General features: G+C 30.7%; 3 protein-coding genes across 3 annotated transcripts in view; 1 reads left to right on the forward strand and 2 right to left on the reverse strand.

Annotated features, from left to right (window-relative positions):
* The window catches only part of Set (NAP domain-containing protein SET), a 5,766-nt gene extending 1,239 nt beyond the window's left edge, over positions 1 to 4,527 (reverse strand). Inside the window, exon 1 of the mRNA XM_075361637.1 lies at positions 1 to 4,527. This exon is cut by the window's left edge and continues 1,239 nt beyond it. Within this exon, the coding sequence (XP_075217752.1) occupies positions 3,420 to 4,286 (867 nt within the window). The 5' untranslated portion in view covers positions 4,287 to 4,527 and the 3' untranslated portion in view covers positions 1 to 3,419.
* An 83,998-nt stretch (positions 4,528 to 88,525) lies between these two features.
* On the forward strand, positions 88,526 to 242,065 carry LOC142321324 (uncharacterized). Its single transcript, XM_075359316.1, has 5 exons — positions 88,526 to 88,632; positions 180,658 to 180,703; positions 230,124 to 230,179; positions 236,027 to 236,191; positions 238,705 to 242,065. Exons 2-5 carry the CDS (start codon positions 180,664 to 180,666, stop codon positions 241,810 to 241,812), a joined length of 3,369 nt encoding a protein of 1,122 aa, XP_075215431.1. The 5' UTR covers positions 88,526 to 88,632; positions 180,658 to 180,663; the 3' UTR covers positions 241,813 to 242,065.
* Positions 242,066 to 251,201: 9,136 nt separating this feature from the next.
* LOC142321105 (uncharacterized) lies at positions 251,202 to 269,955 on the reverse strand. Its single transcript, XM_075359102.1, has 3 exons — positions 269,624 to 269,955; positions 259,241 to 259,298; positions 251,202 to 251,359 (listed from the first exon to the last, which is right to left on the reverse strand). Exons 1-3 carry the CDS (start codon positions 269,732 to 269,734, stop codon positions 251,226 to 251,228), a joined length of 303 nt encoding a protein of 100 aa, XP_075215217.1. The 5' UTR covers positions 269,735 to 269,955; the 3' UTR covers positions 251,202 to 251,225.
* Positions 269,956 to 273,658: the final 3,703 nt, after the last annotated feature.

Genomic DNA, 273,658 nt, shown 5'->3' on the forward strand with positions numbered 1-273,658 from the left:
AGAGTAAGAAAACTGTTCACCAGTCATGCCTCTGTATAAAAAACATTTTCAACCAATTCTGAAAAAATCACCATCATAATTTAAGATTTATAGATACATTAAATAATATCTACACCTCAAATCAATTAGTAAAAAGTTAAGCAATGTTGTTTAGTTACATTATTTTGCAAAATTTATCACAAATTTTAAAATGCAAGAAGAATATCTGACAACTTATTTAAACTGCTGTTCTGAATAATTCATTTTTGAAATTTAAATTAGGTAAAAAAACAAAGCATATTTAAGCCAATAATCAATGATTTCGACTAAGCAACTGTAAATATTATTATTACAGCACGAAATGATTTAAAAAAAAAAAATTATACAGATAACACGATGTTATGATTTTAACTTAACTTTAGGAGTAAAACTACAGTTTAAACTTAATCATATTGTGTGTATTTGACAAATAGCTTTATATTGCCTTATAGTTGAATTTAACAAGAGTTCCAGTAAAGCCAAGGAATTCCAATAAATAAATTAAGACACATAATTACTATTATTAATAATCAAAAAGTGGGATAATATGACCTAATAATATGAGATTAGCACAATGTAAAGAATAAATATGTATAAAATGGGGAAAAAATCATCACCAACTCCTAGAAGTAGGCAATAAGCTAGATTTAGTTTTCAATTTAGCTTGTTTGCTTCAATTGGATTTTAGTGACCTTATGAGCCAACATTTTCAGCAAAATTTACACGATCAACATAATGAAAATTTATGATTATTCAGCTAACTGTATAAATATACCCATAAATTTAAAAAAATAATAAGACTTTTAAATAATTTGTGTTTATAGAATGTTTAAACTATCAACTGGAAAAATTACCTCTCAAATTTTATCTTAAATGAAATTAAATATTAACTAGACATGGTAAATTATGAACTTTCTTATCAGAAATAAATTTATAAATGAAAGAAATGCTATTTTCCTAACTAAATTTTAAGCAGCAAAGCATTATAAATAATTTTTTTCTAATCTAAAAAACCCACAATATTGCTGCTGAACAGCAAAAAACGGCATATTTTACTACACAAATTCCTGAAACAGAGTTAATTTACATTAGTCAACTCTCCAAATACCAATTTGAATTTTTAATACACCATTTGTTCACAATGTTTTACAGAGTTGAATATGTTACAATCATAACAAATCAGCTATAGTATGGATGAATATTCAAAAACTTACTATCAATGCAGTTTTGTATAACATCTACACAATAATTTAATGTTTTATTTTAAGATCTGTTAGTTAATTTACCACTAAACTGGTCATACTTCATCATCTACCATTACTTCTTGAACTTTCAATTTTTATCAAAATGAAACATTTTCTCATAAAAACAAAAATTTAACTAAATGCAAGAATGCAACTTGAACCATATATATTACCTGTACCAAATAGTGTTTAATATTTTATAAACAAATTACAATTAAGACACCTGCTAAAAAAATGATCAGTACTGTTAAGAATCATTAACTAAAATATAAAATTAATATATTATAAAAACTGTTACATGGTGACTATGTAGTAGAACTATAGAGCGTACAAAGTTATTGCATGCTGACATTGCACAGAAATATCACCTTTACAAAACTAAGCTGAAATTATTATTAAGAATTCCTTAATATAAAATTAATATTTAAACATACTACAAAGACAAAATGTACACCATTATAACTTTTAATCAGTTAAATAAAAGAAATTGTTTAAATGAAATTAAATGCTTAATTACAAAAATTTTGATAAAAAGGGTTATTCATTAATTACACAGCATACATGAAATATAGTATTTCTTTTCATGAACAAAATTAGTTTGTTCTGTATCTTTCTTGAATTGCATAAAATATACTCAATTTAACTTGCATGTCAACCAAAACAGCAAGTACTACAAGCTTACGGATAAAATTTTACAGGTGGTAAAAAGTTCAATAAAGAAACAATTACTGTATCAAGTAATCCATATTAACAGACTAAACAAATCTATGTCATAGATTAAGAATTTCATACTGTAGAAGTGCTCTACTCAAAATGAAACCTCCAACTACAGAAGCTTAATATAAAATACAATGTGCAAAAATAAAATATTTGATTTTCTTTAGGCTTGCCTGAATGGCTGCAATAGAATCTAATTAGTTTAAACACTGTTTATAAGGTAGAAAAACCTTAACATTTATAAAAATGTAACAATACTAAATAATTAATATAAAATTTAACTATACATATTTAAAAATATGCAATTAAAAAAAAAATTAAAATGTTAAGTTGATACACTACATTTTCATTAACAATTTTAATTAATATTTTGAAAATTTCTGTTAACATCCTATCACACAAACCTAAAGAAATAAACTTAGAACAACCACTATTGGTCAATAAAAATAAAATGTTAATTAACAGATTTGAATTTTTAGAAGCATTATTAGTTGTTCCAAGTTTACTAATATATCAACATGAACAGAACCAATACACCGTACACCTAGACCCTAGGCCTAAGCTACATTTTTCTAATTCTAATCACACGTAATTAATAATTAAAATAACACCAAGTAATTATCATAGGAAATAACACTTAAGTAGGATACAATTAGATTTTTACACAGATATGTCTTGACCCTACTTCAAAAAAAAAAAGAAATCAATGCGACAGACACAAAATACCACAAATTAGTTTTTGCATTATCATTTTTTAAAGTTCATTACCAGATTTATTATGTCTATACAAATATATATAAACACAGAGCCAAGTAAATATGTATTAAGTTGGGAATTATAATAAATTAATAGATAAAAAACAAAGATATTTACAAAACAATACTTCTACATATAATGAATACTGAACTACACATGAATTTTTAAAGGAAAGATAAACCAGTAGAGAAATGCAATATAACCTATACTTAACAACTGTTCTATTATAAAGAGGGCTTATAAATTTATTAAAAAAGAAAAAAATTACAATTTTATTTTTCTCAAAGATGACATTCAATAATTTGGCAAACGGTAACATGTAACTTAACATTAAATGCATTATTTCAACATTTTTCTTTTAAACTGCAATTCATTTTATCAGTTTTAATAAATTATTCAATGAAAATATATATAACAATAACAAAACCTGCACATCAGTCAGTAACCAGAAAAAACAATATCGTTCAAATCATAATTCTTTAACTACAATTTTTAAATGAGGTTTAACTTATATTAAATTGTATAACATGCTTTGGAAAAAGTAGCCTAACAAATTTTTAATAGTTTCCAGGAACAGTTCTAGAGTACAAATATCAGCTGTCATTAATATACTGGGCTCCATGCTTATACATAAAGTACTTCTTTCATACCTGGTTAGTCTTATTTAACACTATTCCATACCATTTATTCATCACCCTCTTCAGCACTCTCTTCTTCTCCTTCCACTTCCTCACCAGGATCTTCACCAAACTCATCTTCTTCACCTACCTCAACTCCTTCTTCATCCTCTTCCTCTTCAACTTCTTCAAGACCGGTTTCTTCATTGCCATCAAAGCTGCCATCATCATCCTCTTCTATACCATTTTCTACATCATTATCAGGTACAAGGTAGTACTGCAGTGGATTTGGCCACATGTCATCTTTTATAACTTCTGCTATATCATCTGCTGATGGGTCACCATGATCAGAAAACCAACCAAAAAACGTCTTGTGCTCAAATACCCTCTTATTACCTTTGCCAGTATTCTTTTCTTTTGTTTTCTTGGTCAAGTCCATATTTGGTTTCCATCGAATGGTGGTGCTTTGAGAAGCTGGGTCACCAGATGAGCCAAGATGAAATTCTTTGGTGATAACATTATTTTCAAAATATGGATTCTCATCAAAATGAAAATTGATTCTGTATCCCGATTTAATATCTTCAAATTCTTCAACTTCAAGTTTAGATAAATAATGCAAACAATCCTCTTCCTCTTCATCAAGGATAGCTGAAATTTGTGGATGATTAACAAATGCCGTAACCCAGAAGTTAGATATTCTGTTGATTATTTCATTTCTTTTCTCAAAGAAAGGTTTCCGTAATTTATTGTATTTTTGTTCTACTTTGAGGATATCTTCACTCGCTTTTTCATTTAACGCGTCAATTTCATTTTGGCATGCGTCAATATCTTCAAGTGCCTTCTGTGTTTCTGCATCATAATCTCTACCTTCTTCTCCATCACCTGCTGCTTCTACTTTTTTTACTTTCTTCGGCGGGGGTCCACTTGTAGCCATTTCACCGACTATAATATGGGCTAACAACTTCAATACACAACACAAAAACAAATGCTTTGCGTTTCAATAACTTAAAACATGTTCATGGTAAAACAACTGCACAAACTTAAACAGATTTGAAATAAACTATTCTAAAATCAAATAAAAGCGTAAAAAACCTGTGAAACTCAAAATAAAATTATTGAAATACTCTCCAAATCGGAAAACAAGCAAGGTTATGTTTCCATTAGCCGAGCGCCAAGATACACATAAAATGGCTGATGTAGGAAATTGAATCACAGCCTTTTAAATAACGGTTAGAGAAAACAGTTTCACAAAACTAAACATCTTTGAATTATTTTTTACCGCCCCAACTAAACCAAAGACTTATTTTTAAAATGATGAAGATTATGAAAGTACAGTTTATGAATTTTGAATTGTTTCATTTGTGTGAATAAAGTACAATAATTGTTATCTGAGCTTCTCTAATTAATTTGTTTTATTATTACAGATATAACTAGGTCTGTTAAAATAAAACGTACCCCTACAACTAAAAGAGATGTTATAGCACAACGGTACGCCATATAAATTCCTGAACGTACGTTTTGCTTTATTCATCCGCATTTATTACAAAGTGGATGCATTAATCTATACATTTCTATTTATATATTTTTTTATTCTATAAGTAAGGTTGTTTTAAAAAATGCAACTCTGAATTGCAATTGATTTTAGGTAATTAGAAAATACTTCACTACCATTTTAATGTGAGGGTAAATTCTCCTCGCAACAATAGCCGTACATAAATACCACATTAGAGATACACAACAAATAACTCGATGCTAATTTCTGGTTGTAAGTTGTTTCTAATGGCGGGAATTTAACTTCTTGTTCGATGTTAGGCACACTTCACCGTTGTTATATTTGAGTTCATTGTTCTTTAATTATAAACATCAAAATTTTATTTTTTTTCTAGAGAACCATATTAAGAAATTAAATATGAAGTTTTTTAATTTTTTTTTTTTTTACAAATTGAAAGTTGTATTTATATATGATGTTGTAGCAGTTAATACATGTTTGAACTTATTTATTTTTTTATTTATTCACCAAAGTAGTTTAATTTTATATCTGTACATTTATACATAAAAATTTCAGGGCTTTGTTTTATATAATTATTTATTTTCTTACTAAACTCTGAGGAGATTGAGGGAACAGGGGACTTTGCCACCTGCGGATAAAAAATGAATAGCCAGTGACACAGAAGAGTATATTAGCATCAGATAATATATTTTGTGGGAAATAATAAGCTATGTATGGGAAACAATAGTTTCTTATAGTGGGTTAGGTTTTAAACTGCATCTGTGGTTTAAGATCTGCTTTTCAAGTTAGCAACCTGTCAATGGTCATAATTGCTAAATAGAAACAATGATATTTCATATTCATGATTTTTATATCCATTATCAAATATTTATCTCCGTAATTGTTTAGTGATAATTTCCTTCAATTTGGTGAATGTTTAGACACTCTAGACTAACAGTAGCTATATGTGAATCTTTTTCTTGGAGGCCTGACTGACAATCATAAATTTTTAGTAGTTATATGCATTAAACACAATCCTACATCACAGTTTCTGTTATTTAATTTATTAAAACTTATTTAAATATGACTCTGTTAATTTAAGTTTTAATAAAATAAGAAGTTTAGTTGTAGTATTAAACTAAGAAGTAGGTTTTCATTGAACTTATTATATATATGTTATTGTTAAAAGTCAAGAAAGATATTGAAAATGAATTACAGTGTCAAGTATTTTAGATATGTCATTACTGTATAGAAAAAATTGCTCAAGTCAAAATAAATATTAGAACATCTATGTAATAATATAATAATCTAATGTTTAATATGTAATCTAATGTAAAAATGATCAAGTCTTCAGGAACATGATCAGTATAGTTGAATTTTATTAAGTCGATTTTATAATATTTATGTAATAAAGAACTGTTTAAAAACTGATAATTAGACTTGTCATTTTTAACCGAATGATTAGTGCGTTAGTTGTCTGAATTGATGAAACTTGAATTAATGTTCTTTTGTTTTTTGTAACCTATGCTGTTTAGAATTTGTGGCCTATGGTTTTAAGCTAATTAGCAGGTTCTGCTTAACTATATTATGCTTTTGAACTCTGTAATCATTATAGAGATTTAAAGAAGGAAAACACTGGATCCAAGTAATGTGGAAAAGAATAAAATTAAAGAAAAAAGAAAGATGCCAAGGAACAGGTCTTGGCCTGATTTTGAAAAAAAGTTTTTTAAAGACCCTAAGCATAAGTCACAGCCCTATTAGAAAAACAAAACTGACTCAGGTTTAATCCAAAGAGTTAAAAATCATGTTGAAAGCTGAACTGTTGAGTCATACTATTATTGAAAAATAATCAAGATGAAGTACTTTAATATATCAAAATAATACATCAGTTTTATATAGAAGAGGCCAAAAAAAAAATACAAAAATCAAGAATCCAATTGTTTCTAAAATTACTTATAAAAGAGATTTTGATAAAAATTACAATCTTGAATTTTTTTAACCCAAAACACTGGATAACTTTCAAAAGTTATTGAAACATAAGTCAACCAGGTGAAATGAAAACTGAGGAAGAAACTCATCTAAAGAGAAAGAATGAAGCAAAAGCCAAAAATGAAGATAAATTGCATGCAATAAATATGGAATTCAATGACCATTCAATTTCACAGCTGTAAAATTGGGACTGGTCTACTTTGTGGATTTTACAAAAACCTAGTGTACATGAAATTTCATTGTTTTCAGATACCTTTAGAAGTCAACCTATCACCATTAGTTCTTTTTTTTATACATAGTATAAATTAACACACCTTTCATAAATAACAAACTTATGGAAAAGGATCATTCCTACATTGAGCATGACTCTATTCACAGTTAAAGAGTGCAAGAAACAATCTACTCTTTAAATGATTGGTTTAATATTTTCTCTTATGGACTGCTGCTGTAGAGAAAAATTTTAAAATAGCTTTGTTGAACTATATTGTAAATTAATTGAACTTTTTTGAATATATTAACATGAAAAGCCTTGATGTAAGGATTGCTAAGAACAAGTCAACAGATAGTAAAGGTGAACAGGTAAATTGGGTGAAAATTAAAGTTCTAAGGTGTGAAAATGAGAACTCAGGTCTTATTCTGAACAAGTACAATTATGAGGACTCAGGATTCCGAGATATTCAAATTTATGGTTGTGGTAATCCTTTAGTTATCACAGCAGATGTACAAAAATTATATAACTTCTAATACTGGATTTCAGAGGCTAAAAAGAATGATTTACTGGATTTCAGAGGCTAATTAGGCTGTCGACTCTAAATGTTATTTCTAAAGAATTTTATGAGAGGTACAAGTGAACGTCATAGAAGTGAAGAAAGGTCATACTGTCTCTGCCAAAGTCTTGCACCATTCAGCTTGTGCCAGTCTCTTTGGCCATTGGGTATTGGAGTCCTTATGGCATATGAAAGCCCTCAGGTCAGGCAGTACCTGATTCCCCTGACCTGGGTTAAATTTATGGGGGTGGCTGACTGGAGAACCCAGGCTGAATCATTGATCTGGGGCATGCCCAACTGCCTCTATGCCTGCACCTTGGGACCTTTTGATTGGCATCTTTTGTGAATGACTTCTCTTACTTCCATACTTTTACTGGCAGAGTCCAAACAAAAACCCTCATCCTGGAGAGCCTTTGGCTGCACAAGCAAAGCAAAGGAAGAATGCAGAATTCAGTGATGTAGAAAAGATGGATTGAACCAAGTTTCGACTAAATGATAGTGTAGTGGTTTCAAAATATTGGACTATCAAGAGGAATGAAGAGAATTTCATTAAAATCAGTCCTTTCATGATAGCTCAAGGTATTATGGAAGCTACAGGAAGACCAGTAAAGGAGGTAAGAATGGCTGAATGTCTGTAAGAATTGTTTGTTGAAACCATCAACATCAACAGTTTACAATCATCACAGCTACTCAAATCCAAGAAGATTGGAGTCATGGATATTGATGTTACTTTAAATACATCAAAGGCAGTATTCGTGTGCAGGCACTTGTTAAACTGCACAGAAAAGAAAATGTTGAAGCACTTAATGAATAAGGATTTGTTGGATGTTGGAATGCAGAAATTGGAAAGCAGGGAAAATTGTAGATAGTACATAACCAAAGATAACAACATCTTATATACAGGTTGTTGCACACCTGCAACTTCTTTCATATTTAAAGATGTAATCTCTGACCTGGCATCAGCTAATATGATTAAATGCATTATCAATGAGAAATTGAAAAGTCAACCAAACAGAGAAAGCAGCCCAAAATTGACTGAAATAAATCAGATATCACTAAGGAAAAGAGTTATTATCAGTTTAAGAATGAGCCTTTAACTAGCCATTAGGTAGCAAAAATAATAAAAGAAGCAAAATAATAATGAATAAAGAATAGAGTAAAATAATAAAATAATAAAAAGAAACAAAAGTAATAAATAATGAATCAAAAATATAGAAGTCTTAATCTAATGTAATGCAGCTTGAAGTTCAGGTAGAGAAAATCCCCATTCAAGGAAGTCAGAAAGATGATGATATAATGGTTGTAGATAAAGAGACTGTTTACCATGTAGTTATGGAGCTCTGAAAGCACAGAGGACTCCAGAAGAGAGGGCGAGCATTTTAGCTGTCCCAAAAATTTCAGCAAGCAGTGCATCCAGTCTAGACTTGGATTTAGGATGCAGTACTCCCAGTATCGCCTGCAAAACATCTTTTCAACCACCATCAGTGGTATTGGAGACGGAAGAAGATTCCATCTTTGAGGCCTTAGATGCTCTTTTTCAGAGGTGGAAGCCTTCAGGAGATGGAGAAAAAAATAAAAAAGGTTGGGTTAAGGGAAAATATAGGCAATAAATCTTATGAAGTAAGTTTTCTAAGTTAGTGATAAATTTATTTTAAGGACTTGTTTTTAATAATTATGAGAGCCCTTTACAGCTGTTTTAAAATTTTGACAGAATTTCTTTATAAATGAATTATTTGTTTTTTAAGTGGCAAGGATCGTATATACCCTTGTCATATGTTCTTTTTGGTTTTTAATGCTCTAAAACAGGTCTGTTTTCAGGATGATCTGTTTAACTTGGTTGGTCTTTTTTATTTGGATGGGAAGGTTTTAGCTTAGAACAAGGGCTAATGACCATAATAACCAATGACTGCTATCCCTCCCTTCAAAAAGAAAACACTGTTTTTTTTTTGTTAGAATGATGGCTACTATGTTTTATGATTAAATTTTTTTTACTTTGATTTAGTATCTACTTCTGGCTTTTTTATTTATGACATTTTCAGCTTACCTTAATTGCAGTGTTTTTATTTAGTTTGTTTACGTGACAGTTCTAGTGTGTTTTCACTAAAGTTTTGTAAATAAAATCAATATTAGTTTATTCTAAACATACAAAATGATTCTAATTTTCAGTTTATACCTTTTTTAATTGGTAGGTAGGTAGGCTAAGTATTTTAATTGATCAGAGTAATAAGTATTTTTTATAGTTTTTTTTCATATCAGTCCTATTACATTGATTTTCAATATTTTTTATGTCTAGAAACAAGTTCAGCGGATCCAAAAGACCAAAATGTTAATTATTTAGATTTTATCTGAAATAATATTCAAATATTACTCAAGTAAATAAATAATATTCTGCTATTACTAGTTTTTTTTTTTAGTTAAGAATATTTTTTAGCTTAATGCTTAGTTTTTGATTGTAAAAATAATTATTTTTTTTAATTTAACAATTTTTGGTTTTACCATTATTGTGAAACCTTTCGCATAGAAATGACTGGTTGTACTGTTTTTAGTCGTAAATTGTTAGTTATAATATTTTTAACGTTATAATTAATAAATATTTTATTATATTTGGGGTTGCTTATTAATTTCTTAATTGTTGCTTTGGTAGAGGAGATTTGGATTTTAGGAACAACTTGTTTTTTCAGAACTAATTAATTTGTAATTAATACTTCCTGCTATATTATGTACTGACCAATTTTTGTTTCAAGATTATTTTCAGTTGCATTATTGAATTACATGTTTTCTATTAACCTAAACTTTCCTTGATTGATTATTGTCAATAATATTTATTGAAAAGGTAGATTACGTGGAAAATATATTGGTGAAAAATTCAAAGTCAATAATGCATCTCCTCCAAAATCCCTTTCCTTAGAAAGTAATTTTTTATTTTCCTGGCATCATAGCTCTATAGCTATGCTACAAGAAGGAAAGTATGGTAATCGGTCAAAAATGGGGTATGATTTTTTCATTTCTTGATTTTTCCAGTCCCAGGGACCCCAAAAAACAAAAAAAGTGAGCAGTATGTTCTTATGTACTTACATTTGTATGTGTTTTGGTGTTATGAAGCCCAGTAACTTTTAACTGGATAAACCAATTTTAATGAAATTTTGTACAATGACACATGTATGTGGGGCAATTTTTTTGTAAAATTTTAGGGTCAATATCTCCAGATTGGAGGGAGGTGTTTGAGATTAATTTTCTCAAAATTTTGTGTAAATAACCCCACTTTCTATTAATCTCAGTACATGTTTGCATGCTTACCTTACAATTACTAAAAAAAATTTGCGCAAAATTCTTCCTACCCCAAAACTGAAAAACTATCTTTTTATTTATTGCATATTTTTTTAATGTTTTTCTAGAGGCATAATAATAGTGCAAGCGATTCAAAAAAATACTTTGGAGAAACATTTTGGGAGGAGGAGCTGAATCAAAGTTTAAAAATTTTGAATTTTTCAAAACTTTCTGGGTTTATTTAAACTTTTAATAGAATTAAAAGTTTAAATAATAAACTTTTAGTAATAATGTTACCATAAAATTTCATCATAATTCACCCCCACCACCAAAAAACTAACCTTTTTTTTTTTGTCTTCAGTCATTTGACTGGTTTGATGCAGCTCTCCAAGATTCCCTATCTAGTGCTAGTCGTTTCATTTCAGTATACCCTCTACATCCTACATCCCTAAAAATTTGTTTTACATATTCCAAACATTGCCTGCCTGCACAATTTTCCCTTCTACCTGTCCCTCCAATATTAAACCGACTATTCCAGGTTGCTTTAATATGTGGCCTATAAGTCTGTCTCTTCTTTTAACTATATTTTTCCAAATGCTTCTTTCTTCATCTATTTGCCGCAATACGTCTTCATTTGTCACTTTATCCACCCATCTGATTTTTAATATTCTCCTATAGCACCACATTTCAAAAGCTTCTAATCTTTTCTTCTCAGATACTCCGATCGTCCAAGTTTCACTTCAATATAAAGCGACACTCCAAACATACACTTTCAAAAATCTTTTCCTGACATTTAAATTAATTTTTGATGTAAACAAATTATATTTCTTACTGAAGGCTCGTTTAGCTTGTGCTATTTGGCATTTTATATCGCTCCTGCTTCATCTTGTAATTCTACTTCCCAAATAACAAAATTCTTCTACCTCCATAATCTTTTCTCCTCCTATTTTCACATTCAGTGGTCCATCTTTGTTATTTCTACTACATTTCATTACTTTTGTTTTGTTCTTGTTTATTTTCATGCGATAGTTCTTGCGTAGGACTTCATCTATGCCGTTCATTGTTTCTTCCAAATCCTTTTTACTCTCGGCTAGAATTACTATATCATCAGCAAATCGTAGCATCTTTATCTTTTCACATTGTACTGTTACTCCGAATCTAAATTGTTCTTTAACATCATTAACTGCTAGTTCCATGTAAAGATTAAAAAGTAATGGAGATAGGGAACATCCTTGTCGGACTCCCTTTCTTATTACATTTCTTTCTTATGTTCTTCAGTTATTACTGTTACTGTTTGGTTCCAGTAAACGTTAGCAATTGTTCTTCTATCTCTGTATTTGAACCCTAATTTTTTTTAAATGCTGAACATTTTATTCCAGTCTACGTTATCGAATGCCTTTTCTAGGTCTATAAACGCCAAGTATGTCGGTTTGTTTTTCTTTAATCTTCCTTCTACTATTAATCTGAGGCCTAAAATTGCTTCCCTTGTCCCTATACTTTTCCTGAAACCAAATTGGTCTTCTCCTAACACTTCCTCCACTCTCCTCTCAATTCTTCTGTATAGAATTCTAGTTAAGATTTTTGATGCATGACTAGTTAAACTAATTGTTCTGTATTCTTCACATTTATCTGCCCCTGCTTTCTTTGGTATCATTACTATAACACTTTTTTTGAAGTGTGACGGAAATTCCCCTTTTTCATAAATATTACACACCAGTTTGTATAATCTATCAATCGCTTCCTCACCTGCACTGCGCAGTAATTCTACAGGTATTCCGTCTATTCTAGGAGCCTTTCTGCCATTTAAATCTTTTAATGCTCTCTTAAATTCAGATCTCAGTATTGTTTCTCCCATTTCATCCTCCTCAACTTCCTCTATAACACCATTTTCTATTCATTTCCTCCGTATAACTCTTCAATATATTCCACCCATCTATCGACTTTACCTTTCGTATTATATATTGGTGTACCATCTTTGTTTAACACATTATTAGATTTTAATTTATGTACCCCAAAATTTTCCTTAACTTTCCTGTATGCTCCGTCTATTTTACCAATGTTCATTTCTCTTTCCACTTCTGAACACTTTTTTTTAATCCACTCTTCTTTCGCCAGTTTGCACTTCCTGTTTATAGCATTTCTTAATTGCTGATAGTTCCTTTTACTTTCTTCATCACTAGCATTCTTATATTTTCTACGTTCATCCATCAGCTGCAATATATGGTCTGAAACCCAAGGTTTTCTACCAGTTCTCTTTATTCCGCCTAAGTTTGCTTCTGCTGATTTAAGAATTTCCTTTTTAACATTCTCCCATTCTTCTTCTACATTTTCTACCTTATCTTTTTTACTCAGACCTCTTGCGATGTCCTCCTCAAAAATCTTCTTTACCTCCTCTTCCTCAAGCTTCTCTAAATTCCACCGATTCATCTGACACCTTTTCTTCAGGTTTTTAAACCCCAATCTACATTTCATTATCACCAAATTATGGTCGCTATCAATGTCTGCTCCAGGGTAAGTTTTGCAGTCAACGAGTTGATTTCTAAATCTTTGCTTAACCATGATATAATCTATCTGATACCTTGCAGTATCGCCTGGCTTTTTCCAAGTGTATATTCTTCTATTATGATTTTTAAATTGGGTGTTGGCAATTACTAAATTATACTTCATGCAAAACTCTATAAGTCGGTCCCCTCTTTCATTCCTTTTGCCCAGCCCGTATTCACCCACTATATTTTCTTCCTTGCCTTTTCCAATGCTTGCATTCCAATCTCCAACTATTATTAAATTTTCATCCCCTTTTACGTGTTTAATTGCTTCATCAATCTCTTCGTGTACACATTCTACCTCATCATCATCATGGGCACTTGTAGGCATATAGACGTTAACAAATCGTTGTCGGTTTAGGTTTTGATTTTATCCTAATTACAATGACTCTATCGCTATGCGTCTTGAAATACTCTACTCTCTTCCCTATCTTCTTGTTCATCGCGAAACCTACTCCTGCCTGCCCATTATTTGACGCTGAGTTAATTACTGTAAAGTCACCTGAAAGTCACCGAGCCTCACTCAAAAATTAATTTAAATGTCAGAAAAAGATTTTTGAAAGTGTATGTTTGGAGTGTTGCTTTATATGGAAGTGAAATTTGGATGTTCGGAGTATCTGAGAAGAAAAGATTAGAAGCTTTTGAAATGTGGTGCTATAGGAGAATGTTAAAAATCAGATGGGTGGATAAAGTGACAAATGAAGAGGTATTGCGGCAAATAGATGAAGAAAGAAGCATTTGGAAAAAATATAGTTAAAAGAAGAGACAGACTTATAGGCCACATACTAAAGCATCCTGGAATAGTCGCTTTAATATTGGAAGGACAGGTAGAAGGGAAAAATTGTGTAGGCAGGCCACGTTTGGAATATGTAAAACAAATTGTTAGGGATGTAGGATGTAGAGGGTATACTGAAATGAAACGACTAGCACTAGATAGGGATCTTGGAGAGCTGCATCAAACCAGTCAAATGACTGAAGACAAAAAAAAAAATTGCATATTGATTTAATATTGCAATTCTAAATAAAGTTAACAAAATTTATTTTGTGGAAACTTGCATCCCCTAATAAGCTATTATAGTTCAAGGGAATTAGCCGATGTGTATTAAATTAACAGGATGGAAATCACTAATTTTAATAGTGTAGAGTCCTTACAGTCAAGTTAACAACTTTGCCAAGGTAAGACAAGTTTGACAAGCTTAGTTAAATTTTTCATTTTCTTTACTATGCTAGATACATATTCTGGTGTTGCAGGTTTCATAACATATCCTAATAATGCAGGCCTTCCATAAATATACTTACTATTATACACAAATTCAAAAATATCATTACTGATTAGTTTATCTTTAACTGTTTTCTTTATGAAGTACATACTCAATCTCTTTGCTACTTTATGTTTTAACGTTCCCTTTCACCTTCAAAATGGAACACACTACAATTATTTTTACTCTGTTTATTCCTTATTAATCCCTTATACCTTCAACATCTTAGACAAATCACCTTTAAAAGTCTTTTATATTTTTCTTAAATAACTCTCTTCTTCTCAGGGACATGAATTTGTTATTCCACCCATGCCTCCTTCAATGTCCACATCTACTTTTCATCATAAGTCTTTGCTAACCTAAATCTTTTATAACAATGATCTGTAACCTCTATTATTTCTTTGACTTTCCTAAATATCAGGGAATCTATCACAATACTCCTGTATTATTTATTAAACATTGGTGATAAAATTGAAAAGTATCTTCAAATTGTCTGAGCTAATTTTTTATTTATAAAATTCTCCATTTAAGTTATCTGGTACAATGTTTCCTGTAAGTGGGGAATTCTATCTTCAATGGTAGTTAGATTTGGATTGTAAAGCTGAGCTGAAAAATAATTAGTATGAGGATAGAATTAATTCTTTATTTCAATTATTAAATAAATTGATAGAATGGAGTTGTTTTTTTAGTCCAACATTATATATTCTATGTTCTTACTTTAAAATCACAGTCAAGAAATTGTTATACTTGCATAAGAATGCCCCTTAAGTTAGTGTTCCTCAACCTTTCAGTATTTGCAACCCAATTTTCAATAGTCATTTTCATTATGCTTCCCTCTCATACAGTAACAATGTATACAATAATAATGTATTTTGACGCTAAAGCTGCACTACGACCTTAATTACTGATTACCAGGAATAAGTAAATTTATTGATGTTTGGTAATACCGATATGCTGCATTGACAAAATCAGAATTGATGCCTCTCTATTGCTCTCTGTCTTACATCCACCATATCAGACATTCTCTCAGCTTCGCGAGAAGTTCTGATTTGTCTCGAACATTTTGGAACATCTGCGCCGCCTTCTGTACTAACGTGTATAAATGCTAAACCTTGTTCAATTCCAGCCAGTTTCAATCGAGTCGATTCTTCTATCACTATCGAATCTATCGTGAATGTGAATGTTGTAATTTGGATGTTAATTGAAATTCATGGTATTAAGTATTCACAGCAGTAGATTTATACAGAATCATGAATAAATATTTAAATGGGCGTTAGTGAGCATTAGACAATAGTGAAGCATCAGTAAGTCCACAGACAAGCGTAGTTAAAAAATAAAATCCAGAAAATATTCTCAAGAATACTTACATTTTGGGTTTACCATATTAAATTAAATGAAGAAGAAAGGTCCCTGTGTGTCATTTGCTCAAAAATTCTAGCAGCAGTCAGCATGAAACCTAATAAACATAAACTACATTTGGAAATGCTTGATAGTGAGTCATTAACAAACCCCAAGAATTCTCCAAATTAAAATTAAAATCATATGAAAAGCAAACATCATTTTTAAAAAAAAAATTTGTGAATGAAAAATCTTTACTTACATCTTACAAAGTTTCATATAAAATGAGCCAGATGTAAAAAGCCTCACACCATTGGTGAAGAGCTTTTTTTGCCAGCTGAAACTGAGGTTGTAGAAACTATGTTTGGAGATAATTTTGCAAAAAAATTGCAGTTCATATCTCTATCAAATGATACTCTTGCCTGTGAAATTGGTGATGTAGCTTTAAATTTACAGTATCACTTTTAGGAAGTTGCGTGACAAATTGTTTTCAGTTCAGCTTGATGAGGCAATAGATAGAAAAAAAGATGTTCATTTCATTACCTATGTTCTATTTTGTGATGATATGTCAGCAGTAAAAGAACTATTTTTCTGCAAACCAGTAGTACTCAAAGCAATAGCACCCTCATTATTTAGTATCTTAAATGATTTTATAAATGAGGTAAACATAAAGTGGAAAAATTGCGTCGGAATATGCACTGATAGTGCTATTGTCTGGAAGATTTCAAAGTATACAAGCACTTGTGAAACAAAAATCTCTACAGTGTGTCTGGACACATTGCATGATTCACAGAGAAGCTCTGGCTTCCAAAGAAATGAGCCCTGGTATATTGTGATAACTACATTTGCAACTGTAGTAAATTATATAACAATTAGACCCCTAAAATCAAGAATCTTTTCTGCACTTTGTAAAGACATGGGTGCAGTACATTCAGCATTACTATTTTATTGCGAGGCAAGATGGCTATCATGTGGGAAATCTTTGCAATGTGTTTAAGATAAATTAAGAGATGAAACTGCCAGAAAACCAAGAAGTTTTGAGATGGTTTATTTGTGATGGAATTGAACTACTTGATCAACATATTTAAGAAACTAAATACCTTGAATTTTCAACTCCAAGCAGAAAATACACATATGTTGGATATGAGAGATAAAGTTAATTAATACCTATTGTAGAAAATTGGAATTGTAAAGCAGAAATTTAAAGCAGAAAACCTAGAAATGTTAGCAAATGGGATGAATGTGTTAAAACTTATAAGACTGAAGAACAACATGTGGAAGTTGTTTTGTAACTATTGAAAATCATTTAGCTATTCCGATAAAGAATTTTAAGAAGTATTTTCTTGCTGACGACAATTTGGTAGCAAGTTACAAGTGGATTAGAGATCCATTGCAAAATACTCTCGAAGGGCTCTCAACTGCCGAAGAAGAAATCTTCATAGAGTTCATGGCAAGTGGCGAAATCAAAAGACAATTTAGTAATAAATCACTCTTTGAATTTTGGGCAGGGGTGAATGAAGAGTTTTCTGCACTGAAAACAAGAGCACTTTGTGTACTATTACTTTCATCATCAATGTGTATTATTATTTTCATCATCCTACTTTTACAAAACTGGATTTTTGGCAGTGGCTGCTTTGAAAACAAAATATAGATCTCAGCTAAATGTAGAAAAAGAACACAGAATGTTTATTTCCAATATTAAACCTTCCTTTGAAAAAGTTTGTTCTGCAAGACAGGCCCAAGAGAGTCACTAATAATTATTAAACTTGTTTTTAATTTAGTATTGATAAGTTAATTGTTAAATACATTGTACAGTATGAATGCAGTTCTGTTTATAAGTGTATTATATCAATGTAAATGTGAATTTTATTATTTATTATAACAGACTGTATTTTTGCTTTCCTTTCAGTAAATTAATAAATGTTTTTTCAATATGCTTGTGTTCCCCATTTAATGTTATTATGCTCGCCTAGGGGAGCATGCCCTGCAGGTCGGGAAACACTGCCTTAAGTCATTAGTCACCCTTACTAAACTAATACATTAGGGAGAGCAGTGACTGATGTGTTGAATGATTCTTTTATATAATTTTATGTCAAGGTGAGAAATTTCTTTATTAAGTGGGAAAAGGGTAACATAAGATTCAAGTAGTAGTGTGGGTGTCTTAATGTTTGTGTTAAGATTCAGTGATATTTAAATTTTTATTTTCTTTTTCTATCTTAAAGCAAAAATTAAAACTTATCAAATTATTTTTGATATTATTTTCCCATTAAATTTAAAATTAATTTATTTGTGAATGCAATAACCATCATTTTTCTAAATTGTATAGACCAAATTAAAAGAAAATGTAAAACTAAAAGGGAGCATTTTGGCTTATTATAAATCTATATTTATCTCTGTTCTGTAATAGAGAAACTGGCTGCAGTCCAATATTGTGTAGAAACTGGTTGTAAAATCAGTTTTTTTGGAACAAAAGTACATTATAAATTAGAATTAGATAACTGGGAAGCTTATGTTATCAAAAATGATTCGGAAATGTTGATTATAAAAGAAATTTCATGAATCGTTCAGTAACAATAAAATAGCTATATCTAATAATCTTTTAAAAAAGATTTAAAAAAAAAATTTTATAAATTATTCTATCACAAGAACAATTTAAACTATTACCCCTTCCTTTAAATTTTATTTGTAGGGGAGGATATACTTCAGAGTAATTTGTGGTTCATGAAATCTTGTCCATTCTTTCATAAGGATGTGCATTTACTTTTATTTTTATGGACTGCTAGAAATAGTCTTTTTGTAGAATTTTGTAAGTATTTTTGTTGATTAATTAATTAAAATTATTATTTGTTTATTAACCAAGACAATGAGTTAACACAAGTAAACATAGAAGTTATGAATATTGTAATATTTTAGGAATAAAACTTTTATTTTTACATTAAATTACAGTTACATTTTGTAGTGATTTAATTAATGTTGTTAAATATCTATTTTACTTGGGATTTTTTTTAGATACTATATCATTAGACAAATAAATAATCTCTTCTCACTGCTTGCCAATTTTGTGAATTTGTTCATTACAACTTAAATTTTACATTTTAGGAGAAGCAGGAGCTTTAACTTTACCATATGTAGACTTTGGATACTACTTTGAATTTTTGTGCATGCTCCAGGTAAGAAATAGAAGTCCATTTTACTGAGTGGCAAAATTATTGTGGTATTAATTTTCCAGATCAACTACCTGGATGAGTTTTAATTTTTCAATTTTTGTACATGTTGATCTCTCCTAAGCCATTCATCTTTCTCACAGTTCTCCTGAAGAATTAAAATTTTACCTTTTTTAAAATATTAACCATTCAAAAACTTGAGTATGATTCATGTAACCCTCCTCAAAGACTGTAAACTAAAAAAAAAAAAAGAAATACACTGTTTGTACTCAAGCCTATTGTGAGGCTTGTTTAATTGATATGGTAAAAAAAAATTGAAATCTAAAGATTTGCTTCTCCACATGGAGATAAGTCTGTTGGTTTTTGCGAAAAAAAAATGATACAAATTTATAAGTCACATGTTTTCTCATGGGAATAGTAACACAAATATGAGTTACAATATCATTGCAAAATATCTTTGGATTTCATTGCTTATCATCTGAGTTTGAATAAAAATTGTCAAATAAAATAATTTAAAAAATAAAATAAAAACTGACCAGCTGGTGCCAGGCAACACAATTTAAACACAATTTTTTATGAAATGTTAGTACCCCAATTGACCACTAGGCAGCTAAAGCAGCTAAACGGGATTCCCACATGTAAAATGGGATCTCAAGAGCATATAAGAGAACGTGTCTCTTGATCATACCTCATCTTGAGTTCGGTAAGGTATAAATTCTTCGTGATAATATATGTAGCTAAGCACCTATAAAGTATTCCTATATTATATTTTTGTATGTTGAATTTTATTGTTATATCTTTGTAGATCTTATTTTACTGTAGTAAAACTTCTATTACCAATTTTGCATTGTTTGAAGTAGGATTTCTATTATACAGATCATAGGATTTTTTTTGTTATAGTTGTGTTGGCTGGCACTGACTTCAAAAATAGTTATTTGTTGTAAATATTTTTATTTAGTTAATAAATAAAAATATAACTTTTTAGTACTATTATTTTTTGAAGACAGATTGTGATTTTATTTCACAATTTTTACTGACATATAATACTGTTACATTTAATATATTTTATTATAACTATATTATATTTTATATATATATATATATATATATCAACTTAGCAAAATCAGTTCTTTTGTTATTGTATTTGTCCATATCCTCTCTGTACTAATCATAATTAGTATTAATTACTTTTGTCTTTGCCATATCAAAGATAAAAGTATAAAACAGTTTACCACCAAGAGTACAGAATTTAATAATGTTTCTTACCTTATGCTTATTATTATTTCATAAAAGCGCTTTCAAGGGTTTCCCTCATCATCAGTTAATAAAACCTTTTCTTTTTAAAAAATTATAGATTAAACTTAAAACATTAAGATTGTAAACATATAAAAATATGTAGTCATAAAAATTTTTTATATATTTTAGATAGATAGGCCTATTAAACACACTGCTCAAATGAGACAGCAACAATTAAAGGAAAGATGCCAAGGAAGGAATGATTGTTTAAGAAAAATAGAAAAAGAAATGCTGTGAATATTTCCGCAGATATTTCTCAACAATGAGATTGTAGACTCACAAATGAGAACATACAACAGTCGATTCTTACAGAATGAAAGTCATGGTCATTCTAGAGAGTCATCGTCATCCTGTCAGTTTAATACACAAACGTTTCTCAAAAGAAACACAAGAGCAACTTTCTTACTGCCTCGGATTGATATATGAGGAAGGAGAGTTACTGGAAGCTGTACTCATAAAATTTGATGACGAGACTGTTGGTCTCAGAATGAAAGATGTTGGTAGTTGCATAATCATATTACCAGTTTCTACGGCATTCCAAGCGACAAAGAGAAACAGAGATGTCAAGTGCAGATTAATACCTCTAATATTAAACTGGGCTGTAACTATTCACAAACTGCAGGATACAACTCTTGACAGGGCAGTGCTAGACTTTGGCAAGAAAAGTTTTGCTAAGAAGCAAATTATGTCACTCTTAGCTGAGTTAAAATTTTTGAGAGCTCTGACAGAAATGGTTGCGTAATATATCCGATTTATAGGATTCATTATTGGTAGTGGACATTTGGACAAGGTTTGCAAGTACCCAGTTAAAAAAAAAAAATTATTTATAATAACTGTAGAATATTATTTATTATAGAATTATAATATTTAACTTGCTTCATACAGAGTGGTGTTGGTTGGGAACTTGTAGAACACTATTTATTTAATATTGCGAAATTCTAACCTACCAGCCTTTTTTAGACTTCTAACATTCCACGCTGCGACTCATAGAATATTATTTTTTAATTTTCTGGTGACCCCTTCCTTAGTAGTCCCCACTCGGAGAATTTATTATTGAATAGTGTAAATATAAATATTTAAATTATAATTTTGCAATTAGGGATAATACACTTTTTCACCATTTTATATAAATATTAAATATAGGTTTAATATCAACCTTTAAACTCAAAAACAGTGAATAGAGTACTGTAAGTTAATAAACTAAATTTCAATGGTGAAATTAAAATTATCATAGTAAAAATTTATATTTTTTATTTGTGTTTAATTTTTATTTGGTATAAATGTGACCATTAGCTGACATATTTGCAGCATAATGTTCGCCATCTGAAGTTAAACTTTTACTTTATTACATTTTTCTTATACTTTTAAACATCTTGAATTGAAAACTATATTTAAAAGGGAAATTTTAATGATATATAATGGCCACATAAAGATATGAATATAGCAAAACATTTTTTCAAATCATCTCTTAAAAAAATAAATCCTTAATAATACAATTTCCATAGCTACATAAATATGCTACTTAGGACTATTCTCTCTCTCTATGAATCATGATACTTTGCCGATGGTGAGGGGTCTTGAGTGCTCAGTGATACAGAGTAGCTGGACCGAAGGTGCAACCATGTTGGATAGGTATCTGTTGAGACCCAGACTAAGAATGATTCCTGAAAGAGGGCAGCAGCTCTTTCAGTAGTTGTTAAGGGTGTAGGTCAGGAGGACTTAAACAGCCATATCAACATCACTCAATCTTCTGAGTACTGCGCAGCTGAAAGCAATGGAAAACTACAGCTGCTTTTTTTTCCAAGAAAATGTAACTCTCTGTAGTAACAAAGATGGAGGTGTCTTCCTTGGAGGTAAACTAGTTCCCCATTCGGATCTCCGAGTGGGAACTACTAAGGAAGGGGTCACCAGAAAATTAAAAAATAATATTCTATGAGTCGCAGCGTGGAATGTTAGAAGTCTAAAAAAGGCTGGTAGGTTAGAAAATTTATGGAGGGAAATGGATAGATTAAATGTAGATGTAGTAGGAATTAGTGAAGTTCAATGGGAAGAGGAAAATTACTTTTGGTCAAGTGATTTTAGGATAATTAACACAGCTTCAAATAATGGGCAGGCAGGAGTAGATTTCATAATGAACAAGAAGATAGGGAACAGAGTAGAGTATTTCAAAATGCATAGCGATAGAATCATTATAATAAAGATAAAATCAAAACCTAAGCTGACAACGATTAATGTCTATATGCCTACAAGTGCCAATGATGATGATGAGGTAGAGTGTGTATACAAAGAAGTTGATAAAGCAATTAAACACATAAAAGGCAATGAAAATTTAATAATAGTTAGAGTTTAGAATGCAAGCATCAGAAAAGGCAAGGAAGGAAATATTGTGCGTGGATATGGACTGGCAAAAGAATGAAAGAGGAGACTGACTTATAGAGTTTTTCATGAAGTATAATTTAGTAATTGCCAACACCTACTTTAAATAGCATAATAGAAGAATATACACATGGAAAAAGCTAGGTGATACTGCAAGGTATCAGATAGATTATGTCATGGTTAAGTAAAGATTTAGAAATGTACTTGTCGACTGCAGAGCTTACCCTGGACCAGACATTGATAGCGATCATAATTTAGTAATGAAATATAGGTTGGGGTTTAAAAACCTGAAGAAACAGTGTCAGATGAATCTGTGGAATTTAGAGTAGTTTGAGGAAGAGGAGGTAAAGAAGATTTTTGAGGAGGACATTGCAAGACGTCTGAGTAAAAAAGATAAGGTAGAAAATGTAGAAGAAGAATGGGAGAATATTAAAAAGGAAATTATTAAATCAGCAGAAGTGAACTTAGGCAGAACAAAGAGAACTGGTAGAAAACATTGGATATCAGAGGATATATTGCAAATGATGGATGAATGTAGAAAATATAAGAATGCTAGTGATGAAAAAAGTAAAAGGAACTATTAACAATTAAGAAATACTATAAACAGGAAGTGCAAACTAGCAGAAGAAGAATTGATTAAAGAAAAGTATTCAGAATTGGAAAGAGAAATGTTCATTGGCAAAATAGGCGGAGCATACAGGAGAGTTAAGGAAATTTTGTGGTTCATAAATAAAAATCTAATAATGTATTAAATAAAGATGGTACATTGATTTATAATATGAAAGGAAAGCTTGATAAGTGGGTGGAATATATTGTAGAGTTATATGGAGGAAATGAATTAGAAAATGGTGTTATACAGGAAGAAGAGGAAGTTGAAGAGGATGAAAGGGGAGAATCAACACTGAGATCTGAATTAAGAGAGCATCAAAACATTTTAATGGCAGAAAGGCTCCTGGAATAGATCGGGTACCTGCCGAATTACTGCACAGTGCAGGTGAGGAAGTGATAGATAGATTATTCAAATTGGTGTGTAATATTTATGAAAAAGGGGAAGTTCTGTCAGACTTCAAAAAGAGTGTTATAGTCATGATACCAAAGAAAACAGGAGCATATAAATGTGAAGAATACAGAACAATTAATTTAACTAGTCATGCATCAAAAATCTTGACTAGAATTCTGTACAGAAGAAGTGAGAGGAGAGTGGAGGAAGTGTTAGGAGAAGACCAATTTGGTTTCAGGAAAAGTATAGGGACAAGGGAAGCAATTTTAGGCCTCAGATTAATAGTAGAAGGAAGATTAAAGAAAAACAAACCAACATACTTGGCATTTGTAGACCTAGAAAAGGCATTTGATAATGTAGACTGGATTAAAATATTCAGCATTTAAAAAAAATTAGTGTTCAAATACAGAGATAGAAGAACAATTGCTAACGTTTACAGGAACCAAACAGTAACAGTAATAACTGAAGAACATAAGAAAGAAATGTAATAAGAAAGGGAGTCCGACAAGGATGTCCCCTATCCCCGTTACCTTTTAATCTTTACATAGAACTAGCAGTTAATAGTGTTAAAGAACAATTTAGATCCGGAGTAACAGTGCAAGGTGAAAAGATAAAGATGCTACGATTTTCTGATGATATAGTAGAGTGTAAAAAAGATTTAGAAGAAACAATGAATGGCAAGTCCTATACAAGACCTACCACATGAAAATAAACGAGAACAAAATGAAAGTAATGAAATGTAGTAGTCAGACCACTGAATATAAAAATAGGAAGAGAAAAGATTATGGAAGTAGAAGAATTGAATTTTATTTGGGAGGCAGAATTACTAAAGATGGACAAAGCAGGAGCGATATAAAATGCCGAATAGCAAAGGCATAATGAGCTTTTAGTCAAAAATGTAATTTGTTTTTATCAAAATTTAATTTAAACGTCAAGAAAACATTTTTGAAAGAATATATTTGGAGCATAGCTTTATACGGAAGTGAAACTTGGACAATCAGAGTACCTGAGAAGAAAAGATTAGAAGCTTTTGAAATGCGGTGCTATAGGAGAATGTTAAAAATCAGATGGATGGATAAAGGGACAAATGAAGAGCTGTTGTGGCAAATTGATGAAGAAAGAAGCATTTGGAAAAATATAGTTAAAAGAAGAGACAGACTTATAGGCCACATATTAAACAACCTGGAATAGTCGGTTTAATATTGGAGGGACAGGTAGAAGGGAAAATTGTGCAGGCAGGCAGTGTTTGGAATATGTAAAACAAATTTTTAGGGATGCAGGTTGAAGGGGGTATACTGAAATGAAACAACTGGAACTAGATAGGGAATCTTGGAGAACTGTATCAAACCAGTCAAATGACTGAAGACAAAAAAAAAAAACACTTTTCTAAATAGATATTATTATGTATAATAGAGCTGTAGTGTATGAGCTATGCCCTTCATTCCCATATAAAAACACTAGCTTATTAGTAAAAGGGATATGTTTAAAAAACTAGTGAAAAAAAGTTATATGTTTAAGAAGTAAAATAAATCGCTGTGCTAGGGAACAATAATAAATGTATTGCCGATTAAAGTTATAAAAATTTTATGTGGACACCACATAATTTCCTTGTATGCCATTAAATTATATATATACATTTTTTTTAAATGAACAGTGCATAAAATTTTATTTCATTAATAACTTCTGATATTTTTTTTATTATTTTTTAAAAATTATTATTTAACGTGAATTTTTTTTACAATCAGAGGTTAATAATTATTAATAAATCAATATATTTAAATGAAAAAAAAAAGTGTTAAAAAGGAGAAGATGAAGTCTGATTCGTACTGATATACCTTCCCCTTATAAGATCCAAATATTTCATTAATTAAAATTTCATTTGGTTATAACTCTGGAACCAATGAAAATAAGTACCACTTATGATATATCGTTGAAAAGCCCTAAATGAGGGCTTATTACTGCAGTTAAGAAAAAGTGCAAAATCCAAATTTTTTTAAAGTGTTGGCTTTTTGGACACTTTTGGTTCAGTCAATTGCAATCAAAAGGGGAGGTGCAGAACTAGATATTACAACAGTCCTAAATCCAAAATTTCAACATTCTGCGGCTAATCGTTTTTGAGTTATGCGAGATACATATGTACATACATCATGCCAAAACTAGTCAAAATGGATTCAGGGATGTTCAAAATGGATATGTCCATTGAAATCTGAAAACCAAAATTTTCACAATCACACTACTTCCTATACTTCATACAAGGAAGTAATAATGCATCTTAATCTATCATCTTAAAACTGGATCTTAATGTCATCTAAACAAGTAATTATTAAAATACCATTATTTCACGATACATTTAATTACTACTATTATTTATTATTATTCAAAGCATGCAAAAATAATTGAGAAGATACACATTCAGTCTTATGAACATTAAAGGGTAAATGAACGGTTATCAAATCATCCACTGCTAGGACGCAAACATTTGTTAGTAGCTTTGACCCATAGACTAATGACAGGTATTCATTGAAAACCCACCTGGTTGGTCTAGTGGTGAACACATCTTCCCAAATCAGCTGATTTGGAAGTTGAGGTTCCAGTGTTCAAGTCCTAGTAAAGGCAGTTACTTTTATATGAATTTGAATACTAAATCGTAGATATCAGTGTTCTTTGGTGGTTGGGTTTCAATTAATCACACATCTCAGGAGTGGTCGAAGTGAGATAGTACAAGACTACACTTCATTTACACTCATACATATCGTCCTCTGAAGTAATACCTTAATGGTAATACCCAGAGGCTAAACAGGAAATACAAAGAAGAAGTTATTCATTGAAAATGAAGATATACGTAGATATAGATAGACAAAGAATTAAGGAACTTGCAAGGACTGCTGCAAAAATGTAATTCAATTCAATCTAAAATTGAGGAATTAGATTCTGATGAAGAAGTCGTTAATGACAGAATCCAAAATGAGTGTAACTTATGTATATTAGAATGTACATTCTTTGTTTCTTGATAATCTAAATTTGTACTAAAATACACGTAAAACTTTAACTAATCCTATTCAATTGCCACCAATCAAATTAGCAGAATTAAATGGAAACATTTTTGAGTGGCAATATTGTTTTACTATGTTTAATAATTTAATTCACTCTAGAACTAATCTCTCTGATATCCAGAAACTACATTACCTTTATTCTTTGTTGAAGGGCATTGCCTCTGACATGATAAAAAATTTACCTATTACTAATGAGAATTATTTAGTAGCCATCAATTTGCTAAAAAATAAATGAAGTAATAACCTATTTGTTGCCATTCATCAAACAGAGAATATATTAATATTAACTCATTTCAATGGGAGTCTGTATTATACATAGTCAATTAAATAAGCCGATTTCAGCATTCTTTTGCTCAAAAGCACAACTTTAATTGTTTATCCCTCATTGAAAAATTTTGCTTGAAAACTTCATGTGAAAAAAAAAATTGTTAAATCCACTTCTTAAAAAACATTTTTTTGAAATGAACATGGAAAACTTGTTGTTACACTGCCATGTAAACCAGAAATGAAATTTGGCGAATCTCTAAACAATGTGAAGCAAAGATTTCTAAGTTTGGAAAGCTGTAAATGATCTCTCAGAAAGTTACACTGATTTCTTCTACGATTGCTTAATCTGTGCAGTTAAAGAACTTGCAAGAACTGCGAAAATATGATTTAATTCAATCTAAAATTGATGAATTAGGTAAATAAATCTAAAAAGGTAAATAAAATGTTTTTTATTGATATATTTTATATTTTTTATAATGATGTGGTAAATAAAAAACATTTTATTTACCACATCATTCTGTATTTAGAGTTAAGTTTAGCAATTAAATTGCAAATTGTTTTTGATACTTCAGCTAAATCTTTAAATTTATCTTTCACTGACACATTACTGGTTGATCCTATTGTTCAGCAGTATATTTTCTCAATAATTCTCAGATTTAGGGTAAATACACTAATTTTACAATCTAAATAAGCAGTTTATTTAAGTATCTATTCACAATCCGATTTACTTAAGTAATCCATTTATTCAAGGCACTGATCCTATTCAAAATTATATAATTCAAATTTTACTTATGCTACATACTTATTCGATTTAAAACTCTAATTTTATTCAAAGTTTACTTACTCTATGTATTATTTAGTTCAATATTTATTTGATTACAGAACTTACTACTCAAGAATTAAATATATACTGTTACTATTACTTATCATTATATTGATAAACATTTAAAAAAAAAAATGGTCTGATTTTTTGGCAGGCAGTATATTCAATCATGACATCATATGGACTTCTTTATTATGTACATGGTTTTGTAATACCAATAGTCACATCTTATTACTCTTGAAGCTAATTATTTGGGAATATATTGTCTGTCTTAGTCTCGTTAAAAACATTAAATGAATAATATTAAAACAAGTAACTTAAATGAGTAAAATGCAACTTTAATTAATCATTGTAAATATTGTTTAAATCATAAATTTATTAAATTGTAAATTACAGCATGATCTTCAATACTATATCAAAAATAATACTAAATGCAATATATGTAATAAATAAACAATTATCTAATCTTAAAATGTTTGTATACTATTTATGTAATCAGCACCATATAATACAAGGAATTTGCTGATAAACCCAAACATAAAGTAAGAATAGTACAAAAAGAGTGATGTTAATGATAATGGCTTTCTTTTAAAAGGAAAAATATGGACATTTTCACAGAAAGTAACAAGTGATCTTAAGAAGAAGATCAGTTTCTAGAAATATTATTTTCTTGGCAATGAAATATGCTTTTGAATGTTCACAGATTATTATCTAGTTATTTTATCTGAAGATAATTTGCAGCATACTACATTTCATATGAGCACAGTAGTGAAAGAATTTCACTAGATAATAAAAAAGTTTGGGATTTTGTCATTGAGAAGCTTTGTGAACAAAAATAATGGTACATAAATGTTTTACTTTAATTAGATAGATCAGGAAAAAAATAATTTTCAATTTTACTGACCAATAACATGTTACTCTACGGTTCAGACATTTCTACTCATTTTACATAAGTGCCAGAGGCTGGAGTCTTAGAGATGAGATTTTTGTATCGGTTGAAGGTTTTTGTTGAAGGACAATTGAAGGAATGATGAGATAAGAGAGTACCTGGGTATAGAGTGTATTTTCAAACTATAGAAGAATGGAAGTATCAGGTAGAGAACAGAATTAAGTCTGACAGAATCAGAACAATACAGAACTATTATGTGATCAGAAAGTAACAAGTGGCTATCCTATGTAGAGCATCAATTTCTATGAATATTCTTGTGGAAATGAAATAAGTTTTTGAAGTTTCAGTTGTATTTTAACAATTATATAGTTATTACATTCCCTAAATTTATTATGATTTTTTTTTCTGTTATAATGATGAAAAATCAAACATATTTGGCAGTAGTACAAACAAAGCTGATATCAGTATCATCAAATGATACATAATTTTCAACAATTGGGTGCTTTCATACAATTCGATTGTTTCAAAAGCAGAGATACATTGTTATTAATGGAGAGCAAATAAATTTCCATACAATATATTTTTTTTAAATAAAAAAATAAAACAAATGAAAACCAGAAAAAGCTATTATCTTGATAATAGGCCAATTTAATACAATATAATACTATCATAGATGCAGGTGATGCATAATTTATCTGTTAATGTGCACATTTGCTTATACAAACTATCTGATAGATTTTACCCTCTGACAATGAACGACTACAGAAAGAAAAATACTATAATAGAAAGGTTTCATTAAATTTCAAAACAAATATAAGAATTAATGATGCACAAAATCAAAGTGGTTGCAGTATATTTCAATGATAATCACTGACAAAATTAGGTAAACTTGTAAAAATGGTAAAAAAAAATCTGATGCTTATGCTTTTAGAAAAACTGGTAAACTAAAAAAAAAAAAAAAAAAAAATATTATAACTTAATTATATCATACATTGGATATGACATACATTGTTTTGTAGGTTGCCTTATCTTGTTCTAATTTATAAATATTGCTTAATATTCAGAAAAGTTACAGTTTACTTTTTAATCTAAAATGATACTTATGTAAATATCATTTATAATAATTCCCAGCACTCCAACCTGGCAACTGGGTCTTGGTCTTTTCTTTTTTCCCCAGTTCCTAAATGCCCCTGGAATCCCCGGCCATTTGTTGAAACTGACACACCTAAGCGTGCCGGTCCTCGCGATCGGGGCTATTCACCACACCTTACTCTAATGCCCTCGTATCCTTATCTTGATATTGTTTCCGTCCAATACAATGAACGCAAATGTATCCACCCTTCTCCAATTAATTTCCGAGGCCATATGTAATTACTTCATCAGGCCTAAAGCCTTCAATACTGGCCTGCCTTCTCTCGGATGCCCGTTCTGGGCAGTACAGAAGCATGTGCTCAGCCGTATTCTCCGACGGGCAATACATGCTTATCGGAGTCTCCCACCTTCCGATTCTATGGAGAAATGACTCGAAATTACCATGCTCGGTAAATATTTGTGACAGACTGAAATTCATTTCACCAAAGCCCCTGTCACACCAAGGCTGCAGATCCGAGATCAATTTCCTTGTCCATGCCAATACTTCTCCCGACCTCCATCTTGTGCTCTAGGCCACCTGAGTTGCCAGTTAGCCAGTTAACCGAAGAGGCAAAATAATGTCAGATGTTCTGTCAAGAGAGACAGAACTTCTCTCTTCATGTTGATGCAGCGGCAGATTGATGTAATTGTGGTGACTGTTTTGAACAAGAGTGCTGACGAATACCAATTATCGCTTGAAATGTTACAGACATTAATAGGTAGCGAAATATCGCTGCTGTCAACCTGTCGCTGAGATACTCTTGTATGGAGTAAAAAGAAAAAAAACTATAAGATATAGGAATCTGCCGGGTTGGTCTAGTGGTGAACATGTCTTTGCAAATCAGCTGATTTTGAAGTCGAGAGTTCCAGTGTTCAAATTCTAGTAAAGGCAGTTACTTTTATATGGATTTGAATACTAGTTCGTGGATACCAGTGTTCTTTGGTGGTTGGGTTTCAATTAACCACACATCTCAGAAATGATGGACCTGAGACTGTACAAGACTACACTTACACTCATACATATCATCCTCATTCATCCTCTGAAGTAATACCTGACGGTGTTTCCTGAAGGTTAAACAGAAAAAAAAGCTGTAAAATATAGGATTGTTGTCTACTGTAGTGCTGTTTACTTAGGTTTGTACACATTACAGAATTTTAATGCTGTAAATACATTATTACATATTTTCACTAAACTTTTATCATTGAAAAAAAAAGAGCACTTACTTTTAATCAACATACATAATCAAAGTAATCAATAAAAAATCCTGTTTAGTTGTGTTTAGGTTACGTCAAATTTTATTTTAGATATGGGTTAATCTAGTATAAAATATAAAGGGAAAAATATTTTTTTTAGTTCTTAAAATTCTTACCTTTAGAAGTCAATGCAAGATTAGAATCAACCACAAATTATTAGTGCTTAATTTGACACCAAATTAAAAGAGTTGACATCCATTGACATCCAAAGAGTACAATCCATTTTTTACATTTTAGGGAGCTTTTTTAAAGTTGATTTTATTTTTTATATTTTTCACTTTATTTTTTTTTTAATCTGTATTAAAAATGATAACAGAAAGTGATACATGCTGGAAAACAGAAAAAAAAAATTGCTAGAAGTGAATGTAAGAAACAGAATGCAAAACACTTCTGTGTTTCAATAAAAATGAGAAAGGAATGCCTAGTAATTATGTAAAGAAACTTTTACGAAGCATGAGCTATATCTCTATGGAATTCTGGAAATGTATTATTTTACTATAACTGATTTTTTTAAATTTTCATGAAAACACTTTGGAATATCAGGTTGGAATAAAATTATATGACATTATACTTTATTAATTCAGTACTAAGTAATTGTGATGACAAATGTTTTTAGTTGTATAAAGGGATAATGCAATTTTATATTAAAAAATTGTTCTCTTTAGTTGTCTGAGAAAACAAGACCACAAAAGAATGTTTGACAAGACAAAATAGAACTTATCAGTTAGTCCATTTGGTGAAGAGTAAGGTTTGAACACTCTTAAAAAATATATATATGTAATGAGGTCAAACTAAGAAACTCCTACTTTTCTTATATAAGTTGAAGATAAAACATAAATTTTACGTAAAATTAACAACTAGCATTTGCTTATCGTCTTCATTCTTCAATTTTTCTAGCTAATCCCAGTATCCTAATAGTTACATCTTTAAAATATTACAAATATTATAATAATATGATACTCATATAACTCTTGCAATCTTTATTTTTATAATCTCACCACAGAATAACAGTAATTATTGTTATAAGTGATATTTACATAAAAGTTAAACAGCTGATCACCAGTTTGAATGATTTTGTTAATTACTATTTCTGCAACTGTAGTTTTACTAGTGATGCAGAGAGGTATCAAGGAATTTGTTCCTTTAACTCTAACATTCAAACGAACCTTTGGTTATGAGGGGATTGGCTTGCTTGTCTTTTCAGTCATCTGAATATGGCTGTGTCATAAACAGTTCCATGCCTAGGTTATTAAAGTAAATGATTGAAATGTCTTTCTTTTAGCTTTCTCATTGAGCTAAATGCACTTTTGTCCCATCAGTATGCTAATACCATTGAAAAGCTACAGTATTTGGCCATATAGAGAAAGCATCAACTCTGTTAAATACAGAGAATAGCAAATTGTTGTCCTAAAGAAAGTAACTACCATTAATGCCTCTTGTACTTCAGATGGCTTATATGCATCACAATCATTAGAAAGAATGTGAAACACTGTAACGCAACAAATTAACATATCGATTTGCCAATATTGTTTGCCAATAAAAGTTTGTTTCAAATTTGCAAACTTGTACGATCATATTGTTAATTTAATTAATAAATACTATAAGATTACTTTCCATTAGTAAAAACCCTCTCATTTATCCCTGTTAGTTTAAGTTTCAAATTTCTCATAAAACTTACCAGTACAAAAATAATTTAGATTATCCCAAATAATTGTATATACACTTTAAATGTAACTAATGATGTAATGCCAAAGTCATCAAACTTATTTTTATGAATAAATATAAAGAGATTGATATAGATGGCTGCCAAGTTTCAACCTTAATAACGCCAGAATGAAAATTATCCAATAGGATGTTAAGTTCAAATTCAACCTATAGCAGGGATATTTATTTAAATTTTGGAGTTGTTACAAATAATAAGCATTTCACCTATTGGAGTAATGTCAAATTTATGACCAGGACCCAGAAAAATATAATCTGCTTTAGGATTCACTTCGGTAGCTAATTCTGAAATGGACTTAATATTAATTTATGTTGAAAAATTCACGGTATATTATTTTTTCATCGGGCATCATACCCATTGATTCAATAATAATTAATCAAATTCTAATAGACTGCATTTTCCATTCAACGGTCTGTCTTTTTGTGTGTGTCTTAGATACTAGTGAAAATAATAAATAAATATGCATAAATAATGATTTCATCTCTAGTAAATATCCATTAATGCAGTGAAAAGTAAGATGTTGAATTGTTCAAATGATGCTGTAACTATTTAGCGTTTCTATTGTTAAGGTCAAGTAAAAATTGAGACCTTGGACCTGCAGTTCACTTTTAATAAAAAATTATGATGTTTGAACTTTTTTTGGTATTTATTTTTTTTAATATTCTTTTTTTGCCAGTTCTTTACCACTTTAGCTGTCACTTGTTGCTCGTATCTTCAAATTGGCATTTTCCTTCTAAATGCCTGACATCTACATTGATCACCATACTTGTTTCCTCTACATTTCGAGTGGTTTACCATCTATAAAAATGTAAAAATTTTGATTTTCAAATTATTTTTTTTTCAAAAAATTATTCTACCGCTTGTTTTGGGATATTAAAGACTTAATGATACTGATGTTTCATGCCCTCTTGTTTCTTCCAAAAATCCTGTCATCAAGACCGATTTCAATTAAAATATTAATTCTTTCAAAGAAATTTGAGATCCCGTATTACTGGTTTCCATTTAATTAAAGAAAACCATGAAATACCATAATTTTTATCAAAGAATGAAAATTATGTTTTCCAAAAGTCCAGCTGTGTTGGTCTAATCGAGTTGAAATCGGTCGGGTTCTCTTGCCACCTAATGCATATGAAGTCCCTAATTTCCTTCAGTTAGCAAAAATTGGAGTTTAGCAATATTAATTCTTTTTTCAAATTGAAAAAAAAAATTATTATTAACAGAAAATGACAGACAAAAAGGTGAGCTTAAATGTTTAACAGCATCCAACCTCCAGTTTAGGAATGAAGTGCTTCTTGGGTAACAGAAACTTAAAAATGGTGGATTTTAGTAAAGAAATGAAATACTACTCACTTCAACCAAAAGCTGCCTGGGCTAAAATCATGTGGAGGCTATGTTTGCTAGACTAAACAAAATCGAGGGTGCTGTATTTGATGGTAAATGTTATGAAATACATTTTGCGGACATTTTCCAATATTGCGATAAATTTGAAAAAAAATTTAACATTTTTGGTCAAGCAGACTCTTTGAGTTCATTGATGAAATTTACAGATGGCACAGAAAATATTAAAACAGAAGCTATTTTTTATATATATATGAAAGTACATTATTCTGTGACTAAGGTAGATTTGTACGTTCATAGCGTAAGCTGCTTTTTTTAACAGTTATCATTTATGTATCGCTGTCTGTTATACTGATTAATTTACGATCATATTGTTACTTTTATATTTTATATGGTGATACAGTATAGATGGAAAATGATATGAATAACCTCTTCTTTATTTCTGACCGGAAGTTGACATATTGAGGCACATCACCGGAAATACGAACACGCACCAGCTTTCTCTTTCCATACAAGTGGACAGTAAAGAAATATTATGCATGATAATATTCAGTATCAATTTTGTTTTTAATTTAGGACAGCTCCGTGATTCTTTACAATAAATATTTACCAATACTTTTTTCAACTGCTACTAATTTTTGTCGTGTAATTTAAAAAAAATTAAATTATCACCTATCGTTTTTTTAAATGAAATGTTATTGATTTTTTTAAATTGTGGATTTAGTTTCTTTTTTCTTAGTATTGTGATCGCGAAACATTTCGGTTTTCATATTATGGAAATTTATATTAGAGTAGTATTTATTAATGGAAGTTTATATTATATGGAAATATCCATTTTGAACATCCCTGAATCCATTTTGACTATTTTTGGCGTGACGTCTGTACTACGTATGTATGTACGTATCTCGCGTAACTAAAAAACGATTAGCAGTAGGATGTTGAAATTTTGGATTTAGCATTGTTGTAAAATATCTAAATATGCGCTTCTCTTTCTGATTGCAATCGAAATTAAAATTATAATTTCAATTAATGAAATATTTGGATCTTAAAGGTAAGGCATATCGGTTCGAATCAGACTTCATCTCATTCCGTTTTTTTAACTTTCTTTAATTTATTTTTTTAACTTTTCTTTTTTTATTTAAATACATTGATTTAATAAATTATTAATCCGTGATTGGGGAAAATATTATAATAAATAAAAAGCAATGATAATAAAAAAAAGAAAAAAAAATGAAAAAAATTATTAGTGAAATACAATTTTATGTACTTTTAAAAATGTGTAAATGTAATTTATTATGTATTACGTATGTGTATATGTAATAAGTTTTGTGAAACATCTGATTATTTAATATTAATTGAAAATTATGATTTAGAATCGTATTATTATTGGATTTTCTTATCAAATTCTTATAAAAATTGTATACCTATTTTAAAAAAAAACATATTATTTAATTATTTGACAGAAAAACAAAATACGTTTTTGAATTGTATTCAATTCAAAGTGATTGTTGAACATTTTTTTTTTCACTTCTGCGTAAGTGCAACAGCTGTTTTTGTGTAAGACAGCCGACAGTGAAAATGTATCTTATACCGAATTTCACTAGGAATTATATTGTAGACTATATTATCTATTTACTATATTGTTTATTATTATCTTAGTACTGTCTGAAGTTGGAATATTTTTACTCGGTGTCGTTTTTAAATATGCGACATAACCTTCCATTTTGCTTTGCTACGGACCAGCTACAAGCTGTTACTACTAGCAACGGCGAATCATCGCATGCAATCAATAGCCTACTATCTCATGTAAATCCTAACCTACAAGGTAACAGAATATGTGGGCTTCTAAAGTGTTCTGACAGGGACCCTCGGAAATCGGCGCGGCGTAAGTTAATTAGAGACGATATTATCGATGACATGAGTGACGTTTCAGGAGCAGAGAGCAAAAGTGATACTGCGAATTTTAGTAAGGCAAACCCTCCCTCCAAGCAATACAAGTATCACGCATACAAATCAAAAATGTCAGCCGGCAGAACGATGAAATTCCAATAGCAAAAAACGCCAACGCAAAATTAAACTGAACCTAATATTCGAGTACAATCATCTGGTCCATTTATTTTTGCTGTTCCTACATCAAATAAATTTAGTCTTCTTGAAAAGATTTTTGAGAATGAAGGTTGTCATGCAAAAGTATTAAAACCTGAGCTTATTTTTGTAACAGGCGTTAATGCAGTAACTGAATTGAAAAATTTTCTGGCACAATTATTTCCTAATTGCAATGTTAAATATAAACTGACAACAATGAAATCGGGCCACACGGTAAAAGTTGTGCCAGTTGATATTGAAACATATAAAATTATCGGGTCAAAAATGCTTGAAAATAATATCAATCAATATACATATAAACTTAAACATGAAACAGCATATAGAGTGGTCATGCATCACACGGAAGATAAATCAGTAATCATTGATGAATTGACGAAGTTAGGCCTCGAGGTTAGAGACGTTACTAACGTTCTACATCGTCAAAAGAAGGAACTGCTGCCACTTTATTTCATAGATTTGGAGCCCAAATCTAATAATAAAGAAATTTTTGACGTGAAATCTCTCAACTATACAATTGTAAGATTTGAAGCTCCGTATGTTAAAAAGGAAGTTGTCCGATGCAAACGTTGCCAACGCTTTGGGCATACCAAAAATCTATGCAATCGTCCGCACCGTTGTTTAAAATGTGGTGCAGATCGTGCCGCAACAGTCTGTTCTAAGGCACCACAGGTTCCAGCTTCCTGCGTCAATTGCGGCGATCAACACCCAGCGAGTTACAAAAGATGTAAAATCTATCAAGAGTATAAAACTAAGGTCTATTCTCCCAAACTCGCCCTATCTTTCAGAGTTGCAACTAATAACAATTCTAGTGATAATAATAATTATACTAATGTCAATAATAATTTGGGTGCTAAAAGAGGAGACGTTCGTGTAACGAACTCTAGTAACAATGATTTTCATAATTATAATAGTAGTATGTTAGTGATAATAATAATAATGAGTAAACTGAATTATACTGGCTCTACCTACGCTGAAAAAATTAAAATGAGTAGTCCCTATGATCAACAAACTATTGATAACTAAAATTTTCAAGGGGGGAGATTTGAGCGAATGCCTGAAAATATGATTGATAGAATGATTAGACTATTCATGAATCGTCTTGAGAAAAAATGAAAAACTATCTCAGACTAGCAATCTGGAATGCTAACGGGTTGAAAAACTAGAATTAGAAGCTTTTTTAAATATTCATGAGATTGGCATAATTCTTATATCTGAAACAAGGTTTACTGGCAGACATCTTGTCAAGTTTCATGGCTATACAATATATTGCACCAATCATCCATCAACGAATGCGCACGGCCGTACTGCTGTTATTATTGTAATTTTTCTCATTTTATATCGCTTGAACATAAAAAAGACTTTTTACAGGCCACTTCCGTGGTTGTCCACAATGAACGATCACAATCTTCTGTCTCTTCCGTTTATTGCCCACCAAGACATGCTGTGAAGGCGGATCAGTTTACAACATTCTTTAGATCCTTGGGTCTGAGATTTATCTGTGGGGGAGATTGGAATTCTAAGCACCTACACTGGGGATCGCGACTAACATCACCAAAAGGCAGATCAATGACTGACAATAATTTGAAATGTTTGTCTTCTGGAGATCCAATCTATTGGCCTACAGATCTTAATAAAATTTCAGATATCCTGGATTTTTTCATTTTCAAAGATATCTCTAAAAGCTATTTACATGTTAAACCACATTTTGACTTGTCAAATCATACACCTGTTGTGCTTACGACATCTTTTGACGTTATGTTAACTGTTCTATCTCCCACTCGTTTAATAAATTTACCAGTAAATTACATTTTTAAGACATTTTGGAGGAAAATACAAGGTTGGACGTGCTTTTAAAGTCACCGGCCCATGTGGATAATGCAGTACACGAATTGAACAAATTGATTCAGTCAGCGGCGTGCGCCTCCACTCCCAATTTAGATTCTGCTCCACCAGCTCAAAATACATTTCTGGTCTTCAGCAGAGAAAAGATAGAAGAACGCCGAAGACTACGACGCGTATGGCAGAGAATTTGTTACCCTGCTGATAAGGGAAGATTTAACAGGGCTTCTCAAGAATTAAAAAGATTAATTCAAACTTTTAAAAAAAAATTTGTTTCAATCTTATATTGAAGATATCTCTGATAGGCAGTCTTCTGAATATACTTTATGGAAAGTTACAAAGTTATTCAAGAGACCCCAGATCAATGACTGTTAAAGATTCCTCCTCTCCATAAAAATAACAGAACATGGGCGAGAAGTTTTCAAGAGAAGGCGAACTTATTTACTGAGTACTTTTCAGACGTGTTCCAGCCCAATTACATCGAATCGGATCCAAATGAAATTAGGAAAATTTCCGGATTTCTCCTTTTCAAATGTCCTTACCAATTAAATGATTTACAGTCCACGAGGTTTCTTCAGCGATTAACGACAAAGTACATCCGACAAAGGCGCCGAGATATGATTTAATCACCGGTCAGGTTCTTCAAGCATCACCTCTACAAGCGATACGTTTAGTCACTCTAATTTTTAATGCTGTTATTCGAACTGGTCATTTTCCTGGTCCGTGGAAAATTTCACAAATAACTGTGATACCAAAGCCGGGTAAAGAACCAACAGATATTAAATCTTATAGGTCTATCAGCCTGTATCAGTGCTCTCTAAAGCGTTTGAAAAGCTCTTTTTAAAAAGAATGAAGCAGTTCGTAAATGATGAAATTCCAAATCACCAATTTGGATTTAGGAAGCAATGCTACTGTGGAGCAAACAAACAGAATTGTTAACGTTATAAATCATGCTTTTGACAACAAAAAATACTGTTCAGCGGTTTTCCTAGATGTCAGTCAAGCTTTTGACAAAGTTTGGCACGTAGGGTTGCTCTATAAATTAAAAGGTGTTACCGCATGTTTTCTAGGTAGTGCTAAAATCTTACCTAGAGTATAGATATCTCCAAGTTAAACATAAAGAAGTTTTAACGGATTTGTTCCTAATAAGATCAGGGGTACCTCAGGAGCGTTCTCGGACCCATCTTATATGTCTGTTTACTGCCGACTTGCCAATTACGTAAGATACAACCGTTGCAACGTTTGCTGACGATTCTGCAAATCTTTCTGTCCGTGATAATTCAGCTACTGCATCTCATTCTATTCAAGATTATCTCGCTCTTGTCGAATCCTGGCTTACAAGTTGGAAAATAAAGATAAATAAAACAAAGTCGAAGCACGTCACAATCACCCTTCGAAAGGAGAACTGCCCAACTGCTTTCTATCTATAATACTCCAATTCCAAAATCCCAAAAACGGAAGTATTCAGGTTTTAATTTTGACCAGCACCTTACTTGGGTAAAACACATCAAATCTAAACGAATGCGGTGAGATTTAAAGTTTAAAAACATGTACTGGCTAATAGGACACAGATTTTGGCTCTCAGTAGAAAATAAAATATTGATTTATATATCCATTTTGAAACCAATTTGGACTTACGGGCTTGTGAGGTAATTGTGGGGTACAGCAAGCAACTCCAACATTGACATACTTGAACGTTATCAGACATAAACACTGCGAAAAATGTTAAACATACTTTGGTATATAAGCAATAACCTCATAAATAATGATTTTAAATTACCAGTCGTTAGGCAAGAAATCTCTCTGATCAGTCAACGATATAAAAATCTTTTGTATCGGTATCCAAATTAAATGACAATCAATTTATTGGAAAATACTATTAGCGATTTTTCAAGATTAATGAGATATAATATTCTTGATTTGATATATCGATTCAATTAAGTGGTTTTATAATCCAGTTTTACGAAGTCCTCTTCAATTTCATTTCTTTTCGTTGTTAACTTTTAAGTTACAAACCACTGGGTTTGTAACTTAATGTTCATTCCAAATTTATCTTATTTACTTACGGTTCAATTTTATCTCAGATTATCAATTTTTATCAATCCTTTATAACAGATTGTAAAGTTAAAGTAACGTTATAATTTTAACGTGCGTAATGTGCACACGATTTCTGGTGTGTCGTATAAATAAGAGTTAATAATAATTAAACGTTTCTGTTTAGTGAACTTCTGTATACTGCATACAAATATTAATTTTGACATTACGGTGTAGAATAATCAGTTTTTATTATTGGATTATTTGGTAAATAATTTATTTAAAGAGTAATCAAGGGACTTTTACTCTGTCATAATATTTCAGGTAAGATTGATGAATTAATAATTGTATAAATATTTCATGTACTTAAAAACTAATATTTTACCAATCGTGTAACTGTCCAGTTTATTAAAGAATTGAAGGATCGTATCTCACTTTTAAAAGAAATAAGTTTAAATTGAAGTGCAGCGGAAATGTGTAAATGTACAAGGAAGTCATGTGGTGTCCACATTAAATTTTTATTAAACAATTATTAATAATTACAGATGTAGAACTGAAATTAAATGTTATTGATTTTCCAAAATTGCGGATTTAGTTTCTTTTTTAAAAATATTAAACATCATTAATAATTGAAAAACAGATGCGTGTAAAAAACCGCGATGAATTAAAACGCTAGCCTTAATAAATACGCTAAGTTTATTTTTACAGAATATTATGCCTGGTTATACAGATATATATTTTCTTTTTATTGGTCAATCTATCTATATATATAAAAATGTTAAGTTCGTTTGTGTACGGCTTCAAAAACTCAAAATGTTCTGCACCGATTGAGCTCAAATTTTAGCACGATATATAACCCGCATCAAAGATTGTTTTCATATATTTTTAATAAGTCTATCTATCTATTTTTAATTTGTACATTTTTAATTTGGAAATGCAAACAAAGGAAATCCAATCAGATCAATGCAAGATGGCCGCTGTCAAACACAACGACCAATCACAAAGAGCCCGTATGGCGTTGCCAATGTAAACAAAATCACAACTGATTAAGTAACAAATTTCTTTGAATTATATTTAACAGCTAAAACATCTGTATTTTATTAAAAAAAACAAAAAAAAACACCAAAACAAAAAGAAAAGCCACCAAGAAGGATGACTATGCAAACAAAAAAAGTCGAAATAACCAAATACACAGAAAATAATATCCATACATAATGACCAAAAAATCCTTTGTTAGGTTATTTTTTTACATATATATGACCAAACAATCGTTTTTTGGTCATTTATCGTTCTTTGCTATGTAAAAGCAAAGAACAAAATTCACAAATAGTAACACTGAAACCACACAACTAAGTATTTGTTTTTTTTTGTTTTTTCTAACCTCCGAAACCACCGTTATGCATGCTTCAGATGATGATATGAATGATTTATAGCGTATAAAAATGCCATGCCTGAGCGGGATTCCAACTCGGAACCACCGGATTAAAGTCCGAGACGTTACCACTCGCGCCTACGAGGCCGGCAAACATATTCGTTAGGAGTCGAATAATAACACGACTTACCAATACGGCGTTGTGTGTCAAACCAATTTTATACGGACTACAATTACTTTTAATACGCGAAACCCTTTGCAATGATTGAACATTAACTTAAACCTCTTCAAATATTATTCCTTTTGAACTAAGCCACATTTTGATATCATTGTTTTTCCATACACGGCTGGAATTCTTTTCGTTTAATGATAAGAAGCGTTGTCGAAGACAATAACCGAATTCTCTTCCAAAGGACATAATACACCGCTAAAGTATTTCTAAATAATTCAAAATCGTGTAATTTTTTTAAGAATCGCGTTTTTATCAAAATCTCACCTTTTTCTCAATTGACCTACGGGGTTTTGTTTTCTTTGGAGACCGTAATTCATTAGTAGATTCATACTCGAGAATCACGTTGTACACTGAAGCAGCAAAACGTTTACTTACGTTAGCAGTTTATTAACATCTGAAATCAGTGCCATTTGATTATTCTGTAATTTGTAAGCATTACTCTGCTTTTGTAAGCATTTAAAATGTGTTTTTAAGGGCTTTTTTGGCAGCCCACAAATCTTTATATATAAAAATGTTAAGTTCGTTTGTGTACGCTTCAAAAACTCAAAATGTTCTGCACCGATTGAGCTCAAATTTTAGCACGATATATAACCCGCATCAAAGATTGTTTTTATCTATTTTTCGCATCAGTCACATACCCGTGACCGCGAGAAAACAGTTTTTTTAACGGTCAGCTGTGTACCAGTGACCGCGCCATCTGCCGGAAGCGAGGGGAACACTCGCCATACTAGCTAACGACAACCGCAGTCACATGTGAAACAATACCTGTTCCCAATTACATTGTTTATTAACAAAAAAAAAAAAAAAACGTATCCACTTGCATCTGATTCAGATTATTATACAAATCTGAATTAAATATTCACTTTAATCGAGGTAATTTTGTGTGATCGTGTCGTGATTGAGCTGCTCCTTTCACCAAGCTCTGAATTTATTATAAAACGACCAACAGTGGGATATATGTATTAATGACGCGTGCAACACTGCACATCCAAACCAAATTCGCGCATTATTCGCAATTATATTGACCGCTTGCTTCCCTTCATCTCCCACAGAGTTACGGGAAATATATCGATCGCATATGGCTGAGGATATTTTGCATAGAGTACGCCTAGAAAATATCAATATGACCATGGAATTTACAGAAGGCATTTACAACAAAGCATTGATAAATATTGAAGACAAGTGCTTAGCTAATGCAAATAAAGTTCTTAGTCGATTGGGAATGCCAGCACCCACCCGAGCAGCGATTGCTTCATTTGATGTGGATTTACGCCGTGAACAGAGTTACAACATCGGTGATGTTCATGTCCGATCAACATTCCCAAATTAACGCGTGAACAGAAAGGCATTTACGATCGCATAATGCAAATGATAAATGACGGAGTCCGGGGGACCTTCTTCTTGGATGCGCCAGGAGGAACTGGGAAAACATTCCTCATTAGATTGATTCTAGCAACTGTTCGATCAAAAAATGACAATTATCCTGTTGCGGAATAATAATCAGCCAAAACTCTGCAACGGCACGCGACTTGCAGTTAAGAAATTGATGAATAACGTAGTGGAAGCAACGATTTTAACGGGGCCTTTCAAAGGTGAAGATGTCCTCATTCCTCGAATACCCATAATCCCGACCGATACACCATTTTAATTTAAAAGATTGCAATTCCCAATTCGATTGGCATTTGCAATCACAATCGATAAAGCTCAAAGTCAATGTTTAGAATTGTGCGGTTTAGATTTAGATGCGGATTGCTTTTCACATGGACAACTGTATGTTGCATGTTCCCGAGTCGGCAAACCAGATAGCCTTTATATCTACGCAGACAGTGGAAAAACAAAAAAAATATTGTATATCCACAAGTATTGCAAAATTAAACTTCTATGAAACGTATGCTTTGTTTTGTTTCTCATTTCTCATCCATGCAACCACAATGTGCTACAGCGAAGCGTGGCGGGTAGAGCTAGTTCATTATATATGCAGAAGCTCGCGAGGGAAATATAAATTCCCATCAGAAATATAATAATATTTCTTAGGAAAACTTCATTAAATCGAAAAGAATCCTCATATTCAAAAATTGACTACTCATAAATATGAATCATACGTACTGAATTTGAATAAACTATATTAAAATTTCTAACACTGCAATGAATTCATATATACGATTGCTATCTTTGCTATAAAGTATTTTTATGTATTCCATTCGCATCAATGTAAATAATAAAACTGTCATAGTGTAAGTGAGAATAATATTTCGGCGTACGAGAAAAAGTTTGGTAATTTAAGAGGTATCGACTGCTACATCATTGATTGACAATGGTCAGTAATATAAAGTAATGATACTCCAGCCAACAGATTTAAAAAAAAATTACTTTGGTAATCCACGGGAACGGATTTCATTTATTTTTCGTGAGGTAATTTTTTGATTATTTTGTGTTTTAAAACGTTTTAAATTAAGTTGCATAATACTGGTTAAAAAACTGACTTCAATAAATAATTGTTGGAGTCAATTTATGAATTAGTTAATACATAAATAGCGTCTTATCTAAACAGTTAAATCGTAAGGAAGTACAAGTAAACTTTATTTAGTTCTCCTTCACTTATATTGTTACATAATAATGATAAGAATTTGTAAACTTTCAAAATAATAAGGAATTATTTTTCTTTTTTTATAACTTGCTCTGAATTTCGAAACGATACTGATATTTATGGAGTTATTTATTAATATATATTAATTTTAATTTTATTTTTAAAAAAAAATTAATATTAAATGTACGTTATTTGTGTTTAATTACCGAGTTACAATTTTTTTAAACATCAGTATTTTTAATTTCCTAACATTTTTATAATGAAATTATTAGTTTTAGAAAAATATCCAACAAAGTTTTTTTTTTGTGAGGTAAAATATATCTAAATACATGGTAAGTAAGTTGTGAGGTACGAAACCCACGGAATGAAGTAAAACGAAATTGTTTTTTATCTAGAATATACGTCAGTAGATTGTGCCTCTTAGTAGGCATGTTTCTTGTGCTATTTCCGTCTTAACATTGCTATTACCGGCTAAACCTTCGACTGTATTGATAGCTATCGTTTCCTTTTAGTTCGTTAAACGTTTTTTGTTATTTTCAGGTCTTTTTTTTCTAAATAGTCTTTCAATTATTATTTTAATGAATCTTTCTCTTCTCATGGTAAATCTCAGCCGAAACGTAATTCAACGGGGTGTTTCTTTTGCAACTCGTGGATTCATGAAAAAATAAAAATATAAAATTGAGGAAGCTTTATCGGAACTAAGAACGAAATTCAGAGAAACATTTACATTATAAAATTAGCTGAAAAAAGTAATAAAACCGACTTCAAAAACGTATTAAAATCAAAATGCGGTAAATATTCTGTTCCTTTTGTAAATTTATTATTTTTTTTTGACTTTATAATCAAAATAAGAACAACTAAATAAAAAGCATAATCATTAATTAGGGGCAGACTTGAGAATCGAAGTTTAAAAGGATTTAACATTTTTTGTTTTACTTGTTAGTATATTTTTTATTTAGTTTAACTAAATAAAACAGCTGTCCAAGAAAAAAAGCAGAGGAAATAGAGCGGACGAAAATAAAAACAATTTTTATTAATAGAAATAAACTTTTTTTCCTGCTTATCCTCCGGGAATCACCGTCAGGTATACTTCAGAGAATGAATGAGGATGATATGTATAAGTGAAGTGCAGTCCTGTACAGTTTCAGGTCGACCGTTTCTGAGATGTGTGGTTAATTGAAACCCAACTACCAAAGAACACCGGTATCCACAATCTAGTATTCAAATCCTTATAAAAGTAAGTGCCTTACTAGGATTTGAACGCTGGAATCCTCGACTTCCAAATCAGCTGATTTGGGAAGACGCGTTCACCACTAGACCGAAATGCAAAGAAGTACACGTTTAGGACGGGTAATACTACAGAACATAAGCTAAAAATATTTTGAATGAGAAAGTATTTATAATTTTTTAACCCAATTTTCTTGTAATTCGTGAAAAAATACTAGGAATATCCTGACTTCTTTCTAAATACATTTTGCAATAACAATTCAATATAATCCAATGTTTGTCGTTAGTGATAGCGACAAAATTACGAATAATATCTATCTTTAAATCATTTACGTAGGCGATAAATCTTTGTTTTAAAAATCATCTTCCACTTTTAATCTTGAAAATTTTCAAGTGTATTATCAGAGGTACTACAGTATAAAATTATATGTACAGAAAAATTCACCTAAAAAAAGAAAAAAATTTCAGTACGTGTACTATAAGAAAAAATAATGAAAAAAGTTCACGTAAAACATGGGTCCGGAAACGCTTAGCTTGAGTTATAACTTGCGAAAAATTTCATTCTGATTTCTCATTCAGGTGTAACACGAAACAATATTAAAGTTCTTGGAACTTCAATTAAGAAGTAAATTTTATGGTATCATATATTTTTTAAGCTCAAAAATTAAAATAAAACAGATTCCGCAATTGTATCTTGTATTAATTATTGTAAAACACAAAAAATTGGTGTTGAAAACACGATTTCTTCGGCTTGGTACATAATAGCTTCGTTCAATTGTAAATAAGGTCTGTGAAGTAACGTCGACTGAACATGAAGAGTTAAGAAACTTGTCTTTTTTTAAAACTAGACCAATCGCAGAGAAATTTTTTATTTTGAAAGTTGGCAGTATTAACAACTGATAAACAATTCAGCAGTTTTGTGAATTTAAGAAAATTACGGAGCGTAATTTACAGTTCCAAAAATATCAGTACGGCTTCACTTTATCCTTGAAACAGAGATCAGGAGAAATTTTTCACAAGTTATAGGGATAAAACGAAGAGCTTCCGAATTCACGTTTAATGAGGCATTCTCTTTATTTCAGTTTCTATATATTATATATAATATATATATATATATATATATATAATATATTATATATAATATTATATATATATATATATATATTAAAAGGGGGATTAGGGTTGAATAGGTAAACCTATCTTTTCAGAAGTCAGTTAAAATTAATTTTTATTTTTAAGAAATCATAATCATTCTGCCTCGGCTGTTATTAGTAGACTGCAGACAATGAAAAAGGGAAAAAGATACATCTACCTCGGGTTATTGAATTTTTTTAAATGTTTCTCTCAATATAGTTCTCTAAATCCTAAAATATTTGTTACAAAATTCTTTTTATATGCGTATAAGTCTGTTAAATTTTGAAATTAAAATGATTGAGAGGGAACGGAACGCAAAGATGGCGGGAGTTTCATTTCTCCCTTCGAAAACGCAGAGCCTGGACGATGTCCCTTGCTGCTGTATCTATCTATTATTCGGGCGTGTTTATGGGTTTATTTTAATGACGGGTATGATTTTAATGGTTTCTTTTAATTTTACGGACGGATATTTCGTATAGCGTTCCGTGTCCGTTCATGTCCAGCGTCATCACACCCAATTCTGGGTCAGTCCGCAGGAGGCTAGGCTTTTTAAAAACCCGTGCTCCCGACGTGATTTCCCTTCAGTCCGTCCACTGAAGTCCTTTCGGTGCTAACGCTTTATTGGCTAGCAGGAACACGCCACAAGAGGGCATTGGTTAATTGGAGGGAGCAATGCGCCCCCTTCTCCGGAGGAAGTCGCAATTGCTGATTTAATTAGATTTAATTGTAAGTTGTGTAGAAAAAGGTTAAGTAGAAGCTCTTCCCACTTCTTTGTTGGCTACCCTTCAAGACGCATCTCTGCTGGGCTCATTCCCGGACTCCCGTCCGGGACGTTGGGTCGCTTAGACGGTCTTTTATCTTCTTCTTCTCCTTCCGATGACCTCTTCGTTCTTCTTGGGCCTGCACTTTCCGAGAATTTGGCAGTAACCGAAGTTACATGCCATTAACCTTAAAAATTTCCGTGGCCCCGAAGGGCTGAATGGGGAAAAGTGCAGGTTTCTTCGTTCATCTGTTCAGTCAGTGGCCGCTGGGCAGGTGGCTGCTGGGTTGGTGGCTGCTGGGCTCGTTCCCTCTTCTTCTTTCTTGAAAGGAAAGGGAATAGGGAACTTACAATTTTTGATGATACCTATTCGCGGTCGCGGTTATGGAGCGGCGATCGCCTTTGTAGAAAAAGCAAGAAGCAGTTTCATTACTACACATAATAATATTAATCTCCAGACACGCGTGTGTCCGGGTAGGGATTGGGGGGATCGCGTGGCCGCAGTGAAGAAACCATTTATGTTTGTTGTGGTGGCTGTTGTGAGTACCTGTAACAGAAAAAACAGAACATACACACGAAAAATAAAAACAGCATTTTCTCTTACCCTCAATATTGTTGTGGCAGAGTTCCACGATTGCAGAGCGGAAGTTGTGTCTGAAAAAAAACAACTTACCGCATTCTGTTGTCTTTTGGCGAGACAGTATGACTTGCTGCCTTGTTTTACATTAATACTTAAAACTTATTCACTCGCGACCCCAGAAATGTTTCTAACGCGCTTTTCCGTTTATGGCTCATGCGATATAGAGGCCCCTAAGCCTGGTTTGTCGATTCTCGGCTCCTGCACCGCACCATCACGGTGGTTCATCGAGTACGGCGTGAGGCCGCTTCCTTACAACTGTCGGGGTTGGGTCCTCTCGGCAGATGTCCCGAAGATGACTGTGTTCGGACACAGCCGCTCTCCCGAACAGTCTGCGCGCCTGCGCCACCCCCACCTCGGACACGGATTGAAATCTCGCATCGGATCGGAGAGTGGCGTTCCTGACGAACCACGGAGCTCCAAATATCGTCCGCAACGCAATGTTTTGGACGGCCTCAATCTTCTTTTGAAGCGAGGAGCTCAACACTGCCCCCCATGCCGGGTAAGCGTATGTCAGAATCGGCAGTACGTACAGCCGAAAAATAAGTAACTTAGTTGCCAGAGAGTACGGGCTGGCACTGTTCAGCACTGGGTATAGTGAGGCTCTGGCGGCTTTAGTCCTCCGGGTCGCATAATTAACATGTTCGCCGGAGGTAAGCCGCCTGTCCAAGACCACCCGCAGGTACTTAACCGTTTTCTCAAAAGGGATTTTCTCCCCTGAGATTTCCAGCTGCCTGGTCGGTTTGCGTGTCTTGTATGTGAACATCACGGCCACCGATTTTTCACCGTTGACCCTGATTCTCCACATATCGAGCCACGGTTCCACTAAGTCCAGTTGCCTTTGGAGCCTCAGGAACGCGTAATCCACATTTGCGGATTCGTAGAAATATGCCGCCGTATCGTCTGCATAAAGGGCCGTTGTAACCCCTTTCGACAGCGGCATATCGTTTATGTACAAAGTGTACAGGAAAGGAGAAAGCACTGCTCCTTGGGGAACCCCAGCGGCTATTTTTCTGGTGGAGGAAATTGTTTCCCCTACTCGCACGACAAAACGTCGGTCTAGCAAATATGACCGCATCAGTCTGACATAGCGGTATGGAATCGCCGATTGTGCTAGTTGATTGAGAGGTTGAAAAAGAGACATTACCGAGATGTTGTATCTAGGGAGGGAGGGAGGGAAATTAAAAGCTTTTTGCATATCGATAAAATTTACACTCTTCACCCAGCTGTGCTGGGAGAAAGTGGAGATATCTTAACCGAGTTGTGTTGTACACTCGTTTTAACAAAACGGTGTTCGTCCTTGTAGGCGAATTTGATAAGCCTGTGCAGAATGCGATTTTTGATTCCGGTGAAGATGTTAAAAATATTATAATGTTCATTCAGAATTTCAGAAGCAATTTGTTAAAATCCAATGGATTTGTAAAACAAGCAGTCCTTAACGGCGCTCCATAAGGTCGCTCTCAGGTGACCTAAATAATATTGATATTTTTCTTTTAATGACCATCACACTTTTAACAAGTTTTATGGGTTTACACAGAAAAAATTAGAAGGTTTAACATTTAAATTAAAAATTCAAAATAAATTAGTCGTTATAAAAGATCGATATGATGGCTATAGTGTAAGTAACAATAGACTTAATCTGTATAATGTACGGTCCGTTTTTTATTATATAAAGTTACGAATATTTAAAAATTATTGTGCGCAGGAAGATTTTCATATAAATTTAAAAACACTTTGTTTAAGTAACTATTTATATCGTAAAATTAATTCACCTATTTGTAATAAACGTAATTAGCACTAGTAGTTCAAACGGTATAGAATTAGATTCTAACGAATCAGGCTTACATTTAAATTTTAAGTTAGATTTAGGTTATTTTATCTGCGTTGGAAAGCATAATGATATAGGTTGTGCTATAAGAACATTAAAAATTCGTAACTTGAAAGTAAGAAATGAAAACATTAAACGATTAAAGGATATAAAATCTATAAAAGTAAATTTGGAATTCAAGATTTTTCGTTTCTCGATTCATACGCTGTCAGTAATAGATTTAGGAAAAAAAGAAAGTTCTTACAACAATTTTTCAAAGAGTGCAGCAAGATCGATTGAGCATAAACTGAAGTGACCGAAACCGTTTTCAAAGAAAAGAAGCTGATTTAGAAGATACCATGAGTGATTTGCCATATTACGCTATTGAATGATTCGCGTTGTAGTTCATCGTATTTTAAATCGAACGTAAATTTAGTGATTTCATTATAATAAGATGAGACTTAACCGGAATAATAACCGAGATTAAATACCGACAGGGAACATCATCGTAGATAGGTCTTAAGCAAATTATCAATAACAGTTATTATAATGTATTTGACGAAACTTTTAAGGATAAAGTTAATAAATTCATTTTGATAGGATTTCATGCAAGTAAAGCGAAGCAGTTTAAATATGCTAAGTTTAGTTTAAGCTACCTATAGTTTGTTTAGTTATTAGTTAGTTTAAGTTACCTATACTACAGATATCGTCGATGCAGTTTATGTTACTATATAGATATTTATTCATCCGCACGTAATATTTGTTCGATTATGTTTTATTAAGATTCATTATGATCGTTTGACGTTTGATGAACAGTTATTTAACGTTGGTTTAGCGTTAAGTTATTGTTGGATTAGCATTAAGTAAAATTATATTAAAACTAGTTAAGCGTTATTTAAAGATTTTAAGCATTAAGTTGTAGCCTAAATACTTGTAGGAGTCAACAGCTTTAAGTATTCGCCAAGTACAATTTTACTGTATTAGAATTCCGTTATCGTTACAATCTGTAGAAAAAATTATGTATTCTGTTTTAGTTATATTTAAAGATAATTTATTGGCTGCAAGCCAATAATTTATTTTAATTAAATTTTCATTTTCTAAAATATTTTTGGCTATTTCAATTTAAGCTCTTATTTTTATTTCAACCTTTCTTTCCTTATTTTTTAATGCACATCAAAATCTTTTAAAGTATACGGAATTTGTTGAGTAACCGAAACAATTATGATATTTTTTCTTGTTCTTTTCTCTTTGTATAAATTCTCTTTACAAGGAGTTTGGTATTTTTTTTTGAATAAAACATAAGAGAAAAATACAAACACCTAAACTATCTAATAATTTTTATTTCGAGTATTTTAAATTTAAAGCAGATTTAAAATGAAACTATATTATTATTATTATTATTATTTATCTAGATATTAATTTTCGAGTTTTACTAATTTTTTTCCTATTTTAATTAATTCGTCTAATTTATTACCTATTGTTTCTTTTAATTCTTTTATTGTTTTTTTTTTACACCAAGCGCTGTTTTTAAATTTTCCATTTTTTTAATTCTTTTTCTTACGAACAATTTTCTCTGTAATTTTATATTATTTTTAGATTGTTTACATTTATTTAATGTCGATACATCTTTCTTTGTTTTTTTATGCGCCGTTCAAGTGCAGCTTCTAAAATTGCAATAAAATCGTCTTTATCTATTAATTAAAGTCATTTTTATTAATTACGTATTTATTATATTTTAGTTATACATTTTATTGAAATTTTTAAATTTCTACAAAACAAAAATCCTAGACCTAATAATATAGGAATTTATAATAAAAATGTCATAGGAAAAATTGTGCATTAGATGTAGTAATATATTTTTATCTAAGAAAAGAAATTTGCAGACTATTTAAAAAAACTATAAAAAAAAAGAGATGAAAACAGTGGCAAATTCTTTGCCAGATTTATCTAGTATTCGCGATTTTATTTGGAATTATTTAGATGAAAGAGATTTAGATAAAATATCACAATATTATAATGATAATTATTAGGTTAATAATTTGCAGAGTAGCTAAACATAAAATAAAATGACTGTTAATTTAAAAACGGAAAATAAACACCGTAATAAAAATAATTCACTTAGAGATAAAATATATCTTTTAGAAGTAAAAAACTGTTAGAAAACAAGCCGACTATAGATTTTGTACACCCGTTTATTTGAAAATTAATCGGTTATCGTGACTGTGGAAAAAATATATAGTAAACTATTTAGATATTGGTGCTATTGACAATTTCGTTTTTATATACTGAGTTTCTACTAGTGAATATCAAAAACTGTTAAAACTGCTTAAATGTAAAGAAAAAATATTTTTTTTTTTACATCGGACTTAAAAGTTTATAGATAGAATATATAACATCTTAAGCAAAGAAAAAACAAATTATTTTCGATGTTTATGTAAGAAATAACATAAAAACCGACAACACAGTTGTAGGACTTTCCCGTTGCGCGGCTTACACATGCATACACACGCAACTTAATTTAGTACGTCAGTGCTACACTAGCGCTCCTTATGGTGACAGGGGGTAATATTTATGCAGTATATCCACTTAGCCGCTAGTTTAGAGCATTTTTTTTCGGGTGGGGGTGCGATTTTGCAAAACCCTTTTTTTTGAAAATATTATTATTTTTTAATCGTTAACAAATGTGCGTAAAAAAAATAAGACCTTAATTAGGTGAAATCTCGAGATAATGAGAGTGAACTTACTCTACAGCCTCATCCCCTTAACTTTTTAAGATGAAAACTCAACGGTATCAATGGCCCATACACAGAAGTAATCTGACCAAGTTTGGTCAAAATCGGTACAGTAGTTCTGGAGATATAAGGCGATTTAGGGTGCGACACCGAACACAAACACGTATATACGAACATTAACATCCTGAAAATTTTCATCCGGTTTTTACGGGCTCCTTAGGTGTCAAAACATGAAGATCCGGTAAAAACCGCATATCTCCAAATCGGACAGATTACAGTATTTTCCCTTCTATACCTATAACGCTATATCTGTTGTAACGCTATCTAGACGGGAATGTAGAAATAAGCAATTCTTTTTTTTGTATGCAAAAGGTAGACGTGTTGGCTGGTGTAAGAATATTTTCTTTAGAACAGTATTTAAGTTATTCTAATAATCTAGAGAGACAAAACAGATTACGAAACGAGTTTCGTAAAAAGAATTTTTGCAAATATAAACAAAAAAATTTCTAAAAATATACTTTAAATACTTAGAAAATTTTACCCCGTTAATAATTAGTTTTAACAGTGCATTTACATTAAGAATTAATTTTAACAGAGAAATAACTGTAGAAAATGATAAAATTGTGGAAAAAGAAATCTTAATAAATAAAATTATAGACGATGAACGACTCCGTTAGAAGCAATATTGGAGTTTAATATGGAGCGCTTTTCATAGATGGTTTCACTCTATTTAGGATTTAACCAAATTTTGTAACATTTAACTGATTTAAAATAATATTTTAACCCACCGAATCGGTATAGTGTTAAAACTCGTAGTCATAAATCAGCTGATTTCGAAGTCGAGTGTTATAAGGTTCAAATACTTTATTAAACGGTACTTATTTGGATTTAAATACTAGATTGTGGTTACAGGTGTTCTTCGACGGTTGGATTTCAATTAACTATGCGCCCTGGGTCAGTTCAAGACTACTCGTTTACCGGTACATTCACCCAGATATTAATGAATCGCTTAAGACTTGACCGTTGATGCGTTTATAAATTTAAAAAAACAAATTTAAGAAACAAACCTTAAATAACATATTTTTATTTTTATTATTAACAAAAATAGTAAACAAATTAACAACTAGGAAAAAAAAGACTTTACGTTTACGATAAGTTTATCTCTAAAGAAAATTTGAAGTTTTGTCAAATACCTGGGAAGTTCAGCAACGACATTGTAGTTTCCTTATTATTTAAAAAAAGGAAGATCACTTATTCTTATTTTATCTACTTGGTAAGTAAATTACGAGTTTTTATCGATAAAAAAAGTAGCGATAATAAAAATTATTAAATTCAGCGGCGTACTTGCGCATGAGAAATTTCTTTCTTTCAATTATAATGTTAACTTCATCTGTTTTTGTTAAGTATAAATTAAATAAAAAAGTAAAATAAATTAAATTAAGTACAATAAATTTAAAGAAAGTATAAATTAAATAAGAGTAAGGAGCTCGTGCGTCGATAAAGAATCATTATGTCATCGTCACTAAAATTAACGACCAGGAAGAAATTAGAGATATTGGTAAGAGACAGGATATTCAGCTGTTATTACAATAACATAAGATCTGTTTATCTTTGTACGTGTGTATGTATGCGTGCGTTCGACAAATATAACAGTTATATACACTACAGGTGCTGTACAATAGTGGAAAATGACTTCATTGTGTCTTAACCGTGGTATTACGCGTTACGTAAGAATGGTCACACATATTTAAGTCATTGTTATATACGGGTAAGTTATAAATTACTATAAAATAAACCAGAAAATAAAAACTAGTTCCTATACAAACCGTTCTCTATAATTATTTATTTAATAATTATACGACATTCTTGTATAATTACCATCTTTCTCTCGGCTAATATTTATGTATTTCTTTATATATTTACCGTAATTATAAAACAAAATTTACTTGTTATAATTTTTTTTATCGGTAATTTGGTTAGTGTGATGCTATTCTCCGTCTTTTTCTGATCTGTGGAAGTAGTTTATTTATTTATTTTATTTATTTTATTTATTTATTTATTTATTTACAATTTAAAACTTACATGGTCATCCGTCAGACCTAAGTCTGTCGACAGATATACTAAAGAGTATTATTACATTATTAAGTGGTTAATGTAATAACCAATTTTATGTAACAACTAAAGATATTATTAGTTTTATAATACTTATAATAGTAGTACAATTATAAAATTAATTTTACAAAATTAGACTAAATATTTAAAAACTAATGAACAAATTATTTCTTTAATAATTGTAATGTATTAGATTTAGTAACTAAAAATATATTCAAGAAACAAAATATACTTATACAAAATATATACTTAATTACAACAACGAATTACACAATTAATATCTTGTTGCAACAATTACTTAAAGAAAATAAATAACTAAGCTTTAACCATTCAACAATACATTATTTATTGATTTACAATAATTATCAACATTAAAATAATAACTATAATCATGTTATAATTGTCTGGACTGCCAGTATAAATCCAACATGAATCCTGTTAGTACCTATTACGTTATAAGTAATGCCCACTCAATGAGAAGTTTTTTTAAATCATTTTTTTTTTATTTTTACATTATTGAGGTGATTCGGTAAAGAATTAAGTAATGCAGGAACAACGTACTTCTTTAATCGTTTACCGTAAGTATTATTATATCTATCTGTGATAAAGCTCATTGCTCTCAAATTGTATCCACTTTCTATATTTACCCTGTATTCACTGTTGTAAAAGTCTTTAACTTTAACATACGTAATTGTTACATATTTTTCAACGTACATTCTGTTTAATATACAGCTTCCCACGAGCAAATGGGAATAATTTCAGGACGTGTTCTACAAGTGAAAATAAAGAAAAAAGTTTATATAGACGTGGGTCCGAAAACGCTTCGTTTCAGAGTTATAGCTTGCGAAAAATTTCATCCTGCTTTTTTCTCCGAGGGTAAAATGAAATCGTAGTAAAATTCTAGGAACTTAACATAGGGTAAATATGAATTCGTTTGATTTCTGATCCGATTAATTGGATAATAAATCCCAGGATTGTATTCCTTGTAATTTCTGACAAAAATTGTTATGAAATCTTATACCAAGGCCGGCCTCCGTGGCGCGATTGGTAGGTCTCTCGGCCTTTCACTTGGAGGTCCCGGGTTCGAATTCCGGTCAGGCGTACACGCTAAAAAAATTGTAATTTATCTCATTCGTTGAAGTAATGGTTAAACGGTGGTCCCGGAGGTTAAAAAAAAGAAAACAGTACCAAGAATTTCAGTATGGCTTAATTTTATATTCGGAGCAGAAATGAAGGCACGAGGATTTCCTCGATACGAGGAAGACAAAAACAGTTTTCTTAATTCGGTAACAAATTAATAAAACCTGGATGTTTTAATATATAACTAATCGACCGACTTAGTTCGTATTTTTAGAAGATTTTCTTACAAACTTCCTCACTTAGCTATTTGTGGGAAGATCTCTTAATTTTACGTTCTATGAATCTATTTAATTTTCATCATCTTCCTGTAACACAATATTTTTTAGGCCTCTATTATTCTCTTTTCTGTTTTTCCTTACGTCCATATTTCCTTATTAACACTTCTCAAATTATTTAAAAAAACATTTCCCTAAATTTTTGATTTAATATTAGTACCCTTATTTTTTGTGTAAGTTTTCCTGATCTGTCGGTTTCAGTCTTATCTTTATATTTTGTAAACGGCTGGTTTTCTATGTATTATTATGATAAAATTAAAAAAAAAAATTTGGCAAAAGTAATAATTGCTGTTGGTGGTAATAAAAAACATTCAATAATAAGACAAATTTACAATAAATCCCATGATATGTTTAATATTAAATTACAAATAATTTCTGATAATATGATGATGAAATATTTTTAATTACGATAACAGCTGTTTTTATGTTGAGATAATTCTCTCATATACAGAGGAACTATTCCGAAACCGGTATATTGCTATATTTTCAGAAATTAACCTTATACGAAGAATAAATCCCTATCCTCCTCTTGATTAATTGAATCTCTCTGATACGTTACTTGTTATTTTACTGGTAGTTAACCTTCAAAAGAGATTTTTTACCGTAGTCTATCGGATTCAAATTTTTAGAAAGTTATTTTACCATTATGTTTTAGTTATCGGTTTCCTATCGCTAATCGATAAGAAAACATTAATTAGTTTTCTCCTCAGGTAGGTCATTCTTCGGGTGCGAAGAAGAGAAGGGATGACAAAGAGCATGGTCAGGAGAGGCAGGAGAGGTGGACTAGATCAGAGGTGAGTCTTTGGACGAAGAAGTTAATACCAGATATCAGGCCTTGGCTAAGACGTGAGCACGGGAAACTCGGGTTTGAGCTAATTCAATTTTTATCGGAGCACGGTAGCTTTAATAGCTATCTATGCGGAAGGAAGAGACGGTCGTCTGAAAGCCGCTAGTATTGGGGAGAGCGGATACCGCAGAACATACTGCCTTCCAGTGCCCAAGGTGGGAGGAAGATAGGATGATGATGCGGACGCGGATGGGAGAGGTTACCGCAGATAACATAGTGGAGTTAATGCTTCATGGTGAGCGAAACTCAGTAAGATAATAGTCAATAAGACTTAATAACAATAATAATAGTCAGATGATAATAGATAATAGTCAGTCGGTAAGATAATAGGGAACATTATCCGAAAGAAGACCCTGGAAGAAGCGGAAGAATGGTGGGGGGTGTTAGCGTTAGGGCAGGAAGGACAGCTCCGTTCAGGAGAGATGGGATGTTCCGGCGTCCCACCTTCAATGATTGAACGGGGATTCCTGGGGTCCTTAGGTGGAGAAAAGAAAGACCGAGACCCGATCTGGGGTCCCGATAGGGGACTCCGGATTAGAGGCAGGCACTTATTAAAAGACCGAAACCCAGCCACTGGGGGGTGCTGTAGGCCGTGTTATACGGGATCGTGGATCTGGCTTTGAGGGGAAGGGAGAGAAAAAAAGGTAGGTAATTCTTCCCGATTTTTTCCTTTTTTCTTGATCTCTTCTTCTCCTCTATCGGTTTTGAAGAGTAAGTCTGGTCTGCTGTAGATCCAAATAAAACTAACAAGAGAGGGGCCTGTCGGAAACAACAGGGGTTTCTATCCGTTCCAAAGTACAATAAAATTCGGGTTAAATGAACCGATCTACAGAAAAATGGTGCAGTGAAGGTCTGCAGGATGTTATCTAAGTACAGCTTAGATGTTACAGCATGGACTTTGAACACTATGAAAAAGGTCTTTTAACGATATAACATTTCGTCGGGAATAAAGTTCCACCTAAACAGTTCTTTTGTATAGGTCATTCAGCACACCTTTCGTTATGTTCTTCAGAATAGAAAATACATTTAAAAAGTAATTTTATATTTGAAAGGTGAAGTGAATGTTTTGACTCATCTGCGAAAGATTATCTAGATCAATCGTGTTTTCTAGTGTGAATTTTACTGTAAATCTAAACAAATCTTATTTTGGTTTACGATATTCTTATGCGAGAGGTGAAAGTTTTTCTGAATTTCTTGCTCTTAAATCTGCACCAATTAAAAATATCAAACCGAGTTTATGATTATTTCACGGTACCTTTTCTTAAAATCAGACATCTATTTGTGCTTAAGTTAATGATTACGGATAGCCTTCAAGGAATTTTAAATTGGATGATTCTTCATTCTCCCGACTACTTTTAAATATTTGTAAACGATCTGTATTAAGTAATCTGTATTATTAGTCTACAATAAACATAACACGGGGTTCTTGTAATCATATGAACGGCTACTCCCATTACAGGAATGACTCGTTTCCTTTTCTCAAGCCGGTTTTTGTACAACCTTTTTGTTGCGATGTCTAACAAACACACCGATTAAGTGATCGGCTTACAATAAGTCTTCTTACTATTTTTACGTGATCTTCTCTTCATCATATTGAAGACAGAAAAACGAATCTTCTTTTAATTCAACTTCTACACGACGTAACGATTTAAAAATCTATAAAATAACGTTGTAAAATTTTAAATTCGTTACGAAAACAAACAATTTGTAAAAAACTTGTTTAAAAAATGTTATCCGAAGCAAGTAAATTTAAAATAAAAAAACATTTTTTTGCAAAAATCCACTGTTCTTTTAAAAATATGTGAATACGGATTGACTTAAAAAAATACATCGACTTTAATCGTATAATTAAATTAAAAACATCACAAAAAGTGTAATAACGCAAAAAAAAAATTTATTTAACGTCGTTTTGTATCGTTTATGTAACACGACAAGAATTATTATTTATAATGCTTGTCAAAATTAATGTTGAGTATATTTTGTGGAATACTGAGTATTTTCACGTACGTTAATTAAAAAAAAAAAAAAAATTTTGCTTAATTTTCTAAAATCTATCTACTTTTAATTATAATTCGCGACAACTCTAATAATAATAACTCTAATAATCTAGCTTTAAGAATAATCTTAATTTCTATATAATTATGAAAAAAATTAACCGTTTTTTACACCAGGCAGATTGAAGCTTAATCGAATGTACAGTGTTATTTTTTTTATTAAATATTTAAATGAAATTTGTCATTAAATAAATCGAAGTTATAAATAATTTTACGTTATTTTATTTTAGTAAAAACGTAAAATTATTATACTTGTTTAGGATCTTTCGATACGAAAGCGCGTAAAAAGTAAGAAACAGTACTACAGATGGAAAGCAGTTAACAATAAAATAAAATGTAGCTTTCTCCTCTACGCCGTGTCTCGTCGGCCGTATGCTATACACACCGCTTTTAATTCATTCAGTCATTTCGCTTTCCATATAGCCTAAGCGTGATGTTATCTACCGCTATACGTAGGGTATATCCTTTCACATTGTAACTGATACACGAACGCGCACGCATTCACGCACATAAACCTTGAACGCTACCAAAGTATGTCCTTCATTTGGCCTTCAAACTCAAGTAAGAGTGTGAAGAGTTTGAGGAAAATATGACTATTTTCTCATAATACATTTATTAAACGACTATAAGTCGTTTAAGTTAATCACTTAAAACTCGTAAACTTTCTTTAAATATACCGAGTTATAAAATATTTAAGTGCTTTGATAAAATAAGCGGGTATGATTTGACCTTATTACATATAACGGTATTTATTTATCGACTATTAAAAAACTGCAGTATCTGTTTTTGCAATGATCTTTTTTCAGTATTAAAAGAGGTTTCTGTAACAATTTTCATTAATTTCATTTAAAAATTAATGCTGATATTTATTACTCGATAATTTATGAAGTTCTGATCCGATTTGTATGAAACTTTTACGATTTTAAAAGGTCAATTAACAAAAGGAATAAATTAGTAAAATGAAAATTTAAATCAGTTTTCAATCGAATAAAAATCTAATACTAAATGAGCATTTCGACTATTAAGCAGTCATCGTCGATGACGATACATTAGAATTAAAAAAGGTAAACGTAAAATATACCTCAAAAATATAACAGAAAAATTGACAAATAAAATAAGATTACTGATAACGATTAATAAATAATCGATACTTTCAAAATACGTTTAAGAAGTTATTAATTCATTTATTCATAATCATTTTTTACGAGCGATTGTTGTGGTCAATTTACCGTTTATATTTCGTTTACTTAGATTTAAAAAAAGAATTATATTTATCCTCGTTAATTCTCTGAATGTACTGATGATGACTGTTTAATACCGAGAATATTTAAATTTTTATTTCTTTAAAGATTTTTTAAAATTTTTTTTCTATTTTGGAGAAATCATTACTACCTTCTGTCCAGTACTAAAAGCCGTCTACGACCGTAGTTATTTGTGTTTATATTTGTATCTCGAGTTATATTTATAATCGGTTTTCTAGATTAGAAACCATAAGTAAATTTTATGACAGTAGTCAAGTTATAAAGAAATTTCCCTTGAAACAATTAATTACATTCTAGACATCGACAGTAAATCAAAGTTAGCTTAAGAATTGATAAAGTCCATCCACTAATGAACTAGAAATCATAATAATGTCCGGTACTATGAATAAAACTACGCAATAAAAAGAATAATACTAACGTAGAAACAAAAATGATCGTAAACATAACATAAACAGTTTGATAACGCACAGCTTAACAAGAGAGGCCTCGTTCTGAATATCACTATTAGGTTCCAAGATTCAGTACATGAACTCGCTTTAACCGCCTTACATCTTCCCCTTGTCTAAGAGGTTAACAGTTAGATAGTTTACGTGGTTGTTAAGTCTTATTTTGTACCTAGTTGCAAATCAATCGACTTCCTCTAGCACGTTCGGTAACCTTAAGTACTCATGAATTTCGTTGTTCCGTACGAAACATGGGGGCCTATGTAACGCATCTCACAAATTGATATGTTATTAAAAAAAAGTAGAAAGAAGAAGAATAAAAAAATATAATGTTATGGTTAAAGTGAAAGTAAAAATCTAAAGGCTTTTTGTCATAAATCAGTATGAATGTGGAATCTCAAAAGTTGTCAGCTTACTTATCCGCTCACGCAGATCCTGCAGAATTTCACCGCTGCTAGTTCTGCTTATTACTATTAATTTTAGAGTAAATTTTCAAAGTAAAATTTTAAATTACGGCTGATTATTTAAAAATTTACCTCGTTCAACAACATGTACAAAATAAATTTGTGAATATATTTTTACTTTAAGGTTAAAATAATTATTTGTTCAAAAGTATTGAATCAAGACGAGAAAACCTAAGTAAAAACAAATTGAAATGTACAATAAAATAAAAAAATATTAACTCGCAAAATTTTAACTTTTCGTTTTATATTATTTATTAGTTAAAAGTTTAAATTTTTATTTATATTTTAGTTGTTATTTTAAATTAAGATAATGAACTTTATAGGCATTTATCGCTTTTGGTTTTAACGTTATTAAAATAATGAGATATTAGTAAAAATAAAGTGCATTTTTTTTTTTATCATTAAGCGTTAAAAAAATAACACAAACAAAAATAGGACAGAATCAAAGTAGTAACAATAAATTTAAGGAATCGTTTAACGATAAAGATGGAAAATTTTCCCTTTCTGTTGTTTTCATTTCTTCGCAACGTATTATCACAACGTAATGATAAATAATCTGTAGTCATTCCGAAATTCGACGACTTTAATGCAAAAATTTAAGAAAATTAATTGGGAAACGTAGTGTAAAAATAACATGATTCACGAAAAATGTAATAAACTTTCTGGTCATGTTCTATCGGTAAAAGTAAGGAAAAAAGTTCATGTGTACATAAGTTCGGAAAGCAACGTGACGGCTAAAAGATTTCTCTCTGATCTCTGCGTCTTCCGTAAAATTGCGCCAGAGTGTAATTCTTGGATGTCAAATTAAGGAGTTAATTTAGTGGTTTTGAATGAAATCTGACCTGAAGAATTGAGAAAAAAAATAGGTCTTCGAACTATATTTTTAGTATTTTTCTAGAAATCTGTGGTGAAAGATTGGGGTGGAAAAATATACTATTTTGTGTTTGGCGTAAACTAACTTTATTAAATTGGTGATAAACAAACAAAAGTTATAAAAAAAGCTTGTACAGAATTTAATTGTGAACAATACGGTATGAATGAAGTCCACAGAAACTAAATACAAATGAAAAGAATTTCGATGTTTATTAAAAATAAAACGTATAAAGATGTGGTAATTTTATGTAGACATTAAACGAAACAGAATTTTCAGTTTTACAAAAAATAAAAAGAATGAAATATTTTAGAAAAATAAAAAAAAACAAAATCTAAAAAAGAAATAGAAAAATCAAATAAAACATCACATTAACTATTAGTCATCATTAATACTAATTAAAAATCAATTTTGTTTAAATTTGTTTCAAATAATTTATTTAATAAGTCGGCAGTACTAACAGCCGATTCCAACAATTAATCTTTTGTCTTTTACCCCAGATCTCAGAATACTACAAAAAATACAGTTCTGGAACTTATTTTGCTTTCGGTTTTTCAGCTCAGATTTCATGTAGACCGCTAAATTTACTTGTTAATTTTGGTCCTAAGAATTACAGTTTGGTTTTATTTTACCGCAGGCGCATAAATCAGGGCAAAATCTTTCGCCAGCCGACACTCGTTAACGAAGCGTTTCTGAATCTAAGTTTTTTATGAATTTTTATTTATTTTCATCTGCAGAACACGTACTAAAAGTTTAGTTACGTTCTTTGTGAATCACTCTGTGTATTTCTGCGTTCATTTTCTTTTCTTTACAGGTTTCCTGCAATTTGGTTTTTCACACGGGAAGTGAATTACGGGTCTATTTATACTTTAACTAAAATTAAATATGCAAAATATAGCGTAAAAATGTAGTAAAATTCACCGTAAATTAAACAGTACTCGGTTCTATAAATTAAAAATTTATTTGAAATCAACCCAAAATTAAATTTATTTTTGTTTTAATTTAGCTTCGACTACAAAAATTAAAATTTAAAAAGGATTGATTTTTTTTTAATAATTTTTGGGCAGTTTGTAAAGTTTGTTTTATTTCATTTTTTAAATTTGTATTTTTTTATTTTATTATTTTGTTTTTGCAATAAATAATTAAAAAGTGGGACATCTAAATAACAATAAGTCAAATCTGTTTTATCCTTGAATCTTGTAAAAAGACACTCACTACTCAAAGGACATTCAAATAACATAATCGATGTAGCTTTACGAGAGGATTTAAGTTATCTTTACTTATAGTGTAGATTACGAAAAGAAATATTTTATTACTTGAATGTTAATTTTCAATATTTTTAAAACTAAGTACTCTAATCGTTATATTTTGGTGAGATTTTATGATAGAATGTAATTTAGTTTTAATCTTCAATTTCCCACCGAATATTAAATTTTAAATTACTTTTTAAAGTTGTATTAATGCTGTGATAATAAAATATTTAATCGATATCAAATGAAATTTAAATAAAAAATCCGGTAAGTAATTTGTCGTTAAATAATATATAACTATAACATAACGCGTCGATCCTTAATAAGGTGTAACTTTAACGTCCATCTGTATAAAAATTTAATAGCCTATTAAAGTCGGATCGCTTTACGTTTTATTCTTTTAATGTGTATTTTCGAAATTTTAATTAAACATAAATAAATAGAATTGTTTCTTATATACGCATGTACTTGCTGATTTCATGTATAATCTTAAGTAAAAATTATACATGACCAGCTTAAAGGGACCACCTTTTTTGCAAATTTCACGATAACCATTATTATTAGGAGTCTTAAGTATTTTTTTTACATCATATTGAATATTTGTGGTATTAATGAATCATAATTTGTAGTACGACTCGTGAAAGTACGAGAACTGTGGAGAAATGATAGAGAAAAGATATCTATGTATTTAGTAAATATATGCATTTTATGTTTTCTCTTCGTAGCGACCGACTGTTTAAAGCGATTACCTTCTATTAGTCCCTATAGCGACGATGTAAACAGGCCGTACTACAATAGGAGTTAGGAGGCTTTAATTTATCGATTAAAAATCTAACCCTTAAGTTGGAGTTTGTATAGAGCCACCGGACAAGTCCGCGGGTAGAAGTCGTCCCCAAATCGTAATACGAAGCACCCATTAATCGTAAAGGTACTCTGTATATTTACTACAGAATTGGTAGGCGCCTAGCAACAATAAATAAATCACTTACAGGGAATAATCGCGGAGGAAGTATCTTAGAATAATAAAATTGGTGAAGAGAGATAAACGACCGGGAAATGAGGCGATAATTTTATCCGAAAGGCAGATTCATTGCTTCTTGTAAGCGGTGACCTCTATATTACTCATAATTCCTCTAAAAATCCGTGTATTATTCAGGATAACAGCGGCGTATTATACTGATCGATGATTTTGAATTTATCGGAAGAATAAATGCTGTAACAAATTTCTTTACTATGAGAACATAGTAAGATTTCCTTGGGGAAATCCTATCCGACCCCAAAATTATGAAGCGTTTTGAAATTTCCAACTGAACAATAAAAATTAAAGTAGTCTTCCGCGACGCGATTTCTCTATTAAATATAAAACCGTCTTTATTAATCAAAACCGTTGCCTAACATTTTACCTTTCAAAAAATTAAATAAATAGACATATTATTATTATTATTAAACATTATTTCTTTTAACAAAAATAATAAATCGTGTATGAAGGCTTGTTTGTTATTATTAAGTACATAATAATTAACAATAATAAATAAAAGAAATAGGTCATTCTAAATTATTCCTTAAAAATACAAGAGAGTTATTCTTTTAAACAATATTATCGACAACTGTGTGAAATCCTTAGTTAAAAAGAATTAAATAAAAACTATATAAGTTGTGTGTGTGTGAATGAATGGAAGACCTCTGTTTACGTAATAATATAATATAGTGAAAATAACTGTGTCGGCTGTTGAACCCTAAACAAGCGTTTAAATGACGCGACTGACTCGGTAAAACGAGATAGAATGACACGCTAAATCGTTTAAACAAGTAGTAATAAAACCTGCATCTTTCATTGTACATTTGTACATAACGACCGCCAATATTTCTGCTGACAAACTAACCTACATCTTTATTTTTAAATCGTTGTCACTTTTCTTTTCTTTTCGGTTACAACTTTTTTAAAAATATTTTAAATATCTGGTAACGCTAGATTTTTATTCCGTCGTAAATAGATGTTGATAAAAGTACATCTGCATAACTGTACTTTTCACCTTCGTTTATTTCTTCGCTTCTCCGATACTAAATCTGTACTTTTATTTTCATTACGTATTTAACATTAGATAGCTGAAGTTATTATTTTATAACTTTTCATTTTACACTTTCTGTATAAATTAATTTAATTCGTAATTAAAATTAGACGTGTAATTAAATTACGCAAAAATGTATATTTTCATAATAATTATTTAAAAAAATAGCGGATAGTCACAACCAGCGATTATTAACCGATTAATTTTATATAAAAAATTTCGTTTCGTTATTGAAATTATAGAAACGTTATAAGAAAAATTATAGAAAAGTATTTTTTACCGACTACTAGTTAAATACGATTTTAGACCGATATAAACGATTCTAAAAATATGTCATATTAACTGCTTAATAACTAATCTTTTTTTAAAAAAAAATTGTCAAACTGTTGGCGTTTTTCAACGAACGGTTTTCTAAGCATCTTTCAATTTTTCGTTATTTTATTTAGGAATGAACAGTCATTTAATACGATAGGTAATAAAACGATAGGTAATCAAACGTTATTATTAAACATATTTAATCATTATTACGATAGTGATGATGCAGTATTTAAAATGTCTTTTAAAGTAACTGTTACATTAACTACTTAGAAGTACTGTAACCGTAATGATACGCACAGCATCGATCGCAAGAAGTACGATTCGATAATATTAATCGAATTTTTATACTTAATTTACGTCGCCGATCAATATAATCGCATCCGAAACTAAATATACGAGGTGTGTGAGAAAAGTAATGAGATTGGTAACACTGCGAGCGATCTGGCAACGCTGTGTCTACCGGTCTGTGCTAGACCGGTTTGTTCATCCCTTCCACATGCTCAGGACGAGTTTCAACTCCGTTCAGCCAAAACATTATTTTTGACAGCGTCATCAGTGAAGTCGTGTTTTTGTTGTGTGTTACGAAAATGGAGCATCGGAATTTAGAGCGACGTTGTGCGATCAAGTTTAGTGTTAAACTTGGGGAATCCGCGAGTGTGACCTTTGAACAATTGAAACACGCCTATAGGAACATTGCTTATCAAGAGCATGAGTTTTCCGGTGGCACAAATCATTTTTGGAAGACCGAGAACATGTTGAAGATCAACCTCGTTCAGGGAGAACTTCAACTTCAAAATCTGACGAAAACCTTCAGCGTGTGAGGGTTCTTGTGAGATCAGACCGTCGTTTAACAATAAGGATGATGGGTGAACAGTTACATTTAAACACTTTTACCGTACATAAAATTTTGACAGACGATTTGGACATGCGAAAGGTTTGTGCGAAATCGGTGCCGAAAAACTCACAACGGAACAGAAGGACAATCGAAGAAACTTGTGCGTTGGTATTTTTGAAAGGATTGACAATGACCAAGAATTCTTCAATCGTGTGATCACAGGTGATGAATCCTGGATATTTGAGTACGATCCTGAAACAAAGCGAAGAGTGGCACAGTCCGTCATCTCCTCGAACGAAAAAATGTCATGTAGAATGAGCAAATCAAAGATCAATACCGTGCTGATTTGTTTTTTTTTGACAGTAGGGGTATCGCGCGTAAATAATTTGTTCCTCCAGGATAAACTGTGAACCAAGTGTTTTACAAAGGTGTCCTTGAAAGGCAAGGAAAAGAGCGATTCGCGTGAGACCGGACATTGCACACAAGTCGATGCTTAATCACGACAATGCTCCGTGTCACACGGCCATTTCCATCAGGAAATTTTTTACCTGAAAACGCATTCCTACGGTTCCTCAACCCCCCTACCCGATTCACCTGATTTGAGTCCTTGTGACTTTTTCCTTTTCCTGAAATTCAAACGTGTCTTAAAAGGACGTCATTTTGGAACTCTGAAGAACATTCCAAAGTCTGTGACCGACCGTTTAAAAGCCCTACCAGTTGAAGCCGTATAGCACTGCTACGAGGAGGGAAAACAACGACTCCGCCGGTGTATAGCTGCTCAAGGGAACTACTTTGAAGGGGATAATATTGTTGTTTGAAAATAATAAAAACTTTAGTAAGTAAAAAGTCAGTCTCATTACTTTTCTCACACACCTCGTATATGTTTTTCAGTAATACTCGTACATTCACATTCTATTACTCGGTTTATTAAAACCGATATACCGACATTTTAATATAACCATTTCTATCTGAAATAGCCGACATTTGGAAAACGGGTAATAAATGGACAACCGTTGGTTACATAGCGCCCAAATTTGACGAGATTAATAACGATAATAAAACCGTTACTGAAGGTGTCATATTTAGGGTAAATGTCATCTGTATTTCAATTGGCTTAAACTCGTGTACAATATTATAATAATCGGCTCGTTTTACAAAATACCAAAAAACTCCTTCACTCCTTACTTTCCTTAGTAAGCCTGGGACAGAATGCCTATTATTCTTGAAAACGGGCATGTTCTTCTTAGAAAGATTAGCTTGCACCAAATATCAGGACGCCTACCGCGATTTATTTAGGGTATCTTACAGAAGTTTTTAAAATTTTTTGCTTGATGTTATCGCCACATAAGCTTGAAGCTTGTGAGTGGGATGTAGAAATGTAGCGTATGAAATAATTACTTATTTTCACAAAAAAAATATTGTTCTTTGTTAGGCTGGTTACAAAATTAGTACCGATCTTTTGGGATTTGATATTCTGTCTTAAGGAAATAAAGAACGTAGCGAGTCGCCTCAAAGTAATTCGGAATATTTTGAGATATCTAAATTTCTAAACGTTTTAAAATTTACGCTTAGTTTCTAAATTATAAAAATTAATGATTACTTTCATTATTGAAAAGAACGATTCAAATAAATACAAGAAAATAATTTCAATTAGATTGTTTGAAAACGTAAAAAGTTAGTAGAATTCTAAAGTTTAAGGATAATGTACTTTTTAATATGTATTTTTTCTTAGTTCTCTGATAATGATAGAGGAAAATCTTTTTTCGACTTGCAACTGTTAAAAAATTCGGAGTGATTATCTTATCTTACTCCCGTATTTTTCCTCTTTCTTTTCCTTGTTGTATTACAGTAAAGTAAGAAGAAAAAATTAATGGAATAAAAGTTAATAACGTGAAATTAAAGTTATGATGGGATTCAAAGTGCAAGCTATTTCGGACACCTCATTAAAAAATAACCAAGTCTTAGTGTAAACATTTTTATACAAAAATAGGAATTAAAAGTGTCGAAATTATAGAGCGACTGATAAATTAAAAGTTACATATTCGATTCATTTTGAATTTATTTTGGGTGTCACAATTTTTTCTTCATAATCTACAAAAAAAATAGAATATAAAAAAAAAATTGGATGTTCCAATAACTACGAATTCCAAATTATGATATTGTATATTTGAAATGATTTTTCACAACATAAAATTCAAATTATTAAAATATTCTTGTCACAAATAACTTCAATTTCGTAGTAGGTGTTGAAAGTGATTTCCTTTAATTTCGATGTAGGTTGCTACTCGTTTCGTTGTATTTATAGCTTCTTTTTTAGTATATGAAATCTTACTTTCGGTGTTAGTTTTCGGTTTTAGTATGACGTTTTTTTTCTGAAGTGACGCTTTTAAAATATCTACAAATGAAAAAATCTGGTGGTGGTGTATCTCTAAATTTTAGCTGCCGTAAATCATTTGAGATAAAACGACGACCGAAAATTCTGTTGTTAGGCTATCCTAACAACAGAATTTTCGGTTGTCGTAATATTTCTAATCATTGATTAGAAATATTACAGATAGCGCCATTTTTTTGAAACCAAAATTCTTATTCGTTTTCGATAAACAATGTGTGTTAAAAATTTAATTTCGATGAAATCACTTAATCAATATAAGATTAATTCACCCCTCCCCACCACACATACATACATACATACATACACACACACACACACACACACACACACACATATATATATATATATACTAGCGGACCCGACAGATGTTGTCCTGACGCGGCATTATTCTGTAATAAATGCACACACATAAATATAAGTAACTTAAATTAAGTTAAAATTAGCAGGAATGTGTTCTAAATTTCATTAAAATGACTATTAGTATGATATTATCAGTTTGTGATTGTTGTATTATTGTAATGGGTTTATTGATTAATTATGTGTAGTATAGTTAATATTTATTTTCACTAAATATTGAGATGTCCGATGAAAATTGAATTAAAAAATCGAAACGTCGTAAAATTAATAATTAGTGTAATTAATAAATTTTCATCCACATTACAACTAATTTTCATTTAACGTCATTCTAAAAAAGTACCTCCTAAATATATTTTTTTTTTATTTAATAATTTTGATGTTTCATAATCATGTAACAGCTTAATTAATCAATTAATAAAAAAATTAAAGCACTGTAAAAAAGCAACGTAGTTAAAATTTTAGTAGAAATTTTTCTCATTCTTTATTTTAACATCTATTTTACCAAATTTTAGATAATTGTAAATTAAAAATAATTTTAGAAAACTTTTAATAAAATTAATCAGCTAAAACATCATAAATTCAATTCTTTAAATATACTATAAGTAACTTATATTTTAATTTTATAAATGTTATAATTTATTTTACAAACTTAAATTTTTATTTTCGAAGAGCCGTTCAACACTTCATAAATTGCATAGAATCAAATGAGAACTGACAATTTAAATTTGTAGGTTAAGTTGATTGTTATTGAATGCACGTGTATACGTCACTAAAATTCATGAAAAATCATGTAAAATATTCACTTCAATACTGCACCTTACAAATTTGCACAATGTACATTTTTAAATTAAACTTTAAAACGTTATTTCAATAAATAATAATATAATATTCTCAATAAGCGCATTCTCGAATCTCCTTGAACACATACAAAATTTCATCAAAATCAGTCCAGCCGTTTAGGAGGAGTTCACTTTCATACACACGCACACAAGAAATATATATAAAATAAACAAATAAATGACCGGGAATAAATAGGCAACGGCAGGAAGTTTCACATAAAAAAACAATTTTATGAGTGTGTAATATTTGTTCATGATGATGGTAAGGATTTTCCCTGCTCCGTATTCGGCTATTTTGACTCTTCACAAAGTTATTGAGGTGAAACTACGCCTCTACGCTATAAAATCTTATGTGGACACCATATGATTTCCTTGTACGCCTGTTAAACTACATATACACATTTTTAAAAGTACATAAAATTTTATTTCATTTATAACTTCTGATATTTTTTATATTTTATATTTTTTTAATTGTTATTATTGAATTATTATTCATCGTAATCTTTTTTTTTTTATAATCAGAGGTTAATAATTATTAATAAATCAATAGTTTTCAATTAAAAAAAAAAGGTTAAAAAAAAGGAGATGAATTCTGATTCGAACCTATGTACCATCGCCTTGTAAGAGCCGAATATTTCATTAATTAAAATTTTATTCGGCTGTAACTCTGGAACCACTGAAAATAAGTACCACTTATGATATATCATTGAAAATCTCTTAATGGAGGGCTTATTACTGCCGTTAGGAAAAAGTCCAAAATGGAAATTTGTTTGGACTTTTTTTTAGATATTACAACAGTCCTAAATCAAAAACTTCAACATTCTACGGCTATTTGTTTTTGAGTTATGCGAAATACATACGTACAGACGTCACCCCGAAACTAGTCAAAATGGATTCACGGATGGTAAAAATGAATATATGTTGAAATCTGAAAACCGAAATTTTTCGCGATTACAATACTTGTATTTTATACAAGGAAGTAAAAATATAGAAAAGAAGTGTAATATACTCGTAATATGTAATGCTTTTCGTTCCAGTTTCAGCTAATTCACGTATCGAAATGATATTGTTGAGTTTTTGGGAATTGTAGAATGGGAAAATTTCAACTTAATCTTTTTTTTTTACTAGTTTGAAGATTCATACCCGAAATAAGTGTATAGAATACAATGAGGAGTTACGTGTAAATAGATTTGTGTATAACGTCATCTGCTATTACAGAAAAGTTAAATTTACCCGCTTGTAAATATTATATGCCTTCGTTTTATAATTATATTCATCCTTTTTGTAGTACCTTTTGTAAGAAACTTTTATAAAATAATTATTTCACAATTTTTATTTTATACATTAACATACTTAGACCTCAGTTTTTTTAATTTGTTCTTTTGAACGTTAAACGATTTTTACGATGAATTCGATAATTGTGTAGATTTATATAAAAATTAATAGTTATATAAAGAATTCGTAGAAATTGTAATATTAATTTCTAATGTAATAACTTTTTTCAATGAAATTTACGAAGCCTAACGGTTTTGTTTAAACGTAATCCGTTACAGATGTTTGTTTATACGGTTTATGCGTCCGCGTAAGGAGGCGTATTAAAGAATGAATACTGTTATAATTACCGATTTCTAAATCGATTAAAATCAAAATTACGAGTAATTGTTTCAAGATTTTCTGCCTTTATATTTTTTATAGGTCTTTTCTACACCGTTTATTCGATGAAATTATTCAATTAAATTTTCACCGAGTATAATTTTTAAAATCTGAACCTGCGCACTAAATTTTTCCTAGAAGTTTGAAGCATAATAACTCGCTTTACTAACTATTTAAAATAAAAGGCGATCTTAGTTTATTCTGCAACAATTTATTTTCTTTTAACCGATGCAATTCCCTTTAGTATCGTAATTCTACTTCAAAAAATGAAGGAGAACAAAAGAAAATTACTTATTTTTAAATTTTATTTGAATTTACCACCTGTGTGAAGGGCTTAAAAAAATGTCAAATAAAATATGGCTTGTTAACCGCTAAAAATTAATTGTTACTCATTTTCCTTCCCAATTTTCTGCCTCTGGTTAGGGGAGTAATCTCATTTACGGGCTCGCTAACAGGTTCCGCAGATGTTATGGCGTATGTAGCCTGCACCCTACCGACTAAACCTCCACCTCACCAGCCTCCTCCCGAGGCCAGAAATCGCATTTAAGCATTAGTCAGCCCCAGGAGGTGCCTTCGAGCTCAGTGTTTAGAGTCCCCGAGCATCATCACTGTCGCCCATCCATGCAAGTACGAACGAACACCAGCCAAATTTCTTACCGAATTTGGTTGCTTTTTAAAACAAGTTTTTCTAACTGCAGACATTAATAATTAATGCCTATATTTCATTCAGGAATATTTATGAAAAAAAGTATATTCAATTTGAAACTCTAAGAAAGATTTGTGTATAGAACGGGGGAGAAAATATTACGAATTTTAAATAAATAATAATTACGTTTTCATTTTTTAACTTTAAGTAATCATTTTCAAAATACCATTATGCTAATGAAAATTGATGTATGCAAAAAATATGCGATTAAATACTTCGCGCTAATGCGTTCGATTTTCATTAACTGTTAACGAAAAAATAATCATATAAGTAGCCAGCATATCGGCTTACGAACTATATACCACAATGTTTACTTTTAAGTGCTTTTACAATACTTTTTCTTTCCAGAGCGGCTAATATAGCGACTAATTTTAATTAATTTCCGTTTTCAAATATCAATTCACGTCCACCTTAATAATATTTAATCTTAATAACTTCATACAGTTTCTTATTAATTTTATTCAAATGAAATACCGGCCGTTACGATAATTGGAAAATCGTATGTCGAAAAACACCAAAATTTGGTGAGAAAAATGAGAAAAGATTATTTATTAAGAAAACTGTATTTATATTTAAGAAATTCTTCTGGTATATTACATCGACGTTTAAACAAGTGTTATTAAACGCTAATCGCATTTAATAACACGCTTCATTTTAGTCTTTAAAACTTAACCCACGGGTTGGTCTAGTGATGAACGCGTCTTCCGAAATCAGCTGATTTGGAAGTCGAGAGTTCCAGCATTCAAGTCCTAGTAAAGCAAGTTATTTCTACACGGATTTGAATACTAGATCGTGGATACCGGTGTTCTTCGGTGGTTGGGTTTCAATTAATCACACATCTTAGGAGAATGGTCGAACTGAGACTGAACAAGACTACATTACTTTACTTCATTTACATTAATACATATCATCCTCATTCTTTCTCTGAAATATTATCTGAAAGGTAAATTACAGAAGGCTAAACAGAAAAAATAAAAGTCTTTAAAACTTAGTCTAGGAGTTGTGAAGGTTGAGAAACGTGCTCTGCTTTAGTCCTCCCAGAAGGTGAACGAAGTGTTCGAGGTGCGTGTGTTATCTACAGTGCTTTTGGGGAGTGAATACGGTTTTTGGATTAATTTTCAAGGTTCGTACTAGTTCGTATAATTTTCTTTAGTACAATAAGAAAGTTATAGCGTTTTTTCTTTTGTGTGTTTGGAAGCACGTGGACCGGAACTTGTTTTAGATTAATACGGTCCGCAAGTTTAGGCGGGATATTGTTGCCGGCTAAATAGCAGTCAGCTGTTTATACACTGTTTGAGTTAACCCAAACTACTTTTGTCTTAGAAAATATTTTAAGCGGTATGCTATTTTAAGTGATAAGTCATATCTCCTGAACCCTTCTATTCCTATCCATATCCCTCCGGATCTTCATCGATATAGGAGTCAGAAAAAAGTCTTCAAAATTTATAGGTAAATATATAACAATGTTAGTACATACCAGCTAGGCTCTCTGGACGGGTTGTTCTGGCGGGCGGCGTATCGGAATGGAATTAAGAGGTGTCCAAAATTGATTACCTCTTGTGTAAAATATTTTTTTTTTTGAACGATGAAAATTGATATAACGAAAGTTAAATTAGAAATTTAACTGTAGAAATTGATACTAATGAATCAGGATTCTCTGCTAGTTATCGGTATATTACGGTACCTACGTTTTGGCTATAGTTCATTATTTTATTAAGAAAATTTATCACATAAATAAATAAAAAAGTATGTAAAAAATAAATTTAAACACCACTATTAAATTAAACGTACTAAATGCGAAAAATCATTTCAGGACGGTATCTCAGAATGGATTTGACAAGCTTTGACGGTGATACGTAAGATTATGTAAAGGTCATAGCTTCAAATTAAAAATTTGATGTTTTTGGCAAATTTGTTTGTATGCGTGATAAATGGTCGCAAGAATGGGGTACCGCCAGCACCCCATTCTTTATAAAACAATTCTTTTCTTTAAAAATTCGTGGGGGCTCGAACAAATTTTTCAAGCGCTAAGACCGATCGTTTTCGAGAAATTTGCAATTTTCGTCCGAAAATTCGGATCCAGTTAAAAAGTAATATATTTTCCCAAAATTATATATATATCGATATATAATAATATAACAAGTATACATCTGACCACCACGAGAAATGTACTAACGAATCGGGATTTTCCGCTAGTGATCGGTACATTCCGGTGCTAAGTTAAGGGGGACGCACACACAGACACACATACAAATGTCGTTTAGTAGGGTAGGATTTTTGTGAGCTTGTGATATGCAAAAACCGTAGTATATAAATTATTTATTTAATACAATATCGAAGTATATCAGGATAAAAAAAGAAAAGAAGTCGATAACATCAGAAATTATTATTTTATTAACGCTAAATATTTCATAAAAAGTAAATAGTATTAAAACATCGTATGTAATTTTTATTAAGTAGTTATCTAAAGCGACATTAATATAATTAAAGGAATCGGTAATTCGTTACGCTAAATATTTTGTATACTTTATTTAATATTATTTTAGACATAAAAAAATACTACGGTATTAATTGAGGAGTTAAAGTATTATTTTTAATTTAATCTGATTAATTATGTAAACTTTTAATTTTAATTACGTTACAGCTGGTTTATGAAATTAATTTTCTAATGAAAATATTAGTAGAAGATACACCTTATTTTAATAAGAAATTTATGAATTAAATGCGAAAGTTTTTTAACTCATTTAAACAGCTACCGATGATTATTACATTAATTAGCAAATTATAAAAAATTAATAAAAAAATAAATAATAATTAATAAACGGTTTTGATTTTTTTCCAGAAAAAAGATTGTAGCTAGCTGAAATTTATATAAACAATTTTTTTTTTTAATTTCAGATGCGTGTTTTAAATTAAAATAAACTGAATCCTGTTTTTCAGTTTTTAAGATATAAATCACTTAAAATTTAAAAAAAAAAAACGACTTAACTCGGTAAAAAATATAAAATTTTTTACAATTCTGCCTTAAATTTCCACTTTTATCAGCCTCAAATTAAAAACAATTAACTAACAACTTATTAATTCTTCATTTAGCACCGGATAAACTTTAAAGAAGAAATAAAAAAGTAACATTTTAAAAATTTAACGCTAATTTTATTTTATAATTTTTGAACCGTAGTTTTTTGAAATATAAAAGTTGTCGTTTAAAAAACAGACGCCGGTTTGGAAGAAAGAAAAGCAAAAGAGAAACCGGCGACTAAATAAACATAAGAAAAGGTATTCAGAGAAATAACGCAACAATATTATTACCGAGCGTGAGATAATGCTGCTTAGAATGTGAAAATATACATATTTTACTTAATTTTTTCTAATAATTTTCTTAAATTTTTGTGTGAAATTATTTTGAATATCTGAATGAGATCGGTTTATAAGATCGTCGCGATATAACGATCCAGTTCTACGCGATGTTAACCCATCGGCTTGTTCTAGTGGTGAACGCGTCTTCCCAAATCAGCTGATTTGGAAGTCGAGAGTTCCAGCGTTCAAGTCATAGTAAAGTCAGTTATTTTTACACGGATTTGAATACTAGATCGTGGATACCGGTGTTCTTCGGTGGTTGGGTTTCAAATAATCACACATCTTAGGAACGGTCGAACTGAGACTGTACCAGACTACACTTCATTTACACTCTTACATATCATCTTCATTCATCCTCTGAAGTATTATCTGAAAGGTAATTACCGGAGGCTAAACAGGAAAAGAAAGAAAGTTCTACGCGATGTTAGAGACGGGGAGAGTAGCCTTTCTGTGGAGGGGTGTCGTGGCAACTGGAAGTGGTGGTTATGTTGTCTCAATGACCGAGGAGGGACCCCAACGAGTAGGACAGTGTGTTAGCTGCACGCACAGGGTGGGTTAATCTGCAGCACGTCACTCAGAGCCGACCGAGGCAGCGTCTTTTAGGCGATTACCGGTTGCCCTTGAGTGATTAAAAATGGCATAAAAAAAATTCTACGCGATGAAAACGAGAAACAAATATTTCACTAAGAAAATCTCAAAAACTATCGATTTGGTTAAAAGATATTAGTAAAAACGTTCGAACATAGTTTATTCTAAGAGAAAACGTCTGCCCAGCAACGTTTAGTCTATCGGCCTTTTATTTTTTTTTATTATTAAATTATTTGTGATTAATTTATTTTATCACAAAATTAAAATAAATTAATTTACGATATTAAAATGGTCAAAAAATTATTTTCTTCACTTTTAATCATATCAACACATAAATTAAAGAAAAAAAATTAATTATAAAGACGCTTTTAAAACGAATACGTAAAAATTAGGTAAATTAATTAATAATAATAAATTAATTTTAAAAAACAATACCGATAACTAGGAAACGAAGGTAGCAGTTAGAGTGAACAGATGTAGAAAAAAATGGAAGTGATGGGTAAAAAGAAAGAAAGATCGGCAAAACAAACTCAGATCAAAGAAGTTATATTTATCTCAAGTACCGGTACGTCAGCAAATCTGGATACGGTAATTTTCTTGGTATAAAATTAATTATTTTTATTATTAATAAAATGTACTATTTTATTTTTGTACCGAGTAAAGAGTTTTACTCCTTACTACAGTACATCAGTCTGCACGTATGTCGAATGCAAGATGGATTCAGTAAGTTTTAAATACATGTCATTTAATGCTGGATGTCAATTAATACAGTACGCGGCTCGGATTATTAGTTTAGTACAAATTCACGTCCCAACCCCTTTCTGCTAATATTAAATTTAATCGTTCAAAGATTATTTTATTAATAATTGTTTTTTAGAACAATATTAACTTATAAATGCTTTAAGTTTAGGCTATGGACAATTTTAGTATTAAATTTTGTAAGTCGAACATATATATTATTGTAATGACTAATCGTATACATATATTTCATGTTTGCGGATGAGTAAATAAATAATAATTAGTACGTATAATTTTATATATACGATAACTATAAAGTTTGAAAACACAAAAGAAAAAATTCCTATTGAAGTCAACTTTTTAGCTCCTCAAAAAAGAATCTGTTTGTTGTTATTCATTGAAATTTACATTCCTGACGTATAGAATGTAAAGAAGATAAAACAGAGGGGAATTTTTCGGGCTTTCACAAATTTTTACAATAACATCACGTTGTTTTATTCTGTTGATAACACGTCCTGACTATATTTAGCGACACTGCTTTCATATTATTATTTAATTCCTTACGCTTATTAATAATGACGAAATTGAAATACAGTAATAATAAAAAAGGAAATAATTTTATTTTTAACGGAAGTGAAATAAACATTTTATTATTTATTTTTGTTTCATTATATCTTATTCGTTCTTGAAATTTTAATTTAATTATATGATTACTATCTGTTCTGATTCATTTATTAGTTTATCCTAAATTTGTTTTCTTTTATGTTAAAAATATTTTGGTTTGATTTACGTTTATAATTTATTTACTGTTATATAAATGAATTCTCTTATCCAGTAATTCAAGTTTTTAAATATAATAATTATACTATCTATTTTTAAATTGCTAACATCATTATTTTATACTATTATTTACCGCTACCCGGTTGACACAATATATGTATCATTATACGTTATGCATTATTTCTCACAAGCAGATACGAGGTGTGTGAGAAAATCAATGAGATTGGTAACACTGCGAGTGATCTAGCAACGCTGTGTCTACCGGTCTGTGCTAGACCGGTTTGTTCATCCCTATTACATGCTCAGTACGAGTTTCAACTCCGTTTAGCCAACACATTATTTTTGACAGCGCCATCATTGAAGTTGTGTTTTTGTTGTGTGTTACGAAAATGGAACATCGGAATTTAGAGCCACGTTGTGCAATCAAGTTTAGTGTTAAACTTGGGGAATCCGCGAGTGTAATTTTTGAAAAGTTAAAACAGGCTTATGGGGAACATTGCTTATCAAGAGCACAAGTTTTCCGCCGGCACAAATCATTTTTGGAAGGCCAAGAACTCGTTGAAGATCAACCTCTACCAGGGAGACCTTCAACTTCAAAATCTGACGAAAACGTTGAGCGTGTGAGGGTTCTCGTGAGATCAGATCGTCGTTTAACAATAAGGATGATGAGAGAACAGTTAAATTTAAACACTTTTACCGTACATCAAATTTTGACAGACGATTTGGACATGCGAAAGGTTTATGCGAAATCGGTGCCGAAAAACCTCACAACGGAACGGAAGGACAATCGAAGAAACGTGTGCGTTGATCTTTTTGAGAGGATTGACAATGACCAAGAATTCTTCAATCGTGTGATCAGAGGTGATGAATCCTGGATGTTTGAATACGATCCTGAAACAAAGCGGCAAAGCGAAGAGTGGCAAATTCCGTCATCTCGACCGAAAAAAATGTCGAACGAGCAAATCAAAGATCAAAACCGTGCTGATTTGCTTTTTTGACAGTAGAGGTATCGAGCATAAAGAATTTGTTCCTCCAGGACTAACTATCAACAGAGTTTTTTACAAAGGTGTCCTTGAAAGGCTCAGGAAAAGAGTGATTCGCGTGAGACCGGGCATTGTAGACAAGTGGATGCTTCATCATGACAATACCTCGTGTCACACGGCATTTCCATCAGGGAATGTTTGACCTCAAAACGTATTCCCACGGTTCCTCAACCCTCTTATTCACCTGATTTGAGTACTTGTGACTTTTCCTTTTCCCGAAATTGAAATATATCTTAAAAGGACGTCATTTTGAACTCGGGAGAACATTCAAAAGACTTTCAACGACCAGTTAAAACCAGTTGATGCTTTCCAGCGCTGTTACCAGGAGAGGGAACAACTCCGCCGGTGTATTCACCACTTTCAAGTGGATAATATTGTTCTTTGAAAAAAATAAAAACTTTGTTAAGTAAAAAGTGAGTCTCATTACTTTTCTCACACACCTCGTATATAAATTCGAAAATATAGTTTGATGAAAAAACGTTAACAAAAATTAAATCTCTGAAACAAGGTGGCCGTTTTGACATTTAAATGATCATTTGTAAAAACGTTTACAAAACTATTTAACTTTTAACTTGGTTACTTTTAACTTTTAAAAACTATAAAAAGTTTTATAAAAATACCGACGCTAATTATACGTTTTTCTTTTTTGTTCCAGATTTTATTTACAAATCGGTGACATCTTGTTAAGACCTTAAGTAAATTTGATCGTTCACAAATACTTGAAAGAAAATTCCCGTCGAAAATATATAATAACTACGAACTAGGATTACAACTTGTGCGGAGAGTTCATACACTTTAAACTCGAAAAAACAGGTCCATCGATAACATAAAAAGTCAAACTATAACCGGAAACGAAAAAAGAAGAAAAAGATGAACACCGAGAAAGAGAAAATGAAATAAAAGAAAATGCAAATAAAAATAGCGAAGATTAAGGAAAAAAGAGCAGTCAGAGGATACGTTACCGTAAATCACAGAGTCACTAAGGTCCAGTACGTAGAGACATTTAAGTCTTTTAACGTCCTATCCATTTTCTAGGAAATTCAAGGCCGTGTGATATATATGGTTGTTCAGGCGCAGTTCATATCTAGAACTGAGACGTTTTATTTCTTCCCGGACGCAGCGTAAACCGAAATATTCATGGATCTCACTATTTTTATCAAAACACGGGCACCCCTTCGATAGACTTCATTAACTTGTTCTGGAAATGCTACCAAATCTCCAAGATGCTCTTGCTTCTCGGTAGTTCAATTCCATAAGTCCAAAACGGTTTTAGGAATGCTGAGCACAATAACAGCTTATTGGATAATGATAACTGAGACTTCCTGCCTAGCAATCGGTGTATTTCCTTACGCTTGACGTTTAATTGCTTCCTCTTTTCCCGTACATGGATCTTTTACGTTAGGCGACGATCCAGGTGAAGGCCTAGGTACCTTACGCTTTCGATATACGGAATTAAAACGTCATCTAGGCTCGTTCGCGGATAGTCTTCTCTCCTCGTAGCGAATGTCACACGACTTGACTTCGCTTGGTCGAAGTCCTTATCTTCCACTTACCCAGTCGCCTTATGATTCGGTTTAACCCAGATTTCAGAATCGTCGAAGCTACAGTCGGGTTCACATCAACGGCTAGAATTTCGTCAACAAAAGAAGCAACGGTGATATTTTCCGCAGCAAAGTTGGAGCATAGAAGAGCAACCGTAACCGTGCCTTGGGGTATTATAAATTTTAATTATAAACAAAATAAAAGGTTATTGTAAAAAAATTAATTAATTTTTTAAATAATTATTTAGTATAGCTCTCTACGTAAAAAATGAGGTGCAGTAATTTGTTGCTTTACGCTATTCCTTTTAATACTTATGATTTTGACGAGTCAAAAAATCATCTAAGGTACGAGTGATACTAGTTGGAGATAATTATAGGTGGATTAATGATACTATACGACAAAATCAGTGGTGAACAGAATAAAGCTGTCGTTTGTAGGGTAGATTACTGTAGGGTAGATTACCTGAGGGGTAGATTCTACCCCTCAGCTCTTAGATTCCGGTATATATCTGTATTCGACTCGGCGATGAAGGAAACATGAAACCTCTTCGCATCACATTTTATCTGCTGTTCTTGAAACTGGCTGCGACGTTTTCGGGAATAATTGATATTTAATTTCAAGTCGAATGCAACTATTTGGTTATTGCATTTAACATATTATGGACAATATATAAAGTCTGTTTCAGTTTGTTAAAAATTAATAATATTTCATAATATATCGATGTTTTAATACGACTGAAAGTGGGAAAACCTATTTTAGTCTTTAATAAAGGAGGTGTTAGATTAAGCTTAACCTATATATGATATCTTTAGAAAACCTCTTCTTAAAATTTGTTTCCGTTCTATAAAAAAAATATGTATTCTGTTTTCCTTTTTTGATTCTAATTCTTTTAATTTTTATTACTAATTGCCGGGAAAGTCATGCAATACTTTGCCACCGTTTGTTTTATATCAACAGTAAAAAATTTTAATTTAAATAAAAATACAATGAAAATGACTAATCGCAGAATGAAAACAACGCTAACAAAATTATAATTTATATAATGGTAAATTTAACAGGAAACAATAATAATACTTGGTCTAAATAGTAGTTTTATTAAATAAATTGCGTATATGTTATATTCAGTACACATACAAATTATAATTTGTATAAATTAACAGTAAAAAACATAAAACCACATGTATACACAGGGCTAAATAGAATTTTTATTTGCATTTCCACCTTATCACCCTACAAAGCTTACGGTTTATTTTGGCCCTAATTTTTTGTTCTAAAAAAAAAATAATCGATCAGTTTAGGTGACATACTACAAGGTGTAAGTCATTCCAGAAATTAGGACAGTAATTCTCAGGAAAAACAGCCATTCCATTTAAGGCTTAAAATAAGTGTGTGAGCCTAAGCGGTTTCCCGATGCCTTTTCCATTAACTCAAAATCGGTATTGAATATCACAATTTCAATTCAAGTTTATTGAAATGCAGTTGATATTCAGTCCGTCAAGTGACGCCTTCATTTAGTTCATTATATAGACTGTCTTTATGGTGAACATCAATAATTTCAGGTAAAAACTCTTAGTACCTCTTTTACTTCAATTGTTTTACGTATGTTACAATCGTACGAAAGACTGAGAAAGATGTTTGTAAACGACTATGTAATGAAATATATTAATACATTCTTTTTTATCGTGAAAAATGTTTTCAGTACACAATTTTTATCCAGTAGAAGGATAATTTTCTATACGATTAAATTAAAAAAAAAGACTACAAAATTATTTTCCTTACATTTATTTATTTACTTGTAACTTTAATTTAAAATGTTACAAAATGCTATTGAACAGCTAGAAGCGTACGACACAAATCAAGTCATCAAATGATAATAATTATATTCGTAATATTTCATACACCAATATTGTATTAAAACGTAGCAGTGAAAATTTTAAACATAAAGCTATACTTATAGGATGTCACAATCATAAAATCATTAAAAATTAAACTATACAAGTATTTAAATGTAAAATTATTAAAAAAAAAAACAAAATAATATACAAAAAAAAAATCGCTTAACTTTTAACTTGTAGCAATAAAAACATTAAAATAATAATAATAATAATAAGTTATACGTTTCTTCAATATTAAGATAAAAAAATTGAGGGTGATTATAGATTTATTTGCCAGTCACTTTTTTGTTAAAATATGGAATTTCATTTCATTACTTTCTCTTCAACAAATCGGCGAAGAATATCCATTTTTTTAAATCTAACAATTAACTATCTAATAACCAGTTTTTCGTATTGTTCTGGTACCAATATTTTCATTTTTGGAATAGTGAAACGTTTTTTTGAAACGATTTTAGTTACCAAAAATTTCTTTTATGAATAATTATTTACAACAATTATAAAAAAAAACAAACGTAAATATTCGTGTTGATAAGCTGGTAAAAAGAGTGTGTACACTTATGGAAAAATACAATTTTATATCAGTAATTAGGGAAGAAATATTTGTTTACGGCAAATGACCAGACACGCTTGCACTTCGCTACTTGAAGGAACGAGTCCATACCGCTGTCTTTCAGCCTCAGACTGCTTCGCTATCTCGAAGAACTAGATCTGCGTCCTGAAGATCCTTGAAAAGGATGCGGCTTCCCTTGGTTACGCGAGTCTGCAGAGATCGTATACATACAATCTAGAATTCGTAAACGGGATTCAGGTTTCCAATCTGCTAGAGACCAATTTAACAACACGGCTAAGAAGTACAACGAGTACACTCTCATCTACACAGACGGCTTTGTCTCGGCCGACGGATGTGGCTGTTCTATTGTAATCCCTGACACCGAGATATTACATAAGCTTAACGCCTGTTCTTCTGTGTTCTTTTGCGAGGCCTTTGCATTTTACTCCTCCTTGAAAGTTATTGAAACCCGTAGCGATGACAGCTTCTAGTAATCACCGACTCTAGGAGTGTATTTGAGAGCTTGAGCTACAAACGTTCTGAATCCATCGTCCAGATTATTCATGATATCCTTTCAAGGATAAATAAGACTGCGGTACTGGTACGGGTTCCTGGCCATTGTGACATCCTCGGGAACGAACGGGCCGATGAGGTTGCCAAGAGAGCTGCAATAAATGGCATCCGAGTACGATCGACATGTGAAAGAGACTTCATGAGATCAGTCCGTATAAAACTCGGGCTCAGTGGAGTAGGTTCTGGCTGCTGAGTCCTCCCACGGCATTAAATAATATCCAGGAGAATGTTTTCGAGAAACCTCCTTCCCCGAGCGACAAAAGAGTCCAAGTCATCTTAATTCGGCTAAGGATTGGATACACCAGGCTAATACACACTCATCTATTTGGCTATCCTCAGAAGATCTGTGATGCTTGCAAAGTCAAATGGTCCGTTCCCCATCTGCTCTTTGATTGCCCGGTCTTTGGAACCATCCGAAAAAACTTAGACCTGGGTTCGGATGTGAAATTTCTATTAAACCAAAAATAAGATGTAAAACGTCTGTTGCGGTTCTTCTCCTACAGTGGAGTGAAGAATACGATTTAGTGATTTTTGTGTGATTTACGCATTTTAGTTTGTGTTTGTTCTTGTTATTTGTCTATGTTTATTCTTTATTGTTCCTTTTTCTTTATTGTTTATGATTATGTTGTTTTATGTACCACTATATGACAGTGTTACTTTAATCCCTAATGACTGTAATTGTTGATGCGACTGTAAATAAAAGCATTAAAAAAGTATTTGTAAATAAATGTAATTTAAATCTTCGCGTCAGTACGGTTGATGTACAGTAAGTGATGATGGCTTCTGGAGTTATAAATTAAAGCCTTATTAGAGCAACTAATTAGTATTAATTTATTAAACGTTCGTGTAAGTACTTTCCCTTCGGTTACGGTTAATTTAAACGATTTTGTTTTTTTAATTTCAAATAATTTTAAGCGAGTTAAATATTTTCTTATCGTCCTAATTAATAAAAATAAATTAAAATAATCATTCATAACTGAAGTAGCTATTGCTTGAAAAAAAAATGGCCGATTACTGGAAAATCATTTGTAAAAAAATATCAAATAAGACAAGAAGAACGAGAAATAAAATCGGTACGGTTCTTAACAGGAAATATTTTTTGTTTTTCTTTTGCGTGAAATAAAATAGAGTCGGATTAACGAACGAGTAATAAAAAGTGTAGTTTTTGTTTTATTTTTTGTATCTTAAAAAAAATTGATGACTATTTTAATGTTTTTATTATCTCCTAAATGTTTTTTTTTTTAATTTCAAATCGGTGAGCCCCTTTGTTCAGTTTTTGGCTTCAAAATCAAGGCTATTAAATCTTTATAAAAATCAAAAAGGAATGAAGAGAGAATGAAAAGAGGCTGCTGCACCAAGCTTGATTCTCTCTGGACGATGAAGACTCTGGAATTCTGCAATATGTATTATTATGTTTACAGCATTTTGAATCAATTACGAAGAGAATGCTGAGAAATTAAAATTAAAATTTTGTTAACGAGATTGAGATAAGTCCTTCTCGGAATAAGGAAAATTATTGTTTTTTTACCCTAAGTTTTTTAAATAATTTTTTTTAATTTCTCATATGAAAATATTTTGAACGAAATTATATCAGCTGTGTATTACTACGTTCAGTAATACAATACTAGGCAAATAATTAAACCAAATCAGCTGATTTGGAAGTCGAGAGTTCCAGCGTTCAAGTCCTAGTAAAGCCAGTTATTTATATACGGATTTGAATACTAGATCGTGGATACCGCCGGTGTTCTTTGGTGGTTGGGTTTCAATTAACCACACATCTCAGGAATGGTCGAACTGAGAATGTACAAGACTACACTTCATTTACACTCATACATATCATCCTCATTCATCCTCTGAAGAATTATCTAAACGGTAGTTACCGGAGGCTAAACAAGAAAAAGAAAGAAAGGCAAATAATTAAACCAAATCAGCTGATTTGGAAGTCGAGAGTTCCAGCGTTCAAGTCCTAGTAAAAATATTAACAGAAGAAAAGTTAAACTTTAAAACAGAGAAATCTTTGAAATATAAACGAAACAAACATTAACAGTTCTAAAACAAAAAACAACAGATAGCCAAGGAACGGGATAGAGCCTGATTTAGGACCTAGATCAGTAAGAGGACTGAAGATCACCAGCAAGGAATCAGAGTTCCATACAAAACACCTGAGACTCAGGCGAAGAAAGTGACTTGAAGGTGAAGGGGCGAAGGACAGCCCCCTGTGAAGCTGTCGTGCGTCTGCACTTGTGCGGGTCGGCGACGGTGATGAAGCACGGGGACTCTGGACCCCTGGACCTTAAAGGCACCTCCTGGGTCCGCGCAATGCTTAAACTGCAGGACCGACCCCGGAGGAGGAGAAACGGTGAGATAGGAGTTTTAGTCGGTAGGGTGCGGGTACACATAGGCTCTTAATAACATCTAGCCGAACCCGTGTGAGTCCGACACTCCCCCATTTATGGGGGGGGGGGGGGTGGTGCGTAAATGGCTTTTCTCAGACTCTTCTATAACAAAAGAAAAAAAAAAGCTTTATACTCCTTAAATGAACCGACTTTGAGGAGGTAATCTTTGGTATTTCCATTTTAACTTTTCTTATAAACTAATGGTAAATTATATTTCTAAATAAATGATTTAAAAATATTTTTAATTTTTTGTCATCATTATTATTGAATTTTTTTGCAGCGTAATATCATTCTGACATTAAATTACTTTTATATATTTATACAGAATATCTAGAAAATTAATTTTGAAAATTAATTTGAAAATCAAATTAATTAATTTGACAGCCTTTTAGAGAGCCTCAGCTCATTCGTCGTAGTAGTTATTTAACATTCTTTCTTTACAACCCTTCGCTTATTTTTGTCATGACGTTAGTTTTTCTTGTTTTTCCGTTTCTTGGGAACTGCCTTTTTCATTTGTGTAACGTATTTTTTTAATTTATCCAAATTAAAAAAAAAAAAACAAAACTAAAATTAAATCATGAAATTATAACCTGTGTTATCCGAAACTACGTTATCCGAATCCCCATTTAACTTGATCGTTGCCGAACGAAGTAAAGATTATGAATTTCTACGGGACAGAATAAAATTGTATCGATAAAGACAAATTGAAGTATTTCTGCAGTAGGTTAGACGTAAACATCGTTTTTTCCGAAAGAGGGCGCTGATCGCAGCATTTTTTTGTGTTTGTTCCTGTTCCCCTGGGTCGGTTCAACAATCAAGTATTACTAAGCCCAGGGGAGTGTCCTTGCGAATCTAATGAGCCTCCTCAGCTACCGGCAGGTCGGCTCACCGGTTCCGGATCTTTTCCTTATTCTCATCTTGCCTCTGCCTATAACCGCTAAGGCCAGGGACACCGGGCTCGCTATGCCATTCTTGCGCCCTACCCCAGTAGCCGGGTCTTGGTCATTTTTTCCCTACAATAACTCCTCCCACTTTTTGTAATCTACTTCCTTTGCTCGTATAACCTCATCCACGAATCTCTCTGTTGTTAGCCATTTCTCTTTACCTCTTCACATTTATTTTGTTGTAGTTTCAGGGGTAATCTCTTTTGCGTTATATCTTGCTTTTACATCCTCCCAACGTGCGCATTAAAAAAAAGGTGTGACAGGGAGTGTCCTCTTGACCGCAGTACGCACAATTTGGGAGCTCCCTTCTCTTAATCCTGTATAAGTATGCACCGAATCCTCCGGGAACGGAGAAGAATTGTGACAGGTAGTACCCCAGGTCGCCCTGTTTCCTCCCCAACCACGGTCCTAGCTCAGGAATAAGCTTCTTTGTCCACACCTCAGTCGTAGCGGCGTGGACAAATTCCACTTCTCTTGCCATTCTTATAGCAAGAGATCAGTGGCGTCCTCTCCACGCCCTCATGGATCCGTTTCATTTGGATAGCCCGTAACTGGATCGGCGGTACCCCGACCAGGACTCCTGCCGTATCCGCCGATACCGAACGGTATCGGCGGATACCGAATAAGGCCGACCATAAAAGTCCATAAAGACCATAAAGGTCGGCCTTTCATGCGGTGGTCCCAGGTTCGAATCCCGGTCAGGTAATGGCATTTTCACACACGCTACAAATCATTCATGTCATCCTCTGAAGCAGTACATAACGGTGGTCCCGGAGGTTAAAAACAATCACAAAAAACGATAGGACTGTATTTATTAAATAATTTAATGCATTTTTTAAAATTATTCAGAAAATAAAAAATGCACATTATTCTTTTTGTTATTATTATTAATAACTGCCCGTAAATATGAAACAAAAAACCATAAACTTCAGTTACTTCAATGAAACCCGTAATATCTGATTACGGTCGGGCATAATTAATTTGGTAACTAGGGTTTTACTGTACGAAATAACTTAATAAAAAACGGCTTTAAAATTCATTAAAACTTAAAGAAATATTAAAGTAAAAAAGTAATTAATATTTATTTAATTAATTCAACAATTTTAGCATTACTAACGGTACGGTTCGCGTAAAATCTCTTATTATTTATTTCTATTTAATACGCTAGTTACAAAATTCGATTACTTTTTAATAATAATAATCATTATTTGGCCATATTAAGCAATAAATTCGTCGCTAATTTTAATTTTCTTACCTTCCTGCATAAAATAAAAAGAAGTGTGTGTACGGACGTCATCGTGTCCTTGAAAATTGTAATTTTAATAAAATGATCGATAACGTTCATACTGATGTACGTTAGACGGTGGCAGGGCCGTTGAAGTGGGGCACGGGCCACTTTCCAGTTACCATCGATGATTACAAACGCGGTTCAGACCGCATCGACGACCGCACGAGGAACAAACCGCAACAGCTAGTCGAGTCGAAAGCTTCGTTCGTATAATCTGCTAGTTTTAACCAGCAGTGTGTTTAGTGTATACAAAGTGAATAGAGCAGGTCAGTATCACGATGCGTAAATATATCTTATTATCGTAATATTTAGATATAAGTATTTACTGTGAAATAAAATTATTGTTTTTAAGTTTTACGACTTTTATTTTTAGAAAAAATAAGTGTTAGCTTATTACATTACAGTGTTACGTTTATAAACATATACGTATTATTATTTTTTTTAATTTTAAAGTGGAATTCGCGATCTAAAGCAAAACGATAAGAAGCGACCGTAAATCATATTTATAATGCGATGAATTTTTTTAACCGCACGGTGATCTGTTCACTTCGGAACAATAACCAGATTTTTTTTGGAATTAAAAACTTAATAGGAAATGTATAAATGAGATAATTAACTGTACAAAAATTAATATTTAGGAAAAATAATTTACGAAAGATGCTAATTATTTGATTGCCGATTGTACGGATGTTCGTTTGACCAGATCGATCTATTTTATTACGTAAATTTTTATATAAACAAAATGGAATTAAAAAAAAATTAAAGTATTAAATAATATTGTTTAAACAGAAAACCTATTTTTAAAAAGGATTTAAAAATTAAAAAAAAAAATAATTATTTAATTCCTTCATTTAATTCCTTAAACTAGTTCATTTTTTAATATTTTAAAATTTAAAGAGGTTAGGCCGATATAATCAACTCGTAATATTTTAAGTCTTATTTGAAAAATATAAATTATTGTGATTTTTATTTAAGTACCGCAAAAATCTTAAGTTACATAAGTAAATATAAACTGTAAAGCGACTACTCATGATAAATTCATTAAGAGGAAATAGTACATAGTTTAAATTAATCAGGTACGTTTCGCATAACGTCAATTATTATTAACTGTTTTAACTATTTAATTAAACCGTTCGAATTCTTTTCAGACTTTCGTAATTTTCTACGAATAAAGTTTTATAGATATAAGAGACGTTTATTTAACTGAAATTTATTCTTTAAATTTTCTGTTGTTTTGTAATTATTATAGGTTTTTTGTTTTCGTGAGTTTTACTTTAATTGTACTGAAATAAATTAATTACAAATTTTTTTTAGTTTTACTTATTTTTTAAATTTCTATTAAATAGATAAGAAATAAAGCATTAAAATTAATTAATTATTCGGAATTCGGATTATTTGAATACAACTTGCAAGGTTAATAAGAATAATTGAACAAATACGGATGGTTAGGCCAAAATAATAACAAAAATAAGAAAATTTATTAAATAATAAAAACCGTATATTAATTTTGAGAATATATATAAAAACCGCATCGGTAATTAATATCTATTTATTTTGAATAAAGTAAGATAAATATTTTTCGTAGTGCTGACGTTAACGTCAACGGTATGAAAAGAATAGTTGAGTTTTTTTTTTAAACTCATTGCTAAATTGCATCGCCACTTAACTATCGATAAAAACTCAATAATGAATATTTTAAATTCCAAATATCCAAGAGTTACCAAGGATGCGTTGTAATTATCAGAACACGCGTAGCTTTTAATTTGTCGTAGTTTGTATTTTTATTTTAAAAGAAAAAAAATGTATTTGATGTTATTAAATATGAAAAATAAACCGGATAGTTAAACAGGAATATTTACACGTAAATTTCTTTAAAAAAAATTCAATTTTTATTAATCTTAAACGGTAAATTTTTTTTATAAAAGAAAAATAAATATAAATTACAATAAAAGTAATTAAATTCATCGTTGCGTTTTTTTATTTTAAATATTGAGGTAAATATATTAGTTATAAATCTTTGAAACCCGGTGACTTTAACACTTCATACTTCTTTGATCGGAGACTTAAACGCGTTTACAAACAGTTTAAGTTTAAATAAAGGCAAATATGAAATTTATTTTGTTTTAAGAAATTTCTGTATCAGTAAATGTGTATTACACGCATATAAATAAAACTCAAAAATTTAATTCTTCTGGCTTAATTAATTTTCAATTTCTTTTAAAATTAATCAAGTACCTAAATTCTATTTTTAACGAAAATGATGTTTTTACTGTTATATATTAATCTGCAATTAAGGTTTAAATAGAGTTGTATATTTTATAATCTATTGATTTATATAAATTTATAAGTAAAAAATGAAGTTTATACTATGAAAGTCCGTACGCCGAATAATGTCCAAACTGGTTTTATTATCGCTAAAATTATTATTTATAACTAGTATATTCGCTAGTTTTCCATAATGGATAATTTAAAAAATATTACGTAATAAGCTTAAAACAAATAATATAATTAGATAAAAGAAAAAAAAAACTATCGGTAAATTACGACGAATTTTATGTAAATTTAAATTTCATAAACTTTGAACAACAATTTAATTCTTAAAAAAGAATTTTTTAAAAGAAAGTTAGTTAGATGTTACGTTAATAGTTATCATTAAAGCTTTCTCATTTATTGGAATGTAATGTCTATTTGTTAAGATAGAATAATTTATTTAGGCGTTAATTTTTTTGTAGGACAATTGTTTGATCTTTCTTTTTTTAAAAATAAAAAACAAAACAAGACTTGTTTTTACTCGTATTAATGATATTACTAGGTTTATCGCGTCACATATTTTCAATTTATTAATTAATTTTTTTATTTAAATTCAATATAACAGAGAATTACGTGTATGAGAATTAAAAACAAAACGAGGATTAAAAACTAAATTGAAATCGAAAATAATAGCTTATTTTAAAATTAAAGAAGGAATTAAACGTGACATTAATTCTGATCATTAATTTGCACGCGATTTGATTGATAATTTAACACGTTTTTTAATAGGAACTGTCTATTAGAGACGGTTCTATTATATTCAGTACGTTCATATAAAACTATTACACATGATTCACGCTAATTACTGGTGATTAAAATTAATAAAAATCTGCACGATGCTTTTGTTTTGATATTAAAATCAGATTCAATGTAAATCATACTATTATAAGATATGCAAATCGTTAATTTACTCTGTAGATATATTAACTCAGTACTTTATTATATTTGCCCTGAATACCGCTGTATGTTGAGTAAATAACTTATACCTTCAGTTCTTTTCATGAGAAATATAATTAATTAAAAACTACAACAATAAAAAGGAATGTATTAGAATAAAATAAAAACTAAAGGAAATATTTATTCCTAGTCAACGTGTTCGTAGTCAGTATTCCGGTAATGAAAATTTGCGACAATATGTTGCTGAACGTTTTTGTTATTTATGCAGAACATATAATGTAATGTAAAGTAGTATTCTTTTATATGTTTATTTATTTACTTAACTTTCTATAAGAAAGACGATTAAAAAAAACAATAAGTAAATAAACAGCTTAGCACCGTGAATCCTAGCAACAGAATTAAATTATTTTTGTTAAAACTAATTATTATCAGTTACTCCTTTTTTTAGGGAATTTTCAAAGAATTTGGAAATCGTTACTGCTCCCGGTTATATTTATATTCGTATGTATGGGTAGATGTATGTAAAAAAAAAAATTTCCTTTCTACCGGTCGCAAACGCTAACTAATTTTGACGAAACTTGGTTTATAGAGCCATATTGGTTTTTAAGCGAATCGGTTAACAGGAACCGGAGTTAGATGCAAAAAACCGGGGTTCTGGGTACGTCTTCAAGGTTTTCGTGTTGTAACTTGAAGAATGATATGATAAATAGCTAAAATTAGATTTTTTCGAGAACCGTCAATTGGAAGTCGGTCTGCCAACGGTCCCAAAACATCAAGTTTGTAGCCCAAATCAAATTTTTGCAACGCCAGGTGCTCGCTAGTTTTGATATAGTATCCAAAATGCGATCGGGTAAAAGGAAAGAGGTTGGAGTACAAAAAACACAGTTTTGAAGATTTAATCGTTTCGGGTCGATTTGAACTTTTGTCTTTTGTGAAAACGACTCCAAAACCACACAAATTAGAGTAACAGTATCAAAGCGGGTTGTCGAGCAAAGCGTTAAGCAATTGACAGTCACAATTCAAGAACTGTGTGAAAAGGAGGAAGAAAAAACGCAAATATGCCAACGTATTGACTGTGGGTTTACTAACCCGCATTTATTGATAACGGGTTTGATTGCCCTGCTCTTGGGGAGGCCAGAACCGGGCCACCCTGGAACTTAGAGGTCAAGGGAAAAATTGGCCACTCACAATTCGGCGAGTCAATGTGGCGAGAGCCGCATTGTCGGACCGTGTGGGAGTTTCTAGATGCGGTTGCTTTGTTCAACCGACATCCGGCATCCGGTAGTGTGCGCTTAAGGGAAAGACTCTTACCGCGTTGGGAAGCTAACCCTGAGTATGGTTGACCTCCAGCCAATTATTATGGTTCCAAGCGCTATAAAATGGGGGACAGGTACTTGCTGGCATTCAGAGACCTAGGCGTGGCAGCGAATTGCTGCCTAGACGAAATAAATTTTATTATGGATGTCATATATATTTTTGGTAGTTGACGGGGTGCATCTACCCGTTTTAGTAAATATATGACACATGAGCAGTTGGAATACGTAAGCCGGTGGTGTATGGCGCCGCGCTTAGTCCGCTCACGCTGTTAGGTAAGCCCTAAGAGCTATCTTAGGATACTGGTCGCTAAAATTTCAAGTCTCAGTTGCCGTCTGTAGCACAGACATTCGGTGTTATGCTTTAGGACAACCGAATGGGGTGATGGCGGGAGAAATTCCAAGCAAACTAAGTATAACGTATTTATTAGCATGAAATACAAAAAAACATCCGAAGCAACATTATATCCAAAAATTATCACAGTAGTGCAGCATCCTTTCTTTCTTAACTAAAACCGGAAATACACCTTTTGTTGCACTTACTCTGACAGACTTTTTATAATTAAAACTATTAAAAACACAATTAAATGAATAACTTGTACTAAAAATCCGTTTTGAAGAAACAAAGATTTTTCTGAAAACGCTTAAAAAAGATAATATAAAAAAGTAATAAGAGAAAATAATTAATTTTAAGAAGTAAAAAAAAAAATCTTTTTACTAGATTTTCTAATTTCGTTAAATGTTCGCGCAACAATCAGAAATTCAACCTGGTGCTAAATGAATCTGTTTTTAGGTACCGTAAAATAGATTTAAAGTAAAAACGTAATAAAAAAAAAAACTTTTAGGTATTTGAATATAAAATTAAACAACAACTTGATTTTTGATAAAGGTTACATTTATTTTTATTAAAGATAAAAATAAAATTTTCAATTTTATAACCTAAATCATTAAAAATTATATATATATATATATATATTAGTTCTATACATGTAGAAATAAAATATTAACGGACGGGAATTTATTAACCCTTAAACTCTCCTACGATATTTGAAAAATGTTCCTAAACGTGAATACATGTTGTTCAGAGAATAATAAACGAAAAGCATAGAAAAGAAAAGAATCACGCTAGAAAAATATATGAAATTGTTGTATTAAAACTACATTTTAAACCGTTCCGATGATATGTAGACTTGTAGATATCGACCTGTTACGATGAATATGTACAGACGCTTTACTAATATTTAAATTTTTAGTGTTTTTGTAATCGGAGATTCTGAAAACGGTGATAACTACAAAATTACTGAACGGGAATTTTTTTATCTAAAGTTTCTCTAGATACTTTCCTTTTTATTTTCTATGTAAGCAGAAATTATAACTATTTACAAAGGGTTGAAGTCAGTAAGAAAGAATGGCGTAGATTAATGCGAGTTTTTCGTGCTGGAGATAGATTTTCAAGATCCGACAGAACCGGTTGTATTTTAAAATTGCTCTGCGATTCCGTTGTCGGGCTCTAGTTAACAATACTCGTATATCTCGGTTTGCCGATCTACGAATGTAACATGCTGCAGGTACACCGTCGCACAAACAAAGAACGCAGGTGCTTTCGGACCCGAATGAAGAAAACTGTACTAAATTTTTGCAAACTTTTAGAATATTTTATGACAAAATCAATCTCTAAAAACATTTCTAGGTAGTAACAGTTTTATTTATTATATTTAGACTCGAAAATATGGTGATCTAATAGAATAAATTCAAAATAGATTCTTAATCGGGTCACTAATTACGTCTTCTATACTTTTTACCTAACTTACTGATAGATTATTGTTTATGAAGGTGCGTACCACGTAGCTTATATTTATTAGTATTTTTAAATACTCATTTGTTATTAATGTTGAGTCATGAGTACATTTTTTAGATACGGAATAAAAAAAAATAGTGTATTTTGTGAACGATTATATTTTTTACAATATATTTATAAATCGTATATATGTCTTTTCATTTCAAAAGAATTTCTATTTATTGTATCTTTGTTTGAAAATTTTATGGAATGGACACCATATGTTCAGATCCGTCTGAATTCGTTTAAATTAAAATATAAGATGAGGAGTTATTTGTCCGATAGAGGCTTGTCATCTGTTCGCCTATATAAATTCGTAGCTCAACAGATGTTGCTTAATTTAAAAAAATACCAGTCGGTGGATAAATAGTTAAAAGATTTGTAAAAATATTTTTTTTTTTTTTATGAAAATCGGTGTAAATCGTGACAATAGAAATTAAATAAAATATTGAGATTTATTTTTAAAAATCTTTATATTTTATTAATGTACGAGTATATTACAAATATTCTTAGAGCGTAACGATTGAGACGTATTATGTATTGTTTTTTTTAGAATTTGAATTAATATTAATAATCAAATAACGGAATATTCTTTTAAATGTTTTTTTATTAAAATAATAAAGAAATTTTTTATAAATTCTTATAATAGTCGGTTATACCTTTGTCGATGAGTTTGAAAAATATTTGATCTGATGCAAAGATATCTCTGAAAAAAATTTTTATTATTTTATTGATTATCGGCTGTTGTTAACTGATGTAATTTCCGTATCTCATAAATTAAATTTGCCTTATTAGCGGAGTAATAAATTAATTTTTCTCATTATTCTACTCCAAATCGGAGGATTTTGGTTCTGTAGTTTTGCAGTTATCAACAGTGACTATAAATTTTAGACTATAAAATTTTGTTCTGTTTTACACTTAATCTAGTTGTGCATTCGAAATAATTTTTATTTAAGGTTTGGGATTTAGCTTTATTAAAAAATAGAAAAACGATCGATCTATTTTTAACAATAGTTGAACCGACAAAGGAAAACTCTCGTCTGATGCGTAAGAAGACCTCTTCTTAGACATATATTTTTTTTAATAAAAAATGTTAAACGACAAATAAAAATCATTACGAAATATCAAAGGTTGATGACAGTCATCGACCTTTGATATTTCGTAAACCAAGGAAAGAGTACATTTCACGTTAAAACCTTTTTACTTGCGCGCTATTTATTATTCTTTTTTATAAGTTATTGACGTCTAAGATTATTAGCTTGAAAACAAACATTGCTCGCGGAAATATTTTATATTCCTACGTAGAGATTTTTAGGGACATTTATATTAGAAAAATATTGCGTAGAAATATGTCTTATGGCTTATTACAGAAAATAAGCCATCTGAAATTCAGAGAGTAAACTGCTTCAATAATACACTTAGATTTTATTTTAATTAATGATAAATAACAATACTCTACTAGTAATTATATTTAAAATATATCGTTTATTTATTTGTACAGAGGTTAAGTAGAAATTAAATTAAAATAAGTTTTTTAATATTCACAATAAAGGTAGGTTTCTGCACCGTATTAAGTCGTACGGATTCATTTTAAAATGAATCAGAGCTGATGTTTTTTGTTCATATTATTATAAGTCTAAAGTAATAAAGTAAGTACCGATTGAGCTTATTCTTTTTTTCCAAAACGCTTTTATTTCACGTATTCAATTTTAAATAATTTTTGAGATGGAGCTGTTTTGAAAATTAAAAAAATATTTGATATATATATGTGTGTGTATATTTCATAAGAGTTGAATTATTTTGCAGTAAGTATAATAAATATTACTACGGGTCAAAAGAATAGAAAATTAAAATTTATAGTTTTCAGCTTTAATTTAGTTTTTCAACTGAAAGCTGTGTAATAAATTTTTCTGGAAAAACTTTGTTTTATTTTTAACTTTCATTAACGAGGTATAATTTTATTTAAAATGAAAAACTTAACATTTATCTAACAAAAAGGCATTGTGAAAAAAGTAATGTTTTATTCAAACATAGAGGATTTTCATATTTGCTGAAATTTTGAAATTAGAACAGAATTTTATATTTATTACAGAAAGTCTGTGTAAATATGTGTACGGAATATTCTAATGGTTTTTCGATTCGTTCTTGTAATATAAACTTTTCTTTAAAAACCTCATAATGGTGAACAGAAGAAAAATGAAGAGTAAATCACTATTTTTCCTTAGAATATTTTTTGTTCATTTTGATCGTAGAATCCAAGTACAATTCTTTGTTAATATGTAAGCTCTGTATGTGTGTGTGTGTGCGCGCGTGTGTGTGTGTGTATGTATATATATATATATATATATATATAAAACCAAATTCACCCGATTAGTTTTAAAATTTAAGGATCATATATTGTACTTTTATTTAGGTTGGTTTAATAATGCAATATTATTGTAAAACTTCACGCTCGTGGAGTTTTAAAATTACAAACACACACGATTACAATTTTTATCCATTGTAGTCTACTGTTGACAAATATCAAATATGACTATTTTCCCATTGTTAATACGTCTGTTATGAATATAAAATAGATATATTTATACAGCATAGATTTATTCTGTTCAAATGTAAATCCCACACTTTGTGTTCGTTCTGATTATTTGACGAACAACATACTCTTAATTTGAATGTAGGCTTGTAAAAATAACGTTTGCGTTTGTAAAAAAAAAAGATTGATAAAAATGAAAGTGAGTAAAAATCTTAAATTTAAAACTTTAACCTCGATTAAATGTCAAGATAAACGATGTTATTACTGTTTTTTTTTTTTAGAAATTGTAAATTTTTTTAGAAAACTTTAAAAACAACTAAACAAAAACGGTAGATGGAAAAATCATTAATTTTATTTATAAAAAATCTGATGCGGGCACCACATGACTTCCTTGTACGTCTATTAAATTACATATATTTTATATTATATATATATTTTTTTTTCATAAGTTTTTGTTATTGAATTATTTATTGTAATTTTTTTTACAAACAGGTTAATAATTATTAAATAAATATATTTAGATTAAAGAAAAAAAGGTTAAAAAAAAGGAAATGAAATCGGATGTGAGCCTATGTACCGTCCCCTTGTAAAATCAAAATATTTCATCAATTGAAATTTTATTGAGCTATAACTCTGGAACCGATGAAAGTAAGTACTACTTATGAATATCGTTGAAAAACTCTCAATGAGGGCTTATTACCGCAGTTAAGAAAAAGTCCAATATCCAAAGTTTTTGGATTTTGGGCTTTTTTGGACACTTTTGGTCGAGTCCAAGTAGATGGTGCACAACTAGATGTTACAAAAGTCCTAAATCCATAATTTCAATACTCTACGGCTAATCGTTTTTGAATTATGCGAGATTCATAGGTTCGTTCGTACAGACGTCACTCCAAAACTAGTCAAAATGGATTCAGGGATGGTCAAAATGGATATTTCTACTTAAATCGTACAAGGAAGTAAAAATTGATTATCATTTACTTACTGCTTAATAATATTATTTTTTCTTACTAAAAAAAATCGCTTTGCTTCGACAGAAGTTATAAAATTACTATAATCACCCCCGTCGCGGCTTCAACCCGTTATATGGTTACTTGCGCTTCCCGTCGCAGTAAATTTTTTAAAAATTTTATGTTTTTTATTCAAGTAACTGGAGACAGGTGCAGCTGGTAGGGTCACACAGGCAGTAACAGCGCGGTAGCAGCTGTGTTGTCTGAGTTGCCGTGATGTATACCGTTACAGCTCTTAAAAAATCAAAATTCTAAAAACCTCAAATAGATTTTTAAATATATATCTGAAGAATATTTTCACGGCCAAAAAAATTAGCATACCCGTCGCGGCTTCGCCCGACGCGTTTCTCTTCGCGGTCAGGGGATATTTAGCCGATCATAGTTCGCTTCGCTCGTACTTTCTGTCTAGCCAAAGGGCTCAGTTCTCTGGACCCCGCTGCGTTCATTAAACTCATGCTTGTGAGAATAATAATAATAATTAAAAATTAAAGCCTATTCATTCTATAAAAACTATCAGTGCATTGTAATTTATTCGGAATACTTTGGTCAGTACAGGATCCGCAACTTCGAGTGATCTAAGAATGCGGTTTCAAAACGGTCGGCCTCCATCTTAAAAATATGAGTTATAACTAGTTACCCGTACTTCGTACGGGTAAAAATGTATTTTGCCCGGTTCTTAGCGTTATCCGACAAACACCGCTAGGAGACGACATACTTCGTTTCTTATTTTTTTAAAAGAATTTAATTAGTTTTATTTTATGTTTGTAGTTAAGTAACCGGAAGCAGGTGCAGTCAGTCGCTTTAAACGTACACACTGGCTGTGTTGGTAGAGCTGACCTCCACCCCGTACACCGTCGTACCCCTTAAAAATACGAGATTAAAAAAAAACCGAAAATGGTTTTTAAATATTTATCTGAAGGGTATTTGCCAGTCTCAGTCTAGTGGATATCTCGTTTAGTATAGCCGGAAATGTGAAAAAGTTGCAATCATTGTTCAAATTTTTTTAACTTTCTTCAACCCTTTCAAGATCAAATTTCGAAAAATCTATGAATTAGTTTTTAGATATTTACATGAAAATTGCTCAATCTAAAATCAACTTGATATCTTCATTTGTTATCGAGAAGTTAAAAAAATTGTAAATTTCATTGTTACTCTATTTTAATCTTTTAAAAATCGTAATTTCAAAAAATACTTTTTCAGTGTACACTTATATCGTAAGAAGAACGCGTATACAAATTTTCATCAATTTATATTCAGTAGTTTTTGGTGGGCGTTGATGTATCAGTCAGTCAGAACAAGTTGTTTTACAGGTACAGAAGATAGAAATTTAAAAATTTGTTAGATGGTTAAAAAAGAGGTTTTTTAATTTTTTTTGTGTTTGTTATTTTTAATAATTCTCTTATAATTAATGTTGATTGTTTTTTAATAGTTGAAACGTGGAATTTGTATTCGTATGTAACTTTTTTAATGTTTTTGAATTTTATTCTTTCTGCCTTATTTTATTATTTTCGTTAAAATCTCATTTATATTTTTATAATCATTTCAATACGGCTAGTTTCAAAAAATTCAATGTTAAAAAATATTTGTTATATTTACGCACGTTATTTTCATTGTACCTTCGCCAATTTCTATAAGTAATTTTGGGTCTGGAACATGAGACTAAAACATTCAAAAATGTTTATATATTGAAAAATTTCTCTTTAGAAAACAATGAATACACGTAGACTATTAATCGGAGGGAGTAAGGGTAACGCATTGTTTCCCGTAAAAACGGCTGAATTAATTTATCGTTTTGCACATGGTCGTAATACATGTAAAGCATCTGAGTTAACAAATGTTACCGATTAATGTTGCTTTCTTTCAATGTAATGATGTCAGTATATATTCGTTGCTTGCGATGTAATAAGTTGAAGTCGTTGAAATATAGAGCTGAATATCACTTAAATTTTGGAGAGATAGGCGGCTGATATCTAACAGTTTAGTCGGTTCTGTGAAGAGCAATGTAAATACATTTCACTGCCTACTTCCTCGTAAGTCTGGCGTGGGATGCTCGAAGTTAGTAAGAATGAACACAACTTTTGTGAAATAATTTCGTGTCAGGTTACTTAAAATTTTTAGGTTATACTAGCAGCTGTACCTACTCGATAGGTACATTATAAAAATATATTTATTTATAAATCTTTACTTAGAACATTTAAAGATATAATCCTGAATTAATTAAAAGAGACCATATTTTATTCACCTTCTGAGAATACATGTGATTTAGTATTTAGAAAAATTGTATGTTATACGTTCAGAAAATTTTGTCAGCTGTTGTTATTATTTTTTATTTAACATTTAAAGAGATAAAAATATATATAAACTTACTAAATATAAAATACTAAAATAAACTTACTTAAAAAATTAACTTAAAAGAAATTTTTTAAAAGGAAAAAATAAAATTATCTAATTTATCTTTAAATTTCGAATTTTTTGATGTCGATGCTAAATAATTACCAACTTTATCAATCTTCAATTTTGTGTCGACTTCAAAATTCAGTAAGTTTAAAAACGTATTTGTCATTCTATTTTTTTCATTTTTAGTGTTTTTTTAATTTTTTTATTTTATACGTAAGTCATATATAAATAAAACTACGATTACGTAATGGTATTTTCGTACTCCTCATACTTCAAAACAAAGAAAATTCATTTTCACCACCGACACCTACCATACGACCGAATTTAACACCGTACTTTTCTTCAAAAAGTCTGTAAAAAAAGAATAAACGAGTCAGAATGAGAACATCTTTTCTATGGTAAATTAGATAAAATAGATTTATGTAGAGATAAAGATAAAAAAATTCTTTTAAATTATTATTTTTATAAACAGAAAAATTTAATTGAAATAAAATTTGATCTTTGTATATTTAGTAGTAATATTATTTGAAATGAAATCGTAGCACGTAAGTACAACAATTAATTCATAATATTTAACAAAAAATAAAAAAAAAAATAAACAAAACTTTATTAAATTATATACGGTTTTTTTGTAGCGAAATCAAGTTACAGATTAAAAAAAGTTTTTTTTTTGTGTTTGGTTTGCAATAAAAATGAGTTTTTAAAAATTCTCTTCGTTTCCGATTAATTTAATTTGACTTTAATTAATAAATTTTCTCAGACTTTCATTTCCCTACAAATTTTGTCTCGAAATTTTGTCAAAAAGTTTTATTTAACACAACACACACACTCTCTCTCACACACACACACACACACACACACACACAGAGAGAGAGAGAGAGAGAGAGGGAGAGTGAGAGAGGGAGAGTGAGAGAGAGAGATGCAACACATAATTATCACAATGGAACTTTTTAAAACAGAACATGGTTGAAGGTATGAAGAGCAATCTCATTCAACAAGTAGCAGCAAGCAGCAATGTATACATACACTCAACCGGCATTTCCTTTCATCATTTACGAGTATTTACGTGTCCTGCGAATAAATTGATGCAATTAAAATAAAAAATTGATAAAGTATTTATGATAAAAAAATTCTTTTGAAATTGTCAATTTGCACATAAAAATATATATTGTCAATTCTGATATGAATATATTTACAAAAGTATTTCTTAAATATTTTTGGGGCAACTTCCACCTAATTTTTTTTTTTTTTAATAACTTTTTTGTTATTTCTTTTTTTTTATTCCAACATAAATATGTTTAACAAAAACATACATATATTATATAAAAGTACATTCCAGAATAATATTTATGAAATATTCATAATTTTTAATTCGGGTCAAACAACATTTACTTTATTAGTTGTATTAAACAAATTGTACATGTTTATGTAATTTTAAGTAGAAGTTTCCATAAATGTGTATAACGGAGAATATTTATTTTAACAGAAATAAACACGTGTCTATTATATTGATTACATAAAAATTACGTATTACAAGTAATGAATGAAAACAATTTTTTAAAGTTTCATGTTTTTAAAAAACGACTTTGAAACATCCGTATTAGTTATAATTTAATGGAGATTAATTTTATTCAAAATTTTTATAGAATACAAGTAACTAAGCACCGTAATACGAAAGGAATGGATCCTTCGCTCAAAATTATAAAGAAATATATTAAATAAAAGTGTTTAAAAAAATTTCAAAAATATAAAAAAAAAATTAAGCAAAAACATGACATAAAGCCATTTTTTATTGTAAGAGTAGCGAAGGTCCGACTAATATATTTAAACGATATTAGTTTTTAAAAAAATACGGGCTATTTGGTTATTATTTAAAATAACTCTGATCGGTACCCGAACTTTCTTTAGTTTATTTGATGACAAATTTTTGTAGTGCGGTTAAATAGTACAAGAAAAGAAAAAAGTTATCTGGAAAATCAAATAAGACAATCTTAAACTTTTATCCTTGTCATGTATAGAGTTAATGAAACTTCCAACTCTTCAATTAGGTTATACGACTATTTGGTTATCGATGTAATAATGTAATATTTATTGATTGAATGTTTCACTACTTTCTTTTTCTTCAACCCTTAGGTGATTCGAGCTGTTGCAGGATGAACAGCTGTAATTCTATTCATTTTTTCTTAGATCTACCTGTATTTCTTTATCCCATCAGCTTATACTGCATTACTTTCTTGGGAAGACGACTACTGAAGTTCTGCGAATACGACGTTTCTAATTATTCTATACTAGCGATTTTTCCATTTAAATTTAATATATTTAGCGGTCAGTCCGTTTCCTCATTATTTACGAGGTGTGTAAGATTGGTAACACTGCGAGCGATCTGGCAACGCTGTGTCTACCGGTCTGTGCTAGACCGGTTTGTTCATCCCTTCCACATGCTCAGTACGAGTTTCAACTCCGTTCAGCCAACACATTATTTTTGACAGCGCCATCAATGAAGTTGTGTTTTTGTTGTGTGTTACGAAAATGGAACATCGGAATTTAGGGCAACGTTGTGCAATCAAGTTTTGTGTTAAACTTGATTGCGAATCAAGTTCGGATTGGGAATCCGCGAGTGTGACCTTGAAGAAAAGTTGAAACAGGCCTATGGGGAACATTGCTTATCAAGAGCACAAGTTTTCCGCCGGCACAAATCGTTTTTGGAAGGCCGAGAACACGTTGAAAATCAATCTTGCTCAGGGAGACCTTCAACTTCAAAATCTGAAGAGAACGTTGAGCGTGTGAGGGTTCTTGTGAGATCAGACAATAAGGATAATGAGTGAACAGTTAAATTTAAACACTTTCACCGTACATCAAATTTTGACAGACGATTTGGACATGCGAAAAGTTTATGCGAAATTGGTGCCGAAAAACTCACAAGGAAACAGAAGGACAATCGAAGAAACGTGTGCGTTGATCTTCTTGAGAGGAATCACAACGGCCAAGAATTCTTCAATCGTATGATTACAGGTGATGAATCCTGCATATTTGAGTACGATCCTGAAACAAAGCGGCAAAGCAAAATGTGGTACACTCCGTCATCTCCTCGACTGAAAAAATGTCGAATGAGCAAATCAAAGATTAAAACCATGCCGATTTGCGTTTTTGACAGTAGGGGTATCGTGCGTAAAGCATTTGTTCCTCCAGGACAAACTGACAACCAAGTGTTTTACAAAGGTATCCTTGAAAGGCTCAGAAAAAGAGTTATTCGCGTGAGACCAGACATTGCAGACAAGTGGATGCTTCATAATGGCAATGCCTCGTGTCACACGGCCATTTTCATCAGGGAATTGTTTACCTCAAAACGCATTTATACGGTTCCTCAACCCCCCCTATTCATCTGATTTGAGTCCTTGTGACTTTTTCCTTTTCTGGAAATTGAAATATGTCCTAAAAGGATGTCATTTCGGAACTCTGGAGAACATTCAAAAAACTGTGACCGACCAGTTAAAAGCCCTACCAGTTGAAGCATTCCAGCGCTGCTACCAGGAGTGGAAACAACAACTTCGCCGGAGTATACCTGTCCAAGGGTACTACTTTGGAGGGGTAATATTGTTGTTTGAAAAAATAAAACTTTGGTAAGTAAAAAGCCAGTCTCATTGCTTTTCTCACACACCTCGTATTCTGTCTACTTGTGCGATTCCGATGAGTGACCATAAACAACTTATTTTCCCTTCCTTCAGATAATTTTTATTATCAGACTTTAATTAATTAGTACTGCGGTTATGTATCTACATCTTACTTTTTTAATTTTTGACAGAAGAAGAGAGTAATAGTTTTTATTTCGATAAATTGTCACATATTTAAAAAATCACATGGAGTCATTTTTAAAATTAGGTTTAGTTTTGAGAGGAATTATACGATAGTCTATGCATTGTAGTTACGATTTAGTCTGAAAGAATTTTTCTTGATGAATAATAATTTACGGTATGAAGTTATACGCGGGAATATGACGTGAACATTTTAAAGCGAGTATGAAAACTTCCACGCCTGACCCCGATTCAAACCCTCCAAATGCTACCGTTTAGCCGTAGAGATCAAACTTCGGTAAAACATTTCTTAAATCTAATTTTTATTTCATTAACGATTACATTATAATTTTTCAATATTTTAGTTTATTTTTAAAATAAAGTAATAGAATTCACGTTGTAAGCGTTAAAATGATGCTATCCTAAATGTAATATCAATATTAAAACAATAAACGTATATTTATTATAACAAACGAAGTAGAAGGTGTAGAGAGCACAAATTAATAATGAAATCGATAAATAAACTAATCCCGCACCCAAATAAACCCAATAATTTAGTAACAAACGTAAAGTACTACCAAATGACCAGTGTCTAAAATAAAATACTTAAAAAAAAAAAAAATGGAAAACCAAATAACTAATTTTATTCAGAATAAGTTGTAAAATAAATAACACAATAAAAACATAAAAAAATTAAAAAAAGATCCGGATCCATTTATGCATTTGTAAGAAAGTAAAAAAAACGGTTGCTATTATTAGAATACGATATACTAGCGACTTATTAATCACACATTTTATACTGTCGCTTAAAAACACCAAATGTTCATATCAAAATAAATCTCTAATGTAAAGCGTTATAACTAATGCGTTCGAAAAGAATATGATTATTATCCCAGAGAAATCGCGCGCAGTATAAACTGGTAGGTAGTCAGATGACAAAAATCTTTGAGGTTTCATGGTATATCCCAAAAGTAAACGACAAACTGTTTCTATCATTAATCGTGCTGCGGTGGGTTAATCGAACTGAATCCTTCCGTAGTATTATTGCGTCTTTAAAATAATACAACTTGTTTTCAACAACTGCTTGCAATTTTATTAAAAAAAAAAAATTAAATTCAAGCGGTCGTCTATCGTGACGTATTCTGTATATAATAGTTTTATGGCGGTGTGCCACAGGGGTCTGTACTGGAACCCTTACTCTGGATATTGGCCTTCGATGGGATATTAAGACTAGACTATCAGGATGGGGTACAAGTAATTGCCTATGCCGATGACCTGGCGATACTCATCAAGGGTAAAACAACTGTCGATGTACAAGAGAGTGCTAACAACATGTTACGGACGATAGATAATTGGTTGAAAGAGAGGGGAATCCAGCTGGCAATAGAAAAATGTAAATATATTATGTTCACAGGGAAGAGGATTTTAGACCGTCCGGCCATCCAAATTGTAAATCAACAAATCACAGAGGTCGAAAAGATTAAATACCTGGGTGTGACTTACGAGAGGAATTGCCGGTTCACCCGGCATATAATAGACATATGTGCCAAAGGTGAACAGATGACTAAGAATTTGAATATAATAATGTCTTCGCAGAGAGCTCCAAGACCCTCTAAGTGAAGGGCGATAGCGTCCACAGTGACATCCATGATGTTACATGCAGTACCAGTGTGGTGGCACTCAGTCAGGGTTAAAAGAAATTTGAACAGACTGGTTAGTACTCATAGGAGGCTGTTGCTGGGGGTTGTTTCAGCTTACAGGACGGTCTCCTATGAGGCGTTGTGCGTGTTGTCTGGGGTGCCACCAATAGACTTAATGGCCCTAAATACAGTCGAGAGGGCGCAAGGCCTCTAAGCAAATGAAGCAAAAGATAGACTTAGACATAGATGGCAGGAGGATGGACCAGCCAGACGCACGAAGGAGCTGATTCCAGATCTTGCACTACGGTTAGACAGGGAACACGGTGAGTTAAATTATCATATCACGCAGTTTTTTACAGGTCATGGCAATTTCAATGAGTACCTCCATCGTGTTGGAAGAAGGCCAGGTCCAGAATGTATGTACTGTGAGAGAATTGAGAATGCAGAACACACATTTTTCTGCTGCCGCGAGAGGTGGGCAATTAAAAGGAGGAACTGTGGCATAATAGGTATGAGCCCAGTAGAGGTCCTAGAGCACATATTGAGGAGCGAAATAAACTGGAAGAAGGTTACGGAATTTATAGTAGCAATATTAACAGAGTAGGATATAGATGAAAGGCGACTACGTTACTAGTGTAGAATAGGGTAGGGTGGACAGCCTCAGTGGTGAGAGACGGCACGCTGAGGTGTGTCGTTCTCAATGATCCAATGAGGACTCCAAGGGTTTAGATAGGTTCCGATGAAGAAGAAGAGTAAGAAAAGACCCCGGTGCCACGTTACGGCTATTCGAGGTATGTCGTGGTTTCCAAATGGGCAAACAGAAAATCACTCAAAAGAGCTGACACCGGCGAGCCGACCTGCCATGCCGGACGTTCAGCCGGTAGGCGGAGAGGCTCGTTAGAGTTTACCAGACCCTCCCCTGGGTGGGGCAATACCAACCAGTCGGACCGGCCCAGGGGAGTAGAGTGAAAAAAAAAAAAAAAGTTTTATTGAAGGGAAATAAATTATATTAGGTCATGAAATTGAAATTTTAAGTTGTTATATTAATATTATCTGTGTATATTGTACAAGTATACGTAAATATATTGTAAAAAAAAAACAAAAAACAAACAAAGTATTGTATGAGTATATAATTCTAACAATATTTAGTACAAGTAAAAATGCGATTAGCATTGTGACTGTATAGATTGCGTGGATATAAAACGGTTAGAATAAATTATTTACATTGTCTTTCGGATTATCGTATTAATAGTTAAGAAGACAATATACGAGTATCTGTATGCGTATATATCTGTACCTATAAACGAACTTGTCCTGACTGACCGATTCATCAACGCCCAGCAAAAACTACTGAAGGTAAATTGATGAAAATTTGTATACTCGTTCTTCTTATGCTGTAAGTTACACTAACAAAGGATTTTTTGAAATTCCAGTTTTAAAAGGTTAAAATTGAGTAAAAATGAAATTAACTATTTTTTTTAATTTCTCGGTAACAAATGAAGATGTCAACAACTTATTTTTGGTATATGTAACTTTCATGTGAATATCCAAAACTCAATTTCTACATTTTTCGAAATTCGACCTCGAAAGGAGTGAAGAAAGGTAAAATTTCCAACAATGATTACAAATTTTTCCTGTTTCCGACTGTACTAAACAAAATATTCACTTAATTTAGGCTTAATGATGCTCTTCAAATAAATATCTAAAAAATAATTTCTGGTTTTTTGAAGTTTATTATTTTAGAGAGTAAAAAAAACAAAATTCTTTTTCATTTTTTCCATTTATTGTACCGCTATTGAACTAGTCTTTATGAAATTCGGTAATGTTGTGATGGTAATTTAGGTTTGTAATTAATTTTGATTATATATTTTGCGAATGAAGCCGTGATGCGAAATCTAAAAACCGATTAACATTTTCGTGCAACAACACAACACCTTTCGACAGCAGTACTCGGCGTTTGCTTCGAATTGCAGGCTTCAGCTTGGCAGTAAGCATCTCACTGTAACGCGCACTGTTTATTGTCGTGCCCCTTTCCTCATAATGTTCCAGTACCGGGCCTTGTGAGTCCAATAAAAACCGTAAGCATCAGTTTTCCTGCGGATGGTGGGTCTTGATTTTTTTTTGCAGGGCGAATTTGGATGTTTCCATTCCATACTCTGCCGTTTACTCTCCGGCTCGTAACGATGGATCCGTGTTTCGTCACCGGTGATGATTCTGTCTAAGAAGATGTCTCGTTCGTTACCGTAGCGATCCAAATGTTTTTGGCAGATGTCCAAGCGCGTTTGTTTATGCGACTGTGTGAGTTGTTTTGGAACCCGTTCTGCACAGACTTTATGAAACCCAAGTCTATTGCGGATGATTTCGTAGGCAGAACTGAGACCGATTTGAAGACGATGTGCCACTTTATCGATAGTTACTCGTCCGTCTAAGGAAACAGTGTCACGTGCACGCTCAATATTTTCCTCAATTGAGGAGGTAAACGGTCGTCCGGCTCCTTCGTCGTGCGTAACACTTGTGCGACCGTTTTTGAATTTTTCACTCCATTCGTAGACACTTCGTTGCGGCAACACACTGTTCTCGTACTGTACCGAAAGTCTTCGATGAATTACGGCCCCTGATACACCTTCCGATCACAAAAAACGGATCGCCGAACGTTGCTCTTTCTTTGGTGCAAACAGAAAGCGGAGCAGCCACGGTTAACGGCAGGGCAGCGATAAAGGAACTAACCTAGCAGCATCACACCTGCACAGACATAGCAATTATTAAACCACACATGCGTCATATACGCAAAACGACAGTACTAAACAGTAATAAACAAAAATATAACTAAATTGAGGAAAATAATTGATTTACCCTTGTATACTGGTTACATTGATAGATACATTTTAAGCGTTGTAATAAATTTTCGATAAACGGTATCCGGCAAGTATATATGAATTATACATGTAACTCTCCATTTGTACGGGACATATTCTCCCTAACAATTTCCGGAGAAGTTATCCTTTACAATCAAATTTCATTAGTTTTATCAACGTCTTTAAAATTAGATTTATATCTGATTACGCCATCTATAAATCGAGTTTGAACTACGATCGTCTTTTTTAATTTTTCATCATAAGTTTTGTTACGAGTAATAAATAAAAATTACGATTATTTTTAAGGTTTCTAAAAGAAAATAGTCAGCCGCGTTGCTAAATTTTCCCGGTATTTTCATAGAGCTTAATATTTAACTCTTACAAAGCGATAAATTAGTAAATTATTATTAGTCTTAGATCTTACTTATAATTTCCTTATCTATTTATTTAATTATTTTTATTTCCATATAAAAATATTTTTAAAAAAATCTAAAATAATTTGTTAACCGGTAAAACTTAAACGATTTGAGTAGAATCGACCTTTGACTAAGGTACACTGATTTCAAAACAAAAGCTAATTAATTTGTTTGTTACTTGTTATAAACATACATTTTTAGTCGACTGTAATAAATTATAATTTACTTTTGAAAACGGTGCAAATTCTCAAAAATAACAAGCGCGTAAGATTTACTAGGGAAAGTAAAGATTGAAAAGATTTAAGCGAGGTTTTCCGATGTCTTCATCGAGATAAACGAACAGGTATATAACGAGGCCAAATAAGCCCTATGAAATGCAGATTAGTCAACCTTAAACCGACATGTTCATTCTAAATTCAACCCGGCGACTGACTGTGTCGTGAACATCATTAATGTCATAGAAAGAATTTGTGCGTTGTACTTTATACGCACCACCGCAACCGTAAGAAAGACCGAGAGAATAAACTTAAATAAAAAAATTACCTTCTCCTTTTTATAATGAAAATATATATTATATGTAGTATTTAAAAACGTTCTCTTACGCATTCCCAGTTTACAAATTACATCTACGTTTAGCATATATGATTATGAAAAGTTTTCGAATCTATTAATTTTTAGAAATTTTAATTTAATTTTTTAAAAGTATTTTACCTTTTTTTTTGTTGCAAGTCTGTTAATTTTTACGTAAATATAAGTTTAACTGAAAATTACAGTTTTATGCTTAAATAAATAGCGGGATGGAGTGTCATAGGGGAAAGAAGGAATCTACATGCTTATCTTTAGATATTAATACGATAATCCTAGATGCTTGAAGCATTACCTGGTAAATGAACGGGACAAAGAATAATACGCAATTTTAGTAGTAACTTTTATGATGAATTTTTTAAGATTTTAAAGTAGAAATTAAACGCACGATAATATCCTTCAAAACAATATAATATGCTCGTCCTAGATCGGTCTATTATTAAAATTACCTAATTTATTAACCGGTTTTTGTCGTTTTTGTGTTGGGAAGGTGGGCGTAAAGTTTCTGGAAAGAAACCAGTATATGGCTTTAATAGTAACTTTTATCGATGAGATACTAAAATTTGGATATTATAGGCGGAAATAAGAGTTGAATTATCGAGGTATGTTATGTCTCGCAGGGAATATTCGAGGGATAATCAGTTCAGTTATGAACAAAAACGGTTCTAAAACTTAACCTGTAGAATTCCATATATAATTTTGGGAGTAGTGAAAGATCGATAGTCAACATTCATCAAGGTTATTGACTATCACAACGAGGTTGAATTCTTACAAAATTTTTATACTCCATCCAGGAATCGGTCCCGGGACCTTCGATACAGCTAGCAGGCGCACTAAAACCTGTTCCGTAAAGCAACTTTCTTTTTTATTTATATTATTAAAGCGGGAAAGTAACAAATGTGTAAAAATAATGGTATTAATGCGACGAGGAAAGTAAAAATAGTTAAAAATATGATGTTAACACGATGAAGCATGAAGCAAACAATGAATAAAGGTATTAAATTTACGAGCACATTAGGTTAGGTTTATCGTTTATGTACAAAAAAAAGATAATAAATCATATATTAAATTATTTTTTTTTTTATGTTTAACTATATAATATAATAGGGCACTATGGCGAGGAAAATATTTTATTTTTAATACAAGTCAGTGTACCGAAAAAGAGGATATCCTGTTTTTATTATGTTCAACAAAAATTGACCGATTGAATCTATCCGGCCATTTTTTAGGTTATGCTATGTAAAATTACTAATTTATAAGGGAAATACTAACCGATGTTGGATATTATTAATGACCTATTGCTGTATAGATATTGCTGGTGTGTTAATGACCTATAATTTAATTGTTTTGAACTTGAAATTTTTTATTACACTTTGATAAACTGATAATGCGTTAAACTTCTATTGTTTACGTGAAACAAACATGAAAAGGAGTAAATTAATCGATATGAGTATCTAAAACTAGATTACCGATTTTAATATTAAACAGCTTGCAATGTTTTTTTTTTTATCATGATTAAAATGAATCGTATTACACTGAGCCGAACCCTAGTTCGTTAAGCTATATGCTTTTGTATACATTTTTCCACGTGTACGGAGCTCTGCCTGTAGCAGTATATATTTTATATAAATCGTATTAATGTAAACGTATCCTTCAATAATTTTTATCTATTTTTCAAACACTTATTTTCAAAAGTAATAATTATCAAGCAAAAAGTAGTGTAAACAAGAAAAGAATTTGGCTATAAAAAATTTAGATTAACGATAAACTGATTAACACTCTGTAAACATTTTTTAAAAAAATTGTAATTTTTAATTTAAAAAATAATTTTATTCATTCATGTGGATAACAAATTATCAAATCATGAACTTAGGAATAAATAAATTTTACAACATAATAATCACAATAAAATAAAAGAACCTAATTAGAAAAAAATTGAATTAAAGAACATGACACTATTTTTAAACTTCAATAAAAGGAGATTTTAAATTTGATCCGTACATTTCCAAATAGTGTGTACTTCCCTGCCATCATAACTGGAATTATGCTGCAAGAAGGAAAGTATTATAATCAGTCAAAAAAATGGGGTACAGGTTTTTGCATTTTTCGACTTTCATAACGTAGGAACCCCCCCAAAAAAAAAAATGAAGGGAACGTACGTACGTAAGTACGGGCGCTGGTGTGTTAAATTTTGACTAGATAAACCGATTTTGCTGAAATTTGGCACTGAGATTCGTGTATACGGGGCATTTTATTGGTAAAATTTTGGAGGTCAATATCTCCAAGGAGTGGGGTAGTTTCTTTGGGGTCAATTTTCTCAAACTTTTGCAAAGATAACCCCAATTTATATTAAGCTCAGTACATGCGTACATACTTATGTTAATATTTTTAAAATTTTGACCTCAAATTCTCCTCTTCCCCAAAAATCAAAAAAGCTACCTTTTTATTTATTGCATATTCTTTAACGTAAACTTTTTTATGTTTTCCTAAACGTATTAATAATGCAAGTGGCCGTAAAAAGGTTTGGGGGCAATATTGGGGGTGGAGGAGCCGATCAAAGTTCAGAAGTAATAATGTCTCTGCATTCCGGAGAACGTAACTAGACTTTTTACTTTACTTCTTCTGAATTCTTTTCTTATTTTTGTCAAGTGACAAATTTTTCGTTAAGAATCTTCTGAATTTTTCTTGTCATCAATGATTTTATAGACCTGTCCAAATTTTAAATAAAAAATAACACTCGTAATAATATAAAATAAACTTATAAAAGAAGACCAACTTAACCAAATTTTGCGCTAAAGAATAAAAAATAATACCGTGGATCAATAAACTGTCGGTAATTTTTTGTTTCTACTTGTTTGTGTATGCCTACTTTTTAAAGTAAAATATCAAAAATAATCGAAAATGTATTATTTTTTAGTTTTTAGTGAAGTTTTTTATAAGTTTTTTTATCAATAATTTATGTTTGAACAGTAATTAATTGACCTGTCTGTGCAAATTGTAGAAGTGTTTTTCGGTATCGTAGTAGCTTCATAATGTTTGAATGCTGAGGGCAAAGATATATGTAGTTTGAATTCAATTTTATACTCAAATTATTTTTATGTAAAACTTCTAGAAAATTATGTTGAGAAATTTATGCTAAAAATAATGTAAAAAGTAGAATTAAAAACGAATTTTGAATTTGAATTTAAAAAAAAAAAAATATTTATATGTAAACATATGGCACATATTTATACTCATTCTAAAAGAACTCATACTCTATACAGGTTTTATTTGCATCGTTTTTCAGCATCATTGCTTTTCCTACTTAAGATATATATATGTGTATATATATATATATATATATATATATATATATATATATATATATATAAAACTAATATTCTGCATCATCTGAAGTAACATTTTCATGAATTTTTTACAAAGTTCCATTTTTAAAATTTCAAAATTCATTTTATAAAAGCGTTTCTTATTGACAACCACGATTTATTATAAAAAGTTTATAATTTAATAATAGGTTTATAAATAATTTAAGTTATTTGACCTTTTTTTATTAAAAGTAAACGTATAACAGCTACGAATTATTCGTATATATAATTATAAAATGTTTGAACAGATAAGAAGAAATAAAGAATACAAAAATTAAAAAAAAATTGTTTACGGGCTCCGATTAGGCCTTTTTTGTACTTTTAGCCAATGAAGGAGATTATTTTAAACCCTGGAGGGGTGCTTTTTTGAGTAATAGATGTTAAATGGCTATTCCAAGCGACGCTGAGAAACCGGTTTGATTATATGACAACAAATCACAATTGTTTTTAATTTAAAAAAATTTTGAAAAATTAGGAAAAATATCCTGAGTAAATTTTTTAATGATAATTTCAAACTTTAGTATTCGTTTATAAAATATATTTCTTATTCCGATATAACTTATTAAAGTTTAAAGAAAGAAATACTTGCTTCATCTTCCCGCGTTACATAAATTCTTATGACAAATTTTCTTTAATAGATATTTGAAATTTTCTTATCTTAATTTTATTTTTCTATTATTAATCTACGCAGATGTCAAAATATGACAAAGAATTAAAAACATTTATTCAGGCCGTTTAAATTACAATATTAATTTTTTTTATTGTAAAAAATGAATAATTAAAATAAATCGATAAATAATTACTTTTACTGGTATATACATCAAACGATTTGTTTCACGTTGATTAAAATCTGAAAGTATGTTTTGTCTTCAAGATTTCATGTTCGAGATTCCTCCAAAAATTAAGATATAAAATAAAAGAATTTATAAATAATTTCATTCGGCGTATCTTTTTGCCATGAAATACAATTATACGTCTAATAACTTGGTAGTTATATAAACGATCATCCAACGATTATTTGAAGATGAAACTGTATCGATGTAATTAACGCGATACGAATTTAAACGCGGATAGGTCAATTATTTATTTATTTAATTAAATAATTACGATAAATTTTGTATTCAATACTAAATTGTGATCTCCAATAAAATTTCTATATTTAAAATTTTTCCTGTTTTTTATTTTGTAAAATTCCTTTTTCATACTGTTAAAAGAATTAAAATAGTTCTATCAAATGTGTTCTTCAAAACTCTGGAAAGTAAGCTTATATGAATTCCTAGACTTGTACTAATTTTTAACTGGAATTCCCTCTCTTTATCTTTAATTCCCACTCTCACTCCTGCTATTTTTATTTGTATGATTATTATTTGTATGTATTATGAATGCATGCGTGCATGTCTTCTGTAAGCACGTGAAACCGATTACTCATATTCTTTTGCGTTTCACGCGTCGCGTCGCGTCCAGTTTCCGCGCTAATTACGCCATTAATGGTTATGGATGTGGTACAAGAATAACTTTCTTAATTTATACCATATAAAATACAACAACCATTTTCAAAATTTTTAACTAAATATACAATACAAAACACGTCGGCTATGGTAGTTAAATTTGTTACGATGTCCATTTATTTGTAACAGTTAAAAGCACGAAGATGTGCGCGTACAGCATTTAAACGAACGATAGAGAAAGGTAATCTAGATTTAATTCTAGAAATTAACATTTAGTTTATTAACATACACCGTAATGAGAGATAGAAGTAATTAAATAGACAAAACATATATATTTCTCCTGTTAAGTTGAGAGGAATTTGTATATCTTATACTATTTTGAATATAAAGAGTGAATCAGTGTGATGCTTTACGCTATATATTCCACTCATCGTTACGGCCAGGTCGCATCTAAACATCTCTGCTAAAGTAGATACCATATTAGTTACTGTCTCTGAAATTAATGATGTTTACCATATAGACAGTTCTTTGTGATCTACAAAATGAAAGTGCCATTTATAGGAATGAATATAACCTGCGTTTTGCTGAACATCTAAACTTTATATTCAGATAGTGAAGATGGTAATGGTAATCACTTCATTACTATTCACTTTCACCGATAAACCTGGTATGAGGTACTTATTATTCTTGAAAATTTCTACAAAAATCTTGGGAGTAACTTTTATTTCATGTTATATCGCTTAGAAATATTACGGTTATGACACCTAACAGTAGATAACAATATATATATATATATGTAAAAATGCAAGTATAATTTAAAATAGTATTAAAATATTACCGTTACTGAATAAGAAAATAAAAATATAGGCCTCATTCTGTTCCTTCAAAGTCAATTCATTGTTTAAACCTTTTCGAACAAAGTATATACGTTTAGAAAACTATAACTACTTAAAATAATACATAGAATAAATTACTTATATCTAGATCGATATTAAATTTATTAATACAATTTAATCGAAAAAATATAATAAAGTATCAAATACATCGTAAATAAAATAACAACTTCTTTTACCACTTAATAAATGGGTTTCAAAAACACTTCAACTCGGTTGTCGCTGGTTGTGATTACTATTATTATTATTTTATTATTGTCGTTTATTGTTATTATTATTATTACTACTGTTGTCATTATTGTTATTATTGAGTTGTTTATTATTATCCTTATTGTCATTGTTATCAATGATTTATACTATCTTACTTACTTTGTTTCAAATTAATAAATTGTAATTATATATACATTTTCAATTGTTAATTTCTCAATATCCTGATCGAGCCGCGAACACGCGACAATATTTAACACTGCGCTGTCTCACAAACCGACGAAAATTCCAGATATTCATGAATTTCATCATTCCATGTGAACCGTGGTGCCTCTGCAATTGTTTTCGGTACCTTGTTTTGGAAGCGTTGTATGATATCCACGTTACTATTACTTGCTGTCCCCTTCAATTCCAAGCCATAAGTTCACATTGGTCGTAAGATAACTTGGTAAATCAGAAATTTATTGGAAAACGTGACGTGTGAGTTTCTCCGTAGAAGCCTATGCAGTTTTCTTTTCATCCTCTCGTGAAACTTCCAGGTCAAACGCTGATCTAAGTGAAGTCTTTGATATCGCACACTCTCTGTTTGTGGGATCAAGACACCATCCATGTACACACTGGGACAGTTATCCCTTCTCATGGCGAATGTGACGTGCTTTGATTTACCCTGATTAATTGTAATCTTTAATCTTAAATTTTGTCTGATATGCGCAGACAAGGTCTAATGCCTTTTACAGCTCCCGCGAGGCTAGTTCAGGGTCTTCGTTAACGGCAAGGATAGAAGTGTCATCGGCAAATGTGGCGACGATGCAACGTTCCAGGGTTGCAAGGGCCGCAGTGAATAGTGAACATAGCACAGGACCTAGTACAGAGCCCTGAGGGACACCCAACCTAATTCGAAGAATTTCGATAACTCATCATTACCTCTTGCCTGAGAGAAACGTTCTTCAAGATAATTCCGTTAGAGAAGGTAGTAGGGTTAAGGAAGTTTTAATTTTAATTTATAGAGTAAGTCAGACATACAACCGTACCTTGTCAAAGGCCTGTTGGATATCTAACAACGCCGCCGAGCAGAATTTTCTTTCCTCAAGACATCCTCTGATGATCTTGATAACTCTATGGGACTGTCGGTTGCTATGGGATTTTGGCCATAATACGAGATAAATAAATTATATTAACTTAGCGTTAGTAGAAGTTAGAGATAATAACTCTGTTAGAAATAAATTAATAAACAAGAGAAAAGTAATAATAATAATAATAATAAGAATGTTCGTTTGGGAATGTAATAATAGACTTTTCGTTGATAAGCGGGTAATAAATTTAAAGTTCAAACAAGCTGATAGATATGAATCTTTATCGTCGTTCGAGAATGTTGTTTCTGTATTATTGTTGGATAAAATAAATTTATCCGATCGATAAGTTTGGAAAATTCATTGAAAGTTCGAGTGTATTCGCTGATTTACTGCGCCGGGTGATAATTTGAAAAGTTACCACTTTCATTATTCAACAGCTATCGATACCATCGTATTTCTGTTTGCAGGCATGTATATCATTCTTGAGGGGAACTTTTTTAAAATTATTTTCAAAGGGGTGGAACCCTCCCTGTCCGCTACACCTACCCCGACTAAAAATTTTAAATGGCAACGGCAACATTTAATTATATTAGTTGACAACCCGAAAAAAATAATGACTTTTGGTGAAAAGGAAATTAAAATCCGCCCATCCATTCGCTCTGTAGACGCAAAAAACCATTTGGGGTAGTACTTTTTTTAAATTTCAGTCCAACAAAAATAACTATAAAATTACATGATATAACTTCTTAAACCGTTTGAGATAGTCATAATCTGTGGATTAAAATTGTGAAAATTATTTTTTAAATTACCAACACAACAAAATGTTGCCCTTAATTTTTTTCTAAATTTTCGAGGATTGAAAAATTATTTTTTTAAATGAGACGATATAAAAGCTATATGGTTGACGGTCAAAGCGACCGTCATTGCAAGGCCCTTTGAATGACAAATAATTTGGTACAAATAAAATAAAATTGGTTCGTTTATTAAAAATGTGCTTTTTTAAATTGTTAGGATTTTTTTTTTTAGGCTATGTTGGGAACATTGTTACTAATCCAAAGCATTAGGTCTGAAAACGTCCATTCTTCTTAAAAAATATGGGTTTTAGGTTTCTCCAGTATTGAAAAAACGTACCAATAAACACAACTTTACAACATCAGTTAAACACGAAAAACCGATAAGGTATCTGCTTCATTGCTGGTAAGATGTTGAAAATTTGATTATCAGATAAACGACGATTAAATAATTAAATAAAAATAATTCATAAATGAATGATTTGTATATAATAGATTATTCAAAAGTGGCCATGGTACTGATTTCTCCTGACTACAGGGTGATTACAAAATTTATTAGTTTTTAAAGAAATATGTACATTTTGCTGTTTTACACAATCTGACCGTTTCTTTTTTACGGCGTGGTAGGTAAAGAAAATGAACCGTAAGATATATAAAAGAGTTTTTTTCTCTGCCAGTAATGATAATCACTAAACATACGTCGTATGATAAATAGAGTAAAAGTACTACTTGTAGGAATGAATTCACTTATATTTAGATTAATTTAACACTCTAATAAGCAAAAATATGCAGATAAATAGTATGGTAGGGGAAATTTGCGCCATACTTTTGTAATTATATTAAGTATTTTCTAAAATAATCTCTTTTAATTAAATACTGATTAAATAATGGTTATAATACCCCGTCCAGGTAACTATCTATAACCCGTAGAAAGAAATGATTATCATAAGGGATCTCGCCGTAACAATACTGTACTATCCTTCCTGAATGTGGCCTATTGGCTATCGTGATAGCCAATAAGCCAGATACAAACAAGACGTATATTTTTTTTCTATTAAAAAAAACTTTTTTTGTAAATCCATACGGCTGGTTACGGACAGATTTCTATAACCAGCCCTATATCTCCGTCGGTAATCGGCATATTTCGGTACGTAACCTGAAATTTCATTGCTATATCTAGCAGTTTTATTGCTAGAAATAGTTCCAGTAAGGGTAATTTAATCAAACTTCCATTTTGAACCTGCAGCAATAGAATTAAATTTAAAAAAAATCCATGAAACTTTAACGGTTATATTAGCTAACATCTAGGTACTATGAGAGTGGATACCGGTGTTCTTTGGTGGTTGGGTTTCAATTAATCAGACATCTCAGGAAGGGTCAAACTGAAACTGCACAAGATTACAGTTCATTTACATCATCCTCTGAAGTATTATCTGAAAGGTAATTACCGGAGGCTAAACAGGAAAAAAAGGTATTATGAGAGTATATACAAATTTTTTCAGTTTATTTATAAAAAAGCTGACAATAAAGTTGTGATACTGCCCTGGCATCGGCTATTTATTCTTATAAAGTAGAAAAATAATTCTACATGAAAAATTCAAAAAATCGATATTTTTAAACTTCGATTGACTTCCTCACCCGATATTTCTTCCAAAGTATTATTTTTTGGATTACTTGTACTACTACTAATGACTAGGAAGGTGTTAAAAAAGTCTTTAAAAAATATTCAATAAGTAAAAAGATTGATTTTTGGAGAAGGGGAAATTTAAAAAAAGTGGTAAGATAAGTATGCACGGATGTACTGAACTTAATATTAAGTGGGTTATGCATGCAAAATTTTTAGATAATTGGCCCCCCCCAAAAAAACCTCTCCACATGAAGATATTAACCCAACATTTTACCGTCAAATTATTTCATATAGATAGAATCTCTGTACAAAATTCTATCGAAATCTTTTATCCGGCGAAACGTTATTAAACTTCAAACACGCCAACACACGTACATACGTATGTACAAATATTATTCCCCCTTTTTTGTTTTTAGGGTTTCTGGGTCATGAAGCGTCGAGAAATGCCAAAAATGTACACCATTTTTGACTGATTATCATACTTTCCTTCTTGCAGGATAGCTGTCAGGAAAGTAAAAATGTAACAGATTAAATCTTACTCGCTGTACTGTATTAATTTTCATTATTTTAGGTCAAATAATCTCGTAGTTATGAAAGAACTAAACAAAAGAACCAAATAAATACTTTATCTACCTTTATTCACACGTACAAAAATTTAAAACTTTTTTTTGAATTTACCGGATTTGAAAAGGCTGAAATAATGCAAAAAGTCAGAACATTTAATTGTTTTTCTTATATTCATACGTTCGATCAATTACGATTAAAGTATTACAACAGCAGGAAAAGTAAATTAAGCAAATTAAAAAAAAATAATAATATTTGAAATTTAATCTGTAACTTCTTGGAACGAGTAAAGTAGGTTACATTTTGTTTTTTCTTGTTTGATTCTTTTCGAAATACTTTCTTATATATCCAACAATATGAAAATCATAAAACATTCAATTTTAGTCTTCACGTTGAAAATAATGGCAATCTATTGTTTTCTATATTTTATGATAAACAAAATCGACAAAATAATTTTCATATTAAAATTACGACAATTACCCTAAATACGTGTACATTACCGCTTCATAAAATTATACTTTCTCCTCTGAAAACAAAAGTAACTTAATACATAATTTCTTAGTTAAAGTAACAAAATCGAAGTCCGTTATTTTTTATTTAAAAAAAAAAAATTAGGAGAAAAGAAGATTATTAAATTAATATTACTATTGTAATAATTATATATATATATATATATATATATATATATATATATATATACACTTTTTTCATAAGAAATATAGTTACATATTTATTTATAACTGCTGAAAGTGAATGATTAGAAATTACGATCGTCTACAGGTTATCTATCTGGTCAGTCGGTCGGTAAAGCGGTCAAATGGCGTAGAGAGCGTCGTCTTACTGTTTTAATAAACTTACTTTCTATTACTGGCCTCATCCGTACAACCGTATAAACTCATTCAATAATGCTATCAAACGTATGTTATTATACATTATTCATTCTATAATAAAAAAATCTAATATATAATAATTAAACTTTAATATTTAACTATATTATGGAATTTAATTGTTTTAATCAGAACACGAAATATTTTTCTAAAAAAAAAAAAAAAAATCGGGTTTAAAATAGTTCAGCTTAACATACAACAGTGAACAGCTTTATTTTATTGATTTCTTGACACGCAAGTAGATAACTAGAATAAACAAGATTAATTTGAGTTGTATCCGATCATTTTCGTCCATTTTTTATTAATTAATAAAAAGTTTCCAAAATTGCATTTGCAATTCTAAATTCAGTATAAAGGATAAAAAGAGTGAATGATTTGCTCTTCTATTTTTTAGTTGCTGATCGCGGTAAAGTCTTGTCAATTATCGAAACATTTTTTGACGGGTACTTTCATCATCAAAGGTAATAAAAATTAAATATAAGTAAATTAATTAAAACAGCGGTCTTTACCTCTATTCATTTGGATAGTATCAGATTTATTCTTTAATTGTATTTTCACAGAATACATTAGCTGTTCCACTTTACTGATTGTCCTTGAAATCCAGTTCGTTTACGACTTTTCATTAAATTTGAATTTCAGAGGTTGTACTTTTTTTTATTAATTTTCCATATTATATAGAACTTATATATTTAAAGATCAACAGATTTTACGACTAAAGTTAATTATAAAAATATTTGAAGACATCTCTTTTCTATTACACCTTATTTACAACTACTGTAGAAAAAAAAGTAAAAACAAGTAAATCTTTTAAAGTATAATTTAAAATGATCTAAAAAGACTTTGATGAGATCATCGCTCAACGACTTTACTTCAACGGAGGATAAACATCAGTAATTTAGATAAATGAACTAATTTTTTAGATAAATGGAAATATCTAATAACTGTATAAAAAGGTCGTTTCAGTCTAAACCAACCATTAAAGCTAAAGCTACCGACCGACCGTGTACGAGGTCGGTCGGTAGCTGTAATCGGTCTAAGTTGACGATTACTCGGTGAAGAATACGATTTACTTTATCTTTAAAAAATAGATAATCGCTTTAAAATTTAACGTTGACGTATGGGATATAAAGTTTGAAAGTAATGGCCGTCCTCTATGGCGTGAGCGGTAGCATTTCGGCCTTTCATCCTGAGGTCTCGGGTTCGAATCCCGGTCAGGCACGGCATTTTCAACAATTGCCATTTCATCTTATCCTGTGAAGCAATACTTAACTATGGTTCCAGAGGCTAAAAAAAAAAATTGAGTGTAATGTTATTACATTACACTCAATTTTTTTATAAAAATATATTTTTTGTAATGTTATTACATTACACTCAATTTTTTTACATTATACTGTATAAAAGTATGTGCACTATTTGTCTTAATAGTTTCGGTTGAAAATATTGTTTTAGATGTGACTTTTTTTTTTTTTTTTGTCTTCAGTCTTTTGACTGGTTTGATGCAGCTCTCCAAGATTCCCTATCTAGTGCCAGTCGTTTCATTTCAGTATACCCTCTACATCCTACATCCCCAACAATTTGTTTTACATACTCCAAACGTGGCCTGCCTACACAATGTTTCCCTTCTACCTGTCCTTCCAATATTAAAGCGACTATTCCAGGATGCCTTAGTATGTGGCCTATAAGTCTGTCTCTTCTTTTAACTATATTTTTCCAAATGCTTCTTTCTTCATCTATTTGCCGCAATACCTCTTCATTTGTCACTTTATCCACCCATCTGATTTTTAACATTCTCCTATAGCACCGCATTTAAAAAGCTTCTAATCTTTTCTTCTCAGATACTCCGATCGTCCAAGTTTCACTTCCATATAAAGCGACGCTCCAAACATACACTTTCAAAAATCTTTTCCTGACATTTAAATTAATTTTTGATGTAAACAAATTATATTTCTTACTGAATGCTCGTTTAGCTTGTGCTATTCGGTATTTTATATCGCTCCTGCTTCGTCCATTAGATGTGACATTGTTTGAATAATAATTTTGGAAAGAGTAAATTCAAGTGTTTTATAAAAAATTTGGTAGTTTTGAGAGTATGGAAATCAAGGAGTTGTAGATTCGCTTACGTCTAGCGTTCAAAGTTTTACGTACCGTAACGGTAGTACTTTGATTAAATTAAGAATGTCTAACCGCATACAAATATGTAAATTATACAAATCGTACTTCAAAAGAGAATCGTAAATTTGGAATTTTTTAACGTAAACCTATATAACTGCACTAAAGAAAATAAAATTTTAAAAAAGGCGATGATAAAATTTAAATATTTATAGTATTGTATTACATAAGGTATAATTTTACAAAATAATAAAGTTTTTTACAATTTATATTTTCGTTTAAATATGTCAATTAAACTAGAAATTTCTGTTCCAATCTTCTTTTCAGACTTCGTGGAAATTACCTAACAGTTGTTTGAAGACTGAATTTTCATGTCTTCCTATATTACAGTGAAATCTTTTGTAATAATTGGTAATTATTTCAGTTACGTACAGTATTTCTAAGTCACGTTGAATAATATTGATTCTTACGTACGACTCTAGCGCCGTGTGGTCGAACTCTTAGGATCTTAAACTCAATTAGATCGGGATCACTAATAAATTGAATTAGATCGAAAATAATATGATTCTGGTAATAACAATATATTTCGTCAACGAATATTTTATCCGAGTAAGTTTCAAAAAAACTATTTTTTATTGAAAGTTTTTTAGATAACAGCAAAGAAGATTGTTAGTTTTTGAAATTTTGGTCTCTTTGGTAATGTTTATAATTAATTAATATAATGTTAATTTAACAATATTTTCAGTATTTTTCCCGGAATATGAAAAGAAAAAAATTAATTAATATGGTATTATTTCAAAACTATTGAACATATTAAAAAAAATTATATAGTACTTTTTAATTGCCCCGAAGTTGTTTCTAATCACCTTTGTAATAAAGTAGTGCGGGAGTCATCTAACTGACATACTTTATTAAAGTTTGATCGATTGAAAACTATGAGAAAGTTCTTCATTTATAATGTGTTAAATTATGTCATAGATTTATCATTATAAGTACTTCAGGAAAACAAATATTTAGCTGTAGTATTATATAATGGATGGGGATGTGGGAAAAATTAACGATATGTTCAAATTTAGATTAGGGAAGTTCATTTTATGTATATATATATATATATATATATATATATATATAAAGAATAAGAGAAATACTATGTTAAGAAAAATGAAGAAAGAACTGACTTCCCGTTATTTACTTTCCTGTAAAATATAACGTTATATATTAATATGACATGTCCGTTGAAATAGATGTGTAGGCTATTCAGAATTACAAATTATATCTTTATTCTGTTTATATATGTACACGCTGTTTAATGAATATTATTATTGTCACAGAGACCAACTCTGATTGATGCTTCTAGTACATTAAATAGTTTATATATATATATATCACAAACTAAAGAAATAAAAAATTAAATAAAGTAAAGCAAATAAATCAGTGTACTCTTGAAAAAAAAAAGAGAAAAAAGCTTTTAATACACTGCCTTCAAGCCTTTTTAGCACAGGAAAAATGATGTATTATTTCATTAAGTAATACAATTTAATTAAATAATTTCTGCTAGCCGTCATTTTTTTGTCAGATATGTCTTATGATAAAAGACGTCACCCTCAGCAGCAACAATAAGCTTCGGCAATATGAATATTTTTAAATATCGCAATTTTGATTAATTCATAAAAAAAGGATATTTTACGGTATTTTTTTGTGATTTATTTTGGTTTTTATGCAGAATTTCAGCCAAATTTGATGCAAAATAAAATACCAAAAAATCAATCAAAGACGAACATATTTTTGTCGGATATGTTATAAAAAAAGATGGGAGGGTCTCAGTTTTATATATATATATATTTAAACTAGTATATCTGTCACGGCTTCGTCCGTGCTGTTTCGCGTCGCGGTTTTTTTTATGTTTCAAGTAACCGGAGACAGATGCTGCCAGTTGCGTCGTATATACTATAACAGTAGCAGTAGTATAGCGGTGTCGGTTAAATCGCCGCACTATACATCTTCGCACCTTTTAATAAATCGAGATTCAAAAAACCGAAACAATTTTTAAATATTTATCTTAAGAGTATTTAAAAGTCCCAATCTAGTGAATATCTCGTTTAGTATAATCAGAAATGAGGAAAATTTGCAATCATTTTTCGAATTTATTTTTACCTTTCATCACCCCTTTAGAAATAGAATTTCAGAAAATTTAAAGATGGGTTTTTAGATATTCGCATGAAGATTACATGCAACAAGAATAAATTTGACATGATCATTAACTACCGAAAGACTAAAAAAAAAAAAAACAAACGGGTTTCAAAAACAATTCATAAATCCACCTTAACCCTTTAAACTCAGAATTAAAAAAATAAAGTTAGAAATCGGTTTTTAGATATTCTCATGAAGATTGCACATGACAAAAATCAAGTTGATATCTTCATTTATTACCGAGAAATACAAAAAAAGTAAATCTCATTATTATTCCATTTTAACCCTTTAAACTCGGAATTTAAAAAAAAAATTCTTATTGCTTTTTTTCCACTCACATCTGGATTTTTTTCCGGACAATCTCGGAGACGTAACGAACACGGTGAATGTTTCAACCAAGACACTTCGATGATGGAAAGCCGCTATAAAGGAAAATGGAATACTAAAATGCTAGCCGATTACTGTTGGACATTAATATTCGGGATGTGCCTGAGGCTATTTATAAAAGTAAAGCGTCAGCGAAATCATTCTAACACAGGTATGGCCATGCGTAACTATAAATTTTATAGATTTTAACTATATCTTCCAATAATTTTTTTTTGAAGCGTAATTTATTTAAAATTAAGGGTGATAGAAAAATTCTATTTACAGATCTATAATTTACGCAAAAAAGCAATTCAAGAAACGGCGTCACACTTAGAGAAACATTAAAAAAATATTTTCGTCTATCAGTGTTATGAAATACACACGACATGTTCTTTTATATATAAAGATATACGTTAAATATTCTTTAGCTCTGCAAGATTCATGTCAATGTAATGGAAAAAATACTATTATTTGTTCTTAGTTTACATAAATTTTCAAATAAATGCAATCTTTATGGAATTAATATCTCTTTTTTTGACTTCAGTCATTTAACTGGTTTGATGCAGCTCTCCGAGATTCCCTATCTAGTGCCAGTCGTTTCATGTATACCCCCTACATCCTACATCCGTGACAATTTGTTCTACATATTCCAAACGTTGCCCGCCTGCTCAAGTTTTCCCATCCAATATTAATGCAACAATTCCAGAATGCCTTAATCGTGGTCTATAAGTGGCCTCTTTGTTCTGCCTAAGTTTGCCTCTGCTGATTTAAGAATTTCCTTTTTAACATTCTCCCATTCTTCTTCTACACATGAAAATGCAGAGAGCTACATTTTCTTGGAAAAAAAAAACAGCTGTAGTTTCCCATCGCTTTCAGCTGCGCAGTACTCAGAAGATCGAGTGATGTTGATGTAGCCGTTTAAGTTCTCATGACCTACGTCCTTAACGGCTACTGAAAGAGCAGCTGCCCTCTTTCAGGAATCATTCCTTAGTCTGGGTCTCAACAGATACCTCTCCTATCAGCTACTCTATATCACTGAGCACTCAAGCCCCCTCACCATCGGCAAGGTCTCATGATTCATAGAGGGAGTAATAATTCTTAAAGTTGTAATAAATTAATACAAATCGGCTCTTCATGATATTAATCTATGAATCTAACGAATCATATCACAGTACAATAAGTTAATTAAATCAGCATATATTATGAAAGTAAATTTGGCGATTCACCAAAACAGAAGCTATTATTCAACATAAAATACTATAAACCGAAACGGACATTTCATTAAAGTTACAACCGAAACTAACAATAAACTTACAAAATTAATTTATAAAGACACGTGAATTATACAAACATGATTGGTATAAGTTAATACTCAAAGCGCACAGTTATTATGAATTTATATAGAGATAATCAAAAGATGAAAACTTAACAATTCAAGTACAACATTGGAAAACTCACGATCTAAAGAAAAAACTGATATGAATCATAATCAAAAGGAAACCGACCAATTTTTCTCGAAGATAAATGTTCTGTGCAGCGTACCTAATATCGCACCGTTCATACTATAGATGACGAATACGTAGCGAATATTATGTGCTTTTGATCATTATGGTAGTAAAATTAGCGACTTCCACTATCTGTTTATTTACTACATAATAATGACCACCACAACTGAGAATGCATTATAACATCGAAACAAAAACAAAAAGCTATATTACAAATAATTTGCTTTAATTTATGTTAAAAAAACAATGATGTAAACATTTTATATTTTCGGCAATCGCTCTAAATTTATCAGTTATTTCATTATATGATATCTAGAGTAAAGAAAGAATAATCCAAAATTTTAAGATGCTAAGACTTAGTATAAAATGCCGCTAGTTTGACAGTGTATCTCTTGAATTAAAAGAGACTGAACGTTCGGACTACTGAACGTTTCCCGACATTAGTGTAGAAACTAAATTTAATTAATTTCCGATTGATAAATTTGAAAATTATTACCAACTTGATACCTTGCTTGTTTTATAACAAATATTTATTACCTAGTAATCGATTTAACTAATCGAATAATTAGATTAAAAAGAATAATTTGTTAAACAATTAATTAGTAATAATCTTATACGGAAACAGATGCCAACACAATGCACACACACACACATACACACACACACACACACACACACACACACACACACACACACACACACACACACACACACACACACACACACACACACAGCGTTCTAGTTTTTTTGCTATTCATATATTTTAAAGGACCTTCAATAGTTTAGAAACGGTAAAAATTACCAGATATGTATTGGAATAATTTTATATATTACAGTACTGCAATAATGGGGAATTTAAAAATTTAAATAACGCGACACTATTTTATCTAGTTAATAATAACAAACAGAAGATCTATTTGTACATTAACATAAAATATAGCAATTTAAAAATAAATTAACTTGCATCATTAGTGAAAAATGTAAATCACTTTTGATGAAATTCATATGAAAAAATTGTTATTAGTGTTATACTTGATGTGTAAAAGAATAACTAGTAATTTATTCATGTAATTATAGGCTAGTACATAAATGTAAATAATGCATGACATATCCTTGCAATACACAGAACGTAAATACTGAAATAAATAAGTATAGTTTAACAATGTAGTGAAAGTAATATATATATATATATATATATATGATATATATAAGTATATTGAAGGAAAGAATCCTTACCTTGGAACAGGTACCATAGTTAATTCACTATTATTATTTATTTTGTAATTATTTGTCTCATATGCATATGTGCACAAAAATGTAGAAGGTTTTACATGAATGTTTATGCGCGTATATCGTGTGCGCGCGCGAGCACACACACACACAAATCTGAGCCGTCAAGCATTACAACTATATTATTTCCTTATTTCGAAAGAAATTACAAGAATTGGAACATTTACATTTACTTAATAGATAATACTGACTTACTTCATAAATTACTGTTATTAAGATCTTTTTAATTGACTTATTTTAAATCATTACAAAAGATATTAAAAGAATCGTATAATAAATATACTTTTAAAAAGAAATAGAAACAGCAAATATTTAAGCTAAATAAATGCTTTATAATTATAGGTTATTTATTTTATTGTAGAAATGTTACAACTTTCGTAATAAGAATATAAGAAAAAATAATCATCAGTACGATATCAAAAGTTAAAAAAGAAAACACTTCAATCTTTGACATTATAAGAAAGAATATTTCAAAGCGTCGTTTTTGTTTATAAAAATAAATTTGTTGATATTTTTCAAAAGTTTCCCTTTTAAACAAAAACTTCGGTCGTTTTAATTCGTTTAACCGAATTAAATAAAAGCATATATTTATTAAGTTTGCCCAAAAAATGTTTAACGTAGATATTTTATCTTTTTTTCGTATTTGGAGATATTTTTCTTCTTTTGCCTTAATTATTTTTTAGTATTGCATTATTACAGCACAGCATTGTATAGTCAGATGACAATCAGGTTCTCGGATGAACGAGGATGACATGTATGAATGTAAATGAAGTGTAGTCTGGTACAGTTTCAGGTCGACCGTTCCTGAGATGTGTGTTAATTGAAACCCGACCACCAAAGAACACCGGTATCCACGATCGATTTAGTATTTAAATCCAGATAAAAGGCCTTTTATGAATTTATACACTAGATCGTGGATACCGGTATTCTTTGGCGGTCGGATTTCGAATACCACACATCTTAGGAACAGTCGACCTGAGACTGTACAAGACTCCACTTCATTTACATTCATACATATCATCCTCTAAAGCTCCGGTGGTCCCGGAGGAGGAAGTTTATAGCTTTTTCATTTCATGCGAGAGGCTTTTCATACCGGTATTTTTTTAATAAAGCTTGTAAAATTTTAAATAAATAAAAATAAAAAAAACACAATAAAACCGACTTTAAAGAAAATTACAAAAAACCAAACAAAAAAGAAGCGTCGGCTTTTTCTTAACTATTTTAATTATTTTATGATAAGACTATTTTCACATAAACCCTGATTGATTGATTTATTTTTTGGATGACTTTATTTTCTTTCTTTTGGTAATTGTGTATTTATTTTTTAGTCCCTATTTTGGGATTGGTTATTTCTTTAATTCATTTTTTTGAAGTTTTACTTTCCTGGCATCGGTTATTTATTTTTATGAAGTGTAACAATAATGATACGTGAAAATAAACCAAAAAAATTTAAAAAATCCAAAAAATCGATATATTTAAATTTTGATTTTTAATAATAATTTGTTCAGTTCTTCTTTAATTTGTTTGAAGTCAAATTAACGGCAAATTGCTTGTAGTTGTTTTTAATTTAGCTCCAACCCCTAATAACAGAATTTAAACGATTAAAAAAGTATTAGTTTTTTGATTTTAATGCAGTTTTTGACGTTCTTTTTACTTTTTTGTGTGAAGTAAAGGAAGTATTCAAACTCCCAAAACAATAAAATTGTTAAGGTTTCGGCGAGAGTTTGCCGTCAATTGAAAACATCAAAAATCAAAATTTATCAATTTATTTATTTATAGTTCTTTAAAAAGACATTGTCCGAATCAAAAAGTACAGATATGTATGAAAGGCGAGATAATAATTTTTATATACGAGGTATGTGAGAAAAGTAATGAGATTGATATTACTGCGAGCGATCTGGCAACGCTGTGTCTATTGGTCTTTGCTAGACCGGTTTGTTCAACCCTTCCACATGCTAAGTACGAGTTTCAACTACGTTCAGTCAACACATTATTTTTGACAGCGCCAACAGTGAAGTTGTATTTTTGTTGGGTGTTACGAAAATGGAACATCGGAATTTAGAGCGACGTTGTGCGATCAAGTTTTATGTTAAACTTGGGAAATCCGTGAGTGTGCCCTTTAAAAAGTTAAAACAGGTCTATGGGGGACATTGCTTATTAAGAGCACAAGTTTTCCGCTGGCACAACTCATTTTTGGAAGGCCGAGAACACGTTGAAGATCAACATCGTTCAGGGAGACATTCAACTTCAAAATCTGACAAAAATGTTGAACGTGTGATGATTCTTGTGAGATCAGACCGTCGTTTAACAATAAGGATGATGAGTGAACAGTTAAATTTAAACGCTTTCACCGTACATCAAATTTTGACAGATGATTTGACCATGCGAAAGGTTTGTGCGAAATCGGTACCGAAAAACCTCACAACGGAACAGAAGGACAATCGAAGAAACGTGTGCGTTGATCTTCTTCAGAGGATTGACAATGACCACGAATTCTTCAATCGTGTGGTCACAGGTGATGAATGCTGGATATTTGAGTACGATCCTGAAACAAAGCGGCAATGCGAAGAGTGGCAAATTCCGTCATCTCGACCGAAAAAATGTCGAACGAGCAAATCAAAGATCAAAACCGTGCTTTTGACAGTAGGGGTATCGTGCATAAAGAATTTGTTCCTCCAGGAAAAATTGTCAACCGAGTGTTTTACAAAGGTGTCCTTGAAAGGCTCAAGAAAAGAGTAATTCGCGTGAGAGCAGACATTGCAGACAAGTGAATGCTTCATGATGACAATGTCCCGTGTTACACGGCCATTTCCATCACGGAATATTCGACCTCAAAACGCATTCCTACGGTTCCTCAAACCCCCTACCTGATTCACCTGATTTGAGTCCTTGTGACTTTTTTCCTTTTCCCGAAATTGAAACGTGTCTTAAAAGGAAGTCATTTTGGAACTCTGGAGAACATTCAAAAGACTGTGATTGACCAGTTAAAAGCCCTAACAGTTGAAGCATTCCAGCGCTGCTACCAGGAGTGGGAACAACGACTACGCCGGTGTATAGCTGCCTAAGGGAACTACTTTGAAGGGCATAATATTGTTTTTTGAAAAAAATAAATTTTTGGTAAGTAAAAAGTCAGTCTCATTACTTTTCTCACACACCTCGTATTTTTCCCATTTCATTTTCTCAAACAAAAATATACGCCGTTAAATATTTTCTTCCTGCTTTACTAATATTGTAACTAAATGATAGAACTTTTTTAATACAAAACAAATATGAAATCATCGAGAAATAATTGGAGATAAACAAATTTTTTTACATACTTGTATATATACTTAATACAAATCATATAATAAATATTCGTCATATCTTTTGAAATATGTTGATTGAAAATGCAAAAAACTCTTGGCAGCCCGATTCATACTTCAAACAACTTCATAAATCCTAATAATTCATGATCCATAAGTGAGTGTTTTACTTCTTTACTTGCTTTTGAACGACGATAATTCCCAATGCAAATCATATGAGTGACCATTCTCTAGTTCTAAATATTAATTAGTCATTTTTAACAACTTCCATGGTATAAAATAATTTGATGCAATTCGGAAGTGTCATGCAAAATAATGTGCATCTTAATTTACATAATTATTTTCGAATTTTTCTTGAAAATATACTTAATATTTATCTTTCAATTTTTGGCAATGTTTAAAGTTAATGAAAACTAAATTTTGATCTACTATTTTTAATTCATGATAGTATCAAATGATTCAATCATTGAAAATAATTAATTAATTAGTTGAAAAAATGTTGTATAATTTGAAAATAGAAAAAAAAAAACGTAAATTTCGTTCACAAAATTGAAATATGTTTTAATAATTTTTTTATTCATTAATAGCTGTTGTACGTCCGAACCTGTGGCATTCAAAACACCGCAATGAAATAGGAATGAAAGAACGTATATCCAACCTATAAAAACCAGCCTTTACATTTTCCACCAACTTTGGTCTGTTAAACGTCAGAACATGCGAAGCGGAGGGTAAAACTTCTCCGTTGCGTCTCGTGTTCCATCAACGACATGCAACAATTCCTTTTGCATGAAGGTCCTGGAGGATTTCTTCTTCAGTGCACTTTAACAAGTCTCTGCACATGACAACACCTTTGGATGTATTAAGCGTACTATGAGGAACAACTTCAATATCAAATAAACCAATTTTCGTGGCTTTCAAAAGCCGTGATGCCTGTAGGTCATTTACAGTCTCTACAAACAGTCCCATAGCCGTCTTCCTAGTTTCTTTAACAGGTACTCCCGCAGCTTCCGTGATTGCTCATTAATCATGAAAGGATTGGGAATTGGTCCGCTACTGTTAGATCGAAAATTAGTTCGATCCTTCTCTTCAATACAAAACTCAACGCTTTTTCTGCTCTTGCCTGCAAAGACAGAGGCTCTCCAAGACGAGGGATGTTGTGGATGTTGATGTGTCCATAATCCTATGTTTTGTCAGTCAATATGTCGTAAGGTGCGAGCGGAGAGACGATTTGGCGTGCCGCGGATAATTGATCTTGCCTAGTTTAACCCACCGGGTTGGTCTAGTGGTTAACGCGTCTTCCCAAATCAGCTGATCTGGAAGTCGAAAGTTACAGCGTTCAAGTCCTAGTAAAGCCAGTTATTTTTACACGGATTTGAATACTAGATCTTGGATACCTGTGTTCTTTGGCGGTTGGGTTTCAATTAACCACACATCTCAGGAACGGTCGAACTGAGAATGTACAAGACTACACTTCATTTACACTCATACATATCATCCTCTGAAGAATTATCTAAACGGTAGTTACCGGAGGCTAAACAGAAAAAGAAAGAAAAAGGGTTGTCCCAGTCAGCCGCCTCCACAAATTTAACCCTGGCCGGGAAGTCAGGTACTGCCTGACTTACGATTCTGATATCCCGGGGTTCGCACGTAGCAGCAAGGGCTCCGATACCCTTACCCGTGGGACAATCCCTACCAAGGGCCGAAGTAAGTGAAACATACCTGGCGGCGGCGCAAGACTTCCGCAGAGCAAGCTCACAGCAGCCCACCCTCAACCCGGCTACTGCAACCGAGAAGAGGAATAAGCACTCCCCGCCCGCACTCCGCCCAGCTTCAGCAAAACAAATCACGGTCATGCCTCCCGACCCCGCTGATAAAACAGCGAAACCGAGAAGCGCAACCACAACCAGCTTGAAACCGCCAATGCCGTACTCCATAAGGAGCTCTTGAGGAAGACCATTGTCCCGTTGGCCGACGTAAGCATAAGTACCGAAGCACCATGTTGCCCGTCCCGGGCGTGTGCATAGATGTAATATTTTATTGGTTTTGTTTCGTTTTAGTTTTAATTTTGTTGGATTTATTTCCTGTTTATTTATTTTTTTTGTGTTCTGGATTTGGGATTTATTTTGTTATAATTGCCGGTCGGTCATCTAATTCTGTTTATTATCTTTTGGGTTGTATACGTAGAATTTCTCAAAAAAGTTTTTATGAAATTTTTTTTTATTATTTTTTATTTTTTCTTGAAGAATTTTTTAGGTTTGTTTTACATTTATTCATTATTTATTTTTATTTCTTCATTAAATGGTATTTTTTTAGTCAGTCGCATATGCGCTATAAAAATATATTAATTATTATACTAATTAATTTTAAAAATAAACAAACCGGAACTCAACAGATAATTTAATAAAAATTAACTATTAATATTCTTCAGTTTGTTTATAAATATAGTTTGTACCTATATTCACAGTCAATCAAGATAATACATATAATAGTGTGGTAATTTACTTTTGGTTGGGATTCATTCATTCGAAGAACAAAAAAATTATGGTGTATTTTTTCCTACAGAGTGAACTAGTTTTGGAAGAAATAATTATTTTTAAATAGTGATTTCTTATAAAAATTTTATTTATTAATGAGATAAAATAAAATGCTCCGCTTAGGGTTATTTACATGTTGAACACACGATCCATCAACGACTTTTACTTTCCCGGCTGTTATAGTTTATCTTAGAGGAAATATACTCGTACTTTTACCGATCAAAAAAAAAACCGATGATTTAGTATTTTCATTGTTTTAAAGTTCCAAGAGTCCAAACATTAAAAAAAAGTACATTTATATGTATTTGTGGATACAAAATATATTGGATTGTCTCGTATCAAGAAGGATATTAACATACAATTATGCTAATTATTACTTGCGTATTAAATGAATAAAATTAAGGGATTTCGAAAAAACTGGTTAAAAACGTAGGAAGGTATACTGAATCTTGAAAAGAGGTGAACTTGGCGAAATTTTTATTTATATAAATATATATATATATTTAGCTTATAAAAACGAATATTATGTGAAAAAAATGTTGAAAACACTGGAAAATGTTTAAAACAGAGAGTTCATAAAAGCCTTTCCACTAGTGTAAGGGGAGAAGGCTGATGATATCTCCCTCCCATTAAAAGTAGGAAGTTTTGTAATTTTTCTATTTACTGTTCCAACATTTACAGTTGAAATTTTTCTTTTAACTAAACCGTTAACATGTAAACATTAAACAAGTTTAAAATTTCTCAGAGAATTATTGTTTAATTTACTCTTAACAAATCTTAACAAAAGTAAACAAATTTTATACAAACTCTTTACATTTTAAATGAATAATAATTTTTTTTTTTAATGACAATTTTCGTCTTTTTCGCAGTTCTACTCTAATTATTGTACAATTAAGTTATTAATATTTTAAAACTGCAAGGAATATTTTAAATAAAAATGTGTCAAGAACAAAGCCTGGAATCTTATGTAACACTTGGCAAGATTTTTTCCTTGAATGAGATATTCTGAAAGTGATAAAAATATTTTGAAATTTAATGGAAGAAACATGTTTTAAAATTTATTTATTGCTCAACTTAACAGAAAAATTGTTTCTTAGGTGTTTTTTACTATTTTTTGTGATCATTACAACGAACTGCTTTATAAAAGGGTTAGATTTATTAAAATTTTTATAACGTTATTAATTTGATAATTTTTCTAGAATTTTTTTATCTATTTTTACTTCCTTATACAGAGTAAAGAAAGTATTGTGATCGCGAAAATTTTCGGTTTTCAGATTTCATCGGAAGTATCCATTTTGACCATCCTTGAACCCATTTTGACTAGTTTCTGCGTGACGTGTGTACGTACGTATTTATCTCGCGTAACTCTAAAAGGATTAGCCGTAAAATGTTGAAACTTTGGATTTAGGACTGTTGTAACATCTAGTTGTGCACCTTCCCTTTTCATTGCAATCGATTGAACCAAAAGTGTCCAAAAAAGCCCATGATAAAAAAAAATGGATTTTGGAATTTTTCTTAACTGCAGAGATAAACTCTCATTGAGAGCTTTTCAATAATATACGTAAGTGGTACTTATTTTCATTGATTCCAGAGTTATAGCCAAATAAAACTTTAATTAATGAAATATTTCAATCCTAAAAGGGGAAGACACATCAGTTCGAATCCGACTTCATCTTCTTTATTTTTTTCCTTTTATTTTTTATTTAAATATACTGATTTATTAATAATTATTAACCTCTGATTGTAAAAAAAATTACAATAAATAATAATTCAATTATAACAATAAAAAAATGTAAAAATATCAGAAGTTATTAATGAAACAAAATTTTATGTACTTTAATTAAAAAAAAAAAAAATTTGTATATGCAATTTAATAGGCGTACAAGGAAGTCATGTAGTGTCCACATGGCAGATTTTTTTAAAGACAACATAATTGCCAGTATTAAAATAAAATTGTTTTGAATTATGGTTTTATTTTTCTATTTTTCTTAACTTTTTTGAAGTATGTTTATTAATAGTTTAAAAAAAAAAAAATAACTCACTTGAATTCTAATATGAACTCTTTATTTCTAGGCTGCCTCTAATTGCTTCCGTCAGTAATTTAAGAAGTAACGCAATTAAGGTTGATAACTGGGTATATAAATATATGTGTGTGTATACGCGCGCGTTTATGTGTTATTGCTACTTCTGGATAAAATTTTAAAAACTACTGATTTTTAGACATGATCAAGATGTATGGTAAAAGGATTGTTTTGTTTATCTATAATCTTCGTATCATTAATCATCTTTTTATAATCTATAAACGTCTTCATAAACATTGATTAAAAAAAATAGTAAAGTAATATTGACTCAGGTTTCAGAACCTGACCCACCGGGTTGGTCTAGTGGTTAATGCGTCTTCCCAAATCAGCTGATTTGGAAGTCGAGAGTTACAGCGTTCAAGTCCTAGTAAAGTCAGTTATTTTTACATGGATTTGAATATTAGATCGTGGATACCGGTGTTCTTTGGTGGTTGGGTTTCAATTAACCACACATCTCAGTAATGGTCGAACTGAGAATGTACAAGACTACACTTCATCTACACTCATACATATCATCCTCATTCATCCTCTGAAGAATTATCTAAACGGTAGTTACCGGAGGCTAAACAGGAAAAAAGAAAGAAAAGGTTTCAGAACCTACATGGGTTCTCCATGTGAGGTCTATGTACGGCAGTTTAAATATTTATTGGTGTAGCAAATCACTTAAATCGATTTAAATAATTTTTTTTTTAAATAAAATTTAACATAAAACCTATATTTATGAAGCCCATCAAATAACGTTTCAAAAACGAGTAGCTCATTATTTGAAGCGCTACCAAAAATGTTGTAAAGTTGCTTTCAGGTATTAAACGAATAAAATTTCGGTACATTTAAGTTGAAATCTGATATTAGGGCGGGTGTGATCGATGAAATTTTATGATAAATGCTCCTTTCTGACGCTGGAAGGAATGACAAAGAAATTTTTAGCATATCAAAAATGCCACATCCGATAAGAAATTAAACTTGGAAGTTTTAGGGTGAGAGGTGAAAACATTTCCGCAACTTCTTCCAAATCCACTACAAATATACGAGTATTACATCCTTCTTGTCGTATGTAATATATCTATGTATTTCTAAGGTTTACGATCACTTTTGGCTCCAGAATGTTCAACCGATTTTGTGAAGAGACCTAAAAGAAAAACAATCGAAGAAATACTTTCGAACATACTTTTACTTTACGGTTTTACTTTTGGAGTTTTCTTTATCGGAAGCCTAGCCATAAAAATCCTATTTTGTTGCAGAGGAAAATTATAGTACTTTCACGTTATCCATCCTTTACTTTCCAGGTAAAGAAATGAATTTACACGTTTCTGATAAATTCTTTCGTGGTAGGATACAGCCTTTCGTATAATTTTACCCAAAAGATAAAAAGCTTTCCGACGGAAAACAATAATTACTTTTTTCTGTAATAAAACCTCAGAAAAAATTAAATTTTACTCCTTTCGTAGATGTAGAAATTCCGAATATTTAAATCTATATAGATAGAAGGATCAAACAAAAAAGTCCTGGAAATTTGTGACTGTAACGAATTCGGGCATAAAGAATATTCTCCGGTTATAGTGGCTGCAATTGAAAACTACATTTGAAATTAATGCAGCTCAGAAAACGTTTTGTTTTATAAATAGTGATATGACTCTAGAATTCGAAAGTAATGAAAAATGTAAAAAATCGAAATCCGTCTCCCTAAGGTGGTTTAGACCCGATTAAACAATACGTTAATATCCAATTGAATATTGTTCATATTGGATATTGGAAATATCCAGTGATGAACATAAAAATATACTACGATGCAAAAGAAGTGTGTAGCAGGTTTTCTTCCGTAATGATTTAGTATGTATCATATTTAGTTTTAATGTGCTTAATGGAGTATATTGCATTTAATTTTAATCATTTTGTATATTATGTCGTCAAACATGCAGGACACAACTGAAAACAGGATACGACTTGTTTCCTTACCTTGAAAAGTATTTTTAGTCTACTGCCATATTTCTGTCATAAAAGGGATTAAAATATTAACATAAGCGACTTTCCTTGTATTTTTTAACGTTTCAGTGTACATAACGGTTATTAACACAAATATCGGTAGCACTTTTTTTAATGCGGGAAAGTTCTTCTACGACAATTTTCAGCTGCGGTATTTGGATAACTTTAAATGAAAATAAAAAGAAAGATGTGATCTAAAGAAGGACCGGGGCTCAACCGAAGGGGGAATCCTATTACGAGCAAGCCACTAACTCAGGAATTGAGTAACATGATATAAGGCATATAAATGGTAGTCAAGATATACGTTTTTTCAATATAATCTATAATTTTAATTCTTTAGGATATCAGCATTATAAATATAATAATAATAATAATAAAAAAATAATCACAGATAAAAAAATAACCACAGATAAAAAATTAACAAAAAATTAGGCTGAGCTGGTTAATTAAGTTGGCGCAAATTTGTGTCTAAGTGAAAAAGTTAAAAAGTTTTTTTGAAATATCGTGAAAGTTTAGTCAATTTTAGTTTTGCTTAATCATTTAAAAAATATATTTTCCATAAACTTCTTCTTTGCTGGTTTTTAAAAATTCTATTCGTATTTATACGGTTGATAAACTAAAGAATTAAAAGTAAAGAAAATGCGTGACTTACCTTTTTAAATATTAATATCCAACAAAGGAAAATTTTAATTGATTTTATTATATTCGTACATAATTTCAACAAAAGACCCTGAACTTTTTTCCTAAAAAAATTCTGGAAAAAGATGTAAAGCTATTATAACAGAATTAAATGTAGTCTATAATAAACATACTGATTACGTTAAATATTCAGTGTTTGATAATATAATTAAAAATAACACAAATTATACTTTAATTAATTGGACAATCAGTTAATTAATCCGATGTTAACAAGTAATATACCGAGCAAAATAATCCAACGATAAAAAAGGATGTTCATTAGCTATTGACGAGCAATTCTAAATATGTAGGATTCCGGTTGAAATCATTAAAAGCAATTAAGGAAACCCGTTCTAACGATAAGACTTTTGCAACAAAAAAAATGTATTTAACAACTATGACGGTATTATTATAATTATATGCGACCTAACAATAATATTTAAAAGGAGCTCCAAAAACTGGCGATAATATATTGAAATTTCCTGGCGCATCGTAGAGCTTAAAATCTAACTTTTTTCCTAGTTAAAAAATTACTTTACCCTTAGGTTAATTATTTTTACAGGTAACCTTTCCAGTTTTGTTGTTTATTATTTAAATTAAAAAAATAATGAATATTTTAAACATGGTTTCCGCTGATATATTTTAATAAAATAAAAAAATAATTTAAAAATTACAAATACAATAAATAAATTGTATAAAAGAATAAATAATAAAATTAATAATATAAACAATTTAAAATTATTACCAGAAAATACTGAAAAGATATATATATATATATATATATATAGAAAATAAGTACACGTTATATAGTCAACAAATTGAACAATTTTATAAAAAAATTAACATAACACCGGCTTATACTAAAAATAATAAATTAATTAAATATATTAATAATAATTATAATAAAACATTAAATAATAATGAATCTAACTTTAATAAACAAGTTGTAAAGATTGTGATATGGTATATATCGGTATGACCAACCGTAAATTTTCCATATGCGCAAAAGAACACATTAATAGTAAGTATTAAAAATAACAAACCTGAAAATTCTAATTTTGCCAAACATATTTTAGATAACGGTCATACATACAATCAAAATACTTTCATAAAAATGTTATAAACTAGAAAAATTCACATATATAGAAACCATAAAAATTTAATTAATGAACAAAATTTTTTAAAAAAGATAAATTATTTAAGTATGTCCTAAATACAAATATAAATAGATAATAATCATAAACAACTAAAATATATTTGATAACACGGTTTCCTTTAATTCTATTTTATTCCACCAGATTTCACTATAATGTCTTTAATATACTGATGACATTCAAACAGTCATGACTATGTCCTCATTTTAATTTTTGACTTAATATAATATTCTTAATCTCCTGATGATGGTTTGAAAAAACCCGAAAGATCTTGAGAACATATATCTTATTTGCTGGTAAAGTGGATATAAAAATTTTTAATTATTTATTACTTTTTAAAAAATAATGATAATAAATTCTGTAATACGATTTGTTAAATCAATAAAAAATTAAGAGAGATTAAATTCAAGCCTGTATTTAGGTACATTGATCCAATTATCTTTAAATGTAGTTTAAAATTTCTCTTGCCGATCTCCGTGACGAAGCGGTAGCGTCTTAGCTTTACCCACCGGGTTGGCCTAGTGGTGAACGCGTCTTCCTAAATCAGCCGATCTGGAAGTCGAGAGTTTCAGCGTTCGAGTCCTAGTAAAGTAGGTTATTTTTACACGGATTTGAATACTAGATCGTGGATACCGGTGTTCTTTGGTGGTCGGGTTTCAATTAACCGCACCTCTCAGGAACGGTCGAACTGAGAAGGTACAAGACTAAACTTCATTTACACTCATATATATCATCCTCTGAAGTATTATCTGAAAGGTAATTACCGGAGGCTAAAAAGGAAAAGAAAGGAAAGCATCTTAGCCTTTTATATAGAGGTCCCGGGTTCGAATCCCGACCAAGCATGGCATTTTTCATACGCTACAATTTCCCATTCTAAAAGGGAAAAATGACCAAAGCAGACGATGTTCGTCATCTCATAAAAACCTCTAAAAGGTACTAAATCCCCTAAAAGAGAGGTATCCTAAATTAAGTGGGTAAAGTAGTTTAACTACTTTACCCACTTTAGTTTTAGCTATTTGAACAAAAAAAAAAACAGTTAATTATTCCCTTCCCCTAAGGTAAGAGCTGAAAATTAATCTACCTTACGATAATAACGCCTCATTTATAAAAAAAATACTAGGTAGGTTAAATTAATAAAAACGTTATTTAAATCAATTTTTTTTGTTTTTTAGAGGGGAGAGTTACATCTTTTGATAACGGATGAAAAATATTTCCAGTCTTATGATTGACATTAAAAAATAAATAAATAAAAATTATTTTGATATCTTTTAATCGATAGGTTAAAACAATTTATAAATATTCCGCCTTTTAGGAGTAGGGTATAATTTACAAAATATTTTTTCAAAAATTATTTCCAACGGTGTTAAAGGGTTTAAGAGACCAAACCCTTTCACGACGTAGCATCCTTAATATAATTTTTATTAAAAAAATTATATAAGTGATATCCTACCAAACTATGTAACTCTTGGTTTAATTATTCGCGAGGCGTTGAGCTGAATACAGTTTAATACATATTTGTTTCCTCAGAGGATCTAAAATCTTTAAAAAATCAGGGAGGGGAAATATCTTTTCTTGTAGTAATGTGTGTTAGCAGGAAAAGAAAAACCTTGTAAAACTTTATCGATAGGTTTAAATAAACAAACAAAAAATAAAATGTTAAAAATATTAAACAAAAAATAAAATAAATTAGTGTTAAATTATTAATATCTTGTGGATAATTACGAGTAATTTAATACCCATAACAACATGGATGCAGATTACAACTTCAGAGAGTAGGACTTTTCTCCTCAGAAAACTCTTACAATATTTTCGTTACCCTACCTATTCCAATCTTTTTTTTATAACTGTGACCGTTGTAAATCAAATGGTGTGCAAGAGTCACCAGTAAGAGTCGCTTTCTTTGAGAGTGAAACGGTTCGTGATCAGATAAACAATGCAAAAGTACCACTTGTAGGATTTTTTCTTTAATTTCCGGGACCACCGTTAGTTATTGCTTCAGAGGATGAGAGATCAATGACAAGTAGCGTGTGAAAATGCCTTGCCTGATCGGGATTCGAACCAGGCACCTCCGGATGAAAGGCTGAGACGCTACCACTCGGGCCACGGAGGCCGGCGCGGATCGAATATAATGTTCGTAGATATATTTCAACGGGCTTACGCTGATATGACAGTTTGTGCTTGGTGAAGAAATTAATCTCTTTATCCATTAAATTAGGGGACGGTGACATTAAATTTACTAAATGACATATTATAGGTCTGAAGAAGTCAAAATTGGTAACCGATTCGGTAATCCACGTGACCATCAAAACATTGTTTCTTATTTAGATATTCGTGAAGTCCTTTCATTTTTATTTCAACAACAAACAACCTTCCTCCTCTTTTTCACAAATTTGGTACGGAGTGAGTTTTTATTATCGAACAGGTTATGCCATATTTAGGAATATGAAGTATCATTCCAGTCGCTGTCGGACAACTATAAGGGTCGTTAGGTAATCTTGATTTTAAAATGAAGTAAGAGATTAATAAAAGATTATGAATATTAGTAAAAATAAGAATTTGATGTTAAAGGATTACGTTGTTTTAATATAATTTACCGGTAGAGCATCTCGATGCGATTTCATATTTACACTGCCTTTGTGGGGTATGTTCTCGCTCATCGATAATGAAGATTTATAAAATTTATAAAAATAATTTACAATTTAAATTATAATAAATTACTAATAATGCATTAAGATGTTGTTTCTACGAGTATTAAAAACCTGATGACGATAATGGAAAGGTGAGTAATTAAACATTTTTTTTCTGAGGAAAAAAATTAGAAAAAATGTTATGAAAAGATACATATATATAAAACAGATATTTAAACTTTATATAGTATATATCTACTTAAAGTTAATTAAGAAAATAAATAAATGTTTAGTTTTTACGTTTTTAAAAATATCTATTAGTTGTTTATTTCAGTAACTTCTCCGATTTATGAACATTTTTTTCAAACAAACGTCTTAGTGTATTGAATTATCTATCAAAGTAGAACGCTGAAACTTTATTACAATTCCTATTTTTGATATAGTTTAATATGATTATCGTTAAAATATTAAAGAACGTGTTTCTCTCTTTGTATGGTTTTATATAACACACATAAACGCGCACGCGCGTATACACCTTTTGTTTCCGAAAATAGCAAATTCAACCTAGTGAGAGAAAAACGGTTAGATTGTGCAATGTTTGCAAGTTGACCGACTTGGATGAGCTTTCCATTTCACCAAGTCTGTGTGTGTGTGTGTGTGTGTGTGAGATTTGTGGTAGAGAAGAAAGACAAAAATAGAACCCATAAAATGAAGTAACTTTCCCCTATCAAGATTCAGTTCATCCTAATAGTAATAATAATAACCTAATCATTGTCATTATTATTATAATCTTGTAAGGACAAAATACCTCATAGTAAGCGCGTTGTATCCTGCAGCTGTATCATGTTATTGTCAAATGACTTGCAATTGAGACAATAGTATAGAGTCTATTATATGCAATTTTATTAATAATTATGGATGAATAACAACTTGCTTTACTGCTCTTCACAAAATGACACACATAAAAGTAATATGCTAACTTTTACGGATGCCACAGTAAACAGAAACAGATTCACTTAAACGCGGCCCCACATACACGTACACGCGCGTGCACAGGCGGAATCTTTAATTTTCCTATAAAAAAAACTTTATTCTTTTATTATATTAAATTATACAGAACTCTGTTTAAAGTAGTGAACGATATGGATTTATTGATAGGAGAAAAATTCAGTTTGAAAATAAATAAGAAACAAACAAATGTAATTAAATATCTCGTAAAGGAAGATATTAAAAAATTAAACAGGAATTAAATAAAATTTTATTTTAAAGGTAATAAAATTACAAATTACGAATAATGTAGATATAAAATATAAATTGTCGCGCGCAAGTAGAGCTTTCATGCAAAAAACGTCTACTAGTATCAAATATAAATATGAGAAATACAAAAAATATCCTTGAAAATATTTGTGTCGAATGCCACACTGTAATAATGAAAAACAAAATAAAATGAAGAAAACGAATGGAAATCTTTGAAATTTAATGTTAAGAAAAATATTGAAGTTTAGGCGGTTCAAAAAACTCTTCAAAAATGAAGAAGTCTTAAGACAAATGCGACAGAAAAAATTTTAAAAGAAACTTTTAAAAGAAATTTTAATACTTCTAAAGAGACGAACTAGGTTAGTCGGTCGGGTATTAAGAGTCCAGGTTTCGTACATTTTTTAATAGAAGATATGTTGAAGAAGACAAATATTTGAGTATCTAAAACAGATAATTGACATTCTATTTTGTAGTTGTATGTCGAGGTTAAAAGATGTTTACAAATCAGATAAGATACGAAAACAAAATTAAATCACCAACCGTTTGACGGTTAAAGAATTTTTTTTTTGGTGTATATATTGCTTTGTTTTCAATCAAGTTTCCTGAATAATAAAATTGTAAGTAAATTGTACAGTTTATATTAATGACGTGAAGGGAGGCATCCCAGTGATATCTTCCAAGATAATATAAAGGTTTAAACAGAATTCAGTACAATTAAAATTATAACGAATAAAAATATAACAAGTGTAACAAAGTACAAACAATCCGAGAAATAACTGTTGAGTAAAAAAATTAAATAGTAACATAATTTAACATAAGTATTGAGGACATTAGTTATAAGATTAAAATTCTAGTAAAGGCACTTTTATACGGATTTGAATACTAGGTCGTGGATACCGGTGTTCTTTGGTGGTTGGGTTTCAATTAATCAGACATCTCAGGAACGGTCGACCTGAGACCGTACAAGACTACACTTCATTTACATTCTTACATTTCATCTTCAATCATCCTCGAAGTAATACCTTACGGTGGTTCCGGAGGGTAAACAGAAAAAAAGTTATCGAAAACAGTAAAATTAAATGGTTAACAAAACAAAACAAGCAATTGAGTAGAAAAAAATTTTCACAAGTCATATATGAGAAAAAAGAATGCATATAACAAATTAACTTTGGTTAAAAATAAGAAAAAAAGTCAAAACCACGAAACTTAAACGATTCATAAACAATAAAACAAAAGCATTCATTTTACTAAATTATAAAATAATTCATAAATAATATCAGCAAAGTTTCAATAACAAAAGGGTGATTGATTCAACGCACAACAGCCTCTAAATCAAATACACGCAACCTCTTTAGTCGTCTCACATCTTCACTATTATCCTAAAAGTAAACAGCTAAATGGTTTACGTGCGAGTTGAGTTTAAGTGCATACTTTGAACTTTGGCGGTAGATTTCTTCGCGAGTAGATGACATCCCTACCCACCGGGTTGGTCTAGTGGTGAACGCGTCTTCCCGAATCAGCTGATTTGGAAGTCGAGAGTTCCAGCGTTCAAGTCCTAGTAAAGTCAGTTATTTTTACACAGATTTGAATACTAGATCGAGGATACCGGTGTTCTTTGGTGGTTGGGTATCAATTAACCACACATCTCAGGAACGGTCTAACTGAGAATGTACAAGACTACACTTCATTTACACTCATACATATCATCCTCATTCATCCTCTGAAGAATTATCTAAACGGTAGTTACCGAAGGCTAAACAGGAAAAAGAAGAAGAAGATGACATCCCTAGGTAATCGTGGATATCCTTGTTTTTCGCAAACCGTGGCGTCAGCGAAATGTTCCTCAGAACTTTGTTCTGGAACCTTTGGATAACGTCGGTATTGCTATCGCTCACCGTACCCCAAAGTTGTATCCCGTAGGCCCATATTGGTTTTAAAAACGCCTTGTTCAAAAACAGTTTGTTTTTTTAAGATAACACTCACCTTTCTTCTTGATAACCAGTTCAACCGTTTGATATTTAACTGTTTCCTTTGTCTGATGATTTTTCCATGTTAGACGGCGTGTCCAAACCAAGTCCTAGGTATCGTACATTGTTCAAATGAGAGATGTGAACTCCATCAGAACAGATTCCCCTCCTCATCGCAAACGTAGCATGACTCGACTTTGCAGTATTAACATGTAGCGTACCTTCCGTTTGACTAGTCGTTCACCGAGAAGGTCTAACTCCGATTGCAATTTCTCCGACGATACTGTTGGGTTAGCGTCAACCGCCATAATTGCCGTGTTATCAGTAAAGGACGCAAAAGTGATATTTTCTGTGCTAGTTAATAAAGAAAAAATAATGTAGCTTATCTGTAAATGTATAAAGTAGTATATTGAATAATTTTTATAATTTACTATTATTAGACATTTTTCGCCCAGTGTGTATGATTTCGGTTACGTTTTCGAATTTTTATCAACCCATCGATCTGTGTATCAGTGTATCCGTTTTTAAATTCTAACTTGCCTTATTAGATTATTAAACTTTAAAAAAAATATACATTGTTACAAGAAGAAAATGGGGTGGTTTAACCGTATTTTCAATAAAACGAAATTTTTCAGAATAACGAATTCAGACGAAAAATTATACTAATAAAACTATTCTTACAATTTATATCTATTTTAATTTCTTCTTAATAACCGTATTTAAAATATGTTTTTATTGTGTTTTCGACTATCCCAAATATAGAGCAATCTGGTTAAATCCTAATGAATTCAATAACAAAAAAAAAAAAAACCATTGTCGATGAAAATTATATAATGAAAAGATTAAATAACAGGAGAAGAAGGTGAATTTTCCAAACTGATCTAAAATGACACTTACACACTTACACTTAAATTTAAAAAATATATATAGATTTAAAAAAAAATTAAGTTCTCTTTTCACAAACAAGAAAATGTTCTAAATAAGACAAGAATGTTGAAACTGCATTGTAACTCGATTCTCATGCACTAAAATACGTCACAAAAATTCATTTTGTGACATATTTATTTTTTAAATTCTAATAAAAAGTTATGAGAAAAAATCGTCTCCAAAATATAAAAGGAGATATGTTTGTAATTATTTTATTTTTAATGCGGGCCTGTACAAGGAGCACAATAACAAGATGGTATTAAAAAACTATTAAATACAAACATGAAATGGAATGATAAAATGAAAATAAAAATAAAATTAGTAATATTAGATATGAACTAAAAAAACAGATCGTATACTTACAATCGGAAGTCGTAAACGGAACACAGGTTTCCAGTCTGTAAGAGACCAATTTAACAACATGGCGAATACGTACAATGGATACACTCTCATCTACACAGACGGGTCTGTCTCGGCCGATGGATGTGGCTGTTGTGTTGTTCTTCCTGAGACCGAGATATTATATAAACTTAATGCCTGCTCTTCTGTATTCTTTTGCGAGACCTTTGCGATTTACTCCGCCTTGAAAGTAATCGAAACCCGTAGCGATGACAGCTTCCTAATAATTACAGACTCTAGGAGTGTACTTGAGAGCTTGAGTTGTAGACGTTCTGAATCCATCATCCAGATTATTCACGATATCCTTTCAGGGATAAATAAGACTGCGGTACCGGTACAGGTTCCTGGGCACTGTGGCATCCTCGGGAACGAACGGGCCGATGAGGCTGCCAAGAGAGCTGCTATAAATGGCTTCCGAGTACAATCAATATGTGAGAGAGACTTCATGAGATCAGTCCGTGTAAAATTGCGGGCTCAGTGGAATAGATTCTGGCTGCTGAGTCTCCCACGGCATTACACAACATCCGGTAGAATGTGCTCGAGAAACCTCTTTCCCCGAGCGACAGAAGAGACCAAGTCATCTTAACTCGGCTAAGGATTGGACACACCAGGCTTAACCACGCTCACCTACTTGGCTCTCCTCAGAAGACCTGTGAGGCTTGCAAGGTCAAATGGTCCGTGTACTACGTGTTCTTTGATTGCCCGATCTTTGGAACCGTCCGACAAAACTTAGACCTGGATTCGGATATGAAATTTCTGTTAAATCAAAACGAAGGTATAAAAAAACCCTATTGCGATTCCTCTCCTACAGTGGAATGAAGAATACGATTTAGTGTTTTTTTCTGATTTATGTATTTCATTTTGTATTTATTGTTGTTACTTGTCTATGTTTATTATTTATTTTTGTTTTTTTATATAATACTGCATGATAGTGTTACTGTAGTCGCTAATGACTATAATTGTTGATGCGACTGTAAATAAAAGCATTAAAAAAAAAGTGGGAGTCGATAATTTTTAATATAGATCTCAGAGGTACATTTTTTTATGCCTTATTTTTTTTAGGCCTTAATTTTCACAAAAGTGATTGAGATTTCAACAATTCTATTTTGGATTTTATTTTGTAGAGGAAGTTTCTCTTGCAGTCAAATTTTAAGTTCTATCCATACTGTTTATTGGAAGATTTTTAAACACCGAATTCACGTGTGATTATTCAGCATATACGTGGACGATTTAAATATTTTTTTCTTATCATTATTACGACTTGATACTAGATAATTATGTTATAAAGATGTATAACTTGATACAATATTCAAAGTACTTTAGGCAAAAATCTTAAAAAAATTTTATATAAAAATAATACGTTCTCCATTTTAAAAAATTACATTACAGCTCACTCTCGTTTACAGTTTACCTCGTTTCTCTGTTATTTATTTATTTTTTACGTTTTTTATATCTATTGTTTTTTCATACGGGTAGTTTTTTGAAGACGAAATTCTAAATAAATAAAAAAACTTAATATGAAAAGTAAAATAAACTTGTGCCGATCTTCGAGACGGAGCGGTAGCGTCTCAGTCTTTCATCTGGAGTTCCTGGCTTCAAATTCCAGTCAGGCATGGCAATTTTTATACGCTAAAAATTTCTATTTCGTATTTCCATTCATAGCTTTGAAGCTTTTATGATGAATTAATAAAAAATAAATAAACAAAATCTGCACTATTAACTAAAAAATAATATTCTTTTTAAATTTTCCTTTTTGAAATTACGAAGCTTTTAGGTTAGGTTTAGCTCGGTAGCTACTTCAAGTTTAAAAAAGGTTTTTATTTCTCATTTTTGAAGTCAGTTATATTATTATTATTTTTTTAAATTGGTTTTTTAGAATATAAATATTAAAATATTTGTTTATAGATAATAAAAATTGACCGCACTCTTATTTTCTGAAAAGATTTCATAGTATTTAAAGAGGGAAAATTGAATTTATACGAAAATATTCATTTTTAAATGAAAATCCTCAAACAGTATCGTGTTTACTTCACGAAGAATAAAACGTTTTATAGGTAAAAAATATTAGGTTAAAATTTAACGATAACTCAGCAATTTTCAACAGATATTTCGTTTGCACGTAATTTTTTATTTGAAGACAGTTTAAAAATAAACAAGTCCAGTAGATCATAAAAGGATATGGTACTGAATTTTTCGATTGTTTCGTTTTGCCATCCTAATCTAGACAAAATTTGTGAAGTGAACCCTTCTTAGACCGTTATTCTGGTATTTTTTTTTGTAGTAATACCGACAGCAATCAAATTATCTTATCTAAAAACGTTATACCTGTAAATTCCTACACTAAAACGAATGCCGACAGTGAAAAAATACTTACGGTGAAATTTGTATAAGCAAAGCATTTCATTATGAAAACAGGGTTCGATTTGCTTCTAATAAACTGGAATAACATCTAAAAGATTACAAAATGGCCGTACATTTTTTACAAACAAATGTTCTAATAAAAATTTGTGAACTAACACTTATTTTAAATTTAACCCTTCGCTTCCTTATATTTTATTAATTCTGCCTACTTTTACTAGTAATTTTAAAGCCTAAATTTTGTCAATTGTCTTTAAAGTTTAATTGTTTTTTTTTTCCAAATCGGCAGATTCAAATGATTACGTACAGCACGGAAATAAACAGATCTTCTCCTCAATGATGAAAATTTTATAAGGTTTAACGTTGTAAAATGTAATATTTAACTCATATTGTATTAATTTGAATTATATCACTTGTTATTCTTACTTTAATTTAACTTTCAATACCATTAGGATCAAAATAGGAATTCAAGTCGCTAATTTTTCATAATTGAATCCTCTAAATGAAAAAAAAAGTTTATTTCTATGAAATTAACGCTTCAGTATTTTTTTTATGTGTTAAATTCATTTTCGTAGTTCACATTGTAAGGCGTTTAACCTGACTTTTAAAATTTTTTTAATAAACATTATTCCACCCATCAATAATTGGTGTACATAATAATGAATAGTAGTTGTTAAAATATTTTGGTAGCTTTCTGTACAGTTAGCTGATATAAAATTATATTATTTCGGTTTATGGAACTATTTAGATTTAAAAAAAAAAAAATTAATATGCAACGAAGTATTGAAGTTATTATTTATCTTAATTCCTGCCACGAAGCAGTTTTTGTTTTTTATTTTATAATAACCTACGTGATTGGAATATTGTAAATAGATTATTAAAAATTATACAAAAAAATTTAGAAACTACGGCGTAAAATATAAAAAGGAATAGAGGTTAACAGTAAGAAAGTATTATTTTAGTTACGAACTAATAAATAATAATACAAAAAAAACTTGTTTGTTTCGTATAGTATATATATTATTTGCATGGCCATAAAAAAAGTAAAAAAGGAAAAGAAATTTTAAAAGTGGAATTAGGTAATACGAATGAAAATGACATTTGCGTTCACTTATTCCATTTGCAACAATAAACGTAATAACACATTAATATTTGAACCGAGCAAGTCAGTAGTTACTATCGAGTGAAAGGTAGAATAACAAACTGTAAAATAAAAACTACTTAAAAAAAGTTATAAAGAGTAGAAGGGAAAATGAAATCATCTTGTTTTCCAAGATAAAAAATTAATAAATGCTTTAAAAATTAATTCATTAATTTCATTCCACAGATTAATACAAAATTATGAGATTAGATTAGTATCTTTAAAAAATACACGAAATTCTTTTTTATGCGATATAAAGTTACTTGCTTTTTTATAAATATGAAAGTTTTTTCTTTAAAATTATACAAAAATACTTTATATACAACTGGTAAGTAAACTATTGGAACATTTTATGTAGTAGACTATAAATAATTTATAACAAAAATTTGAAAATTAAAAATAAATTGATCGATTCTATTTTTTGAAATAATTATTATTGTAAACGATTAACACATCTCTTTTATCATAAAAAATAATAAAGTTCCCATAATCAGTTCGTTGTAATAAAATTTTTCTTATTTATAAAAGTGATCTTCACAAAGATTTCCCGTTATTTTTATAATACTTTGTCTTAGTATTCCCCAATTGAATTAACACGGCTACTATCTTTGGTGAAAAGAATAAAGGCGTCGATTATAGGGCTGTATATTAAATTCATTTCAGTAGGTTTTCTATGCTATGTTACAATATAATTGGTTCAGTGAAGAAGGCAACAGAAATCACTTCACTTTTTACACCAACTGGTAAACATTTTTTTTTTTTTTGAGGTGGAGGAATCTCATTTATGGGTTCCGAAGCAGTGCCCAAGGCATCCAGCATGCACCTCCGTGCATCCTGGAACCTCGTACAAGAGAAAAAGACATGGTACGGAGTTTCCTCCACATCGCAGGCCGGATAGAGGTCTGAATGGTCAAGAGCGTACCTAAACAGATACGATCTGTAACCACTATGCCTGGCCAGGAATTGCGTAAGACTATAATCAATTGATCCGTGAGTCCTACTGCACCAACTCCTTATATTCCCAATCAGACGGTAAGTCCACCGACCTTTCTCTCCCGTATCTCACCGTTCTTGCCAAGTATTCATCAACTGTTGTAAATCGGCCGCAATCAATCTCTTCTTCTCCGAAGAAGGAAGCATCCTTAATTCTCTACGCCTCCTTCTGTGACCAATTAGCAGGTCAATCGGCATAATACCAGCCAGCACCTCTGCAGCCTCTCTTGCCCGACTGGTAAACCTGGCACGATATATTAGTTATTCTTGAAATGGTCTTTTATTTTGTAAACGATCGAAGTATCATGTCAGATCGCCTATAACCGTTACATACGAACGTACATTAAAACACTTTTTTTTGGTCTTAATTTGCAGAATTGAAATAAATTAAGTAAAATATAACAATCTTATAAAAAGCAGCTGTCTACGATGTTAATAGTTTTCCCGGTAATGGTGAAAACTTTGGCTCTCAAAATCAAGTTTTCCTGAAATAAGAAAATTTAAAGATGGCTTTATAATTAGAGAATTAAATTAAAAATTAATCCTATAGTGATAATACATTGTTTAGCCAAAAATTACATTAAAAATTGCTATTTTCTTCTGTGTTAATTTTAATTTATTTGAAGAAAACAAGCAGGAATTACGGGGAATAACGTATAATAAATAAATAGTCGTTAAAATTGACGGGAATTTCGCCGATCAGTTAGTCAGTACCATGAGGGTTTCATAAGGGCTACCCAGCGATACATGTATAAAAATAAGTAAGAGGTTATACTGAATTCTACGCTATCATATTCGTTAATCGACTATAAAATTATTTTTTATGATTAGGTCTACATAACTTTTCGTAGTTTGTAGAGAGTTTTATCAAACAATTGCAATTTACAAAAATCACACAGTAATAAGAAGATAGTATAAAAAAAAACTTTTTCAGTATGTTTGTGTAAGATTTAAATCTTCAAAATTTATATAAAACATGGTGTTTTTACACAATGTTCAAACGTGACGTAATCTTATGTGTAAATGAGTAAGTTTCAACAGTTGTTGAAAGTGGCCTCCATGAAGCGATCCGCATAATTGAATACGACGTTGAATGCACTTAAAACAATTAGTAACGTTTATTGAGGAATTGCAGCGACACATCGTTTAATTTCGCTCTGCAATTCGGGAACGGTGTGAAGATGAGTTTGTAAGCAGCAACATAAAGATATCACCGCAAGAAAAAAGAGGAGAAAAGTTAGGGGACCGTAGAGGCCACAACTCCTTCGAAATCGCTTGTCCATGAAAACATTGATCCAAGACAGTCATAGTGTCGTCGGCTGTATTATGAACCGTAGTCATTGTCCTGCTGAGAACACGAGTACTCTAATCGGTCTGCAAGTATAGTGTTTACAAATTGTTGCACACAACGTTGCATATGTAGCGTTCACTGTTCACTGTGCCGTGAAAGAACGTCATGAAGATTCGCCTACGTGACATCGCACAGCAAATACTCACCGTTGAGTATATATTATATACTATATAATTCGCAATTGTAAGTACAATAAATCCAATTTTGTGTTTCTGTGAAACTCTTCAGGTGTATTAAAATCTAATTCGCATTTTATTAGTCCATTGCAATTAGTATTAATACTTTACTAATTACAAAAGAACAGCTTATTCATTAACTCGCTACAGGCCTAAATACCGAATCGGTTCAGAATAAAACCACTGAGCATGTAATAGTTAAAGCTAAATTTAAAAGCTGAATTTATAGGTTCCACGTAAGTGATCTTACCGTCTTATAATAAAGAAGAGTTTAACAAAGTTTTAATGTAGAAAGGGATTTAAAATGTTTAAGTAAATTATCAGACAGGTTGCACAATCTAAAAATTATCTTTATTTTCTTATAATTTAATAAAACAGAATAGAAAATTAAACGATTAAGTAATTTAATAAATTAACCGTATACGTTTATTCGTAATAGAAAAAACCTTATTATTTGGATGTAAAATAATACCGGTTCACAACAATTAAAAATTATCGTTTGAACAGAAATGTAAAATCGGTCTTAGTGCAATTTAAATCGAGTGATAAAAACTAGCTTTTCACGCTTTGTAAATATTAATCATCCTTTTACTATTCAGATTATATCTTAGTTTTTTAAAAAAAAACTATCTTAAAAAAAGTTTTATATTCTAAGTCTGGGGTCTATAATCTAAATAAATGTTGTAGAAATTTCTTGATAACTATATATATGAAATATAAACTTTCAATAAACTTTTGAAACATATTTAAACCGAAGGGAGATAGTGCAAAAAACAAAAAAAAAAACATAATTTCAATTTTAAGAGGTGGGCGTTCATTTTTTGATTTTTTAAAAAAATATTTATATATGCATTGGAGGTAAAAAATTTGCTTTAATAAAGGTTTCTCTAAAATGCCTCTGAAGAAAATCAAAATTACTTTTTTTACAGTATTCCTCAACCTCTCAAAAAAAGTTTGAATAAAAATGAATACTATCAGTGCAACTTATATAAAAATATTTGAGCCAAATTTGAAGAAATCGATCGGGTCAATTCCGAGGTTTAAGGCCAGAAGCACAGCGACATATATACATACGCACAAACATACATACCTGTGTTTTTTTTGTTCTAGATGGACTAGTTGGCACTAAAATGTAATATTCGCAAAAAAACCAACACCCCATTGACGCGATCACCATACTTAACCCTTTAATATTATAACTACATTCGCCAGGAAAGTAAAATTGAATTAAAAAATAAACAAAAGGATCCTTTTTGAATACTTCTTTATTTAATTAACCTTATGCGGCTGTAAAAAATGCAAAAAAATTGAAAAGGATGGCGTATCTATTCTTATTACTAATCTATTCTTATTGTTCTCGCCCATATTGAAATTTTCTGGATTATTTATCTAGTTTCGGTCGTATTTTCAATCAGGAGCGATTGTTCTAAAAAAAAATCTGATGTGGACACCACATGACTTACTTGCACGCCTATTAAATTACATTACACATTTTTAAAAGTACATAAAATTTTATTTCACTAAAACTTCCGATATTTTTTCATAATTTTTTTATTGTTATTATTGAATTATTATTTACTATAAAAGTTTTTTTTAAGGTCTGAGGTTAATAATTATTAATAAATCAATATATTTAGATTAAAAAAAAAGTTAATAAAAAAAGAAGATGAAGTCAGATTCGAACCGATGTGCCTTCCCCTTAAAAGATCCAAATATTTCATTAATTAAAATTTTATTTGGCTATAACTCTGGAACCGATGAAAATAAGTACCGCTTATCTATATGGTTGAGAAGCTCTCAACGAGAGCTTATTACTGCAGTTAAGAAAAAGTCCAAAATCCAAATCTTTTTGAAGTGTTGGCTTTTTGGACACTTTTGGTTCAGTCAATTGCAATCAAAAGGGGAGGTGCAGAACTAGATATTACAACAGTCCTAAATCCAAAATTTCAACATTCTGCGGCTAATCGTTTTTGAGTTATGCGAGATACATACCTACAGACGTCACGCCGTAAGTGGTCTAAATGGATATTTCTTTTGAAATCTGAAACTTATATTTTTCGCGATTACTTCCTTTACTTCGTACAAAAAAGTAATTAACAAAAAACCTTATGTTTGTTTTGATAAGCTGATATTTATTATGAACGAATTGATACTTGGAGTACTGGAGATAAAGGAGATTTTGCCGTTAAATTTAAGTTTCATTAAATTCTGTTTTGGTTCATATTATACTATAGAAAAATTTATGGGCGTTTAAATATGTTTATATATAAATATATAGAATTTAAATTATATGTAAAATTTTTTAGTTACTTATAAAATTTTCTGCTATAAAGTAAAAGAAAAAATATCATGGATATTTTCCTGCGCTCTTCATTTGTAATTGAGTTAAAGTAAACAATTATTTTACTTCAATGAGGGCTATATAAAATAACTTTCTAAACAAAACGACTAGCAAGTACATTATTTTACAAACATCTGTCAATAACAGCAGCTATGTAGATTATGTTACTACTTAGTTGTTACAATACTTTCTAATCACAGTGAACTTAATGAAACAGTTACTTTTAAAATGATTTTTTTTTAATTATCACTTCTTTGTGAGTGTAATAATAGTTTATTTTTATTTCTATAAGCATTTCTTATTCAGTTTTTCAAAACGAACATAAGTTGTACTTTTTTTTTAATTAAAAAATTCCTGACTGAATAGCTCTTACTTGAAGGAGTCCAGTAGTTGGAATAAAGTCTGTCGAATAAACTTAGATTATGCGTAAGAATGAGAAAATACAGGGAGCGGCAGAAATAACTCCCCAGTTTGAAGGGCTAATAAAAAAATACGTAATAGATTTTAGTCAAACTTTTATTATACCATAATAAGAATTATCATTGCCATTTATTGTATATCTAAATGATTAAAAATAATATCATTTAAATGGCGACCGTCATTGTCTATACACGACTGAAGCCTCACTCGGAAATTGTACTCTCGTCGTAGAAAGAACTCTTAAGCAGCAAGATCGGGTGAAAGAGCAGGCCACGGCATGTTACCTCGCAGTGAGATTAAACGCCCTGGAAACATTTGTCTTAGGACTTCCATAGATTGTCTTGCTGTGTGAACGGTTGCACCGTCCTGTTGATACCGTACAACACGATTTCCAATTTCATTCGGTTTCGGCTTCAGGAAGTTGTTTAGCACGTGTACATAACGTTGAGACGTAACTGTAACTGTTCGCCCTTCCTCCTCAAAAAGTACGGGCCTATGATTCCAAAGTCTGCTACAGCACACCAAACTGTAACATTTTGGCTATGGAGAGGTCGCTCAAGCGGTTGTCTAGGATTATTTTCTGCCCGATAACGAAAATTTTGCTTATTGACATAACCCGATAAATGAAAATGCGCTTCGTCAGATGAGAGTACGACTGCATTGTTCGGAACATTTTCAAGGATAGCGTGACAAGATGCAATACGACTGGCCCGATCGCGTTCACTAAGTTCCTGCACAACCGTTATTTTATACGGGTGGAAGTGCAGGTCTTGGTGTAAAATTCTTCTCACTGTTCGATCAGATATTCCCAAGCTGGCAGCGTGCCTACGGGCTGGACGCCTTGGAGATCGTGTAACTGCTTGCTGGAGTAGTTGAACGTTCTGTGGAGTTCGCACGCTGCGAGATCTACCTGGCGGTGGTTTTTTCATAGCCGAACTCGTAACTCTAAAATTTCTAACCCGTGTTAGAATGGTTTTCCTGTCAGGGATTGCACCGTGTCGACTTATCCCGAAGTGTGTACGAAATAATCGCTGCGTACAGATTACAGAATCACCATTTTTAAAATAAGTTTCGATGACGAACGCACATTGTTCACCGCTCCACGCCATGTTAGCGACTGAAAATTGCGACACCAGACCTGCACTATGGAATCAGTCGGGACCCGCCTACTACCACTAGCGCTGAGCTACGACGGTGGCAAATTCGGGAGTTATTTCTGCCGCTCTCTGTATTAGTAATTAAGGAATTTAATTAGAAATTCGTTTTAGATATTGCGTATGTCACATGAGCATAACGTCAATTTACGTTAAAGCTAGAAAAACATTTTTCTTTAGTAGTTTTTAATTTGTTCATTTTACGAAAACAATTTTTATAAGTAAACTAAGTTTTATTTGTTAACAGAAGTATGAATGAATACAGAAAATAATAACTTCGATCTTTTAAAATAATTGGTAAGCGAGTTATTTCGCTTCAAAAAATCACTAACAAAGCTATTGGTATCGTAGTATTGGTATCTTAGTATTTTATTGGTATCGTAATATTATTATTTATTTATTTTTATTTTTTAGAAAAATAAAACACATTTAAAGAAGAATAGTAAGCAAACACTATACGTACGTTTATTAACAATTATTTTCATTGAAATAATCAAAATAAATCTGCCAGAAGCTGATTTATTAGTACGTATTTAATATTCGTTTATTTTATGACTATTAAACACATATATTTAAAAAGAATATTTTCTAACTAATAAAAACGTCGTCATAGAGTCGTTAAAGTTTCTCATAATTTTATAAAATTTATAATTGAAAATCTTCCCCAATAATGGATTTAAAATTCTGAACTAAGATCCTGTGTTTTAACGAACAATAGACATACACAAAAAAAAAAAAACAAAACAAAACTTGGGGTATTTAAAAACATTATTTACGTTCTATACAAAACATAAAAATGGAAAATTGTTACCAAATTTTTCACCAAAATTTTGAAAAATATAATAAATAATAAAATCTGTCAATCATATTGCGAAGATTTCTTGGCATTTAGCTTAAAATATAACCTCTTTCCTCAGAGTAATACTTAAATTAATTTTTGCCTTTAGTCTTATTTTCTTACATAAAGAAAAAATTTAAGATTAATGTGTTAAAAAAATTAAGTCATTATCGTACTTCCAATCCAGCCGATTTTTTAGGGATAGGGTAAACTTCTTAATCTTTCACCCTGATTAGATTATATTTTACTTCAGTTAAAACTTTTTTCAATATATTTAAATTAAAAAAAAAAAATTAAAAAAAAGAGATTTTTGATTCGAACCGATGTGCCCTTGCATTCGTAAGATCTAAATATTTAATTATATTAAACTTTCATTTGGATATAACTCTTCAGTCAATGAAAATAAATACCACACGATATATCGTTGAAAAGCTCTCAGTGGGCTCATTACTGCAGTTAAGAAAACGTCCAAAATCCAAATTTTTCGATTTTGGGATTTTTTGGACATTTTTGGTTTAATCGATTGCAATCAAAAGGGGAGCACCTACCATTTTGATTGTAATTAACTGTTGTAACATCAGGTTTGCACCGCAACTAGATGTTACAAAAAAACTAAATCCAAAATTTCATCATCCTACGGCTAATCGTTTTTGAGTTATGCGAGATACATGCGTACGTACAGACGTCACGCCGAAACTAGTCAAAATGGATATTTCCGTTGAAATCTGAAAACCGACATTTTTTGCGTTCACAATACTTCCTTGTACGAAGTAAAGGAAAAATAAGAAAAATTGGTCAACTACAGTTTTTCGGATGTGAATTTACGAAAATTAAAAAAAAAACAATTTTAAAGATATTATTTTCAACATAACACTAATTATTTTTCGAAAACATGAAAAATATCAACGAAAAAACTTGTAATTTCAATTTTTCTAGACATTTTTTCCCCATATTACTTTCTTCTTTTAATCGATTTTTTTTTTCATAAATTTAATAGAATATAATCACGTGATGAGTTACTAAAGCATCGTACAACATTTCATGACTGTAAATAAAATCGTTCCTTAAACAAAATGAGTGTTAGGTGAATACCAATTTGGTTTCAGAAAAAGTATAGAGACAGGGAAATAATTTTAGGCCTCAGATTAATAGTAGAAGGAAGATTAAAAAAAAACAGATATACTTGGCATTTATAGACCTAGAAAAAGCATTCGATAACGTAGACTGGAATAAAATGTTCAGCATTTAAAAAAAATTAGGGTTCAAATACAGAGATAGAAGAACGATTGCTAACATTTACAGGAACCAAACAGCAACAGTAATAATTGAACATAAGAAAGAAGCCGTAATAAAAAAGGGAATCCGACAAGGATGTTCCCTATCCCCGTTACTTTTTAATCTTTACATACAAGTAGCAGTTAATGATGTTAAAGTACAATTTAGATTCGGAATAACAGTACAAGGTGAAAAGATAACGAAGCTAATATTTGCTGATGATATAGTAATTCTAGCCAAGAGTAAAAAGGATTTATAAGAAACAATGAACAGCATGGATGAAGTCCTACGCAAGAAATACCGCATGAAAATAAACAAGAACAAAACGAAAGGAATGAAATATAGTAGAAATAACGAAGATGGACCACTGAATGTGAAAATAGGAAGAGAAAAGATTATGGAGGTAGAAGAATTTTTTTATTTGGGATGTAGAATTACTAAAGATGGACGAAGCAGAAGCGATATAAAATGCCGAATAGCACAGGCGAAACGAGCTTTCAGTCAGAAATATAATTTGTTTACATCAAAAATTAATTTAAACGTCAGGAAAAGATTTTTGAAAGTATATGATTGGAGCGTCGCTTTATATGGAAGTGAAACTTGGACGATCGGAGTACCTGAGAAGAAAAGATTAGAAGCTTTTGAAATGCGGTGCTATAGGAGAATGTTAAAGATCAGGTGAGTGGATAAAGTGACAAATGAAGAGCTGTTGCGGCAAACCGATGAAGAAAGAAGCATTTGGAAAAATATAGTTAAAAGAAGAGACAGGCTTATAGGCCACATACTAAGGCATACTGGAATAGTAGCTTTAATATTAGAGGCTCAGATAGAAGGAAAATATTGTGCAGGCAGGCAAGATTTGGAATATGTAAAACAATTTTTTTGGGATGTAGGAGATAGGGGGTATACCGAAATGAAACGACTGGCACTAGATAGGGAATCTTGGAGAACTGCATCAAACCAGTCGAATGACTGAAGACAAAAAAATAAATAAAAAGAGTATTTATTTAGTCCATATATGAATGTCTAAACGTAAAAATAAGAACTTTGTGATTTAGATTTGTTATTTTTTAACGCGGATACTTGAGTCGATGAAAATTACAATTAATATTTGGAATAGGGTGTAATCGTTTAACCGGAAGCAGGTTCTTTCCGTCTGTTTTAAACTATTTGTATACCGGGTGTTAAAATCGTAACGTTTTGCGATGATGCGATATCAGTCACAAGTCTCTGCCGAAAACGACACAGTCATTATTATTAAGAATAATAAGCATCCTACGCTACGATTACGACGGAAAGTGATTAGAGAAGTGGTTTTCCATTCCTTTCTTCGCCGAGCCGATTATAATTTTACAAAACAACATTCCAAGCTTATCAAAGAGTAATAATTAATATTCAATCTTACGTGTGATATGAAAAAATTCATTAAGGACTGGATATACAAAGAAGATAATTATTCTCGAAAAAGTAACTCAAATTTTTGTGCCTCTTGTTCATCACATAGTTTAAATACGTCACAACTATAACGAAGACTAGAATAAATAGCGTAAAGCGATAAATTAATACAAGTATTTCTGAGAGAACGATTCATTCATTATAAACATTGTACAAGGAAGATATGTGGTGTCCACATCAGATTTTATTTCTTTAATTACTACGGACAGATAAATTTAGTTCAGTAAATTTTGCGCGCTATTGACAGCTGCAAACAGCTCTAAACCGTGGTAACATTTTCTTATTTCCTAATGAAACGATAAAAGATGAAAAAGAAAAATTTAAATGGTGGGGCGACGCTGGCGCTCACTGTGGCAAGTATGACAATTTAACAGAGAGGCGGCGACGCTACCTCTATAATGCTTATATTAGGGTTTTTGAACCTTCTGTACCTTTAAATTCATTTTATTAAATAAATGAGAATTATTTTGGATATATGAATCGTGTATAAGAATCCTAAATAAACGTTATTTATATAACAAACTTAACACATAAAAAATGGTTGGCTATAACTCTGCAACCGATGAAAATAAGTACCACTTATGATATATTGTTGAAAAGCTCTTAATAGGGCTTATTAGTGCAGTTAAGAAAAGGTTTTTCGTTAAACTGGATTCAGGGATGGTTAAAATGGATATTTCCGTTGAAATTTGTAAACCGAAATTTTTCGCGATCTCCAAAGAAGTAAAAGTTAAATTAAACTAAAAACAGATCGATTCACTAGACTAAACGTGGGCCTCAAAATTTTATTAATTACTCGTTAAGTCATTTTTTAAAATTATAAGGATCTGGTGTATTTTTCCAGTTATTTAAGTGTTTAATTTTTCCATTTTGAAACGAAACTAATGTAGAAAAATCATTATACATATCATCCAATAGCGAGTAATCTTTTAATTTTAATTTTGAAGACAGTCAGTACTTTTCTATAAATACAACGAGTTTAAACATAAACCGATATGTCTTTCGTCGTTGGGATTCGTTAAAATCGACGTCAAAAGTTGTATCTAATAGGAACCCTCTTTTATAACAATTTATAAATTAAATATTATTCAGTTTTTTATATCCAGGTAATCTGTAGTTTTACTTAGGACTAACGTGTTATCGGTTACAGAATTAGTATTCTTAAAATGTTTATTGCGGTAGTATACGATCAAAATAAATTAATACAAACACACTTTTATCAGGTTATAAACCTAACGTATACCAAGAAATCTGATTTGTGTTAAACGAAGTCGCTCGATGTCTAGCGCTGTTCGTCGCTTCCTTCTAGAACATCTGGTGATGATACAAATAGAATCTGGTTGCATAGCGACCGAGAAAAAATAATGAAAGTAGGTTACTGTGCATATAAATAAATGCAACTAAGTAAATTCCTCTGATATGTAGTAAATTATATCCTTGTAAATATGTTCGAAAATATACGAAGTATAGCGATTAATTTAATTATATTTAAATTCCCGCATGACAAATCAATTACAATAAAAAATTATTTATAAGCGTCTTATTAACAGGTTTTGTACTGTATTGATATTAACATTACAAGCTAGAATAATTATTAATAAAAAGTAAAAGTTTGGATCGTATCGGATCAAAATCAAACTAGTAATTACATATTTTTAATCGATTTTATTTATTTTTATTAATGTTGCCTATTAAAGAAGGAAAGTAAAAGTCTTTGATCGATGAATTAATTACTACAAATAATAATAATTATTATCAGTAGAAGAAAGTGAATGTTCATACTAGTCAAAATGAAAAATTATCATTTGTTCTAAAATTTCACCGAAAACGTTGTAAAATATGATTAATATTAAATTGAATAAAAGTAACCTAATTTAGGATTATAATCGCTAGTTCTTCTGTCTTTTGTACTCTTATCGTGCCGTAAAACGTAAACACCTTGTTATAGATCCTTGAAATTTAATTAAATGATTGTTCTTGACCTATATTAGTTAAATAAGGACAGAAAAATGTGACAACGATATTACTGAACCTTTCCGGGCTTAAAGATTAAAGTTAAAGTGGAAAATCATTCTAACGTTTGTTGTGCGTCTATTTATTTACTTACTCGTTTTCTAATTAAAAAAAAAAAACAAGTTCCAATTATTATTTATTGAACCGATAAGACTTTTATATAAATGTCTTAAAAAACTAACTAAAAAGTAAAAAATAATATTTTTCACTTTTTTAATTAATTTTTTTTCTTTTTTTAAACTCTACGCTACATTAAAAATCTAACGAATAGCTACATTATTTAATAATGTTTTTAATTATGGAAATCATATAGACTACAAAAGTTTAATCTACATCCTTCTACATGTAACGATATAAACTGATTATGATATGTATTCGACGTAATTTAGGTTACATCAAAAACAATAGAAAATGGAATTGTAGTAGAATTTGCCTGCCTGGAAGTATCAAGGAATACCCAGAAAACTTTAAATCGAAGTACTATTTCAATGTTTTTATTAAAACATAAAAATATTTATTTATGAAGAAATAGTGACGTTGCTATTAAAAAATAGTTATTAAAAATGGAAATATCTTTACTGTAGAAGGATAAAGTTCATCGTAATTAAATTCATCGGACATTTTTTTAGAGTTTAGATAATCGGCTAAAAATACTAACGAAATGAGGTATTTCTTGTTAACCAAAATATTTTGCTATGTAACAGAAAAATAGTTGTGTTGTCTGGTTTGACACGAGGAAATCGTATTATTTTTAACAAGTAAATTACGACTTTTTTTTTCTTTATCTGATGTAACACGAAAACATGGAAATTTCATAACTTTTAAGTTAGAAAATATCAGTTACATAATAGTCAATACAAACAAATAATAAATAAACCAAAATCGTATGTCTTATAATAATCTTTCTTTAAAACAAATTCTACTGATAGATGTTATCTAGAATAAAATTACTATGAGACCACCGCAAAAATTCGGTTAAAAAATAAACGATAATCGAAATCGGTTCATTTGATAAATAATAACATCTAAATACGGATGAAAATATTAATACACAAAAATAAAAATACTACATATAATACAAATTGAGAACTTTCATTTCTTTTTTTTATAAAGATTGTTTGTTTGCGGTGGGTGCAAATTTATCGGTTTTGCAGTGTTTTATAAATGCTGGTAAATTATTATTTCTTTAATTCCGCGTTTAAAAGACTGATGACGATCGTTTATAACAATCAATTTTCATTTCTTAATAGAAAAAATTTACTTTTGCGATATCATTCTCTGTTTTGAAGAATCATAAAAGGCAATTAAAAAATTTCTCAAATTATATGGTTTTGGGATATTTATACAAATTAATGATGAGTAAAAACTAGGCTACTGCAGTGTGGAATTATACTACATAAGTTTCAGTTATAAGGATTGTATTCTAAGCTAGCATCGGTTTGCTAAGGTTTTTTTGTTTGTATTTTATAAATGCAGGCAAATAATTATTTCTTTAATTCCCTGTCAATAAAACCGATGACGTTCGTTTACAACAATCAAAATACGCAATTATTTTCTAATCTTTATTTTTTTAGACTTTTATTTAGTGTTCTTTTCTTTTTCATACGTAGAATAATTGTATTACGTAATTTGATAAAAAATAAGAAACATTTTCTAATAAATTAGTTAATTTATTAAATTTTGCGGTAATTTTCTAGATAAAATTAATTTAAGAATTAAAATAAATGTTAATAGGATAATAAATTGATATTTAGAGAAGAAATTATGTTTTTTATTCGACAGAATATTACGGTAAAGTAATTACATTAAGCATCAACGAGAAAATGAAAAACAAAAGAAGTTAATCGTAATATTTTCTGTGAAAAATTTATTTACAAAGTTTACCGATATAAACTAGATTCCAAAAACAGTAATCATTTAAATAAAAAAGTCGTTGATATTTATTATTTCGAATAAGAAATAAATTTCACATTCCGGTCATTGTTTATGCCGAATTAACTTTTAAATAATTAACATCATTCGACCAGATTTGATACATACAGTTTAAATTTCAAGCTATCGATATGACGTATAATTCATATCATTAATTTAACGAAAATAATCAGTAATAATATATTTCTATCGATCTTGACGATCTCTAAATTTCTTCCTAATGTACACCTATACCTTTCTTTTTATTGAATTGTCAATAAAAATAGAAAAAAGAAGGAAAAATAACGAACGCAATAATATGTTAAAAAAGTGGACAATGTTGTATACAATTGTACAATAAGACGTCATACGATTTCACGGTTTCAATTGCTTCACGGAAATAAAAATAAGAAAAAAAAAAAACACGATAGAGTTGACAAAATTTATTCATTAAATACTTTCTCTTAGGTCAAATCTAAGGAAATTTTTTTAAGTTCAGGAAATTTTCTAGTAGAAATACCTTTCATATATAACTAGTAAGTTAAATGATCATTAAATAAATATTACGGTAATTTATGTCGTGTAGTGTAAATAAAAGGTAAAAAAATATTTCCATAAAGTATTTCTAAGTTAAGATATCCTTCATAATTTCATTATAAATAAATATGTATGGACGGATCTAAGTTATAATACCAATTTAAAAGGATGTTAAAACCCTGCTAATATAATGTGCTTTGAAAAGAAGTTTGATACTAAAAAATCCCCCAAATTCAGTGGTATGAGACTGTAGAAATATCAGTCTATTTTTACGAAACAAAATATTTTTTATTTCAGTCAAACGCTACTGTTAATTTAGTTTTCTTAAATCTTGAACACACAGTTGTATATTAAAACACACAATTAATAATTATTAAATAAAGAGTAGTTGTAGACCAGAAATTTAATAAAAAAAAAAGAAAACAAAAAGTAGAGCTAACGAGATGCAACATTAAGGAATATAACGTTAAGTTAATAAGGTAGGAAAGTGGTAGAATACCAGTAATTTCAGAATTTTAAAATTTAAGTTATTAAAACTTATTTATTAAGAATTTGAAATTTACGTCTATTAGGTGCATTAATGTCATAGTTGCTAGTAGTCGTGAGACGCTCACGAAAATGGTTTAGCCATTCCCAAGAAATAATGAACATCGCTTAGGCAGGTTTTATTCAACGCTATAAGTGACACTTACCTCTACTAATAAAAAAGATTGAATATATAAAAAAAAAACCATCATTTCTCTCAGAGAAAGCGGCTCGACTTGTATTTCAGATAATATAAAACTGTTAGGGTTTTAAAAAAAGATAATGAAAAGCAAAATTTTTTTAAATACTTTTATTTACAGTCGCATCAACAATTACAGTCATCAGCGACTAAAGTAACACTGTCATATAGTGTTAACATAAAACAACAGAAAAAAAGAATAAAGAATAAACATAGACAAGTAACAACAACAAATACAAACAAAATACATAAATCTGACAAAAATCACTAAATCGTATTCTTCATTCAACTGTAGGAGAGGAACCGTAACAGACGTTTTATTCTTTCGTTCTGGTTTAATAGAAATTTCATATATGAACCCAGGTCTAAGTTTTGTCGAATGGTTCCAAAGATCGGGCAATCAAAGAGCAGATGGTGCACGGACCATTTGACTTTGCAAGTCTCACAGATCTTCTGAGGAGAGCCAAGTAGATGAGCGTGGGTAAGCCTGGTGTGTCCAATCCTTAGCCGAGTTAAGATGACTTGATCTCTTTTGTCGCTCGGGGAAAGAGGTTTCTCGAGAACATTCTCCTTCATGTTATGCAATGCCGTGGGAGACTCAACAGCCAGACCTATTCTACTGAGCCCGAAATTTTACACGGACTGATCTCATGAAGTCTCTCTCACATGTCGACTGTACTCCGATGCCATTTATTACAGCTCTCTTGGCAGCCTCATCGGCTTGTTCGTTCCCGAGGATATCACAATTGCCAAGAACCCGTACCGGTACCGCAGTCTTATTTATCCTTGAAAGGATATCGTGAATAATCTGGACGATGGATTTAGAACGTTTGCAGCTCAAGCTCTCAAGTACACTCCTAGAGTCGGTAATTACTAGGAAGTTGTCATCGCTACGGGTTTCGATAACTTTGAAGGCGGAGGAACTTGCAAAGGCCTCGCAAAAGCACACAGAAGAACAGGCATTAAGCTTATATAATATCTCGGTGTCAGGGAGTACAATAGAACAGCCACATCCGTCGGCCGAGACAGAGCCGTCTGTGTAGATGAGAGTGAACCCATTGTACGTCTCGGCCATGTTGTTAAATTGGTCCCTAGCAGACTGGAAAACTGGGTCCCGTTTACGACATCCAGATTGTAGGTAATAAAGCAAATAAATCAATATTTATTTACTCATTTTTGTTAAGAGATGACTGAAACATTATATATACTCTTTTCACTTAATACAGAAAGTAATTTAACTAATAAAATTATTAAACGATGGATTTAAGCGAATAATACATTAAAAGCAGACTTCAAAAATCCAGATTTAGAAATAAAAAAAAAAATTATGGATAGTAGCTCTCCATGGTAGCAGAATATTAACGATAAGAAAGTTAGATAGGCAAAGAAAAATATAATTATACGTTTAGAAACGTATAATTATAGAAGAATGTTGAAAATCATGTAGGTCGATAAAGTTTAAAACGATGAGGTTTGATTACAAATTAGAGAAAAAAAGGAACCTGTAACCGAAGAACTAGATTAGAAGGTTATATATTAATAAATGAGTATTTAAATTTAGTAAATTTATTGATGAAAGAAACGTAAAGAATAAAAATTAGAGAGACACTAAGTTTAGAATATAAAAACCACATAAATTAATGGTATAGATGAAACTGATATGTAGAGAGGATGCAATAAATAGGAATGGAGAAGTGCATCAAACCTAATCGATCGAATGAATGAGGTGAAAAAAAAATCAGACGCCAACAGAGAATTAACAGTTATTCTACCGACCTTTGCGGCCAAGTCCTATCCTTTATCTGGAAGAGCCTGAGCCCAAAATCCAGTCAAGCGTTAAATTTTTCATTTGCTACTAAATTTCCACTAAATATTCTCATGTACAATTTCCATGATTAAGAGATAAATAATATTAATATATATATATATATATATATATATATATATATATATATATTAGTAATTAAGATTTTGCTTTATTATATACAATCAAAACTAAATGTTACTGAAAAACTTAATAGTAAAGTTAAAAGTAAAATGATACTTGTATAGACAAATTTTATTAACTTACTGTAACAGTTCTATGTTGCAACAAAAGCTCTACATAGTCAGTAATTGAAGAATAAAAATTAAATAAAATTTGAAAAAATTAAAAATATTTTTAGTTTTTGAACGAGTTCTTCGTCCAATAATGTTATTATTTTTTATATTCGTTTGAAAAAAATTTTTATGAGTTGAATTTACAAGGCTCCGTCTTCTCTAAATGAAATTTCAGGAAACGGATTAGTTCTATACCTAGGGAATATTTCTAACGTTTTAACCGAATTTCTTTTCCAGCGCATTACTATTGTTAACCAGACAAACGCAAGGTAATTCAGGTTATTTATTATTTTACAACACGATAGGAAATATTTTTCAAACTGTTCAGTGACGGTCGTAAAATCATACGTAACTTATTTCCGCGCGAAAAAATAAGACTGTAATAAATAATTATAAACTGAGCGCTTCAGATAATCTACGGACAGGATCTGAGACACTAAGGTTTCAGAGTGATATTCAGAGGTTTGATAATATTACACCGGAAGAAAATACAGTGTTTCTTTTCGCTTTTGTCGCTAATTTTTAATATACCGATATAATGATCCAATTCTTTAAATCTATCTTAAAATTTTGTGAGGAAAATTTATTTATTTGCGTAATTCATTTTATCGATAAATTATGAATCTAATGTAATATGACTACGGAATTATAAAACTCAAGGATGCTTAGACTGTTTAATTTTTGCTCCATTATTTTTTTCGTTTGTCAGTCATTTAGACTGTTTGGTATATTCTCCGTCTTTTAATTTACGTGCCGATTATGCTTTTCTGTATTTTTAAAATTAATTATGCTTTTTCTATAGGCAATGAATTTTTAAAATTCTTTATTGTACGTTTTACACGCAGGTAAAATCGAGTCGGATTAAATAATTGTACAAAAGATTTGTTTGCTTTTCTAAATTTGTTGTTATTCTTAATTTTTTGAAAATAAAATTATAGGAATGAGATGAAATTATATAGTAAATAAAAAGGAGGTTAGGAAATTAATAACAGCCTAGATATTTTTAAGCAAATTATCGTGTTTCATAATCATCGGGAGAGTATATCACAAAAAGTGTAATTATTTAACGTTGTTTATAATAAAGTTTTGTTTTTACTTTGTTCCTTATTAGAATTTTTTAATATAAATTAAATTTCAATCTGCAAAATAAACTAAATTTCATTTACATTTCAGTTAAAATAAATCTTCATGGCGGAGCGATAGCACCTTTGTCCTATCACAGAAAGGTTCTACATTCAAATCTTATTCGAGATCTGTATCTTTTTAAATGCAATGTGTGAATGAATTTTAGAACTAAAAACGTATTCGTAAAATTAAAAATTTAATTTAAAAAAAAAATTATAAAAATTACCTAGAGAAACGTTATTGTTGGGTTTTTAATTCTTGACGACTACTGTGGGAAGTTATTGCGACTGTAATTATTTAATTTTTTAATGTTTGTATTATTACTACTAGTATTTTGAAAATTTTGTCATCCTTTCATTTGCTATCCTAGGCTTAAACTATCTTAATCTTGGGCTCAAGAAAAAAATTCTGTCCTGATATTTATAATTTTTCTAATACGTTTCTTTACGGCGACCTTGGAGGTACAGTTCCACCGACCACTGTGTCGAAGCGGTAGCGTCTTTACCTTTCATCCGATCGGTTCTGGATTCGAAACTCTGCTAGGCTTAGCATTTTTTTCATACGGTAATAAAATTTATCTGACAAACTGAGAAACTGAAATCGGGTATAGTCCTGATGTTTCTAGAATAAATAAAATATAAATATTATTTTTGTTGATTATTATAGTCTTATGATTTTTTAAGAAAGATTTAGGGTTAAAATTTGACGATCTATCTGAGACGGTAACTAACATCGGATATTATCGTTTGTTCTATTACTGAAGCTCTTCGGACGATCTTACGAACTTGAGTAATGTACTTTGTATTAAGTTAAATATTCTAATAGATATTGTAACAAGACCGGTATAACGGACCTGAGTAACGGATTTCTATTAATAGAGAAGAAAGTAGTAGAAAATATAATAACGGAAGGAATCCAGAAAGGAGCTAAAAGAAACCCTCTAAGTAAAGCTAACAGGTCCGTTTAACAATCGTCCTTTGTAATACTGCCTGTTGACACACCTAAACAGATGTTGTTCAATGAAAAGGGGTTATCAGACCAGGGTAGGAATCTCACGAGAAAGGGTGAGAGCAGACGATCTCACGCTTCGAGTTGGGTCTGCTCCTGCAGGTAAAGAGAACAGAAGTATAAATACTCCGGGGAAGACCAGTTGAGATTTAGTCTGCGAGGAGAGTCTACGAGAGAGTTCTAAGCGAGGACTTATTATGCGAGTTTAAAGCGAGAGTATTCTGCGAGGAGGTTAGTGAAGGAACGAATTTCTAGCGCATACAAGTTCGACGCGATTAAGGTGACGCCAAAAGTAATTCCAGTACATGAAAACATGAAGCGGTACGGTGAGTTACTGTTAGACTGTAAGTAAAAGAGATAATGTACTAAATTTCATTCATAAATTGTTAGGGTAGTTTTATTTGTGAATAGCAAAGGTAATTTTAGTGAAAGAATTCTATACTTGTCTTATCTACTGTACTACTGTTAATACAAGATTAATGGTTAAAAGTGTTAAGACTAGCAGTCAAGCTAATGTCCTTTTGTTAATGGGACTGAATTCTGGTTTTTAATATTTACTACTTCTAAATAAATCCTGAGGATTACTTTAAATTCTATTTTATATTTAATCACTATTTATTATTATTATTATTGTTATTGTGGTTATGATTATTATTGTCGTTTATTATTTATGTTATTATTGTTTGCTGTTGTCATTGTTATAATTGATTCACCTTATTTTATTTATGTTCTTAAACTAATAAATGGCAGTTATATAAACATTTTCGATTGTCAATCTCTCAATATCATGATCGATCCGCAAACACGCGACCATATATTAAAAAAAATTTCTGAAAATAAATGAATCCTAATAAAAATATTGAGTTCTATATTAACGAATTTTATTGAATGCATAAAAAAGATGTAGAGCGACTGGATGATCTAAATAAGCTACACGAAACGGATATAAATAATGACTTTTCATTCAGTACTTTCATTCGTAATTATATATTTACTATGTCTTTTTGCTTTTTTAAAAACAAAAAAATACTATTCCATTAAACAATTTTTTTTTCTTCTATTCACAATGATTAATTCGGTTCATTAATTTACATGCAATCTTTATATAGACTTCTGTAGTATTAAGTTAAATAATTAAAAAAAAAAAAAAAACAGAAAAGAATAAACATAGTAAAAAATTAAATAAATAAAGAAAACAAAAACCCCTTGTTATTCCAATTAAATTACTTTGAAAAATAAATATAAATATTTTTATTTAACCTACTGACATATTTATAATTTCATTTGAATGTTACAAAAGTAATATTGTATAAGTTAACAAATTAAAAAGTAAACTAAATTAGAATAAATATACTTTATTAAAAAATATAAAACCGATATAACAAAAAACTAAGAAGCAATAATTTTTCAAGCCTTAACATTTAGACTTTAAGAAATCAGTCTCTTAATTCAAAGGGATTTTTAAGATTTTTAATTTGTTTCCTGGACTTCAAATGATCAAAATTTAAAATATAATTATTTTTCCATTTATTTTTTTGTGCAGTTTTTGAAGTGGTTTTCTTACTTTTTATTTTTATTATTAGCCACTAGCGTCTTGATAAAATGATAAAGATTTAATAATTGTTGAGAAATAATATAAAATTCCGGCCGAGCAGAAATCGGTTCTCTCTGGAATGTGGAAATATGTATTTTTTACCCAAAAAATATTTTTTATATTTAAATTAAAGAGGATTTTAAAGTAACTTTTTTTAATTTTTACAGCAGACTGACTGATCTTAGGCTTTTTATAATAGTTTTATTATAGTCCTATGCGGACTTACGGCGTGCCATGAAGGGCTCGGTGACCAGAGAGGAGACTGGAGAAGTCCTTTCATTTCGGAAGGGGCATCAGCCCACTCTGAGGCTGTCATTTCAGGCTAGATAGGCTATCTTATAGGCCTATTTCTTTCTTGAACACTATGGGGAAATTATATGAGAGAATGATAGCAGATCGGCTTTAGGCTGAGCTAGAAGACAGGTGCGAGCTTGCTCCTAATCAATGTTAGGGGCAGGTCCACATTGGACGCCCTTAAACATGTAATCGGATGGGCCAAGGACCGGGCTGAGGGTACGTGGCGGCGACGGAGGATACCGTTAGTGGTCCCCCTAGACGTCAGGAATGCGTTTAGGAGAGTCCCTTGGGAAGCTGTTATGTCCGTATTTGAATTTTTATTGACTTAGAGGCAGCACATCCTTCCTTTTGTTGGAGTTCTGACTTCTATGAGTTGGACGCCGCAATGTTCCCGTAACCCTGCAGGCCGTAGTACGTAACTATTTGTCTAATCGTACGGCTCTGTTTAAGGATGCGCACATAGTTTTGGAAAAATCAGTCACCAGGGGAAGCCCGCAAGGTTTCGTTCTCGGTCTTTGCTGTGGAACCTGGTATTCGACGGATTTCTGGGATTGACATTCCCAGAAGGGGACAGCACAGGCTTTCGCCGATGTCTGTCTCCTACGATAACTGCAGTTAGTTCGTGGTAATTCACGACCACAGGTAGAAGACCGAGCACAGGCGGCTTTTTTCGACCGCAGAGAGCTGGATGGACATGCAAAATTTAAAGATTTCTGTGCCCAACATGAAGATTATGCTTCTCAAGGGTGTAGACAAATTATCAAACAGTCGTCACCCCCATAATAAGTATAAAGGCTGTGTATTCTTCATCCGAGTTAGAGTTCATAAGTACCTAGGTGTTTTGTTTGATAAAAAAATTACTGTTTCGCAACCACATTAGGCAAGTAGCAGCGGACGCCGTCTCAGTGATGCACAAGCTTAGGAGGATTTCTCGGAAGGATTACGGGCTGTCATTTGTACATGGTGTACCGAGGTGTCTTAAAAAATATGACCTCTTATGCTGCGTCCGTTTTGGGGCATAGGTTGGAAATAAATCGAGGTCGATGGGAAACTAAGCGGGCTTAAGCATAAACATAAGGGGCCTAGGGCCTCCAAAAGACGATTGATTCTGACTATTGTCTTCTATAATCGTGTGTGGTACCAGCATGGGGGGATGCTCTTGAGAGGAGAAGGAACGTGGATAGGCTGGCCTACCTGCAGAGAAGGGGTGCCCTTAAAATAACGGCGGCATACCGTACTACCTCTAGAGCGGCGATTGAGATCATTACCAGTACTCGCCCGGTGCAACTCCGAACGAAAATGTTAAAGAGGATCCAAAACGGTATGGTGAAATCAGAGGCCTGGACAACTTTGATACGCGAGTGGCAGGAAGAATGGAATATATCCACAAAAGGAATATGGACCAGACTGATGATTCCGAGACTTGATAATTGAATGTAGAGGAGTTTCAGGGAGGTGGATTATTACCTCTCCCAACTCCTGACAGGCTAAGGAGAGTTTGAAGCTTACTTGTTTCATTTTAAGAGGAGAAACTCGTCTAGTTGCCGATATTGTGACTCGTTCACATGTTGAAAGGGAGGAAGGAATGAGAGCAGGTAACTAGATTTGCAGCAAACATACTAAAATAAAAGAACTGAAGTCTAGAGAATGGTCTGGAGATTAACACGTAACTGACTAGAACATCAAGAGCGGACATCCGGAATGACAGAGCAGTTTATAAAGTCCTGTGAACAGGCGAAAATTAGGACCGGAGAGCGAGAGGGTGAACGTCAGCTCTCTGCGGAACCACAAATGCTTGCGCGGTTGGTCGGTGGTGATAAAGGTCGGGGACTGTGGATCCCCTAAGCTCGAAAGCACCTCCCGAGGCCGCACAATGCTTAATTGCCGGTCCGGTCCCGGGAGGGAAGCTGGTGAGGTTTATTCGGTAGGGCGCAAGCATACATACGCACTTTAATAAACACCTTGCGGAATCTGTTCCCTCCTTAGGGATGTACGTAAATGGCATTCTCCCTCATCAATACCCCCCCAAAAAAAATATTTTTATAATTACGGTATAAAAACTCTGTAGCAACTCTGAAAAATGTTAAAAGTCCTTTTTAATTTAGTGACTGACTTCTTAAAGTCAAAATTTAAAGACTTGAAAAATTGTTTATTAGTTTTACGTGTAGTTTTTTGTTATATCGGTTTTATATTTTTTTAATAAAATTTATATATTCTAATTAATTTATTTTACTATTTAATTCACTAACTTATACGATATTAATTTTGTAATATTCAAAAGAAATTATAAATATGTCAGTAGGTAACAACTCTGATGGGAAACGATTGCGTAGTATCTAAAAATCATGTATGTAGACAAGAGATTACTTTCATTAAAACATTTTTCCACCTAAGTTATTTGATAAAAATAAATAAATAATAATTATTTCAGCTAATGCTTCTCACAGCGATTTATTTTTTCGGTAAGATACAACTTTTTGTTTTTTACTGTAGGCATTTTTTAAAACTAGCGGTGAAAAAATCAAACGCAATTTTGGTAGGATTGTCGTTGCCTGAAACGATTTAGGTCTAAACATTCTTTCTTGAGAGCCATTTTAAATGATATGTCACACTACCTTTGATGGATGAATTGCCGATCTCCGTGGCAGAGCGGTAGCATCTCGGCCTTTCATCCAGGGGTTCCGGGTTACACTACCTTTGATGGATGAATTGCCGATCTCCGTGGCAGAGCGGTAGCATCTCGGCCTTTCATCCAGAGGTTCCGGGTTCGAACCCGGAACCCCTGGATGAAAGGTTCCCTGAATTAGTTTTTTGATGAAAGGCCCCTGATGAATTAATTCATCAAGCAAAAAAAATATCCTACCCTTACCATTTAAAATTGTTGAGTGTTCCCCGTGGGGTTTTGGGATCTTCCTGCTAGCTTGGGGTACGGTCATCTCATGTCGAAAAATAAATCGTTTTGAGGTAAGAGCATTTGCTAAATTAATTTCCTATGTTTAACAGCTGAAAAGATACTTAAGATTCTTTGTTACCACTCTCTACTCTCTTATTTTAGTAATAAAATTAGGGAGTGTGTGTATGTGTGTGCGCGCGTGCACACACATACATATATATTATATAATCTTTCTTTTGCGATAAGGAATAATTTCTTAGAAACTTAATCGTTTAAAAATATTTTTATTTTTTTAATACAAACTGATTAAGGTAAGATATAGGAAATAAAAAATATAAATTACAAATAAAATTTTAAAGACTTTTCTTCATAAAGATTTAAGATCGATACATTTTTATTAAATTTTCTAAAATTAAGTTGAATTTTTCTCAGAGGAAAGACACTTTTCTGATCTCCGTCATAAACACTGCTGTTTGTTACAGCATAAAATAAAATACTACGTTAAATAAAATGGTGAGAAAAAAAGATGAAAGTAGCCCATCGAAATAGTAGGGCTAACTAACTATTACGCATGACCCTGACTGACTCAGATCTCAGTGACCCGAACGTCGCCTGTAGTTTTTCAATAGTACTACATATGAAAGGGAACGGTGGGGGTATAACGAGTAACTAGGTTTTATATTTAAGAATTAGCGTGTAAACCTTGAGGCGATATTAGGAAGCGACACAAAGAGGAAAGGATGCGCATTCTCTTCCTCTGTGGAAGTAACGATTAAAAAATTATCTCTCTTAATTTAACGGATTTTAGTTTTAGCATTTATTTACATACCTATCCTAGGAATTATTTATTTAATTTATTCTTTGACTTTATCATTCTGTTGTAATATAATAAATGTTAAAATATAATCTTCTGGACGGCTATGTTACATCGTCCATAACAGATTATGTACACTTCTAACTTCTTTCTTAATTTTTAGGTAAAAAAATGTGTAATTTAAAAAAAAAATATGTTCCGTACCTGGGTTTCCGAGGAAATGATTTTTCGTTACCTTCACCGAATTGAGTGTACTACTACCAAATTAATTAGCCGGTTTCTTCTGTGTAACATATCTTATTTATCATTCTAAAAAAAATTTCCTACCAAAATTGTTTCGTGTTTTATTTGATTCAATGTCTGTCTTTAATAAATTTTACTAAAACTCCTGTACAACCGGTTGAGTTAAAAAAAACTTTCTATGTGGTAGGAAAAGGACACCTCGTTTGAAAATAAAGTTAAAAAAAATTTAAGTTGTTTATAAATATTAGCTTTAATTGCCATTATTTGAAATTATTCCTAAAATACGTTCTCGGTTAGTAAATCTTAAAAAAATAATTATCTCGATAGGAGGATAAAATTTTCGTTATCTCTTTGAAACAAATTCAAAATTCCTTATCATTTTGATGCATTAGAATAATATATGACAATATAATAATTCCAACATTGTAGCAATGTAATTACTTCCTTGTACGAAGTAAAGGAAGTACTGTGATCGTGAAAAATCTCGGTTTTCAGATTTCAGCGGAAAAATCCATTTTAACCATCCCCGAATCCATTTTAACCAATTTCGGCGTGACGTCTGTACGTACGTATGTATTAACTCAAAAAATATTAGCCGTACAATGTTGAAGTTTTGGATTTAGGACTGTTGTAACATCTAGTTGTGCATCTCCCCTTTTGATTACAATCGAATGAATCAAAAGTGTCCAAAAAGCGTTTGAGTTAAGACTTTTTCTTAACTGCAGTAATAAGCCCTCACTAAAAACTTTTCAACGATATGCATAAGTGGTACTTATTTTCATTGGTTCCAGAGTTATAGTCAAATGAAATTTTAGCTAATGAAATATTTGGATCTTACAACTGAAGACACATCGGTTCGAATCAGACTTCACCTCCTTTTTCAACGTTTTTTTGAATTAATTTTTTTAACTTTTTTTAAAATTTAAATATAATGATTTATTAATAATTATTAAACCGGTGATTGTAAAAAAAATTACAATAAATAATTATTCAATAATATCAATTAAAAAAATGAAAGAAATTTGAAGTTACTGGTGAAATAAAATATTATGTACTTTTAAAAATTAGTATATGGAATTTAATAAGCATTATTACATAGTGTATATGTAATAAATTTGGTGAAACATCTGATATTTAATATTAATTGAAAATTATAATTTAGAATCGTATAATTTTTGGATTTTCTAGTTTAATTTCTGTATAATTTTATTTAAGTATTCTGAAATTTCTGTTTAATTTCATCTGTATTAGAGTTAACTGCAGAGTGACTGAAAAATAAACCTTCACAAGAACAACATATACAGTGTGGTATACATTCCTCATCTTTAATAAATTACAAAAAATTCTTATCTCTTAGTTCATTACTCCTTTGATATTGTCGGACAATTTTTTTCCTAAGTCGAAGTTGATCAGCATTTCGTTTATTTGTTTTTTGTTGCCAATAATTTAATCGCTGTTTGGTTTGATATAATTCTTCTAATCTTAATTTATGAATATACGTTCTCTAGTTTTCAAATTTTCTCTCTCTTTATATTTATCAACCTCTCTTAATCTTTTTATTCTTTCCTTGGTGTTCCTCTGTATATTTATCATCTTCTCTTAATCTTTTTATTTTTTCTTTCTTTGAAAAATTTTCTTACTTTTTATTCTTTCTTTGGTTTTAACATTTTCTTCTTCTTTGTATTTATCATCTTCTCTTAATTTTTTTATTCTTTCCTTGTTCTTAACATATTTTTCTTCTTTGTTCATCTTCTTGTCGTTTTTTCGAGGTATATTTCTTCATATTATCTTTATTCTTATTGTATGATTGTCTCTTTTTCATTTTTGATTATTGACCAAATAATACAATAATAAAAACTAAATATTTTACACTTTATGGTCAAAGTTAACATTTTTAACCAGTATACAGGAATTCACTAAAAGTTTAATTATTATTATTTTTACTTATACGGCACATCAGAAATCTGAAACGTTTGTTAATCAGCAACTCACGAAGATACGCATAATACTGATCTAGTAATACAAGTAATAAAGGGATTTTTACCCTATCCTAATATTTAATGTAAGATTGTTGAATTTAATAATTGTATAAATATTTGATGTTAATAAAAACTAGTATTTTAGCAATTTTGTAACTGATCACTTTATTAAAGAACTGAAGGATCGTATCTCACTTTCAAATAAATAAGTTTAAATGAAGTGCAGCAAAAAATGTGTATATATAATTTAATAGGCGTACAAGGAAGTCATGTAGTGTCCACATTAGATTTTTTTTTCTAGTGTAAATAAGAATTATCAGCTGTGGTGACTAGCCTAAGTAAAAAATAAACAGTTTTAAAATTGTGTATTATATATATAATACACAATTTATATATATTTACATGTTTTATATATATATATATATATATATATATATATATATATATACAGAGTATCCCGGAAACCCCTTCCGGGTTATCCAAACGTAGGAGATTGATTCAGGACATTAAAATAAAAAAAAAAGTATAAAGTAGTATATAAAATTATAATGTATAAGTATGATGTGGAAAAACGCACAACCGGCTTCATTTTCCTTTTGTTCACAAATTTACGTCTTAAAACCAAATCGAGATATTTTATTGACATGTTGTGTATATGTAGCTAACAATAGCTTCTACAAAATAAATAAGATTGAAAATTTTCACTTTGAAAATTTTAAACTAGCTGCCGTTTAAATTGTTTAATCATTAATATCTAAGACAATATCGGTTTTAAAAAATTAAGCTTTTACTAAGTAAAATATTTACCGAATAAAACGACACCTAATTTCTTCAAATCGATTGATAAACGGTTGAGATATGACTGAAATTGTTAATGTAGATCGCAAAAAATTATGCAGTCTGACAATTTTAGCCTGCTTTCACTTCCTTCACAGATCGGATTAATAATAATTTCAATGATTAGTAATAATAGAACTGTCGGTATCAAACTTTTTGGTACCACGTTTTTAAATTTCTGTATGTTTTGAGATCGCCGGGTTAAAAAGTGCAATAAATATTTACAGCGATTTTCTTTATGAACGGATTTGTATATGTTTATATTTTTATTTCGCTTAATATGTTTGAATTTGTGTACAAATAATAATAAAAATATCAATTTTTATGACGACTTGTAAATATGGGAGAGGGGAAATAGATATTATTGAATCTTTTTTTAACATTGGATAGTGAGTGGGTTAATCACCCCCGTTAGTTCATGACTACTATTTTAATATTTGTGCATTTTGGTGGAAACGTCATGTAGAAACGTTTGAGGAGATAAAGTAGTGTAAATAATACAGTGCTTCCTAATCCATTTCCGCTAAACAAATGCATCCATACAAAAAAATTGGATAAAAATGCCGGATGACTTCTTAGGATTGATGACTTTAAGGATTAATGCACTCAAGTGCAATTTTATGAACAATTGATCCGGGAACTTTTAAAGAGTATTAATAAAATATAAAATAAAATCAAAAACTTTCTCACATCCGTTATCCTTCACCTACCGAATCAAAATACTCTCTCCATTAAAATAAAACAAAAATTAATATGCCCCTTTTTGGATTTGGAATCAAGATATTAATTTAAAAAAATTATTTACTTCTTTAACCATTTACTTTAAAATTAAAAAAAATTGTCGGTTAAGGAAATTAGTAAATAAATAACTAAATAAGTAAGGTACAAAAATTAATTTTGTAATTTAATACTGGGAAAAGTACTTTTAACCCCGTTATAAGTGTTGGGAAACTTCAGCAAGATCATTAAAATTGTTTAAAAATTTTTTTCTACTAATAGATTTTTTTTTTCTAATAGATTTGATTTAATGATTAATCAATAAATATAATTTTAAAGAATATTCTTTAAGGACAGTCGTAATCGCCTATCCTTTGCATGTTAATTTTAGCTATGTTGAAGACCCATTATCTCAGGCATTACCAATGCTACAGGCTTCAAAATTTTTCTGCTATCTTAAGTAAACTAGATGCATCAAGAATTATAACTATAAACCACCTCCCAAATGAAATATAAATAAAAAATATTAAAAAGTTTTTTCCAATTTTGTTAGGAATTGTTATTTTTTTAACGGTTAATTGTTAACATTTTTTCATAATTCTAGATGTCTTGAAAGATATATACACGTAGAATAATGACAAAAAAATTAAATTTTTTATCTTCAGTGGCGCCTAATATAATGATTCATAAATATAGAAAAATATGATTTTTGGAAAACGGGATTTAAAAATTACATTAACAAGTCTTTATAAGATGTATATATTTACTCACGGAGAATATGAAGGCTGAGAAACTGAATTGTAATTATCCAAGTTTTAATTTAAGTATCGAAATACACGGAATGACCGAAATAAATAATAATAATTAATTCTTGTTCAATTCTTTAAATTAACATTTATTTTTTGAATTTGGCACCAAATAAGTCAGTCAATTTTAAAATATTTTTAATTTGGCACTGATTTGTAATAATCAAAATCTAAAGAAAATTTGAATACGTTTTTTTATTTAATTTATTGCATTTTTTGGCATACATTTTTTACTACTTTTTTTTTACCGTAAAACTTTTTATATTTCTTGTGTATTTTCGCTTCCAGAATTAGAGGGCCTAGGACCCAGATTTCGCGTAATTATAAACATATTATTATAAGCGGATGATTTAATATGTTTTTAACGAGTTTTAATTTTTTTCCAGGTGGAGATGGACTGGTTACCGCAGTTCATATACGTTCTGATTCTAAGTAAGTCATTCATTTTTATTGAACTAATTATCTCAGGAGAATAACATCTGTTTTTTCGTTAATTTGTTTTTTTTAGATATTATTTTAATATAATTATATGGTGTACCGTATGAAATTAATTTTTTTATAACACGAAATAAAAATATAGGGAAAATAATAATCATTATCAGATGAAGAAGGTCAGATTGAGTGTGCAATCTTATATCTAAAAATAAATCGGTTCGATGCAAATATTTTTTTATAATAAATTACTTTATACACAGTATACTTCATATAGAGTAATGTATATTCAATGAAAACGTGATAAAAAATCTTACAAAACATATGTGTATTTGAAACATCTTAAAGGTCACTGTTACTTTCAGGTGATAAAATGATTTGCTTACTTTCTAAAACTGCAAAAAAATATTTTTAACCTCATAATTGGCAGAGTGAATGAGTACATCTAAATAAAAAAAATATATATATATAATAATCAAATGAAGTTATTTCAAAAGTTTTTTTTTCTACAAATCGATCCTGTACATCGTTATTAAAATTATAGTGTTGTATATTTTTGTATCTATATTAAAGTACAGCATAAACAGAATATATTATAAATCTTTTATAAAAGTTTTCTTTTGTTTTCGTTTCACTTTTGAAAATTATTTAACAAGTGATATATAATTTGTTTACTTTCCTGGGTGCTACAACACACATATAATCAAAAAATATTACTATTATTAAATAAAATTATCCCATCTCGGATTTGAATGTTTCTTGATATTCTGAGGTTAAATAATAAAAAAAAAAGAATAAAATTTTAATTAAAAAATACTGTGCGTATGCATGTAGAGGCATATCTTTGATTTTATATTTGTTTCGATACATACACATTATAAATGATTGGGAGGTTCTATTTTATCCGGTAAGCACCTCAACCATAATCTCATTAGGTTATGGATTTTTGTGCTATCAGAAATTAGAAAGAAAGTTCCTGATCAGTTACGTACGTAGTATCACCTTTATAATCCGAATATCAAAGATTCTACAGTAACTCTACAAATCCTTACATTTTCAGAATAAATCCAGTGAGTATCTAGCCAAGATCCACAGAATAACCCCCGGGAAAGAAGAAATAAAGGATAAGGAAAAGGGGTGAATAGTAAGGAACAAAGATCTATCAACAACTGAAATATATAACGAGAAAAAGAATTCTATCAAAGAATGTTTCCTTACTTTTTCACGTAGGGGTTTCCTACTCGCCCACATTCTTCAGGATAATGGAGTAACTTTATTTAGAAATACCACGATGTTAACTAACGATTTTGCACCCTATGTGTATACGTTAAATATCGTAATCGTAAAGGGATGGTTGAAGGTAACCTAAAATAAAACACCCCACATCATTCCCGAAGTTTGTACAGTAAGTCTCAAAAGTAAAAAGAAGCCTATTGCAGGATTATTGAGAAAAGTAAGTAGTAAAGTTGTTTCCCGTATATTTACTGAGCACACATATTTTTATTATTCATTATTACATACTCCTTGCTGAATCCATCGAAATGTAGTTGATATTCAGCCTTGCAAGTATCACCTTCACGCATTTCACCAGATCGACTGATTATATACTACCTATTTTTACTGAATATTATTTCGTCCATTTATAAAGTTATACGACGCGGGGAAGTATTTATCTAATGAACTAAAAACCATTAATGTAGATGGCTACTAGAGGGTAACGGATCATTAAGTCTGGTTTAGTAGCTTGTATATTGGGATTCGCATTTTTTAAATTTTTTTATTTTAAAACGCGCTAATGAAAGATTTGGGAGAAACTGAGCGGATACCACTGTAACAAATAAAGACGGACGAGGCCTACAGCGAAGGCAAGAGCCGAGTTCAAAAATCACCGATGCAAATGTCTATCGAGGCATTTACATCGGTGGCATCCCAACGAGGCCCAGTTTATTACTGTGAAATGTAAAAGGTTAGAGGGCAAAAGACGACTCCCGTTAAAGCCCATCAGGGCTAGGAAGGGGGGTGATTGGAAGCGTCATAAGCCGGGTGTCTTCCCCTAGCCGGGGTTGAGATGTAGCAAATCACGGAAAATCTTTTAAATTGTAAAATTTTCATGTAGACGATTTGAAGATACTTCAATTCGAATTCGAAAAATTATGATAAAAAATAATATATACACTTTCAAATTCAAAAAAGCCTTAGTTTATGTTTTGTAGATAATTAACGTCGTTTTTGTGAACTAATCTTTTTAGCTTTATTAAGAAATAGAATTCTCGATTATTTCATGTCTTGGCGATGTTTCTTTTTGGCTTAAGAATATTTCAAATATGAATAAAGCTAAAGACGTTTAATAAACTAATTAACACCAAACTAGAATCAATTTAAAAAATATGCACTAAAATGTAAAAATGAACTTTTTCAATCTCTCGTTTAAATTTCAACCTCTTGAAAAGAAGTTGTTAAAAAATTAAAATTAAAAAAAAACTACAACTAAATTTAAATTGGCGACTTTTAGGAGTCGGCACCAAATTAGAAAAACAAAACACCAACAACTTGTTTAGAATAAATCGTAAATTCAAGAGCGAGTAAATTTCGAATGTATGACGTCTTAGAGAAATTTAAAGAACAATAATTAAAATCATCCATTTTTTTTATGCTTTTGGAAGGGTTAGTGTATAATTACTAAGAGGTAAATCTAAAAATAAAACTATTGTTTTACGTGCATATATATACATAAAACGCGAAATTTTTACGCGAAAGGAATAATGCAAGGAAATGAAAAATTAATATTTTATGAGATATGATATTAAATATTGGATTAAATTAAACATATTTTGGGTCCTTAAAAATATCCATATACAGTCCTTAAATATATATATATATATATATATATATATATTAAAATAATTACATCAAGATATCATAAACGCTTATAAATGAAATTGCGTGATTTTATGCAATTTAAATTGAATGAAAATTGAAATGAGATAAATGTACACATACATGGTAATTAAAGACATATTAATACGGTTTCAATTTTTTATCTGAATTAATGATATTAGAATTTATATTACATCCTTTTTAATGTACGTCGTAATTTATAATAAATATAAAAAACAAAACAAATGTAAGGTAAACGGCTATATTTTATAAATATATATTTACGAAGAAAAAATTTTTTCTAACTAGCACAAAGAGAAAACGAAAGAAAGAAGTAATAATAAATAAAGAGTAATGAAATCATGAATAACTAATCGCATTCCGCAGATGTATTCAGCATATTAATAGTTTATAAAAAAAAGGATGCGAGTTGTGTATCACATTACTGATTATTTATAACGGCGTACTTTTCTTACAATTTACTCACCGACTGACTGGCCTTGTGATCTGGAATCGCTGAAGAGTGTAAAAGCTTAATTAAATGGTCAGTAATTTTAAAGCGTAGTACCGGAGCGTGGAGAGAGTCAAAACAAACTATTTATTTATAGTATTTACTATTTTAGATCGATAATCAATGAATCGTGACAGTCGTGGTTTAAAGGCAGATTACACAAAATGTCAGGCGGAAGGAGATAAAAAATAAGAACAGTTTATTATAGATCATTTAAAATAAAAATATTCTTCAAATATAAACAATTTAAAAATAGAAATCGGCTAAAAAATCGTTTACTAAAAGATGTTGAACCGAGGTACATTAATATAGGTCTACAAATCCCCTTTTCATTTACAATAATACCGTAAAAAAAAATAATACGTACTTATCGTATGGATTAACAGCTAAATTACTTAATATTGAGTAAGATTATCAATTTTTCCCTTTATTTTCAGTAACTGTATTTCTATACAACAGTAAGTAAGAAGAAAATCAACTAAATGAAATATCCCGCAAAATATTTTATATACTTCAGATCATATAGAATGCGCGCCCTAACGAGGTTTCACGCCGAGGATAGAACGGTAAAAGAACCATAAATGAGCCTGCACCTAGGTTATAGAGATCTGTCAACCCATCTTGATGTCACCCGCTTGGTCCTGATTTTATTACTGAATCCGCCTCCAGACCAAACGCCCTAAACGTATTCAGCACCTAAAAAGATCATGTGAATTAATCCTTCCCGATTCCATTGGGCTCTACCTAGAATAACGGAGTTTTGTCTAGGACAAACAGGTTCGAGATCGACATGATTTCAAGCACGGGGAACAATGTATTACTGCATTCACCCGGCTCCAGCCGACTGATTGATACTCATCAGTCGATGAGTATCAATCATCGGTACCTTATTCAGCAAGGCCACTCGTTATTGGTGGTGTGTCAGCCTAGGTTTTTTTTGTAGGGGTACAATAGAGAAAATGGAAAATGCCTATTCATTTTCATTCAAAAATTACTGCTTGTCGATTGGTTTTTCTTTAGCTTAACACTGTGAACGTACCGGTTTTTAAAAAAAATAATTTTTGGCTGAAACAGATATTAATTAGAAATTGTTCGATAAATTAAAAATCATTACCCAAATTCGGCGAGAAACATAAAAAAATGAATAGTTATTAGGCAGCTAATAGCGAGAATTACATTTTTTTTGTTTGAAATTAACGGAAATTTGAGTTAATTGGTTTGCTTGGCATTTCTCCCGCCACCACCCCATTCGGTCGCCCTAAAGCATAAGACCGAATGTCTGTGCCACAAACGGCTACTGAGCCTCGAAACAGTTTAGCGACCAGTGTCCTAAATAGCAAATTTGAGTGAAGTTAAAGACGGACAAATGTAATAATCTTTGAAATAATAAAAATTATTTTAAAAAATTGCATTAAAAGTAAAAAAAAATACTTTCGTAATTTTATAAATTTTGATTTTTAGAAGTCGTATCGGAAAAACCATATACCATTAGTCGACGGTAAAAAAGGGCTAATAACTCCTTATTTTGGCACGTATTTATATTCCACATAGAAGTAGGTTTATGTTCTCGATAATCTACAGTAGTATAAATGTTTGTAAAGATGGTTCGACTGCGATTCATAAATTGTTTCTAGATGTTTTATTTATAACTTAATCAAAATCTATATTCGATTATTTTTAAATTTCCTTTTCCTTGATTACAATTCACTTTTATTCTTGTCTTTATTACTCCTCCTTAATCTCACTTTAAAAGAAATCCTTTCGTTGCTTCTCTACTCATCACGGCTTCAATGATATCACGGTTATTGAATTTTTTCTTCCTTAAAATTTTATCGATAATCTTAATTAATCGTAATCAGATAAAGTCAAGATGTAGCTGTGTGTCTGATGAGCCGGAAAATTTTAATTTTAAATCGTGGAGAATTACCGTTATTAAAATAGTTGTATTAAGGAACGGTATTTCCTTGGAACGAAAGTGAACCTTGGCTTACTCTACGTCTGGAGGGGATAGCAAGGTTCACTTTTGTATTCGATAAAATTGAATAATACTTCGTAATAATATATTCTTTTGTTTTTAAACTTAGCTCTAAATAAAACCCTTCCGATCTTAAAATCTTCTGGAATTCAATGGAATTAGTGAGGGAAAGTTATCTAACTTTCCCTAAATCTGAAAGTTTATTTAGCTCTTCCGAAATTCGGGAAGGTTTACCTACACTGTCAGCAGCTTTGGTTGGTAAAAATCTATTAAATACTTTTTATTAATGTTTGCAGAAATATTTTACGAACAGATTAACCGATCAAATTATTTTTTAATGATTTATAATCTGAGAAATAATCGATATCGCAGCCCATAATTTAGAAAACCAAAAATATTAGTGTTAGTTCCGTAGATCTCTAATCGTACAATTTTAAAGATAAAACAATGAATTAAATAAAATTATGCGAGAATAAAAATTATAATTACCACAGTATCTCTATAAATAAGTAAGAAACCTATAATTAGCCGACAGAGAAAGCGTAAAAAAAAGTTAAATAAAATAAAAATGTTATATTATGACTTCTTGATTGTTTTATGCAGCATAATTATTTAACACGAGCACAATTATGATAAAAATCATGAAAAATCTATCTTGGGTGTTTTAACATGAAAGTATTAATTTAGATAACTTCACACTTAAAAGAAAAATTTGAGGAAAACAAATTAATTTATTTCCTACAGTAAGAAACACCGCTAACCACATTTCATTGAATTATAGATCATGATTATAAAACTATTTAGTAGTAAATATTTACTAAAAATGAGATTTAAATGTCTCTGATAGTGAAATTTTCACGTAATTTTGGTTTTAATTTACTTTTCCTTTTCTCAGTTCAAAAACTTACTTAATCATGTTTACAGATTAAATTTTTAATTAATTTGTTACGCTCGTAAATACGTAGTTTCAGATTTTTATTTATTTTAATTATCGTCTTCCAAAAACATTTCTCTATAATTCATCAAAGCTTGTAAATCTCAAGAAATACTGCCTTGCAAGATCGTCGTAGGAACTCGGTTTGAAATTTTACTACAAACTTTTGCCATAATTGTATACAATTCTATTCTATATAATTTCATCGTATTGATTTTTATTTTTTAATTTGCATACTGATTTTGCGTATTACAAAAGGTTTTACAAAAAGGGGATAGAATTTAATTTTTAACTTATTATTTTGTTTTAAACTGGTATTGAGTGAATAGATACAAAATAATATAGTTTTTCTAAAGTAGTGGAAAAGTATGAATATTTAAAGTTAATTGAGGTGCTAAAATTTCAATCGTTGCAAATTGGTACGTATACCTAATTAAAATTAGTTCATTTAGTTTCGAAAACTAAAGTATTCTTGTAACCAAAACAGGTAAATTATTCTTGTATTATTCTCAGTTAACGGTAGAGTAGAGATACAAAAACTGAAATTAAAAAAAAAACAATTGAAGCGAAAACTTTGCTTTAGTTCTATAGGGAATGAAAACATAACGTAAAGTATATCATATCATAACAATTACCTTCAGTTATAACTTTAATTATACAGCGTAGATAACGCTGCTACAAAAATAAAATCTTTTATCAAGCAACTGGAGAACATAAAAATATCATTTTTATTTGTTTTTATAACTTAAATATTAACTATAAAAATAAACTTTTCTTATAAATTTAATTTTCTAGAACACTATATCTATGTCTTAAATAACGTGATTTATTTAAAATAATAACGCTCGAAATAATAACATTTGTCATACGAAAAATTACTCTATAAATTGCAAGTCGCTCTCTGTTGAAGCTTTACTGTTCCTCAATGAAAACGACTGGATGTCGCCTAATCCAAGGCGGCCGCGTCCGGATGGACTCTCAATTCTTGTTCGGATGAACATTACTTTAAATTTTATTTAGTTTATGTTTGCTATCTTTAACGGTAAATTATAAGTTACAAGTGTTATGTTAAAAAATTATTTTAAACCGCCAAGACGGCGTACAATTTAACAATCCTTCAGTAATCAACAAGGTGTTATCTTCATTCAACACCTATGAACACATACAGTCCACCCTCGCTCTAAAATCTACCGCAACGCTGTTAACTAAGGGCGTCCCGTCGTCGTCGCAACACTATGTTATATTACCGTTTAAGTTTGTTGTTCTTAACAGTTATATTAGAATTCTGCGTACTTTGTTACGTTTAATTATATTTTTATTCATCATACACTTTATTGCGCTATACTGTGTTTAAACCTTTATATTGTTTTGGAACGTATTACTTCTTTCTTTTTCCTGTTTAGCCTCCGGTAACTACCGTTTAGATAATACTTCAGAGGATGAATGAGGATGATATGTATGAGTGTGAATGAAGTGTAGTCTTATATATTCTCAGTTCGACCGTACCTGAGATGTGTGGTTAATTGAAACCCAACCACCAAAGAACACCGGTATCCACGATCTAGTATTCAAGTCCGTGTAAAAATAGCTGGCTTTACTAGGATTTGAACGCTGGAACTCTCGAATTCCAAATCAGCTGATTTGGGAAGACGCGTTCACCACTAGACCAACCCGGTTGGTTTGGAACGTATTACTGGATGCCTCCTTTTCACGTCATTATTACCCTTTACAATTTACTTATAGTTTCATTATTCAGACAACTGATTGTAAATAAAGCATTATTAAAAAAGAATTAAAAAAAAATTAATTTTCCTAATAAATAACTCAACACACCAAATCGTGTATGATCGTAGGTTAAACTGATAAAATCAAATACTACTCAATACAAACAGACACAGACAAATACATGCGCGTTTGTACATATTGAATTTTGTAACCAAGATTTTAGATTTTTGGATTCATGGTATCTCAAAACGATAAAATCTGGGAGACTCATTTTTTCCGAAAATAATGATTTTTATATGAGTAGAAAAATTTGGTGAAGATAAAAGAGAATTTAAAATAAAGATTATTTTGAATAAAAAATGGTTGAAATTTTATGTTTGTGTTTAATCTTTCTTTTTATATTAAATTAAAAAACTGTAATCGGGAAAAATTGTTATGGGGTCTGAGAAGTGGAAGGGGGAATAAAATGAATTATATTATTGCGATCCGAAAATAATTCAAATTTTAAATAATAGCATACATTTTTACTTACTCTATTTTATTGAGAAACCGTAATTGAAAAAAATTGGGTATCCTATTTGAAATGTTGTCGATTTAAAATATGTATCGCTATATTATTTAATTTTCAAAATTTATTGTAAATTTATAATCCTTCGTCAGATTTTCATTAATGTATAAGTATGTTATAAAACTGAAGCAAAAAATTTAGTAGACAATAAAGGTCAAAAAATACACTGATTTTCAGCGTATAGAAATTATTTCTTATCTCCAAAAATAGAAGCTCATAGAAAATACAAAAAAAACAACGGGGTAGTACAAATTTCAGGAACGTTCTGCAGTACAACTCCCAACTTTTTTTCGTAGATATGAATATCTTACGTTTGTAGATTTCTAATTGAATTTTGTGAAGAGTCATTAATTTTTCAGATACACAAATTAATGAGTGTTTAGACTGTTTTATAAATACATTTTTAAAACGGGGAAATATTCAAACTCAGAATCGCTTAAGGAAAATTTCTTACAAAAGATTGTTACGTTCAAAGGTTTAAGATTATGTCACGATGTTATCGCTAAAAATAATTTTTAAATTATTTCGTAAGTAAAAAGAATAAAAATCATTGAACCATATCTTTTAACGACTACAATCTCCTTTTAAATGCCATAATAATAAATATTAATTCGAAAGAAAAAATGTCACATCTGTTTTCTGTTTTATCCAGCAACGATTAAATTTTAGGATATTTGCAAATTATAATCGCTTCAAATAAATTTCCAATTATGTTTTTTCGTTCATTTGTGTTTTATTCTGATATTTAAACTAAGCGTCTATATTTTTCCCTTAGAGTTTGTAGTTTCATAACTCCTTGATAATACCGGTAACAAATCGACATTAGTATTATTTATTTCCCGTTCATTTTTCTATTAATTTAAGCAGTTTCGTTTCTTATAACAGTCTATTTTCAGTAGATTGAAGTATAACTAAATAAATGTATTCTTGTCTGATTAATTTTAACATAAGTAGAGTTTTTATGCTTGAGAAAAAAAAATTCTAAAATATTTAATAACCAACTATTTTTTAATAATTTTCATTCAGTTTTGAAATTTTTGGAGTAAAGGTTTTCTAGTTACGAACTACTTTTATAATAAATAGCAGAATTAGCTATTTCATGCTGTGTAGTTATTAAAAAAAAACCTACAAAAAACGGTCTGTCTGTTTTTTAAGATGAGTAAGAGAATGCACATATAATTACAACAAAGTTGTTATACTTTTCTGACGTTGGTTATTTATTCTTATATAGTGGAAAAATAATGAATGATTTATGAAAAAATTTTACATATGGTTATTTTTTTTACTTTTTCTGCTCCCCCCCCCCCCCCCAGAAAATCAGCTCATAACAAATTTTTTTTTTATTTTTCTACGTTTACTATGTTAAATGGAAGAAACTGAAAAAAAAATACAGTGAAAAATGTACAACCAATAAAATGTAACCTAAGATTGTTTATGGGAGTGGGGGTGAATTATGATGAAATTTAAAATTTTATTATACTATTATTAGTATTAAAAATGAAAAGAAAATAAAAAAATTTTAAAAAATTCAATAAATCGATATTTTTAAACTTTGATTGACTCCCTCACTATAAATATTGCTCCCAAATTATTATTATTTGGCTATTTGTACTACTACTATGCTTAGGAAGTCATAAAAAATTGGGTTAAAAATATCCTACCGTACTAAACGGTATTTGTATGTGTGTTTGTGTGTGCATCCCCCTTAGCTTAGCACCGGAATGTACCGATCACTGGCGGAAAATCCCGATTCGTTAGTACATTTCTCGTGGTGGTCAGGTGTATACTTGTTACAGTATTATATATCGATATATATATATCGACTTTTGGATAAATTTAGTACTTTTTAATCGAATTCGGAAGTCCGGATCCGGTCCGGAATTCCGATTCTTATTTTCGGACGAAAATCACAAATATCTCGAAAACGGTCAGTTCTAGCGCTCTGAAAATTTTTTCGACCCCTTCCACAAAATCCTATCCGCTCTCAGTGGTACCCGTCGGATGATAATATTTTCAAGTACCTCCGGGGCGCCGTTCGGTGGCTGGGAGGGAGGTGCGATGGAATGCTACTATAATATCTCGGTAACCGCTCGTCCGATTTTCACGATTCAAACGGCTTATGTATCAGCAGATCGAACGCTAACTGTGTAATGCAACGGGTACACTCTTGATCGACCGGATCTTGATTATCTGGAAATTAAATCGTTCAGTCCTACGTTTTGATTTCACTCACCTACCGTAAAACGTATCGATCCGATTTTTCGCTAAATACCCTCAAACCTGTGCGTTAGCGCAGTTGTGAAGTATAAATTTATGAAGACTAAAAAGCAGAAAATTAAAAAAATATATAAAAAGTTTTAAAAAACACTTATTTATTAAATGCATTAAAAAGTAAAAAATAAAAAATATGTAAAAAAGTTTTTTAAAATACCACTGTTAAATTAAACACACTAAAATGTAAAAAAATAATTTTGGAACGGTATCAAAGAATGAATTTGACTACAAGCTTTGATGGTGATATGTAAGATTATGTAAAAATCATAGCTTCGAATTAAAAATTCGATGTTCTTTCCAATTATTTCTTATGCGTGATGAATGGCCTGTCAGTGGGATGCAAACGCGCATAAGAAAATCTAGAAAAAACATTAGATTTTTAATTTGAAGCTATGATTTTCACATAATCTTACCTATCACCATCAAAGCTTGTTGACAAATCCAATTTGAGATACCGTCTTAAAATGATTTTTTACCTTTTAGTACGTTTAATTCAAGAGTGGTGTTTTAAAGATTTTTTACATGTTTTTTAATTTATTTATGCGATTGTTTTTCTTCATAAAATAATGAACTATAACCAAAAAGTAGGCACCGGTATGTACCGATCACTAGCGGAAAATCCCGATTCGTTAGTATCACTTTATAGAGTTAAATTTCTAACTTAACTTTCGTTATACCGATTTTCATCATTCAAAAAAAAAAAAAACTTTTACACTAGAGGGAATTAATTTTGGACACCTAATAATCGTATTCCGAGACGCCGCCTGTCAAAGTAACCCGCCCTAGCTGCGGAGTTTTTAAGACCGTATTTGAGCGTTAAGCGTTTTCTAATTTTCAAATGTATTTTTATTGATTTAATTCATTTTTATACAAAGTTTTAATAATTTTTCTTCGGTTAAGTTAATAACGGTTTATAAGATTAAGGGTAGTATTCGACTTTATTAACGGGGAGGTGTTAAATTTTATGTTTTACACAAATGCCAAGAAATTTCACCAACACGGTCGATAACTTTTTATTAACTGAGTGCGGGAAAAGTGATATTTAAATATATGTGTGTGTGTGATGTGCAATGTTTAATTAAAGATACAGAGGTAATTATAGTAAGGTAATAAGTATAAAAGAAATAATAAATTGCACAAACGTGATAGTAGGATGTTGTTTATCATTTTAAAATTCAGAATGAGTGTGTGTATTTTACGGAACAGCTAGTAGGCCGGCAGCGATGCACATTTAAGCGATTCGCTGTGCTTCTACGCTTGTTTCATAGTTTACACGAGCTGTAAAACATATTAGTTAACGCATGTTATATAAGACTATTTAAAATTGTATTCACAGAGATCAAAGATAATAAAAAAAAAAAAAACATTCAATCAATTTTTCTTTTTCTGGAATGTATTTTTCTGACATAAATTGCAAATCGAATTTGATATACATATAAAATATTTTATGATTCACGGATAAAAACTTTAAAAAATCACCAATTGTACAGTATATCTGGGATTTTCGCTTTTTTTTTAATCTGTCAGGATTTAAATATTTAAACAAATTTCTATCCCCGAATTAAAATAAAGAACAACGTTACAAAAAGATATTATGGATTAAAAGTAATGTTCATACCCCCTAAACTAAATTTCTAAAAAATTAAATTAAAATTTTTATAAATATTTTTTTTTTTAAATCGGTTTAATTTTGTAAAATATATTTTTTTCAATTTAGTATGTTTCTTTCTACAAAAATTTATATGTACTATTTTATTAAGTTTGTATCCAGGTTAAGCAATAATTTGAAAACTTTCACTTAAACTCACAAAGTGCATTTATATGGTCTTCTGAGACCCATGCGTTGACTACTCTTGTGTCGGTATTCACGTAAAGCATGGTTATTACATGTTTTTGCAAGTATTATATTCTATCCGTGAAGTTAAACAAGTGGATTACATGGATTATGCCTTTTTATATCGTAAAATACTTTAACTTTATTACATATTACATCCGTATTACATCCTGTATTCTTTATTGACATAAAAAAGATTGTAACAGTAGATAAATTCTATAAAAAAATTATAAATTCGATGTACACTTTTAAATTTCGATATGGAGGTAGTATAAATAGTTTTACTCTATTGTTAACCGAGTTTATATTAGCGGAAACTACGGTAACGGATATTTGGTAGCAATTTAAAATTTTTAAGCTGTTATATTTTAATATAAAAATTTGTTTAAATAGATGTTGCGCCTGAATTTACATTTATTTCACGCTTTAAGATGTTTGCAATATTTTTATTTCATTTGTCGTTCTTAAAATATTAAAATTTAAACGCTTAAAATAATTAAGAAATAATACTACACGTCTTAAGCGTGAAATAGGATTAAATACAGGACCTACGGTGAAATTAAAATGTTAAGTTTTTATTTACCGAACGAAAACTCTTTTTTAAACAAATAAAGCTATCGATAAAAAATGGAATGATTATTACCTCTTAAAAATTAACGTGTTGATAAAAAAAATTATTCCCGAATACAGACGGTTTGCTTTAAATGTTTTAGAATTTAATGAATATAAACATTTATTATTTGACGCGTTATAATATTCCCGAAGAGTTTGGAGCTTAATAACTTGTTTCATAAAAATGATAAAAAATCGAGATGTATTTTATTCTTCAATAACTTTTCCGTTGATTAAGGAAATTGTATTTCAAAGATGAACTATCGGATGAAAATAAACAAGAACAAAACAAAAGTAATGAAATGTAGTAGAAATAGCAAAGATGGACCGCTGAATGTGAAAATAAAAGGAGAAAAGATTATGGAGGTAGAAGAATTTTGTTATTTGGGAAGTAGAATTACTAAAGATGGACGAAGCAGGAGCGATATAAAATGCCGAATAGCACAAGCTATTCGGCAAAGCGAAACGAGTTTTCAGTAAGAAATATAATTTGTTTACATCAAAAATTAATTAAAATGTCAGGAAAAGATTTTTGAAAGTATATGTTTGGAGTATCGCTTTATACGGAAGTGAAACTTGGACGATCGGAGTATCTGAGAAGAAAAGATTAGAAGCTTTTGAAATGCGGTGCTATAGGAGAATGTTAAAAATCAGATGGCTGGATAAAGTGATAAAAGAAGAGGTATTGCGGCAAATAGATGAAGAAAGAAGCGTTTGGAAAAATATAGTTAAAAGAAGAGACAGACTTATAAGCCACATACTAAGGCATCCTGGAATAGTCGCTTTAATATTGGAAGGACAGGTAGAAGGGAAAAATTGTGTAGGCAGGCCACGTTTGGAATATGTAAAACAAATTGTTAGGGATGTAGGATGTAGAGGGTATACTGAAATGAAACGACTAGCACTAGATAGGGAATTTTGGAGAGCTGCATCAAACCAGTCAAATGACTGAAGACAAAAAAAAAAAATTTCAACTAGTTCATAACCTAACTACCAAAAACGAAGAATCAAAAAATGTGTTCTATTAATACGAGCTGCCTAATTGAGATATTTTTTAGAACGTCCTCCTCCGATCTGAGCGTTTCCAAACAGTTACAAGGTATCAGTAGTTTTTCAAGTATTGTCGTAGCTATTTTGATAGGTATGAGTTATTTAAAAGAATGCTTTACTAGTATTCTACGATTTGACAAGCTAACAGAACATATTTACATAAATGAAGATAAACAAAACAATTTCTTTTGGATGAAGTGATATCTGAAAATAAAAGTGCGAGCAAATATTTTACTCCAGTTCGATCGATGTGTAGTATCTTTCGTAAAAATAATTAGCTGGAGTCCATAGAAGCCATATTAAAGTCTGTTTATAATGCGATCATTACATTTTCCCCTCTCTACAGAAGTTATCACAAGAGATTTTTTTAAACTCGATACCAGATGTTCTGAATTATTAAACTTTTTCTCGCATAGGCTACTTTTAATTGATGTACACACTTTCTTATATAACTTACCGAAATGAACGAATCGAAACAATCATTCTTGAGTGAAATAGCTATTCATTTAAAAATTACCTATGTATTTAACACTGTCGGTTCGAAAAAGGAAAAGATTAGTTTTAAGGTAGTTAATAGTATTTTATTTTTTAAGTGTTTCACAAGAACTATGAAATTTCTTAGTTCAACGAAAAATTTAGTTGAAAATTAAATATTTTTCCCTTATTACCATCTTTTTTTAAATTTTTTCTATTATTATTAAGCGATTAATTAAGAGTTAAATTCACTGACTCACACAATACCTTTAGTACGGAATCGCATTTTTAATTAATACGATACGTCACACTGCGATAGACCACAGACTCATTCTCAACACGTCGTTGGATAAATAAGTAATGTTATTTCAGATATTTATAAAATAAATAAAATTGAAACCAAGATAACAATCACATTCCATTAAATGTAGTCATTTAAAGGAATTACACACAAAGTAAATACGGATATGTTTAATAAGTTTTTAAAATCGTGAAAGGAAAACGGTTTAAGCGTTAAAAAATATAATAAAAATAAAATTTTAAACTAAATGCATATTTTATTGTTAAACAATTACCTTCAGTGGATACAACTTCGTCGCCAAATAATTATTTATAGATTAAAAAAAAATAATAATTCTTAAATAAAAAGTTACTTCACTTTTTAGAAAAATCAAAAAAAATCTTTTTAAACGCCATAAATAAACAAATTTGTTTTGTTTAAAAACCAGGCAATTTTTTGTTTTATGTATTAACTATCTGTAGTGCGTATTAACTAGCCTACCGCACTCCTCCACAGCTAGGCTCTCCGTGCGAGTTGTCCTGGCGGGCGGCGTCTCTAAATGGGATTATTAGGTATCCAAAACTGATTACCGCTTGTATAAAAATATTTTTTTTTTTGAATGATGATAATTGATATAACGAAAGTTAAATTAGGAATTTAACTCTAGAGATTGATACTAATGAATTGGGATTTTCCGCTAGTGATCGGTATATAACGGGGCCTACTTTTTGGTTAAAGTTCATTATTTTATGAAGAAAAACAATCACATAAATAAAAAAAAAATACGTAAAAAAAATTAAAACCCCACTCTTAAATTAAACGCACTAAAATGTAACAAATAATTTGACTGTATCTCAGAATGGATTTGACAACAAGCTTTGATAGTGATATATAATATTACGTAAAAGTCATAGCTTCAAATTAAAAATTTGATGTTTTTGCCAGTTTTTTCTTATGCGTGTTTGCACCCCACTCTTTAGGCCATTCATTACGCATAACAAACAATTGGCAAAAACATCAAATTTGTAATTCAATCACTTTTTATATAATCTTACACATCACCATCAAATCTTGTCAAATTCATTCTGAGATACCGTCTGTTTTGACGTCAACGGGACGCCTTTTTTCAACAGCGTTACGGTAGATTTTAGAGCGAGGGTGGACTGTATGTGTTCATAGGTGATGAATGAAGACAACACCTTGTTGATTACTGAAGGATTGTTAAATTGTACGCCGTCTTGGCGGTTTAAAATTATTTTATAACATAACACTTGTAACTTATAACTTAACGTTAAAGATAGCAAACATAAGCTAAATAAAATGTCAAACAAAGTTCATCCGAACAAGAATTGAGAGAGTCCATCCGGACGCGACCGCCTTGGGTCAGGTATGACAGCAGACTGGTTAGAAGACGTACAGTGCTCGAGGGAGCAGCTTGTGACGTAGGGTGGCGTGATGATCTGGTAATCATAGTTTGTTGTGGGCACCCTAGCCTCCGCTAGGTTTCAGCAGCCGATGGCAAGAGGGGGTGAAAACGTAACACCGTCCTAAAATTATTTTTTACATTTTAGTGAGTTTAATTTAATAGTGGTTTTTAACAATTTTTTTAATATATTTTTGATTTTCTACTTTTTAGTGTTCATAAATTAAACTTTACAGCTGTGCTAGCGCAGAGGTTTGAGCGTATTTAGCGAAATATCGGATCGGTACGTTTTACGGTGGGTGAATTTTCATCTGTGAATTTTATATAAATATATATATATATATATGTATTTATGTATGTTATAAATATACAAGCAGAATCACCATGATTTTACCGAATACCATACCTTATTTATTAGCCGAAAGGGAACCCTCAGTTAAAATGTAAAATAATTCTTCTTACAGACGTTTAAAATTTTATGCAAATCATAAAATTATCTCCACAAGGGCTTTGGAATAAGAAATCGACGTTTGGAATTAACAAAAAAATTTCGGTAAAAATTGTTCATCAACATTTTTTAAATTTTTGTAGCTTGAAATTTGTTTGGGAATATGAGAGTGTAAAATAAAAAAAATTCTTTCGTAAAAATCGAGGTGGGTTTAATTTTTTATCATATTATCTCTTTTTAACATTCGTTCCGAGTCAAAAAAATATTTTTCGTTAACAATGGCGACCAGTCGGTTAATATTTCGAATAAAACATAACAGGTATTGATAAAATTTTAATCTTAAAAACTTCCCCTATTAATTTTCAAAGTTCATTCTTCAAATAACGTTAATAAAACAGGTTGTGTTGTGCGTGCGTAATCCCGTACAAGCAGTAAAAACCGGTGCAGATCAATATAATGGGAATAAAACGTAATGAAGTAAGAAATTTAAACAGACATTTTTTTCGTTTTAATTTTGTATGGACTGCAAAAATATCATGTAAGTAAAAGTTATCTTAAAAAGCTCTTGATTTTATTAACAGTTTATAAGTAGCGCTCTTCAAACCGATTACATCAATTGAATATAACATAATTTTTTATTAAATAATTTATATTTTGAGAACAGTTTAACCGCTTTTAGTAAACGATACTCAAAAATAAAATTCAATCTTTTCTATAATTGAATCTGCTGAAACGATTTAGCTATCTTTTACAGAACGTAACTTATTCAACGACTTGAAATATTACTATTCGAAAAATTACGCTCTGAAAAGCAACTTCTCTTTTTATGCTTTACTGATCATCCAGTAATGAGAATATCTGCAAAATTGTACGCTTTAAATGGTCTTAAAATTTCAATAAAGGAATGTTTTGATCGGTACAGCGTTTCTTGGGTTTTCAGATATAATTTGTAGAAACAAATATATTTGAAAACGGTCACGTTAAGCTTAGACATTTTGATTTTATATATATAAAGATATGTTGCATCGGCAACCTTCAATGGAACCGTTCCGATAAACGCTTTATTGATCTGTTAGATAAAAACACGCGCTCATAATTTCTGACGTTAGCGAGGTAATTTCTTTGAAAAGATGTATTATTTCGGCTTATTTAATTTCTGAAAAACGGTTTTTGAGGCAGTATATATTTAAACTGATAAAGTAAATCCGTTAATCAGTAGTGATCTCCTCCTATTCTGGGTAATAATACTTCGATCTTCCAAACGAATGAAGAGAGTTGAAGGGATGAGCACTGTTATCTGGAGAGGGCCTTCAGCCTATGATTTATCCACGCATAGATTCTCCTTTTTTTACTATCATTACCTTCCCTTATTCTTCTCCTTTTTCGGTTCAGTGCGGTATAAGATGGATTAAATTCATCATTCTGAGGATTCTGGTGGGACCTACAAGGCCACTGCTCCTTTAGAGTGAAATATCGGAGGTTGGAATCGAATGTGTCCTGCCGGCGATAATCTTTCTGTTCCGACGGCTGAAAATAAGGCTAACAGCTAAAACCTCTAACGGATAAAACGGCTCCTCTAATCTATCTCACTCTCAAAAAAAATTAAGTGTCCCGCTTTAGGACCCTTGACAAAGCATTTTAATAAATATATTTTTTTGTCATTTCAATTTTTATCTTTTGAAAAAAATCGATTGTGTTAATTAAATAATAAAATCTGCTTGAACATAATAATTTAATAAAAAAAAAAAAAATTAATAATAGGGAAATAGCTTAGCAGTTGAAGAGATTAAAAAGTATTAAAAAATTCACGCGCTACTTAGGCTTAATGGAACAAATAATGGTTTTTTCTTCAGTACAGATGAATTTAACGATGAATTACTTAAATCGGTTAACGATTCGTATAAATAAAATCTTCTGATATTACTTTCTAGAAGGAGTTTAAATTACAATAATTTTATCAAATATTTTTTTGTTTTTGTAGGAAAAGGAAATAGAGAAATTTTCTCTTCCACATGTATATAATTTTCTGTAGGTGTGTTTTACACAGATTTGCAACTATGTAACGACAATAAAACTAAGACATATCTTATAGTCAGGATTATTTTAACGTAAGATTTACGCCGTTCATTCATTTACTTTTTTATGGATAGAATAAAAAAAAAGAAAGAAAGATATCTATACTATTTTATAAGGAGATACAGATAATTTGACCAAGATAATCTCGGAAAAAACTGAACCGATTTTAAAAATTCCTTCCCTATTTAAACGTTTACTTTTTTCCAAGAGACATCGAAATAATTTTTTATCCATCAATCTACTTCCTTCTGATTTCAATATACTTGATAATCCTTCTCAGTAATACGATTAATGTTATAAAAATAGATAATAAATATGATTTTTCTGAAATTAACATTAAAGCCTGGCATCAAAAAAGACCTTTTCAATAAGTTTTATAAGGGTATACTCTTGTAAATGCCCCTGAAATTTTCTTTATTAACACAGGGAATATTAAAATATTACTAAAAATTTTAAGTTTTCTTTTTTAAAATATATTGTGTTTAAAGGAAAATGTAAAAAGTTTAAACGTGTCAAAGAAATTTGCCTTGCCCTTAAAACAAAAATTTATATTGGAAATTTTATTTCTAAAACTCATTGGACCTTCAGTGACATTCACTGGTACATCTTTATAAAAAAACGTTTCTACCTTCGGGAGTCTGGTAAAACTTAACGGTTTCATAAAGATATCCTTTTAAAATTACCCTGATCCCTTGAATAATAATAATAATAAAAAAAAAATTAAAACTTTTGGTGACGGATAGCCAAAGTTTTCTCTCATTGATCTTTTCAGGCTTCTTCGCTTAATCGGTTGAAAATCTTAACAGAAAAGAAAAGAATTTCTATGTTGATATTTTAACATATAAATTACAACTTTTTTGTACGTTGCTGAAAATATAGGGTGTTTACTTACAGTTAACAAATAAATAAAAATGAGTGGTGGAGAATAATATTTTTCTCATTTACTCTTGGAATTAATTAGGATAGGTTTTTGTAATAGTTAAACCTTCTATTAAATAAAAAACAAATACCTTTTATTAGATAATGGAGATCTTTTTGTAATTCAGAGGTATTTGTTAGTCTTGCGTGTATGAAATGAATCATTAAAAAAATATCTTTATATTTATTTTGTGTATATATACGAGATGTGTGAGAAAAGTAATGATATTGACTTTTTACTTACCAAAGTTTTTATTTTTTTCAAACAATATTATCCCCTTCAAAGTAGTTCCCTTTGGCAGCTATACATCGGCGGAATCGTTGTTCCCTGGTAGCAACGCAGGAAAGCTTCAACTGGTAGGGCTTTTAACTGGTCGGTTACAGTATTTTGAATGTTCTCCAGAGTTTCAAAATGACATCCCTCAAAGACATGTTTCAATTTCGAGAAAAGGAAAAAGTCACAAGGACTCAAATCAGGTGAATAGGGCGGTTGAGGAACCGTAGGAATGCGTTTTGAAGTAAAAAATTCCCTGATGGAAATGGCCGTGTGACACAGGGCATTTTTATGATGAAGCATTCACTTGTCTGCAATGTCTGATCTCACGCGAATCATTTTTTTCCTGAGCCTTTCAAGGACATCTTTGTAAAACCCTTGGTTGACAGTTGGTCCTGCAGGAACAAATTCTTAATGCACGATACCCCTTCTGTCAAAAAAGCAAATCAGCACGGTTTTGATCTTTGATTTGCTCATTCGACATTTTTTCGGACGAGGAGATGACGGAGTGTGCTACTCTTCGCTTTGCCGCTTTGTTTCAAGATCGTACTCACCTGTGTTCACACGATTGAAGAATACTTGGTCATTGTCAATCCTCTCAAGAAGATCAACGCACACGTTTCTTCGATTGTCCTTCTGTGAGGACAATCATGCGTTGTGAGGTTTTTCGGCACCAATTTCACACAAACCTTTCGCATGTCCAAATCGTTTGTCAAAATTTGATGCACGGTGAAAGCGTTTAAATTTAACTATTCACTCATCATTCTTATTGTTAAACGACGGTCTGATCTAACAAGAACCCTCACACGTTCGACGTTTTCGTCAGATTTTGAAGTCGAAGGTCTCCTGATCGAGGCTGATCTTCAACGTGTTGTCAGCCTTCCAAAAATGAATTGTGCCAGCGAAAAACTTGTGCTTTTGATAAGCAATGTTCCCCATAGGCCTGTTTCAAATTTTCAAAGGTCACACTCGCGGATTCCCCAAGTTTAACACAAAACTTGATGCACAACTTTGCTCTAAATTCCGATGCTCCATTTTCGTAACACAAAAAAAAACAACTTTACTGATGGCGCTGTCAAAAATAATGTGTTGGCTGAACGGAGTTGAAATTCGTTCTGAGCATGTGGAAGGGATGAACAAACCGGTCTAGTTGAGACCGGTTATCACAGCGTTGCCAGATCGCTCGCAGTGTTACCAATCTCATTACTTTTCTCACAGACCTAGTACGTAATGAGAAAACGGACTGACCGCTAATGTGTGTGTAACTTATGAACGTACACATACTATATAATAGATATATCTATAAACAAAAGGTTATGTGTTTAGATATTCGAACAAGTTATTTTATTCCAAAAATAAACAGAGAGCATGACTGAACTGTAGTTAGGATTGAGAGTATGTAAGGCAATTTCAATTCTTGATTCGATATAGCTTTCGACGATTTCAATGTCTCTATCCGGGTGATGTTCGATGGAGTCTTAATTTTGTAATTTTTTTTCAGCTTATGAGAGAAATAACTGAGATTGATTTTTTATTTAAAATTCTTCAAGGGTTAAAATACTACGCCTAGTTTTGTTCTAGTTTATTAATTCCTGGAAGAGGTTTAAGAAGTTGTTTTTGTGACCTTCCCGAAGACCAAGACGTAGAATCTGATCGATACAATAATCTTGCTGAAAAATACTGAGAACGAGTTGAATTCTCCGGATCACAACATAGAATCTAAGGACGAATTTTATACGATTAAAATATATATCTTTTATGTAATATAGATTTAATATATATCTTTTTTATGCAATAATAATTGAAATTTTTACAGTAAGAATTTTGGGTTAGGCCAGTTTTATATATTTATATCATAGTAAGACCAAGTTAACTGTAAGAAATTCTCGCCTTAGTTTTATAATTCCGCTTTTTGATAATCACTTGTATTATTATTTTTTTACCTCGATCTGCCGTTAGGCATTCTTCAGAGAATGAGATAAATGACTTGTATCGTGTGTTAAAATGCCATGCCTGACCGGGATTCGAACCCAGGATCTCCGGATGAAAGGCCGAGACGCTACCACTTGCACCACGGAGGACGGAAATACCCGTTTTTATTTTTTTATAACTGCACTGTTTTTTTTCTTTTGCTACACTTTCAAATTTTTTCAAATAATTTCAATTAAATCGTAATAAAATATGATAAGTAATAACTATTTAAACTTACGACATAATATTTCTTATGTTAATCTGTCATGTAACAACTTTGATCTTAGATGAAAGAAAGTACTTTCGAAAACATTTCACGTTTAAATTTTAGATAAAATAAAAAATCCTTTCCTGTCTCTATTTTAGCGTACATTAAATACTGTTATAGCCTAGATTTAATAATATAATAGTAACTTATTTTAAATAAAATTTAACACACACACACACAAACATATATATATATATATGTCGATTTTTACGAGAGAAAATAAAACGGTGTCTGTGTCTGTGAATAACCCTATAGAACAAAAAACCATTGGGTAAAGCAGGCTCCTGTTGTTAGTATGCAAAGAATTCTACGTTTTTATTAAGAGTATCAGTAATCAGTAAGTTATTGGGAAATAGAATTGCATCTCATCGCGACAAAAGTACACTTTATAAATACATAAATTTAATAGTACAGTATTAATATGATGTAAGGCAATATAATTATTGTTGGACGGATGTAAGGCGATGGTACTTGAGATATCGCTTTTAAAAACCGGTGGAAGTGGCTGAAATGAAATTTTTCAGTTGTTAAATGTTGCATTTTAAGAGATGACTTTTTGAAATAGCAACATCCGAAATGAGCTACAAAAAATGAAACTATTCTTAAAAAAATAATAATTATAGAAAAATATGGGTTTAACATGCCGACAGAAGGCCGTGTGAAAAGTTAGTCTCTCCATTGAGACCCAGTGAGTATTGCGAGCGTTTAATTGTTGTTGTGAAGCTTTTCCTACATGTTGAAAAAGAGAAAAATGATTATTAAAAAATTAACTTTAATTATAATATACATAAAACCATCTTTATTACATATGTTTAAGGGATTGGTTTGCTTGGCTCTCCCGCTACCACCCCATTCGGTCGCCCTAAAGCATAAGACCGAATATCTGTGTCACAAACGGCTACTGAGCCTCGAAACAGTTTAGCGACCAGTGTCCTAAATAGCTCCTAGAGCTAATCTAAAAGGGTGAGCGGACTAAGCGCGGCGCCATACACTACCGGCTTACGTGTCCCAACCGCTCATTTGTCATATATTTACTAAACGGATAGGTGCACCCCCGTTAACTACTAAAAATATATATGACATCCGTAAATTGAAATTTACTTCGTCTAGACAGCAATTCGCTGCCACTCCAAGGTCGTTGAATGTCAGCAAGTACCTGTCCGCCATTTTATAACGCTTGGAGCCATAATAATTGGCTGGTGGTCAGCCATACTCAGGGTTAGCTTCCGACGGCAATGCGGTAAGAGTCTTTCCCTTAAGCAAACTACGGATGCCGGTTGAACAAAGCAACCGCATCTAGGAACTTCCACACAGTTCGACAATGCGGCATTCGCCACGTTGACTCGCCGCTTGTGAGTGGCCAATTTCTCCTTGACCTCTAAGTTCCAGGGTGGCCCGGTCTCTGGCTCCCCCCCTCCCAAAGAACAAGGCAGTCAAACAACAGGGGTTCATTTGACTGGACCTCTCCGCAAATGCACAGCTCATCAGCTGCCAGGCGGAACCGAAACAGATATTGATTTAAATTAACATAGTTGGTGAGCATCCGGGCACCCGTTGCCCTTAAAAACAAGCTCGAGGCATACCATCCCCCCAGATCCCGTATAAATTTGTACAGGGATGTTCCCCTTAGTCGTAGTGTCCCATTCCGGCTGCCATGCTTCCATCACGAGGCTGCGCAGTCTCTTCCGCAGGCGGGAGATGGGCAACTGAACGAAATTTGTATTTGGTGCATTGATCACCGTTCCGCTCCGGTACTGGCCCGGCCCGAAACCGCATATATATGTATATATATTTAAGAAGTGTGTATGGATATATTTAAGGATCCTGGATATTTTTAATTTAATCCAATATTTAATATCATATCTCATAAAATATTAATTTTTCATTTTCGTGTATTATTCCTTTCGCAGGCAATCTATGTTAAACGTACTGATAAAAACAAGTAAAGTAATTATTATCCGATTACTTTCTATTTATTGCTTTCTTAGTATTCCTATAAAATGCAGATTATTGTATCGGTAAATTACAGTCCAATTGTTGTGAAACAAACTTTAATAAGTCTTACTGGATATCTTTTCAATAAATTAATGTAGTTCTGTTTTTTACCGAATATACAGAAAGAAAGTAATGTCGTATTTCAGTGGCGTGTTTATTTCTCCCCGTGTAACCGCAGAATAGTTACAAGATTAAAGACAAGATTAATAGTTATAAGATTTTGACAGTCGGGCATGTGATATTTGTGACAATTTCGCATACATGCGGCGCGAATACATAGATATTTGACTATTATTATTCAAACAAAACTATGTAAATTTAATAAAAGATATCATTTCATTATAAAGTACAAAAAAATAACGTAGTCTAACCTAACAAATAGCTTTTTAAACGTAGACTAAAAAATACTTGTAAAACTCTTAAGCCTAAAAAGGAACGCTCGTTAGTACAGAATTGCCCTGGTATCGGCTGCAATTTGCAGATGATATCTTCAATATTGAGCAATTTTCAAGATTGTCATCAAATGATTTTTCTTAATCGCGCAAATGATACGGGTAAAAGACAATCTGAAGAAAAAAAAATGACGGGTGTTAAATGCAACTATAATATTTTTCGAAAGTTATTACATGGAGTTACATAAAAAATTTAAAAAGCGCATTTTAATTTATTTAAAATATATAGAGCTCCTCAGTTTTACAACTAAAGGAGATACGAGTAAAAAATAATCTACAGGAAATTAAACTGCCGTCCATGTAAGTTGTTTTCCTCGTTTTGTAATGAATATAGGCTATTCTACTTTTTGGCTGACAAGTATGTATTTCTGTTCGAAATTATTTACAATTTTGATACCTTAAATTATTAAATGATTGAGAATAATAATGGGATGAATAGTAGTAATAACTTCGTACCGTGAGATAAAACACATCATTTAAAAGAAAGTATGTTACGGGAACGAAATTCAATAACAAATAGGATTTAATAAGTATCTATAAATAATGAATGTTTTAAAAATAAAAATATCCAGCGTTTTTTACGTTTAAAAGATTCAATGTTGATAAAAATATACTTTTTATATATATAGTAAAATAGAATTACCTTTTAAATAGAAAAAATAAAAAATAAAACGCCTGTTTTTGGGTTTGAGTTTTGGTAATTTACGTAGTAAAATATGACTTCTGAGTGAATTAAGTTGCAGCCCTTTCACTAAAGTGACGTTTTTATGTACGTTAAACCACTTTATTTACCGTTTCTGTTCCATCAACCGTCTTTTCAGGCTTAAGAAAAATCACTTGCTCGTTGTTGTCAGCTTCATCAAGGACGATGTCTTCGTTCCTTTTTTCTTAATAATAATCCATTTATAATCGTATCCTTTATAATTTATGACTTTTTTCATCAGTCACTATTTGACATACTACTCGCTCAGTACGTTTATTATTTATATCTAATCACTGCGCCACTGCAAACCTGTATTTTAAACGATTAAAATTGTTTATCTGCGCCTATAAATCAGAAGTTGATAATTTATCAATATCGCTCTCTCTATCGTACATTCTCTGAAAGTTTCTTACAATATTTTTTAATAGCGTCTATTTTAAAATTTCCACCAACTCTCTATCAAAGTACAACATTTATGTAACAATACTTTAAATATTAGATTTAAAAATTCACTTACAGAAAATAGCAAATCCAACAATAATTCAGTCTTTGCAGCAATTCAGCAGTATATATATATATATATATATATATATATATATATATATATATATATATATATATATATATATATATATATATATAATAAATAAATACCACAACACAATTATAGGATCAGTTTATTAAATTTCCAAAAGCACTTTCGCGAACTATTCGCATCGTCAGTTGTGATGTTATGGTAATATAAAATGAATAAAATAAATACATAAATAATTTTGAATAATAAGCATAAAATCAGCTGGAATGTGAATTATGTTATGTTGTTTTGAGTGTTATCAGTAGTTATAATTTACTGTGTCTTTAATTAAAAAAACCTTTTCAAAGACTACTTGGTTGATCATTTTGTGTTTTTTTTTTTTTAATTTAAAAACGTAATATTTTTCCAAAATTACTTTTGTAAATTTACTTTTGTACTGTTGCAAATTTCTAAAATTTCTAAGTTATGTTTGTAATCGGTAATAGTGTGTTTGTGTTGTAGCAGATGGTCAGCCGTTGGCCGGCCTTCGTGGCGCGACTGGTAGCGTCTCGGCCTTTCACTCGGAGGTCCCGGGTTTGAATCCCGGTCAGGCACACCATTCATCTCATCCTCTGAAGCAATACTTAACTGTGATCCCGGAGGTTAAAAAAAAAAAAAAAATGGTTAGCCGTTAGCCCACCGGGCCTAGTGGTTAATTCGTCATCGCGAATCAGCTGATTTCGAAGTCAAGAGTTCTAAGGTTCAAATTCTAGTAAAGGCATTTACTTTTATATGGATTTAAATACTAGATCGTGAAAACCGGTGTTCTACGAAAAGATTTTATGAAAAGGCGGGCTGACCTGGCGGACTAGACTCATGGCCGGTGGACGGGGAGACCCGTTTTAGTAGACAATCCCCTGGGCTCTGTTATGGATTTAGCCCGTGGAAAGGGGGTAGGGTGAAAAAAAGGACCTTTAAATTTAAAATAACTATTACTATTTCGAAATCTAAATCTATTGCGTTATCTTATCTAGACGTAATCTAAATATAAGAAATCTACAAAATTAAAAATAAATAAATCGATAAACATTTTACGAAAGAAAAACATGGAAAATGAAAAAAAATTAATTATTGTTCCGTTTTATGTCGAAAAGTTGATGAAGAAAATTGAGCAGACAAGGCGAAAAATTAAGATGTAATAGGAAGAGTGAATAAGAAGAGATAAAACAATTCAAAAATAGGAAAGTCATCTGTTTGTGACATATGAAAATAGAAGAAACGGTAAAAGTCAAAGAAGAAACCGTAAAAAAAGAACGAGTATAAAATGAAAAATGATATGAAAAGAAATGGGAAATATCAGAAGTAAACATCGGTCGGGAATATAAGAGAATCGAGACGGATAATTCGCAAGGTCAGGCTATCGATTATATGACGATAACAAGTATTATTTGTTTAAGTTTAAAAAAAATATATACTTAATTTTAATTTTTTATTCTCAGACGATTTGAGAAAATAATGATTTGAGACGCCCCTACAGATAAGGTAAAGTTGATTAAAACTGTTACTAAACTAATCAAGCGTATTGCTAAAAAAATATGAAAGATACATTATTATCTCATAGAGGGAAATAAAAAATTATTATTATTAAAAAAAAATATTAATTTATTACTTTTCTCTGAAAAATACGGCCTTGCAAAAACTATAAAGAAGTAATGATAAGAATTTTTCCCTAAAACGGTATTAAATTACACATAAAACTTCTCATTATTAAATATTAAGATAAAATTTCACCCTAATTCACCCCGTAAAAAAAGGATCTTAGGTAACGTTTTATTGGTTATACACTTTTCAGTGGAATTTTTTTATTTTTTTCTATTTAACATAGAAAACAAATCAAAAATTTTTTTGCGAAGTAATTTTTGGGGTGGGAAGCAGCAAAAGTAAAAATTACGAGTTTTTTTAATTTTTTAACCTTTTTCACGTATCATTATTTTTCCATTGTATAAAAATAAATAACCGACGCTAGGAAACTAACAACTTTGTTGTGAACTTTTCCGAAAAATTTGTTTTGATTTTTTGAAGTAGCTGCAAGACATAATAATGTATTTAGGTGGGAATATATGCAATCGTAGTTCATATTTAATAATTACGAGGTCAGCAATTTACAAAACATTTAAAAACAATAAAAAAATAAAAAATAAAAAAAACGATATGGTTTAATCGCATGGCATGTGAAGTTTATTCGTTGATCTCATAAAATTTTAGCATTCGAGTAGTCGTCCATAAATTTTGTATAATGAGCAACAGAAATAAATGTTTTTTTCATTAATGTACGCTATTATTATTATTATTATGCTTTTACGGCCAACATGGGACCACTTAAGTCAATTTTAGTTGGATCTTTTCTGAGAAAAGCGTGTTATTTTACTCTTTCGAGCTGCCCAGTATTTCTTCATCCGTTCAGATCTTGCTTTCTTTTCTTCATCCGTAAACACCCTCTTCGTTGTATTTTGTCGTTTGTCTGTCTTTTGTTTAAATCTAATGCTTTTATCTTTTAGCTTTGTAATTTTTCCAGTTTTATTCTGTAGGTCGGTCAGGGAAATTCCCGATTCTTTCATATCTTCTCTAATTTCTTTGATCCATCCTACTTCTAGCTTTTGGAACCAGAGCTTTTGAATGATATTTCTTGACAGTCTTGTTTGCGGTGTCCTTATGAGATGACCGAAGAAAGAGATTCTTTTTTTCCGCATAGTATCAGTAACAGGCTCTATTTCTCGATACACCACCTCATTTGGCACAATCCACCATCGGCCTTCTTTTTGGTGTTTTTTATCGATACACGTTCTGACAATTCTCCTCTCTATTTTCAGAATTTTTTCAATTCGGTTTTTCTGAGTGATTTTGAAAAGGGTCTCGCTTCCGTAGGTGACTTCTGGCTGTACTACAGTTTTATAATGTTTAAGTTTTGTTTTAGCAGAAAGGCATTTTTTGTTATATGTTGACCGAGTTAATTTTTGGGATTTAATCATTTTATTTGTCCTGTTTTGCCATGTCACTTTTTCATTTAAATTATAAGTTATTATTTCCCCTAGATATTTAAATCGTTTTACTATTTTAATTTTCTGATTGTTTACCGTAATGCGCTCTATTACCAGAGGATCTATGGCCATTAGTTCAGTTTTTTCGAAAGAGATATGAAGCCCTATCTTTTGTGCTAGGTTTTGAAGGCTCATGATTTGTGTTTTGGCTTCTTGAATATTATTTGCTAAAAGAGCGAGGTCATCTGCAAATCCTAGGCGATTTAGTGCGATGGAGTTTTTCTTAGTACCCATTTTTATATTTTTGGGATTTATTTCATACCATTTTCTCATGACAAATTCAAGGGCGCAGTTAAAAAGGAGTGGTGAGAGGCCATCTCCTTGCCTCAATCCAGTTTTTATGTAGAAGGGTTGAGAGAGTTCACCTCTGAATTTCACTCGGGACTGGGTATTGGTTAAACTGGGTATTGGTTACATCGGGTAATGTACGCGATTATCTACGACAAATCTACTGGAGAAATACATCGCAGCACTTATATATATTTATATTTAGGTAGGTAAAATTCATCGACCGAATAGTTTGCGGAACCGGTATAATAGAACGCATAATTAAGCGTGCAATATTAAAGAACCCGATTGAACCGGACCTTTTATCAACAGATGGAAATTTCGAAGAAAAGTCTGACATTCTTTCCCCGTCTAATCTCTCCTGTTCCACAATTCCAGCAGCTACTCGGATCGATGAACTAAATGTTTGATGAATTATCGACCGGTGAAAATACGTGAATGAAAACACATGAAAAGAAGCAGAGGACTATACGCATGAATTAATCCCCATGTTCAGTAGAAGATATCTAGGAGAAATAAGAACGATCCCGTTCTCCCTATAAAATAACGGATTATTTCTTTAATTTTGATTATCATATTTTTTTTACTTACTTGATCGGGTTGTCTAAAATCAACTAAATTCAAATAAATATTAATCGATAACTAAAATGAGAACGGCGATTAAAAATAGTTACATAAATAACTTTAAAACATATTTAGAGTGATTCATGAAGAATGTAAAAACCTTTCAGTACAAGTTCTACCGGGAAAAGTAATAAAGAAAATTCAAATAAACATAAGTTTGGAAACGTTTCGTTAGCAAGTGCCGGCTGGCAAAAGATTTCGCCCTGATTTCTGCGCCTTCGGTAAAATTAAGCCAGACTGTAATTTTTGGGACCCAAATTAAGAGATATATTTAGAGGTTTTGCATGAAGTCAACCGAAAGATTGAAAAAATAGATCCAAGAACTGTATTTTTAGTAGTTTTTAAGAAATATTGTTTGCTTAATTCTGATTATTTATTTTTCTAAATTATTTAACTCTTTTGTTTTGTAATATTGAAATTTTTGTTTCGTTTAATGCCCGTTTTAATATCGTTTGTTTATAATAAACTTCAAAAATCTTTCGTTTGTGTTTAGCGTCTGTGGATTTTATTCATATACTCAAAATTTTACTTCATTTTACTCAAATACTCGGAATCAAATTCTGTACAAATTTTTTTTGAAACTTTTACATGTTTGTTAGCCATTTAACAAAGTTATTTTACACAAAAATAGTATGTTTTTCGACTCCAGTTCTTTATATTTTACCGCAGATTTCTCGAAAACTACTAAAAATAAAGTTCTTGGAATATTTTTTTTTTTTTTAATATTCAGGTCAAATTTCATATAAAACCGTTTTATCTACCCTTTAATTTGAGTCCCAAGAATTACAGTCCGGCTTAATTTTACTGAAGGCGCAGAAATCAGGGCGAAATCTTTCGCCAGCCGGCACTTGCTAACGAAACGTTTCCAAACTTATGTTTATATCAATTTTCTTTATTACTTTTACCAGTAGAACTTGTACTAAAAGATTTTGCATTCTTTGTAAATCACTCTGTAATTAAACAACAATTTGAATGGTTTTTAATATTTAATATCAAAGCAGAAAAATCTAGATACTGTTATAATAATATTTAATAGACATAAATAAAATGCGACTGTATTATTAATTAAAAGAAAAGCGATTACGTTTTACATAACATCTGGTTAAGATTAAGAAAAGAAATTAGTACAAATTAATTAAACAGCGTGTTATGTAAATTCTCCTAGAAATACTGCATAAGAATATTATTAAAATTACCATTACAGTAGTAAAAATTGTAAATTAAACTAATTTTTTTTAAGTAGAACGAATTAAATTTAACAAAAATGAAACTTACGTAATGTATAATACGAGCATATTGTTAATAAAAAGAATTTAATGTAATCGTACGGTATACATATAAATCCTACCTTACTAAACGGCATTTAGCTTAATCCCGGATTGTACCGATCATAAGCGGAAAATCCCGATTCGTCAGTACATGTCTCGTGGTGGTCAGGTGTACACTTGTTAATTATAATATATCGATATACCTTATATATATGCGAAATATATATCGGAGTTTTGGGAAATATATAATCGTAAATATATCGAAAACGGTGCACCTAGCCCTCTGAAAAGTCTTTTCGACCTTCCCCCCCCCCCCACAATAACTCCATCCGCCCCCAGTGGTACTCCTTGGATGATAATATTTTCAAGTGCCCCCATGGCGCCGTTCGGAAATTGGGGAAGGGGTGCGATGGGGTGCCACCGTAATATCTCGGCAACCGCTAGTCCGATTTTCACGATTCAAACGGCGTACTTATCAGCAGGTCAAGCTCTAACTATTTAACGCATCGGGTACGCTCTTGATCGACCGGATCTTGATTATCCAGAAATTAAATCGTTCAGCTTTATGTTTTGATTGCACTCACCCACCGTAAAACGTACCGATCCGATGTTTCGCTAAATACGCTCAAAACTGTGCGACAGCGCAGCTACAAAGTACAAACTTATGAAAACTAAAAATTAGAAAATTAAAAATATTAAATAAAAAAAAGCTTTTTAAAAACCACTCTTATATTAAATGCACTAAAAAGTAGAAAATAAAATAATATGTAAAAAAATTTAAAACACCACTATTAAATTAAACGAACTGAAAGATAATAAATAATTTTAGGGCGGTATCTCAGAATGGATTTGAGAATAAGTTTTGATGGTGATATATCTTACAAGCTTCAAATTAAAAACTTTTTAATTTGAAGCTGACTCTCATAATCTTACATATCAAGCTTTGATGGTGATATGTAAGATTATGTAAAAATCATAGCTTCGAATTAAAAATTCGATGTTCTTTCCAATTTTTTCTTATGCGTGATGAATGGTCTGTCAGTGGGGTGCAAACGCGCATAAGAAAATCTATAGGTAATCTTATAATATGATAGGTAATCTTACCTATCACCATCAAATCCATTCTGAGATACCGGCCTAAAATTATTTTTTATCTTTTAGTGCGTTTAATTTAAGAGTGTTGTTTTAAAAATCTTTTTTAAACATTTTTTACTTATTTATGTGATTTTTTTCTTCATAAAGTAATGAAATATAAACAAAAAGTAGGCAACGGGATGTACCGATCACTAGCGGAGAATCCCGATTTATTAGAGTTAAATTTTTTATTTACCTTACTTTATATCAATTTTCATCATTCAAAAAAAACATTTTTACACAAGAGGTAATCAATTTTTGACACCTAATAATCCCATTCCGAGACGCTGCCCGTTAGGGCAACCCGCCCGGGGGCCTAGCTGCGGAGGCGTGTCGTAGGCACGCTGTGCAGCTAGTAATAACCAAATTAATATTTGCTTTTTACTCGTTTTAAAACAAAACCGCTTGCATCGTATTCCATTTCTTTTCATTTTGCGCGTGTCTTGATTCTACAAAACCGGTTTTTTAAAAGAAAAAATATATATGATAAAAATATAGCTTCGGTTTCTGTATTTTCATTAATTCAAAAGATTCTTTGTTTACAATATTTTTTCTTCTCGATAAAAATTTAAAAACCACTTTCATTTTACAGTTGATTTTTATTTAATTTATTTATATTATCTTTATTTTGCTAGTTTATATGGATCGTAAACAAAATTTTACTTTTAAAGTTCCGGAATAAAAATAAACGATTAATTTCAGGAGATTTCGTAACTTAAATCAATTTATTTGTAAGAGTAATTTAAAAAATTAACCCCGTACTACTTATTCTGTCCAAAATTTGATTTGCCTTCCTTCGTATCTAAGCCACTATAATTTCTATAAAAAAAGCTATATTTAGTTTTTTGCAGGTAATGGATTACCGAGATTAATAACCCGTCCTGCTATTCATCTTAAAAAATTAATTTAAAAAGTAGTTAAATTGAAATTGTAAAGTATAATTAATTGTTAAATTAAATTACTGATCTGCAAAATAATTTTTGCCGTTAAATTAGCCGATTAGTATTATTTTAATAAGTATTATCTTTTACCGTGAGTTCCTGTTTCAACTCGATCCTTTGGCACTTCATCTGTATATTTCTGATGCGGTTTCGACCAAAAGTCTTTTCCAATTTTTATGAATTCGTACAATTCTTTGGGTACGTGCGGAAACGATCTTTTATATGAAATACGTTTTTTCATAAAGCTCTCCATTTCAAAATAAGTTACTTTATCCTACTTAAGATAAAATAACACTTCCGCAGTTGTGCGCAAGAAAACCGACTTTTCGGTAATTCGGTTAGGTTTTAATACTTTTTAATTTGGTTATCGATAACAATAAAATGGAACTACCAGTTAATGATGTTAAAGAACAATTTAGATCCGGAGTAACAGTACAAGGTGAAAAGATAAAGATGCTACGATTTGCTGATGATATAGTAATTCTAGCCGAGAGTAAAAACGACTTAGAAGAAACAATGAACGGCATAGATGAAGTCCTACGAAAGAACTATCGCGTGAAAATAAACAAGAACAAAACAAAAGTAATGAAATGTAGTAGAAATAACAAAGATGGACCGCTGAATGTGAAAATAGGAGGAGAAAAGATTATGGAGGTAGAAGAATTTTGTTATTTGGGAGGTAGAATTACTAAAGATGGACGAAGCAGGAGCGATATAAAATGCCGAATAGCACAAGCTAAACGAGCCTTCATTAAGAAATATAATTTGTTAACATCAAAAATTAATTTAAATGTCAGGAAAAGATTTTTGAAAGTGTATGTTTGGAGTGTCGCTTTATACGGAAGAGAATCTTGGACGATCGGAGTATCTGAGAAGAAAAGATTAGAAGCTTTTGAAATGCGGTGCTACAGGAGAATGTTAAAAATCAGATGGCTGGATAAAGTGACAAATGAAGAGGTATTGTGGCAAATAGATGAAGAAAGAAGCATTTGGAAAAATATAGTTAAAAGAAGAGACAGACTTATAGGCCACATACTAAGGCATCCTGGAATAGTCGCTTTAATATTAGAAGGACAGGTAGAAGGAAAAAATTGTGTAGGCAGGCCACGTTTGGAATATGTAAAACAAATTGTTAGGGATGTAGGATGTAGAGGGTATACTGAAATGAAACGACTAGCACTAGATAGGGAATCTTGGAGAGTTGCATCAAACCAGTCAAATGACTGAAGACAAAAAAAAGCAATAAAATACCGCAGATAAAGAAACATCAACGTTCCAATTTGTAGCATCGTGACGAAACACGCTTTTAAATTGTCCCACTCAAATTTTTTCGATCTTAAATTGACCGTAATTGAAGAACGACTCAACTAAATAAGTTTTCACGTGCACAACTTTAGATAAACTACTATAGTAGTTTAATAGTAATAAATTTCAGTTAAATTTATCTAGTAGTTTTGGGAATATTTGAGCCACAAAATTTGTTACATTAAGCCTCTACATATATATATATATAGGCCTAACGTAATAATTATAGGAAACATGTTCTAATATGCTTCGTTTGCGAGTTACGGTTAGTGAAAGATTCGCCTTGGATTTCAGCTACCCCGGTGAAATTTCTAGGACGTTAATTAAGGGACAGGATTAATGAATTCTTATGGTTTTGACCCGAAAAATTAAATTAAAAAAATATATCCTAGAACCGTATCTGCAGTAGTTTTTGAGAAATCTGAGGTAAAAATCAATAAATTTGGCTAAAAAAAAACCCTATTTTTTATGTTTGACGTACAATAACCTAGTTAAATGCTTAAACACCTTTATTTTTCATGTTTAGCCTCAGGAAATATCGTTCAGATAATATTTCAGAGGATGAATGAGGATGCTATGTATGAGTGTAAATGAAGTGTAGTCTTGTACATTCTCCGTTCGACCGTTATTGAGATGTGTGGTTAATTGAAACCCAGCCACCAAAGAACACCGGTATCCACGATCTAGTATTCAAATCCGTGTAAAGTAACTGCTTTTACTAGGACTTGAACTCTGGAACTCTCGACTTAACCAAATCAACTGATTTGGGAAGACGCGTTCACCACTAGACTAACCCGGTGGGTTGTAATAAACACCTAAAACTATAAACAAACCTTGCAGAAAAAAATTCCAATTTTATTTAGAAATAGTGCACTAGACCAAATAAAATTAATTATAAATCACAGAAAAATTGACCATAGTGCATGGCATGCTAATAATGTAATTTGAACCAAAGCTTAAAAAAGCTTTTCAAAAATCATTCATTTTTGTTTAGGGTTGATTTTTAAAATATATTCTTAGTTAATATTACACCACAAAGTACTAAAATAACCTGAAGAGATGCTGCTTAACACTTGCAAAGTAACAACATTTTCTGAAATTTCTAGGAAATAAATTAATTTTTTCTTGTTCATTTTTTAAGTATATTTTATTATTCTTTTTTAATTTTTTACTGTAAGCTTCAGTTTTTCGTTTTAGTTTAATTACCTACTCTTTTTTGTTTTTTAGTGCCAGGGAGTGAAGGATATTTTGTTGTTTTAATAATTTTGTTTAATGTAAATATATATATTACACACACACACACACACACACACACACACACATATATATATATATATTTCAAAAGCAATTAAAAATAGTTAATTAAAAATTAAGTTATGAATAAATTATTTTTAATAATAAAAAAAGATGTAATGAACGATAAATTAAACTTGATATGAGCTACTGTGTGTGGACAAGTCCGTTGAAATAGTTATAGTACGAGCTGTGCAGTTTGATTAAGGTAGTATTATGGAAATTTTCTATATTTTTTGTTCATTGTTATAATTTTTCTTCATTATATATATATATATATATATATATATATATTTATATTATTATTATTATATTATATGTAATTGTTAAATGATTCATTATAATGAACCATTTTCTTTGAATAACATTATATAAATAAACTGTACTAAACTTGTATATTAAAAACCGCCATTTCTTAATTTATTATTAAACACTGCATATTAGCCTCGAAAACAAACTCAAAATATGATTGATTCAGCGATTTTTTTTTTGTTTTCTACTCCTATAAAAATTTTATTTGAGCTTTATTATATATGAGCTGCTTGTTTATTATTAAATTAGGGTATTTAATATTATTTATATTATTTGCTATTAAAGTTTAAACCTGATTCTTTGTAACTAAAAACACCTAATGTCCGGTTTTAAAATAAAATTATAAATTTGGTTCACGTTATCTCATTACTATTGTAACATTCGTGTAATAAAGGACGATAAAGTTTTTGCGGTACCGAAAATCATTCGGAACGAAATTATTAAAATGATTTTGAAACAATCGTATTACTTGTCACTTTTTTTAGTTTTGTTTATGATTTGAATTAGAAGCATTAAGAGGAGGCGAGTATTAAAATAAATGAAACAGATAACCGGGAACACAGAGGTAACAGATATGTCGGGCTAATAATTTAACTCAGAAAAAAAGGAAGTAAAAAGCGCATCGACCGACCAAACGAATGAAATAAAATAATTATCTAAATTGGTCAAAAGAAGAGTATAAGTTGGTATATTAAGAATTAAAAACTGATTTTTCAAGATTATGAATTCACAAACAATATTTCAAACGAGTACTTTATAAAATATTTTTCTAAAACTAACTTCTCTTAACTAAGAAACGTTTAACATATGTTTGTATGTATACGAAAATAAATTTTTAGTTGAAATTTACAATATTTTACTTTATCAATAATTATTGTTTTAACAATAAAAAAACAACATTTAAAAGCCGTTACAAGATTTTAATGTATTTTTCTACAGTCAAAACAAAGTTTGGATTTATATCTACTAGTATCACTTTTCAACTGCGATTAACGTTTTACAATGGATTTTCTTGATCCTTCGTGGCAAATATGGCCTATTTTTATATACGGATTAGCACACATATCAGTACTCTAGATTGATCCTTTATGTCTTATTCCTTTTGCTTATGCCTTCAATTTTTTTTACCAGGCCATTTTTTAAAATATTAAATGTCATGTCTAATTACAATCGCTTTATTTATTTTACGATCTAGATTCGAAATCGAACGTTTAAAAAAATACAAAGTCTATTTTATTGAATATTTAATTTTTCCTTTTTTTCGTTGCGCTCAATGAAAGAAAAACAAAGATAGTAAGCGAGTAATACTTAAATTTTATGTGGACCTTCATTAAACGTATTATATTTTATATTTATATTTTTATATTGGAATGTGAAAATAGGAGGAGAAAAGATTATGGAGGTAGAAAAATTTTGTTATTTGGGAAGTAAAATTGCTAAAGATGGACGAAGCAGGAGCGATATAAAATGCCGAATAGCACAAGCTAAACGAGCCTTCAGTAAGAAATATAATTTGTTTACATCAAAAATTAATTTAAATGTCAGGAAAAGATTTTTGAAAGTGTATGTTTGGAGTGTCGCTTTATATGGAAGTGAAACTTGGACAATCGGAGTATCTGAGAAGAAAAGATTAGAAGCTTTTGAAATGCGGTGCTATAGGAGAATGTTAAAAATCAGATGGGTGGATAAAGTGACAAATGAAGAGGTATTGCGGCAAATAGATGAAGAAAGTAGCATTTGGAAAAATATAGTTAAAAGAAGAGACAGACTTATAGGCCACATAATAAGGCATCCTGGAATAATCGCTTTAATATTGGAAGGATAGGTAGAAGGGAAAAATTGTGTAGGCAGGCCACGTTTGGAGTATGTAAAACAAATTGTTGGGGATGTAGGATGTAGAGGGTATACTGAAATGAAACGACTAGCAATAGATAGGGAATCTTGGAGAGCTGCATCAAACCAGTCAAATGACTGAAGACAAAAAAAAAAAAAATTTTTATATTTTGAAAGCGTATCTTATTTATATTGATTTTTATCACACACCGGTTTTAACTTTTTATCTGCCGGTTTTTCTTCTTATCAAAATATTGTTTTTAAATGTTTACTTTATAATTTCAATACAGCGTTGTCTTTTAGGTTAAACGCAAAGATAAATGGTATCATTTGTAACGACTACAATAAATCTTTTAGCGTCTAACAAGAACATCTTCCGTTGGGAGCTTGAATAAATCTGGCACTCATTTCATTATTCTTTATTTTTATTACAAACATTATTTATGCGACTTGGTCTTGCTCAGAATTTTTATTGCTGTATAATTATAATTCGAATTTTATTTTCGAGTTACATGGGTTTAGTATATACTATATATTTTCATAACGTACTAACTGTGGACTTAGAAAAGTTCGTTTATGAATTTAAAATCTTAACCTTCAGTACTTATTTGTTTTAATTTTACACAGACTTTTTGAACGGGTATTATAAAAAAAAGTACGTCTAAAAAAAAGCCGACAGTGATGTTAAATTTATTAAATTGGAATAGAGTTTAAAATTTAACCCTAACTAAATGAATAAACGGTATCGCGATACTTAGTTGTAAATACGTCAATAGTTTTTCGAAATTTTTTTACAAAAATAAAGTAATAAATATAAATAATTCTCATTTTTAAGAAAAATTAAAATTTTATTTTCGAACTTCTCGATAAAATTTGAAAACAATTTCCATCCTAATACAAATTCATTTATTTAAGAAAAGTCACGTAGATCGGTTAAACGATAGAAATATTTCTTATCGAATACAATAATTACTGGGTGAGTTTTTATTACCTTCTTAACCACCAATAGAGTTCAAAAATGACTCCCATCCAACAGTTTACAACCATTTAACCGATAAGTTGGAAAATGAAGAAAAATGAATAAAATTCAGTTTTTACGGGTAGATTTGTTTTATTTTTATTTTTTAGTACCCGGTACCACCGTCAGGTATTTCTTCAGGACCTGAGGTGAAATGGCAATTTTTTAGCGTATAAAAATGCCATGCCTGACCGGGATTCGAATTCGGGACTTCCGGATGAAAAGTCGAGACGCGACCACTCGCGCCACGGAGGCCGGCATGAAATAAACACATTTATGGGTAGAGATAAACCGATTTATCACCCCTGATAATAATAAAATCTCTTCTGTCCTGAAACGCCGCATCTAGAAAAAATTACAAAAAAAATATATGTTTAATCAATACCGTAATTAAAAGAAAAAAACTAAAATTATCAGATTTTTGAAATATTTAATTTTTAGCTGTTATAACATTACATGAAACATAAAATGTTTTTCAGTCCTGCTATGTGAAACATTTTCCTGTGATTTTTTTCGTGAACCGACAAAATAATTTCACAATTAAAATGTTCAAAGTAGAAAGCCCTTTCGTAATTTCCCATCCTCTCATCCAATTTAAAAAAAATTAAATTTCAAAGCCTCTAATAGAAAAAAAACACATCTCGCAAATTTCATAATTTTACTTTAAACCGTTCTCGAGCTGTAAAGAGACTCAAAGAGGATAATACACGTGAAAAAATGCATATGTAAATTGTTTTAACCTAGAGTTAAAATATTTTTGAACGTAGGAGATAAAAAAATATAAAAGCCAGGGAAATTATTAATTCTTGTATCCTTGGCAACGTTTTCTCTCTGTTATGCATTATAACAGACAAGAATGTAAAAAAAAAAATTATAAATTTAAAATAGTTATTGTATTTTTCAATTAACATTGTTATTTAATAATATGTTGAAATATAACAATTATATACATTTATGAGCATATAAATATATATATAAGATGAAAGTTTTATGAATTAACAAAATAACTTATAAGGTATAAAATAAGCGCTAATAATGTTCCTCTAATCAGATAACCGATTTTATACTTTCACTACTGTTAAGTTTAACCCGGCTAAGTTTTTGCTTTCACACTTTCTTATCACACACAAATGAAATAATAAAATACTGATTAACCCAATTATTATTTACGTTTTACTATACAAACAGTGTTCATTTATAAGTGCTAAATAATAGATATTTGTACGCGTTATGTTTACAGATTATTAAATTAATAAGCCATCCGTACGTAATAGAGCGTTGCATGCTTACAGTATTAAGTTTAGGCATATTTTATGAAAATAATGATTAATGTTTAAATAAATATTGTTAATACTGCAAAAGTAAATCGTAAAAATGTGGGGATCTAATAATAGTTTTACCTTTAATTTCATTTAACATTTTTTTTAACTGGTTTTCTCAGAATATCAACTAGGAATTAAAAATTTAAATTAAATCGTAATACTTTAATATTATTTGCACGTATTTAGTTCTTTCAAACAACGAGGTAAAAATACTCGATAATAAAATTGCACGCTTTTTTATATACAAAATAAAATTAACTTTTATTGCAGCTTTTTTTTTTAATCGGTATGTTTATTAAAATTATTTTGAAAGTAGGGTTTATTTAAAATTTTTTGATTAGTTTTTTTTTGTTTAAAATATGTATGTATGGACCTAAAAATACAGTTTACTAAACACTTTGAACAGGTCAGGGTACGTATTACTTTTACCATAAATTTACCGATCATTTTCTTGAATTTTTGCGGGAAAAGCAAAGTATAAACTACTTTTATTCCAGCTAAAAAATGATGAGTACGTAAAAAAAAGAAAGTTTTTTGAAACGTGTACAGGATATCATTTTTTTTAAACAATACTTTCCCGTCAACTACCTTTCGGGCAATTCTCTGCAATTCGAAGACAACTACGGAACAAGAGAAAAGATTTCTTCGTTTAATTTCAATTTTTAATTTATAAAATCAACATCGATCGTTATTATCTAATATACCAATGCGAAATTTTGTAGCGGATTATGTTTGTTCGTTTGCAACAGCATCACGCAAGAACGAATCGATCGATTGCTTTCAAATTTTCAGGATACATTTACGTTACCCCAGAGAAGGTTTCGAACCGTAGATCGAATCCTGCGGATGAAGTTGTAAAGGTTTCGTCGTCAAAGGTTTCTGTAGCTTAGTTACTGCTATTCTGTCTTACGTTTTAGTTTCTTTTTCATATATTTGTAATGTCTGTGTACTGTAATCGTTATTTATCGGTACTATTCTCACAACCGTTAGTATAACGAACGCAGCTGGGGTAAAGGCTAGCCGGAAAGGGCTTTCTTCGCTCGTCCTGCGGGATACATGATTGGTTGGGTTGCTTGGCATTTCTCCCGCTACTACCCCATTCGGTCACCCTAAAGCATAAAACCGAATGTCTGTGCCGCAAACAGCAACCACCAGACCCCCCCAAACCCTCCGCGGACCATTATATTTTCTAGGGCTAGACCAGCATCTGCATCAAGTCAAAGTTTACATATAATAGGGGGACGTCTTATTCAAAATTGTCACCACCCCGGCGCACGGGCGATCGAAAACAACCTGCGTTATGTATATCTCTCCTGCCTGCCCTTACGGCGGGCAGACATCTAATCCTTAATAGAGGTATATCGCGCTCAGACTAGTAAATCCTAATCCATACTCCTACTGACTGAGATAGCTCTGGGGCGCAACGCCTCAGAGCAATCCATCCAACCATATTTCCTTAATTCAAAGCAAGTTAAATTGAATTGAATTAAGTCAATGATTACGTGTAGGTCCAAAAATCGCCTCCGACGTCCTTTCCTTATGAGAGGACGCCCCCTTAAATGAAGGATTTCAGCCGACTCTTGGCTGAAATGGAGCGCGTCACGGAAGATAAGCTTATTAGCACATCGTTCCGTCGGGCCCCTACCGACAAACCCTCCATTGGATCGGAACGCAATCCAAACTTCACAAAAGGAATAAACGTCAGCCACTATTAATAACCGCCAATCCATTAGAATCACCCAGCAGCAAAGGACGTAAGTCCGTATACTGCGAAAAGTAGGAGGGTATTGCACCCTCCGACATCCTTGCGTTCCGTTCCAAACAGTAACTGAGCCTCGAACAGTTTAGCGACCAGTATCCTAACATAGTTCTTAGAGCTTACCTAACAGCGTGAGCGGACTAAGCGTGGTGCTATACACCATCGGCTTACGTGTTCCAACCGCTCACTTGTCATATATTTGCTAAAATGGATAGATGCAACCCGTTAACTACTAAAAACATATGACATCCACAATAAACTTTATTTCGTCTACACAGCAATTCGCTTCCACGTCTAGGTCGCTGAATGCCAGCAAGTACCTGTCCACCATTTTATACCGCTTGGAACCATAATAATTGGCTGATGGTCAGCCATATTCAGGGTTAGCTTCCCACGACTATGCGGTAACAGTCTTTCCCTTAAGCAAACTACGGATGCCGGTTGAACAAAGCAACCGCATCTAGGACCTCCCACACGGTCCGACAATGCGGCTCCCGCCACATTGACTCGTCGCTTGTGGTCAATTTTCTCCTTGACCTCTAAGTTTCAGGGTGGCCCGGTCTCTGGTCCTCCCGAGCAGGGCAGTCAAACATCAGGTGTTTATTTGGCTGGACCTCCCCGCAGACGCACAGCTCATCAGCTGCTACGCGGAACCAAAACAGATATTGGTTTAAATTAACATGGTTGGTGAGCACCCGGGCACCCGTTGCCCTTAAAAACAAGCTCGAGGCATACCATCCCCCCAGATCCCGTATAAATTTGTACAGGGATCTTCCTTCATTCGTGGTGTCCCGTTCCAGCTGCCATGCTTCCATCGCGAGGCTCTGCGGTCTGTTCAGACGGGAGGTGGACAAGTGAACGAAATTTATATCTGGTGTATTGATCACCGTTTCGCTCCGGTACTGGCCGGCTCGAAACCGCATTCCAAATACCTCGGCCTCCCGGCCTCTTCCCAATCTCCACATGGCTGCCCGAACTTTCACCACTAAATCGATTGGCAGAGCGTTTCCCAAATACGGTAGTAGCCTCGTAGGAGGTTGTTTTAAAAACACCAATGCATACAATTAAGGCTATGCGCTGGGCACTCCTTAAATTTTGAATGAGCGCTCTATTCATATCCAACCTATGCGCCCAAACGGGCGCCGCGTAAGAGATCATGCTTTCGATGACACCTCGGTACACCTTGAACATTTGACGGCCCGACAACCCATAGTCTTTCCGAGCAATCCTCCTAAGTTTGTGCATCACCGAGACGGCGTCCGCCGCTACCTGCCTAATGTGGTTGCTAAACAGCAACTTTTCATCAAACAAAACACCTAGATACTTATGAACTCTAACTCGGCTGATTACACAACCTTTATATTTAATATGGGGGTTCCGACTGTACGATAATTTGTCTGCACCCTTGAGAAGCATAAACTTCGTCTTGGGCACAGAAATCTTTAAATTTTGAATGTCCATCCAGCCCTCTGCGGTTGACAAGGCCGCCTGCACTCGGTCTTCTAGCTGTAGACGTGAATTACCACGAACTAAACGGAGACAGTCATCGGCGGGATGCATGATGATACCACCCCGCTAATTCCTGCAACACCGGAATAGCTGCCGATCCCCAACAAAACTAGCATTTCGAGGGCGAGCGAAGCGAGCCCACAGAAACGCTAGTATCTTAACATCAACATTAATATATTAATGTTAATGTTAACATAAATATATTTCTCAACCGAATCTAATTTGTCCATTTACCAAGGAAAATATTTCGTATCTTCAAAGAAGTAAGTCACTGGACTTTCCACTTGTTCTTCTTTATCTAACTCGTCAGTTAATGAAGGAGCTACTTCTCTATAGCTTCTTCGTTAACTAACATGTTACCAAGAGACTGTACGATATTATTACTTATATATTTTAAATTGGAGAACAAAAAAAAAAAATCGTTCGCTTAAATTGTCTAGGAAAACTTACGACAAGACCGTCGAATGAAAATTACCAAAACCTGAAATACGGTTTTGAAGTCTAAAGTTTCTCTACAATATAAAAAAGTATATAAAAAAAGAATAAATAAATAAATAAAAATACGGAGCGAAGCGAGAACTTGCTTTTTTAAATTCGATTTATATACTTTTCTTGTACGTAACATTAAGATTCTTTTAATTTTAATATACAGTTACTATTAATTCTATTTTAGTTACGCTGAAAGGTATAATTATTTAAAATCAAGTTCTTAAATAAATTAGATACAGATAAGAACAACGTTGTTTTGTTTACGGATAAAAAATAATAAAACAAAATTAAAAAGAAAATATTAAAACATAATGCAAAAAATAAAATACTTTCTAGGTCATTTTTTATAATCATTACTTTTTCCAATATGGCGTAAGTGTATATAAAATGAAAGTTTTTTGATATTTTTTTTTTTTTGTATAATCCATTTTTAATGAATCTCACAGGTTTATTTGATCTTTCCTTTGATTGAAGTTAAATTATACTTATTTAGTCGGATACTCTAAACCTTTTGCTGTTGAAGTGGGCTAAATAACATTTGCTAGAAATTTTGTTGAAACAAACGTCAAATTATTATCACTTTTTTAACCCGCAGAAAGAAAACTGAATAAAAGCATTTGGTAACAACAAAATGATGGATATGGACGCTAACAATAGGGGTTTGCTAAAGTGATATGCTCGTAAAAATGTTCCCACAAACAATTATTTTGTTTTTTTACTTCCTTGCACGAAGTAATGTGATCGCGAAAAATTTCGGTTCCCAGATTTCAAAGGAAATATCCATTTTGACCATCCCTGAATCCATTTTGACTAGTTTCGGCGTGACGTCTGTACGTATGTATCTCGCACAACTCATAAACGATTAGCCGAAGGATGTTGAAGTTTTGGATTTAGGACTGCTGTAACATCTAGTTGTGCACGTCCCCTTTTAATTGCAATTGACTGAACCAAAAGTGTCCAAAAAAGCCCAAAATTCAAAAACTTTGGTTCTTTGACTTTTTCTTAACTGCAGTAATAAGCTCTCATCGAGAGCTTTTCAGCGATGTATCATAAGTGGTACTTAATTTCATCGGTTCCAGAGTTATAGCCAAATTTGAATTAATGAAATATTTGGATCTTAGCAGAAGGTACATCAGTTCGAATCAGACTGTACCTTATTTTTTTACTTTTTTTAAATTTAAATATATTAATTTATTAATAATTATTAACCTCTGACTGTAAAAAAAAAAAAAGGTGTAAATGTAATTTAATAGGCGTGGGAGGAAGTCATGTGTTATCCACATCAGAATTTTTTTCTTAATCTTAATCAATCGATAATCGATTTGCTAAAGCAAATTGAGATAACTATGATTTATATACCAGGCTGCAATCATTGATACTTTTTATATAATTATATGTTGGTTATTCCTTAAATCAAGAATGGCAATACTTGACCTTAATCAAACAATCGCTAAATTATTTGCTTTGCTCCTCCGATTAATGAGCGCTTCTTTAAAAAAAAACATAACGTAGAAAGAGTACCATTACCTAGTACCAAAATTGCAACGGGCTTGGTTTAATAATTAGGCTATTTAAAAAAAAAAACCATAAAAATATTCATTTCCTCTTTTGAGATATTCGAGCGCAAATCAGAACGTAAGGTTAAAGATAAAAATATAAAAACAATACTTTTAAAACCTTTCTTTAAATTTACTTTCTTAAGTATGCGCGAACGTAAAAAAAATTCACCTATTAAGCTTTCATTTAGTGCCTACTCCAAAATGTCTAAAATTATTAAGAATTGAAAAAAATTCTATTTTTTTAGCTCTTAATGCTGTGCTTTATGAAAAATAAGTTGTATTTTTTTAAAGTTTATTTTATTTGTTTAGTTTTTAATAAAAAAATAAATATGGAGAATTAGGCCGGGAATATAACTCTGCCTGTGAAAAAAAGCGTTTTTTTTTGTTTTTTTCACATGATTCGTAAAGGCGAGAAACCTACGCTTGGATAATCAAAGGTAAAGGAATTCAAAGAAGTAAGGTAAACCACGTGTACGCTAAGATTCTATAGAATATGGAAATATGTAGCCTACAATATTTTTATCCTAAAAATATTGTAGAATATACAATATTCAATATAGAATATACAATATTCTATCTATTGTATATAGAATATACAATATATTTTTTCTTGAATTTTCGCGAGAAAATACTTTGATATTCGAATGATATCAGGCTATATTTTACTATAATATATAAATACCAGATAATGATCAGAAGAAAACATATATATGTTCGATTCATGTATGCAGATAATATATAAATCTTGGTTAAAAAATCTCCCGCTTAAGTTATCGGCAAAATAGTTACAATGGGAACAGATTTTATTTTATTTTGGAGAGTAATTTCTACGAAATAACATAGGATGATTCAATCTGTCCATTCTAGTGTCAGTCTAATACATTATTATAGGGTTATCAATTTATACCTAGTTGTATCTAACAGGCCTAGTGTATAATTCGACGCTGACTTCAAGAAGTCGAAATTACAAAAAAAAGAACTGATTAATATATTGATTATTTGCCTAATTTTTTGATTTCATTTTTTTTTTTTTATTTATTTAGATCTGAAATAAACAGGCCTATGTTTCTAGTGTTTCGTTATGTTTTTTTTTTTGTTTACCGGTTATACATTGTAATACGATTTAAAATAGAAATTTATTAATAAAATCGGTAATTATAGAACAGGAAATAAAAATTTCCACTTCAGAAGAATATTCAAAATTAAATTTAAAATTTGTAATTTAAAAAAAATTGAAATGTTATTAAAATGAAGAAAACGGAAAATAACTATTTTTCAGTAACCGATTAAAAAAATGAATAAATCTTGTAATAATCATTTGAACCAGATAAATTTTAGCATCCTAATGAAGTTGCGTCTTTGAAGTAAAGAAAAGTCGATGGAGGGACTGAGAATAATTTACTAATATTTTGTAAACGGTTATTATAGTAAATATATTTTTTGAATATTAAAGTGAAAACTTCATAAAAAAAGTGAATTATTAATATTAATATTATGAATAATTTATTAAAATTTATAGGCATATAGACAGTCGAAAAACAAGTATGGAAGGAAACGTTTGATGTAAATACATCATAAATGAAGGTGATAGGATATCCTACATGAAGGTAGTTTATGATAACCTACTCTGCCGTAACCTGTTTATTGTTATGGCCTCACTAATAAAAACATAATTGTAATCGTTTAAATATGATATTCATTTTATTAATGCAATATATATACACACTAAACAAACACTATAAAATTGCAACCAAAATCTTAGTTCCAGTAACACTGCTTTTTAATATTTTATTTTCTACTTGTATGTCTGCATACGCACACTCATTCACGTATGTTTTGGGAATTATGACTGAACAAACAAGATCCTGCAATTAACACACTTGATCTTCTATTACCTTTTAGTAGTAGTTAACCTGCTTCTCATACATTTCATGTATAATTATTAAAACTGGAAAGCATTAGGAAGTAGTAAGTGTTTCTAGTTTTTTAATATTTTTTTTTTAAATTAACCTACCACAACTCCAGGACTATTGTCCTCACTAGTGGATTATTGGAATAAAAACCCAGTGATAGGATTTTTTTTGGTTCCAACTTCATAAAATGAAACATTTACCTAGTAGATAAAAATAAAAGAAAATATTGTCACATTACCCAGCCAGTAAATGAATAATTATTTTTATTAGGACTAGTATATAATTTTATATATAGTTACTTAGACCATGGAGGAATGAGTAGGTTTGCTACACCAGATTTAAGAAAGGAAGTATCTCACAATTTGCCATTACAAATCTTCTTGATGTAAATAAAGAAGTAGATTAATTAAAACATGAAAAAACTAAGCATTTATGGAGAATGGTTTACTTTCCATGGCTTACATTTGAAAGTTCTGTGTTAATAATAAAATTATTATCGTAAAAATATAAGAGGGTAGCGCTGTAACCGGGCCAAAAAAGGTTTGGCCCATGATGATGTATTATCATTTACAACAACATAAATTACAATAAATCAAAATCTAAATTAAAAACATATTTTCAACCATAAAAAACACTTCAATTTTAGAAATTGATTGAAACAATGAAAGTATATATAATTATTGATCAAGTAAAATTTGAAAATGATGACTTCGATGTAAATTATTAAAAAATTAATATTTACATTTAAATATGATATCAAAATCCAAGTTGTTAATAAATAAAACAAAGAGAAGAAAATTACCAGCAGACTGTAATTACTGCAGAACAGTTAATTTTATTTCCATGAGTGAATTAACAAGCAAACATCCACCTTTCTGTTTAAAATTTTTAATTAATTTTTCCTAGAAAATTTATTCTGAAGAAACAGAGATCTTTGCATTAGTACTCACTAGAGATAAAAAAAAAACAGAAAAGCAGAGAGTGAAAAATATTTATCATGATAAATTACAAATGTTTATCTGTAATTTATCATTACAGGTAGTTTTTTTTTAGTTAGGCAGATATCTACCTAAAATTAGAATGTAGTTAAAAAGTGTGTTGTATTTAAATTGTTTTTTTTTCATTTTGTATATTAGTTTTATGCATTTTTGTTAATGTATGAGCAATAGTTAACATGGCATAGTTACCCACTACAGTGACGTGACCACAACTATGACGTGATTTCTAATTGTTCTTTGGAGTGCATGTTTGATGACCAATACATATTTTTCTTCTTTTTTTTTAACTTGTGTGTGTGTGTATATATATATATATATATATATATATATATATATATATATATATATATATATATATATATATATATATATATATATATATATATATGTGTGTGTGTGTGTGTGTGTGTGTGTGTGTGTAAAGAATTTTCTAAAATAAGTTTATATTCTCATATCTGATTTATATTTAAAAGATAATCAGAAATGTTGGAGCATGTTTTGTGCTGGTTAATCTTTTGTGTTCATTATACTGTAATTTGTAATTTTTTATTATTAAATATACGGTTGTAAATATTTTTCATAACTGTCTTTATTGTTTCAGGTTTCTGTGGATTTTCAGTATCAGATCACAGTAGATCAGAGAGAGAATATTCTGAGGTGAGTTATAAAAATAATTGCAAAATATACGATTTTGTAATTATTATCTTAATATAATTCTAACATTAGATAATAATGAAGTTACAATAAAACAATAGGCAAATTAACAAATTTTTAAATCATCAATACTTGTGTTAAAATAATGCTATTTATTTTTTATTTTTTGAATTAGCAATGAATCTTAGCTGAATTTGTTGGTAAAGTGATTATTAAAAAAATTAATAGACCTGGAAACCTGTATAAGTAATCCAATCTTAATAATTATATGTTACTTAAAATAAAATTTATATTTCATGTTTAATTAGTTTGTTCATTAATAAAAAAAACTGGTAATAATCATAACTGGTAATAGAAATAATGAATAAAAAAAAACAATAAATAAATCTACCTACCATCTCATAGATATATATATATATATAAGGGTGTTTCATTTTAATCGTTCCAGGCGATTTTCTTATAAACTACACACAATACAAAAAAATTATCTTAACTAATTCTGAGGTGAGTTATAAAAATAATTGCAAAATATACGATTTTGTAATTATTATCTTAATATAATTCTAACATTAGATAATAATGAAGTTACAATAAAACAATAGGCAATCTTACAATCTTACTTAGATTGGAGGGGGACACTTCATGGTGACCTTGGATTTGATTTGAATTTGATCTTGACCTTATTTAAAGGTTAACACGATTTTTTCAAATGGAATGATCTATTTTTGACCCCCACCAATAAAATGAACAGAAAATTTTACATTGGATATGTGGTCACACATATGACCTTGAAAGTATTTTGACGGTCATACAGCTAACCATCAGAGATAGTGTTATACAGGTTATCAGAGATAGTGTTAAATGCGATGTACCAGATAGCAATCCTCTTCTCACAACTTAGAAACCAGCAACTGTAAATATCTATGAAAAGAATTTAGCAGTCTTATAATATTATCTCTGATGGTTAGCTGTATGAACTTCAAAAAAGTTCTAAGATCATATGTGTGAACACATATTCCAATGTAAAATCTTCTGCTCTTTTCATTGGTGGTGTCATTACATTTAAAAAAATCATGTTAACCTTGAAATAAGGTAAATTTTAAGGTCAAATCCAAGGTCAGCAAGGTCCTCTTCAATCTGACTAACTTTTGTTTAGGTAATTTTTTTTTGTATTATACGTAGTTCATGAGAAAATCCCCTGGAATAATTAAGATGAAACATTCTGTATGTATGTATATATATATATATATATATATATATTCTGAAGTTACTTTTTAATGTAATGTAAACTTTTAAGAGGTGATATTATCACTGATAAAGTTTAGTGTATATACTATGAATATCTGTATTAAACCTTCACTTTCAAGGGATAGGTTTTATAAGCTTGTTTTGATGCACATCTTTTTTCTGGTTTTTTTCCTTTTATTTCTTTACTTGTTGGCTCTTACTTTTAGAAGTAAATAATCCCACATACTTACACATGTGGGTATATTTGTAAATATTTATTGAATGTTCAGTTATCTATATATTTATCAATCTCATTACTGATAGAGAAAATAGCATAATCTCATAAAATGTCATTCTTTCTTTACAGATGACAATCTTGTAATACTTCTATGAGTTACAAAATAGTGGACAGATTTCCAAGGATGCATCATATTCTTTTCCTATTTTTTCAATTTTATATCATCTGAAATTTGTTTTGGTGATGCAGAAAAAATTTTGAAACAATATTTAGATGAAAGTTGACTACAATAACTGTTATACTGAGCAAATCAGAAGGGAGTCTTTAATGTTAATCTTAAAGTTACTGATATTTTCACGTAATTTAGTTGCAATTGTAAACAAGTGGAATGTGGATATTTTTCATGCATATGTTTCTTAAAACTTTTTTAAATCCTACATTCATACCTTAAATTTTGTAATAAATGAAGTATTTGAAATTACTAGATCAAATATTCTGATAGATAACTATAAAAAGTATGAAAATTAATTCAAACTATATTCAAGATTGCTTCCTCTTCTTTTACAAGGATTTTCACGAATAAGTATGACCTGGTTTGTTACTTTCTCATGAAAATTTAGAATGCATCCTTCCTGTCTCCATTATAAGGTCCGAAAATTGTTATGCGAATAATCCTTCTTTTCTCTCTTAAAAAGGGTATTTTAGTTAAAAGTCATGAGTGGGCATGACATAATTGATATAAATTTACTAAAGAAGTCTTGTTTCATTTTTTCAGATGTTGACTACACAAAGTGAGGTCCTGTTTTAGTTCTATCATTAGGCATTACATCTGTTTATGTTTTTATGACAGGTGCAGTCAAATGTGTTTTTTGGATTTTATGAAATTTTGCAGTGAAATTTTTTTCTATTGTGCTGCAACTCAAGTATTCATAATGATTTTTTATTTTGTAAAGGAAGCTCTTATTTTGCTAAATAATGGAAAGGAAAGGTAAAAAGTGCATGTTTTCATTGGCAAGCCAATGAAGGAGGTGGCTTCTCCATCATTTCTACTGCGATCTATTCCTGATGCCAAGCATGTTTCCAATTTCAATTTATATCTCAATGGCTATGTGTTACATACCTCACTTTTTCATGATTTACTCCCTCTTTAAACCTAAAAATTGTCTCTGAGACTATTCTCCTACTTCATGGCATTGTGTCCTTCTCAATATACTGTTCAAATGCTAAATTTTACATCAATATTTGATAAACTTACATTTATCTTTACTTGTTACATATTTAAATTACAAAAATTTGAAAAATATAAGTAAAAACAGAAAAGAAAAAATGAGATTGTATTCTTAATAGCTATGAGTCAATGATATCCATTGCCTTTAAAAATGGTGCTTTTGATATTTCTTACATAGTAACATATTTTTGGCTTGGCTAAATTTTAAAAAATTAATAGTTTAGATTTGTGCATTATTTTAATTTTCATCTAATTAGTTCAGTTTTGTTATAAAAATTAATTAGTAAAATCAAGCAAATTGAGCAAGGAATGCTATGTTCACAGAAATATTAGTATGTTTAAAAATCTTACGTTTCAAATAAGTTACCTTTATTTATTATGGTAGAATTCAAAATATTAATCAGCTAATATAAATAATAAGTCATTAAGGAAATTTAAAATAGGGATGTAGAGAACATCCAAATAATCTCACATTATTTTTTAACCCATTTTTTTACTGAAAAGTTTAATTAAAACAAGATTACACTACTACAACTTCAATTATATGTTTATTTATAGAGAACTGATAAAAATTATTAATGTATTTGTGTTGAAAAAGATATTTAACTGTAGTTTTAAATTATATTATTTTAGTACATTAAAATTTAATGACCATCAGTATAATGCTCGTTACCCAGAAATTAATAATTAATATTTTAATTAATTGTTGATATTTTCCCATTAAAAGTAATTACTTATAATACTAATAATAATGATAATAAAAACAATAATAAATTACGTTTTGCAATAAGACATTCTTAAACAAACAGTAAAAAACAATAATCACTGTGACAAGACAGCCATATAATTAACAGTGATATGTTTTCCTTCACACTGCTCTGCTATATATTATTTATTTTAGTTCTGTTCATTTTTTATAATACATAAGGTTACAACAGACTATATTTATGTGAAACTATCATATTAGACTAGGTTATTACCTAACATTTAGGATGCACTGATTAACTCAATGTCCTACATAGATATTAAAGTTTATGTCGGTGTTTGTTTATCATTATTCATATGAAAAGTTGCAAAAGTTAATGATGATTCTATTATTTATCAGTTTCTGAATAAATAAAAAAAGCCAGTATTTTAAAAATATAAACTTGTTGAATTATCTGGGAAAGAATTGATAAGCAATTATTAACAAAGACTAAGCAGTTATTGTATATTTCCTACATTTTTGTTGTTGATTATTGTGTTCATTATGTATATCAATCTCACAGTTTTGAATACAGATATTTATTAACAGAAGAAATCATTGACATATTGAGGTAGGCATATTCAACAAATTTAATATTATTAAAACTACATTTTAAAATCTAGGCAGTCTGTGATTTCTTTAATGTGTTACCTAACAGTTTTTATATACAATACATACAATATGTGGGATTTTTTTTAATTGTAAATCCAAGCTCAGGACATGTAATATTGAAAAAAATAAATATATGAATGGAATATTTTATGTTACTGATGAATGTAATAGTAACACAGTAATTACTTTTAAAATTTTAAATAACCAAAAATTGGGTATTAAGCCAAATTTCATGATAAATGATAAGACTGCTTAAGAAAAAACTTTGGATATTTAATATTATCCTACTAAATTGAAATAATGCAGTTAAAGTTATAAAAATAACCATATACAGTGAAAAAATTACATGATATTACTTAACTTCATTTCAACTTTCCTTTTGTTATTTTTTATGTTTCATCTCCTCTGATTTCATCAGCTCATTATATTCTATATATTTTGTAGGCTTTCTAAAATAACAATCAGGATATCAAAATAATATTTTTTATTTATGTTTATTATAATAATTCACAAATCTACTTTATTTTCAAAATTTTTACGGTGTTTAAAATGATTAAAAATATTAATGAATTTTTTTCAAATTAATCGAATTTGTTTTACCAAAAATCCTTTAGCAGTTAACTAGCAATACCTTCTTCAATAGTATTACTGGTAACTTTGTTTATTAAAAATTGCTTCTTTTTAATACAGGTATCATTAACAACTCTGAAGAAGGTGCTACTAATTAGTCCTAAAAAAATCGTTTTAAAGAACTAGTTCTGTGCTGATCACGTAATCACGCTATTTGAAAACAGATAGCCTACACCATCCTTTGTAAAAAGCTGGACATATGGTTTTTATTTATTTTAGATTTGATGATAGGAAAAAGATTTCCTTTGTGATTAGTTCTAACTGACATAAACCTTCTTTTCAAAAGTTGTTGAACAAGGTTCATGTTGTTATAGAAGTTATCCGTAAAAAGAGAATAAACCTTTAATTTAATTAATTAATGAGACTTTAATTAATTTAAGGACTACTTTATTAACGTAATCTTGCCCACCAGTGTCTAGATAAGAAAATACACTAAGCAGGTTATGTAAATCTAATCCTGTTGGTTCAGTTGTTATGTATAGTTTTGTGTCTTGTTTATGTCGCGTCCCTTTTATGTATAAACAAAATAAAATACTATTCTGCCTTTTTACAGCATCACCGATTCATCTCTATATGTAATATTATCATCGGTGTGTAAATATTGTCCTTATTTCATGGAATGGGTCAAGTACTGGTCAAATTTTTTTAGATTGCTCTGTCTTGCAAAACGGCAACGGTCATCAGGCTGTCGGTTGCTTTAACCAGTTGCATAGAACTAAAATGAAGGTGATGCTTCATTTATAAACCAAAAAAAGCTTTTGCTTTTGTTATTTAAGCAAAGTTTATATTACTGTATTGTTTAGAGATTTATTCTGCGATTCACTGATTTAATATTCATTAGTCCACATGGTGCTCAAACATTTGTTTCACACATTTTTTGTGTCAGCCATTTTATTGAATTCATTTTACTACATAAAATATTTGTTAAATTGCACATCCAAGATCATAAAAAAAGAGATTGAAGATCGAGCCTAGTGCTGAAGATGAGTAAAACAATACAAATAGTTTTTTGTGTATTTAAGAATATTAAATTTTTTTCATGAAAATGTATGTTTACAATCATAACATAAACGCTATGATTTTTCATAAAATATAATTTATAAATTTAAAAAAATGCAGTCAATTTTACATCACTTCTTAAAGATATGCTTGTTTTCAACTATATTTCAGGAAGATTGGCATCCATTAAGAGAGAGACCAATTGTCTCAAGGGTTGTGATACCAATTCCTCGAGTCAGACCTCCTTTACCACCACCAACATACAGCTCTAGATCTGACTCTCATGCTACAAAGAAAAGATTACAATTAGAACCATCTCCATCAAATAAAGTTGAGGTATTAAGAAAAAAAGATCTTTAAATATTCATTAAATACTTAACTACTTATTAATTTAACGGTAATAATTTATGCAATACTTTTGGTTAGTTATTAATTGTGTAATAACTTAATTAAGTTGATTTGCAATAAAATAATCCAAAGAATTAATTTTTATTGACAAACAGAATCATTTTTAAAATCCATTCTGTAGTTTCAGATAGCTTTTTCAGCTATTTTCACAGACTGGTACAAACGTTTTTGAACTTGACATCAAATAATGTTATCTCTTGTTTTTCTAGTATTAAGAGGAAATATATATTTAGTATACAATTGCAAAGTGCGTAATACTTGAATTACATCTCTTCATTTGGTTATTGTCATTGTAAATTTGTACATTTTATGTTGTTTAAGCATGTTTGGTGAAGTGTTAAACAAACGTTTTGGAGCAGTGATACTAAACTCTAGATCAGCTGGTCTTGAGTTCATGTCCTGGCAATTATTTAGGAACTTTTTATCTATCACTTAATCCATTTCACTCCTTATTAAAATACATGCCTAGATCTTATTTGAGGTAATAACAATACAAAAAGATAGGGTGTGATTCCTTTTTGTGTACATAGAATATAAGTTATTAATTTTAGTGGGTTTGTAATTTGCATGTATGAAGTGCAAATTACGTAATTATGTATGAAGCAAATTCTGTCTTGGTATTACTATGGAGAGCGTTTAAGTATCCATTGTATTGTTTAAAGTTGCATCCCCATTTTCCCAATGTGTACATTATGATGCTGGAATAAATCCCAGAATCTTTTTATAAATCCCAGGAGTATTGTGTTTATTTGGTATTATAAACTAACCATGCAATGGTTGGTTAGTTCAATGTTTTGAAGGATATACTGTATCCAGTTTTTTTAATATATAAACTGTTTTCTCTGAGTCTTTTTGATGTATATAGAATGTGATGTATTTCTGGTTTTGGTTATTTTTTGTATTTATTTTGTGTAGGAGTGTGTCAGTAAATGTACAGTTATATCCACTTATGAACAAAGTATTTTATAACGTTGAGTTCTGTGTAATCTTTAATTGATGTAGGTGTATTGAGTAGTCTGTAGATCATGCTTATAGAAAATATAAGATTTTAAAAAATTGGTTGCTTTGATATATTGTAAAGGAGTGTATCCATATTTACTAGCTTCCCGTATATCTTGGAAGTTTGTTTTAATAGTAAGCTTATGTGATGATGAGGTCAACAAAATTCACTTGTTTGTTGTTATTCAGCAGTAGTACTTGGTTTATGATATAATATTATTTATATATGGTAATAATTGTTCACTTAGTCAGATGTTAACTATGTATAATAAAATGGTGACATCAATATATTTGGGTCATGTTCATTTAGTGGGCAGGTTAAATGGTAATGAACATATCTTAAAAGGACCATATCTTAAGACAGCTGAACATTTTGAAATTTATATATCCATAGTAATGGTATAAAAATGAATAATTTGATTCAAGTATAACATACTTTTGAACATATCCTAAATACATTCCTTCCTAACCCAAGAAAACCTCCAACAATAACAACACCTAATGCTGAAATGAAAAAGCAACAGAAACACTTATTGAAGATGGCTCCAAAAGAGACGGAAAGTTTATGACGTATTTTTAAAACATTATTTTAAATAAATTTGATAATTAAAAAAATTAATACTTCTACAAAATCTCGTTAGTTATTTTTAACATGTTAAAGTGTAGTAAAAGTAAATTTTTCAATAACTTCTTTAAATTCTTTGTTGTAATTTGTGTAACTTCTTAAAACAACTAATTTTTAAAAACAAATCCACTCCAGTGACTACTAGCAAATAAGATTGAAAATGTATTTCATGAACTATCCATCTGATTTTTATAAACGAACAAACAACATTTAAGTTGCAGATCTGAGTAATTTTTGGCATGGCAGTTCTTCTATTACTCTCAGACTGATGTGGATAAATTAATTGTCATTTCTCTTTTTATACTGTTATATACAATGGAAGTTCCAAAACATCTAAAACAATATATATATATTTTTTTCAAATAAAAATTTAGAAGTTCCAAAAATATAAAACAATATATATAGAATTTATGTATAAATTAAAACAATCTTTTATACAAAAAAGAATATTAGATATTCTGGAACATCTAAATCATCTACCGAGATCAACAAGAAACATCTACTAAGATCTGGTGATTTCAGCATTGAAAGGCGCTCCCTCTGACTGCCTGCAGATAGTGATTGTATCTAATGTAAATACACTATTTAATAAAAACCTGTTGAACTAATCTTCCAATTATTATTCTATATTAAATAAAGCACCAAACTTACAAGTTAAGCATTTAACTACATTATTTTAGCACACATTAAGTGTTAGTTTAAACTTTGATTTACTATTAGGTAAATTATTTATAATTAATTCACTGGACTTCTCAATTCTTTTCTACACGGACCTAATTTTTAATCTCAAAATATTTACAGCATGATATGTTTTCAGGTGTTTGCTCCAGCTCCTCCCAGTATTCTTGGATCATTTAGCGGATTCGGACATGCTACTGTAAAAGCAAGAGAGCCTGCTCATATTAAAAAGAAACATCCTATTAGAGAGCAACAACTATCCGAAACACGACCGAGCTACACAGCTTTGCTCCTTCCACCTCCACTCCAAGACAGTGGAAAGAATAGGTTTGTGTACAGTGTATATCCACAAGATGAAAAGCATGCAGCCGCTTACTACTATGAGGCTTCACTTCGACCTCCACCACGTAATATTATACCTCCACTTCGTTCCAGTGATCTGCCTCCAAATTCATACTTTTTTGATAGTCCAAAAACTAATCCAGGGCGCTTCCAGGAACCTAATATATTTCATTCCGGATTTGCCCCTTCAAGCCCAGGCTATAGAACTACATTGTCTTCACAACCTCCCTTTGAAACAAATTATCAGTTTTTTAGTACAGATTTCAATCTCAGATCTCAACCAACTCCTGTTCCCAGACCAGCAGCAAATGTATATTACAACAGAAATCCATTTGGGGATATTACATTGAGTTCCAGGCAACCAGAGGTTGTAAAACCAGTTTCTGAAGATAAACCTCCTGGTAAAGAAGTTTTTCATCAACTATCTCACTTAGGAAGACCATTTCAAAGTCCCAGTCTAGAATTTAGCAGCCAAAGAGCAAGAGAACCATTCTTAACAACTGTTTCTTCAAGTATTCAGTTAAAAGATGAAAAGAAACAAAAACCTAAGTATTCTCCTGGCCAACATTTTCAGTTTACACAAAGTGACTTTACACCGAGCAGTCACTTTCCAGGACCACAGCAAAACTATTTTGTTACTGAAACTCCATATGCGGCTGAAATATATCCTCTTACAGTGAAAACTGTTGATATTCCTTCTGAAGATGATATAGCAAAAGAAAAGTTGCAAACATCAACACCCAGTAATTTGTTTATAAATTCACATAAACAGATATCTTATCATGATATGCCAGAAGAAAAGTTGCAAACATCAACACCAAGTAATTTGTTTATAAATTCACATAAACAGATATCCTATCATGATATACCAGAAGAAAAGTTGCAAACATCAACACCAAGTAATTTGTTTATAAATTCACATAAACAGATATCTTATCATGATATGCCAGAAGAAAAGTTGCAAACATCAACACCAAGTAATTTGTTTATAAATTCACATAAACAGATATCCTATCATGATATGCCAGTTAGAACCCATCGACCTCATGTTGAAGTAAGTTCTTATCAAGCAATAAGAAATGAATCACCGCCATTCCTTCCGACTCCAGCTGCAGATGTTGAACCATTCATAAAAGAACCGGATCATAATGAAGAACAATTTAATGAAATACAAACATCACTACCTCCAATTCAAAATCATAGATTTCCACCTCATCTAAAGCCTACTGAAGAATCGTATTTAGATAATATTAGTACAACTGCATCAAAAAGGCCAAGTAATTCATTAAAACATCGTAGACGACGTCCTACACGTCCTACAGAACCATCATTATTGAACACTGTAAGTACTGAAGAAACTAACCATGTTCATGAAGTTGATAGTAACATAGATTCAAGTTTGATACCGACAAATGCAGCTGATACACCAGAAGAATTACCGACAACAACATCTTCCACAACAACACGTCCACAAAGAAGAAGAAAGAAGCCTTACAGAACTAGAAATCGTGGACAGTCAAATTACATTCAGTCCTCTACTACAGCATCTACACCACAAGTTGAACAATTTCATAGCACTCGAGGATTCCATTATCAGTTCTCAACTCCAGCAGCAACAGATCATCCAGATTATACGGTACCAAATACTCATGTACCAGTCAACACATACACGATTGGTCAAGATCAGTATGTAAATACGGAACCGGTAAATGATTATACTCAGACAAGAGATGAGTTAAACCAAGATAATGCAATTGTAACACAGAATTATATATCTACACAACTTGTAGATGAAACACAAAGCAGTATTGAAGATGAAATTTCAGAAATAAGTACACCTACACCAGCACCATTTAGGAGTAGCACAAATACACCAGTTACCATTATACCATCAACAACAACTATGACAACAACAACAACAACAACAACAACAACTGTTGCTCCAGAAACATCAACCAGTCTATCGACACAATCATCAAGTTACAGAACAAGAATGAGAAATAAGTATGGTAATAATACAAGGCCAAGATTTAGCGTTAAAGATTATAGAGAACGTTTGAACAGAGCTTCTACTACAACACAAAGTACAAGACAAGAAGAAGCCGTTGATGAAGATATACCAAAAGTTAAATATTCTATTAGGACTAGAGGAAATACTGTTCACAAGCCATCGTTAACAGCTCCTGAAGGAAATTTAAATGAAACAACAACTGAAGTTTACAGAAAGTATAAACCAAGAGTAAGATATTCATATAAGACATCAACTACTACAACAAGCAGACCACTGCTACAAGTTGATAGTCCATCAACTACAACTGAACGTCTAAATACCTTTAAACCTAATCCAAACAGATATAAACCAGGTACTGGTAAATATTACAGTAGGTACAGAACATCAACCGAATCACCAGCAACAGAAGCAAATGAAACTACGCCTTCAACTGTAAGAACAGTAAGAACAAAAGGTGTATTTTCAGCCAAAAGACGTCCATATCCATTAAGGACTAGAGTAGAAGGAACCAATAAAGAAGATGACAGAGAAGTTGCTGAAGAAACAAAACAATATAAACAAACGGTAAAAACAATAGAAAATGAAATAGATCCAATTACAACAGTAATGACAAAGAAAATGGATAATGCTCTGACAACAACAATAATGACAAGTACTAACACAGAACCTGTTTTAATTGGACCGACTGGAGAAGAAATTTCAACGGCACAAAGAATAGCAGATTTAACTTCTTCACCAAGTAATATGTATCAAAGTAATGGATTTAGAAAAGGTGTTTCACCTTCAAGTAGAAGAACCGTTCCACACATTACATTAGCAACTGAAGATCCGATATTACCTTTAGAAGCATTTTTCCAGTCATGGTCTAATAACAAGGGTAATAATTCACGGTAATATCTTATCACTAGTAATTATATTTTTATAAAAGAAAAAATTATTCAGTTTTTGAGAAAAACATTCTGTAATTATGAAATATAAATTACAAAAAATTAAATCATAAAAAGAAAATGTTGCTGACCATTCATAAAAATCTAGAACTAGATTTTTGAATTAGTTTATATAAAAAATTTTGTTTATCAAAGAATCACCTATCAGTAGAGACAGGAGAATTTCCAAATCTAAGTAAAAACAAAAAATTAAAAGATTATTTATATCTTCATTTATAACAAAAACAGTTGTCCAAGTCGTAAAAATAATTAACTTACCCTTTTTAAACTTAACCACCAAGTTTAAAGTAAGTTTTCATAGTTATCAGTTGTATTTAATTTATTTATAATTTTCTTTTATAAATGTTAATAAATATATTTTTTTAGTGTTGCCTAATTTATTGTAATGCTTATAATATTAAAAATATTCACTATACATTTATTTATTTATTTATTTACAATTATGTATTATATTTATGTTTGGTAATTCCTCTGAGTCTACTCTTGTTTAATAAGCAAAGTGTGTATTTACATATAAAGCTTTTCCTTTTTTAACACAGTTTTTCAACATTTTCTGTTAATGATTTGATTTCAACAATCATTTAGAATACCTATTTATTTGAATTAAATGCCATATTTAAATACATGTATGAATTAAAAACTATTTTTATGATATAAACAATACAGATGAAAATATATTTCAATATATGATTGGTTATAATATATATATAAAAGTGTATAAATGAGAATAAATAATAGAAAATAAAAGAGTTACAATATACTTAAAAAAACCTTTTTTAAAATGATTATGTACATGATCATAAGATAAAAATGTCATAAATATTATATTTTAAAAATAAAGAAAAACATAAATATTGCATTGGGCTGAGCTCTTTAGCTCTTCAACTTTGCTTATAGATTGCTCTCTAGTACGAGTCATTAAATATATTAATGACAATTTGCCGCTTCCTATGTATGTGCACATGCGCACAGCAGCCAAACACCACGCCTATGGAACTGTGAAGCACACAGATCCATACGAAGATTTTTTTATCTTTTTCATAAACTGGGGTATGGTTACTGACATAAAGCTTAAGGATTATATATTGTACAAGTATAATATTATCAGTATATTATATTAGTATATTGTTGTGAAAGAAACAACAAATACAGTAACTGTACACTTACCTGTAAATAAACAGTTAAACAACTTAAAATACATATACCTAACCTAAACACTTATCAAAATAACTTTTAAAAATCTAACCTAATGATCCCATTGGCAATCTCTAAAGAAACTTGATTTAGAGTAAAACTAGCTTATGATAAATTACGTAATAGTATAACTTTCACTTTAAAATATACCATAATCAGTTTAATAATATAGAAGTTAATTTAAGTTTAATAAGAAGTTAAATTATTTAATATTAATAAAGTTTTATTCACTAACTATTTATTCAATATTTTATAACCACATATTTACAATTAAACAAATAGTGTGGATGTATTAGAAAAATTAAAATCTAAAAAACCTTTCAAATTTATAAATTTCTGCGAAAGTCTCAATTATCAAGCAGTGTAACTTGAGCAACTATTTATAATCATTTATCTAAATTTTCAAAATGCTTGCAATCTACTGAAAGGTTAACCAATAACTTGAGCTAATGTAAACAACCTGTTTTGTAACATTGTTTTAATAAAAAGATTACTTTTATTATATTAATATACAGATGTATTTGATAAATACTCAGGTATTCTATATCGAAAACTGAATAATTTTCCATTAAATTATTTAATTTATTGTAATATACGAGTATTATATTGTAATTAATGTAAATTTTTTTATTGTTTATAAATATTCCTTTTTTTAATTTTGTATAAATTATAAAATTTTCTGAAAAAGACTAAAAAACTTTTATTATAATAAAGTTTTATTTTAATTTTTACTAGAATGATATTTAGGGATAATTATTATTTCTATAATTATTTAAAAACGTAAGAATTAGTATCTAACTTGAATCTGTAAAATAATGAATAAATTTAAACTGTGTTATTAATTTAAATTTATCTACAATTTTTACATATTTTTTATTGTAACTAGAAAATTATATTTGTTTTCCTGTTGGTAAACAGTTGTATCACATACCTGAATATTATAATACTGCACGATGGATTGTGAATCAAATTGGTTGGTGGAATTTGGTAACTTTTAGGTCTCCAGTTTGTAACAGTGTTGTTACAGTTGCTTCTTTTTTAATTCTTTCTTGTTTCACTTCTTAAAAATTAGATTTAGGTTTATAGGAAATATTTAATGTAAAGTAATAATGTATCTTTATTATTTTAATGTTTATTAACAGATGCATTTATAAGCCAACTGTTTAAATTTTTAATTCATTATTAATTATTCTACTTGAAAAATAAACTTTTGTTTCTTTTTTAAGTGAAATTCTGATTAGTATGATTTTAGTATAAATGCGTACGTTATTCTTTTATATTTTATTCTGTGATTTTTATATGACTGTTATGAAATTACAATAATTTAATTTATAATTTCTTATGTAAATAATACTACAAATTAAATTATTTTTAGCGATCTGCATAATTATAGAATATTAAAAAAAACAAATATGATATAAAGAAAAAGACATGTACAAATATATATATTTTATGTAAATATGGTGTCTTTATTTCTTAAATCAAATATGCCTCAATTTCTTCCTCTATTGAATTAAAGCAGTTTATAATGCAATATCCCATTTCAAAAAAGAGTTGTATAAATTGTTGCTTAATATTATTTGTTTTGCTCCTCATATACCCTTGTCATATATAAAGAACCTAGGTATAAAAGGCATCAGTCAGATTCACTCTCTCTATGAGTAATGAAGTTTAATACAGTGGCTGAACTTATATAAACAGGGTAAGATGTTACTTGTCGTGGACTGTACATCATGTCTGCATTGCAGAGTACTCAGCATTCTGAAATGCAGACTTTTATATTTACAAGAATAAAAGTGGCTGTTTTTTTTTTGCATATGATCCAAAATGTTAAATACCTTTAAAAATAAACTAACGAAATAAGTAAATAAACTAAATAAAGAATAAATATTATTTGCGAAGAATGCAAAAAAAAAATATTACCCTGAAAAATATAAACCTAATAGGGAAAGCTCGTTCTTGGGAATGATTCTTTGTAGAAATGACTTTTAGTGGATATCATGTTGATTATAACAGTTATGATTATATCATCTAATTAATATATATATATCTTTACAGACTGATTTTTTTTCTAAATTTCACTAATAGCAAAATTTTTTAATTTAAAAATTAATTAAGGCACATCAAGATACGCTTTCTTCTTCCTCTTGTAGTTACAGTGATATATAACAATATACATTCAGAATCTCTACACCATCCTGAAGTTGTAATTAGTAAGTATTTACTTGAAATACTCAAACACAAATTACAGTGATTCAGCTAAACACTTAACCAATAACTCACAGCTAAACACTGTGATTCAACCAATAACTTATGTTTGCAATATACTTACTTGACCCTTACCTCAAATATAAAACAATCGTAGATTCCAAACAGGCCATTAAAAAAAGATTTTTGGTGAAAACTATAACAATCAATGTTACTCACAGTAATGTGACTAAAAATAAAACGAGAAAAAACCAAAGGAGTCAACATTTTTACATTTTGATACTACTTTGAAGTAAAGAGATTTTTTCTGCGTTACAAAATTGCAAAAATCTTCGTTTTAAACCAAAAAATCAGTTACAACTATTTTCAAAGGTCAGTCATTTTTCTGGATTATCAACAAGTGTGTAAACTGTAATTGGGGAAATCAGTCAACAGCTAGTCATCAATTAGTCAGCAGCTAATTTGTTATCTGATTATGGATTAAAGATTATATCATTGACTATAAGTCATTATACAAAAAATCTCTATCATATTACTGATCGCATATTAAAAACTCAAACATATTCTTAGAAATTCCTACTTGCCTATTTACTACAAATTTTGACAATTTTGTTTTTTATAACTCATATTTAACATATGTTTTTTTAAGCATATTTAACATGAATTCATCGCAAAACTAAAAGAAAAATTAAAAATTGTAGAGCATGGAACTAGGGAGGAATGACTAATTTTTTCTTGTACTTTAAATCTTACCTGAAAGTATTTTGTGCCAAAATTATTATGCGAATTTTAAATTTTATAAAAAATTGTTAAGTCTGGAGGTGTTAAATTTCATTATTTATATGCCATTTTTTGATCAACCTCAATTAATGTCAATAATAAAAGATATTTGATGTCATAATATCAAAAAATAACTGGTTTTAATTTATTTAACAAAAAAAGTTAATTAAGGGTAATCTGTAATAATCCATGAAATAAAAAGTGTTTTTCTCCTAAAGCCATTTCAAAAAAGGTAAATTACTTTCAGATAAAAAGACAAAATTCCTATACCTACTTAACCCCATCGTTAGTGATAAATAAATAAAAAAATATGTACAAGATTGGTTTACAAAACCCCTACAAAAAATCATTAAATTGTTTCACCAATTGCTTCACAGAAGACCTATGTTAGTTCTATGGATAAAGTATTCTTTCCTAAGTACAATAAAATGTAATCAAAACAAATTTACTCACTTTCATGGTCAAAATATAAAGCCACAGATGAGTCACAAATTTATGACATGAGAGTTTATAATAATTCAAGCCAAACTAATAAAAAATATCTATTTTGTATTGATCTTTAAACAGTATACAAAAAGTAAAAATAAAATTATTTTTTCAAATTTTAAAAATTGTACGGTTTTGGGTCTCTATGGTCTGTTGACAGCAAATATAGGACAGGAATTGAGACAGGCTTCAATTTCTGTTAAAACTGCATATAATTCTTGACGCTTTTGATTGTGCTTTTCCGTAAACCACCAAAATGGGGGAACAGGGAGGAATAAATGACCAAGACATGCCTTGTTGAAATAAATTATAAAGGATATTTTTGGCACAATGGAAGTTGGAACAGTTATCAGAAAAGACTTGAGTAGGAATACCCCTACGTGATATGAATCTATTAAAGGCTGTGATGAACGACTGAAGTCAGGTCAGAAACTAATTTCAAGTGAATACCCTTGGTAGTGAGACGTGTAAAGAGCATGAATAAATTTTAATCAAGGTTTTAAACCTCTGCCTGCCATGACAAATCATAATGGGACTCCCATAGTGTAATGTGCAAGCAGAGAATGGTCAGTCAGCTGAATTTTCAGACGATTTGACGTAGTGCCAATTAGCATTTAAGTATTTCGCTGAAACTCAGATTCTTTTACCAACAATACCTTCCAATTAGATGGTTGTCTATGAATCCATTAAATGCTATTTCATGTTTAAACGACAAAGTTCAAGTCTTGGTAATGTAATTTTGTTTTAAAGGAGCTAATTTTGATTTGAAAAAAACAGATTAGATGAAATTGTATGGTTAGCGAATAGAGTACATATATAGAGTCAACAGAAACAGATGTTGCATGAAATGAATTAACATTTGAAATGAATTTACTTTACTACCATTGTTAGGTTTTTATCTAACAGCATTTTAATTAGCTCAATTAAATGTAACTAATTCCTAAAGTACGTTTATTGCGTTCAGTTTGACAGAATGGAAGAGCTATGGTCAGAAGAAATGATATGATTTGAGGACCAGAGTGGAAAATCATAATGTAATAATTTAGAAATATCAATTTTCAGTATAATAATTTCATTTTAGTTATCTGAACCTGTAATGAGGTCATCAACAAAATCATTTCAAATGGCCTTCCATGTTAGTGGTCCCATACGTTACTGTTCGTAATGCGAAGTGTTTTATCTCCTGGTCTGGAGAATCACGCCAAAGAATATGTTGTAAATTGGAAATCTATAGGTTTAACTAATGCCTGTCAATACATTAGTAATAATGTAATTATAGATTCTAAATCTAATCATGATAGAAAATAAATCTTGTTGAACTACGTCTGACTAACCGTATCATTGAGGGACAGGCGATTAGTGGTTTTAGCTGAACCATCAAAAACAGCTTAAATACTGGGTAGTGAGGTAAATAGCATAAGTTTGATTTGATAGCAGCAAATCAAAGATTTGAGTGAGGGTAAGTGACCTAGTTCTAAATATTCCTGAATGAAAGCGGAGTAGTCTTTTTTAAGGTTGGAATTGTTTTCCAAAAATTTTGAGTATAGTTGAGAGATTTGTATAACTGTTGAGCAAGAAAGGATGCAATAGCATTATTGCCCTTAACATCAATAGGAAGACATCAAGTATAGTTGGGATTTGTAACTTGGTTCCTGAACAATAGGATATGGAATTTCATATGAATTTCCCAGGTAAGATAAGATTCAAATAGAATTGAGCACCAATCAGGAGGACAATACTATTTATGTTTAAATTATGAGGTAGATTGAGATGAGAAATATCAAATGAGTAGTTCTTATATAGAGATTGCAATTATGTGTGTCAATACAGACAGAGATAATGAGTTAAATTAGTATGTGCAAAAATATGCCTGGCTGCCAGAATCTAACAAGATTCTATATAGATGAGTATTACCAAAATATATGATCAGTGTTACATAAGTAGTTGACAAAATTATATTTTTGTTTGACTGAAGTATGAATACACAATAAGTGTATTAAGTCTTATGTTAATCTTATCCATATCTACGAGTTAAGTTTTTCAAACCAAATATCACATACATCATTTGAATAAGATTCATTAATAATGATTACCTTTATGAAAACAAAACAATTATGCTTCAAAAAAAGGCTCTTCATTCATCGATAAGGAAATTTAAAACTTTTTACAATGTTGTAGAGGATTTAAATTACAAAACGGACAATGCCCAGAGTTAATTTTGAATAACAAATGACATTTCCCTTGTACTGCTTATCTAACCAAATTGTAACGCTGTCCTTTAGTACTGTTTCCTATGTTCACTTGCGACTTTGATATTAACACATTGATATTCTCCAGAAGTTGTCTTGAATTAGGAAACTTATAAAATCTTGAAAGGTCGGAAACCTTTGGTGTGATAAATTCTTCCATAATCTGGAGATATTGTAGTCCAATTTTTACGTTAGAAGTTGGATGACATTCATATATGTTAATGGTAAGTTGCATTGCTTGAAGAGAGTTCACGTATGAGGATCTCATTGATAAATTTGGATAAAGTATCTAAGGATTCTATTATAGAATCTATCTTTAGAATTTGATCAACATTATGTTAACTGCAATTATGTATTTATCAAATTGTTTTTTTTTTTAATATTAATGGGTTGTAACTGAATTTGTTTAATTGAATCTAAATTAATTTTCTGATTGATTTTTGATTATTATTATTTATCAAATGTTGCAATTTGTACTTTATGTTACATGTAATTCTTCGACTTTTACATGATCTAATGAAAACATCAAATTCGATTTCAAGTTGTGACTGTTTAACGTCATAATTTGTAAAGCGTGACTATCAACGTGAAACATCAAATTTGTCAAAATGTGCCAACTCTAGTGAGAGAGGCCTTAACTCTGACCAACTGTCTTAATTTTAAATCAATAATATGAATTAAATCTAAGATAAATTTAGTATTATATTAGTATGAATTTGTTGCAAACACTTTTCCAATGTTGTGTAATGTCCGTCCGTAATTCTATTAATTCCTTTCTAGTATTAACCATGAATTAAAATAATGTAATTGCAGAATATGAATTGTAGAATCTTCATGTCTGCAGCATGGAGGACCAAAATGTTTGAATAAGTAACCGCTTTGGTGTAATACCTCAGTTAAGTGTATTTATTCTATGTCTTAAATTTGCTGGTTCAACTTTATAATAAATAAGTAATTGCTCAGTTCATATTTACATATATTTTTATTACATTGTTAATGAATCTATAAACTGGTGAGAGTATTTTGATAAAAAAGATCTAAATTTAGACTGAACAGTAACTTAATAATAAGACAATTATAAATATAAAATATCAGCTGGTAAAATATGCTAGCTGGAACATAAATAAATTTATTTACTATTACAAATACATAAGAAGAACGAGACAGTTTATGTAATTATAATTAACAAGAAGAAAAGAACAAGTCTTAACTTCTTCATTTAACTAATAAATGTGACATTTTATCTGTTTGAGAACTTATTTTAATTTAAAGAAGACATACAATCTGAGAGATAGAAAAAAAGCACTTTCAGAGGTAAAATGGATGTGCAGAATATATATATAAAACTTAGCAAAAACAATTCTTTTGTTTTTTCCATATTCCTCCCTGTACTAATATCTTAAAGACAAAAGTACAAAAACCATTTACCACCAAGAGTACACAATTTACTCATCAATGTTAAGTACAGGGTATGTGTGGTTAGCCACATAATATAAATTTTTTAATTTTTAAAATTTATATTTTTAATATTTTGACTAAATATTTTTATACGTTGTAATTTTAATGTCTGAGTTGAGAAAAAAAAGAAAAGTTTAACTGATGATGAGGGAAAACCTCAAAAGTGCTATTAAAAAATAATAAGCATAAGGTAAGAAGCATTATTAAATTCTGTACTTATATATATATATATATATATATATATGATTGGCTAAAACACATAATATATTTTAAATTATTTGTTTACTTTTATTTTAATTTTATCAATTCTGACATAATATTTTATATATGTAATGTTTAATTTTCAATTTCAAGTTAATTTTAATTTGATAAAAAAAAAAATATCATACATCAAAAAAAAAATTATATATATTTTAAATGTCTTTCAGTTTAATATGTAGTTTGATATAAAAATTAAAATTATAACTGAAGATGTAGGTTGCCACGAAACTGCTATTGTAAAGTTATGAAAAAATAAGGTAAGAGTCATCTTATTTACTTATTAATTTCTGTACTTAGGTGGTTCAAGTTGGATTATATATATATATTTTTTTAACACTTTTTTATCACTATGATGCACAGAATCATTTTCCAAGATTTAGCATGTATTTAGAAAAAGATTTACCTTTTGTAAAAATTCCACATAATACACATGTTTGTAAGCAATATATATGCATTAAGAGATAGAGAATTTTGTAATGGAATTAGATATTTTTGGATGTCATAAAAATCAGGAAATAGGAAAATCTGGAGCGGATCATTATACGACCAATATTACTTAAAATATTTCCTTATCAGAAACAAAATGTTTACCATATTACTGGTGCTGCTATAATTAAGTCTTAATTCTTTCCCTGACTTATTGAGTAATGATTCAAAGTTTTAGTATTTTGAATTAAGGTACAAATAAAGACATAATATAGTAGGATGTAAATATAAATTTATTCTAATTAAAAGGACGGCAATTTGTTACCACTTCACAGCCCAAGCAATCTGGTGGCTTGTATAAGTAACATTCAAATCCTGGAGGACAGTATCGTTCCATGCATAAATGTATAACCAAAGTACATGATCTTGTAGCTGGAATTAAAAATAATAATCTAAATATCTCTTCTTTATGTGTACACATAAACAAAAAAATACATGATTAGATAAAAATGAGGTAATAAAAACAAAAAAAAAAAATATTTATACTAACGTTGATTTAAATATATAAAATTTAGAATTATCTGCAATGAAATGTAAACTGTAATATCAATAATTAAAAAAAAAAAAACTTGAGTATTGTAATTGATAGAGAGTTTTTCTTATTATTAGGAAGCATATTATCATTATAATCATAACTGTTTTAAGTAGTACTATACATTCTAAGAAAAATGACTACAATAGTTAAAAATGAAATTCTGTTAACATAAAAATAGCTAGTAGTATAATTCATCATCAACAGAATCTTATATAAGATAACTTCAGTTCCACTGTCTCCCGATTGAAAGCATATTCTTCACTAACGTTATTTTTCTTCCTCCACTAACATAATATCCCAACACATCCTTAACAGATTTTACTACTGCTCCCCTTACTTTAGTTAAAAATTATTAAGAACTAAAATTAACTTAAATAGTTTTTGAACAGTTAAAAAAAAAGTTACAGCAATTGATGATGCACACATGATTTACCAACATATATTCCAATTTACCCCCATAAATGACACTATTAAGATCACAAAACATAAACTAACAGTAATAACATCTACGGTAAAGCATAGATTTTATTAACAATCTAGTCACTATAACTGCAATCAAAATCATTTTTAATTTAAAATTATGTCAGCACACTGATGGCTTATCAGAGGAATTCCCCTTAAGTGCTTCACATCAGAAATTTACATTTAGGATTTTGAATTGATAATAATTTTTGGGTTTATATATATATCCACAAAATACTACTATGGGCCTGTTATAGGACAAGATGAAAGTTACAAGATAACTTTATCTTGTATTGCCACCTATACATAACACAACATCATGCTAAATAAGTTAAACTTATTATAAAAAATTCATTTTTTACTGTTGAAACATGTATAACAAAAGAATTAACTTTTTTTTTATATTAACGTTTATATAAATAATAGTAAAGCTGAAACTGGTATTTATCATAAACCTTTTAGTACAAACATTAACTATGTAACTATTCCAATCATTCACTAACCTGTACAAGTAAAACTTGTTTTAATATGATACACAGAGTTACATATACACATCAGAAGAAAAAAATTAAAGTGTTAAATTTCATAAGAAAAATAATCACATGAAATGGGTACAATACTTATTTCAACAATAACATAAATAAAATCCATGATAAATATCATTAACTACATAAAGACTAATTTGTAATCTCCACTAAAATGTTCTTCGAAAGTAGCTGCTATATTAATATTTTTAACTAAAACAGTAATTTAAAACCCCTAATATAATAATAAAACTAATACATATATAATATTGGTCGTAAAACCTAATAATCATATAACAAAAAATAAAAAAACCCTTATTTTAATTATGATAAATGTGTTACTGATAGAATCACCTATGACCAATATACAACCACATTTAAACTGTAAAAACAAATAGATCTTATATGGAATGGAATGGAATGCAAAGTTGGCAGGAGTCTATTACTCCCTACTTTGTCGCAGAACCTGGACAGAGTCCCTTGCTGCTGGATCTTTCTAATCGGGCTTGTTTTTAAAAGGGTTATTTTTTAATCTCGGATCTAATTTTTTCAAGTTTTGTCTATTATTATTTTAGTGAATTTAAGACGGATTTAATTGCATTCCAATCCGTTGTTAAACCAGCGTTATCGAACCCATTTCATGGGCCGACCGCGGAAGGCTAGGCTTATAAAGCCTGTCCTCCCGACGTAATTCCCCTTCAGACCGTCCACTGAAGTCCTTTCGGTGCTAACTCTTTAATAGGCTAGCAGGAATACGCCACAACGGGGCACTAGCTATAAGGAGAGAGCAATGTGTCCCCTTTTCCGGAGGAGTCGCAATTGCTGGGTTATTTTATCTTACTGTAAGTTTAACTTACAGATGGTGATACCTATTCGCGATCGCGGTTTTGGGGCGGCGATTTTCTGGAAAGAAGTAAACAGTAATTATTCTCTCCACGTAATTATTAACCTTCAGACACGCGTGTGTCTGAGAAGGGGTTGGGGGGACCGCGTGGCCGCAGTGAAGAAACCATTTGTTTTTGTGGTGGCTGTTGGCATCTGCAACAGAAGAAGTAGAACACACACACGAGAGGTAAAAAAAAAAAAAAAAAAAAAAAAAAAAAAATTTTTTTTTAGACCGCGTTTTTGTTTTGTGCGCGACTTACCGTATTTGAAGTCTTCAAACTATATAACTCGCGAAAAAACTATTCACTCGCGACCCCGGAAACGCGTCTGACGCACTATTCCGTTCATGGCTCATGCGATATGGAGGCCCCTAAGCCTGGTTTGTCGATTTTCGGCTACCGCACCGCACCATCACGGTGGTTCGTCCAGTATGGCGTGAGGCCGCTTCCTTACAACTGTCGGAGTTGGGTCCTCTCTGCAGATGTCCCGAAGATGACTGTGTTCGGACACAGCCGCTCTCCCGAACAGTCTGCGCGCCTGCGCCACCCCCACCTCGGACACGGATTGAAATCTCGCATCAGATCGGAGAGTGGCGTTCCTGACGAACCACGGAGCTCCAAAGATCGTCCGCAACGCGATGTTTTGGACGGCCTCGATCTTCTTTTGAAGCGAGGAGCTCAACATTGCCCCCCATGCCGGGTAAGCATATGTTAGAATCGGCAGTACGTACAGCCGAAAAATGAGAAGCTTAGTTGCCAGTGGGTATGGGCTGGCACTGTTCAGCACTGGGTATAGTGAGGCTCTGGCGGCCTTAGCCCTCCGGGTCGCATAATTTACATGTTCGCCTGTCCAACACCACCCCCAGGTACTTAACTGTTTTCTCAAAAGGGATTTTCTCCCCTGAGATTTCCAGCTCTCTGGTCGGTTTTCGTGTCTTGCATGTGAACATCACGGCCACCGATTTTTCACCGTTGACCCTGATTCTCCACATGTCGAGCCACGGTTCCACTAAGTCCAGCTGCCTTTGGAGCCTCCGGACCGCGTAATCCACATTTGCGGATTCGTAGAAATATGCCGTGTCGTCTGCGTAAAGGGCCGTTTTGACCCCTTCCGACAGCGGCATATCGTTCACGTACAAAGTGTACAAGAACGGGGAAAGTACTGCTCCTTGGGGAACCCCAGCGGCTATTTCTCTGGTTAGATCTTATAATATAGTTTTTAATACTGATTCACTGATTAACATAACACATTAAAAAACATTAAGAAAATATTTAAGATAAATAAGCCATTAATGCTTGCTCCCTTAGTAACTTCATTATTCTCAATATTAAATATTTCAACAGAGAAAAGAATAAAAATTGGTTCAATAAAAAATAAAGAGTAATTTCTTACACAAAGTAAACCAGAAATTGTGTAGATAAAATAGGTTATTTACTACAATTCTTAGTGGGTAGAAGCTAGGTACATATAAAATGATCTTGTGTTGATAGTATTGGCTAAAATAGAAGAAAATTTATTAATTGGACATGACATACTTGTATTTGCTACAGACATTTAATGGATTTTCTGAAAGAAGTTAATTTATAAAAAAGAAGGAACATATTTTTTCTAGAGGACATAGCACCATCACATTTTGCTTCGATTGTGGTACAACCTTCTAAAAAATTTCTAGAAAATTTTCTAACACAGTCTGATTGGACAGTTCTGTTATATGGTTATCTAGACCACTGGACCTCAGAATTTAAATATTTTCCTGAAAGCCTGCAATTTACCAGATACACCTAAGAAATAATTGTATTAAAGAACTTAAAGGAAAAAAATCACAAAGGAGTGCAGTAAAATTAAAAAAGGAATGCTCCAGGATGTTCAGGAATCATGAAGCTACAAAACTGAAATCTGTGCAGGTTGTAGAGGACCCATGGGTAAAGCCTTGGTTAAGTAGGAAACACGGTGAGCACAATTTTGAGTTAATACAGTTTCTTACCAGATATGGATTTTTTGTGCATATCTTCACTCAAGAAAGAGAATATTAGCTGACATATGCAAGTACTGTGGGAAGGTAGATAAAGCTTAATATATGATATGTTGTTGTCCATAATAGGATCAACAGTGGTCAGAATGTCTCTGGATACTAGGACTGCTTAATCCAGGAACCACTGTTAACAAGATGTTGGAGGGAAAAGATAAATGGGAGGTGATCAACAATACGGTCAGAAAGATTATTAAAAAGAAGATCGAAGAAGACTAGCATGGGATTAGTGTAAGTAGTTTTATCAGCGATCTAGGGATGGGTGGACATCTACAAGACTAGTTTGCAGGTGCCTATCTTCAGTACTAGGGTAGCTGTTGCAAAATGATGATGTCTGCAGAACTGCAAGGATCTTAAAATATAAATAATGGAATCACTTAGATAAAGATTTTATGTTACACTGATACCAAAAGACAACCATGAGGACTGTTTAATACCTTAAAAGTGGGTCCTGTGTGTTTTGAGAAGTAGAGGGGTTTTAGTCAGTACAAATCTTACTCTACCACTAATATGGGTTAGTGTTATCTTATTAAGGATTTCCTCACAAAATTTCTAAAATGCCATTTAATAAATATGTTAGAAGTCAATAAGACTTTTCAAATAATAAAACATAATATTTGTTTTACTTTAATCCAATTAACTGATTTAGTATATTCATACTGTGAGCAACTTTTGGTTCACTTTGTTCAAAACTACTCTAGCTGTCCTGTGTAAATGAAATAAAAGAAAATGACTGCAACCAATAGAAGGGAATAGTTTCTTCTAGTACTCTATGTATATTACTCTAAATTGTACTTAAAAATTCAGAAAATTTCCCTTTTTTTTTGTTTAACCTCTGGAATTCTGTTTAACCATTAGGTATTGCTTCAGAGGATGAGATGAATGATTTATAGTGTGTGTGAAAATGCCATGCCTGATCAGGATTCAAACCTAGGACCTCTGGATGAAAGGCCGAGACACTACCACTCGCACCACAGAGGCCGGCAGGAATTTTTACCTATTTTAGATTATTGGGCTACAACAAAGAATTTAGTTGGTCAATCAATACAAAAAATATAAAATTGCACCATTATGTTTGATGATTCTTTTTATCATAATGCAAGTTCATCTTTTCAATTTATTTTATTTTATGATATTAATTTATTCAGTTTTAAATAATGCATTCAAAAAGTTCCCTTGCAATAAAACTACAGTATATGCCATGAAAAAAAAATTGACTTTAAAGTTAAATCTTACAAATACCAATCAAAAATTCATGTTCTGATGTAAAAAAACAATGTTAATGAATGGCAAATAAATGCTACATCCCATTGCTGTGAATTGTTTGTGCGGCACACTATCTTGATGAAAGAGCACTTTTTGGCCAGATATGGATGTTTAGCTTGAATAAATACTCTTCAATCCATCCAGGAGTGAACCTAATGCAGCCTGGTGATATTCCTGCCTTATTCCACGTAGTCTATGAACACCTCACCACAAGAAATTAAAAAAACTGTAGCCATGACTTTTCCTGCAGGTTGGTAATTGATTTTCCACCATCAAGGGTCTGTATGAAATAATTCCTCAAAAAATAAGCATTATCTTTCATAATCTGTATTATACTTAAGGGTGTAGGGACTTTCTGAACGTGATCATATTTATTCAACGCTTCATTCTTTCCCATGAACAATTCTATTGACAATTTGCATTAATAATTTTATGTCTTCACTTTTATTTTCATGTAGTTACAATATCTTTATGCTAGTCTATAACAAATTGAGGAATTTCAGTTACATATGCATAAATTTTCAGAAATTTGTGAAGATTACTAAAGTACGAGGGTAAGTCAATTATTATCTGCAATTTATTTATATTTTTGAGATTATTTAAGATGACGCATGCGTGGTTTAATTGTTGTTATGTCTGTGCAGTTTTGACGCTGCTAGGTTAGTTCCATTATTGCTACCTTACCGTTAACCATGGCTGCTCCACTTTCTGTTTGCACCAAAGAAGAGCAACGTTCAGTGATCCGTTTTTATGTTCGGAAGGTGTATCAGGGGCTGTAATTCATCGAAGACTTTCGGTACAGCACAGGAACAGTGTGTTGCCGCAACGGAGTGTCTATGAATAGAAAAATTCAAAAATGGTCGCACAAGTGTTACGCACAACGAAGGAGCCGGGCAACCGTTTACCACCACAAATTTGTTGAGTGTGCACGCAACATGGTTTTCTTAGACAGATGAGTAACTATTGATGAAGTGGCACATCATCTGCAAATTAATTACGGTTCTGTCTAAGAAATCATCCACAACAGACTTGGGTTTGATAAAGTCTGTGCAAGATGGGTCCCAAAACAACTCACACAGTAGCAAAAAACAAACGCGCCTGGACATTTCTGCCTAAAACATTTGGATCGCTATGGTAACTAACAGGACATCTTCTTAAACAGAATCATCACTGGTGATGAAACATGGATCCATCATTATCAACCGGAGAATAAACGACTGAGTATGGAATGGAAACATCCAAATTCGCCCTGCAAAAAAAGTTCAAGACCCAACTATCCACAGGAAAACTGATGTTAACGGATTTTTGGGACTCACAAGGCCCAGTACTGGAACATTATGAGGAAAGGGGCACGACAACAAACAGTGCGAATTACAGTGAGATGCTTACTGCCAAGCTGAATCCTGCAATTCGATGCAAACACCGAGGACTGCTGTTGAAAGTTGTTGTGTTGTTGCATGACAATGCCCGTCCACATACTGCTGAAACGCTCCAGAAACTCCTTTGAAGTACTGGCTCATACCCTGTATAGTCCTGATCTTGCACCTTCTGACTCCCACTTGTTTGATCCACTCAAAGAGGCATTAAGGGGCTGTCGATTTACGTTGGATGAAACAGTGAAAGAAGCGGTGCATTCCTGGCTCACAGTTCAACTGAAAACCTTCTTTTATGAAGGCATCAGGAGGCTTGTGCAACGATGGACCAAGTGTGTTGAAATGCAAGGGATCTATGTTGAAAAATGATGTACATATAAGTTTCCTATTTGTATTGCAATAAAATCTATAACTACATTGCGGATAATAATTGACTTACCCTCGTATTTATAGTGAATAATTTTTAAGTGATAATAGAAATCACGAAAACAATGTTCACACACACACACACACACACGCGCGCGCGCGCACACACACATGCACAGAGAGAGAGAGAGAGAGAGAGAGAGAGAGAGAGAGAGAGAGAGAGAGAGAGAGAGAGATATGAGGGGAGAATTTTTATGACTTCTTTTCCTTATTTTATGCATACACGTATTAATAATTTCAATGCAATGACAAACAAGCAAGTGAAATATTTGTTAGCATAATTAGAATTCATTATCTTGGTATGTTAATTACATCTCTTATTAAATAAGAGTTGTTTCAGGCAACAATATGCTATGGTGTTGACCTAAATCATTTCAGTTGTGTTCAAAACCTTTTATAAAACAACACACTTGGCAACTTTAAAAAAATAATTATGGAATTAAAATATTGTCAAATTGAAAAAAAATTAAATTATAAGAAATATTAGTTCCGTAAAATTAACAAAACTGACATTACCATCACCTACACATAAATTCATCAACAGTCAATACCATAACAGTCAATACAAATAAACATTGACAGATGATTAAGTAGCAGAAAATTTATATTAAAATTTTGTTCTTGTTTTACCACTATGTCTTGGATTAGGTCTTCAATCTGATACCTTACTAATCTAAAACTTAACTGAGTGACAATGTTTATTTGTTTAAATATAAATACAGATTTCTTTTAAATAATAAAAAAAAAACTAACTGAAAACACAGTAGCCTTCAATACAGCACCCTCCGCAGCACATTCCATGATCACTACACTAAAAAAAAAAAGAATAAATAAAATATTAAACAAACTTTCCTACAGGAATTTACTATCATCTTTTGTTATATACTTATGAAATTTTTTTCTTAATATAATTTGCTATTATACTATTTCAAACAGTGCCATGCATTTATAAAGTTAGTTTCCATTTTCATTTAATTATGGAAAAGAATGTTTAAAAAATCATTGAAATTTAACAAAAGAAAAATTATTTATAATTTGCACAAGAATACTTATATAAATAGTAGAAATTGCTTACATCTACATCAACCTTGTGAAATATTGTTGTAAGAAGGATAAGGCTGACGGGCCATATATTATGATTTACAAGGTTTGTTTGTAGAAGAAAATACAGAGGATAAAAGTAGTAAGGAAGATGATAGATAATACATAAAGTAGATAACTAAAAAATAAAGAGACTGAAATTTGTATGATGTAGGAAGAACACAGGGATTTATAAATTATTATAAAACCACTGCACAGATCTATCACTGGAGAGATTGTAAAATTTTATATCAAAATATTAATATATCTAATTATTTCAATAATTAATCTCGGTGAAATACTAAAAATATTAATGTAAAAATTTGACTGCAAAATATTTAAATACACATTCCTCTCTGTAGTGATTACATTGAAATTAAAAACTGCATAATCAAATGTACTAACTGTAGAAAGAAATATGTGCATATGTGAATCTGTAATACTGAGTGATTCAAAAGGACTTAAAAATTTATTGAGATAACTTACATATTTAGTTGAGGTCTCATTTCACAGATAAGAAGATCAAATTTATCACCGACATTCACTTTGGTTCAATGTGGCTTCCATTTGTAATGAGACATACATCCTGCCTGAAGTCGATTTCATTCCAGACTGTACCCAGCAAATCAGGCATTACCTCTGCAGCTGCGGTGTTAATTTGAAGTATTAGCTCAACAAGATCGGCAGGCAAGTGTTGTACATAAATCCAATCTTAAATGACACCTCACAAGAAAAAATCTAGCGGTTTCAAATCTGAGGAGCGAGGTAGCTATGTAATTGGATCTTCATGACCAGTGACCTGGGAATTGAGTCAAGAAAATCTAAAATTTAATAAAAAATCTAAAACAGAGATGATGCTCTGTCTTGTAATGGCGTCCATCTTGCTCATCATCGTTCAATTGAGGAATTAGAAAACTTTGAAACAGATCTCCAGATAAACGATATCATTTACTGTTGCTTCCTGGAAGAAGAACAGGCTGTACATTCTTTGTTTAGGACACAAAAACATTGACCTTAGGGGTATCACAAATGTGCTGCAAAGTTTCATGAGGATATGTTTGCTACCCAATATTCGACAGTTATGGTTGTTCACCTTCCCACTAATGTGAAAGGTTGACTCATCGTTACAAATTACATCGGCTAAAAATGTATCATTGTCTGCAATTCTATCAATCGTTTCTACACAAAACTGCATCCCAACCCCATAGGGGGAAGACGTTACCAGTTGCTAATCACCCCCTCCGTTCCAAGCCCTGAGGGGCTTTACCGATGGTCGTCTTTAGACCTTCTAACTGATTACATCTCAGTCATCAGCCAGGCCTCGGTCGGGATGCCACCGATGTAAATGCCTCGGCAGACATTTGCATCAGCAAATTACATATCAAATTTCGCCATCACGTAGGCCTCAAACGGACATCTTCACATCCCTCAAACTAACTGACCGAAACCCCTGAAACGCGAACCCCGCGCCTAGTCCAGATTTGACAGCACCGTTCGTGACTGTGAATGCCTCTGAAAACGAACGAGTTTAAGGTAAAATCAGTGCTACACTCACATCAATCAAAATTATGTTTTACGCAACATAGAGATTCAGATTACACCCGATTGAGTCGATCAATTTAGGTCACCTAAAAAGGGGAATGCAACCTCATTGCCGTCCGCGCAGGAGCCGGGACAAACCCCGCACCCCACCCGGTTTCATCTCGGTGTCTCGCGTGGCATTACAAAGTCACGATCAGGACCGCCACGCCTCCAGTCGCACGGATTAACATACCCCGGCGGCGTAGCCACTCCCACCAGTGGGAATCCAATATAACCGTGGCACGATGTCAATGCGCCTACCTCCAACCAATCCAATGCTTAAGCCGGAACCCTAGCCACTCGGGATCCTACCCCGAGTGGGTAGGGTTCCGCAGAGGGAGTGTAGCTCCACGATCGAGTACCTCAATCGCGGACCAACACAGCGTAACGGCGCGAGGAAAACCAGCCACTGTACACCACTCCTGGCGGATCATCCAATTAATAGTTACCCACTTTCAAATATATTACATACACTATAGTTTGCACGGCTTCAAGTGCAACGGTTTACGTAATATGCGCCAAACAGTCGTTCTTGCGACGTCTGTGTCTGTGCGTTGGCAGGGTCCGTACCTGTTTGTGTGGGTGAGTGGTGTGTGCGCTTGAGGAGGTCTTACGTGCCTATGGGAGTGTTTGTGCTTGGTTGGAACTGTGTTTAATATCTTTTTGTGATGTGCTGTGTTTTGTGATGCGCTAGCTGTTCCACTAGCTGTTCTAGGGGGGAGGGTTGGCAGGTAAAGATTTAGTCGGTAGTGCACAGGTACTATACGCCTTGTATACATAACACATCCTGCGGAACCTGTTAGAAAGCCCGATACTGCTTAGGCGCCCGTAAATGGGGTTCCTCCACCTCTAAAAAAAAACCAGTTGTATATGGAATGATATTCTCACGTGACGCACATAAGAGTTGATTTCTTCGGGCTACGTGCAAAGCTTTTTCTGAGTTGTTCTACAGCCGTTTTAGAACGCGATTTTGTATGTTTAACAGAACAACTAGTCGAAGATTTGATACCAATAGTAAACTGTATGCCTCCTGGGAAGCTCCCTATTTTACTCTACGAAAATTATATTGAACTACAATTGCTCACTGCAAATCGTGAAACCAAAACGCACAGCGAGCACGTTCCGCACCAGTAAATGCATATAATTTCAAACAACAATGGAGCAACACTGGTGGCCGAATTCGGTACTAATGAACTACGAGTCAACAACTTGTGTTTTTGCAGTGAAATGAGACCTCAACTGAATCTGTAGTTTTCTAAATAAATTTTTAATGCTTTCAAAGTTGTGAAGTCCTTTTTGAATCCCCGAATATATTAAATAATATAAAATGCCTTTATAACAGTTTCATGATATACATATAAACTCACATCGGTAATATAATTGTCTATTAAATGACCGAGGGTATTTTTATAAGAAAAAAAAATTATTATTATGCTTTGATGAATTTGAACTAGAAAATTAATTAGATACTAAAAGTTTTCGAAAAACAATGGTTCATTTCCTAAAAAAGACGTTTTTGCAAGTACTCCTTTTTAAATCCAGTGCACTGTGAACCGAAAGATAATTAACTTCCAGAATTCCTTTCTGAAGGTTGAACAAAAATACAGTTTGGAGACGTATAATTGCCTGGACTAAACCCAGAGAAGAAATTAAGCCAAAGCTACAAGTCCTCGTTGAAATCAATGAACTGGTACAAGAAGCACAAGTATCTGACGAAGACTGCCAACGTTGTATAAGAATTGTTGTGCCAAGCAGGATGAAGTCGTTTGCAGACAACTTTATTAGATTCAAGCTGGAACTATGTTACCATGACGAAGCTAAAAAACCTTCTAGGCTTACCCCAGCATCGACAAATAGCCATCGCTGCGGAGGGGTGAGTGTAACTAAGACCGATGCAACAATACTCATCGCCAAAGTCTTCGCAAGCTGAGAATAGTCACAAGCCATACCGGTAGATAACAAGTGACCTATGACAGGAAAAGTGTGATATGTACTAGCGGCATTTAATATAATGAACACCGTAATTGCATATATTGTACACCATTTGAAACTACCAATCTCGATTTAATTTCATCGAAGGAATAAATTGAAATCAAGCATGCTCCCAGAATTCAACTTCAAGACAAAAATCTCAATCAGTGGAATTCCAGCCGCTTAAGATTCTGCGGAACAGATTTATTACGTACACATAGTATGTTGGTGATCGGCCGCAAACACAACAGATGCAGCAATTAAGAGTTATTCTGGCGTAAACCAGAAGCTTTACGAGAATATTATATTTCCTGATTCAACTAGTCCACAATAGATTAAAGAACTCGGGGAAGTCCAGTTCCTTAATCACAAATAAATTACGATATTCTATTCGCTGCTTGACGTTGTTGTTATAATAAGCATAATACTTATTAATGAAGAGTTCTGTAAACTGCTCAACATTTTTCCAATTATACAAGAAAAAAAAGCATCTCAAACTTCCAACATATGCCGGTCTATTAAAATAGGATGTACTTAGTGAATTAACAAATATATCTTAAATTCATGCTTGGGCAATCTCAATTTTTGGCAAGTCTAGAAAATTACTAGCATTTCATTTTTAATAAGATATTCCATAAATTTAATGTTATTACGAGTATATGAATTTTTGTTTTACGCATCGTATTATTAGAAGAATCTTTTTCTAAACCCTTGAGTAGATCTGGCTTTACAAATAACAAACACTAAAGCTTCTTAAATCACCGACTTTGTACATCTAAGATTTGAGAAGCTATGAACAAAGATCAAAAAGGAAAAACTAGAAATGAATGAGTTACCAAAAGATGACTTTTAATCATTTCAGAGAATGCTTATAAAGAGCTAGTTCTATACAGGAAACATGATTAATCAGAAGAAAACTGCATGTTAAGTAAGATTGTTAAAAAGCAATTTCAATGATAAATGATACATTTTAGAAGATAGGTTTCATACACATTAGCTAAGTCAGAGAAAGAATCTTCTATAGAGCGGCCACAAAATCCCTTTCCACATAAAGAAATAAACAGCAATTGTTTGTCATTAGTTTGGTAAATATTTTTTCAAAAAAATTACTTTAATGTAACTCCATCATCTAAACAATTTTATGTCACCAAGTGTGTTTAGACATTCTCTCCCACATTGGGTCAAAGTTGTAAAACAGTCTCTGACAACAGGTTGCAACCTATCAACATTCCTTAATCACAAATGGGAAATTTTGTTTCTTTGATTATGCTCCAAATTTTATTTCTTAGTTATCATAGGTTAAGCCTGAACTTCTAGGAGGCCACTGAATGTAGAACCCTTACTAATCCACCATACTTCAAAATGTTCATTTAAAAAGTCCCTAAACACCAAGTATAATGAGCTGGAACTTCCTCGTTATAAAATAGGAATTAATTCTAATCAATTAATTCCATATGGCTTCAATATTCCAACTGAAGAATAAAATAATTTTCAAGCATGTTAAAGTATGAAATGCTGTTAATACTTCCTTCAAAAATTTATGTTCTCATCAGATACCATTGTCCCAATTATTACATACAGTGGATAGGTCTGTGATTTCCTTAAAAAAGTGGTGACTTTATTTATACTAAAGATTCTACCAAGATCTACTATTCAGGTAATTGGCTCTTGGAGAAAAAGAAAACTGGTTTAAGTTTCCCTTAAAGCTATATCCCAGAAAAAAAGTTCATTAACATGGACAAGCATAAAAGGTTTTTTAACAAAGATCTTTTTTAATTGTCTTCTGAAATTTTGAAAGTTACATATTTAGCTCTGCAAACCTTTTTGCTACTGACCTTCAAGAAGAAATTGTACACAGGATTCCTCAACATCACAGCTATTCAACAGATTGGAGAGTTGTCAAAATCGTTTCAAAATCATGAACTGTTCTGATGGAAAAGGTTTTTTCCCATTTTTGAATTGTTACTACTGATAGAGCTTCCATACCAAAATGTTACACTAATCTGTTTCTTATGTTCTAATTTACATTTGTGTACGGAAATGCATCCAAATACTAGAAACAAGTCTTTCCACAACTGAATACTTGTATCTTCCATTTTAACTGTACAAAAATCCATTTCTTCCATTTTATACTGTACAAAATCAAAATTCTCACTGAACACATGAAAATAACATCAACTTCTATCAAACCTTGATACTTTGTTTAGTAAATAAAAACAGCAGATTGATGTTTACAATCCTGATGACATACTTATACTTGTTACTACCCTGTTTGAATCCCGGTCAGGGATGGCATTTTCATACGCTACAAAAATTGTCATTCATCTCATCCTCTGAAGCAATACCTAATGGTGGTACTTGAAGTTAAAAAAAAAACAACCTGTATTTTATGTAACGGAAAGGGACTTTGTAGCTACTCAGTAGATCATTTAAAGACACTGCAAAAGGAAAAATAGATAATTAACTTCCGTCTGTGACCTGGGTCTAGGAATTTCAGCAGACACAAACACAGATTGCTCTGTCACAGGCGTAAATTTTGCAATTGAAATTCTTTTGGAGGATTATTATAAATTTAAATATTTCTAGAATTTTGAATGGTGTGACCAGAAATTGGTTTTATTGTTATACTAGCAGACCCGGCAATGCTTCGCTATTGCTATATATATATATATATATAGAGAGAGAGAGAGAGAGAGAGAGGGAGTCTAAATGAACACAATTGAAAATTTGATAAAAAAAATTAAAACTGAACTTCACAAATTTTACCTTTTACTTAATTCTCCTTCCCCTTTTCCATTTCCAACTTCTCCCTCACCCTCTCCCATTTTCCCCTTTTCTCTTTCCACATTTTCCCTTTTACCCGCCTGTAAATCGGTCCATTAGTTTTTTGGTTTTTAGCAGACACACATACGAACATGGCTTTTATATAAATATATAACAAAAAAGTCTGTTTGTTCGTTTTGTAAATATCTCGACACCGGCCCCACCTAGCAGGTATAGTTTTTGCAAAAATATTTCTTTTCACGTAACTAATATTCATATTCTGAATATGAACCAAATCGGTCCATAAATATAATTTTTCTAAATATCTCAACCCCAGTGCCATCTAGCGGGTTCATTTTTTGCAGAGATAATTCTTTCCATGTAAGTAACATGTATTCTGAATATGAGGCAAATCGGACCAAAAATACAATTTTTTGAAATATCTCGACGCCAGCGCCACCTAGCGGGTCCAAACTAATTCAGAAACCTTCCCTGGCATGCGTCCAACCATTCCCCAAAATTTCATCGCTATCGGATGAACGGTTTAGGAAGGGATAAGAGACATACAGACAGACAAACATTCATTTTTATATATATAGATGATGCTTGGGTGCACATCTACAAGTGCCCAATATCTGGTAGGATATTCATTACTTTATTTCACGAAAATTAAGCAGTAGGTTACTGTAATCTGGAACAGTATTAAGGGTAAAATGTTGAATTTTTATTTATTACTAATAATTAAAACAAACAAAACATTATTTAGTTATTCTTATTTTTCTCATTTTTGTGGTTACAAAGTATGTTTATTTTAATGGTTTTATTAGCCAGTTATGTTTCTATTTGCTTGCTAATTCATTAGTTTAGACTGCAGTTGTCAGTCATTTAATTTTTTTCTTACCAACCAGGAAGGTAACCTTTGGTCATGCTTGATTGATGCCGAGATCATAATTATACACAGCAATTTAAAGCAATAATTGCAGTTAAAAGACAAAGGACTTACTAATTCTGCTGTAGAAACATTATTATTATAATACTTTACAGAGAAAGCTTTCATTTTCATTTCTGTTTTGTAATATTTTTCTAATAAAGATAGCATTGAAATATTAAAAAGTTAGCATTTCTTTGACAATTAAATATTTTTGAAAAAGCTAAAAAACAATTATTTACACAAGATTCTTTTAATTACTTCCAAAAATGTTCACTTCAGAAGTGTAAAAGACATATATTAATAAAATAAACTTTTGAAAAGAATTAATATTGCCTTTCAGAACTAACTGAAGCAAAAAATGATAGTTTTTCAATTCTTTAAATTTAGACTTTCGAAATAAGTAACAAATGAAAATCACCATAAAAGTAATCAAACCTTCAATTTGGCACCACTTCAAAAAAAAAAAAATTAAAGAACTGAAAATATTACTTTGTTTTTTATTGTGGTTTCTTTTTTAAATTACTTTAGATTTGCACTTTTACTGTTATTTAATGCAAGGATAGGCTACAAAACATCAGTCTGTCTGTAGGTGAAGTAAGGCTTGGAAAGAGTGTTGAATTGAGAACCTCCATTTTTTAAAAATTAGTCATGTTAGTTACTTCATTTTCTTTTTTTAAAAAAATCTAGAAACCTTTAAAAATCACAAAATCTTTTATAGAGTTGTACATTATCACCTACACTTTTCAATAAATATAACCATTCATTACAAGATTGTGAAATCATATGCATAACATCTCAGAGGAGTATGATATTAATATGATGGAAAAATTAACTTACTTCAGAGTAAGCATGTGCCTATTATGACAATGATATTCTCTAATTGGATATGAATGGATGTTTTATGTATTTCAGTCAGATACCACTTTCATATGCCACAGAATTGTATGAATGATGAGGATTTTCCTTAAAAAAAAGGCCTCAGCCTATTCTCATGGGGCTATTTAATATTCATGGGGTAAAAATTGTTTTAGTACACTTGAGTTAGTCATTCAAAATTACTGCTCATTAATGTGCAGTTCTAATGCTAGGTAAAGATATCTCAATCTACCTACGGATTTTGAACTAGGTGGACACTGATAGCCAGGAGAAAACCCTGAAATAAACCTACTTCTTTTAGATAGGATTTTGGGTCTTGTTTAATGGATCTTCTGCTATATACTTACTCTTGATCTCTTCCTCCCAATTTTGTTCTGGGGATTTCAGCCAGATGCTGTAAAGCATCTGTAAAGTTAAAAAGATATTAGTATTGTGGAATTTGTTAGGGACAACACTATTAATTGATTATCAGGAGATGTTTATTAAGTGACATTAAACAAAAACACCAACTTGAACTGAAATACTTATTAGTAAAGCTGGACCACCTTTTACTAATATTGTATAATTGAAAAATGGGTTATGTGAAAAGTAGGATTTCTAGTAAGGTCCTTCAAACAAGGTTGAAACATTAATTTTATTCTATAAACAATACTTATCATCAAGAGATGGTTGCAGTTTCTCCAAGTTTTTTTTATTACAATAAAAAAAATGTAAAAGCTTTTTGCATTACAATTTGCTGTTAGCCAAATGTACAAGTTAAAAATAAGGAAAAAAGTAATAGAAAACGCGATTTTTTCACTGTGAGAGTGATAGCGTCTTGGTCTTTCATCCAGAGGTCCCAGGTTCAAATACCGGTCAGGCATGGCATTTTCACTATAAATCATTCATCTCATCCTCTGAAGCAATACCTAACGGTGGTCCCAGAAGTAATTCAAAAGTGTTTTAAATAAACAATTTTTTGAGTTCAAACACCAGAACGGTGATAGAATTTTAAATTTTAAACTGGCAAAAAACCAGATAGGTTTATCCCTTACCCAGAAAAAAATAATGAGCAACAAAATAGGAAAATAATGAGCAACAATATTCTGCCCTATAGAAAATTATGGAGGTTTTCAAAATTTTTTTAGATAAACAACAAAAGACTTAAGTAGAAAACATTTTTGAACTAAAACATATAATAAATAAAAACAACAATTAGTGATTGCTGAAGGGCAGAAATATCTGTTGTTGATGGCCAAAGAAATATTTCACACAAAAGTTGGTCTCAATTTTTTGTAATTTTATTTATTGAGAATGAAACATAAATGAGAAAATTGTAGAAAACCACTTCATACGAAAGAAGGATGGGACCCAAGCACAAGATTTAACAACCAAAATTAGACAAAGGTTGTTGAAGTTGTTGAAAATTGCATTTGCTTCAAAATAAGCAAAAAAAATGATGGAATATTTTTGAACCCCGAGGCATATTTTTTAAATGCTAAACAGGCTATCATTTTTCTCAATAAAAAATTCTCCTTTGGAGAATGTTTCAATAAAATTAAAACGGCAATTACAAAGTTAAAAAGTAAGAAAAAATTCTAAAAATGACAGAAAATCTCTTTATATAAGATTATAAAATCTTTGATGTTTTAAGGGTGAGATTGTACTATGAAGGAAAATGTGCTGGTATAAGGCTACACTTTCCATTACTATACTCTTCAGAAACAGTTAATGGACTGATTGTAATAAATGAGTACACTTATATACATATACATATATATATATATATATATATATATTATAACACATAATGGAAAATAATTTATTAAGCTCCCATAAAAGGTACTGTAAATCAGTAATCAGCAATCACGTTAGTTAAGCAATACAAAAGCAAATTTAATATAGATAATATACTTTCATAGCTAATCTTATTATTAAAAACACACACAACTTACTGTTGCACCAAACATACGGCAGTCTTGAGTTATGCAAACTGGTAAAATTAAATATGTAAAAATTAACACTGCAGTTAAATTAAATTCTAATGACATTTTAAAATATATCATATCAGAGCGTGAATAAGACTAGAAATAAACAAATCATTTACGAGTGAGATTCAAGGATATATACTCCCATTGAGATCTAAAATAGCTTTTATTATCAATGTTACTACAATTGACTGTGAAGTTACAAACAGAACATTACTGCACAATAACAAAGTAATAAATAAATAAACATTAATAAATAAAAATAACATAAATTAACATAGTAATTTTTTTTTGCTTCTGACTCTTTCATATTTTAGTTATTTGGCATGCAAATCAACAATATTAACTAACTAAGAAACTTCATAAAATTTAATATAAATAATAGTCTTTTTTTTTATTATATATATATATATATATATATATATATATATATATATTTTTTTTTTTTAATTAAAAAAAGAAATATAAGGATAATCTAATAAAATAATAAGCTTAAAATCAGTATTCTATTGCTTTATTGTGAATAAATAAGTTTATTTAATTTTTTTAATTAGCAGAAACATTTATTACATAATTTATAAAAACCATAAATATGGTCAATAGAGCATTATTTATGGTTTGAAAGAGGAAATTGAAAAAAAAATAGTGAATAAATAAAATAACCTTCATGAATTGTTATAAAATGCATCTTATTAATATTAATACAAGTACTTACTGTATTTTACTTTAATTGAAAAAAAAAGAAATATAGTGACTTTAAATTTGAAAAATAAAAATAAATTGATGAAAAAAAAAATTTCCAGACACTATTTTAAGTATTTATCACAAAAAGCTCACCTTTCAAGAATTAAATCTTATAAACCATACTAAATAGAAAAAAATTAATACAGGAGTAAAATGTTTTTCTCTCTTTATACTGTTGTTGTAAATAACAATATTTCAAAATCTACAGGAATTATGCACAAAAAAAAACTTCTACTGTTAACTTTTCTGGGTAATATAATTTATATATTTAGGTTTTGTTAAGAAATTATAAAAAAATATCATTTAAATTATGCTTACAGGATTTTACCTGTTATTTAAAAAGTAGTAATTTAATGTTCTTTTTCATAAAACAAAAAGCTTCTTCATTTCATAGTATATATAAAAAATCTTTTTCTATTAGAATCAGTGATTTAACAACAATATAATACTTACGTAGTTTCCAATTTTTAAAAACAAAATGGGAAAAGGGTTGTGAAAAATGGAAGAATTTCATGAAATGTTCTGGTAATCTAAGCTATCTGTAAGAACAGTGCAAAAACTTTATGTAAGCCTTAAATGTTGAACAGAATATAAACTTTGTACTTGTCTGCATAACTCTTTCAATGTTTAAAACTGTAAAGCGACTGTTCTTTTCAAACAGACAATTAAAAATTCTCATTAGTTTTAATCAAAATTCTTCTTTCTTTTCCCCTTCCTAAAATTAATAAAAACTGTAGAATTATAAACATACCATAAGTGTTATTAAAATAGGTTTTCCCTCAAAAAATTTCCTATCTAGAATGACAATTAAAATATGATTTTTTTTATTTTTTTTTATTAATGGCTGTCTCTTCAAAACCCAGATCAGGATAAAATGTTAAGTAGTTAAACAGGAAAAAATATTTTTAAGTATGTTTAAATGATTACATGTAATTTTTACATAATTTTTTAACATGTAATTTTCTATAGCTTTTATAAGTATATCTTTAAATAAAAAGAAATTCACAACACAGTTATAATGCTGAACAAAGCTCAATTTTCCCAGAAAATAATATATTACAATTAAACAAAAGTTCTTCTTTCCAGACACAGTGCTGTATGTACAATTTACATATATTATTATTTACAATTAGTACAATGTACACTGAACAGTAATAGAAGTTTGTAATTCTGGCTGGCTACCAGCATCTTGGAAAATGGTGAAAAAAACAAATTTCCTACAATTACTTGAAAATGTAAAAAGAATGTATAAAGTATATACACATTAAGCTTAAAAAAACTAATTATTGTTGCTAACACTTTTTTATCATATAAAAAGTTGTTATTTAAATTACATTTAAGTTATATACATCATTTGTTGAATAATTAGAAACGAATCCATATTAAGTTTATGCACTATTTATTGATTGAAAAGAAACATTTTTAATTAGATAGATCTGGTAGCCTTGATTGCTCCAATTGTATTCCAGTTTAATAGTACATCGAATAGTAACACATTGAATATAAATAATACAAATAATATATCGAGTAGTTGTAATACATTGAATAAAATTAATACAAATAATAAATCGAGTAGCTGTATACATTGACCAGAACTAATACACATCATCCTGCCTCGTGTGTCTACAACAGAGTGTCCACCATAGAGGTGTGAATGGGTCTGATGAACCCTAGCGGCGACAAATGGAACTACAACAATCAAGCTATCATTACATTAATTTAAATTTGAACAAAATATAATATTAAAACTTAACACCATTAAATAAAAATAATGCCACAATATCAAAAAATCAGAGAGCCGGTGGTGTCAAATCAACAACTATCACAATGAATTAATTCTTTCACTTAACTATCACATTTATCATTAATCTAAACAATATATTAGCTTAAGGTTGTGATTAAACTTTTACACTGATGGTGCTTGGAAGGTTGTACCTTTTTAAGGTCTGATGTGAAAGATTTATATCTAACATCCTGAATTTTTTAAAACTTTTTTAAATTTATCAACCGATTTTTGAAATGGATTTAAAATATCAGTACGTATTTAAACTGTTTATGTACACCCAAATAAAAAAAACCAAAAAAATAATTATATTAAAAAACATATATTTTTCTTTTTTAAATTTACTAACATTTTCTTCTAAGAAACCTTATATAAATATAAAAAGACGGTAAATAGAAAGGTAAAGAAAAAGTTAAAAAAGGTTTGGAATTTAAAAAGTGCTAATTTCAGTCATTATTTATAATTAGTTACCACGGGCAGTTTTGTAAAAATTAAGATAAATTTTTTGTAAAAATAAAAAAATGTAACTGAAATTAATTAGTTGGTAGCAAAAATTAAAATTTCTCAAATAACAAATTTTTTTTGTTATATTTTAAGTAGCATTAATTGCTATGGTCAACAGCTACAAAAAAATATCAACAGGAACTAGTTATATAAATCACGGCTTTGGCAATTACTATTTTAACTTACTTTAGTTTCCAGGAGGCCACTACCTGATCTGCTTTGGGTGTTCCACAACATCTGGATATGGAATAACACTGATCAGTTTGTAAGAGGTGCAGTTTACTGTCTTATCCAGTATGGAGCTTAAAACTACTTTCAATCATTTCATTAAAACTAAAAGAATTTATGTATGCATTTTTTTTCACCCAGTAGAATTTTATTGAACAGTTTAAAACTGCAATGAGTTGTCATTTTTGTATCCTATAATAATGTACTTTGTGGCTGTTAAGGTAACATATTTTAAGTTAAATGATATAAAAATAAAAAACCCACACTCAAACAAACTTATGATTCCATATATGTACGTATAATTTACATTTTTCGATCTTAAATAAATATGTTCATATATACCCAAATGATAAAAGTTATATTACAACACAGTAACTTTACATAATTAATTAGAAAGAACTCTAGGCAATCTTATTTCATGTAACAATTTCTCTAAAAAATTCTTTATTACCACACTACAAAGATCCAAAATTTTAAATCACAAAAAAATACTTAAAAATTACAATTAGGATACTCTCCAAGCCAGGTTTTACACTACATACCATTAAGAAATTTTTCATTACAGTCATCATGATGGTATGTCAATTAATTTGTTGCAGACTATGTTTTACACATAAAATATTGCCAATGTGAACTGCTTCTAAATAGAAATACTAGTAATAGTCTTATAACATTATTGTCATAAATTATATTAAATAATTAGTAATAATATTCATAAGTACTAATATATAATTATATACAAA

The sequence above is a fragment of the Lycorma delicatula genome, chromosome 3 (genome assembly GCF_047948215.1).
Source record: "Lycorma delicatula isolate Av1 chromosome 3, ASM4794821v1, whole genome shotgun sequence".
Classification (NCBI taxonomy): Eukaryota; Metazoa; Arthropoda; class Insecta; order Hemiptera; family Fulgoridae; genus Lycorma; species Lycorma delicatula.

Bases quoted from the DNA above. Each gene is read 5' to 3' on its own strand.
- LOC142321324 (XM_075359316.1), top strand. From the start codon at position 180,664: ATGGACTGGTTACCGCAGTTCATATACGTTCTGATTCTAA. The intron at 180,704-230,123 runs GTAAGTCATTCA...TTATTGTTTCAG, and splicing joins CATATACGTTCTGATTCTAA to GTTTCTGTGGATTTTCAGTA. The intron at 236,192-238,704 runs GTATTAAGAAAA...ATATGTTTTCAG, and splicing joins CTCCATCAAATAAAGTTGAG to GTGTTTGCTCCAGCTCCTCC.
- LOC142321105 (XM_075359102.1), bottom strand. From the start codon at position 269,734: ATGATATATTTTAAAATGTCATTAGAATTTAATTTAACTGCAGTGTTA. The intron at 259,299-269,623 runs GTAAGTTGTGTG...TTTTTTTTTTAG, and splicing joins GCCGTATGTTTGGTGCAACA to TGTAGTGATCATGGAATGTG. The intron at 251,360-259,240 runs GTTAGTTTTTTT...TTTTAATTCCAG, and splicing joins TGAAGGCTACTGTGTTTTCA to CTACAAGATCATGTACTTTG.